General features: G+C 35.9%; 1 protein-coding gene and 2 pseudogenes across 4 annotated transcripts; all 3 read right to left on the bottom strand.

Moving 5' to 3' along the window:
* LOC101270496 (protein SET-like) overlaps positions 1-1,153 on the bottom strand; it is a 1,487-nt pseudogene extending 334 nt beyond the window's left edge.
* Positions 1,154-68,423: 67,270 nt separating this feature from the next.
* Positions 68,424-214,685, bottom strand: USP25 (ubiquitin specific peptidase 25). 4 transcript variants are annotated; one of them, XM_012539505.3, is made up of 26 exons: positions 214,238-214,685; positions 195,258-195,335; positions 191,742-191,886; positions 180,433-180,556; positions 170,433-170,595; positions 162,434-162,520; positions 156,124-156,261; positions 153,808-153,884; positions 136,916-136,989; positions 132,722-132,870; positions 119,574-119,701; positions 119,130-119,225; positions 117,786-117,947; positions 116,941-117,167; positions 113,856-113,926; positions 112,549-112,777; positions 110,916-111,116; positions 101,664-101,803; positions 96,536-96,649; positions 94,253-94,348; positions 83,594-83,772; positions 81,705-81,783; positions 77,068-77,147; positions 72,945-73,068; positions 69,337-69,532; positions 68,424-69,027 (listed from the first exon to the last, which is right to left on the bottom strand). In XM_012539505.3, the coding sequence occupies exons 1-26, from the start codon at positions 214,280-214,282 to the stop codon at positions 68,855-68,857; spliced, it is 3,375 nt and encodes a 1,124-aa protein (XP_012394959.2). In that variant the 5' UTR covers positions 214,283-214,685; the 3' UTR covers positions 68,424-68,854. The 4 variants fall into 4 exon arrangements, with proteins under 4 accessions (XP_012394959.2, XP_049565685.1, XP_004264507.2 ...); XM_049709728.1 differs by lacking the exon at positions 110,916-111,116 and having other exon boundaries at positions 214,238-214,659; XM_004264459.4 differs by lacking the exons at positions 94,253-94,348; positions 96,536-96,649.
* A 20,039-nt stretch (positions 214,686-234,724) lies between these two features.
* LOC101270252 (40S ribosomal protein SA-like) lies at positions 234,725-236,888 on the bottom strand (annotated as a pseudogene).
* Positions 236,889-288,358: the final 51,470 nt, after the last annotated feature.

Below are 288,358 nucleotides of genomic sequence, written 5' to 3'. Positions count from 1 at the left end.
TATTTCCCCCCAAAATAAGTTGTGAGCCATGGTATAAAAGAGAAAAGAGACCTCAAAAACAGGGTGACTGAGCACAAGAGGAGGAGAAAAAAAAAAAAAAAGACTGTAACTTGCTCCCGGGGACTGGAGAAAATTTAAAAAAGAAGGTCAGAATCCATCAGTGTTCCATGAGTCATCTTCTCCTTCACCTTCCTCTCCTCCCTCCCCCTCATCATCATCTTCATCTTCTTCACCTTCATCCACATCCCCTTCTTTATCAATATCTTCCAATCCTTCTTCCTCTTCATCGTCATCTTCTTCTTTCCCTTCCTCATCATCCACGTCCAGAACCAAGTAGTACTGTCATGGATTTGGCCACATAGCATCTTTGATGACCTCTTGTAACTCATCTGCACCTGCAACAGGATGATCAGTAAGCCAGGTGAAGAAGCCTTCTGGTTCCTCATGCTGTCTCTTCCTGCTGGCTTTATTCTGCGTTTTGTCAGATCCTTTCTGGATTTCCATTTGATTTCAGTGGACTTCGAAGATGGATCACCACTCTCATTCAGATGAAATTCTTTGGAGAGAACTTTATCTTCGAAGTGAGGGTTTTCATCAAAATAAAAATCTATTCTGTAACCTGATTTAATATCTCCAAACTCTGTCACTTCGACTCTTGTCAAATAATGCAGCGCCTCTTCATTCTCCTCCCCAAGCAGTGCAGACACTTGTGGATGGTTAACAAATGTTGTTACCCCAAAATCTGGGCTTTGGGCGATCAATTCTGACCTCTTCTGAAAAAATGGTTGGCGGAGTTTGTTATATTTCTGTTCTACTTTCAAAATCTCCTCACTGGTTTGTTCGTTAAGTCTGTTTCATTTTGTACTTCATCAATATGTTCAATGGCTTCTTGCTGTTCTTTTTCTTCCTTCGGCAACTTCAGAGAAGCAGACGTTTCCTCTGGCCTGGAGGCAGCAGTCAGTCTCGGTTTCTTCAGTTTCTTTGCTTGGGGTGGAAGTGAAGACTGGTTTTGGGGGCCAAAACCAGTCTGGGAGAAAAGCCAAGAATCCACCCAAGGGAAGAGGCTTGTACCAGGAGCTCTGAGAACTAAGGCTGCCCCAGGTGACAGAGGTTTAATTATCACAAACAGATTTGAGAAGTAAAGCATTTGCATCACCAGCCTTGCTTTGATATGTCTACTGTAGTCTTGAAATTTTCCTGAGAAGGCAATTCTATGATCGATCTTTCTGGTTATTTCTCATTTTAAATCCTGATAGAGAAAAGCTGATCCACCTCTGACTTCCTTGCCCTTGCACGGTTCCATCAGAACCAATGCTTTTAAAAATCGAGGTCATCTGCCAGGTTTTGAGCTGTCTCCGACTCCTTTCCCACCCTTCTAAACTCTGTGATGCTGGAGCGGAGACTCTCACCGCATCTCTGCTTTGCCACCTGGCGCCTGTACAGACTCTGCCAATAGGAGGTTCCAGAGGGGAAGGGGAATGCTGAAAACCAAGAGCACATATTTTCAATAGTTATTTGTAGGGTGCACTTTGGGAGAGCCCGGTTGATGTCCACGAAAAGTAGAGAACTGACAGGTCCACAGGTCACCTTGCTAAGATCAGGAAGTGATCAGGGACTAGGACTTCACAATAGTCAAGTGTCTGGTATGCCCAACATTCTTCTAGGACTGATCCGGAAGTAAGGGAAGCATTGTTAGATAGGTTTTGGTGAAATAAAGGTCCACCTTACATATATAGGATGCTACCAAGAATGAATATCTTTCAAATTCTTGAAAGAGAACAGGATAGTTTATGAGTCTCACTCACAGATTCCTTTTCCCGACTGTCCTTTTATGTTTCAATAAAGACATAAAAATTAATGCTTAATTAAATGCAATATTTATTACTTCTCTACTGCCACTCTTATTGGCTGTCAGTCTCTTTTTCGATAAACCTTTCAATCCATGATTGACATTTTTCCCCTTGTCTTTTTTTTAAAACTGTTTTAACCTCGGTATTCATATACCAGAAATGTAAGGATGAAAATTGTAAAGATTAGAGAAAACATTTTCTCTCTCATTACAAATACCGGTTGCTCCCTTTGAGGTTATTCTTTAACATTTTATAATTGCTGAGTCATTTTTTGAAGTTGTCCTATAAGACAAAAAGTTTGCAAACAGCTACAAGCACCTATGAAGCCACATATGTCTCCCAACACATAAACCAAAGCCACAAATTGATATTTATAAAACTTCAGAAGTTTAAGAAGGTTCTTCTGGGACATGTGACTTAAAAGTACTGACACCATGAGTGACAAGGAGCCAGTGTGCTCCCTGGTAAAGAAATTCTAGCTCATGCTGGCACTGAACACGGTGCTTGAACTCACCCACCATTTAGTAGGTTACAGCATGCCAACTTTACAGAGGAAAGGTTTACGAAGGAAAAGTTTCAGTCTCTCCTTCTTTAGCCTTCTGTATCTTGCCCAAAGCAGTTTTACCAAAGCCAAAGTCTTAAGGGCTGGGCTCAATTTCTCCATTTTAAATAGGGATCACAAATAAAACTGTCAACCAGTAAGAATAAATGTAGTGAGTAAGAATAAATGTAGTGAGCTTCTTGGCCAAAGTGGTAGACTTAGTTTGGCTAGCAATGCCAGAGCAAATACATCCATGGGGCTCATTCAAACTGGACAGATGCTGACTTGGTCCCAACAACAGCAAGTGGAAAAACTCAGTCCTCAATTCACCTCATTGTGGGTTTGCCTGTTTTAAGTTATGCCTCCTGCAACCTAAATAGCAGCTATTTCAAAAATGTTTTCGTCTCCCAAATCCTAAAATGGATCTAATCACATAGTTTCATACTTAAAAACACAACAAGCAAACATGACCAATTTTCCTTTAAAACTGGAGGCATAGCAGATAAACAAAGATAATTTGAAACCCAACATGTTTAGGTATGAGGGATGAAGAAAACAGCAATTTATTTTTTGAAAAACGATGAAAATCATTTTTTTAAAGAACTTCCAATATGCCTGAGAAATTTCAACTTTAAAGGCAATCTCCACAGTCTAAAAAATCTATATTAGATATTTCAAAGAACACTCACAGTAGAACGATTGCTATGGCTACAAAGCTTCTGACATTTGCATTTCCTAAGGTAATGGCTGGCAATACTCACTATTAGAATCACATGAGGAATTTTTTTAAAAAATTCAATGACCAGGTCCAGCTTTTGACCAATTAAACTAGAATATCTGGGAGCAAGGTCTAGGTGATTTTAAAATCCAGCCAGGGCTGTAAACTGAGGAGGTCTACAAACACAAGGAAAGTAATAAGAATTGTGAGAAAAATGTTTTACACACTTGCCTGATGATCCGTGTCTCCTGGAATGCTTCTTAACACCTGTTGCATGCCAATCTCTGGGGAAAAGCTTGGGAAACGTATTTTTAAACAGGAACACAATAATCTTTATCATCAGGAACCTGGTCTCCTGGAAGGAGAAATGCGAGTAACTATATACAGGTTTTAGCAGATATCCATGGAAGGCACTTAAGAACAAAATGTTATTTAAGCGGGCCTCCAAATCACCACTTGAGCCTTTCCCAGGTAAGGTTTAAGGTCTACATTAACTGAGGCACACTCTAGAGGAAGCTCAAGTTCCCCCTAATATTCTCATCGAACCCCCAAGGAAAAGGCCACGTGAAAACGGTCAAGAGCAAGACGACATCCTCAGACATCTGGGCTACAGTGTTGGAGGACAGGGGGAGATTTTATAGGAAGAACTGAATTGAGGCAAATCCTCCTGTGTCATCTTCTTGTCTTCACATACAGTCACTCTCTTCACATCACACAGTGTGGTCTGTTCACAATCTTTTGTTGTGTTGAGCCAGAGCCTCGAGCACCTTGGAGCAGCAGGTGCCTCCAACTCCACAAGGCCTGATGATACATGTGATTTGTATCATGTACCATTTAATAGTACACTAAAACATAGTCGTTTTAAGTATCTGTTTGCATTTTACTCTTTTACTATTTGTTTTATTATTTTTACTATTTTATTTTTAGTAGTTTGTTTCACTATTTCCCTCTTGCAACACTGGGGTATTGCAGTATTCATTTAATATCCTCTAACAGACCATAACATAAAGAGGGCAAAGGCAGGTTTTCATGCTGCACCATTGAATTTCCCATATAATTTGCCCCGTGAGACCCCATGACATCAGTGGCAATGCCCAGTGGAACAACAGAGAAGCCTGTTGGGCACAGTAATTTCTCCAACAGGTGGGTGGGATACGACGATAGTACAAGCAGGACATGGTGATACAAGGAACCATGCGGCAAGGAATGCAGAAGATCATCTTAGGAACAAAGGGAGTCACCAATAGAATATTCAGACATAACAATTTGACCTAGACTTAAGGTTCTATGAAGAAAGTGAAGGCCAAAGCCAGAAAGATTGGAGAGGTTACCATACCCACATCTCTACCCAAAGACCAAAGAGGTGCAGAGATACTTAAACTTAATCAAATTTTTTAAAAAGTAGGATGTAATAACATTTACACAGCAATTCCAGTTGTGTTAGAGAAGTTTGGGTGCATATTTTAAAACTTTAATGACATAGAAGACAAGGTTAACAGTGTTTATCTCTGGGTAGTAGGATTATGAGTGATTTCAGGGATTTTTTTTTGCTTATTTTTTTTTTCTAAATATTCTACAATGAATATTTTTGTGATAAGACAAAGTATTCAAGTTATAAAATATTATGATTGTTCAAAATTTATTGTATACTATATATTTGTGGTTTAAGGAAGTCAAGTTCTCAAGCCTCATCATTTATTTGTTTAACCCATTCTCATAGCAACAAGTTGCTAAAGAAATAAATATGTATATAATGGAACTCAAATTATACCTCAGTCCTACGTGGTAGAGGAATAACTGTGTTCGTGATTAAAATGCAAAAATACTGCAGTATAATTTTTGTGGTCAAATACAAATATTCTTCAATAATTATTCATTGTATTGACTAATATTATACTTTTTCACTCTAACTTTATTCTGCTACTCTAGACTGTGTCATGAGGCATCAGTACTGTCAACATCATCGACTGTGAATAAATGCAAGACTCAGGCTGTTTAGTTCTGGGACGCAAATCCCAGCACTAGTTCAACTGTCCAGCATTCTCACCAACATAAGGGAGGGGGTCTCGTGAGACTAATTGTTTTAACTAAAATCAGACTTTTTAAACAGAGTAGAAAATCCATGGTTCTATTTGGTATCCCTTTAATAAAAAACAGAATTTTATAATATACTTGAGTACAATCCATCTCCGTTTATATTAAATTTAATGTATGACTTTTGATCTTAGTTAAAAACAATGTATTCAACTATTAATAAGGGTTCAAAATATCCAACTAGGAGGAGCAGAGGGCGACTGCCCCACCCACTCGAGCATGGAGAGCCTGCTGAGCTCTCAGGCCTGTCCTCTGCCCTTCAAACCCCCCTCTGGGCCAAGTGGGTCCTTGGGGATATAGGAAGGAGGCTAGAGAGATCAGAAGAGGCAGGCAGGAGGGGCCCTCCCAGACCCCAGACCCGAGGAGTGGGAGAGGAGAGGAAGGTGTTTGCACTGCTCAGTCAAGCCCAGGAAGCCTGCTGGGCTCCCAGGTGAGGTCCCCTGCCCTCTGAGACCAGGGTGGGGAGCATGCCTGGGCCCCTTCTGTTCCTTAAGCCTAAGTCCCACCCCCACACCCCCCAGGGCCTATTCCAGCCCTGTAGGTCCTGAGCATTGGCCCCGCCCACCACCCAAACCTTGTCCTTGCTTAGGCCTCACCCTCCACAGCCACAGCCTTCCGCCCCCTTTTCTTTTTTCTATTTTTCTTTTCTTTCCTCCTCTTTTTCACTACTGTGGTACTGATGTACCTCCTGGTTGTTGATTCACCTATATATATTTTTTACATTCTTTCTAACATATCTGTTGGTTGCCTAGTCTAATTGTATTTTTTACTTTGTTATTGTTCTTTTCTTTTTTTTGCCACCCCATGCGGGTTGTGGGATTTTGGTTCATAAGCCCAGGGTCAGGCCGAAGCTCCTGCAATGGGAGCTCCGAGTCTGAACCACTGGACAAACAGAGAACCTCAGACCCCAGGGAATATTCATCAGAGTGGGGTCTCATGGAGGTCCTCATCTCAGCTCCAAGACCCAGCTCTACCCAATAGCCTACAAACTCCAGTGTTGGAAGCCTCAGGCCAAACAACCAGTAAGACAGAAACACAATTCCACTAAAAAAAAAATAAAAAGAGAGACAGCAAAAAAATATGTCACAGATGAGGGAGTAGGGTAAAAACCTACAAGACCAAATAAAGGAAGAGGACATAGGCAATCTACCTCAAAAAGAATTCACAGCAATAATAGTAAAGATGATCCAGAACCTCAGAAATAGAATGGAAGAATGGATTAAGAAAACACAAGAAATGTTTAACAAAGATCTAGAAGAAGTAAAGAACAAACGAACAGAGAGGAACAAAACAATAACTGAAATGAAAACTACACTAGAGGGAATCAATAACAGAATAACTGAGGCAGAAGAATGAATAAGACAATATGGTGGAAATAACAGCCAAGGAGCAGAATAAAGAAAAAAGAATGAAAAGACTTGAAGATAATATCAGAGACCTCTGGGAAAACACTAAATGCACCAACATTCGAATTATAGGGGTCTCAGAAGAAGAAGAGAAAAAGAAAGGGTCTGAGAAAATATTTGAAGAGATTATAGTTGAAAACTTCCTTAACATGGGAAACGAAGTAGTCACCAAAGTCCAGGAAGCACAGAGGGTCCCAGGATAAACCCTAGGAAAAACACACCAAGACACATATTACTCAAACTAACAAAAATTAAATTCAAAGAAAAAATATTAAAAGCAGCAAGGGAAAAGCAAAAAATAACATACAAAGGAATCCCCATAAGGTTACCAGCAGATTTTTCAGTGGAAACTCTGTAGGCTAGAAGGGAGTGGCAGGATATATTTAAAGTGATGAAAGAGAAAAACATACAACCAAGATTACTCTACTCAGCAAGGATATCATTCAGATTCTATGGAGAAGTCAAAAGCTTTTCAGACAAACAAAAGCTAAGAGAATTCAGCACCACCAAAGCAGCTTTACAACAAAGGCTGAAGAAACTTCTCTAAGTGGAAAACACAAGAAAAGAAAAAGACCCACAAAAACAAACCCAAAACAATTAAGAAAATGGTAATAGGAACATACATATCGATAATAACCTTGAATGTAAATGGATTAAATGCCCAACCAAAGGACACAGACTGGCTGAATGGATACAAAAACAAGACTCATATATATCATGCGTGCAAGAGACCCACTTCAGACCTAGGGACACATACAGACTGAAAGTGAAGGGATGGAAAAAGATATTCCATGCAAATGTAAATCAAAAGAAAGTCAGAGTAGCAATACTCATATCAGATAAAATAGACTTTAAAATAAAGACAGTTACAAGAGAGAAGGAGGGGCACTACATAATGATCAAAGGATCAATCCAAGAAGAAGATATAACAATTATAAATGTTTACGCACCCAACATAAGAGCACCTCAATGCATAAGGAAAATGCTAACAACCATGAAAGGAGAAATCGACAGTAACACAATAATAGTAGGAGACTTTAACACGACTCTTACACCAATGTCATTCTTCACAGAATTATAACAAAAAATCTTACAATTAGTATGGAAACACAAAAGACCCTGAATAGCCAAAGCAATCTTGAGAAATAAAAGTGGAGTTGGAGGAATCGGGCTCCCCGACTTCAAACTATACCACAAAGTTACAGTAATCAAGACAGTATGGGGCTGGCATGAAAACACAAATATAGATTAATGGTACAGGATAAAATGCCCAGAGATAAACCCATGCACATATGGGCACCTAGTTTATGACAAAGGAGGTAAGAACATACAATGCAGAAAAGACAGCCTCCTCAATAAGTGGTGCAGGGGAAACTGGACAGCTACAGGTAAAAGAATGAAATTAGAACACTACCTAACACCATACACAAAAATAAACTCAAAATGGATTAAAGACCTAAATGTAAGGCCAGACACTATAAAACTCTTTGAGGAAAACATAAGCAGAACACTCTATGACGTAAATCACAGCAAGATCCTTTTTGACCCACCACTTAGAGAAATGGAAATAAAAACAAAAATAAACAAATGGGACCTAATGAAACTTCAAAGCTTTTGCACAGCAAAGGAAACCATAAACAAGACCAAAAGACAACCCTCAGAATGGGAGAAAATATTTGCAAAGGAAGCAACTGACAAAGGATTAATCTCCAAAATTTACAAGCAGCTCATGCAACTCAATATCAAAAAAACAAACAACCCAATCCAACAATGGGCAGAAGACCTAAATAGACATTTCTCCAAAGAAGATATACAGATTGCCAAGAAACACATGAAAGAATGCTCAACATCATTAATCATTAGAGAAATGCAAATCAAAACTACAATGAGATATCATCTCACACCAGTCAGAATAGCCATCATCAAAAAATCTACAAACAATGAATGCTGGAGAGAGTGTGAAGAAAAGGAACCCTCTTGCACTGTTGGTGGGAATGTAAATTGATAGAGCCACTATGGAAAACAGTATGGAGGTTCCTTAAAAAACTAAAAATAGAACTACGATACGACCCAGCAATCCCACTACTGGGCATATACCCTGAGAAAACCATAATTCAAAAAGAGTCATGTACCACAATGTTCATTGCAGCTCTATTTACAATAGCCAGGACATGGAAGCAACCTAAGTGTCCATCAACAGATGAATGGATAAAGAAGATGTAGCACATATACACAATGGAATATTACTCAGCCATAAAAAGAAATGAAATTGAGTTATTTGTAGTGAGGTGGATGGACCTAGAGTCTGTCATACAGAGTGAAGTAAGTCAGAAAGAGAAAAACAAATGCCGTATGCTAACAGATATACATGGAATCTAAACAAACAAACAAAAAGTGGTCATGAAGAACCTAGGGGCAAGACGGGAATAAAGACGCAGACCTACTAGAGAGTGGACTTGAGGACACGGGGAGGGGGAAGGGTAAGCTGGGACAAAGTGAGAGAGTGGCATGGACATATATACACTACCAAATGTAAAATAGATAGCTAGTGGGAATCAGCCACATAGCACAGAGAGATCAGCTCTGTGCTTTGTGACCACCTAGAAGGGTGGGATAGGGAGGGCAGGAGGGAGGGAGATGCAAGAGGGAAGAGATAGAGATATGGGGATATAAGTATATGTATAACTGATTCACTTTGTTATAAAGCAGAAACTAACACCACTGTAAAGCAATTATACTCCAATAAAGATGTTAAAAAGAAAAAGTCCATGTAGTATCCCTATGTGTAGGTCTTTTCAACTTCTTAATGGTGTCATTTAAAGGTCGATTAATTTTTTCAAGTCCAAGTTACAAATTATGCTTTTGATATAATATTTAGGAAATATTTGCTTAACCTAATGTAATGAAGATTTTCTCTTGTGTTTTATTCTAGAAGTGTCATTGTTTTCCCTATTGCATTTAGGTCTATGGTCCAGCACTACTTATTGAGAAGACCTGACTTTCCTAGTTGGATTACCTTGGCACATTTGTCAAAAATCAATTGGTGGGCTTCCCTAGTGGTGCAGTGGTTGAGAATCCACCTGCTAATGTAGGGGACATAGGTTCGATTCCTGGTCCAGGAAGATCCCACATGCCACGGAGCAAGTAAGCCCATGCACCACAGCTACTGAGTCTGAGCTCTAGAGCCCGTGAGCCACAACTACTGAGCCCGCATGTCACAACTACTGAAGCCCGCACGCCTAGAGACTGCGCAACAAGACAAGCCACTGCAGTGAGAAGCCCGCACACCACAACAAAGAGTAGCCCCCACTCACCGCAACCAGAGAAAGCCCGCATGCAGTGACAAAGACCCAATGCAGCAAAACAATTAATTAATTAATTAAAAAAATTCAATTGGCAAAGACTTAATATTGTTAAGAAGACAATACTCCAAAAATTGATATACATATTCAACACAATCTTTATCAACGTCCCAGTTGTTTTATTCTTTTTTTTGAAATTTGACAAGCGGATCATAAAATTACATATAACTGAAAGGAATCCAGAATATCCAAAACAATTCTGAGAACGGAGAACAAAGTTGGAGGAATCACACTTCCCAATTCTAATACTTACTACAAAACTACTGCAACCAACAGTGTGGTACTGGCTTAAGGATAGACACTTAGATCAATGGAATAGAATTGACAGCCCAGAAATAAACCCTTACATTTATGGTCCATTGATTTTCAAAAATGGTGCCAAGACATTCAATGGAGAAAAAAGAGCCTTTACAGTAAATGGTTCTGAAAAATCTGGATAGCCACATGCAAAAAAAAAAGAGAAAAAAAGGGAATTTGGAACCCTTTCTTATGCCATAAATAAAAATTAACTCAAAATGATTATGGACCTAAATGTTAGAGCTAAACTATAAAGCTCTTTGAAAAAAAAATATAGAGTAAATTTTCATGACGTTGATAATGCAAAGACTTCAGAGATATGACACCAAAGCACAAGAGATAGAAGAAGTATTAGATAAATTGAGCTTCATCAAAAATAAAAACTATTTCTGCTGTGAACTATATCATTAAGAGCACAAAAAGATAATCCACAAATGGGAGAAAATAATTGTAAATAATATTTCTGATAAAGGAAATGGATACAAAATATGTAAAGAACTGTTACAACTCAATAATAAAAGGACAAATAACCCAAGTTTTAAAAATGGGCAAAGGGTTTCTTATATATGGCTTTTATTATGTTGAGGTAGAATCCCTCTATGCCCACTTTCTGGAGAGTTGTTATCATAAATCGGTGTTGAATTTTGTCAAAAACTTTTTCTGCATCCATTGAGATGATCATATGGTTTTCCTCCTTCAGTTTATTAATATGGTGTATCACGTTGATTGATTTGCGTATATTGAGAATCCTTGCATTCCTGGGATAAACCCCACTAGATCATGGTGTATGAACCTTTTAATGTGCTGTTGTATTCTGTTTGCTCGTATTTTGTTGAGGATTTTTGCATCTATGTTCATCAGTGATATTGGTCTGTAGTTTTCTTTTTTTGTGGCATCTTTGTCTGGTTTTGGTATCAGGGTGATGGTGGTCTTATAGAATGAGTTTGGAAGTATTCCTCCCTCTGCTATATTTTGGAAGAGTTTGAGAAGGATAGGTGTTAGCTCTTCTCTAAAAGTTTGATAGAATTCTCCTGTGAATCCATCTGGCCCTGGGCTTTTGCTTGTTGGAAGTTTTTGTTTTGTTTTGTTTTGTTTTTTTGCGATACACGGGCCTCTCACTGTTGTGGCCTCTCCTGTTGTGGAGCACAGGCTCCGGAAGCGCAGGCTCAGCAGCCATGGCTCATGGGCCTAGCAGCTCCGCAGCATGTGGGATCTTCCCGGACCAGGGCACAAACCCGTGTCCCCTGCATCGGCAGGCAGACTCTCAACCACTGCGCCACCAAGGAAGCCCTGTTGGAAGATTTTTAATCACTGTTCCAATTTCATTGCTTGTGATTGGTTTGTTCCTATTTTCTATTTCTTCCTGGATCAGTCTCGGAAGGTTGTACTTTTCTAACAATTTGTCCATTTCCTCCAGGTAGTCCATTTTATTGGCCTATAGTTGCTTGTAGTAGTCTCTCATGATCCTTTGTATTTCTGTGGCATCAGTTGTTACTTCTCCTTTTTCATTTCTAATTCTGTTGATTTGAGTCTTCTCCCCTTTTTTTTCTTGATGAGTCTGGCTACATCATTCTCAATGGTGAAAAACTGAAAGCATTTCCTCGAAGATCAGGAAGAAGACAAGAGTGCCCAACCATAGCACTATTATTCAACATACTTTTGGAAGTTTTAGCCATGGCAATCAGAGAAGAAAAAGAAATAAAAGGTATCCAAATTGGAATAGAAGTAAAACCGTCACTGTTTGGAGATGACATGATACTATACATAGAAAATCCTAAAGATATCACCAGAAAACTACTAGAGCTAATCAATGAATTTGGTAAAGTAGCAGGACACAAAATTAATGCACAGAAATCCCTTGCATTCCTACACACTAATGATGAAAAATCTGAAAGTGAAATTAAGGAAACACTCCCATTTACCACTGCAACAAAAAGAATAAAATACCTAGGAATAAACCTACCTAAGGAGGCAAAAGACCTGTATGCAGAAAACTATGACACTGATGAAAGAAATCAAAGACGATACAAACAGATGGAAAGATATACCATTTTCTTGGTTTGGAATAATCAACATTGTGAAAATGACTATACTACCCAAAGCAATCTACAGATTCAATGCAATCCCTATGAAATTACCAATGGCATTTTTCACAGAACTGAAACAAAAAATTTTACAATTTGTATGAAAACACAAAAGACCTCGAAAAACCAAAGCAAACTTGAGAAAGAAAAATGGAGCTGGAGGAATCAGGCTCCTGGACTTTAGATTATACTACAAAGCTACAGTAATCAAGATAGTATGGTGCTGGCACAAAAAGAGAAATATAGATCAATGGAACAGGATAGAAAGCCCAGAGATAAACCCACACACATATGGTCACCTTATATTTGATGAAGGAGGCAAGAATATACAGTGGAGAAAAGACAGCCTCTTCAATAAGTGGTGCTGGGAAAACTGGACAGCTACATGTAAAAGAAAGAAATCAGAGCACTTCCTAACACCATACACAATAATAAACTCCAAATGGATTAAAGACCTAAATGTAAGGCCAGACACTATAAAATTCTTAGAGGAAAACATAGGGAGAACACTCTATGACACAAATCACAGCAAGATCCTTTTTGACCCACCTCCTAGAGAAATGGAAATAAAACCAAAAATAAACAAAGGGGAGGGACCTAATGAAACTTAAAAGCTTTTGCACAGCAAAGGAAACCATGAACAAGACGAAAAGACAACCCTCAGAATGGGAGAAAATATTTGCAAACGAAGCAACTGACAGAGGGTTAATCTCCAAAATATACAAGCAGATCATGCAGCTCAATATGAAAAAAACAAACAACCTAATCGAAAATTGGGCAGAAGACCTAAATAGACATTTCTCCAAAGAAGACATACAGATTGCCGACAAACACATGAAAATATGCTCAACATCATTAATCATTAGAGAAAAGCATGTCAAAACCACAATGAGGTATCACCTCACACCGGTCAGAATGGCCATCATCAAAAAGCTACAAATAATAAATGCTGGAGAGGGTGTGGAGAAAAGGGAACTCTCCTGCAGTGTTGGTAGGAATGTAAATTGATACAGCCACTATGGAGAACAGTATGGAGGTTCCTTAAAAAAATAAAAATAGAACTACCATATGACCTAGCAATCCCACTACTGGGCATATACCATAAGATAACCATAATTCAAAAAGATAAATGTACCACAATATTCATAGCAGCACTAGTTACAATAGCCAGGACATCGAAGCAACCTAAATGTCCATTGACAGATGAATGGATAAAGAAGATGTGGCACATATATACAATGGAATATTACTCAGCCATAAAAAGGAATGAAATTGAGTTATTTGTAATGAGGTGGATGGACCTAGAGTCTGTCATACAGAGTGAAGTAAGTCAGAAAGTGAAAAACAAATACTGTATGCTAATACACCTATATGGAATCTAAAAAAACAATACTGATGAGCCTAGGGGCAGGCAGTAATAAAGACACAGATGTAAAGAATGGACTTGAGGACATGGGCAGGGGAAAGGGAAAGCTGGGACGAAGTGAGAGAGTAGCATTGACATATACACTGCCAAATGTAAAATGGATGGCTAGTGGTAAGCAGCCACATAGCACAGGGAGATCAGCTCAATGCTTTGTGATGACCTAGAGGAGTGGGATAAGGAGAGTGGGAGGGAGGCTCAAGAGGGAGAGAATATGGGGATATATGTATACATATAGTTGATTCACTTTGTTATACAGCAGAAACTAAGACACCATTGTAAAGCAAAATACTCCAATAAAAATATTAAAAAAATAATAATAAAATAAAAAATAAATTTTAAGAAATAAACCAGAACAATGAATAGAAGAAAAAGAATGGGCGAAGGATCTGAAGACATTTCTTCAAAGAAGATACACAAATGACCAGTAAGCACATGAAAAGATGCTCATTAGGAACGTGCAAATAAAAACCATAATGAGATATTACTTCACATCCATTAGGATAGCTGTTATGAAAAAAGACAGATAACAAGCATTGGTAAAGATGTGGAGAAATCGGCATCCTCATACATTGCTCATCAAAATGTAAAATGGTACAGCTACTTTGGAAAACTGTTTGGCAGTTCCTCAAAATATTAAACATAGAGTTACCATGAGACCCATTAATTCCACTCCTAAGAATATATCCAAGAGAAATGAAAAGATATGTCCACACAAACAGTTGCACACCAATGTTCATAGCAGAATCATTATTGGTAACCAAAATGCAGAAACAACTCAAGTTTCCATCAAATGATGAATAGATAAATACGATATATCCATACCATGGAATATTATTCTGCCAACTGATTTTTTGCAAAGATGCAAAAACAATTCAATGGAGGAGGACTTTTCAACAAATAGTTCTAGAACAATAAGACATCCAAGGTAAAATAATTCGAACCTCAAACCTGAACTTTATGTCTTGTACCAAAATTAAGTTAGAATGGCTCACAAACTTAAATGTAAAATTATAAAACTTTTAGGAAAAGAACACAGGAGAAAATCTTTAGAATCTAGGGGTAGACAAAGAATTCTAAGACATGATACCGAAAGCACGATGCATAAATATAGAAACTGATAAATTAGACCACATCAAAATTAAACACTTTTTGTGTGTTCAAACACCTTTATGAAAAGACATGCTACAGATTGAGCCCAAATATGTGCAAAACACATATCCAGAGAAGGATTAATAGCTAGGATCTATAAAGAACTCTCAAACAACAGTAATAAAACAATCCAATTAGAATATGGACAAAAGACCTGAACAGACATTTCACTGAAGAGCATATACGGACAGCAAATAAGACATAAAGATGTTCAGCATCATTAGCAATTAGGGAAATGCAAATTCAAAACAAAATGAGATATGACTACTTACCTATCAGAATGGCTAAAATTAAAAATATTGGCAACATCAAATGCTCATGAGGATCTGGGAAACAATCACCCAGACATTGCTGGTAGGCATATAAATAATACAGCCATTCATTAAAACAATTTGGCAGTGTTCTTATGAAACTAACCATGTAACTACCATACAACTTAGAAATTGCACCTTTGGGCATTTATCTGAATGAAGTGTAGAGCACAAAGTTCAATGTGAGGAATGATGCCGAGACAGAGGCTGCTTGTTGTCAGCCCTCCCCAACCTACATTTCTTGTTTAACTTCAGTTCAGCCTGAATATTTTTATTTGAATGAGTTGGACAAAAATATAGATATGGGGGAGTGGGCAGGAAGAAAAGTGAGTTTTACTTTGGATTGTGCAGTGAATTTAATAAATGTCTGTTTTCCACAGCACTTATATTCTAATACTTTGGTAAAATATTATATAAGAAATAAGTCCGACAGAGAAAGACAAATAGTGTATTTTTCACTTACACGGGGAATCTAAAAAATAAAACAAAGGAATAAATATAACAAAACAGAAACAGCCTCACAGATACAGAGAACAAACTAGTGGTTACCAAAGGGGAGAGGTGGGGAAGAGGCAAGACAAGGGTAGGAGATTAGGAGATACAAGCGACTAGACAAAATAAGTGAGGTATAAGGATGTAATGTACAAAACAGGGAATATGGGTAATATTTTAAAATAACTTTATATGGAGTATAATCTATAAAAATATCAAATCCCTGTGTTATATATCTAAAATTACTATAACATTGTAAGTCAACTATACTTCGATAATTAAATATTGCATATGGAAAAAATTAAATTGCAAAGTACCATGAATGTGTACAGAGATGTTGTTCTCTGTAAAAGCAATACTTTTTGCTTGAATTGTATTAAACATGCCTAAGTTCAAAGTTACAGGACTTCAATTGTAAAGGATACCGCACATGAGTGTTTAGTTATTGAGATTTTCTAGCGTGTTAGTAAAACATAATTTTATTAAATACTACAATGGTATGGTATATTATACTCTTATCAGCAGTGATTTTATTAGGCAAACATATTTGAATTGTATTTTTCTGGAAAAGAAATCACTTGGGACAAAATTGCTGCTTTCTACATTGCCACCCAAAAGTGAGAGACCCCCCCCCATTTCTAAAATCCAATAGACAAGTTTATGGGAAGTGACTCATTTTTGGTTGAGACAACATTTTTTTCCCTTTGATGATTCTTAGTTTATCTTTTGTCAAAGCTTCAGTTTCAGAATAACATACATTTCTTTTACAAGTCCTTGTAGTGTTCATTCTAAATAAGTCAATTCTGTCAACTCATTCTGATTTTTATTGGTTTTCTAAAACAATTCCCTAACAATACAGTTTTAGAGTTGAAAGGGATTGTGGAGGAATTTTAATACACTCTCACATTGTATTTATGGAGACACCATTTTTATCAATAGTTCAGACAGTGGAAAATGGGGTAACCACTAATCACCCGCTTATCCATTAGTTAACTCCCTCACCTATGTAGCTATTTATTAATTACGTGTGATCATTTCATGGACTGTCACCACATCCTGAGTGCCCGTAAGAGACACATTAATTCACATTCTTTTCTCTCACTACCCTTTGCAAACTGCTCATATGAAGCTGATGATCCTTTTATGTTTGATAAAAATCCACAAGATTTGCCCACCTTTGAACACTTGAAATAGAAGGAGTTACTTTCAAGAAGTGTGTTTTCAAAGGCAGCAGGAAGGGAAGGGCTGAGTAGCAGCCTGGTGAGCAAACGGTAAGAGTTCCGCTGTCATCTCGACCCCGGTGACCCCTTCACTTCACTTCCCTCAGCTGCAATAACACAGAGAGCCGCATTACCCTTGCTTACTTGAGGACATGAAAAGGAAACCATGCAACTAAAATGAGTGAAGGTCAGAACTGGCAGTGAAGTCTTGTGGAAAAAGGCGAGTTGAGAATCAGAAGACCTGGACAGTTTTCCACTAATCGAGACTATGTGACCACAAACAACTCAACGCTTTCATTTCTTTATCACAAAATGGCCATAATCACAACAACAAAAAAGGGAATGTGCAAACTTTTTAAAAATGGAATATTTCCAAAAATACATTAAAATCCAAATAAAGGGTGCATTCATTTGATGTATTATTATTATTGCCAAATAAATAACAGAATTAGGTCTGACCTCATAATTAATTTTCTTAGGTTTGAATAGGAACCAAATAGTTTTTTAGTCTATGGCAAATGTCCTTTAGTCAAGAGTTTCAATGTTTTATCCAATAGGAAAACAATTGCCAAAAAATAAATAAAAGAGCTTCTTAAGGGACATTAATTCTTGGACATCAACCTCTAAAAACAAGGTTGTGATAATACATTGAAGTGAATCAGAACTCAGTGGATTGCATTCCATCAAATGATTTTAGAAAAAGAGAAAGTGTTTATTCAGATGTGATTGGAATTTCAAGACAGACAAACATAGAACATATTTTATGCTGTGTTTCTGGTATTTAAAGTTTGTAGTAATACATTGAAAACTGTATTAAATAAACAAGAGAAGGCTTTTAAAAGATGCCACTAAAACATGTAGCAATTACGTTTAAACCAAAACTACCTGTTAACTAATATTAGATAATTTCCTTTGTCATTTTTCAAACTCTAGATATTAAATGACTCTAGCAAATCAGCAGCTTAAAACACTTATCTTTATATGTGCTGGCAATTCCAACACTTAAAATCAGTAGGAGTTAAGAACACTATCTAAAGAAGCTTAGAAATGCAACGCAAATACTTTCAACCCATCTGCCTCTTTTCTTTATCAAAGACTACAAAATGCCATCTACCTATTGGCTATTCTTTATGAATATTTTTTTGAATATTAATAATAAATGAGCAGAAACATTATCTTGTTTTATTCTCCTAACTACTTAAGGAGTTTTATTCTCCTAACTACATTAGGCTTCAACATTTTCAATATAGATGGTGCTCACGTTATATGGGTATGTTGAAAAAAATTATTTTCAGGAAGAATTTAAGTGATTTGAAGTCAAAGCACAGCTGAAAAGAAAGTGCCTGTTGGTTTTGCCCACACCATCTGAAGGCTGATATTGCAGCTCTCTTTTCCTTCCTGAGCCATTTGCTCTTTCATAGAAAATAAAATTATGTAAAATTGCATGAAAAAGTTTGTATTGTGACTTTAAAAGGCAGGAGGGGACTGAAAACTGCTTATGGGAAGTAGAAACGATAACAGAGAATCGAAACATAGAAATCCAGAAAAAACAATTGCCATACTTAACTCACACATCATAATATTTCCTTTACCACAGTAATTATATCAACTGAAATCATAAGCTAATTTTTGCCTAATTACACCTTATGATATAAGACACAATAATAATTGAATTTATGCTGTAGTTAAATGATTACTATTCTGTCTTACACTACAACATCCAAACTATCTGAAGCACTTATTCCCAATCAATGTTAACTATATGAAAGGAAGAAAAACCCACAGCAGGCTATTCATGCAATCTACCTCCACTGAGTGAGTTAAATGGTACTTTGGAAAGTGTTTGATACAGTACCAAAGGGTTGAATACCAAAAACAGAGCTTATATCTGTGAGATGTTTCTATCATGCCATTAAATTAATAAAGACTAAAATAATATTTTTAAATGAAACTTTAAAGTGCATCCATTTATGAATCTGTAGAGACAAAATCATGATTATTTCTAATCAAAATTAGCTAAAGCATCTTTTCTATTACTCATTGGTGTCAAGGAAGGAAGGAAACTAATATTTCTGGCATCTTCTACTTACAGAAATTTTCAAATGCTTTCTCCTTTAGTCCTTACAACAATCTTATGAGCCAAGTTTATTATTTTTATTTTACAAATAAGGAAACAGAGACACACAAGCAATTTTCTAAGTAAGTGATAGGGTAGTGATTCAAATTCATTTAGTTCATAGAAATTTTATGGCAAATACTGAGAAAGTGTGATAAAAAATTATAAAGTGGTATTATTTTTTCTGTATTTTTTTCAAATTTGTGAATGATTTTCATACTACATGTCAGACCATCTAATAAGGGTGAGCAGAAGATTTACAAAGCAATTAGCATATTGCAGAATCAGATCAGTGCAAGGAAGGACTAACCATTCCATATGGATAACTACCTTTTGAAATGATGTTCTATTGATACGAGTGTAATCTAAATCTGTTTTCAACAACAGAGGCCCTTTGAGTTCTCTAGAATATTTTTAAAATTCTTTTATTTGTTGTTTTATCATATTGATAGTAACCTAAAGAAACATTAATTAATTGCTTGAGCACAAATACTGCCTTCTGGTCTTGATGCTTGTATTTCTTTATATGTAAGCTCTAGTGATATCACCTTCCTTGTACAGAATAATGAGAAAACAGAAACCAATATAATACTTAATTTATGTGATGTTTAAACTACCCGATTTTAGGACTCACTAGAAAGCCACAGTAATTAAGACAGTGTTGGTGCTGAGAGTAAAAACAGATAAATAGATCAATGTAGTAGACTAGGAAGTGTACAAATAGACCTACATATATATGATGAATTGATTTTTCAAGAAAGATAACCAAGGTATTTCAATAAGAAAAAAATAGTCTTTTCAACAGACAATGCTGAAACAACTGAGTATCATTTTATGACAAACTATCATCAATGCTCACATCATACTGTCCAGAAAAATGGACTTAAAATGAATCATAGATATAAACATAAAAAGATCTCAACAAATTTAAAAGCATTTGCTCTGGGCTTCCCTGGTGGTGCAGTGGTTAAGAATCTGCCTGCCAATGCAGGGCACACAGGTTCAAGCCCTGGTCCAGAAAGATCCCACATGCCATGGAGTAACAAAGCCCGTGCACCGCAACTACTGAGCCTGCGCTCTAGAGCCCATGAGCCACAACTACTGAAGCCTGCATGCTTGGAGCCCGTGCTCTGCAACAAGAGAAGCCACTGCAGTGAGAAGCCTATGCACCACAACGAATAGTAGCCCCTGCTCATCGCAGCTAGAGAAAGCCTGTGCACAGCAACAAAGACCCAATGCAGCCAAAAAAAAAAAAAAAAAAAAGAGCATTTGCTCTTAGAAAAACACCACTGTTTTTTTTGTTTTTTGTGGTACACGGGTTTCTCACTGTTGTGGCCTCTGCCGTTGCGGAACACAGGCTCCGGACGCAGGCTCAGCAGCCATGGCTCACGGGCCCAGCCACTCCGCGGCATGTGGGATCTTTCCAGACCAGGGCACAAACCCGTGTCCCCTGCATCAGCAGGCAGACTCTCAACAACTGTGCCACTAGGGAGGCCCAAAAAACACCACTATGAAAAGGAAAATACAAGTCACAGCCTAGGAGGAAATATCTGCAATTTACATATATAGAAAAGCACATGTATTCTGAATATATAAAGAGCTCTTACAAATCAAAAGTAAAACAAAATATTTTAAAAGGTGAGATTTTTTCATAAATACTTCATAAATAAAGATATGAGTAGCTGAATAAACACATGAAAAGATGCTAAAAATGATTAATTATCAAAGAAGTACAAATGGAAACTCCAATATCCCTACACATCCTATAAAATACAGTAAGTCCCCTACATATGAACCTTCAAGTTGTGAACTTTCAAAGATGCAAATGTGCATCTGGTTCTAGCAAGGAACCAGAACCTGTGCCATCAATGTCAGGTGTGAGTGAAGTTGCAGCTTGTCCTCTGTCTCCTATTGCTGAGGATACTTCAGCTCTACCATTTCCCACCTCCTCTCCCTCCTCTGGTCAGTAACTCTTCTTGCCTGTTCACTCGATGCCAGTCCCTGTATGCCAGCTTTTGCACTGTAGTACTGTACTTTTCAAGGTACTGTACTGTAAGATTAAAAACTTTTACTTTATTTTTTGTGTTTATTTGTTTATATGTATTATTTGTGTGAAAAGTATTATAAACCTATTACAGTACAGTACTATATAGCCTATTGTGTTAGTTGGGTACCTAGGCTAACGTTGTTGGACTTACAAACAAATTGGACCTAAGAATGAGCTCTCAGAACAAAACTCGTTCATATGTAGGGGACTTACTGTAGGTGAAATTTAAAGGCAGACAATATCAAGTGTTGTCAAGGAGATAGAACAATGGAAGTCTCAAACATTGCTGGTAAAAGTATAAAGTTGTACAGTTTTGAACTGTTTGGCAACTTCTCATAAAGTTAAAATTCACTTACCATGTTAGTCAATAATAAACACAAAAAAAACAGATGTTCAAAAAAGACTTCTAAATGAAAGTTTATAACAGTTTTATTGAAAATAATAGCTTGGGGGGGACCTTCAAGATGGCAGAGGAGTAAGATGAGGAGATCACCTTCCTTCCCACAAATACATCAAAAATACATCTACATGTGGAACAACGCTTACAAAACACCTACTGAATGCTGGCAGAAGACCACAGACTTCCCAAAGGCAAGAAAACCCCCAAGTACCTGGGTAGGGCAAAAGAAGAAAACAAAAAACAGAGACAAAAGAATAGGGATGGGACCTGTCCCTCTGGGAGGGATCTGTGAAGGAGGAAAAGTTTCCACACACTAGGAAGCCCCTTCACTGCCGGAGATGGGGGGTGGGCATGGGGGGAGCTTCAGAGCCATGGAGGACAGCACAGCAACAGGGGTGCAGAGGGCAAAGCGGAGAGATTCCTGCACAGAGGATTGGTGCCAACCAGCACTCACCAGCCTGAGAGGCTTGTCTGCTTACCTGCCAGGGCAGGTCGGGTCTGGGAGCTGAGGCTTGGGCTTCAGAGATCAGACCCCAGGGAGAGGGCTGGGGTTGGCCACATGAAGACAGGCTGAAGGGGGCTAGTGCACCACAACTAGCCAGGAGGAAGTCAGGGGAAAAGTATGGACCTGCCTAAGAGGCAAGAGACCATTGCTTTGGGGTGCAGGAGAAGAGGGGATTCCTTCCCCATGTGCCCACAGAAGGCAGAGCACCGACTAAGAAAGCTCTATAGACAGGCATGAGCCGTGACTATCAGCTAGGACCCCAGAGATGGGCATGAAATGCTAATGCTGTTGCCGCTGCCACCAAAAATCCTGTGTGCAAGCTCAGGTCACTACCCACACCCCCCACAGGACCCTACGCAGCACACCAGTTGTCCAGGGACAACTTCCCCAGGAGAACACATGGCATGCCTCAGGCTGTTGCAATGTCACGCCAGCCAATGCAACCGCAGGCTCAACCCACATTCCAATTATGACTACTGTACCCCTCCTTCTCCCTGGCCTGAGAAAGAAAGACAGACCTAATCAGCCGCTGCTTTAACCCCCTCCTGTCTGGGCTGGGAACAGATTCCTGAGGGTGACCTACACACAGAGGCAGGGCCAAAACCAAATCTGAACCCCAGGAGCTGTGCGAACAAAGAAGAGAAAGGGAAATTTCTCTGTGCACCCTCAGGAGCAGCGGATTAAATCCCCACAATCAACTTGATGAACCCTGTGTCTGTGGAATACCTGAACAGAAAATGAATGTTCCCAAAATTAAAGCCGTGGACTTTGGGAGCAACTGTAGACTTGGGGTTTCTGTCTGTGACTGATTTGTTTTTGTTTCTGATTTTTATATTTATCTTAGTTTAGTTTTAAGTACTTATTATCTTTGGTGGATTTGTTTATTGATTTGGTTGCTCCTTTCTTTTTTTTTTTATTTTTTCTTCTTATTGTTTTTGTACTCTATTTTATGTTTTCTCTTCCTTTTCTTCTGAGCTGTGTGGCCGACAGGGTCTCGGTGGTCCGCCCTGGTATCAGGCCTGAGCCTCTGTGGTGGGAGAGCCAAGTCCAGAACACTGGACCACCAGAGACCTTCTGGCCCCATGTAATGTCAATTGGTGAGAGCTCCTCCAGAGATCTCCGTCTCAACACTAAGACCCAGCTACACCCAACGGCAAACAAGTTCCAGTGGTGGACACCCCATGTCAAACAACTAGCAAGACAGGAAAACAACCACACCCATTAGCAGAGAGCCTGCCTAAAATCATACTAAGTTCACAGACAGCCCAAGACACACCACTGGACACAGCCCTGCCTACCAGAATGACAAGATCCAGCCCCACCCACCAGAACATAGGCACCAGTCCCCTCCAGCAGGAAACCTACAAGAGCCACTGAAGCAACCTCACACACTGTGGGCAGACACCAAAAACAACAGGCACTAAGAACCTGCAGCTTGTGAAAAGGAGACCCCAAATACAGTAAGTTAAGCAAAATAAAGACAGAGAAATACACAGCAGATGAAGGAGCAAAGTGAAAACCAACCAGATGAAACAAATAAAGAGGAAATAGGCAGTCTACCTGAAAAAGAATTCAGAGTAATGATAGGAAATATGATCCAAAATCTTGGAAATAGAATGGAGAAAATACAAGAAACATTTAACAAGGACCTAGAAGAACTAAAGAGCAAACAAACAATGGTGAACAATACAATAAATTAAATTAAAAATTCTCTAGGAGGAATCAATAGCAGAATAACTGAGGCAGAAGAACAGATAAGTGACCTGCAAGTTAAAAGAGTGGAAATAACTGCCACAGAGCAGAATAAAGAGAAAAGAATGAAAAGAATTAAGGACAGTCTCAGAGACGTCTGAGACAACATTAACACACAAACATTTCAATTATGGGGGGGTGGGTCCCAGAAGAAGAAGAGAAAAAGAAAGGGTCTGAGACAATATTTGAAGAGATTATAGTTGAAAACTTCCCTAACATGGGAAAAGAAATTGTCAATCAACTCCAGAAAGCACAGAGACTCCTATACAGGATAAATCCAAGGAAAAACATGCCGAGATACATATTAATCAAATTATCAACAATTAAATATAATGAAAAAATATTAAAAGCAGCAAGGGAAAAGCAAGAAATAACATACAAGGGGATCTCCATAAGGTAAACAGTTGATCTTTCAGCAGAAACTCTGCAAGCCAGAAGGGAGTGGCAGGACATATTTAAAGTGATGAAAGTGAAAAACCTACCACAAAGATTACTCTACAAAGCAAGGATCTCATTAAGATTTGACTGAGAAATTAAAACGTTTAAGACAAGCAAAAGTAAAGAGAACTCAGCACCACCAAACCAGCTTTACAACAAATGCTAAAGGAACTTCTCTAGGCAGGAAACACAAAAGAAGGAAAAAACCTACAAAAACAAACCCAAAACAATTAAGAAAATGGTAATAGGAACATACATATTGATAATTTCCTTAAATGTAAATGGATTAAATGCTCCAACCAAAAGACATAGACTGGTTGAATGGAAACAGAAAGAAGACCTGTATACATGCTGTCTACAAGAGACCCACTTCAGACCTAGGGATACATACAGACTGAAAGTGAAGGGATGGAAAAAGATATTCCATGCAAATGGAAATCAAAAGAAAGCTAGAGTAGCAATTCTCATATCAGACAAAATAGACTTTAAAATAAAAACTATTATAAAACACAAGAAGGACACTACATAATGATCAAGAGATCAATCCAAGAAGAAGATATAACAAGTGTAAATATTTATACACACAACATAGGAGCACCTCAATACATAAGGCAAATGTTAACAGCCATAAAAAGGGATATCGACACTAACACGATCATAGTAGGGGACTTTAACACCCCACTTTCACCAATGGAAAGATCATCCAAAATGAAAATAAATAAGAAAACACAAGTTTTAAATGACACATTAAACAAAGATGGACTTAATTGATATTTATATGACATTCTATCCAAAAACAACAGAATACACTTTCTTCTCAAGTGGTCATGGAACATTCTCCAGGATAGATCATATCTTGGGTCACAAATCAAGCCTTGGTACATTTAAGAAAATTGAAATCATATCAAGTACCTTTTCTGACCACAATGCTATGAGACTAGATACCAATTATAAGAAAAAATCTGTAAAAAATACAAACACATGGAGGCTAAAGAATATGCTATTAAATAACCAAGAGATCACTGAAAAAATCAAAGAGGAAATCAAAAAATACCTAGAAACAAATGACAATGAGAACACAGTGACCAAAACCTATAGGATGCAGCAAAAGAAGTTCTAAGAGCCAAGTTTATAGCAACACAATCCCATCTTAAGAAACAAGAAAAATCTCAAATAAACAACTTAACCTTACACCAAAGCAATTACAGAAAGATGAACAAACACAACCCAAAATTAGCTGAAAGAAAGAAATCATAAAGATCAGATCAGAAATCAATGAAAAAGAAATGAAGGAAATAATAACAAAGATCAATAAAACTAAATGCTGGTTCTTTGAGAAGATAAACAAAATTGATAAACCATTAGCCAGACTCATCAAGAAAAAAAGGGAGAAGACTCAAATCAACAGAATTAGAAATGAAAAAGGAGAAGTAAAAACTGACACTGTAGAATAACAAAGGATTATGAGAGATTACTACAAGCAACTATATGCCAATAAAATGAAAAACCTGGAAGAAATGGACAAATTCTTAGAAATGCACAACATTCCAAGACTGAACCAGGAAGAAATAGAAAATATGAACAAACAAATCACAAGCACTGAAATTGAAACTGTGATTAAAAATCTTCCAACAAGCAAAAGCCCAGGGCCAGATGGTTTCACAGGCAAATTCTATCAAACATTTAGAGAAGAGCTAACACCTATCCTTCTCAAACTCTTCCAAAATATAGCAGAGGCAGGAACACTCCCAAACTCATTCTATGAGGCCGCCATCACCCTCTTACCAAAACCAGAGAAACATGTCACAAAAAAGGAAAACTACAGGCCAATATCACTGATGAACATAGATGTAAAAATCCTCAACAAAATACTACCAAACAGAATCCAACAGCACATTGAAAGGGTCATACACCATTGTCAAGTGGGGTTTATCCCAGGAAAACAAGGATTCTTCAATATATGCAAAGCATTCATGTGATACACCATATTAACAAACTGAGGAATAAAAACCATATGATCATATCAATAGATGCAGAAAAAGCTTTTGACAAATTCAGCACCGATTTATGATAAACACTCTCCAGAAAGTAGGCATTGAGGGAACCTACCTCAACATAATAAAGGCCATATATGACAAACCCACAGCCAACATCATTCTCAATGGTGAAAAATTGAAACCATTTCCTCTAAGATCAGGAACAAGACAAGGTTGCCCACTCTCACCACTATTATTCAACATAGTTTTGGAAGTTTTAGTCACGGCAGTCAGAGAAGAAAAAGAAATAAAAGGAATCCAAATTGGAAAAGAAGAAGTAAAATTGTCACTGTTTGCAGATGACATGATACTATACATAGAGAATCCTAAAGATGCTACCAGAAAACTACTAGAGCTAATCAATGAATTTGGTAAAGTAGCAGGACACAAAATTAATGCACAGAAATCCCTTGCATTACTATACACTAACGACAAAAAATCTGGAAGAGAAATTAAGGAAACATTCCCATTTACCACTGCAACAAAAATAATAAAATACCTGGGAATAAACCTACCTAAGGAGGTAAAAGAACTGTATGCAGAAAACTATAAGACACTGATGAAAGAAATCCAAGACAACACAAACAGAAGGAGAGATATACCATGTTCTTGGATTGGAAGAATCAACATTGTGAAAATGACTATACTACCCAAAGCAATCTACAGATTCAATGTAATCTCTATCAAACTACCAAAGGCATTTTTCACAGAACTAGAATAAAAAATTTCACAATTTTATGAAAACAGAAAAGACCCCGAATTACCAAAGCGATATTGAGAATGCAAAACGGAGCTGGAAGAATCAAGCTCACTGACTTCAGACTATACTACAAAGCTACAGTAATCAAGACAGTATGGTGCTGGCACAAAAACAGAAAGATAGATCAATGGAACAGGATACAAAGCACGGAGATAAAGCCATGCACGTATGGTCATCTTAGCTTTGACAAAGGAGGGAAGAATATACAATGGAGAAAAGACAGCGTCTTCAATAAGTGGTGCTGGGAAAACTAGACAGCTACATGTAAAAGCATGAAATTAGAGCACTTCCTAACACCATACACAATAATGAACTCAAAATAGATTAAAGCCCTAAATGAAGGCCAGACACTATGAAACTCTTAGAGGAAAACGTAGGTAGAACACTCTATGACACAAATCACAGCAAGATCCTTTTTGACCCACCTCCTAGAGAAATGGAAATAAAAACAAAAATAAACAAAGGGGACCTAATGAAACTTCAAAGCTTTTGCACAGCAAAGGAAACCATGAACAAGACGAAAAGACAACCCTCAGAATGGGAGAAAATATTTGCAAATGAAACAACTGGCCAAGGATTAATCTCCCAAATATACAAGCAGCTCATGCAGCTCAATATCAAAAAAACAAACAAACAACACAATCAAAAATGGGCAGAAGTCTTAAATAGACATTTCTCCAGAGAAGATATACTGATTGCCAACAAACACATGAAAGAATGCTCAACATCACTAATCATTAGAGAAATGTAAATCAAAACCACAATAAGTTGTCACCTCACACCTGTCAGAATGGCCATCATTAAAAAAACCTACAAACAATAAATGCTGGAGAGGGTGTGGAGAAAAGGGACCCCTCTTGCACTGTTGTTGGGAATGTAAATTGATACAGCCACTACGGAGAACAGTATGGAGGTTCCTTAAAAATCTAAAAATAGAACTACCGTATGACCCAGCAATCCCACTTCCAGGCAAATACCCTGAGAAAACCATAATTCAAAAAGAGTCATGTACCACAATGTTCATTGCAGCTCTATTTACAATAGCCAGGACATGGAAGCAACCTAAATGTCCATCGACAGATAAATGGATAAAGAAGATGTGGCACATATACACAATGGAATATTACTCAGCCATAAAAAGAAATGAAATTGAGGTATTCATAGTGAGGTGGATGGACCTAGAGTCTGTCATACAGAGTGAAGTAAATCAGAAAGAGAAAAACAAATACCGTACACTAACACATATATATGGAATCTAAAAATATTTTTTTCTGATGAACCTAGGCAGGACAGGAATAGAGACGCAGACATAGAGAAAGGACTTGAGGACACAGGGAGAGGGAAGGGTAAGCTGGGACAAAGTGAGAGAGTAAAATTGACACATATACACTACCAAATGTAAAATAGATAGCTAGTGGGAAGCAGCTGCATCGCACAGGGAGATCAGCTCAGTGCTTTGTGACCACCTAGACGGGTGGGATAGGGAGGGTGGGAGGGAGGTGCAAGAGGGAGGGGATATCGGGTTATATGTATACGTATAGCTGATTCATTTTGTTATAAAGCAGAAAGTAACACAACATTATAAAGCAATTATACTCCAATAAAGATGTTAAAAAATATTTAAAAACAGAAAATAATAGCTTGAAAAATTCAAATGGTCATCAATTGCTGAATGGATAAACAAATAATGGTATATGCATATAATAGAATACCACTCGGAAATGAAAAGAATCAGATTACTTATATGCACAACAAAATGGATGAATCTCAAAAATACTATGTTCTCAAAAGTATCCAGATACAAAAGTATATGTACTGTTTGATTTTATTCATATGAACAGGCAAAACTAATCTATAGTGGCAGAGAGCAGATCTGTGGTTGCCGGTGATTGGGGGTGGTCAGGAGGGAATTAACTGCAAAGGACAGAAGGGAAATTTTTTGAATAATGAAAATGTTTTATATCTTTATTGGATTGCTGTTTGCATTGGTATATGTTTCTCAAAAGTCACAAAACCATATGCTTTATATAAGTGCATTTTATTGTATGTAGATTATTCCTCAATAAAGTCTATTTAAAAAACCGAAACAGCTTTTAAAAGAAATTCAGCTACCTGAATAAATTTCCATAGTGCCTTTCAGTCCCCTCGTATAGAACGTTTCATTATAATTGTTTTATCACCAGTTTTCCAGAGCCTAAATATTTTTATACCCCACCTTCAAGGCAAATCAACAATAATGGTGAGGACCTGTTGAAATCTATATACGAGCATTTTCTTCTGCAGCTTTGGCTTAGGAAAAACAAAAAGAGGGTTTGAGGATAAAAAGCCTGAAACTCCAAAGGAAATCCGGATTATCCCACAGTCATAGGAATATATAACTACCAGAACTGGTTTTAAATCTGTCTAAAGTATCAATGACAGATATTTGGCAATGGTAACAGCAGAAGTGATTTTAAATCTGTCTACTTGTTCAGGGACAATTCACTTCAGTGTACGTACCTCTGCAACTAAGACAAAACATCACCCTACTTCTGTTTCTATTTGCAACACAAAACATGCTTCTAAGATTGACTTCAACATACTCCTTCCTCTATAACTAGCATGACCCCAAACGAAGTCTTCCTAAAGCCATAAAAACGAAATAGTGCCATTTGCAGAGATGTGGATAGACCTAGAGACTGTCATACAGAGTGAAGTAAGTCAGAAAGAGAAAAACCAATTTCATATAAAATTGCTTATATGTGGAATCTAGAAAAATGGTACAGATGAACTTATTTGCAAAGCAGAAATAAAGACACAGATGTAGAGAACAAACTTATGGATACCAAGGGTGGAAGCGGGGGGTGTGGGACGAATTGGGAGATTGGGATTGACATATATAAACTACTATGTATAAAATAGATAACTAATGAGAACCTACCGTATAGCACAGGGAACTCTACTCAATGATCTGTGGTGACCTAAATGGGAAGGAAATCTAAAAAAGAGGGGATATATGTATAACTGATTTACTTTTCTGTACAGTAGAAACTAACACAACATTGTAAAGAAACTATGAGCCAATAAATTTTTTTTAAAAAAAGACTGTCAATATGTTTTGCTCTACAAGATAAAGCTTAGTCATCAGAGCTCTCCCTTGCTTATGCTGTAATTTTGGCATTTACATTGCAGATACTGAGTAGTGGTCTTATTTTTTGGCAATTCCTAGATCTCATTTTACAGATGGAGAAAATGTGACATGAAAAAATTAAAGGTTTTGTTTTTAATATAACTAATGATCATATAACTAATATAATCCACTGGGAACTAAACACCAGTCTACTAATAACAGGTCTGGTACTCTTTTTCTTCCAGCATTCACATAGAAACACATACACACATGCATATACATCACTGACATAAAATTCTTCAAGATAATAAATGTCATATAAATTAGTTTCATAGTCACTCAATCTTTTTTGACTTATACTTTAGGGATTTAAAGATAACTATATTCCTCCTAATATCAAGGGGATCATGGTTTACTAAAGGAGACATTCAGGTAAGAAATAATAGTAATGCAATAAATAGAAATCAAATAAACTAGACTTGTATTTTAGATTCATTGCTTACTTGCGATATAATGCTGGATAAATTACTTACCCTCTCAGAGTTTCAGTTTTTTTATCCATAAAATGCAAACAATAAAATATACTCTGAAAGAATACTGGGGAGTTTGAAGACTCATGAAAACAGAGTAAAAATCACAATGACTGAAACAAAAATAGTTGTCATTTTCATTTCACCAACATCATTATTCCCAATAAAATAAGTAGTTCTATGAACAGACATGAGAGAATGGTTGTCATTTTGAGAAGAAAGTGATATTGGTATGGGTTTGCAAGAAGAGGAATAAGTTCAGGGGAAAGGAACCCTGAGGTGGGAGTGGAGGTGGGAGTGGAAGCATTCCAGGCAGTAGCTAGAGCACACATAAATCTCTAGAAGTACAAGTAAGTATAAGTAATATTTACAGGATGCATACTCTCTACTAGGCACTGTCATTAATATACTACCTCATTCCATTCTCACAGCAATCCTAAGATTTAGATACTTCAATATTGCCATTTTACAGATGAAAAGATAGGAGCAGATGTTGTAACTTGCCCAAAGTCACAAAGCTATATATTCCATAGTAGGCCTAGGAATTGAACCTGAGTAGAACATGGTAGCCTACACTCTAACCCATTACACAATAAAGAGTGTACTTTAATGTACATCACTACTTTATATAATTTTCAGGGCTATTTATGTCAGTTAAGTTTTTCAGAAGCCAATGAAGACATCTGGAAGACTAGTGTATTCAGAGAAGGTTTATCAGATCCTTAATTTCTTTTGCAATATGATTTAAATAATTAATTATGTAGAGTAGGCACAAAATGCAGTATAAAAATTAGGTGTTCACAGAATACAATTTTATTTTTCTATTACTCAGTTTATTTTCTGTCACAAGCTTCCAAATAGATCATAAAAATTTAATATCCTTTAAATATCCGTTTGTCTTATCACTGGATTCTAAATGCTGGGTGGGTGGGAGTTGATGGGCATCTGGCTCTTGTCTTACAATCTGTATATTCTGGCATCTCCTGAGATCAGCTGAGGAATTCATAATTCATTCCCGTCCATGAATTTCTGTCGAAACAGGTCACTGCTAAGCCATCCGAAAGGTTCCTGCGGGCATGTTCTGTCTAGGCTATGTCCCATGTTCTTTTAGAGTATGTAGGATTATTCTGCTGTTCTTAATCACACAAGTCCACAGAGATTTACAGGATGAGAGGCTGCCTATGATCTCTCATTACTTCCTTGCTCCTCTTAGTTTCAGGCGATATTTATACTTATCAGGTATCAACCTGGCATAGGAGAAAAATGTTACCATAAGTTGATCAGAGATGTTTGTCCACCTAAATCCATTTTGTCTTTTTCCTGAGCCAGTATTCCATCCTCCCTTGCTGGGAGGTGTGGCCATGTAACTGGGTTTTAACCAATAGGATATGAGCAGAAATAATATGAGTCACTTGCAGCCTGGCCCCCAAGCCTTTCACACATGCTCCTTTATGTTCATTCCTCCTCTGTTGTCATGACACAGACAAGTGAATCTCTAAAGGCTGAAAAGATACAAGCTGTACAAGCTGCAAAGGACCTTGCTTCCTGAATGATAGAGCAGAGAGTTGTAATCTGAAACACCCACCAGGACTGTTATTGATCAATAAATAAACTCCTGTTTTTGTCTGGCCATTACCAGATTGTGTTTCTTACCACAGGCTGGCTTATCCTAACTAATACACAGACTCATATGATTAGATATCTTAAACAGTGGTTTCTGTTCTGTAATATTGATGTGCCTCCATGGCTGTACTTTCAGAAGGGAAAAGAGGCACCACTTTCACTCCAATCTCCCCAATTTATCTGGAGTGTCTGAATGACCCCTAGCTCATCCAAGAGAAGGGTCATCTCCCTTTTATAAAGTATGTTCTCCATCTTACTCTCCATCTTACTCTCCTCTTTGCTTCTCCATCTTACTCTCCTCTTACCCCAGCTCTAAGAATCTATTATTTCAGTGGGAGGCAGCAAGTTTTGTGTTACTCATCAATTACCCCTTTTTTAACCATGTTGAAGAGATTAAAATATCATTAATCGAGTATTTTGCAAATAAGAAGGGAAATGAATAAGTAATGTTCTAGCTGATTAATTGAGAGACATCAAAGAGTACAAAGAAAAGCAAAGGTGGGGGAATCACTGTTAATATGCCTAAATATTATGCTACAATATTTGTAATCCTCTGTCAAATGGATCACATACCCAAGAACTGCATTCTCTCTCAGGGTCTCAGTCATTAGCTTGAGTCCTAACCAGAATCTGGGGAACTGTGACACTTGAAAATGATTAATATTTTTTGATAGTGAGGAATTTGGTCAAAGCAGAAGTGTTTATTGAATACTTACTACATATGCTGGTTACTGTTCTGCGTACTGAAATCTCTAGAAGTACAAATCCTTGTAATGAAGGACCAAGGATTTTCTCTCAAGATACAAGTACCCAACAGAGGGACCCCCCGCCTCCACCTTTGCCTGCTTCAAGCATGACCCATACTGAGATGGTAGAGCGAGACAGAGGCCACATCAAGGTTTTGTAATAATCCACAAATGTTTTCATGTAGTTGCTCATGTGACCCTGGAAACATCTAGGAGTGCTGATATATGAGTAAATGAGTGTAGTTCCCCTTGCATTGCTTCTAGAAAGCAGTTAGTGCCATGAGCCCCTTGAGTCCAGTTCTTGACTTGAGATACTTTTCCTTATCTCCCTACCCTCTGCAGAAAGTACTCACAGGATTTTGTGATGTAAAACTCAGAAATCTAAGAAAATTGCCAACTGCCTCAAATTCTTCTAGAGCCAGCCTCACTCCATAATCTAGAGTAAAGGAGCACATATTCAAACTTTATCCTTGACACACGCTTGGATAAACTGCAGTTTCCTGATTAAATATGCAGAGTAAATTCCAACATGGGTCCCAGGTGATATGCTGGGTGTTAAGTTTCCTAAAATAATTTTTTTTTACCAGTTCTCAATTGTGATTCTATCTTATTCTATCTCAGTCATGAGTCAATCCATATTGTACAAGGTCTCACCCCAGCTGGCTAAACTGAGAGCAAGAAATGAAAATCAGATATGATTCTCACGTAATAAATATGGGAATTGTGACTTCAATGATGGAACACTGGAGAACTGAAGGACAGGGGATTTTTAGGTTTCTGGAGAAATTTCTTCTTCTAAAAACGACATGCATGGGTTGGGATATTTTGAGGTTACAAACTGTGGGTTAAAATAAAGTGTCAGGGCTCACAAGTCTGGTAAAACCACAAAATTCTGTCTTGAATGGAATTTCTGGTGCCAAGCTTTGCATTGCTTTCACCTGAAACCACAATGAGAGGAGTCAAGTTTTCATATGGGTAGAGAAAAGAGAAAGTAAACAAAGGACACTCACATCACCAAGCAAACAGGCAGTCACACTGGTGCCCGATCTGCCCAGCACTTAAGCAAGAATCCTGGAGAAAGGTTCACAGAGCCACTACTATTGCTTCATCCAGTTTCTCCCCAAAGATTTGGGTATTTACGTCCCATCATCCTGGGGGAGGGCATAGGGGTAAATCTGCATATTTGTGGATAGTATGACCATGGTTGGGAAATACCTTTGTGGGAACATGCTGGTTACAAACAGCTGAAGTGTTTTTCGCCATATTCAGTTAAATTAATCCCTGTCTCCTCTCTCCCACTTCTTTTGGCTTTTTTAGTAACTTCCTTCCATCCCACTCCCATGTAGCTCATGCCCTTTTTTTTTTTTTTCAGTACCTTTACTATTGATCACTCAAAAAGTCATTCTTAGTTTGGAAAGACTGACGGGAGGCACATTTGCCCATTTCTGTCACTAAGTACAGCTGGATATCCTGAACACTATATATAAAACAAAAGAAGGCTCTGAATGGTGGAGACAAGAGGACAGGCTGGCTACACATACTGGCTAAACTGTGGACCCAAGGAATGACACCACGGTGAAATACCTGGGTTTTCTTTTTATCTCATATACCTCAGACTTAGAGCCGAAGAAACCAGCAAGCAGAAAATACTAATGGGCATAGACAATTAAGCCTCAATGAAAGTCTATTTTTCTCTACCCAGAGGACTAGGAAAGAGTCGGCCTAGACAATAACAACTCAGCTCCAAACGAATACCACAGAGAAAACTGCTGTCTCATGACCCTGCTCCTGCCTCCACTTCTGCTGGTATGGTGTCAGAGAAGGCTGAGTGAGGGCTTGGGAAGTCCATCTCCATCAAGCTGTAATGCATCCCACCCTACCCTGGTGTCAGCAGATACCACATGGGGAATCTGGATTTGTACCCCTGCACTGTGGTAATAAAGCTCCCCTCCCTCCTCTCCCCCCATGTTTCAGCAGTATCAGATGAAAACTGGCAGAGGGTCAGAACTTCTACCACTGCCACCCTATCCCTGCCCCACATATCGGTGGAGGACACCTGTGTGCAATAAGCAGCCATTCTAGCCAGGGAGGTATCCGTGAAGGTCTAGACTGAAGCCTGAATTCTCACCCCCAAGCCAGAAGTAACGAGGTACCCCTCAACAACCCCCTGCCCGCACTGTGGGGTTAACAGAGGTGGGGAAACCTAGACTTCCACCATGTCCTAGCAGTAATGAAGAGATGCTCCCAATCCTTTGCCAGCTTCAGAGGAGGCCTGCTAAAATATGATTTAGATGAAATCCAGTCTCAGGACATAATATTCAAAATGTCCAGGATACAATCACACATCACTCCTCATACCAAGAACCAGGAAAATCTCAACTCGAACCAGAAAAGACAATCAACAGAGCCACCACCAAGATGACACAGATGTTGACATTATCTGACAAGGAATTTAACAGAATTCTTCTTTAGCAGATTCACTGTAGTTTCTCAATGAAGTGGTCAGCCCGATTAAAATAGATGTAATGAATTATAATTCACATTTAATGAAATGTATTTGTGCAAATGGTCACTCAGCACCAACAACCATAAAGAAGTAATGACAGCTTGTTACTACTGATGTAATTAATGGTGGCTTGTTAAAAAATGAGATTGGAATATAGATTAAGAGATTAAGAATCAAGATAAAAAGTACCCACATTCTATTTAATCCATGCAGATTATAATTGAAACCATTAAAACTGAGTTACGGATTGGGGTTCATTTGTCTACAAACATTTATCTCCATGTCTCCTTCACCATCCTTCCCAATCTCTACATATACATGCCACAATCACTTAGGAGTGCCTGCATACCTGATTGCTTACAAATTAGAATTACTCAAATATAGTCAAACATAATTATAAATATTATTTGAAATAATGGAAGCTAGTGAAGATGTCTTAGTCAAGGTTCACCAGAGAAACAGAACCAATTTTATATATATATATATATATATATATATATATATACATCTACCTACCTATCTATAGATGTATATATCTATCTGTGTAGACATCTATATATACATCTATAGTTAGGTAGGTAGATAGTATGTCTATACTTGTATCTACATCTATATCTACCTATATCTATATATTGAGAGAGAGAGATTGATTTATTATGAAGAATTAGCTCACACCATTACAGAGGTTGAGAAGTCCCACCATCTGCCGTCTGCAAGCTGGAGACCCAGGAAAGCTGATGATGTAGTTTAGTGGGAGTCTAAAGGCCAGAGGACCAGGGGAGTCTGTGCTCTAAGTCTCAGTCTAGGGGCAGGAGAAATGGGTGTCCCAGTTCTACAGTCAGGCAGAAAGGGCAAATTCCCTTCTCAGCCCACTTTGTTCTACCCAGCAGATTGGATGATGCTTATCAACATGGGGGGCGGGGGGCAATCCGCTTTACTGAGTCCACTGATTCGAATGATGATGTCATCCAGAACCATTCTCACAGACACACCCAGAAATAACATTTAGCCAAATATCTGGTCACCCCATATTCCAGTCAAGTGGATATATATCACAAAAGGCAAGTGGCACATCAAACTTTAAGTTAAATAATTAATTTCCTATTTGCTCTGAACTACTTTCCTTCCTTAAAGAGTTCTCAGTGCCTAGTTCCTTGAAAAAACAAACCCAAAATTATTTTACTGAATCTGATAAGTCTTTAAGATATCATTTCATTGCAAATACTTTCTTCTCTCTCTTTATAGTCAAATTTTATTAAGTCTTTATTTATGAGATAATGTCATGATCCAGAATCAATACAAGGCTTTTTGTAGAACTTTTTTCCCTCTGAGATAAGACTCTAAAAGTTCTCATAAACCTCTTCACTCTTAAAAGCAAGAGTTGGCAGACTCCGCTAGGATTTCAAAACTATGAGACATCTTTAATTGCATGGTCATTTGTCTTTATATGATATCTTTCACCTGGTTTTAATGTCAAGAGAAAAAAATTGTGGAGGACTAACTTTTCCATTTAAACAAATACAAATGAAAATATAAAAAGATAAAAGATAAAAAAGATAAATTTATCATTTTCCACTTTTACTAGTTTTATCTGGAGGTTTGTGAATCTCAGGGATGGGTCCTGTTACGGGGAAAAAAAGAGATGGTATTCAATTTGAATATAAAATAAAAGAAGGATGGAAGGAAGGGAAGGAGGGAGAGAGTCCTTCTTTTATGCAACTTCTCTAACATGTGATCATATTTGTAGGGGATTTTTCCTTATTCTAAAAATCCATTTGACTGTGCTGTGAATGAGTCCTTGAAAATTCCCCAAGACACAGAAAATGGAACTTTTCACCGAGGACTCTGTAGTATTGCAGAGTTATCTGAAGTAGAGCACACTGGCTATAATTCTTTCCAAATTTGTAAACCACAAAAATGTAGGAAGCAGAAAATTACTTCCAAGCAAAATGAAACTAGTATTTATAATAATTAAGAGATGTGGAGTTTGGGGGGAATTAATTTAAGGAGGGGGAGAATCTACACTACTTAATTAGACAAAGATGCTGTTATAGAAACTTTACAAACACAGTATGTGGTAAGCAGCCCATGCCCCACTCTCTAGTATCCGAGACACCCACCTTTCAGCTCTACAGTTTAGATGGAAATATGAGATGCAAACACTTTAGCTTTACCCATGCTGTATTTTTTTTTTTTTTTTTTTTTTTTTGCGGTACGCGGGCCTCTCACTGTTGTGGCCTCTCCCGTTGCGGAGCACAGGCTCCGGATGCGCAGGCTCAACGGCCATGGCTCACGGGCCCAGCCGCTCCGCGGCATGCGGGATCTTCCCGGACCGGGGCACGAACCTGTGTCCCCTGCATCGGCAGGCGGACTCTCAACCACTGCGCCACCAGGGAAGCCCCCCATGCTGTATTTTACTTTTTGCTTAGATTACAATTGATTGTGCATGATTGGAGAACATGTTAATGATATTTGGAAACTCTTAAACCTTTTTTTGGGGGGGTGAAGTAGAAAGGAATAGCTTTATTGCTTTGCCAGGCAAAGGGGGGTCACAGCAGGCTAATGCCCTCAAAACTGTGTATCTCAGACTTCCCTCGTGGCGCAGTGGTTAAGAATCCACCTTCTAGTTCAGGGGACACAGGTTCGATCCCTGGTCCAGGAAGATCCCACATGCTGCGGCGCAACAAAGCCCGTGCGCCGCAACTACTGAGCCCACACGCTGCAACTATGGAAGCCCATGTGTTCTAGGGCCTGTGAGCCGCAACTACTGAAGCCCGCACACCTAGAGCCAGTGCTTCACAACAAGGGAAGCCACTGCAATGAGAAGCCCGCACATCACAATGAAGAGTATCCCCAGCCCGCCACAACTAGAGAAAGCCCGCGCCCAGCAACGAAGACCTAATGCAGCCAAATAAATAAATAAATACAATTATAAACAAACAACCAAACAAAAAATAACAACAACAACAACAAAAACTGTGTGTCCCAACTTGGAGGGGTTATTGAGGAGTTTTATAGTAATGGTTCAAAGAGGGCGTCATCAGCTCGTGGACATTCTTCTGATTGGTTGATGGTGAGTCAGCATCATCGACCTTCTGGTTCCAACCAGTCTGTGGTCCACGTGCTTGTGGGCAAATCAACTTTGAGATATGGTTAATCCTTATGTTAGTAGGTAAACTCTAGAAATCTGAGCACAAAAGTTTAGCTCAACTCTATAAAACGTTCTTCCTGATTTTCAGGATTTGGTCACATTTCTGTGTCCTATCCTGGGAAATAGCAAATTCTTGCTCCAATTTAGTTCTTCTCTGCTTGGTTCTGCAGCCATCCCAAAACAAACTCTAGACAATAAGGATTTAGAACATTACAAGGATAGTATGAAATGTCAGAATTTCTGGAGAAAAGCTTAGGGGGTGGGTAGCAGTTGTCTGAAGTTCTAATAATGTTCAGACCCACTTGGGAAGGAGTTAGTTTTTCTATAGATGATATCTAGAATCTGTTATTTTATAGTAAACTCCAATAGTCACAGAGCATTACAAAGAGTAAATTGTAAATTTGGCCCACCTGTTGAGCTCTGCCTTGTCACTTCAACAGTTTTTAAGAATTTTTTCTGGGGCTTCCCTGGTGGCGCAGTGGTTGAGAGTCCGCCTGCTGATGCAGGGGACTCGGGTTCGTGCCCCGGTCCGGGAAGATCCCACATGCCGCGGAGCAGCTGGGCCCGTGAGCCATGGCCGCTGAGCCTGTGCGTCCAGAGCCTGTCCTCCGCAACGGGAGAGGCCACAACAGTGAGAGGCCCGCGTACCGAAAAAAAAAAAAAAAAAAAGAATTTTTTCTGCAAGTATTTGGAAAAATTTTATGGGAGTTAAATGACATTAGAAAGAGCAGACTCAAAACAGAAATCCTTCTGGAACAGCTTTTACATACAACTTTATAGTTTACAGTGTGTTGTACATGCAACCTCAGCCGATGGCCTATTTATTCCCATCCAATTATGTTGGATGGAATACAGTTCCATGTCTTAGATGATTCATCAGTACATAAAAATCAGCTTGGCCCTAACCATGCAAACACAATCTGAGCTCAATTTTTAAGAAACCACAGATTTTCCCCTTAGGGAATAGACTGTTTGTGGGCAGTCTGTCTCTTTATAAGAAAATTATTTTCTAACGGAGCATTTTCACAGGCTAAAACTGAGAATTCCAGTATTTTCACTGCATAAGTTTACCTAGATATTTCAAAGAAATACTCCAAAAACAAAACATGAGCTATTTTCTTGTTTTTGCAGTTTAAATACCTATATGGAACCCTATGTAAAATTCTACTCAAGGACTGATTTTCCTTATCAGATTAAACCAATGGAACACCAAGTCTTGCAAAATCCCTTGCTTTCACTTAGGAAAAAAGATCAATTTCACTTACCTTGTGTCAGTTACCAAGTGATTACCTCTCATCTCCAAATCCACTCACCATTGCCCTGCTGATGATCCTGGAGCTGGACCCTGAAAACATTTCTCTTTCCTCAGAGGACAAAATGGTAAGTATTGTCAGCAGATGGCGCTAGAGAACACTACTGGAAAACGAGGCTTTGTTTCAGTGTGTTTTTCTCCACTTGCTACTGTGGTGCACAGCATCCAGCAGTGCATAGGACAACAGTGTGTTCTGCTGAATGGCACCTCCACAATGGCACGTTCCTCTGGCACTTCAGAGGGCAGCTCCCCAGCAAATTCCATGAAGCAACACTCTCCTATGGACAGTTTTCCAAGCACCCAGAAGGCAGCTTCCTGGCAATCTCAGCTGGCAATATACCTCAGAGGACACCATCCAATGGGCCATGGTCATGGCTACACCTCTCCATTGGTGGGGAAGAGTACCTCTTCCAGATTTGGTCTTTCTCTTGGTGCTCTGACTCAGCCCTAGAGATAGTGGCTTCTCCCTAGATGTGTTCTTCAATTCAATTATTTTTTAGAGTTTTTCTGTTGCTAAGTAATTGGTTATAGTTATTAATTCTTTGAATTAAACTTTCTTTGTTAAAATTGTAATGTGATTTCCATCTCCCGATTGGATCCTGAGTGACATGTACATTCAAACAGTTTTAAATAGTAACTGACGATACGAGTACAAATTTGTTTCCAAAAAATCATGGTATAATAACATAGGAAATCTAAAACACTATCTTAAAAACATATGATCCCACAATTTTTCTTTCAGTAGACATTATATTTAAAGTATCCACTTACTGTCAACATAAATAAACCACCTAATAGAATAAATATTATCAAACCAATCTGCTTATTATTGATGTTTGAAAGGAAATTTCCTTTAGTGGAAAAGCTGCTGAAATATTTACACAGGCATGCATCAGTAAAAATGCCAAATGAAATGAGATCAACTACGTACTTTTAAAGAGAAGTTGATTTGTATACAGATCTTGATTTCTGATGGGGTTATGTCCCAATAAACCTATCGTAAGATATTCAAAATATCTTGTCAAAAATGCATTTAATACACCTAACCTACCAAACATCCTAGCTTAGCCTAGCCTGCCTTAAATGTGCTCAGAACACTTACATTAGACTACAGGTGGGCAAACTTATTTAGCACAAAGCCGAAATTGTTGAATATCTCATGTAAGTTTTTGAAAACTGTACTAAGAGTGAAGAACAATGGTTGTATTGGGTACAGAATGGTTGTAAGCATATTAGTTGTTCACCCTCGTGATCACGTGGCTGAATGGTAGCTGCAGCTCACTGCCACTGCCCAGCATCATGAGAAAGTATCGTATCACATATCACTAGCCTTGGAAAAGATCAAAATTAAAAAATGTGAAGTTTACTTTCTATTGAATTCTTATCGCTGTGGCACCATCATAAAGTCGAAAAATAGTAAGTCAAAGCATCTAAGTTGGGGACCGTCTGTACATGTTAGATGACATAATTTATAGTACCTCTGAACTTACCTGAATGGAAGGCTACTCCCTATCACTAATGTTAGCATTTTACAGCACATGGATCAAAGAGAGAGCACGGTGATTTTCAGTCTCACCAAAATCGCACAAACTGGGAGAGTTAATTAACTCTGTGGAAGTCAGGATGATATTAGCTAAAGTAGGGTGAAAGAATACTGGAAAGTCCAAACACTTTTTTCACTACACAGACCATTGAGATCAAGTCTCTCGTTCCTTAAACACCACAGCTAACAGGTAAGTGACAGATGAAATACAATCAAACAGTGATTGTAATAGTTGAAAATCTGGTAAATTTAGTCTCCTGTGGGCTGTCTGCGTATTAAAAGAGGAGCAAGATCACTCCAAAGAACACTGAAGAGGCAGGTCTACTTTGCATGCTCCCCAAAACATTTCTCCTGGTGAACTGCTATCAAACTTTATCCCATCAAACCAAAAATATCAGAGATGATAATGTAGTATCCACAGCTAAAATGTTCTTCTTTCTCCAAGAAGGAAAATAAAGTTCTGGTGACTACTTAACCTCCTTCCCTGTCCTTAGGACCCACTCAAAAAATGTTGTTCACATGATTACGAGGAGTCCTCATCCGAGTATATCAGTTTCCTGTGGTTACTGTAAAAATTACCATGAACTTGGCAGCTTCAAACAACAGAAATTCTCTCACAGTTCTGGAGGCCAGTACAATATTAGTTTCCCTGGGCCAAAATCGAGGTGTCAGCAAGGCTGTGCTCCCTCTGGAGTCTCTAGGGGAGAATTCACTCCTTGCTTCTTCCAGCTGTGGGTGCTTGCTGGTATTCCCTTGCTGTGACCACATCACTCCAATCTCTGCATCCATCTTTACATAGCCTTCTCCTTTTCTGTTTTCTTCTCTTCTATCTATCTCAAATTTCCTTTTGCCTCCCTCTTATAAAGACACTTGCTAGTGCATCTAAAGCTCATTCACACAATCCAGGATAATCTCCAATAGCAAGATCCTTAATTTAATCACATATGCAAAGACCTTGTTTCTTTATAAGATAGCATTTGTAGCTTGAAGGGATGCTTCCAGGATTTGTGGCTTTCTCTGGGTGGCCATTATTCAGCCTAGTACGTTGAGCACCAAAGTGCTTCGACTTTTGTCTGGATGTAATAGCCAAATGACTTTGGGCTATCTTTCTTGGAGAGAAGGTAAATGTGTTCTATGCTTGGAAAGAAAAAGGTGGATTGTGAAGCAGCTGCCCTACTAGCTTCTAGACGTAGCCATGTGAATAGTGACTGTCCAATGAAAGGTGAGTGGAAGAAATTGATGTTTGTCATTCCAGGCCAATGACATTAAGAAGCTAGTGTCCCTCCACAATAGTCTCTTTTCCCTTCTTCTGGCTGGATAAGTCTATGAAAAGTAAATTATTGAGACACAGGAAGGAAAAATCGGAGTCCCTCAATGATTGTGTGGAAGAAAAGTATCTGCCAATATATCTGAAACAGGATAAATACAAAGAAACATCCACATAGAAACATCGTGGTGAAAATGCAAGCATCTGACAAATAAAGAAGATCTTAAAATAGCAGAGAGAAAAGGCAAACCACCTACAAAGGCATGATAGATTGATTGATGATAGAAAGACTTTTGATAGAATTTTCAACGGTAACAAGGGAAGCCAGAAGACAGTGGGAAGACCTTAAAGTGTTGAGAGGAAATACATATCAACCAAGAATAGTGTATCCAGCCAAACTTTATTACTAAAACAAGGGTGAAATAAAGGCATTTTAGAAACCTAAACTTTTGAATGTTTATCACCTTAACTAAAGGAACCTCAGATGGACCTCCATAAGAAGAAAACCGATTATAGGATGACAGCTGGAACATAAGAAATATTGAACAAACGAAATGATTAACGGGTCTGTAAATATAAAACAACTTGTCTGTATAAGTTATTAATGACAATATATAATTTTGAAAGTTAAAAAAAAAGAATAAAACTTAATTTCTGGGTAGCTAGAGCATGTGAGTCGCAAGGCTGTTGTATCTGAACCAACTGTTAAATTTGAGTGTATACTCTGACTTTAGATTCTACCTCATGTTAAAGCAAAGACCTGGCTGAGGATGTTGATTAAGAGAAATAACCAAGAAAACTACTTATTATTACAAAATACATTTATTTTCATTCAACAACCTAATTAAGCAATCAATCAATTAAGCAAACAAGCCATAACAGATGATAGAGCAGGAAGGGATGTACTAACTTATGCCTATTACTTAGCCAAAACTCTATTTCCTTTGGCTGTTATTTATTCCCAGCTGATCCTTTGTTCATAAGTATTCTCCATCCAAGCAGCACTAAGTGGTCATAGTAACCTCATGTAACTGCTGCAAGATCAGAGTACTCCAGAGAGAGGGAGAGAGTACAGTGTTGTTCTTTTCTGTTGAGTGGCAGGCTAGTCACTTTATGCTAACTAGGGACCTAGGCATATTTGATATGTCTTACATTCTATTGGTTCAAATTAACATCAACCTTATCTGTCCCTTTAGACTCAGAGTAAATAGAGTGTATACAACCGATGTTACTTGTTTACAAGTTAAGTGTTTATTAGGTATTTATTAGTATCAACTTTTCAGAACTATGGAGATTAACCAATCAGAAAGTTTCCATTAATAGTGGAATAATGTCCTATCAGAGGACTCACCTCCTAGGAAACAACTGTAAACCTTGCACTAAGGCACTGAAGAGGAAGCTAAAGCAGACTTAGATGTGGCATATACCCTCAAGGGAAGGTAGTGGAGCAGTAAGCACCTATTTCTACGACTTTTAGCCTAAAGTTAATTGGAATCTTTGAGGCCACCCAGTGTGTGTGTGGGGGGGGGGGGGCACCTATGAAAAATCACACTGTGTTTCTGGGTTGGGGAGCCAGAAAACTGATGCCAGAAAAATACCACTGAAGTGAAGAAAGACCCTGGAAGGGAAAGAGCCAGAGAAAAAACATAAAATCCACATCTTGAACCTCAGAACAGACTCAGAATGACCTTCTTTCAAGTATCCTGCTACATAAATTCCAGACATAGCCTCTGTGTACCCTAATCTCTGTCTTCTCAACTTAGCAAAACCACCATACTCTTCTTGGTCTACTTTCTGTGAGAGAGAAGTATTTCTTAGGTCCTTCCTGGCCTAGACACATCACAGCCCTTTCAGTGTGTGTGACCTTCTAGATTCAGGAATATATCAGAGCTTTAAAAAACCCTATATGGACATTTTATTCTCCAAATATTTCTTTTATGATTTTGGGCCAGCCTCTTGTTTGCCCCAACTGATATTGCTACCTCAGCTACCTGCATGTTAAAAAATTGCTGCTGATTGTATTTCACAAATGCTCTGGGTGTAGTATCTTTCCCACTGAGCAAGTTCTGAGTCAGTTTAAATACAGCAAGCCCTTTGAAGTGGACTTTTCCATGAAGCTGCCAGACAGGTGAGGTAGTAACCACTATCTGGGGATGGAGATTTTTGGAGAGTCCAAAATCCATTCTGTCCCCTTTAGTGGTTACTAAGTTGCTGGTTTGAAAGGCTATCATGGAGCTGGGGGAGGAGATGGGAAGAAGGAAAGTTAAAATGACACAGAGCTCATTCTTCTTACCAAGATTGTCGTTTTTGGAGGAGCTTCAAGATGGCGGAAGAGTAAGATGCGGAGATCACCTTCCTCCCCACAGATACATCAGAAATACATCTACATGTGGAACAACTCCTACAGAACACCTACTGAACGCTGGCAGAAGACCTCAGACCTCCCAAAAGGCAAGAAAGTCCCCACGTACCTGGGTAGGGAAAAAGAAAAAAGAATAAACAGAGACAAAAGAATAGGGACGGGACCTGCACCAATGGGAGGGAGCTGTGAAGGAGGAAAGGTTTCCACACACTAGGAATCCCCTTCGTGGGTGGAGACTCTGGGTGGCGGAGGCAGGGAGAAGCTTCGGGGCCGCGGAGGAGAGCACAGCCACAGCGGTGCGGAGGGGAAAGCGGAGAGATTCCCGCACAGAGGATGGGTGCCGACCGGCACTCACCAGCCCAAGAGGCTTGTCTGCTCACCTGCGGGGGCGGGCGGGGCTGGGAGCTGAGGCTCGGGCTTCGATCGGAGCGCCAGGAGAGGACTGGGGTTGGTGGCGTGAACACAGCCTGAAGGGGGCTAGTGCGCCACGGCTAGCTGGGAGGGAGTCGGGGGAAAAGTCTGGCCCTGCCGAAGAGGCAAGAGACTTTTTCTTGCCTCTGTTTCCTGGTGCACGAGGAGAGGGGATTGAGAGCGCCGCTTAAAGGAGCTCCAGAGATCGGCACGAGCTGCGGCTAAAAGCATGGACCCCAGAGACGGGCATGAGACGCTAAGGCTGCTGCTGCCGCCACCAAGAAGCCTGTGTGTGAGCACAGCTCACTATCCACACCTCCCCTCCCGGAGCCTGTGCAGCCCGCCACTGCCAGGGTCCCGTGACCCAGGGACAACTTCCCCGGGAGAACGCACGAAGCACCTCAGGCTGTTGCAACGTCACGCTGGTCTCTGCCACCGCAGGCTCATTCCGCATCCTCACCCCTCCCTCCCCCCGGCCTGAGTGAGCCAGAGCCACCCAATCAGCAGCTCCTTTAACCCCGTCCAGTCTGAGCGGAGAACAGACGCCCTCTGGCGAACTACACACAGAGGCGGGGCCAAATCCAAAGCTGAACCCTGGGAGCTGTGCCAACAAAGAAGAGAAAGGGAAATTTCTCCCAGCAGCCTCAGGAGCAGCGGATTAAATCTCCACAATCAACTTGATGTACCCTGCATCTGTGGAATACCTGAATAGACAACGAATCATCCTAAATTGAGGAGGTGGACATTGGGAGCAAAGATATATTTTTTCCCCCTTTTCCTCTTTTTGTGAGTGTGTATGTGTATGCTTCTGTGTGTGATTTTGTCTGTATAGCTTTGCTTTTACCATTTGTCCTAGGGTTCTGTCCGTCCGTCTTTTTTTTTACTTTTTAAAAATATTTTCTTAATAATTATTTTTTTATTTTAATAACTATTTTATTTTATTTTATTTCTTTCTATTTTTTTCTCCCTTTTTTTCTGAGCGCTGTGGATGAAAGGCTCTTGGAGCTCCAGTTAGGAGTGAGTGCTGTGCCTCTGAGGTGGGAGAGCCAACTTCAGGACACTGGTCCACAAGAGACCTCCCAGCTCCAAATAATATCAAACAGCGAAAATCTCCCAGAGATCTCCATCTCAACACCAGCACCCAGCTTCACTCAACGACCAGCAAGCTACAGCGCTGGACACCCTATGCCAGACAACTAGCAAGAGAGGAACACAACCCCATCCATTAGCAGAGAGGCTGCCAAAAATCATAATAAGGCCACAGACACCCCAAAACACACCACCAGACGTGAACCTGCCCACCAGAAAGACAAGATCCAGCCTCATCCACCAGAACACAGGCACTAGTCCCCTCCACCAGGAAGCCTACACAACTCACTGAACCAACCTTAGCCACTGGAGACACACACCAAAACAACGGAAACTAGGAACGTGCAGCCTGCGAAAAGGATACCCAAAACACAGTAAGCTAAGCAAAATGAGAAGACAGAAAAACACACAGCAGATAAAGGAGCAAGGTAAAAACCTACCAGATGTAACAAATGAAGACGAAATAGGCAGTCTACCTGAAAAAGAATTCAGAATAATGATAGTAAAGGTGATCCAAAATCTTGGAAATAGAATAGAGAAAATACAATAAAAGTTTCACAAGGACGTAGAAGAACTAAAGAGCAAACAAACAATGATGAACAACACAATAAATGAAATTAAAAATTCTCTAGAAGGGATCAATAGCAGAATAACTGAGGCAGAAGAACGGATAAGTGGCCTGGAAGATAAAATAGTGGAAATAACTACTGCAGAGCAGAATAAAGAAAAAAGAAATGAAAAGAACTGAGGACAGTCTCAGAACCTCTGGGACAACATTAAATGCACCAACATTCGAATTATAGGGATCCCAGAAGAAGAAGAGAAAAAGAAAGGGACTGAGAAAATATTTGAAGAGATTATAGTTGAAAACTTCCCTAATATGGGAAAGGAAATAGTTAATGAAGTCCAGGAAGCACAGAGAGTCCCATACAGGATAAATCCAAGGAGAAACACGCCAAGACATATTAATGAAACTATCAAAAATTAAATACAAAGAAAGCATATTAAAAGCAGCAAGGGAAAAACAACAAATAACACACAAGGGAATCCCCATAAGGTTAACAGCTGATCTTTCAGCAGAAACTCTGCAAGCCAGAAGGGAATGGCAGGACATATTTAAAGTGATGAAGGAGAAAAACCTACAACCAGATACTCTACCCAGCAAGGATCTCATTCAGATTTGACTGAGAAATTAAAACCTTTGCAGACAAGCAAAAGCTAAGAGAATTCAGCACCACCAAACCAGGTTTACAATAATGCTAAAGGAACTTCTCAGGCAGGAAACACAAAAGAAGGAAAAGACCTAAAATAACACACCCAAAACAATTAAGAAAATGGGAATAGGAACATACATATCGATAATTACCTTAAATGTAAATGGATTAAATGTTCCAACCAAAAGACATAGACTGGCTGAATGGATACAAAAAAAGGATCCGTATACATGCTGTCTACAAGAGACTCACTTCAGACCTAGGGACATATACAGACTGAAAGTGAGGGGATGGAAAAAGATACTCCATGCAAATGGAAATCAAAAGAAAGCTAGAGTAGCAATTCTCATATCAGACAAAATAGACTTTAAAATAAAGACTATTGCAAGAGACAAAGAAGGACACTACATAATGATCAAGGGATCGATCCAAGAAGAAGATATAACAATTGTAAATATTTATGCACCCAACATAGGAGCACCTCAATACATAAGGCAAATGCTAACAGCCATAAAAGGGGAAATCGACAGTAACACAATCATAGTAGGGGACTTTAACACCCCAGTTTCACCAATGGACAGATCATCCAAAATGAAAATAAATAAGGAAACACAAGCTTTAAATGATACATTAAACAAGATGGACTTAACTGATATTTATACGACATTCCATCCAAAAACAACAGAATACACATTCTTCTCAAGTGCTCATGGAACATCCTCCAAGATAGATCCTATCTTGGGTAACAAATCAAGCCTTGGTAAATTTAAGAAAACTGAAATCATATCAAGTATCTTTTCTGACCACAATGCTATGAGACTAGATATCAATTACAGGAAAAAAAATCTGTAAAATATACAAGCACATGGATGCTAAACAATACACTACTTAATAACTAAGAGATCACTGAAGAAATCAAAGAGGAAATCAAAAAATACCTAGGAACAAATGACAGTGAAAACACAGTGACCCAAAACCTATGGGATGCAGCAAAAGTAGTTCTAAGCGGGAAGTTTATAGCAATACAATCCTACCTTAAGAGACAAGAAACATCTCAAATAAACAACCTAACCTTACAACTAAAGCAATTAGAGAAAGAAGAACAAAAAAACCCCAAAGTTAGCAGAAGGAAAGAAATCATAAAGATCAGATCAGAAATAAATGAAAAAGAATTGAAGGAAACGATAGCAAAGATCAATAAAAGTAAAAGCTGGTTCTTTGAGAAGATAAAAAATATTGATAAACCATTAGCCTGACTCATCAAGAAAAAAAAGGGAGAAGACTCAAATCAATAGGATTAGAAATGAAAAAGGAGAAGTAACAGCTGACACTGCAGAAATACAAAGGATCATGAGAGATTACTACAAGCAACATTATGCCAATAAAATGGAAAACCTGGAAGAAATGGACAAATTCTTAGAAATGCACAACTTCCGAGAGTGAACCAGGAAGAAATAGAAAACATGAACAGACCAATCACAAGCACTGAAATTGAAACTGTGATTAAAAATCTTCCAACAAACAAAAGCCCAGGACCAGATGGCTTCACAGGCAAATTCTATCAAACATTTAGAGAAGAGCTAACACCTATCCTTCTCAAACTCTTCCAAAATATAGCAGAGGGAGGTACACTCCCAAACTCATTCTACGAAGCCACCATCACTTTGATACCAAAACCAGACAAAGATGTCACAAAGAAAACTACAGGCCAATATCACTGATGAACATAGATGCAAAAATCCTCAACAAAATACTAGCAAACAGAATCCAACAGCACATTAAAAGGGTCATACACCATGATAAGTGGGGTTTATCCCAGGAATGCAAGGATTCTTCAATATACACAAATCAATCAACATGATATACCATATTAACAAATTGAAGGAGAAAATCCATATGATCATCTCAATCAATGCAGAGAAAGATTCTGACAAAATTCAACACCGATTTATGATAAAAACCCTGCAGAAAGTAGGCATAGAGGGAACTTTCCTCAACATAATAAAAGCCATATATGACAAACCCACAGCCAACATTGCCCACAATGGTGAAAAATTGAAACCATTTCCACTAAGATCAGGAAAAAGACAAGGTTACCCACTCTCATCACTATTATTCAACATAGTTTTGGAAGTTTTAGCCACAGCAATCAGAGAAGAAAAATAAATAAAAGGAATCCAAATCGGAAAAGAAAAAGTAAAGCTGTCACTGTTTGCAGATGACATGATACTATATATAGAGAATCCTAAAGGTGCTACCAGAAAACTACTAGAACTAATCAATGAATTTGGTAAAGTAGCAAGATACAAAGTTAATGCACAGAAATCTCTTGCATACCTATACATTAATAATGAAAGATCTGAAAGTCAAATTAAGAAAACACTCCCATTTACCACTACAACAAAAAGAATGAAATATCTAGGAATAAACCTACCTAAGGAGACAAAAGACCTGTATGCAGGAAATAATAAGACACTGATGAAAGAAATTAAAGATGATACAAATAGATGGAGAGATATACCATGTTCTTGGATTGGAAGAATCAACATTGTGAAACATTGTGAAAATGACTCTACTACTCATAGCAATCTACAGATTCAATGAAATCCCTATCAAACTACCACTGGCATTTTTCACAGAACTAGTACAAAAAATTTCACAGTTTGTATTGAAACGCAAAAGACCCCAAGTAGCCACAGTAATCTTGAGAAAGAAAAACGCAGCCAGAGGAATCAGGCTCCCTGACTTCAGACTATACTACAAAGCTGCAGTAATCAAGACAGTATGGTACTGGCACAAAAACAGAAAGATAGATCAATGGAACAGGATAGAAAGCCCAGAGGTAAACCCACGCACATATGGTCACCTTATCTTTGATAAAGGAGGCAAGAATATACAGTGGAGAAAAGACAGCCTCTTCAATAAGTGGTGCTGGGAAAACTGGACAGCTACATGTAAAAGTATGAAATTAGAACACTTCTTAACACCATACACAAAAATAAACTCAAAATGGATTAAAGACCTAAATGTAAGGCCAGAAACTATCAATCTCTTAGAGGAAAACATCTGCAGAACACTATGACATAAATCACAGCAAGATCCTTTTTGACCCACCTCCTAGAGAAATGGAAATAAAAACAAAAATAAACAAATGGGACCTAATGAAACTTCAAAGCTTTTGTGCAGCAAAGGAAACCATAAACAAGACGAAAAGACAACCCTCAGAATGGGAGAAAATATTTGCAAAGGAAGCAACTGACAAAGGATTAATCTCCAAAATTTACAAGCAGCTCATGCAACTCAATATCAAAAAACAAACAACCCAATCCAAAAATGGGCAGAAGGCCTAAATAGACATTTCTCCAAAGAAAATATACAGATTGCCAACAAACACATGAAAGAATGCTCAACATCATTAATCATTAGAGAAATGCAAATCAAAACTACAATGAGATATCATCTCACACCAGTCAGAATGGCCATCATCAAAAAGTCTACAAACAATAAATGCTGGAGAGGGTGTGGAGAAAAGGGACCCCTCTTGCACTTTTGTTGGGAATGTAAATTGATACAGCCACTATGGAGAACAGTATGGAGGTTCCTTAAAAATCTAAAAAGAGAACTACCATATGACCCAGCAATCCCACTACTGGGCGTATCCCCTGAGAAAACCATAATTCAAAAAGAGTCATGTACCACAATGTTCATTGCAGCTCTATTTACAATAGCCAGGACATGGAAACAACCTAAATGTCCATCAACAGATGAATGGATAAAGAAGATGTGGCACATATATACAATGGAATATTACTCAGCCATAAAAAGAAACGAAATTGAGTTATTTGCACTTAGGTGATTGGACCTAGAGTCTGTCATATAGAGTGAAGTAAGTCAGAAAGAGAAAAACAAATACTGTATGCTAACACATATTTATAGAATCTAAGGAAGAAAGAAAATAAAAGGTCATGAAGAACCTAGGGGCAAGATGGGAATAAAGTCACAGGCCTACTAGAGAATGGACTTGAGGATATGAGGAGTGGGAAGGGTAAGCTGTGACAAGGTGAGAGAGTGGAATGGACATATATACACTACCAAACGTAAAATAGATAGCTAGTGGGAAGCAGCCACATAGCACAGGGAGATCAGCCCGGTGCTTTGTGACCACCTAGAGGGGTGGGATGGGAGGGTGGGAGGGAGGGAGATGCAAGAGGGAAGAGATATGAGAACATATGTATATGTATAACTGATTCAATTTGTTATAAAGCAGAAACTAACACACCATTGTAAAGCAATTATACTCCAATAAAGATGTTAAAAAAAAGTTTTTTGTTTTTCATGAATAACACTCTTCAGATTGTCACAATCCTTTGAAAATTTTCCAGAGTTATGAAATAAAGTGGCTTTGATAATTTTTCTAATGTTCTCATAGTTTTTATAGAGGAATATATTTTCAGAGGTCCTTACTCCACCATTATATATTTTCCTTCTTCCATATATATACTTTTTCTTTTGCTATTCATTCTTTCTTACCTCTCTTACAGCCATTTGAAATTTTCTATTTTAAATTCCTTGAGCTCCTTTAAATTCCTTGAATAAATTCTATTTATGACACTTACTTTAAAGTCCTTGTATGATCATTCTGTGATCTGAATCTTCCATATATTTTTTCCTAATGACTTTTTGCTTGTCATTTAAATTCAGATTCATGTCTTCTCTAGTTTTTGTTGTATATGTTTGCTTCATCTTATTTGATTTGCTTGAGTACAGATTATATATAAAGTTCAAAGGGATCATATCAGGTTCTGGATGATATATATATTTACCTACAGAGGATTTACTTTTATTTCTGTCAGGCAGCTCAGTTAAGGGTGCTAGCAGCTCCAATTGACATTAATTTTATCAGTCACTGAAATGAGTCAAATCTGGGCTTTAGTCCCTCTGAGTGCCTTTTTCTGTTTGCTTTTGTTCTTTAGTGTCTTTAGTGTGTAACCATTCTAGGCGCTGGGTTTTTCTTATATATGGGTCCTGAACTCCAATTCCTGCTGCCCCTTGAGTCAGCCTAAGTGCTTCTCAGCCTCCCCACCTCTGAGCTGCCTCGTTAGGAACCGGTAAATATATTGAAGAGAAAAGAAGCATCTGATGCTGGGCTTGTCTATATCTGCTCTCATTCTTTTCTGGATTCAAGTGTGCACAAATCCTCAATCTTCATTACTTAGTTAGTTCTCCAGTGCCTTCACATAGATATATGTACTTTATTTTGTGCAGCTTTTTTTTTTTTTTTTTAAACAGGGAAGATTTCTCTGAAGCCATTGATTGTACCATTCTCAGAAATAAAAGCTCCGCTCAAAAGTTTAGTTCTTGACCGTAGGTTTCTGAATCTATTTGTTTTTTTTTTTTTTTCCCAAGAAAGAGTCACTTACCAGGATGAATGGAATTCAAAGAGAATGTTGGCCTCCTCATGCTGCTAGAGACCACCTTAATTAGAATCAGACCTACTGACCTCTGTGTGTAGTGCTCAGATTTGCATTCTATGAAGTTTCTCTTTCATTTTTAAGCAAAGGAGAGATTTGAGAGGATTTGTACCAAAGGAAGAAACCAAAAGGATCATACCAACATTGGCTGGTATATTAGTTTGCTAAGGCTGCCATAACAAAATATCAGATTGAGTGGCTTAAAAAATAGAAATTTATTTTCTCACAATTCTGGAGGCTGTAAGTTCAAGATCAGGGTGCTGACAGGATTGGCTGCTTCTGAGGTCCTTCTCCTTGGCTTGTAGATGGCTATCTTCTCCCTGTGTCTTCACATGGTCTTCTACCTTTACATGTCCATGTACAGACTTCTTATGAAGTCACCCATCGTATTGAATGAGGGTCCACCTCATTTTAACTTAATTACTTTTCTAAAGACACTATCTACAAATACAGTAACATTTTAAGGTACTAGGTTTTAAGATTTCAACATACAAAATTTAAGGGAACACAATTCAGCCCATAACACCTGGGGTGATGGATCTTGCCTCTCAAGGAGAAATTTCATTATTTCTATACTTTAGAGGCCATTACAATTTAGATTCAGACCGAGAGAACTCTTACAGAGCCTTCAGGAAATGGCTCTTCATACCAAAGGCACAACTTGCCCCGGGAACGTCAATGGATTCTTATTAAGTCCCTGAAATGGTCATACTTTCTGCTCTTTCAACATTTCCTTGAATGTAACGAGATTCTCAGTATTTTTCAAAAACTATCTTTTTTAACTTAAAATTATCTTATTTTAATATCTTAATTTTCAGAAAACAATAGAAAGTTAAAAATGCTTTAACTTCTTTAGCAGACTTTAAAAAGTAAGTGAAATAATTATAACTTTTTCAAAAGAATTTACATTATTCCATCAAACACTAACCCCATGGAGAGCATACATCTTCAGATTCCTGACTACTGAAGCGTCACAAGTATGAAATTATCAAAGTAATAGAGCTCACAGTGTAGACACCATATATCTAGGATGTAGGAAAATTTCAAGGAGAATTGTTTATGTGTAGATAGTAGCACATTTATTTAATAAACACAAACATCTACTATACAGTTTTGCATAGTTCAAAAAGGGCATTGTGGTGGTTATGAAAATCAAAACCAAAAACAAAACCACCCATTAATCCATTGGCCTGATCCTCCAAGGGTATATAATCTGAGGAGACCCTAAAAACATGGATTGTTACATAGCTGTTGAGAGTCATCCTCACACAGAGGCCATACTACCCTCCAAGTTATAATTATCTCACTGCATATATTGCATGGACAAAGCAAATGTAAGGATTACTGAAATGTAAGGTAGGAAGATTAAGAGTACCTTGAATTCAACTAGAAATAGCTAGATTTCCACAAAGTCAATCATTTATGATATCGATAATTCAAAAGAGTATCTAAAAGTAGACAACATTTTGAGGGCAAAATAAAGCTTATAATGGTTATAATGACAGGTCCTGCATTCCTGTTTGACTTCCAGGACGAAAACAGTTTCTTTCTTCATATGTCTAAGACAAAAGAGTAAAAAAAGATCCTGGGAAACTTGGGGTAGGACATTTTAACCATCTCATTCTTTTGACTGATTATGTAATATTGTATAGCTATAGAGAATAAAAGAATAAAAAGCCATTACTTAGTACATACTTTCTTGTAAAAATGAGAATTAAAGAATCATCATAAAGAATTAAGGTGCTTATCATAGTGTCATCTTAGAGGCAAAAGTAAAGAAGCTTTTAAAATGAAAGTACATATGTTTAAGCAAGTATACTAGCATTTTCTTCTTTTTCTACTTTATTAAAAAGAAAAAAAAAACTATTCTCTAAATACAGTATTATGACACCACCTACTGGGAATTTAGAAGACAACAATCAAGTTATTTCAGTGTAACCATCCTGTCATCAAGCATTTTTTAAATTATCAATTCAGCCGTGTTGTTAAATTCTTGAAGCCAATCCAACATGCTTTCTGTCTCCACCACTCCACTGAAAAGACCCTTGTCAAAATCACCTACTCTTCTGTCCTCATTTTACCCAGAAACACTTATCATAGGTGACCATTTCCTACTTTTAGAAAAATTCTTCTGTCTTGGAGTAAGAGACACCAGGTCTTCCTACTTCATTGGAGAGTCTCTATTTCCTTAGCTGGTTTTCCCTCCAACATAACACCTTTTAATGCTCCTCAGAACTCAGTCCTGGGCCCTCCTCTCTTCTCTCTACATCATCTTATCACATAACATGAATTCCCTTGACTAGCTGCATCTCAGACGTGATGATTCTCAACTTTATGTCTCTAGAGGATAATCCTCTACCAAGCTCCAGACTTAGAACTCCAATGGCAAACTTGCATAGAAACAGAAAATTAAAACTTACTAAATGCTATGAAATTGGAAGCAAGTCCAGAGGCCTCCCACGTGTCTCTTTCCAATCACACATTTATCCTCCCTCCTGGAGTAACTATTATCTGGACTTACATGGTAATCCTTTCTTGTCTTTTAATTTTTTTTTCAGTTTTGCCATTCATTAATGCATTCCTATATATTTTTATTTTACCTAGGTTTTTTAATGTTAAATAAATGGAATTTTACTGTATATGCTTTTGTCTTCTTTTAGTCAGCCATATCTTTATAAGATTCGCCCATGTTGATATATGCAGCTGTCACCTTCTCCTTTTCATTGCTGTACAGTATTCCATTATATGAACATACTACAATTTGTCAGTTTATCGTTGATGGATATTTGGGTTGTTTCTAGTTTTTGCTAGTATAAACAATGCTTCCAAGAACATTTTTGTATGTGTAAACTGATATACATGTACCTAACTATCTTTAGGAAAAATACTTAGGAATTACTGAATAATGTACTCATAACTTCAGATGTTTTAAAATAATGCTAAACACTTTTCCAAAGAGGTTGCATTAATTTACACACCAACCAGTATAATTTAGGTGTTCCTATTGCTACATACACATCCCCACCAATATTTGTTTGTTTTTTGCCAATCTTGTGGGTGTTTGGTGGTATCTCATTGTGATTTTAATTCCCATTTTCCTGATTATTTATGAGGTTGAACACTTTTCTGGTTATCAGTCATTTGGATTTTTTTTTTTTTTGTAAAGCCTCTATTCAAGTTCAGGTTTTTATTGGATTCTCAGGCATTTTTGTATTATATATACATATAATTCTTTTTCTTTGTGGCTATGTTTTTCTTCTATGTCTTCATCATAGCCTGAACTATGGTAGCCTGAACTGTGTCAACAATGAAAGTTGTAAGTCCCTTTCTAGAATCTCCTTCCTGTATGGTTGCTAGTTAGTATTGGCCAAAAGAATTGCAAGACTGGGAAAGTAGAAGTGAATGAGCCTTGTTTTCTGAAGGTCATTAGTTAGATGTGGTGACTGACAAATGCAGAGGTGCCAGTAGGTCCTAGCTTGAACCTGCTCTCCTCCACTCCACACCCAGCTTTCTTTGGCTGCTAACTCTGTTGACCAACAGTTGCCCCAGGCCCATCATCATTGCAGAGTTGGTAGCTATACAGAGCATACCTTCTCATAGATCTAGGAGCCTTCTCTTCAGAGTCCCACTTCAGCAGCTGGGCATGCTTGGCTCCCCAGGTTTACTGGTCAGTGATACCTCCTCTGATTTGCCAACTTCTCTCCTAGAATGTCACTTCCCAGATGCTGCCATAATTGTGTAAGTTTTAATTATTATAAGTATCTTATCTCACAACTCATAGTAGCTCTGCTTCCCTCATTTAACCTCATAAATGTAGATATTGGTATCAGAAGTGGTTCCAGGGTAACTGAATCTTGAGTACATTAATCTATCATGTTTATCTCCAATCCAATTAGATTAAAATGAATTAACGTTGCCTATCATAAAGGCGATGCTGGTAGGCCGTGAATTGCAGTGGCAAAACCGTGACTTAAATTATCACATGAAATCACTTATAGAAGGAAAGACTTGGAGTGACTAAGTAGCTGCTGCAATTTTTTGTGAAAATTTGTTGTATTAACAGACTGATTGGTTACATCAAAGTGCACTGAAGAATTTGAAGAAAGAAAATGATGAGCTCAGGGGGTTAAATAATTCTCATCTCAAAGTCTGAGTAAAGGACAAGAAAACTGCAACTATCTTAAATGAAACCCTTGTCTCCTATAGCCACAAGGTCTTTTCTAAAACCATACCCAAAGTTGAATTCTGTGCAAGGCTGAATTAAAAAGCAAATTGAGTTCACAGCATTATAGAGGATCTCTTATGTTAAAGTCAGGTCATTGATTGGGAAAGAGTGGGACCCTGAAAATTGGAACAGGGACACAAGGGAAGTTTCCAGTGAAGCTGAGGACCTTAAACCCCAAAGTTCTGTTGAACCTTGTCAATAAGAGCAGCCTTCTTCCCCTGTATTGAGTTTGGATTTCCCTTGCCTGAAAAACTTGTAATGGCCTCACCTGAGGTGGCTGTCTAGCAGGGACCTGCTGATCCTCTTCAATATTCACACCACCTCTCATTGTTGTAGGCCTATATTCAGATTCAAATTCTAGCAGGCCCCAGGGTTAAACTTAAAGTGTGATCCAAGAGGAGACACTATGTACATTAAAAAAATGCAAAATTCTGCCAATTTATTTTGAGAGGAACCTGAGGACAATGTGTGAGAATGGATGTTTGATAAGAGTGAGGGAATTCGAATATAATGCTAAATTGATTGATATGAAAGCACTAAGCAGAGACCTTGGATTCAATTTTTGGCTTCAATGGCTAGCAGCAGCTCTAAGAGTTTTCTTGGTTGGGTGACTGAAATTGGACTCGAATATGGCCAAAACTGAACAAAGTTGAGATGCCAGAACTTCCTTGGTACACTGCATATGGAATTGCCCAAAAGTTTACAGAAACTGCAATGCTGAAGTAGATTATGTATCCCTGCTGTGTCCACTGGAGAGGCCAGAAGATACTCCCTTCATCAAATCCTTGGGAAATATACTGGTGACGTGATCACCAGCATCCTTTAAGAGAGCTCTTGTAGCTATTCTCTGTGCACTAGAAATGACAATGGGAAGTGCTGCCCTCAAACTTGCGAGAATTCAATGGGAATAATACGATCCCAGAGAGGTAGGGGTCATGTAGCATCACTGAACTAGTAGAGACAAGGTAGATATGGTTACTTTAATGGCAGCACAGCCAAAAATAACTGGGAGTCTTGATTTTTGGCAACGTCTAATTGTCATGGTGTCCTAGGACTAAAATAGATAGGTAGACTATTAAAGAAAAAAGCTTATAAATCTGTTGAAGAGAAATTTCACTTGAATCAGCAAATGAAGAGTCGTGGCCCCTCAACCAATTCCAAGACAAGCCAGTTTGCAGCCGCAGAGCCACTTGAATGAAGAGGAGACACAGTCTCCTCGACAAAGTCCCCAGTTATTAAGGTGACTGTGCACTGGGGAAAAGGATATAATCAAGCATTTCAGGTATGATGGACATAATTCCTGGGGCTGCAGGAATGTCATTATGGTACACCAGCAAGAGCAGGAGTTCATGCAGGTCAGATATGAAGAGTTTTGGGTTAGGTCTATCTCAACTAGGTTCTATTCCCAGCATTTTCTCCAGGATGATGTCTGCCCTTCTGAAGCAATTTTGATTTTGAGCATTTTTTATTTCCTTGAGGATTAGACTGCCTCAGGCCCCTCCGATATTTTTGTCCACATCCTTTTGTACTCAACCACAAACTGAAGCCAGTGGAGTCTTCTCCCTGTTTTGCTTATCGTTCTCAGAACTATTTGCAGAAGATTCCGATTGAGGTCTTCTCACTTTATGGTATTTATTGGCAATTTCTGTTTTCTGAGGGTCTTAGGACATACAGAATTTCCTGGGTTTTTTTTTTGTTGTTGTTGTTTGCTTGCTTTTTACTGATAACTCCTCACATCTGCTAAACCTGTCAAAGTGTTGCCAAAATATTGTAGTTGCGTGTAGTTTGGCTCCATCCTCTTGTATTTTGTAGCTTATAAGAATTCCTGTCACTTCATTTTGTTGAAAAATCCTATGTTTTTCTTTAACTATCCTTTTCTTAATGAAAAAAGGATCTGGGAACATTTTAGAAAGTATGTTATCATGATTATCTCACCCAAGCCGTAAGTCCATTCTTTATTTTTCTTACTGCACTGCCATCTTGCAAATTGCTAATATCCTCTCACTATATTGCCTTGTCTTTTCACTCTCTTCAGGGAGTCTTTTGATGGACAGAATTCTTAATTTCATGTGGTTAAATTTATCAAAAATTTCCTTCATGTTTAATTCTTTTTCTGTGTTAAGAAATCCTTTGCTATTCCAAGATCTTAAAGACACTCCCCATATACTATCTTCTAAAAGATTTATAGACTTCTGTGATTTAGCCATCATGGAACAGTTTAAAAAATATGAAGCAACTCTTTTCAGTGTTTGGAAAATGGACACGCAAGGTTGCAATACTCGAGGGCAGTGTAGAACACCAGGTAAGCTTTCTTCCTGGAGACATTTTCAAAATATGGGGTATGGGAAATGCAAACCAAGTAAAGAGCAGGTGTCTTATTCGGTGAAATTTCCAGGACTATGGAAGGCACACTGAAGTTTGAAACTGTTAGATGATTTTTATTTTTCTAAGAAATTACATGACTACTTTGAAAAATGATTCCTATCTATCTTTAAAATAATTGTCCTTGCTAGTCCAAATTTTAAGCTAATTCTATGTGTCATGTGGAAGTGTGAGAACAGCGTAATTTTCATAATTAATATAAGGGATGCAGCAGTTATAATCAGCACTTAATTTCCTTTCAAGCCTCAGGTTTGTGATTTAAGCACAACAAACTCCAAAAGAAAAAGAAGGCAGAAAATTTAACTATTTTTCACTTAAAATATATTATTTTGGTTAACATGTTATGCTTGTATTTTTATCATTTTAAATATTATATTGTTTTACTCAATTTCTAAAGTGGTAAAATATCAATAGATATAACCTGCTCAAACAAAAGCTCTTTTAGGTCCTCAAAAATTTTTGTGTGAAGAGGTTCTGAGACCAAAAAGTTGGAGACCTGCTGTTCTCTACCACTAATATTCAATTAGAATTCAATTCATAAACACCACAAAAACATTAAAACACATTAAGATACTTAAAGAAAAATTAAAAAAAAATTAAACTCTTCTGAAAGACATGAATCTAATGAAAGGATAGACAATATTGTTTTTGGATAGGAAGACTCATCATTGTAAAGGCTCAATGATTTCTCTATATGCCAATCTATGTAAGCCAATGTAAGTACAATCAAAATGCCAGTAGGATTTTTATTTGAAAGAAGATTGAATAATTCTAAGTTTATCTGTAAAAGAGTACAGAAAATTATGGAAAAAAATGAGTATTAAGCGCATCTCTGTTGGGTAGTAACACAACATATTAGCTACTAGGAAAATGTGTATTAGTTATAAAACAAATATTTTAAATCAATGTTAAAAAAAGTCATTAAATTAGTAATGGTAGCTGAATAGACAAAAACATTAAGTGGAACTGAAGAGAGTGTTCATACATTTCAAATATAAAAATTTATTACCTAGTGCAGATTACATTTTAGATCAGTAAGGAAAAATAATATTTTATAGACAACTAGATAATCTTGGCAAAATTTTGTGAATTTTTACCTCACCCTTTAATATAATTTCCAACTGCACTAAAGACTGACATAAAAAACAAAATCATAAAAATATCAGAAGAAAATATGGGTATTTTTATAATCTTGAACAGGGAAAACATGGTATCAAAGGTGAAAATTATAAAGCAGGTCAACAGATTTGATTACATAAAAATAAAGTCATAAGACACTAATATTATAAGCAAGCTTAAAGTAAATGACAGAAGGTAAAAATCTGCAGTGTGTGTAGTAGTAAAGAACTAATGATTCCTAATGTGAGCTATTGCAAATTTATAGACGTGAACACCCAACAGAAAAAGTGCAAAGGTCATAAGCAAGTACAAGCGGCCATTAACATATTGAAACATATTCACTCTCATTAAAAATTTTAAAAATACAATAAATTTTCGGCTGTCCCTGAAAAATATTAAAGACTGTTAATATTCTATGTTGTTGAACCTGTGAAGAAACACTCTCTCATGCACTAGTGGTGGCAGTATAAACAGGAAGTTTGGTAAAGTTTGACAATTTAGCTCAAAATTTTATATCTGTATACTCCGTAACTCAGACAGAAGTTATATATCTACAAATTTAGCAGAAAGACAAAAGAGATAAAAAGTAGTACACAGAGAGACATAAGTAGCAGCCTACATTGTATATCCATGAATAAATATTGTACATCTTCCTTATAATCAAGTGCTGTAGAGAGTGGGATATATATACACACTTCCTTGGAAATATGTCTACATCTATTATATTTCATTTAGATATAGTTGTATGTGTGCATTTATATGTGCACATGCACAGAAAGATGTCCAGGGGGATCAACGCAAAAATGTTAAGTGTCTAACTCTGGGTAGATAGATGAATTTGGGGGGATTATTACTTTTGTCTAATCATTGTTTGTTTTATAAACATACTACCTGGCAGATACTGTGGCATATGGCACACAAGCAAAACGTGTGAATGGGCATGAATCTATATTATATATACATCTTTCCACTGCTGACTTTAAAAATAAAGCATTAAATAGCATCATTAAAAAGTTTCATTTGATAAAAAAAGAGCAACAGGATTTCAATCAGAACTGGTGCATTTACTCTTGAGGTCCCAGAGATACTCCATAGATACATTTCTGAATATTTAGTGTTTTAATGATTAACATATTTGGATAAAAATGAAATCTTGGAGCGGAAACTATTGTGTAGGTTCTATACCTATTGTCTCTCAGCTCCAGTTCCATCCACCCTTTTATCCCCTGCTCTGTGATGCTGCGGCTGGGACTCTGCAAAGTGCATTTTCCTGACCTCTTCTCTGCACTCCATTTAGGTTCTGTCAATATTAAGTACTAGAGAAAAGTTGGAAAGTAGAAAGAGGAAAACAAGACTTACTTCTTTGTCTTTGCTTGCCAATCCTACCGGTGACCTAATAATTTCAATTGATTCCAGTCTTCAACTGGAACTTAGAGCTTCAACTTTAGAACTTCTAGAGCTATCTTCATTGTATCCCTCAGAAGTAGCAAGAGCACTTAGGTGGTGAACCTTCTCAGAGGTTTGAGCACCAACTCCATGGGGACCCTTTTTTTTGGAGCTCCAAGGTTCTGGTAACCCCAACTTTTCCTTTTGTTTCCCTACCCCTAGGAATAGTAGCTGCATCCTGCAGTTAGGCTCTCTGGGTTACTCTCTAATGCCTCTACCACATCTCCTCTGTTGAAATACCTTGTGTGGGCGCTCCTGACTGGATATATGATGGTAGAGATGCTCTCTGAAGAGCAGATGTAGTAAAGTGGTTAACGGCAGGATCAAGATAAGGAGATGTAAATGCTGATGGCCAATTTGCTCAGGTTAGCACTTTGGAGGGTGTTTGAATGTTCCAGGGGTGTTAATAGAGGAAGATGTCCGTATCAGCAAGGGTCTGAGGTAGCTCTGTCCAATGAAACTTTCTGCAATAATAGAAATCTTCTAAAATGTATTGTCCGATACGGCAGCCAACAGTCACATGTGGCTACTGAGAATCTGAAATATGGCTAGGATGACTAATATTTGGTTTAAGTTTAAATAGCCACAGGTGACTAGTGGCTATCATACTAGACCACGCAGGTCTAAGGTGATTGGAGGACCAGACAACCTGCAAGACTGCACCTTTATTAAATTGCCAGATATTTTAACAGGTACTAGGGTTACAAAACCAGGAGATACTATTTCCCTCTAAAGGAGTTCAGTCCAGCAATGGAAGACAGATATGCAAAACCTCTTCGAAAGATTATTCTGCCAACAGTATATAAGATGGATTAAAGGGGCAAGGGCAAAGATAGGCCACTCAAGGCCAAATCCAATTGTCCAAATTAAAAGATGAGAAACCTCATCAACAGTAGTAAAGGGATGCATGAGCAAGGTATTAAAACTCTGACCTGTCAACACCTAGTAATCAATGGGAAATAAATGCGAAATTGAGAATAATTCCTTATTTCTGAATCATTATATCATTCACCAAAAGAATGTAAGAGAATCAGGTTTGGGAAGAAGTAGTGAATTCAGTTTTGGATATACAGCTTAAAGTGCCTGTGAAGCATCCAAGTCTCTATGTTGAACAGATAATTGGACATACGTACAGATCTAAAATGCACAAGGGAGGTTTGGTTAGGAACACAAACTTGTGAATCATAAGTATGTAGGCAGCAGAGGAAGACAAACTAGCAGACACGACCATCCAGGAAGGGTGAAGAGTTAGAAGAGGGCCAAGTACAGACCTTGCCAACACTGATATTTAAGGAGTAGAAAGAAAAGAAAACAAAGAATGCAGATAGGAATGAGAGTAGTCCAAAGCAGCTCGTCTCAGGAAGGCAGAGATTCTGAAAATCATGAGCAGAAGCCAATAGTGACAAACTATAAAATAGCTGATGATTACTGAACACTTACATTGTTGCAGACATTTTCTAAGAGTTTTTTTAAATACAGAAACACATTTAATCTTTTAAAAAAATGATATAAGGCAGTTTTTACTGTAATCCTATTTTATAGATGAAGAAATGTAGGCACAGAAGAGTTAAAGAGTGCACTCAAGATCAACACGACAGTGAGGAGCTGAGCCAAGATCTGGACACAGGCAGTGTGGTTCTAGAGCCTGCACTCTTACCACTCAGAAGAGAGAAAGAAGTCCAGCAAGTTAAGGACTGAAGAACATTTGAGTGCAGCTTCAGCTGGAGCGCAGACTAAAACGCGCATGCAGTATGGCTGAGGGGGGCATCAGCAAATTTATACCCCCTGCCTTTTCACGTGACATACAATAATGCAAAAAGCACATTTCTCCACCCTACTAGTCAGGCTCAATTAGTCTCTGAGGGGAGGGCCAGAGGTAATCCTTAGAAAAATTAAAGTTGGACAAGCACCTACCAAATGTTCTCAAAATAGTTCTCACTTTAAAAGGCTTTTAAGAATCCACATGATAGATAGGACCTAGACACCTTTTATAAAGAAAGCTCACCCTTTTGATGCACACCTAAGGTTAAGGATACTAATCTAGTTCCAGATTATTGAAAAAGAACCATTTGCTAAAGGACAAACTGATAATGTACAGGCTTTGGGCTAATACAAAGCAAAACAGTGAGCTACTTTTGTAGTAGAGCAAATATGTCTCCCAAATAATGAAGGTACTTTTTAACTAAGTTTATAAATTCATTTTATACTGAATTTGATTTTATTTGTATCGTCCTCATAACATTGGATTATCAAAAATGTCTATCCCTTGTCACATCCTGGTTAATAATTAACTGTAAATTTACAAGTGTGGAGGTGAAAAGTTGAAGGGGTTCATATCCAATCTCCCCAACTTTCTTGGTAAAGGTGAGATCATCCTATTTTACTGGAGCTGCACTGAATAGGAGGTTGAGAATGGTAGTGAAGGTGTGAAAGAACTTTGCATGAAGTAAGGATATTTGAAATTCTGGTGTGTATGTCTGTGTGCATTCAATTGCGTATGTAGTTCTCTCAATCATGACTCATTTACTTTTATTAGTAGTATTATAGTACTTATTATTTGATTATTGTAAGTCACCTCTATCAAATGGCTAATTAGAAAAAGAAGGAATTGGAGGCTAGAAAGTACAGGAGGGGGTAGGGGAAAGCATATGTAAAATAGATTGTTTTTTCATTTTTTAAAAGCAATGACCCTCTCCCTTTCCACCCTCCAACCCCCCGCAAAAAAAACCCACCAATGCTTATATGTACGCACCGCATAACATTATCCAAACATGGAAAAATATGTGTCCACAATGGTTAACACCAGTGCCTCCAGTACTGGCTGGGGAATAGGGATATAAAGTAGGTAAGAATAAAAACACCAGCAAAACAGAAACAGACCTATGGTATAATGTTAAGTGAAACTAATAAAATAAACATGAACAAGGGCAAGTCAACATGAATTATTTCATTCACTCAGCAAAAATTTGTTCAATGAAAACATACTGAAATGATTAGGTGGATGCACTGTGAGCAATTTCTAACTTGGTTTGCTATAACTTTGATATGGTTTTTAGAATAAAGTGAGAGTAAAAGAAAAGCAGATGAAAGAGTAGAACTACAGATATTTGCACAGTGATCTTGTAACAACAATACTTTTGTGTCTGCAAAGGAGGTATATAAACTGGGCCATCACATACTGTGGACTGAATTGTGTCTCCCATCCCCAAATTCATTTGTTGAAGCCCTTACCCCCAAATGTGACTGTATTTGGAGACAGGACCTTTAAAGAGATAATTAAGATTAAATGAGGTCATAAGGGTGGGGCCCTAATCCAGTATGACTGGTGTCCTTATAAGAAGAGGAGAGGAAGAGACATCAGAGATGCACACATGCACAGAGAAAAGGTCATGTGAGGACAAAGTGAGAAGGCTACTTTCTGCAAGCCAAAGAGAGAGGCCTCAGGAGAAACTAAACCTGCCAACATCTTGATCTTGGACTTCCAGCCTCTAGAACTGTGAGAAAATAAACTTATGTTTTTAAAGCCGTCCAGTCTGTGGTATTTATTATGGCAGTCCTAGCAGCAAAATACACATGCTTTGGATGAGGTTATCATTGGCACAACAAATAATATTTAATCTGCTTAACAATGTAAAGTAAATTTAAAAAAAATGATTACACAACTGTATCCCTACTTACTCTTCCCAAGTATGCTGTGTGATTGTACTTCAGAGGGAGGACAATAGGACTCAGAAGCCAAAGTCAACAATTCTGAATCATAAAACAAAGACACTGAACTTCTGGAGAATTAGATATAGGAGGAGAGAATCCACCTTAGTCTCAATAAATCTAAAACTAAGAAAAATAATTTTTAGTCACTTCTTTGAAATTGCCAGTGAGGGAAATAATGAAAAGTTTCCAAGAAATGAGGGTTCAAAAGTAAACAGAATTTAAACATCAATTTAAGGTGCATAAAATGCTACTGACAGTTTTATTTAGTGCTGTAGTTCTCAACCTTCAGCAGATATCAGAATCTTCTGAAGGACTTGTTGAAACTTGTTAACTCTTCAAGTTTTAACATGTTAGTCAGTAGTTCTGATATGGGGCTCAAGAATTTTCAGTTCTAACATGTCCCCAGATGATGCTGAAAAGCTGCTTGTCTGGAGACCACACTTTGAGAACTACTTATTTAATGTATTTAGTGTATTGTATTTTAACGAATCTGCAAAGTATTATGGGATCTCACAGGTTCACTCATGGCTACAGTCTCCTTATACAAGATGTTTGTAACAAGTTCCTAAAAATCTTCTCTATCTATTTGAATTCTACCCTAAATTATTTCAAAATGTAATTGTGGGGGAGTGGGAAGGGAGTACTATAGTGATCAAAATGAGAGTCATTAAATCAAAGTGAAATCTGCCATGGACAACAGTTCTATGAGGTTTCAATTTTTAAATTACTAGCCATAAGTTATATTTAATCCAGTAAATAATGTTAAGAAAATTTCACTAACCTAAATCTTAAGAGTAGATTAAAAGCTGATATAAAAACAAGTTGTTTCCCTAGGTCTTGAAAAAGGTCCCTTTTTTAAATAAGAACTTCAGATTCATAACTAGGAATGAATAAACTGGCTTTTAAGTACAGAGTAAATATGATAATAATACTTACCTGGATGTGCCTTGTAAAAGGAGTAATTTCCATATGGTGTTTAGCAGTTTGTGTCTCAGTGGTCAATTATACACATAAACACAAACAACTTTACCATTATGGTAGAATATCATAAAATACTGAAGATACTTTATAAATGCTTTGATGATACATATGAAGTTTCTAAACTTGCAATAGGACTTGAAAACCGATGCAGAGCACTAGTTCTGCTCAGTAGAGAACTTGAAATCTAAACCAAAACACATTCTGATGGCTATAATATGCAAAATCTAACTTTACAACAGAAATAGTACCAATTCTTTGTCATTAATACCTTAGCAGTATATTGATACCTTTATAAGGAGTATTATATAACAGTTTAATATTTTCTTGTTCCTCTTCCACCCAGCATCTTTTATGAGAGGCACTTATGAAGAGCACTAGCTTTGGCGACGCTATAAGAAACATACACATAGTATAATGATATATTTTACTACACTAACAAAGTATCACTTATAAAGAATTTTTATAAATTCAAAAATAGGTTGTTGGTAACAATGATTACCTTTAAAGCATTGAATTTCATTCACAATATTACTTCATTAATCTTAAACAGCAGTTCCATCTACAAAATGTTCTACAGCTTTTTCCTTTTTGAAAAGGAGGTAAATAAATGCAGGTAAGATACTCATAACTTCTAGTTCAACAATATCAACTTCATTTCACAGCACTGATTAGTAGAGAACATTTTCAAATAAAGTAGTATACAATTTACAAAAATAGAATGATTATATAATGCAAACACTGTCCTCCATTATGAAGAATATGTGTGTGTATACATGTGTGTATGTATGTATATATACATATACATACTTTTTATAAGTTTCACTATTAAATAGCCCTTATTCAAGTACTTTTTTTCTGGTATCTCTTGAAATAATCACCTTGCTATATTATATGTAAATACATTAAAAAATAAAAGGTTAATCTAAGAAAAGGTTAAAAGTTTCAGTGTGGTTGACTTAAATATCAGCCGCTCACTTCAGTGAAAACCTGATTTGAATTCAAAACAGGTTTAGGTGCCATACTAAGTTTAACAACTTAGTCAAAAATACAGATATATTTAAGTGTCAAGTACTCAGTAAATTTCTAATGTGCTAACATTAGAGCAAAATTAAAAGTGTGTATTAATCTATTTATCACCCAATCTTAATCCCCAGACAAAATTCATTTATATAACTAAAAAAATACACTAATATATAATATACCTGCTTACAAACACATAGGTAGCCATAAATAAAACTTTATTCTTTAATTTCATTTACAAGCTACCAAATATTATGTATTGTACACAGTGCTGAACACTTAAATGGCTGTAGTCATGGAGGATCCAGACTGAATGGAAAGCTGTAGATAAAGAAAAGATAAAAGCAAAGTAATACTGTAAAGACAAGTGGCAAAAGCATGGTTTTGCCATAATAAAATCAACTGGATTTGTAATTATACATCAGTTCTGGTTAAAACAAAGTCTGAGCGCCATGCGATTCTCAGCTTTGTTTGCAGTCTGGCTAAAGTCTGTAGAGTCCTTTCGTCTTCTGCGGTGATTAAAATAAAAAGTTAAAAACTATAGCAGCAACAAGCAAACCCTGTAACAGGAAGGCAAGGGTTAAGAACTAAAATAAAGTTTATACAGTGTGTTTAGGGAAAGTATGTGCAGTTTATCTTCCATCAGCAGGAGTCCGACTGAGGGACAACATGATTCGGGCAAATCGCTCACAGAGCTCATGCGTGGAGTACGGAGGTAACTTCGGCGGCTCATGGAAACCTTTAATCTCCGTAGAACAATCAAGCAGTTTTGGCAGAAAATCTGTCAGCTTCTCTTGGAGGTTTGCTGCAAATATAAACAATTAGATGTAACTAAAGATCGACAGGGAGAGAAATTATCTTCAACAAGATTTATTAATTTGGAGTGGTCAGTTGATGTTTCATTTCAAAACATGTAAAATCATTACCATTTGGGGGTAAGAAGTAAAACATAAATGGCAACAGTAGTGTGCACAGCTTAGTTTGTAAATAAGAAAAAAAACTGATGCGAATATAAATATGTTACAGAATATAAAAAATGATAATAACTAACATCTAATTCTAACTGCTTTTAATCCCAACACCCCAGGTGTCCACCTGCATTGTTTAAACTTACATTCCATTTCTTGTCCAAGATAGGAACACCATCGATTTCTCATATCTTCCACAGCAAGTATATCTTTCTCTTCCATTTCATCCACCAATAACAAGGGCAAAAATGGGACAATAAACTCATTCATGATAATCAGACCATTGTTTACTTCTCGATCCTCTCCAGATTCAAACAGTTCTGCAGCCTGCTCATTTAATTTCTTAACGCAATGAAAAAAAGAACAAGTTTGTTTCCTTTTTTAATTAAATAAAAATGTAAGTGTTAATACTGAAGGCAACATAACAAGCATGTTCGCAGACAGTATTAGAACAAATGGAAGTCACAAAACGCAACCTCAACCTATTGAGCAAGAAAAGTCTCTTAGAAAAGGCTATGCATATAACAACAGAAACAAAAGCAAAAAAGAAGTGGGAGAAATAATGTTGCCATGTTTTTAAAGCTTAAGTTCAGTTTATTTTACTTTGATCATCACTATAGGGACCATTTTAAAATTTGTTCTCCAGAGGTGAATTTCCCCCAATTCTAAAATTTGACAAGCACTCAAAGTAATTTTAAAAAGGAAGAAATTTTTGAAAAACTCATCATCTTTTCCATAAATGTCAACTCAACAGGGACTGTTATATTTCTTGATACAAAAATATAAAGGTAATCCATTAGTTCATTTATTCCTTCAAAAAATTCTTACTCAGTACATGCCATGTGCCAGAAACTATTCTAGATGCAGGGGTACCCAAGTGATTAATACAGAAAACTCTCATGGAGCTTACAATCCCTTACAATACAGGGATCAGTAAACTTTTTCTGTAAAGGACAAGATAGGAAATATCTTAGGCTTCGAGGGCTATATCGTTTTTGTTGCAATGACTGATCTCTGCCGTTGCTGTACAAAGGCAGCCGTATGTAAATGAATGAGCACCCCTATGTTTCAATAAAACTTTATTTATAAAAACAAGTGGTAGGCTGGAGCACAGGCCAAGTGTGCTGACGTCTAATTGAGTAGAAGAGAGAAATCCATGCGATAAGAAACAGAGACATAGGAGACAGATAAAAAGGTACAGGTATAATAAGACGTTTATGTCTGAAGTCTTACGTTTACAGAATGATAAATATGATTTTTAAATAGTTTTAAGCTGAACTTCAAATACAAAAATTTTATTATTTCTTACGGTTATGTTATGTCATTCTTGTGCAATTTATCTTGATTTTGTAGAGAGGCTTATGCTGAAAGTCCAATTCAGCCACTAAGCAAATTATTTAACCTTCAGCAAACAAGTACCTTCCTAGCTTCAGCGTCTTTATATGAAAAATGAGATACTCTTACCTTCCTTACACAGTGGTTAAGAGGATTAAATGAGGTAAGCCTTTAAGTATCTAGTGTAATTTTTATAATTTGCTTTCAAAGACATGTAATTATTCTGAAATTCGATGTTAAGTTCACTAAATCAAAACATATCCTAGAAACAACTCAAACATAGTATGTCCAAAGCCAACCTTATTCATTCTCTTAAGAGTCCCGAAAGCCAAAGACAGAATTAGTAAGTCAGGCAGCCTTAATGCTTCTATTTCCTTCTTCCCACTCATCTAATAGTTACCAAGTCCTTGATTTCATTTCCTTTTACCATCTTATATACCCTCTCTTTCATATTCATCGTACTTCTGCACTTCTGTACTTGAGGCTCTCGCCCTCTCTTCCCTGTCTATCTCCTCTAGCGTTCTTCATTTCAATCTTTACTCCTTTCCAGTTCATCTTCTAGTATACGACTGCCAGAATGATTTTCCAAAACCTGATCAAGCCAAACTTACACCAACTTTACAATGGTACCAATGCATTAGAATGGTGCATAAGCTTCTTCAGTCTAACAACAAATCCTGTTGGCTTCATCACTTCCACCTAACCCTGTTCCTCATAACTTAGCCACAATGGATTTATCTTCATTTTCTGTTGTATACTTCCCATGCCTTTTCATATGATATTCCTTTGTCTGGAATGTTTTTCTCTCTTCTCTACAAGGCTTTAAACTCTTATTTATCCATCAAGATCCAGATCAGTGTTTATCTTATCTCTTAAGCTTCTCCCCAACAATTCCAGGTATATTATTTTGCATATTTCTCATAATAATACTTATTCTGAAATATAAAAATTATCTGTGTACATCACTCACCAGATTGAATTCTCTTAGGATAAATAATAGGTCTTATTTATCTTTGCATCCCTCAGAATCTGACACTCAGTAAATACTCAATGTAAAAAAAAAGAAAAACCTTAAAGGAACACTAAAATAATCCTCCTGAGGTTTTATTTAAATCCCTATGTGAAACAACAAAGTGTGGCTGGTTTACTAACCTAAAATGATAAAAGAAACACATTCTACCATTTTATAAATGTCTTAGAATAACCATCAAGTTTTTTTGGTTGTATTTATGTTTAAAACAGTTTTACCAAAATATTTCAATATCCCAACACTGTAACGTTTTTACATTAAAAATTGCTTTAACTCATTCAATGCAAAATTTTATATAATTATATAAAACTGTACTTTTTTAAACTGAAATATATATAATTCAGGTCTTCCTTCTCAGGGGTTGATTAAAAACCTTTTGAAACTGACCAAATTAAGAATACCATCCTTAATGGATACAAACCATCAACAATTCAAGTCTTAAAATACACTCAAATGCAGCAAAATCAGCTAAGAGAAAAATGACAAGATCACAAGCCTCTAATATTCACATTCAAAAATTCCGAAAACATACCGCAGACTACAATTAACATATACTATGTAGTTCTACTGAAAGAAAACATTTCACCAGTACACCTACTTAAAGTTTTTTAAAGTACACATAAACCAAGTAACCTATATAGATTCAAAAATCATACTCTTGAATACCTTTATATATTTTATAGAAAAAAACTGCAACTTAGAAGTTCACAATCTATAGTCATGTTAATAGCTAAATAAAATCTAATCAGAAAAAAGTATAAAGATGGAATTTATAATTTTACACATAATGGTTAGCTGACTCAAGAAACATTAACAAAGTACTCCAGATATCTAGAGAGTAAACTGGTGGGGGAAAAAAAAAACTTGCTAAAAAGATTTCTTAAAGTTTATAACAACAATAATATTTCAGCACATAGATAGTAAAAATATTTGAGGAAAAAAATTCCATTGACTAGGTGAAAAAAAACGATATTATACTACAATGAATCCTTTAACATTATGTACACCAAATATACTATTTATAAAAACTCAGAAAAATCTATTCTTTTTCTGGAATAATAATGATGATAATTCATCATTTAGGCCCTCTTCTGTCATCAAAAGAGGGAATGGCAGAATGAGAAGAAATCTAAATATAAAAATGTAATTATTCTGACCTCATTTTAAGAACATTTCTGGTTCATCATCTGTAAAACTTAAGATCCTTAAAGAAGAAGGGATAAAGAATTGAGTGTATTTTCCCACCTCAAGGGAATAGACCCAGATTATAGACATCATCATGACACCCCATCAGAATTAATAGTCAATCACTTATATATGAGTCTGGATAACTGCCCCAATGTAAGACAAAATGATAAAGTAAACACATACTATGTACATTCAACTTACTAGTAAACATTCTCTTCTATAATGTGATATCAATTCTTCATCATGTCCTCTGTATGGGCCTTTGGACAAGAGTTCTTTGTTATTCTGATAAGCACAGATAAGGAACAGCAAGGAATCTATATAACTTTAAAAAAAAAAAAGTATAGCATTACTATTTTATCTTTGTAAAAAAAGGTCAATTACAATTTTAAAGCATTTTAAGTATACATTTAAATTTTGATTATCCAGAACATTAAAATAAAAAGTATCATCTGATGATACACTGTATGCCTGAAGGCATCTTTTGAGTAACAGCCACATCTGAAACCAGCAGATAGTTGTCTTAAAAGTAAAACAAACAAAAAACAGAACTAGGAATTAAGAAAAAACTGAGAAAAAGGCCATAATTGATGAATTCAGAGTTCCTTCTGTCTTCCTTGGTATTTATTTCCATTTAGACTCAAAATTAACACTGATGTGAAAGTCAACGATCTGCTTTTTTTTTTTTTTCGCTACACGGGCCTCTCACTGTTGTTGTGGCCTCTCCCATTGCGGAGCACAGGCTCCAGACGCGCAGGCCCAGCGGCCATGGCTCACGGGCCCAGCCGCTCCGCGGCATGTGGGATCTTCCCGGACCGGGGCACGAACCCGCGTCCCCTGCATCAGCAGGCGGACTCTCAGCCACTGTGCCACCAGGGAAGCCCAACGATCTACTTTTTAAACAACATAATGTCATTTTTGTTTGAGGGAAGGATCAGATTACTTTGTTCCTTTATAACGAACAGCACTCGATTCATTCAGTGACTCTTTTTTAATCAGGTTTTTTCCTATGTGAGGGCACAGTTCTACTCATTGAGAAAAATGTAAGAGGGGAGAATATCCAAAGGAGATGGGTGAAGTAGAAGGGAAAAAATGCTTCTAAATCTGGGAAATCTAGTGGGATATAAACAGACAAAAGAAAACACTAACATAAAAGGCAGGCAGGGTTAGGCCTTTGTTTTATAGTTAATATTAATATGTTATCGATATAAGTCTAGACCTTAAGAAGTTCAAACTAGGGGCTTCCCTGGTGGCGCAGTGGTTGAGAGTCCGCCTGCTGATGCAGGGGACACGGGTTCGTGCCCCGGTCTGGGAAGATCCCACATGCCGCAGAGCCTGCGCGTCCGGAGCCTGTGCTCCGCAATGGGAGAGGCCACAACAGTGAGAGGCCCACGTACAGCAAAAAAAAAAAACAAAAAGAAGTTCAAACTAGGTTTTAAAAAGGGAATATGGGAAAAATGTTTGAGTACTATATTTGTCTCTAAAACGATTATTCTTCTCCTAACATGCTGTAGGAAAAAATATATACAGCTATATATTTGTATAACTGAAATATGAAAGATATTTTAAGATATTTCCTATGTGTCAGATTTTCCAATCATAACGTATCTTCTCACAAATTCAGAAAAATGCAACATCCTAAAAAGTGAAATACTGTACAGAAACAATGTTTACTGCCAATCAGTGTTACTGTTTATTAATTTCAGGTGCTCAGAAACAAGTCTATAGTCCAAATGTTAAATGTAGAATTATGTGGAAATTAATGTACACATTCATAACAAATCAAATTACACACCTGAAACTACTTCATAAAAAATAAGTTCTTTTAAGTTATGTTTTAAAAACAGCTTTTCCTAGGAATTTGTTTTTGAGAAAACTTAGGGTATGAAATCTTATTTTGAAATAATATGGGTATAGTCTCAGCTAAAGCTTTTTTTGTTTAAAGAGTGATAATAATATTAAATGTTGTTTTACGTCACTAAGTTGAATTAGTTTGCTGGCACATCTACCTTCCCTTTTATAGCTATTAAGTTTCCTGCTGAAAGGTCTCCCCTGAATGACATCCATATCTGGCTTTCTAGACCTGAGTCATCGCTCTGAGAATAGCTCTGAAACTATGAACATGTTCCAATTTTCTAGTGAAGTACACAAAACGTTCTACATTTTATCAACGTTTAAAGTGCTTACACTTCAAGTAATCAGAATAAAATTCAGCAGTCCAGTTACCAAATTCTTATTTAAGATAAAATAAGACTATGTAGCCTGATAGATTCTCTTTATCTTCCAGTTTTACTGCTGTAAAATTATGGTTCCTAAAAACATGATTTCATTTCATTACTCAGAGAAGTAATAATGACCCATCAATAAATAATTCAATTTATGGCTTTCAAGTGCTAAGTTTTCATTAAAAACAAGTTTGACAGAACCTTTTGGCAATGTTTTATACACTGCTAGTAACGGTAACCGCTATATTTAAAGTGGTAAAATTAACATTTCTTTTTACAATATTCCATAAATATTATTTGTCACCATTACTAATTTTCTAGCTGACCTTTCACATTTGCTATGCTAAGAATATTCACTTTACCAACAAGAACATATTTAAGAATAAGCAAATTATGAAATTTAAACATAATTCCAAGTTATACTTAAAGTTCTTTAACAAATGTTAACTCAGAAAAGCTAATGTAGAAGCTATGCAGAGAGCAAGAAAATGACAGGTTCATCTTGTTAATTCTTATTGAGATAATGAATACATTTTGTCCTTTTCTGATTTCATTAAATTATACAAGAATACAGAGGTCTCTATTTCAATTTTTCTCTCCCTAGTTAGTCGTGTGACCTTGACAAAGTTATTGCAGCACTGTGGAGCCCAGTTTCTTTACCTATAAAATGGAAATACCTTTTAGAAACTCTGTTCAATTGTAAGACCATATTAATATTTTTCTCAGAAAACTTAATCTCCAAAATCCTAAAGCTAATTAGACTATCCCTATTAAATAAAACTTTGACCAAAATATTAATAAAATAGAGCTACTGGTCAAAACAGTTTTCTATTTCAGTAACCAAAGTAAATTATCTTAAAAGTACACAATCACTAGGACTTTAATAATTTGTATCCAAGTATTAACATTACTTTTTACTTTTGTGTGATAACTTTTAAGATTTTGATAAGTGTAAGAATGATGGCATTGTGTACTGTCCAACGAACAGAGCAGCACTGTCCAACAGAACTTCCTGCAATAATGGAAGTGGTGTATCTGTGCTGGCCAAAACAGTAGCCACTAGTCACGCGTAACTACTGAACATTCAAAATGTGGCTAGTATGATTGAGAAACCGAATTCTTAGCTTTAAAAATTTTAATTAATTTATATTTAAATTTTTGCATGTGGCTGGTGGCCACCATGTTGGACAGCATAGCTCTAGAAGTAATGTTGCATGTTGGCATTTAAAAAAAACATTATTACCTCAAGTGGAGGTTTCTTATACTTTACACAATAAAAAAGAAAAGGAAAAAAAAGAAAGAAATCAATATCCCTTTTACTTGGCGGCAGTATTACAGTGTATTTTAAATATAGCACATAAAAAAATCCTTAGTCAAGTAAATTAATGTTAAAGGATACGAATTGAGAAATACGTGTATAATAAGTAAATACACATTAATGAATAATCTATAATGGTCAATAAATCAATATGTATCCTTTTCTTCTCGGTAACAATGATTGCAATTTAAAAAGCAGAAATTCCTTTAAAACCATCTGTAATTTGTATGAGAAGTAATCTAAAATATTTACAGTCGCAGTATTTAGAAGACAAGTGATTAGTTTTCTACAGCTATATTTTTTATAGTACCTCGAAGTTCAGAGAAAGAGACAGATTAGAAACACTATCTCTAATTTGAAGTCAAGATTAAACTCAGAAAGAACAGGAAAAAGGCTAGTGACTGGAAGGTAGATGTTGAAGAATACAAAGAATTCCATTTGCTGGGCTACCAGCTTCTTCGGTCCCCAGCAAACTTCTAGGCTTCAGTCTAATCCTATTCCATTCTAAGTTTCAATTGCAGTGTTTGAGAGCTGATAAAAACAATGACAATAATGCCAGCTTTACAGATTTAGCTTAAAATGGAAAATATATTGTATGTGGGGTATATGGGAACTCTTTGTATTAATTTTGCAATTTCTCTGTAAATCTAAGACTGTTCTAAAATAAAACATTTATTGAAAATATACACTGTGGAAAAAAACCTTTTCTATAGATGAGGTCACATCTGAATAGAATACAAAAATTAAGCTCTCCTTTTCATGTGTGTACATCTTGCCTTACCTTTCTCTTTGAAAATTTTCTAGCCCAATTATGAGATACATGGTTGTTTCCCTGAATTTTCTATAATCCTGATGCCATTCCTGTAGGTGAAAGAAAATAGTAAAAGTATATAGATATTAAAACTACAATGAAAACTGCTTATAAATACATTGTTTTGATAACTGTTTGAATTAACAGAAGCAAAGAGTTCATAATTAAAGATAAACTAGACCTAAATCAAGACTTTACTGTCTTACATACAAAACTATTTATCGGTATAATAATAAATGTAAAAATTATTAGACATTGATGAGAAATTAAACAACAATGACTCACTAGAAGAAAACAGAAATACAAAGGCAAGATAATCAGTCAGGTAGGTCATCTCTCTCTCTCAAAAATTCTTCATTGTAAAATTTTATTATTAAGATATCATTATAGAATATTTGGGGTGCATGTATCTTTTCAAATTAGTGTTTTCATTTTTTCCAGACATATACAGAGGAGTGAATTGCTGGATTATATTGATGGTTCTATTTTCATTTTTTTGAGGAACCTCCATACTGTTACCCATGGGGAGAGGGAAAGGAGAAGTGCGATAGGGGTACAGGATTACAAAATACAAACTACTATGTATAAAATAGATAAGCAGCAAGGATATATTGTATAGCACAGGGAATTATAGCTATTATCTTGTAATAACTTTTAATGGAGTATAATCTGTAAACATACTGAACCTATGCTGTACACCTGAAACTAATATAACGTAAAGCAAATACACTTAAATTTAAAAAGTATTATTATAGATCTACATCACATTGAAGGTAGAAGGTAAATGAAGCTAACTCCTCTAACAGGAAGCAAAGCTTGAAGACTGTTATTTGAAGCACAGTTTTAAGGAACTGAAAGAAAAAAAAAATGTTACATCATAATAAAATTATTTAACCTTTTAATTTTCCCAAATTTGTGTTAAATTTTAAATGTGGTTGCTGAATACTCTTTTCAGCTGAGCTATGGTGAAAAAGATAGATGCATTTCACATTTCAACAGCCTCTCCCTCCAAAACAACTCACAATTATTGGGCATGTAATGTGACTAAATGATTCAGAACTTACAACTTATAACTCTAGAAAATGACTTAAAAAAATAAAATCAAGATTTTTTTCTTACTTAATAAAAATTTATTCAAGGAAAATCATAACTAAAATTCAATATAGGACTAACCTAAAGGAGATAGTGATGATAGAAGTGTGAAAGCTTTTATATACATATTGTTATAAGTAAATGAAAATAAGAAACATACAGGCCAGTTATTGACCAGCTACATTCTACTTGAATATGAATCATTTTAATTTTTAATTTTAAAAGGCATAATTTCCACACTATAAGTAGACCTTAATAACAAATAAAGGTAAAATTGTCTTGCAAGCATAAAGTTAACTTTTCTGGGGGAAGTATTCAAATTGCCACTCTATTGTCATTAGAATCACCTTAGAAGTTGTTAAGTAGGTAAACTTTTTCTTTAAAGGGTTAGACAATAAATGTTTCAGGCTTTGCAGGCCATGCAGTCTCTGTTGCAGTTACTCATCTCTGCGGTTGTAGTGTGAAAGTGCTGATACGCAATACCTAAACAAATGGCTTGTGTTCCAATAAAACTTTACTTAAAAAAGCAGGTGGTGAGCTGGATTTGGTCTGTGGGCAAGGTCTGCTGATGTGTGACTTAGAGCAAGACAAAGATATGTGGGATATACAGAATCCAAAAACATGTCATGTAAATACCTATAAGACTTAGTGGCTCTGCAGTTAGAAAAAATATGAGAAGTTTTCATAATAAAAATATGCTGAAGCCAATCTGATGAAGCATGCTTGTAGAGAGACTGTAGAATCAAATCACAAATAAAAAATCAAGTCCCGGGGCTCTCCTGGTGGCACAGTGGTTGAGGGTCCGCCTGCCGATGCAGGGGACGCGGGTTCGTGCCCCGGTCCGGGAGGATAACTCATGCCGCGGAGTGGCTGGGCCCCTGGGCCGTGGCCGCCGGGCCTGCGCGTCCGGAGCCTGTGCTCCGCGGCGGGAGGGGCCGCAGCGGTGAGAGGTCCGCATACCGCAAAGAAAAAAAAAAAAAAAAAATCAAGTCCCATGTTACTTGAATCTTGGAGACAAGGGTAGAGTTAGCAACCAATTTGCCTGCCATCTCTGGCATGTATTGTGTGTCCATTTATTTGTGGCTGTGTTCCTAGATTTTCTATTCTGCTTTATTGCTCGAATTTACCTATTCTTATGCTAATATTATTATAAAGCATAAAGGTTAAGATAATTTGTATTGATTTCAAGTAAAAAAGCCTTCCTAACTCGTTCTTCTTCAAGAATGTCAGGACTAGAGTGAGATCTTTGCATTTCCATAAAAATTTTGAATCAGCTTATTAAAGCTCCATAAAACAACTTGCTAGAAGTCTGACAGAAACTGCACAGTATCAATAAACCATTTTGGGGAAAACTGACATCTTTATAATACAAAGCTTCCCAAACACGATACGATACATATATCCATTTGTTTAGGTCTTCTTTATAACGTCTCCTAAAGTCATGCACAATTTTTGCTAAATTTGCTTCTAGGTACTCCACAGTTTGGGTACTACTAAAAATACTGTTATTCTTTAGAATTTCTATCTGATTATTTGTTACTGGTATAAAGGAATAAAACTGATATTTGACATAAGACTTGTATGTTACAGAGCTCTCTTATTATCTTTATTTATCTCCAATAAATTTATCTGTAGATTTTGTATTTTCTAGGTATAAAATCTGCAAATAATGAAAACTTTGTTTCTTCTTTTGCAATCTCTTACTTTTTGCTTTATTTTTTGTTGCCTTACTGTCCTTGAATTACCAGTACAATGCTGAATAGAAGTGGTAATGGCATACATGCCTGTCTTTTTCTTGATCACAAAAGGAAAGCTTTCAATGTTCAGATTTCTTTATATTTGTTTTTCAAGACACTCTTTAGTAGATTAAAGTAGCTACCTTGTTTCTCCAAAGAAGATATACAGATTGCCAAGAAACACATGAAAGGATGTTTAACATCACTAATCCTTAGAGAAATGCAAATTAAAACTACAATGAGATATCACCTCACACCAGTCAGAACGGCCATCATCAAAAAATCTACAAACAATAAATGCTGGAGAGGGTGTGGAGAAAAGGGAACCCTCTTGCACTGCTGGTGGGAATGTAAATTGATACAGTCACTATGGAGAACAGTATGGAGGTTCCTTAAAAAACTAAAAATAGTACTATCATATGACCCAGCAATCCCACTACTGGGCATATACCCTGAGAAAACCGTAATTCAAAAAGAGTCATGTACCACAATGGTCATTGCAGCTCTATTTACAATAGCCAGGACATGGAAGCAACTTAAGTATCCATCGACAGATGAATGGATAAAGAAGATGTGGCACATATATACCATGGAATATTACTCAGCCATAAAAGAAACGAAACTGTTATTCGTAGTGAGGTGGATGGACCTAGAATCTGTCATACAGAGTGAAGTAAGTCAGAAAGAGAAAAACAAATACCGTATGCTAACACACATATATGGAATCTAAAAAAAAAAGGTTCTGAAGAACCTAGGGGCAGGACAGGAATAAAGATGCAGACGTAGAGAATGGACTTGAGGACATGGGGAGGGGGAAGGGTAAGCTGGGACGAAGTGAGAGAGTGGCATGGACATATATACACTACCAAATGTAAAACAGATAGCTAGTGGGAAGCAGCCGCATAGCACAGGGAGATCAGCTTGGTGCTTTGTGTCCACCTAGTGGGGTGGGATAGGGAGGGTGGGAGGGAGACACAAGAGGAAGGAGATATGGGGATATATGTATACATATAGCTGATTCACTTTGTGAATAGCAGAAACTAACACAACATTGTAAAGCAATTATACTCCAATAAAAATATTAAAAAAATACAACACAAAACAAAAAATAAGTGGAGAAAAATAAACGACGATTATATTATAAAAAAAATAACTGTTTTCTGTATCCTTCCTTGTATCTGTTAATGTAGTGAATTACACTAATTGTTTAAGGGAATATAAAGTAATTAAGTTTGTAAATGAGAGCAGTCATTAATCAAAGGCACTCATGAAAGCAAGTTAAAATTTACCAAATTTATAAGTTTTTGAAAAGACAATGTATAAAGTTAAATTTAAAAGCTTGAAAAACTACTAGGTGTTTGAATTGGTAACTTAAAAAAATATTAGTTTTAAAGCCAAACTTAACACAAAGAGAATATTTTGCACAAAAATTACCACAGGCATGATACGACTACTCATGTGTGTGCTCGAGATCTCTCACACAACACTGTCCAATAATGACAAATATATATGGCATACAATGATTAAAACGAATTTCTAACTTCCCCCCAAAATATCTGATGAAGCAAAGAAAAAATATAGCATGGCTTCACTGTAGTACAGTATTTAAGAACATAGGTTCTGTTAACAAAGTTGTGACGTGAAGCTATGAGAACTTTAGGCAAGTTACTTCAACACTCTATGTCAAATTTTCTCACGTGCTTAGCTGTACTGAAATGAAAGATTACTGAATTAAACAATTCCTCAATCTACAGTTCAACCTCTCAAAAGGCACATTACCTCATACTCCTCCAAGTTTACTTCTTCAGGTTTTATCATTTCAATTTTGGCTTGAGCAACTTTCATTATGTTGTGACACCTTCAAATAAAAGAAATGTATTTCTAAATCAAAAGCAAACTCCATAAAGACTGAAAAGCATGTGTTATACAAAACTAGACTACCCAACACATATGAAAATGAAATCCACTATCACTGAGTAATATTTTTTTGAGGAAACAACTTTGAAATACTTAAGTGAAAAATGTGTTTTTTGGACAATACCAGATAGTTACAAAATATATAAAGAAGACAGAAGCAATAATTCTAATTCAAATTTACCATGTTATATTTATTGATACATATGGCTTTTAAATTATATTCTATTAATAAAGATGGAATATGTAAAAAAAATTTAAAAATTTATAATGTATTATTAAGTAAGCTCCAGAGACATGAAATCTTATTTTCCTCCAAATGGTATTATTCATAAATAGTAAAAAGGAATCCAAAATGTGCCTATCATTTCAGGTAGGAATGAAAACATTTCAATAGATTTTATGATCAGAACCATTGCTAAAGAAATCTGCCCAAAATATATTTCGTTATCACACACATTTTACTCTGGATTTCAAGCACAAGAGAAATCAGATTTCTTAAAACAAACTATTTTTAGTTGCCAGGGCAAATAACTGCAAAAGACTGAAAAATCAACGTGAGTACTCCATAAGTATCTTCCCCAAATTCAATAGCATATACTCATTGGAACATAGTATACTGACAGTCCAGATAATGAGGGTTATAGCTTCTGAGCTTTTCACAGTTATATGTAACAAAATAAGTGATGCCAACCTTACTACTAATAAAAATATTAATAGCCAATACTCACTGAGCATTTACTGTCTACCAGATAATGCTCAAAACCATTCACCTGTATTATTTCACTTAATCCTAAATTTCACAGCAGACACATGGTGAGGCAGAAATTAAACCTGGATGCTTTGTTTTCCCTCATACTCTTCTCTACTCACATATTTTTAATTCACTATTTTTGAGACATTCATGAAAGGATAATCATTTACTTCAGAATTTAAATGTGTTTACAATGAACTCCAAGATAGTATAAATGTTTCTGTATTCTAAAATAACTTTTCAGTACTTTGGATCTTTACCTAAGGCCTAAATTGTTTTAAATAGTATTCATTCTAATTAGATTAAATTTAAATTTTTAACATTAGTAAATAGTTTTATAGGAGTTTCTAAGAGAAAACAGTTTTTGGTAAACCAAAATTAATTTAAACATTCTAAGCCTTCTCTTTATGTCAGGAGATGTTTAATTACTTTATTTGTACATATAATTACTTTTCTCCAGTGGTTCTCACACAAGGGTGATTTTGCTCCCTCAGGGGATATCTGGCAGTATTTGGAGACCGTATGGGTTGTCACCAGTTGGAGAGTACTACTGGCATTTAGTGGGTAGAGGCCAGGAACATTACTAAATATCCTACAAATTACAGGACAGCCCCCTCAAAAACAAAAAATTATTTGGCCCCAAATATCCATAGTGGAGAGGTTGAGAAATTCAAATCTTAAGTCCCCAAAGGGCAGTGATAATTATATTATACTCTTCTGTGTATCTTTACATTGCCTAGCTCAGTACCTTAGTTCACAATTAAAATGTACTAAAGCGATCTAAATTATTTTTAGTTCAAACTTTTAAAGGTCATGATTATAAATCTCAAATAAATTACAAAGCAATTGTTCACATTAAGTGAAGTCAAATTTTGTACTGCATTTATTGAAATATGTCTGTGTATGTGTAAAATAAACATTCAAAAATTGCACTGGGAACTATAAAAAAGACAAGGACAATTTGAGCATACGAATAAGATATTAAACATTTTCAAATTACCTTTCATCAAAACTCAAATTTCTATCTCCAAATTGTTCTAGCAATGTTTTCTCAATGATTTTCTTTGGAGCCTGATTCTGGATAAAGTAGACTACTACATGATGTAATCGATAGTCTGTTTCTGGTGGGGTATCTTCTTGGGCCAATTTAACCAACCTTGAATATTCCAACTTAATTGCCTAGAAAATACAAGACAATGTCAATCTTGGTTAATTATAATAATTAAAATCTTTCAATATTATAACTTAATTATCCTTACAGTGAAATATGCTTTTTTCCTTTTAAAATATTAGAAATAAGGAGGTAGTACATCTAAGAATATTGTCCCATGTTCCATAGTTTAAATACATCTAAGCTTACCATGTGAGTAACTTCGTAAAACTTACCAGAGCCTGGTCAAAGTCTATTCAGAGGCATAAGACAGAGATACTAGGTATATCACCTAACCTACGCTCAGTTTGATGTACCCCTCTAATGTTTCAAATTCTAGGGCTGAACTGCAGTTCCCTAGAATACCCATATCTGAAAGAAAATGGCTGGCTCTTAAATGCATAACATCACCACAATTAACTTCAATTGCAGAGCTGACAAATAAGGGATGAAAAGTTTTTTATTTACCATAAAATAAATTTTTCATTGTTTCAAAAATATTTGAATTTTATCAGTGTAATGATAATTAATGCATAATATCACTATTACTACCTTGATACGTGAGCTTACTTTTTCTTTACAAACACCTTAGAATTCATATTATAATGGGAAACAATAAATACTAATGCATGTTCCCACACATAAGCAAATGATTTGAAAAATATCTGCTCATAAAGAAATATGTGTACAGTTATATATAAAATACTACTATAAATAAGAAGCCCATATAGTTAAACATAACACTTTAAAAATATTCATTTATATTAGACACATCTAAATTCTAACTCTGCTAACCATAAAACATTTGGGGCTATATGCAAAATATATTTTACAAAAAGTCCATTCTACTGGAAAGGGTTTTTCTCTTTTCTTTTAAATGCATGCCTTTCTTAAGCAATTCTTGGCCATCCAGAAACTACCACCTATTGGGCTGTATTTTATAGAATTGAGAAAATATAACTGAAAAACAGTAAATGAAATATTCTAGTTATATATTCTTAGGGGAGCTAATAAGTCCTTTCTATTGATATATAGCTTAGCATTATAAATAGAGTAAGATAATTACTCTATGGCTAAAATAAATTATTCCAATTTTATTTTCAATATACATGTCATTCTAAAGTGTTACTGCTGTGGTTAAAAACAGCCATGAAAATTAACTATATTTAGTCATGTAAGACTATCATGGCTCACTTTACTGCATGTTTTGCTTATAAACTCTTTAATCTTCCCAATTTGAGATTAAAAATTTTTCCAATTTGAAACAAAGGCACATGATCATTTAATAACTGAACTATACGGAATTTGAGAATAAGTGTAAAAGAAAAACAATAAATAACTGTTCTTCCTTATTATGGCCCTTAGACAATGATTGCCATAGGCTATTAGAAGGTTTTTGGATATTTAAATATTTCAGATGTCATCCTTTTGGCCGAAATTAGTATGACCAGAATAAAATAAATTTGTCTCTTAAATAATATTATAGGTTTAGACATAAGGAATTACAACACTAAATGATTATCCATTCCCCCCCCGCCACCTTCAAAACACAGGTTGTGATTTTTTTTATAAATAGTAAATAGATTTCTATTAGAGCTAGAATATACATCGCCTTTAACTCTACGATTATGTTTATCTCTTGATTTTTCTCTATTTAAGATTCTCCCAATTTTAATGAGTAAATGCCAAAATTATAATCTATAGGTGTTTTATTAAACCAGTAGAGGTAGAAAGGTACTTCTAAATATCTAGGAGCAATTTTTCAACCACAAAATACCACATGTTATCAGCATAAATTAATTTATCAACTATTTTTTTTTTTAATGAACTTCCTTCACAAGAAGTTTTCTGACTTCTACAGTATACTGCAACCATACATATTCCTTCAGATTTTCAACAAGGTGTTCCACACTGGTATATTTAGGAGAGCTGTACACAATCTACCGTTAACATTTAACATGGTCCTACTAATCAGGCTCAGTGTTAACCTATTTAGCTTTATTTCCTGTTACTCTTCTACCCAGATCAGGTTCGACTCCCCACAAATGCACACGTCTTTGCTCCTTAAGTTCTCTACATGCATGATGTCCTTGATCATTCCCCATCTAGCCACACATGACTCATTCAATGAGACTAAAGTCTCTCTCTTTTGAAATCTTCTTCCAAACGATTTCTACTTAGACTTTTTTCTACTTTTCTAAATCATACAATAAAACATATTCTAAATTTATAACTTATTACAGACTATTTTGATGTAAGTATATGTATACACTAGAAAATGTCAAAAATACAAACATACAGTATACTCTGGAGGCAGTAAGATCTAAGGGAAAATCAGCTGGAGTAAAATTCAGAAAGCTAGGTATATCATTTTATTTTTAAAATTGTTTATTTTAAAAACTGATAGTGTACTATGAGATGAAGAAAAACTACTTCAAATTCCAGAGGGTCAGAATCATATAGGTTATATTCTTTGAGCACAATGTAATATAAATAGGAATTAAAAATAAAGATAATTCCCAAACTAAACACTTAGGAATTTTAAAATACTGTTCTAAATTATTCTTGGACCAAAGGAATCAAAATTATATTAATACTGGGAATATGAGATCTCAAAACCTAAAGGACACAGCCAGATTGGTAAAGGAAAATTCCAGCTTAAGCAATACAGAATAGCATTTACTTCAAGAAGCTAGAAAAAGAAAATAAACCAAAATAAAGTAGAAGAAATAAAATAATGTGGCAATTAGATAAAGACCACCAAAGGCTTTTTCCTTCCAAAAAGCTGAATGGAAGACCAAAAAATGGAGAAATCAACACCAGAAATAAGGAAGGTGATAATACCAAAAATACAGGAAAAAGTTTTAAAATCTATAAAATAATAATACATAACTTTATACCAATAAACTATAACATCTTCATTAAACAGATGATCATCTAGGAAACTCTAAGTTATCAGAATTACTTTCAGAGGCAGAAAAACTGAAGAGATGCAGAAAAAATATAGATAACTGAAAAGGCTGCCTAAGATCTATGCCCAATAAAGAAATTAGGCCCATTCTGTTTCAGAGCTGTGCTGTCATGTCAGATCTTCAAAGACAAGATGATTCCTGTATCTAAACTGCTCTGAACCTGAAAAAGGGGAAAGCCTCCTTAATGATTATATAAAACTAGTATAATCTGATATCAAAATTTGACAAATATTTTTTAAAAAAAGGAAGTATAGATCAATTTTGTCAGTAAACATAGATGCCAAGACCCACATCTTAGGGGAGCTTGTGTACCTAAAAACTACCTTGTGTACATAAAGAATATATAGGAACAGATAGTGTTTACAATGATTAAAAAAAAAGACAAACGCTAAGATCCTTACTTTGCAAGGATTAAGGAGAAATCTGTTCAGCATCTCAAATAGATGCATTAAAAAATTATCTAAATTCCAATACCAGCCAGTTTAAAAGACAAGTCTTAACTGTAAATTTAAGAAAGTGCTTTTAAATTTATGAGAGGATCTGTAAAAAACCAATACTACACATTCTATTTAATAATAAAACACTAGAAACATTCACATTACACTCAGGAACTAAACAAAGGAGTTTACTACCATTATTTTGTTATTTATATTCTGAAAAGGCTGGTCAACATAATAAAACCAGAAATAAGAAATAAGTATAATGGAAATTATCCCAATAATGAGATAGTTATTGGGAGGCAGTTTACTGAAATAATCAAAAGAATCAACCAAAAAATTATTAGAAAATACAAAGGGTTCAATAAAATAATTGGATACAATATAAATACATAAAAGTAATTAGTTTTTCCACTACCTACCCTACCAATAATTTGGTATTAAAAGTGAGGAAGTAAAGTATTATGAAGTAAAATTATGAAGTAAAATTATAAAACCTTACTTAAGGACATAAGAGAGGACCAAAAAACTGAAGATTCATATCATGTTCCTTTCTGAGAAGACTAAAAATACTGAAAAATATAATTATCCACCTCACTGTAACTTAATATAATGCAAGTACAATCAAATTCTGAAAGGATTTAAGGAGACAAGTTGCAGTTGGTTAAAAATTATCAAAAAAGAAAAAATGAAACTTGCCAAACTTTCCATTTATAAAAGAAAAAAAATTAAGAGGTGTTTCTACTACAAAATATATTACAAATAAATGGTCCATAATGTAAATAAGTGTAATGTTCAAAAACAGAAAAATGATCAATGGAACAGAGAGACCCAAAGAGATCCATTTATAAATGGGATTTAATATACAATACAGTATTTTAAGTCAGTGTGCAAAGAATGCATTAGTCAAAGTGTTATTAGTCATGATACGTTTGGACCTTTTGGATATTTCTCTATTTGGAGAAAACTGAAATCTCATATCTGGGAATCAAACAATAAAAATCATTAAAGTAACAATTAAAGATTTGCATAATTTTAGAAGTGATCATATAGTCTCAAATCCATTAAGGAAATATTGCTATATTTTATAAGATTAAAAACATTATGTACAGTTAAGACACCAAAAACAAATTTAAAGATAAATGACAAACCACAAAATACAATTTTCAAATTATAGATGAATCAAAATTCTTAGCAGAGCAGATGCTCATTTAAGTTAAAAAAAAGAAAAAAACAAAAAAAGTGTGCAAAAAATGGACAGGCAGTTAACATAAGAAATACCAACTGCCAAAAAATTTACAGAAAGATACTTAGCCTAACTAAAGATCAAAGATACATAAAATAATGGGATTACCCTTTTTATATCATTTTGTCAGCTAAGCATCAATGACAGTACATTGGAAATTCTACTACGCTATGTTCACATGAGTTTTCAAATGATATATGTACAAGAATGTTCACAAAAATACTGGAAATGACCTAAACCAGCAACAAAAATGGTAATGATGAATTTAATAAAAGTTACAATTTGTGAGTGTTCTTTATGTGACACTGACACTTTATGTGATAGACACTGTCCAATGATGTCTACATGGATTATCTCATTTAATTCTCAAGATAACTTCTCATTTATAAATAAAAAACAATGGCCATGATAATGTCAGTAAATTGCCTAAGATCACACAATTATAAGTGATAAAGCTAGAATTTAAACCCAGGCATCTGAACATAGAGCCTTTGCTAGTAACAGCTCGCCTGGGACAGAACTTTCTAACCTAGGCCATGAATAAGCTGTAAGAATTCTGAGATACTAATCCCATCAGCCTTTATGGTGGCCAGATCCATCACTAGATCCATCCATGTTTGTCATAACAAGGAAAAAACTGGAATGCCCTGCTCTAAAAAAATGTTTAAATAAATTTTCATAAGCTCAACAGGAAATAAAATGTACTTATGAAAAACAATAAATCTACAAATCATGACATGAATAAGCATCCACCACATTACATGAAAAAAAAAAACTAGAAAAAGAAAAGATAGAGCATACTTCTATTTTTATTTAAATTATAATGTATGGATGAGTACTGAATATCAGTCTCATTTATCTACCTAAGAGCATATACAAGAAATAACCAATAGAAGCTAACTGTGGAGTGAAAATTAAAAAGTGAGAGAGAAATGTTTTCATTCTATGTTTTGGTATATGTATATTTTATTAGTTTAAACATCGCTTTCTCTAAGAAGCCCTCTAGATAGCAGCTCTGTTTTTCCATTATAAGGTCTCTTTCCACAAACTGCTCCTTTAACATACTAATTATGACTCTAATTAGTGTTTGCTTCCCCCTAGAAAATAAGCTTCATTAAGGCAGGAACTCAGTCCATCATTTCCCCAGCTATATTCATTGGATTTAGTACAGTACCTCGATATAAGCAGGTAATACCTTTTGAATATGCCCATCAACAGAATGGAAAAAAAATAGTGTAGTCATACAACAGAATACCATAAGAGAATGAACAAATTCTAACTATATCCAATAATATATATGAAGCTCCAAACATGTTTCTCAGTAAAAGCAGCCAGACACAAAAGTACCTATAGTAAAAGATTCTAGGTATATAAAGTTCAACAAGAAAACTTACATTGTTAGAAGTTCAGATAACATCTACTTTTGGATAGGGGGAAAGTGTAGTTCATAGAAAGAAGAAACAAAGGTAATTTCTGGAATACTATAATGTTCTATTTCTTGGCCTGGTTGATAGTTACATGAATATGTGCACTCTGTGATAATTCACAGAGCTGTAAACTCAAGAACTGTGTTCTTTTCAGCATGTTTTACATCTTAATAAAAATATTTTTATAACTACTGAATAAACAGAGGGGTAATGATAATAAGCATTTTTAAAGTAAAAAACAAACTAATAAAGTTATGTCAACTGGGAACAATTGTTATGAAGCAATGAAATAACCAGTAAGGAAAAAAAGTTTCATAATATAGAAGTGTTACTGCTTCATTAAAATCCTAAGGGCACTTTAATAGGTACAGACAAAAAAAAAAAAAAAAGTACAAAAAAGAAATTTTAATGTCTTTGAAAGTAAATGAAAAAAGTTATACTAATCCCATGATTATAATTATGATGTGACCCTCCCACTCCCACCCCTGTACATATACATACAGGCAACTAGTACTTTGAGAATATTATTCCTTTTTTTCCTTCTGGCTTTTATTTTTTGCTCATCACAGTAGCCTTGTACTGACTTTCCCTGGAGTTTGTTTTTGCATGACAGAAACTTCTGCCTTTAAGCCACTATGATTTGGGGACTTTCTGTTAACAGTGAAAACTAATCTTAATAAATAGAGTCACAACTTGGGAAAAGGACTTAGGTAAATGTCTTTTCTCATTTGTTTTTCCAGATCTGCCTGCCTATTAACTCTTTAATATTCTGTGTACAGGGGCAGACTCCCATGTGGGAGGGCCTGTGGTTGAAATAGGAACTGTGACTGACTGGGTTGGTAACCCTTCCTAATTTAAAAGTTAATTCTTAGCAAATCCACTTACCCAGCTAGATGTAAGTTTCATTTCCCAACTTATCTTTTTATCAGTAACAAAGAGAACATTTTCATCACATGGTTTTACTACTAGCAAACATACATAACATTTTAAAAATTGTTCTGATAATAATGCATAAGGAAATCCATATACAGAAGTACTTAAACATGCAGAGTTGAAAAACTTCTCACAGCCAAAAAGCTAATATAAAATAAACCCAACAAAGTTTTTTTGGGTAATGTGACAGGATAGAAGAAAAAAAAAACAAAACTCTTTCCCTCAACTTTTAATAAACTAAGCATTAAAAAGGAAGAAAATTAAAACTATATTATATCCGATTTAGGGAACATAGGAAGATAAAAGGAATCATATGTTAGATTCTGTGCTATGTATATATTTTGTGATTTAAATACTGAACATCGATAATGATTAGAGTCAATTGCCAAGAACATATGGAACAATCAAAAGGTCAACTGCTGTAAAAGGAACCAAAAGTCTGTCAAAAGACCTATAACCAAAAAAGGGGCTAAGCTCATATGGTTTTACGAGTGAGTTCTAGTTTACTCTTATGGAACAGTTAACTCCTATGTAAACTACACTAGAGTTAAAGAAAAACAGGAGAGCTCAAATCCATTTACTAAATGAATTTAGTAAATGAACTTAATAAGCATGACATCAAACCTGAGGAAGACAACCCCCAAATAAAAACTTACAGCAATTTTTTTATTAATATAGAATGCAGAAAGCCCAAATAAAATGCTACTGAGTTAAATGTAAATAGGGTATTTTTAAATTCATGAAATAAAAATTTATTAAGAAAAGTGTTTTAAGAAAATATTCCAGAAAATTTATAATACCTTAGGTTGAAGAAGACTTTTTGTATAGCAGTGAAACTACAGAATCCAGAAAGGAGAAGAAAGACAGTATAGATATCACAGTATTTTTAAAACTTCTTTATGGAAAAAGGTACCATAAACTAAATTCAAACAGAAATGGAAGACTGGGAAAAAATATAGGACGTACATCCACAGAGAGAGTAATATGTACATCTATACCACAGAATACTAAATGCAGGTGGTGTAGATAATGTGGTAGATATATTGTCTTAACTTTAAGAATACCCACAATATATTTCTGAGTGATATAAGTTACAAAATAATATGAAGAGTAAAAGTTAAAAAATTTCTCTATATATGCATGTTTTTAAAAACAAAAGGAAAAAACCAGAAAGGTTATACAAATGTTAGAAGTGGTTACAACAGGGCAGAAGCAGACTGTTGTTATTAGTTTTACTTAAGACACCTCTATATTACTGAATGATTGCATTTGTATACGTTATTTTTGTTATTTATATGACAAATTTTCTCAAATTTTATATTATCAGCTAGAACTTTCCAAATGCTAATCATTTACCTATACAAAAAGTATACATTAATTATAAACTGATAATGTTCACCTACGTATTCCTCAATTACAGATAGATGAAAATATACACAAATATAAACTTCAGAGATTTTGTGCTGCTTCAAAATCAGAGGGTATATTTAAAAAGACAAATATATGAGATATAGAAAATACACAAAGGATAAGATGCAAAGGGCATCCCCAAAGTGATGATGAAAGGAGATCTCAAGACATCAGTTATATACCAGGAATAAAGGAAAATCAATGCAAACTGGAGCAGGTCATAAAGCTCCAGAATAGAATTCCACAAGAAAATAAAGCTGACAAAGAACGAGCAAAAAACTAAGCAAACAAAACAAAACAACCAATTCCAAGGAAAATGAAAGATGAGGGAAAAGAAGTAAAAGTAATAATATGTATGACTTACTTCAACCCTGAGTAGCACACAAGAAATAATAATACAAGCTGAGAATTCTGAATTAATCAAATGACAAGATTCTTATACACATATTGCGTGTGTGTGTGTATGTTGATGGAGGGATGAAAACTGTATGTGCTGGTGCGTGTATATGGGGCAGGAGAATAAAGAGGGCTCATCATTCACGTCCCATGGTAGGGAATTCAACAGGAAATGTGTAAACTAAGAATCACAAAATCACAAGCACTCTACATAAAGATATAGAATTAATGCCAAAAGGATTTGATGAAATAACTGAAAGCTGTTACCAGAGCTGGGGGTGGAAGGGATATGATGTGACTACTGTTGTTTGTAGTATGTATAATTAGTTGGCTCTTTAAAATATATGCAGGTATTAATTTAATAAAAGTTAAGTTTCCAGTTCAACTGGAAAATAGATAAAGATACCCAACTTGACAAAGATGACAATGGTACTATCAAGGACAGATAACTCTTCCATAAGAAACAGAAGAAAACTTTTGAACACACATATTTAGTGTTTTCTAAGAAAAGAAATGTAGACTGCCTGGGAATAAGGATTAATTTTTAAACATAAAAGTTGTTTTTCTTTTCTTTCTTTCTTTTTTTTTGATAAGAGTAGTTTTCAACCTCTCTCATGGGATCTTAACAGAGTGAACAATTCATCTTGGGACCAGCCTGCCAGAACTTCAACAGTTTAGCACCTAAGTCCTATATCCCAGGAAACCCTTCAGTCCCAGGCATACCAGGATGATTGGTCACTCTAATTCTAACCAGTTCAAAAGTGTTTATTGATATAAGGCTACTAGTCACAAGGCCTTTGTTTATACTACATACCAAAAGAAACACTGAAAATAAGCAGTTTCTTAAAGACTGCAGTGAATGGTGGTATAGAACATTAAGGGAAAATTTTAGATTTTAAATGTCAAGAAAGGGAACATGTAGCTTTGTTGAAGTGAACTATACCTCAATAAAGCTGTTTTTTTTTTTTTTAAATAAGAAACACTAAAAGGCGCCTGGGGGGGGGGTAAAGTAATGAATTGGCTTTGGTTAACCTAAAGAAAGTGACAAACCAAACACAGTGTTTTCATCTTTCAAATATATAAGAACAAATAATAATGTAATCAAAACATTAGATCTGGTATTAGAGGGAATAAAGATTTAGTCATGGAATAATGCATCAGCTTGATGGTCTCAAGTCTTGAAATGACAAGGATATTAAAATTAATTATGGAGAAAACAAGAAATATAAGATAATAAATGAATGAATCATTTTAGAAACAACTAAATGAAGAAATCAATTTAGTATGAAATGATAATAAAAGTAAAGAAAAATATTATAATTTTGACTAACAATATTACCAGAGGAGAAAATAAACTATTACCAGAAGTATTTACTCAGTTCCTATTTTTGCCCATCAATACCCTTTATTTGCTTCAAATACAATAAATTTCTGCTAACAAATCAGAGGTGTACTATTAGGATAACTCAGGTAAATTGCTTTGTTTTTGTTTAATTATCTGACTTTAAAAAGAATAATCAGTCTTAGATTCATGCATAAAAGAAACCCCTAGAACATTATGTGGCCATGATTAGCCATGGATAGGAAGAGAGAAGGTATACAGGAAAACAAATTTAATTCAAGGAAATAAAACGTTTTAAGAAGTTTATTTAAAAAATAAATAAATAAAATGAAAATGTTCATTGTACCTTAAAGAACCCTGCTTCAGGGCCACACCTGTCATATACATTCCGGGATTTACCTATCGCCATGATAATACCTTGCATGTTCGGTGTCATCATGATCTGCCACAAGGGATTTAAAGTAAGAACTTTTGAATGGTTATCATAAAAAAAAAAATCAAAAAACCAAAATAATTCCTTTACATGCAAGTTAAAAGTCCTTTGTTTTTACATGCATGTTAAAAGTCCTTTGTTTTTCACTATTTATAAATCAAACGTTGCACTTTTTTGTAGCAAATGTGATCTGATATGCATATAAGTATCTCGAAATCTTCCATACAGGGCCACAGTTAGCTGACATCGTGCCTCTGTGCGAAGTGCAAAAAGGCATACTGTCTGAACTGAAGAATTTTTTTAAAAGGCACCCCCTTCTTGACAGACAATTTAGAAAAATGTGCTGCTCTCTAAGAGAACCATTTAGAAAAAGCAACACTTTTTTTATTAAAAAAGATGCCTCTTCTTTAAGGCTCGGGGAACTCAGCATTAGCTCAATTCCAACTCCACTTCTGCCGGTTGGCCCGGCACCCCTGCCTGCACAACCATACAGTCTAAATATCTAAGCAGCAGCCCTGTACCCATATGACTTCTTTTTAAAAGTTACAAGGCACATGCACTGTTAAACTACCACTCCAACGAATTAAAAAAAAACATATACACAAAACACAAAAAAAACTCTGCCAAGAGCATAAGCACTTGCACAAAAGGTAGTGTTAAATGATTAATCACAATTCTACTTTTTTAAATGCCAGAAGGCTCACCCTAAAACAAGCACTAAGATGCTTGATCAACAAATTAACATTTTTACTAAAAACATGCCAGTTTCCATAATCTGCAAGCACCAACATGGTAACAGTTAAACAGAAAAACGTACTGCTATTAAGTACTAAATATTTCTTTGTCTTCATAATAGTTTATTATGTACTATGCCATTTTGTATAATGGACTTGGGCAACTGTGGACTTTCGTATCTGCTGGGGACAGGGAGGGTACTGCAACCAATCCACCGCGGATACCAAGGGATGACTGTATTCTTAAATGTTTGTATTTTAAAATATCTGCAAAGTGAAACAACTCAAGACGCTATGAAGCTATCATATTAGAGCAATAAAGAGACTGCATCCATTACCTCTGATTCACTGAACCTATTACCCATAGTATTTATTTTGGAGTACACACTGACAGTTGCAATATACCTAACATTAACTGCTTCAGAAAATCCTTCTGGCCAGTTCCTGACTCACAAACCTTCTTCTTATTCTCTTTACGGCCCATGCTTTCTTACAGTAGCACAGTAATAGTAATGTCTTTATGACACTTCTGATTTTGCTGATTAACTCATATAAGAGTTTAATCATAACCTTGAAGTAAGTCTGAAAAAAACATTACTTGGAAAAAACTATTCAATATACATTCAATTCTCATCCATGCCAGTAAAAACTAACAAATGATAGAATCCAGGGTCTGTCTTTTCTGTTGTTACTATTCAGAAACAGCTTTACTGGCCCCCTCTCAAATACAGAAAAGATCAAAACTGAACAGTGTAAAGAAAAACGTGGTAAAGGGGAAAACATATCTGATGGGATCAGGACAACAGCAATTTTCATCTGGATTCCCAAGAACCATATCATGGGAAACAAAAATGCCTCCATACTGTTAGAAAACTAAGTAGATGAGAATTAACAGTGGGGCAGTAAGAAGAGATAAGATGGAGGTGCCCAGTGTATACAACACTGGTAGGCATTCGACTATGTTGATGAATCATTCAATTCAGTCACACAGAGGGTGCAGAAGCAAAAAAAACAAAACAGTTATCTATACACTAATCTGTATCTAATCTATATCTAATCAGATTGTAGGATCTTCTGGTAGGAAATAGTGGCAAAGTATTATAATCCATAATTCAAGGAAAGTAGGAAAGGAAAATATTTTTAAGTGCTCAAAATTTCTGCTATTTAAACAAACCTTATCAAAACCTATCAACCCTAGAGTAAACAAATCCTATGTCTGCACAAAAGAATTAACTCTAGCAACATAAAATTATTCTTTTGACAAATCCATAAGCTTTCTACTTAAATCTTCATTTGAAATTCGAAGTACTGTCAGCAATTGGTAAGGTAATTTCAGACTGTGGGTGGCAAAGCTGTATGTTATGCAGCAACAGACAATGTAAGGGTGCAGGCATGCCCAAAGTGCTTGCATTAAATAGCAAAAAACAAGTGGAAACAGTGCAGAGGGCTATAATAAAGGTACCTCGTCATCATAACCCCCCTCCTTTGACTCAATCATAAATTTCCCTACATGAGGAATCGCCACCTCTACAACTTGCTGGTTAGAAGGTGGTTGGCTTGTGGTATTTTCAGGTTTCTGAAGAAGAAAATCATTAGTGTGAACATTAGAAAAGAGCACAATGGAAGCACTCAGTTTAAGTGCATAGACTCTTGATCCTTTTAAAAATACCTGCATTTTTTTAGCATGAAATGAAAACATCTAAAACTGAACACTAAAGCAAATGCATTAATCAGGTAATAATACAAGATTTCCAGCTTTCACTTTGCATCTCAAACACTAAATTAAATTTTAATTTTTTTTCCCACAAAGCATCTTCAAATTCTTAAAAATAGTTAATACTGAAGTTGTATTTCCTACTGCTGTCTCTACAGGTGAAAGTTTTATTTACTTTTTTATTTTTTAATATTATTTTTTTTCCTGTATGCGGGCCTCTCACTTTTGTGGCCTCTCCCGTTGTGGAGCACAGGCTCCGGACGCGCAGCTCAGTGGCCATGGCTCACGGGCCCAGCCGCTCCGCGGCATGTGGGATCTTCCCGGACCGGGACATGAACCCGTGTCCCCTGCATTGGCAGGTGGACTCTCAACCACTGCGCCACCAGGGAAGCCCTTATTTACTTTTTTAAATTCTAATAACTCCACAAAGACTTTCTAGAGATCTCCATCAAAATAAGATATGACCTCCTCTGAATCCAGGAGAGTCTGTAAGTTTTCTTTCTTATGATTTTACCTTTCTATCCTTTCTAATAATCGATTGTATAGCTACTTAATATCCACACTCTACTGTGTTTAAACCCACTCGGTCGCAGCCTATGAGACCTAGTACAATATATTTACATCATGAGTGTCCAGTGAATTCTTGTTTTGGGGAAAGCTGCTAGAAAGTGATATCCATTTTTAAAAACTCAGATTCTTCTTCTTTTCTTTGTTAACAAATTCTAAGAATTTCACTAACCCAAACTAATGGAGTGGAAGCCAGTGTGAAATCCAGAAAGTCCACTCAAAGACACTAATATGGGGCTTCCCTGGTGGCGCAGTGGTTGAGAGTCCGCCCGCCGATGCAGGGCACATGGGTTCATGCCCTGGTCTGGGAAGATCCCACATGCCACGGAGCGGCTGGGCCTGTGAGCCATGGCCTCTGAGCCTGCGTGTCTGGAGCCTGTGCTCCTCAACGAGAGGGGCCACAACAGTGAGAGGCCTGCGTACCGCAAAAAAAAAAGACACTAATATGGTTCATTCAAAACACTGTTCAGATTTCACAAGGATCTTACTTTACTGAATGGATTTATAACTAGCATATTCACTATTCATCTACAAACAAATTTCAGAAGTACTTAAGGTGCCTGAAAGCAGCTTGCTTAAGTAATTTCAAATTGCACCATAAAAATTTCCCTAAGCAAAGATGAACTTTACTTTTGACATCAAATAAACAGAAAATTTTAATAAAAACAGAGTGGTTTTACTGCAGTTTAAAATACAGGTAAATTTTAGTGATGTGAAGATTTTCTGAATATTCCGAAGTACATATGCAGAAAAAGTTTAACTGAACAATAAAACAAGAATAATGGCCAAGACCGGCATTGCTTCCTTTAAAAGAAATGTTATTTTTAACCATAACATTTTCAGAAAAGCTTTCCTCGTTCTGTTTGAGTCCTCAATTTTTCAAGAGGAAGCAACCAACCTGCATGGTTGTCATGATCTTGAGAGCTAATATTCAGCTAACCCAAAACCTGACACATTAATTGTTGTTCTATAAATGATAGGTATTACAAATATTATACTATTATGCTTCTTGAAATTGCTTATACCGGAATAATCCTAACGCAATATTACTACTTACAGAGATAAGCTTGGTCTATGACATTTAATTAAGGATTTTTAATCCTTCCAGCATTTGAGAGAGGAAGAATTGTCCTACGTCTCCATTCACAAGAGTGAAATATAAGCAGGTAAACTAAGAAATTTGTCTTAACTTTTGGTGAAAAATTTCTCATAAGCAAACCAACCCAAAACAATACTATATTAAGAAGAAAAAATACAAATTTAAGGCAAGTAGCAACCAGAAAATGTATTCCTTAGAATACTTATCCTTAAAAAATGACATGTTTCCTTTGAAAAATAACTGCACTTAGGAAAAATACATGTTCTATAATCCTTTCCAGTTGCCACAGAAGAGTTTCAACAGCAATAACACTAATTAATTATTTGGGTGAAAGTTGAAAAAGGGAAGAAATTTTGGGCGTATGTAGTTATTTTGTGTCCATCAAGTTTAGATATCCTAAAGTACCATAAAAAATTTTCATATAAAGAATTTTAGGGTTCACTGAAGTACATTTATCTTTTCCTTTTACTGTCAGGTCCCATATGAACACCTTAACAAAGGCTGAACTTGAAAGAGATTAAAGATAAGTTCCTCAGTTAATAAGTTGTAAAAATAATTAGAACACAAAGATTTTTATTAATTGCCTGAATCTATTAAATACATGATTTTTTTAAAAAGTGGTCCCATAAAAGGGTGATTAGAAAGCTATGTATCTTCAACCCCTTTGGCTCCCTTAATATGCTCATACCATTTTAACCTACTAACTTATGGGGAATCTAGTCTAAAGAAATAACCAGAAATATGGAAAAAGTTTCATTTTTAACAGCCTATTTATAATAATGTAAAAGTAGAAATCAATATATAAGGGGGAATGAGTAAGTAAGAATTTAATCACTTAATGGAATACTATTCAACCATTAAATGTTTTTTAGTTTGTAACATGGGGAAACGGTTATGTTCAGTGATTAAAAGAAGAAAAGTTAAGATATAAAATTTTATATACAGTAGTAACTCAGTTACAAAAATAAATCCCAAATCTGTATATAAGAATGAAAGAAAACATACCAACTTATTAAGTGATTAACTTTGGGTAGTGGAAATATGCATGATTCTTTCTTAGAGTCTACTTTTTTGAATTTTTAAATTTTCTAAAATATTTCACTTAAAATGAAAGACATTCTTCTAAAAAGCAAGCTGTCTAAACATCTGGAGAGTATCTCTCTATGGTTTCTGTGATTCTAAGCTTTCCAGGAAATTCTTCTTCTACTAAGGTTGGAACTTTATTGTGTATTTGTGAAATGTTTAGGATTTAAGTAACAGAAGGAAATAAAGAGAGACTTAGGGCCTACACTACATGCTAGGCACTTAAAAAAATGATCTTAATTCATCCGACAATCACCTCCATTCTATATAAAAGAAAACTAAGGTTTAGAAAAATTAAGCAACTTATTCAAGTTTGCATAGCTAGCAAGAAGTAAAATTAATATTCAAAAACCCAGGACTATTTAATCCCCAAATCTGAAGACTCTGAAATTTAGTTTCTAAGGTATACCTTTAAATGAGAAAACCCAGTAGGTGGTTACCATGATCCTAAGCAACTGACCATGAGACCAGGAACCACTGGTCAGACAGTCATGATTAATATATTCTCAGATATGCTGCAGAATTTATACAGACAATGTGGCCAACTATTGGTGCTACTCCAGAAGATATGCCATATAGAAAAATATTTATGCTAGCTATCATATTCCCTCAATGCCATCTTTTTTCAAGTAAAGGTGAAGCAGCAGATTGCTAGCGTATAAGATGATATCCATATGAATAAACTAATCAATCAACATTTAAGTGCTGATTTCTACAAATTTAAATTACACATGATTAGCCGAACTAAAAAAAAAAAAAAAAATCATGATTCTACATTAAGCTAATTAATGCTTCCAGCTTTCTGATACCAGTTAAAAGAATGATACTTATTAACCATAATGTAGGCTCTAACAAATAAAAATCTTAATTAGCAAAAGCCCTGGCAAATTATTTTTTTTATATCAGGCAAAAATGTTTCTCCCTTGTTACCTACTCCTGTGTTTTTTCTCCCTCCCTAGGGTTTCTTCTACCATCCCCCAAGAAGTAGAAATCCCAGATCTATTAAAAGAAGCATTTTTCAGGAAGTGCTTTAGAGTTAGCAGTTCCTCATCTCAAGTTTTTTAGTCTCCAGGGACATTTGCAAAATTCGAAATGATCAAAAAAAAATCTATATTAATACGTTTTTTAATGGTAAGATGATATATAATCAAACTTTTTCAAAAAGGAAATTAAAAAATAATTTCTGATTACTTTGTTCATCAAAACATAATTAACAGAATACCCTATTAATTGAACATTTTGGTTAATCAAGATCTTATCATATTAAAGACATCACTGTAATTAGCAGGCTATTGTTGAGATTAAGTTCACTCAGTGGAAAATTATGTGTTGAAAAATTACATGCCCTGTTCGCTTTAGCACTCTAGGAGTGGAATCTTCAAATCCTAAAATTAGCTATCACGAAACTTGTATTAGAGTTGCTTGTGCTCACTAATAAAATAAAAAATAAATGACTATAGCAACTGAATAGTTTTGTAGTATGAAACTCTTGAAACAACATCTCTCAGAATATCATATTCATTGAAACGTAATGCAATACCAATGTGCTCAACTTACTGTTATAAAAAGACACACTTGAATACTTGAAAATTAACAATAAAGGAGGCTTATAATGACAATTTTATACAGGACACGAAATATGCATAAAGTGTTTTATAATATCATATTTATTCTACTAATAATACTCTAACCTAGACTATCTAGTATTTTGTTAAACACAGTCCATGAAACAATGAAATTTATACCTTATATTACCAACTATTCCAATGTAGTAAGACTAAAGATGGGAGGAGGGGTTGAAAGAAAAGAAAAATAATGCTAAATTTTGTACTTCTCTTTTTTAAGTTCCAAATCAAATGACTAGTTTAGTCTATGATTATAATTTTTCATAATTCTCTAACAGGAAGATAGAAACTTTTTTTTTAAAAAGAAGCATTTTAAAAATTACAGCTGAGGAAATTACAGCCTGGCAGTTAGGTGACACCTACAATCATTCATCATGTTCAAGCGAAGCCGTCCTTTGGCCTGGTCTCTCCTGACTCCCAGACAGGTCATTCTCCTTATACTGCTAGGAAACCTCGTGAACATTGATGGGTATGTTCAGAGAGCTAAAAGAAAAATTCTTACCGACTGTAAAACTGTTTCAGGACTTTTATCTTCATGCTCATGTGATGCCTTGGTAATTATTCGAATAGTTTCTTCTTTCAAGTGCTTTGAGAAATCACTTCTTGATGGCTGCTCTAGATATTCTGGTTCTCCTGCTTGTGCTTCATGAGAAAAGAATCAATTGTATATCTAATATAAATCAGTGAGTCTATACTAAGATATATCTGTAATTTATTTCTCATTTGAAGTTATACAATAATTAATTTTACTTTACTTACTCAATTTAAAGTAATACATGCTTCAGTATACAGCACTTCCCCCAGAATTTACCAAAAGAAAGAATCAGATCTCAGAGTAGTCAAATAATTACTGAAGAAAGCACTCATTATAGTTTATGCTAAGAAATTCATAGTAAATTTCTTTGTCATGATAAGTATCAAAGTCTAACTTTGGAAAATCATGAGCATTCTACCAAAAAAAAAAGAAAAAAAAAAGAGGTAGCGGGGGTGGTTTATACAACAATCCTGGTCTGAGTTTCTGTAGAGAGCACAGTAGCTGTTTTTCTGGACACAGTATCCTTTTTCATACTTACCTAACAAAATCCTAACCCTGAACGAACCCAACCTTCTATCTTTTCTGAACCTGTTCCTGGTAGCTGAGTGTTGTCAGAGAAAAACAATTAAAACTTGCCAAACTGGTACCAATATAAATTCAAGACTTCAAATACTTCTGTGAAGAACTCCTAAAGTTATATCTACTGCCTATGTTCTGAGTTCGAAACCCACAGACGCAACAATGTACTCTGAATGTCCACTGGGTATTTAACAGACTACCCCAAAATCCTTATACAACCTACAAGGCATTATATAAATGGGTCTCTGCCTATCTCTCCAACATCGCCAGGTGTCCTTTGCCCTTTACTCAAAAAGGAACACATACCAGACTTTTTTCAGCTTATCTAATACATCAGAGAAGAGGTTTACCTTCCAACTTTTGTATCTTTCCTCATTTTCTTCCCTTTGCCTGTGTGTTCACCAATTCTCATCCCCCCCACCATCTAATAACTTCTATATATCCTTTTGTTTGAATATCACTTCCTTATGGAAGTATTCCTGATAACCCCATTTCTAAAGCAGGGTTGCTCCTCCTCAACACTACTGACATTTTGGTTCAGATGATTCTTTGGTGTGGAGGATTGTCCTGTGTACCCAGGCATCTACCCACTAGATGCCAGTTGTACTGTCTCCGCAGGTGTGACAACCAGAAATGTCTGCAGTATTGTCAAATGCCGTCTGAGGGACAAAATCACTCTCAGGTGAGAATAACTGCTCTAGAGTAAACGTATACTTTCTTTTTAATAGCACTTACCACACAATTATAACTTCATTATTTTTGTTAAGTATTTGTTTCAAGCCCATATCCCCTGCTAGACTGTAAGAATCCAAAGAGCAGTGATGCTATCTCCCTTTTGTATTGCTATTTCTTCAATACCTAGCATATAATAAGCACACAATAACTTAATGGAACAAATGAATTAATAAGCTAATGAATGGATAAAAAGAAATAAGAAAGTACACTAAAATATTCTACAGCGTTACTGGGATAGGATGAGTCCTTGCTCAATCAATTGGTGGGACACGACAGGATTACTGTCAACCTTTCCAATATTTTACTAATTTAAAACTTTTCTCAAAGTGAAATATTATTCAAAAAGAAATAATGTAATTTCAACATAGATGCACGAGCATTCATTTATCCAATGAATTCTAATTAAGTGTCTAACTATGTGCCTGGCACTAGGCTAGGCACTGGGACTCTGAACGTGAACAAAGCAGCCAGTCCCTACCCCCATGGAATTTATAGTCAACTATGGAGAAAGTTACTAACCAAAGAATCACGCATATGAATTGTGACAATATCATAATAATACATTATAGGAATAAAATGGGGCAAGGGTAATTTAGGTTATGGGATATGAGATAAACTGACTTTTTAGCTGAAGTTAAATGGATTAGGTTTGAAAATGGAAGAATGAACAGCCCATGAAATGAGCATAAGCTCAGTCCAAAAGGCATCTAGTGTGGCTGGACTATAGTATAACAAGAGGGGAGAGGTGGCAAGAGATGGTGCGGATAGGGACAAAACGGAGGTCTTTGAGTCACAGAAGTTTTGAAGGGCAAAACAAGTGAATAAACATTTTAAATACAATGGCAACATGTCAAGTTTAAAGAACATTATTCTGACCACACTGCAAAGAACAGATTAGAGAGGAAAGTAAAACTAGAAGTCAATGAAAGTACTAAAAGGTACTACAGCAATACGAGCAAGAAACGACTATTCTTTTGGATAACAGAGACAGCAAGAAAGAGAGAATTGGTTAGATTCAAGATGCATTTTAGACATAAAGGTTTGGAGACTGATGTGAAGATGACTTAAGTTTTGGGTGTGAGTGATTAGGATAATGGGGGTGAAATACACTATGACAAGGAAAACTAAAGGAAGAAATGCTTACAATGTGTGTGATAGGTAAAGAAGTTTAAAAAAGTTAAATGTCTTCATTTCTGTATTTCCTGACTTTGGACTGCAATGTTCTTGCAGTGTCCCTGTATGATAGACAAGGTTAAGAAAATCTTAACCACTACAACTCCAGCTTAGCAAGTCTTCTGCTTCTGGAAGCTTTCGTAAGTGAATTAAGTCAGCTGCTCTAGGGATTAACAGAGAGAGACTTCTTGTTGATAAAGCTTTCATTACTTGTGTTTTCCCTCTTTGTCTCTTCTCACTGTAATAGATAAAACATCGGTAGTTGATAGTAGGATGTGAGCGTAATGCAATGAGGGCCAAGAAATCCATCTGGTGTGACACTGGTCTAAGCCAGGGAAACCTGGACAATGTATGTAAATTAAGTCCTTAAGAGAAAAAGTAATTTTATCTGATCGACACAGTCAAATACACCTTAGGTCCCCAGCATCAAGGCTTCCTTCAACATAGGGATTTGAGTCCAAAAACCTTATGTGATGCTGAATGATTCTGCCTAAATGTCATATAAAACTATTTCCTCTAGAATTTTCCCTGTGTAAATATCTTCCAGGGAACTTATTTGAGTGGTACTGTAATCACAGTAGGTAAACCTATAAGGATTCGGTTCTGGGAGTTTGGAAACAAAAACCCAAACTTCATTCCCAACATGTTTGTTGAGCATATGCCATTTTTAGTACCGAGCTAGGTATTAACAATGGTTTAAAAAAAAAAAAAAGACAGAAAATTTACTCACTTTAAGGAACTCTCAACAAAATCAGATAAATGTATACTCCATTACAACATGAAGTACTGAATGCAATAACAGACTTATGCACAAGGTCCTACAGAAGCATTGTGGACCTAATACACACACTTGGAATGATGCTGCATGCTAAGAAAGGAGGAATGTCAACTGAGCTGAGTCTTGAAGGATTTGTAGAGAAAATTATCTTGATGAGAAACAAGATGATTCCAGGCAGAAGGAATAGCATATGCAAAGGCACTGTAAGGACAGATAAAAGATTAATAAAATCCTTGCTATTAATGAGCCTTTACACTGGTAATCAAGATGAAATATAACATAAATTTGGTAGTGAGAATAGATTGGGACTAGAATAGAGGAAAAAAGGTAATAATTGCTACAGGGGTAATTAGGGGGATTCATAAAGATTTGGGGATATGAGGAAAGTCTTAAAATGGATAAAATTTCAAGAATAGTGAGGATAAGAGGACATTTTCCAAATGAAGGATACTTCATGAGCAAAGCCTTAATGACAGGAAAATAACCTACAAGCAAGAATAATGGGGAATACCCTGGCTTAGATGAAACATAGAATAGTAGTCTTGAAAGAATTACAAGGGAGTCAGATTATAATAGAGGGTCTTCATAAAAAAGGAAAGAGGTTTTAGCTTCATTTTGTCAAACCAGAAGAGTAAAAAACATGTTCACTAGAACAAATAACCAAAGGAGGAAAATAAAAGGCTCTTTCCACTACCTAGACATAAGCACTATTAATATTTTTAGTATTATATATTCCAGATTTTACCTACCCAAACTTTTTTAAACAAAAAGTTATTCTGAATATACTGTTTTTAACTTAATATAACAAACATTCTTCCTGTCGATACAATTTTTTACTGGTTATACCGTGTTCTTCTGTATAAAGGGCTCATACAACTAATATTTTACCATACATTTAGGCAATTTCCATTTCTTTGTTAAAAACAACATTAGGACAAAACATCTGGCTCTTTTATGCTTTTTGCACGCACAATAGTTTTTGTTCATCCTGTAATCCTATAGAAGTCTCACGCAACAGTTTTTGTTCATCCTGTATCCCTATAGAAGTCTCATCCCTGCTAGCCTATATAAATGGTAAGAGCTCAATAAACAGAGACCACGCTGTTTCCTTTATGCACTAACTGGCATTTTATGTACTAACTGGTCCCACAGTTATTAAAGTGTTATTGTTCAGGCTTCAGCTTGAAATACAGCTGGTGATTACTTATGTGACATTTGTTACTCTTAATTCCTGGGAAGTTTTCTTTAGTTACCTACCTGCAGCTACAAACTCCAAAACACACTCATTTCACCGTGAATGACCAGTTCTCTGTAGAGGTATAAAATGTCCCTGTACCCGGAGTATCTTTCTAATCATTTATTTAGTTTATGGATGCTTCACTGAGATTTTTGGATGGCTATCCTCCACATAAGATATTTTCCAGCCATGTTCTATGTTGATAATAGAACTTATTCATTCACCTATTTGGCTGTTATATAAAATCCAACATTCTGAGAGTACTCAGAACTTGCTCCTTTAGTCCACCTTCATGTTGAAGTAAGGGGTTGGGAGGACCTTGGGGGTGTTCTATGCCTGTTTCCTGGTTGTGGCCTTTAGCATTTTAAGAGTCAACTTGACAAGCAATTGACTTTCTGTTAAAGCATAAGGATCTGCTCTCTAATCAACTATTTAAAAAAAGAACAACAACTCATATCTTTCAGAAGTATTTTATACCTTAACTTACTAATGAGTCATACTTATTACATGCACATTTAGAACAATATTTAAAGAGTACTGCATCAAAGAATAGCAGTCCATTTTTCTTACAGAAATGTATTTAAAATCAATGATTCCCCAAAAGCAGCCTATAAAGAGCCATGCTAAGCTGGCTGCATAGAATCATCACAGAAACAATTTTAAGACTTCAGATTCCTAGGTGGCACCACAAACAGAATTCTCAGCAATGTGGGGAGTAGAGGCTTAGGAACCAAAGTTAAACCTAAAAATTATCCAGGATAGAGCTATATCTGCACAACATACTTTTAGCCTTCTTCCCTAATGTATAGTTATTTTGGCTATCCTTTTTTTTTTTTACATATACATCTTTACTGGAGTATAACTGCATTACAATGTTGTGTTAGTTTCTGCTGTACGACAAAGTGAATCAGCTATACGCATACATATATCCCCATATCCCCTCCCTCTTAAGCCTCCCTCCCAATCCCACGCCTCTAGGTGGTCACAAAGCACCAAGCTGATCTCCCAGTGCTATGCAGCAGCTTCCCACTAGCTATCTATTTTACACTCCTTTTTAAGTGTAATTTTACATTCCTTTTTAAACGGTTGCATTCCCATACACTGAGGATCACCCCTAGGAGACTCATTATTGCAATTTCCATAGGGAATGAAATCAAATCAGAAAATATTCAAGGGGCATCAACCATTTGTCATTTATTATGCTAGATTCTGGAGATTTAAATAAGAACATCACCTGGTCCCTGTTTTAAAGGAACTTGAAAATATTGAGGATATTGTTCATTCTACCAGGTCTGACTCTCAGGAACCAGCTGTACTTTTCTGGAATATCAGCTTATTTTTGTCAAAAATGAGGTCATTTTTTGGTTTCAGCTCCTTTCTTTCTGTTTTTAAAATCTGAGTATGTTATATATATTGTAAGGACTTCAAATAGTTTTTGAGTAAGATATGGGTAACACAAGCAAAACAGGCAAAGCTCTCTCTCCTTCAGAATAATTTGTTTTATACATACAGCCTAGAGCCATGCTGCTTAACCACAGGTACACCTCAGAATTATCTGAACATCTTTTTAAAAATATATATTCTGGACCCTTCCTCCACTGATTCTGAGCCCAGTAAATCTTAGGTGGTATGTCCTGTTTATACTCAGAAAAAGTCCCCCAGGTAATTCTGATGTATCGATATATACCGTGGTAAAGAACCGTTGGCTAAATCTCTAAACATAAGTGTTAAGGTAAGTTTTCTTTTGCACTAGGCAGGTTAGGGAGGTAGTGTGAGATGGACTAAAGAATACTTTTCTATCATTTATTATTTAGTTTCAGTAAGACAATGAATTGTGTGGGAGAAGTGATGCCTATGGATTTCTTCGTCACCTGTTAAAGAAGAGGAACAAATACTCATTTAATTAATACTATATAAATTAATATTCTTATTTGGAATATCACCCTTAAGAAATTGGATTTTAATGGTTCTTAGGTTACAGCTTTACTGAAAAGATTTGCAGGGAGAGAAAAAAAATCACTGATGGATTTTATAAACAGGATTTCCTTGTATTACTTCCACTAGTCACTCATAATCCTAATGCACACCTGAGAGATTTAAACACAGGTTCTCTTTGATAGTCTGAAAGTATTATACCAAATTAAACAAATTACTTTGAAAACTGTGAGGAGAAACAGGAAAAAGATGGCATAGGCATTAAAGTAAAATTTCTCTACTTATGATAGGATGTTAAGTGATTCCAATGAACACTATAATAGATTCCCTTATTCAACTGTGGTATGTTAAATTCCCCTGTAACAGAAGATGGATTTCTTAATCTGATATGTAAGACAATACAGTAATAGAAACCAATCTTTTAAACAATAATCTCACCCCCAAATTTATAGATTTAGAACATTCTATTTCTACTAACTCAAAATGCATATTTCTAGCAATCCTATACAGGACACAATGTTTTCTACTGAGGCAGTATTGTCACTGCTTTCTAAAAACCCAGTCTGGAAGATAACTATCATAGTAATTACATATGAATTGACCTTTCCATCTCTTTATTTTTTAGTTATTCTGGCTCCTTTCAGAAATACATCTGTACTTCTCTTCAATTTTTTTTTTTAAAAATACTAAAGAGGGACATGAACATATATGCCCAATACCTACTGCTGAATTTTTTAAAACTTACGAAACACCATATAAAGTGTACAATAGGAAGTATTGACCAGGATAAAAAGGGTGTGGAGCATACACACATGTGGCCTTTTCATAGCGAGGGAATATAAGATGACAAATGTAAATAATGGGGAAAAGTTGGCTAGTCCTGTCAGACAGGAATATTAGTGGGGAATATGTATTAGTCTGATTTAGTAAAAATAAAATGTGTCAAGTCTGTAAATTTAGATAGTCTTGTAAGAAACAGAAAAGATGGAAAAGAGACTGTATAGAATTTAATATTTTGATGTTACAAAATATAACTGAGCCAAGAATAATAATAGGGTTGGAGCTTAACCAATGACTGGAGCACTCACCTTCATCTGAGTGCTTAGGTGCCACTATCACGCCAATTGTGCAGCCCTGTCCTCCCACTAATAAGATAAGAAGAGCCATGTGCAACTGGAGCACTTAAAAGTTAAGCAAAGAATAACAGAGTAGCTCCATCTTGGGGCAAGTTCTAGGGAGTAATTTGGAAAGGATATGTACAGAAGACAAGGGATGAAATCACAAAGAGATGGAACTGACTCAAAAATGAAAGGAACTGTAACATAGTTACTACACTGTGATTTGAACTCAGAAACCTCTTGATATCTACTAAGCTATTTTACTTCCTACTAATATGGACAAAGTTACTATAATGAAACTGCACTGTTGTGAAACTATAGAGTTTCACCTGTTCTACACAGTGGCCCTTGATGTACAGGAAGAAAGTACAGTCCTCGTCTGGTAGAGCTCACCAGAGACTACAATGGTGGTATTCAGATATACTGCACTGCATTTCTGTATCAATATGTTGGTATCTTTGTTGGTATAATACCATTATCTTGGTCTTTTAAAAATTCTGAATCGATGTCACCTAAAATCAAGATCAAGGACTCAACTATTCAATTCATATGAGAACAAGTTCCAAGTCTGGAAAGATCTGTGCATGCCTACATCAGTCACCATACCATATTGTGGTATTACAAATCTCTCACTGAAAGAATAATTCCTTCTAAAGTTCAGATGATAATGCTGAAAACTACCTAGGTAAAGCTGCATGGGAATCTGTCTATAAAAGATGAAATTAAACAAACACCTAAAATGCTTTCTTCAAAAATAAAAACAAAACACACAGATCTTACCAAAAAAGGGTGATTCAAAATGATCCACTCAGAGTTATTTAAAAAAAAAAAGAGAGAAAGAGACAAATGGGGTTAAGGAAAATATCTGTTTAATTTATCTCTTCTCATTTCCCCAACCACTAAACAGAAAGAGGACCTTTCCTACAGTACAAAATGTCATCCTAAAATATTTTGACAACTTAGTGATGAAATTAATCTTAAAAAAAATCATTAGACATTGTATTTTCAGCTTTGCTAGAAGATACTTTTGTACAGTGTTATTCTTAATATTTTATTGATTTTATCACCTAATAATTGTAGAATGTTTAATATTTATATTTTTATATACTTATCTTCTCATTTGTTTTACAGATCTATACAGATTTTTGCTTGGAATATATTAAATATTTAGTTCCTGCTAATTTTGTTTTTAACTTTAAGAATTCTGAAAAAAAATCAAATAAATACTCTATATGAATTAATACTATCTACCAGTAGTGTTATTTTGCTCAAATATGAAATTATTAGAGTTCATTCCTTTGATAGCTATAGTGAATTGGCTTGGGTTACCTGCGGTTTCACAGTTTTTCTAAGCATCTTGCCAAAAAAAGTCAATCAAAGTAGGCAGAATAGGTAGTGGGAGAGTTAGCAGAATCATCTCATTTAACTTGAAAATGATATATATGTACATACAGTGTTATCTGGCAAAGGAGTAAACTAAATTGTTGCCTTTTATTATCTCTGAGTGATGGAATTTCAGATGATTTTTACTGGAGTCTTCATATTTTAGGATAACTAAAGTTTTATGTTGTTTTTGCTTTTTCAATGAGCATATCTTATTTTTATAATAAAATATCAATAATAAACATGATATTGATAATAAAATGCAATAAAAGCGGACTAACCTGTTGTCACAGAAGACTCTGACTCTCTCAATTTCTGAGATGCTAAAAGTTTTTCCTGCAAAGCTTTCTGGGCAAGCTGTGCATCCCATTCTTCTAGTTCTTTCTCAAATCGCTGGTTGTCTTCCTCAACAAAATCTCTTAAGTCTGGTGGTAGTGTTTCTATTCCAACAAGGGCCTGCCCAGTTTCTTTATTAAACTCCTCTGCAAATCATATTTCAAAAACTATTATAAAATTAAGGATTAAAGGAAAAATGCAAAGCTCAAAATAGAAGGTGTTTCAAATGTATTTAAAGTACAAATTATTACCACTTGGCGAATCAATATTACCTATATATTAAAAGAAAACCCAAACAAATGCTCAGAAAAACAATGATGCAAATATTTGATAATCCATTATAGGTAATGTTCTCAGCTTTTACTTTTAGGCTGAAGAGTAAAAAAATGGAAGAAGACATAAGGCCAAAATTGCTTGCTACTTTTCAAACACTGACATAGTGCTACTTTTTCTATTATAAAATACCAGACGTTTGATTATTCACGAAGTAAAACCACAAAATGAGAAGAAATAACTCATAACCTCGAAAGCTCAAAATAGGACTAAAATTCTTTTTCATCTGAAGCAGTTAAGTATAGCAATATACTTATATGCAATTTGAAAACTAATCAATCAATATAGCAAGATTTCTTTCAACATCACATAAGTAGTACTTAAAAGCGTTACTCAACCTCTACCACACACACACAAAATAAATTTTAGCTTTCAGTCATAAATGAACTGCCTAACTAGTTTTGCTAAATGGTTAAATACAAAAGGAAAGTTTATTTTTATCAGTCTCAACAAACCTTTATTAAGTGCTTTTTATATGCAAAGCCTATATTAGAATATGAGAAATAAAAAGATTAAGACGCAGTATGAAATGCTCCCTGGCTTTGAGCAGACCAGAGTGAAGTGCGAAAGACAAGTCAACATACAATTCCAACACACAATAAGTGCCCAATAGAGGTATGCTATGAGAACACAAGGAGGGATACTTTGTGGCAGGTCAAGGAAAACCTGGCAGAGCAGATGACATCTGAATTGAATCCTGAGAGATGAGAAAGAATTAGGCAAAAGAAGAAAGAAATAAGATCATTACTGGCAAAAAATAAAAACAGAAAACATAAGAACATATAGATATAAATGTGTGAAATGATTTGGTGTGAGCCAAAGAAGTTCAAATATTAGTGAAGTACATAAAGTTTGAAATGGACAATGGTTATAAATGAAGCTGGAGAGACAATTAGAGGCCAGAAAATGGAGGCTTTTTATGTCAGGTTAAGGAGCTTGAATATGAGTCAATATGTGACATAGTCATTAAAGGGATTTTAACAAGGAGAAAAAAGTCCGATTTACATTTTATAATAGTTACTAAATAGTTAACTTTGAATACAAAATATATTCCAGTTTTCAGCCCTGGTCACATTACTTTTCAATTCCAGTTTTCTCACCTACAATAACCCAGCAGCATTTCCTAATCATATTCATCACACTCTTTAGTAAACTACACTTAACTAATCACACCAGAGACCAGAGTCACATAAAAGGGTTACTTATTTAAAAATATATACCACCCTATATATTTCATATTCTTACCTTGTATTAAGAATTGTGGCTTATCATTTATGTACATTAAACAGTATGCACTGGCATTTCTATAACCACCAAAAGAGTCCCTCACTAGCTCTTCCCATGATGATTTTGTTACAGCAATATCATTGTACTTCATCCACCTGTTTTCACGATGATCAAAAATGTATGCCCAGTAGTGCCCGGCATTAGCTTGGCCTTCATGAACTAAAACAGCATGTAAGCGATAAGGAACCTAAATATGAAAAAGAAGAGTTAAACTGTAGTTATGTAGTCTATTACACCACATCCCATGAAACCCACAAACCATCTGACTGGAGGATCCCATAGGAGCATATGTTTTTTAACAAGAGTAAATTGGCTGGAATTAAAGTTTTGAAAAAATTAAACTATGAAATAAAAGAAGGCAGGGGGCGGAGAGGATAAGCAAACTAAAGACATGTAAAACAGACAGGTATGTAAATAAGATGATTTTCAAAACTTTGGAAGTATATTTGTTGATCTATTTATTTCTTTCGAATAAAGAACTTATGATGAACATTTTTATATACAGCACATGATTTGTTTAAATCTTCACAGTTATAAATTGATGGATGAGTTCAGCAAAATGGCTTATATAATAAGCCATTATATGAGCCTCAGAAGTTAAAATGTAACTGAGCCCTTTACTTTCTCCCATAATCTTTTATTTAGTTAGTTGTTTGTTTATTTATTTATTTTTGGCTGCACGGGGTCTTTGTTGCTGCACACGGGCTTTCTCTAGTTGTGGTGAGTGGGGGACTACTCTTCATGGTGGTGCGTGGGCTTCTCATTGCGGTGGCTTCTCTTGTTGCAGAGCACGGGTTCTAGGTGCGCGGGCTTCAGTAGTTGTGGCTCACGGACTCTAGAGCGCAGGCTCAGCAGTTGTGGCGCACGGGCTTAGTTGCTCCACAGCATGTAGGATCTTCCCGGCCCAGGGCTTGAACCCGTGTCCCCTGCATTGGCAGGTGGATTCATAACCACTGCGCCACCAGGGAAGCCCCACTCCCATAATCTTAATATCGTTAAACAACCATGTAATTTTCCCATAGAATTTTTTTTTAAATGCTAAGCCCTTTTAGAAATTTTTGATAAATTTTATTATAAAAGAATAAAAAGGTAGGCTAATAAATACAGTATGAGAATACAACTGAATGAGGAAAATATTAATATAAAAATCTTAAAGTTCAACAATTTTATAACAAAAAGTATGAGAATTATGATAAATAACATAAAGATAAATTAAAATATGTAAATAATTTTGATAATGCTTACTAGCTCAAAATTCAACTTACTTGTATCATAGATTTGTCAGAGTACATTAGTTCAATTGTGCGATGGATTCTAGATATGCTTTCCTGCAAATCTAAGGATAGAAGATGCCATTTAATGATTAACATCAAGTATGTTTCTACTGAGACTTATAAGGTAGGGAATAAGGGTTTTCCTACCAATATGTTAGAGGAATAAGAAAAAGTTTCTAAAACTGTTCTAAAACTTACTATTCAGAATTTGTATAAAATGAAATTTAGTTCTTTATAAAAGATATAGCACAAAGGAAAAATGAAAACACATATGGTTTATTTTAAAAATGTGCAGAGCCAATAAAACTGAACTTTGTTCAAATTTATAAAGGAAGTTTCCAATGAAAATTAAAACTAACCCCCCCTACATATTTGTATAAAACAGGAAAAACTTTATTTTTTTCCTGTAGTTTATTCTTTTATTGCCCTAAATCAAGAATAAAGTTCTTTATCTTGATGAAGTTCCCCCTGTGTCAAAATATGTAACTTTGGAGCCAGAGGATATTAGGGCACATAAGTTGAAAAGGGGAGCTATAACCTATACGAAAACCTTTAGAGTGAAATAAAATAACTTCACCACACATCACACACACACACATACATATATGTATATGTACAGAAGTAACTGAATAAAAATCCACTTTAATCACCAACTGAAATAAAGTTATGAGACTCCCATTACTCATTATTTCTACTTCCAGTAGAAATCTATCCTACAAAATTATTTAGAGGTAGGGATGTTTCACAGTTATATTGCCTATAATTGTTTTTTAAAAAGTGGAGACAACCTAAATATTTGTCAATAGGGAAATGGTTAAATTATAGTATAACCACACTATACTATGAAGCTGTTAAACAGAATCAGGAAAAAAACACCAAAGACTACAAAAGAAAATTAGGAACTTTAGACTAGGGAAAGGCCTTTTACAGCTTGCGAGAAAATCCAGTAACCATAAATGAAAAGACTCCCTCCCCCAATTTAAGAAAATCTATTATTATAGAAAGAAAACAAAAGCCAACATAAAGAAAATCAAATGACAAACTGGAAAAATATTATCTGCAGCATACACTACAGGCAACAGGTTAACACCCATAACATTAAAGTTTCTATTAAGCAGTAAGAGAAAGACAAATAGTTCAATATAAAAAATGGGCAAAGGTCACCAATTTAGAGAAAAATAGAATTTCACTCATAATTAATGAAATGCAAATCAAGACACTGAAATACCATTTTCATTTCAACTATCAGACTACCACAAATTAAAAAGTGCCCAGACCTAGGGAGAGTACTGGGAAACAGGTTCTCTCACACAAAATTATTGGGAATGTAAACTGCCTCATTGTTTTGGGAGGGAAATTTTTAAATAGTCAAAATGTTAAGTATATACACTTTGGATCAGAAATGGCATTTTTAATATACTCAACTCACAAAGTATGCTAATATGTATGCGGAAGGCCAGCTTTATTGGTAGTTAGTAACAACATAGAAATTGAATAAATTATATCATATTCATATACTGGAATACTATGTAATAGTTTAAAAAATAATGCTAACAGCAAATATCATCAGGGATAAAAGAGAGAAAACAAATATTCCAAGGAAAATCTTTAATACCTGATGCATAGTATTATAGGTCCAAAACCTTATGTCTCTCAAGTTCCTCTAACTTAAAATGGCCAGAAGTGGACTCATCATATTCCTACTTCCTCCCCCAAGGTGAGGGCCTGCTCCCCACCAGTTTGCTCATTTCCAAAGTGCATTCCATCTATGTAGTTATACATATCACTATGAACAACTAAGGGAATCATCCCTGATCCTCCCCCCCCTTCCCTCTTGTCAATGACCCACATCAAAGAATATACCAAATTCATTTCTTTCCTCCCTCAATGCTACGACCTTGGTGTCAAAAGTTCTTAGCTTTCAGCCTTCTGAATGTAATCTTATGAAAACAAACACAATCTGCCAAGTCCACTAGAAAATTATCCAGCACCTAGCACAGTATTCAGGAAAAACTATGTGCTTAATGAATGTTTACTAATGATTTCAAATACAAAAAATTTCCTTATATATGAAAAATACTAAGGAAAATCTTTAGTTACTAATGCTAACTGTTAGTTACCACCACACCCTATTTACTCCCTATTAAATACAGACTGCTCTTTATTTCCATATTGTCTATAAAGCATCTAGTTGGGCATTTAAAATCTAACAAGTGATATTGTTTAGTACAAGTCCAACCTTTTGGTATAAAAAGAGTAACTCCTAGATGTTTTTTTCATAGATCAATAAAATTAGGATAAAATTAGGGAGCAATAATAGGTTATTATATTTTGACATGCAAGAAAAATTATGATAAAACTACCATAAAATATTAATATCACTTCATTTTAAGAAAAAGGAGATTTTAACAACAGTAAAGTAGGATAAAAGTAAAGGAGATAACTTCAGAATAAAGGAGAGTTCCTTCCAAGCATGGACAGATGGCAACTTAACACTAACACACACACACACACACACACACACACACACACACCACAGAGCACTGTCCTTTTTTTTTTGATTTTACTACATCCAGTTAAAACTCGTTATAGACTGGCACTGAGCTAATAGATCATATTTGGAAACCTACTAGAGAAGACTGAATATTAAAATTCACATTTCTAATTCTTCAACCTAAAGAAAATATTGTATCATTTGAACTCACTGCACAAACATCAAGGGAGGTACATAACTGATTAAGTACAAAATCTGATGCTGTATGATGTTTCACCAATGGAGTACCTGTGAATACCAGTTTGATATAAATTTAGAGCACTAAACCAGAAAATCAGACCATCTGTTAGGTCATTAATTAGCTAAGTAATACAGGGAAAATCTTTTGGTCTCTCTAAACCTGATATTAAGATCATAAAAAAGGAAGCCAAACTAGTTTATCTTATAGAAAACATTTTGTAGGGGAAAAAAACCTTTAATAATATTTACACATGAAACCCATAATCCATAGGTGACTTCCCTTCTCAATTCTAACATTAATCATGTCCATCTGAGGTAGAGTAGCTATGAGAAACTTCTTACCTCTGGTGTCATTTTCTATTTCTGTCCTCCAGCGATGTAAACAGCTTTCTAGCACAGAGAGTTCCTCTTCTGTTATGTGCCTTGGTGCTGGATGCATGGGCAAATCTGGAGGTATCCGAGACTGAGTGAATGGTTTGTGTATTACTGATCTCGACGAAATGGCAACTATTGATGCGGGTGATGTGCTTGGCAGTTCTGAAGAAGGAGCTCCCTGCTGGTCTGTTGTGCTGTATTTTTAAAGTACAGAATATTCATTATTAAACTTTTCAAGTTGAAGCTCTGGACAATGATTATGTGCCAAACAAACAGCATTAAATTGGCTTATAATTTCAAAAAGAAAAAGTTTTCTTAAAAAAAACCCCAGAAATATGTGGATTAATCTAATAACCTAATGAGATTCTTAATATATGGAACTACATCACTATAAAATTGGGGCTTTATAGTAGAAATGGCTTAATCATATTTATTTATACAAAGCTTACATATACCAGAATTATAAAACCTTCCCTTGCTAATACTTAGCAGCTCACATTACAGAAAATTTTCTAATTTAACAGTAGTATTTTCATGGATGAAAGGTTGATACATATAACATACAACCTGAAGTATAATTCTGAATGGAAAAAAGTATGATGAAAATTTCAATCCACAACCATAAAATCCATTGAAACAATGAAATAAGAAAGCCCCCAGAAGCATACAACCTTCTAAGTGAATGTCATCTTTTTAGAGTTCACTAAAATAAATCACAACATGCATTTTATAAAACCGTCTTTAAAGGCATCAATTATGTTATTACGTAATACAGTAACACAGCTGTCTCTTCTATCAAGAAAACTTTTTACCTTGGTAATGTCTGTGATGGTACAGAACCACTAGATGGGGAACTAGCATCAATATCATCAACAGGAGACGTGCAAACAGGTTTACTTGAGGCAAATTCCAACGCATACTGCAGAACATCCACCAAGGGGAATCGTTTGGGACCCGAACCATAGCTTAAATACCTGTTAACCATAAAATGTATGAATGCTTTCATTTGTGTATAAAGCACATTTGTTTTTTTTTCCAATAATTGTTATAAAACATAATAAAAACACTTCAATAAATATTCCTCAACAATGAAATTAATTTTGCTTTCAAATGAAGATGGTAAAACTAAATATACACTCAAGAAATAAATTAAATGTTCTCCAAAGGAACACAAAACCAAAGCTGATTAAGACTGAATGTGTGTATACACTGTTATAAATTTTAGATGCTGCTCTAAGTTGTAACCCAACAGTAAAATGAAAACTGACATTTCCATCTCCTGAGACTTTTATTTTTAGATCTGTTATCTGGTCTCAAGATGGTGACTAACATTATCCTCCCACCGTTTATGTCTGACTATTTTTCAATATGATTACTGATACCTTTTAAGAATTAAAACTATTGAAAAATAACATATTATTTTGTATAAAAAGTTTTAGGCTATTAACTTTCAAATTAATACTAAAACAAGGGAATACAGATTAGATCAGAGGTTGCAAACTGGGATCTTTCAGACCACATTTCAGCCTGTAGACTTTTGTCTCAACTACAGAATATTTCATACTCTAGATTCTGGCTTCTTCTGGAAACAATGCGAAGCTACAGACAATAGGAAGATGATGTTCACGCGTGGCACCGCCTACTAGTGCGGATAGCAGCCACCCTCTCTCCACAGGGATGTGCTCTCTGACTCCCTTTGCCCACCAGCTCACGCTTGACTTGCTTCCCTTCTTTATAAAGCCTCCATGAGCCTCTCGTAGGCATCTGAGTTTGTATCTTCTGTGTTAAGGAGAAACACTCAGTTACCGTTAGTTTTAAGGGAAATCTCAAGAGTAATATTTAGTCTCAGACAAGAAGAAAACTCAATCATAGATTAGTTTAACTTTACATCTATTTTTAGTACCATGCGTATTACATCTTTATGGTAGGAATATTTAATTTTAAACAATAAAATCATCTTCTAATGCCAACTATGAATTATTTTAGTCTCTAACGAAACTCAAGCCTAAACTATTCAAGAAAAATATCAATCCAGAATGATTATTTACTCCTAGAATTACAAATCATTCAAAGCAAATTTTAAATTAAAGCTCTAGACAGTCACTAAAAATATGACTTCCTATAGTTAGCTCATAATTTCACTGAAGTTTCAATACCTTTCAAGTCTCTGTTGTAATACTGTGAGGTAATCTTTTAGTCTCTTGATCTCTTCCCTCTTAATTCTTGTTATTTCTCTGTTTCTATGCATGTATCTTATCAGGAAAAAGAAATACAGCAATTATCAGTATTTGCAAATACAGAAGTAGACACAGTATTAAGTCTAGCCATCATCACAGAAGATCAACTCTTCCAAAATTTTATAATAAAACATCATACAGACAATACAAATTAGTAGTTTTCCTTATAACATTATTCCCAGTAACTATCCTTTTCTAAATAAAAAGGGAACTCCATTTTCCTTGACAAACAGTATTAGATACGTTACACAAAAAGTAAAAATTATTTTAAGGAAATTAAGCAAAATTTTCTCTAAGCACAATAAGCCTTCACTGGATACTGAACTGTTTCAAAACTATGTCATGCTGTATACCAAACCATACCTGTCCAGATATAAAACTTGAGGAAATTCCAATTTGTTGTGAATTTTTTCTGGTCTTCCCAATGCCTGATTAAATTCAAATCTTGACAATTCAAACGTTAACACAGGTGGTAGTTCAGTAAACCAATGCTGAAAGAAAACAGTAACAAAACCCCTTAATATCACCTTTCTGTTTTCTCCATTGCAATTTTAGGCACAGGATGTTAGTTAGCAGTGGCATTTTTATATGCATCATAATAATGCTAACATGACAAATAATTGATTGGGTATGCAATTTAGTTAAAACTCAACTTCCTCCTAAAAGTTTTTCACACCTTTTGAAAATTCCAATGGGGTAACACACAACCAGGAAAGAGAAAAATCTTCTAATGACTCTCCTTCTTCAATGATTAATTCTTTACATTAGAGTTTCTAACCCAAAGAGAAAGACACTGAATAAAAGCATGGCTTAGTATCTCAAGTTTTCTGGCTTCTTCAATATTATGTCACAATTACTACCAGGAATGGCACATATACTTAATACAATCAACCACACGGTCAAACACCTGTGACAAAGTAACATGTAAGAGGTAGTACACTAAAGAAAAAAAATATTTTATAGCATAAATGATCACAATTCTCATGCTAAAACTAGAAACTGATACTTTCCTGTTTTAAATTTAATGTTCCCACTGGAATTTTGACAAATTTGAGAAAAAGATTTATCACTAGGAAACAGAGTTTATACTGATGATAACTACATTTAATATTTTAAAAAATGACTAGTGCTTAAAGAATTGAATGCCTCACTGCTATGAGGCACTTCCTCCACACACTTTGGCAACTGTTCAGTTAAGCGTGAAATGCAACAAAACTTCAAAATTATTTCAATAAACAGATTCAAGCTTTACATAAACCTTATTTATTTAAAGAGAAAGAAAAAGGAAAAAACTTGTGAATTAACAAATACAGAAGTATAAATTAATGTAACAAGTATTTCTGAAGTGCTTATTTTAAGCCATGCAATGTACTTCTGTAAAAAGAAACTTGCATACTATATTGTGTATGGTATTTTCAAGTGCCACAAAAGGTCACCACATAAATGTCAATAAGTTAAGAGTATGCTAATTTAAATTCAAACATTCAAGAAAAAGAAAAGCAGAAACTGCACATGTGGCAAACTGAATATGATCTTGAAAGTTGCTACTTTTCTGTAAATAAAATCAATAAAAATAAATGGTTATTAAAAACTATTTCTCCCTCCCAAAATGCTAATGATTACCTGAATTGAGATTTCCTGAGTTGGATTTGGTTTACCTTTTACTAAAAGTTGAAGTTTAAGGAATTTGCTTTATGGATATTACCTGAAACTGACTAGGGAAAGTTATGGAAGATCTAATATTAGAAACATCTCTTAAGTTTTAAAATTTCTTGAGCAAAGTTTGCTTATTTGCTTTGTTCTCCCATGGCACTGGAAAGAATTTTTTTTAGTTAGCTTTAATCCACACCTAAAATTACTATTAAGAATTAAAATATACCCCACACATATCACAAGGAAAACGTCTGATGCCTTAGGATGATATTCTCTATTCCATTTTATAATACTCAAACAAGTAGATTTCAAGTACTATTACCTTCATTTTTTTGCAATGCTTTAAATGTTACTATTTAAAATTAAATCTAAGTATTAACTTTAAATAGTTAACATACTTTAATTCACGGGAACCTACAATGGCCAGCAGAAATGAAATGACCCAAATTGGTGGTATGCTTCTCTGTAAACCATAAATAGTCCAGGAAATAGGTTCCATATCTTATGAAAGAATGTTCATAATATATTATGTAATATGTCTCTGTATGGATCTGTTTCCTCCAACAGCAGTGACAGTTTTTTCCTACTACAGGAGTGGAAGGATTTCACTTTTTCATTATCATGCTGATCAGGATGAGAGATAGCCACACCATTCCCTAAATTCATTTACAAAAATACTATGGGTATGTCTAGCTCTGTGATTTTTAGATCATAAGTACAGCAGTACATAAGTAGAATTTCAAATAATATAAACCAATGAGACTTTTTTCTTTCAAAATATTTTTCCATTCAGTAAAACTCTATACTTTAACCCTAATCTAACCAGTATGCCATGCTGTGAGACACTGGTCATTAAAGGTAAAAATGATGCTTATATTCTCCATATCTCAAAACACATATCATTATGATTACTATTATTATTACTACATTATAAAATGAACTGACAGGGGTAATAGATTTCTGTAGTTAATGAAAAAAGAACTTAGATAATCAGCAATGGCAACAGCAGTACTCCTGAATTTACTGTAAATATAAATCTGACCTGTTAAAATATTTTCTAGAGAGAATGTGGCCATTTTTATGAGTAAATAGCTGATTTTTCTATTAATATGTTTTAACTACCTTGCTTTTGGAAGATTACATGAATATGGGGGGTGGGGGGGGGAGGAACAAGAAAAAACAGACCTATCATTGCAAATTCCCCACAGAACACCAAACAAAGCTAGGATATAAACTAAGCACGAGAAGAGAAAACTTGCAATTCCAATTCAAAAATTAGTTTCAGTCATTTAATTGCCTTCACTCCTTTGCCCTATGTATTTCCTATATAATATCTCCATATATCTAATATAGTACACATAGGTATTATTTCTATAACTTAGTTTTTTAATTAAAGCTCTGTAAAATTTCTCTCAGCACTTTGATTATAACTTGGTACAACTTTGTGAAGGGAAATTTGGCAGTACTTACATTTTTAAATGAGTATGCCCTGTGACCTAAAGATTCCACTTCTAACCATCCTTCATTCCTAAGTGCTCAAGGGTATTTACAGGAAGACATTCTTTGAAATAATTCTTTGTCCAACTACTGTCTCACAGAAGAATTACAACAATTTAATTTTATAAATACGGGCTACAGTGATACTATGCAGGTTCTAAATAGAATGATGTAAAGCTATATACTGACATGGAAGGATGCTCACAATATACTGCTAAGTAAAAAAATGCAAGTCTCAGGACAGTATGAACAGACAAATACAATATTTATATGTGCCTAGCAATCGTCTAAAAGGATGTACATCACACTATTAGTAGTGAATACCCACACCAGAAGTGAGGTGTTTACTCTTTGAAATTCTTTCTCTCCAACAGGCAATCAAAAAATAGCTCCAGGTTTCTTGGAGAGTATAACTCATTTACAATTGGCACACCATTTAATTAAAATTTATGATTTAGAAAAATATCTTACATATAATCATTTTTAATTTATTCAGTTGCCTCTTGGTAGTCATTACAGAAATGTAAACTCTTACAGCCCACTGGATGTTTTAACATAAGCAATTCTGGAGACTAGAGATCTTCCTATATTAGTTGGCCCCAGCTATTTCAGAAAAAAAAAAAAAAACAGATGTTTTCTGTATCAAAGTAAAATCAATAATTTTTATTAAATAATAGTGTAAGAGATAAAAGGTATTAACATCGGGGATTATGCCAATTTTGTTTAGAAACAAGCCTAAAATGCTACTCATTGGTCTTTATAGAGAAACAAAATAGCTTTTCTGAAGCACTTAATAAGACTATAATTTAAGGGTGCTACTAAACACTTTTAAGATATTCTGCTCTAGTCGGTGACAGTCACTTAAACCAGGCTGAATTATTATTGAAACTACTGTGTTCAGCAAATCTAGGCAACTGGTACTAGGAATCACAGGTAATCAAATTTGCTATTATTGATAGGAAGGCGGAAGATGGCGGAAGAGTAAGACGCGGAGATCACCTTCCTCCCCACAGATACACCAGAAATACATCTACACGTGGAACAGCTCCTACAGAACACCTACTGAAGGCTGGCAGAAGACCTCAGACCTCCCAAAAGGCAAGAAACTCCCCACACACCTGGGTAGGGCAAAAGAAAAAAAGAAAAAACGGAGACAAAAGAATAGGGACGGCACCTGCACCAGTGGGAGGGAGCTGTGAAGGAGGAAAAGTTTCCACACACTAGGAAGCCCCTTCGCGGGCGGAGACTGCGGGAGGCGGAGGGGGTAGCTTCGAAGCCGCGGAGGAGTGCACAGCAACGGGTGCGGAGGGCAAAGCAGGGAGGTTCCCGCACAGAGGATGGGTGCCGACCGGCACTCAACAGCCCGAGAGGCTTGTCTGCTTACCCGCCGGGGCGGGCGGGGCTGCGAGCTGAGGCTCTGAGGCTCGGGTTTCGGTTTCGGACGGAGCGCAGGGAGAGGACTGGGGTTGGCGGCTTGAACATAGCCTGAAGGTGTTAGTGCACCACAGCTAGCCGGGAGGGAGTCCGGGGAAAAGTTTGCACCTGCCGAAGAGGCAGGAGACTTTTCCTTCCCTCTGTTTCCTGGGGCGTGAGGAGAGGGGTTTAAGAACGGTGCTTAAAGGAACTCCAGAGACGGGCGCTACCGCGGCTAAAAGCGCGAACCCCAGAGACGGGCGCGAGCCGCGGCTGAAAGCGCGGACCCCAGAGACGGGCGCGAGCCGCGGCTGAAAGCGCGGAATCCAGAGACGGGCGCGAGCCGCGGCTGAAAGCGCGGAATCCAGAGACGGGCGCAAACCGCGGCTAAAAGCGCGGACCCCAGAGGCGGGCGGGAGACGTTAAGGCTGCTGCTGCCGCCACCAAGGGGCCTGTGTGCGAGCACAGGTCACTCTCCACACCCCTCTTCCGCGGAGCCTGTGCAGCCCGCCACTGCCAGGTTCCCGGGATCCAGGGACAACTTCCCCGGGAGAACGCACAGCGCGCCTCAGGCTGGTGCAAAGTCACGCCGGCCTTTGCCACCGCAGGCCCGCCCCTCACTCCGTGCCCCTCCCTCCCCGCCGGCCTGAGTGCGCCAGAGCCCGCGAATCTGCGGCTCTTTTAACCCCATCCTGTCTGAGCAAAAAACAGACGCCCTCCAGCGACCTACACGCAGTGGCAGGGCCAAATCCAAAGCTGAGCCCTGGGAGCTGTGAGAACAAAGAAGAGAAAGGGAAATCTCTCCCAGCAGCCTCAGAAGCAGCGGATTAAAGCTCCACAATCAACTTGATATACCCTGCATCTGTGGAATACCTGAATAGACAACCAATCATCCCAAATTAAGGAAGTGGACTTTAAGAGCAAGATCTATGATTTTTTCCCTTTTCGTCTTTTTGTGAATGTGTATGTGTATGCTTCTGTGTGAGATCTTGTCTGTATAGTCTTGCTTCCACCATTTGTCCTAGGGTTCTATCCGTCCATGTTTTTTTTTTTTAATTTTTTTCTTAATAATTAATTTTAATAACGTTATTATACTTTACCTTCGTTCTTTCTTTCTTTCTTTCTTTCTTTCTTTCTTTCCTTCCTTCCTTCCCTCCTTTAGACAAAGAATCATCCCAAATTGAGGAGGTGGTCTCTGACAGGAAGATTTATGATTTTTCCCCATTTACCTCTTTTAGTGAGGGTGTATGTGTATGCTTCTGTGTAAGATTTTGTCAGTACAGCTTTGCTTCCAACATTTGTCCTAAGGTTCTATCCGTCCCTTTTTTTTTTCTAAATAAGAATTTTTGAATTCAATAACTTTATTATACTTTATTTTATTTTTACTGTATCTTCTTTCTTTCTGTCTTTTTTCCTTCTTTCCCTCCTTCCTTCCTTCCTCCCTCCCTCCCTCCTTTCTTTCCTTCTTGCCTTCTTTCCTTCTTTGCTTCTTTCTTTCTTTCTTCCTTCCTTCCTACCCTCCTTTCCTTCTTTCTTTCCTCATACTTCTACTAATTCCCTCTACTTTTTCTCCCTTTTATCCTGAGCCGTGTGGATGAAAAGCTCTTGGTGCTCCAGCCAGGAGGCAGGGCTCTGCCTCTGAGGTAGGAGAGCCAACTTCAGGACACTGGTCAACAAGAGACCTCCCAGCTCCACATAATATCAAACGGCGAAAATCTCCCAGAGACCTCCAACTTAACACCAGCACCCAGCTTCACTCAACGACCAGCAAGCCACAGTGCTGGAAAACCTATGCCAAACAACTAGCAAAACAGGAACACAACCCCACCCATTAGCAGAGAGGCTGCCTAAAATCATAATAAGGCCACAGATACCCCAAAACACACCACCAGACGTGAACCTGCCCACTAGAGAGACAAGATCCAGCCTCAACCACCACAACACAGGCACTAGTCCCCTCCACCAGGAAGCCTACACAACCCACTGAACCAACCTTAGCCACTGGAGACAGACATCAAAAACAGGAGGAACTACGAACCTGCAGCCTGCAAAAAGGAGACCCCAAACACAGTAAGATAAGCAAAATGAGAAGACAGAAAAACACACAGCAGATAAAGGAGCAAGATAAAAATGCACCAGACCTAACAAATGAAGAGGAAATAGGCAGTCTACCTGAAAAAGAATTCGGAATAATGATAGTAAGGTTGATCCGAAATCTTGGAGATAGAATGGACAATAGAATGGACAAAATGCAAGAATCAGTTAACAAGGACCTAGAAGAACTAAAGATGAAACAAGCAACGATGAACAACACAATAAATGAAATTAAAAGTACTCTAGATGGGATCAATAGCAGAATAACTGAGGCAGAAGAACGGATAAGTGACCTGGAAGATAAAATAGTGGAAATAACTACTGCAGAGCAGAATAAAGAAAAAAGAATGAAAAGAACTGAGGACAGTCTCAGAGACCTCTGGGACAACATTAAGCGCACCAACATTCGAATTATAGGGGTTCCAGAAGAAGAAGAGAAAAAGAAAGGGACTGAGAAAATATTTGAAGAGATTATAGTTGAAAACTTCCCTAATATGGGAAAGGAAATAGTTAATGAAGTCCAGGAAGCACAGAGAGTCCCATACAGGATAAATACAAGGAGAAATACGCCAAGACACATATTAATCAAACTGTCAAAAATTAAATACAAAGAAAGCATATTAAAAGCAGCAAGGGAAAAACAACAAATAACACATAAGGGAATCCCCATAAGGTTAACAGCTGATCTCTCAGCAGAAACCCTACAAGCCAGAAGGGAGTGGCAGGACATACTGAAAGTGATGAAGGAGAAAAACCTGCAGCCAAGACTACTCTACCCAGCAAGGATCTCATTCAGATTTGATGGAGAAATTAAAACCTTTACAGACAAGCAAAAGCTGAGAGAGTTCAGCACCACCAAACCAGCTTTACAACAAATGCTAAAGGATCTTCTCTAGGCAAGAAACACAAGAGAAGGAAAAGACCTATAATAACGAATCCAAAACAATTTAGAAAATGGGAATAGGAACATACATATCGATAATTACCTTAAATGTAAATGGACTAAATGCTCCCACCAAAACACACAGATTAGCTGAATGGATACAAAAACAAGACCCTTATATATGCTGTCTACAAGAGACCCACTTCAGACCTAGAGACACATACAGACTGAAAGTAAGGGGATGAAAAAAGATATTCCATGCAAATGGAAACCAAAAGAAAGCTGGAGTAGCAATTCTCATATCAGACAAAATAGACTTTAAAATAAGGACTATTAAAAGAGACAAAGAAGGACACTACATAATGATCAAGGGATCGATCCAAGAAGAAGATATAACAATTGTAAATATATATGCACCCAACATAGGAGCACCTCAATACATAAGGCAAACACTAACAGCCATAAAAGGGGAAATCGACAGTAACACATTCATAGTAGGGGACTTAAACACCCCACTTTCACCCATGGACAGATCATCCAAAATGAAAATAAATAAGGAAACACAAGCTTTAAATGATACATTAAACAAGATGGACTTAATTGATATTTATAGGACACTCCATCCAAAAACAACAGAATACATATTTTTCTCAAGTGCTCATGGAACATTCTCCAGGATAGATCATATCTTAGGTCACAAATCAAGCCTTGGTAAATTTAAGAAAATTGAAATTGTATCAAGTATCTTTTCTGACCACAACGCCATGAGACTAGATATCAATTACAGGAAAAGATCTGTAAAAAATACAAACACATGGAGGCTAAACAATACACTACTTAATAATGAAGTGATCACTGAAGAAATCAAAGAGGAAATCAAAAAATACCTAGAAACAAATGACAATGGAGACACAACGACCCAAAACCTGTGGGATGCAGCAAAAGCAGTTCTAAGGGGGAAGTTTATAGCAATACAAGCCCACCTTAAGAAGCAGGAAACATCTCGAATAAACAACCTAACCTTGCACCTCAAGCAATTAGAGAAAGAAGAACAAAAAAACCCCAAAGCTAGCAGAAGGAAAGAAATCATAAAAATCAGATCAGAAATAAATGAAAAAGAAATGAAGGAAACAATAGCAAAGATCAATAAAACTAAAAGCTGGTTCTTTGAGAAGATAAACAAAATAGATAAACCACTAGCCAGACTCATCAAGAAAAAAAGGGAGAAGACTCAAATCAATAGAATTAGAAATGAAAAAGGAGAGGTAACAACTGACACTGCAGAAATAAAAGAGATCATGAGAGATTACTACAAGCAACTCTATGCCAATAAAATGGACAATCTGGAAGAAATGGACAAATTCTTAGAAATGCACAACCTGCCAAGACTGAATCAGGAAGAAATAGAAAATATGAACAGACCAATCACAAGCACTGAAATTGAAACTGTGATTAAAAATCTTCCAACAAAGAAAAGCCCAGGACCAGATGGCTTCACAGGCGAATTCTATCAAACATTTAGAGAAGAGCTAACACCTATCCTTCTCAAACTCTTCCAAAATATAGCAGAGGGAGGAACACTCCCAAACTCCTTCTACGAGGCCACCATCACCTTGATACCAAAACCAGACAAGGATGTCACAAAGAAAGAAAACTACAGGCCAATATCACTGATGAACATAGATGCAAAAATCCTCAACAAAATACTAGCAAACAGAATCCAACAGCACATTAAAAGGATCATACACCATGATCAAGTGGGGTTTATTCCAGGAATGCAAGGATTCTTCAATATACGCAAATCTATCAATGTGATAAACCATATTAACAAACTGAAGGAGAAAAACCATATGATCATCACAATAGATGCAGAGAAAGCTTTTGACAAAATTCAACACCCATTTATGATAAAAACCCTGCAGAAAGTAGGCATAGAGGGAACTTTCCTCAACATAATAAAGGCCATATATGACAAGCCCACAGCAAACATCATCCTCAATGGTGAAAAACTGAAAGCATTTCCACTAAGATCAGGAACAAGACAAGGTAGCCCACTCTCACCACTCTTATTCAACATAGTTTTGGAAGTTTTAGCCACAGCAATCAGAGAAGAAAAGGAAATAAAAGGAATCCAAATCGGAAAAGAAGAAGTAAAGCTGTCACTGTTTGCAGATGACATGATCCTATACATAGAGAACCCTAAAGATGCTACCAGAAAACTACTAGAGCTAATCAATGCAGGATACAAAATTAATGCACAGAAATCTCTGGCATTCCTATATACTAATGATGAAAAATCTGAAAGTGAAATCAAGAAAACACTCCCATTTACCATTGCAACAAAAAGAATAAAATATCTAGGAATAAACCTACCTAAGGAGACAAAAGACCTGTATGCAGAAAATTATAAGACACTGATGAAAGAAATTAAAGATGATACAAATAGATGGAGAGATATACCATGTTCTTGGATTGGAAGAATCAACATTGTGAAAATGACTCTACTACCCAAAGCAATCTATAGATTCAATGCAATCCCTATCAAACTATCACTGGCATTTTTCACAGAACTAGAACAAAAAATTTTGCAATTTGTATGGAAACACAAAAGACCCCGAATAGCCAAAGCAATCTTGAGAACGAAAGAAGGAACTGGAGGAATCAGGCTCCCTGACTTCAGACTATACTACAAAGCTACAGTTATCAAGACGGTATGGTACGGGCACAAAAACAGAAAGATAGATCAATGGAATAGGATAGAAAGCCCAGAGATAAACCCATGCACATATGGACACCTTATCTTTGATAAAGGTGGCAGTAATGTACAGTGGAGAAAGGACAGCCTCTTCAATAAGTGGTGCTGGGAAAACTGGACAGGTACATGTAAAAGTATGAGATTAGATCACTCCCTAACACCATACACAAAAATAAGCTCAAAATGGATTAAAGACCTAAATGTAAGGCCAGAAACTATAAAACTCTTAGAGGAAAACATAGGCAGAACACTCTATGACATAAATCACAGCAAGATCCTTTCTGACCCACCTCCTAGAGTAATGGAAATAAAAACAAAAATAAACAAATGGAACCTAATGAAACTTCAAAGCTTTTGCACAGCAAAGGAAACCATAAACAAGACCAAAAGACAACCCTCAGAATGGGAGAAAATATTTGCAAAGGAAGCAACTGACAAAGGATTAATCTCCAAAATTTACAAGCAGCTCATGCAGCTCAATAACAAGAAAACAAACAACCCAATCCAAAAATGGGCAGAAGACCTAAATAGACATTTCTCCAAAGAAGATATACAGACTGCCAACAAACACATGAAAGAATGCTCAACATCATTAATCATTAGAGAAATGCAAATCAAAACTACAATGAGATATCATCTCACACCAGTCAGAATGGCCATCATCAAAAAATCTAGAAACAATAAATGCTGGAGAGGGTGTGGAGAAAAGGGAACTCTTGCACTGCTGGTGGGAATGTGAATTGGTTCAGCCACTATGGAGAACAGTATGGAGGTTCCTTAAAAAACTACAAATAGAACTACCATATGACCCAGCAATCCCACTACTGGGCATATACCCTGAGAAAACCGAAATTCAAAAAGAGTCATGTACCAAAATGTTCATTGCAGCTCTATTTACAATAGCCCGGAGATGGAAACAACCTAAGTGCCCATCATCGGATGAATGGATAAAGAAGATGTGGCACATATATACAATGGAATATTACTCAGCCATAAAAAGAAACGAAATTGAGCTATTTGTAATGAGGTGGATAGACCTAGAGTCTGTCATACAGAGTGAAGTAAGTCAGAAAGAAAAAGACAAATACCGTATGCTAACACATATATATGGAATTTAAGAAAAAAAAAATGTCATGAAGAACCTAGGGGTAAGGCAGGAATAAAGACGCAGACCTCCTAGAGAACGGACTTGAGGTTATGGGGAGGGGGAAGGGTGAGCCGTGACAGGGCGAGAGAGAGTCATGGACATATACACACTAACAAACGTAGTAAGGTAGATAGCTAGTGGGAAGCAGCCGCATGGCACAGGGATATTGGCTCGGTGCTTTGTGACAGCCTGGAGGGGTGGGATAGGGAGGGTGGGAGGGAGGGAGATGCAAGAGGGAAGAGATATGGGAACATATGTATATGTATAACTGATTCACTTTGTTATAAAGCAGAAACTAACACACCATTGTAAAGCAATTGTACCCCAATAAAGATGTTAAAAAAAAAAAATTTGCTATTATTGAGACTGCTTAGAAACTGAATTCAGAGATGACAACAAACCACTGTGTATCTTAGGTTAGATGGGAAAACCTAGGCAGAAATTATATATTGTGGTATAGGGCATTCAGAGTATGAAGCCAAAGACAGAGGACAAACTAGATTTTTTAAAAAATAAATAATGACAATCAGAGTCAATGTAAGAAAAACATTTTTAAAAGCTAGGAATATGTGAGAAAGATTATTTACCAATTATTAAATTATTTACCAATAAACCATAGTGTGTTTCATTTATAAGCTACTTTGACAATGTGAGGAAAATGCCATCTCTTTTTTCCCTGCCCAAAGCCATCATTCTTTTGTTTAATAGGAAACAGATTGCACTTCATGGGGCTCTGCAAACCTGTTCCATTTTGGGATCCTTGGAAAGTCTCAATCTTTACAGATTTGTTTCCCAATCAATAAAATAAATATGCTTGATTGAAGTATTCTTAATTAAAGGTCTATATCAGAGTCATCTGTGGAGCTCTGGTGGCCATATACCATACCCCTACCCTAGATTCTGATTCGATAGCTTTGAAGTGAGGTGTAGATATCTGTTGAGAATCACTGAAATAGATGCTCTATGATGTAGAGAGAAAAACTATTTCAAATATTTTCTCTCTCTCAAAAAAACAGCCAAAACATAGTAAATATTATTTATTTCCTTTTTTGTTTGAGTGAGGGAAGAAAAGGAAATGAGGATGGCGATAGAATTATATCTTTTTAAAAAAGCATACAACTCAAATAAAAGCAATTTATTCTGAAAAATACAAGAACCTAGTCCCTTTTTAGATAAACAGAGATGCCATCACTTAATATTTATTAAGTACCTATTCAGAATAAAGACCTTGGCAACTTTTTTAATATGACTGAGACATTTCATTCAGTCAGTCAATATGTATTATGTAATTTTATCTGCAGTCACCACACTGCCCTACGGATACAGTAGTGAATGACACAGATGAAGACCCCCACCCTCATGCACGGAGTTTACATCTAGACAGCTATCAGCAATTGCTTAATGATGACTGATTTTGGCGCACATAATCTGTCCTTTATCGTTTACTCTATTATTCTAGAAGAATATATGGATGGAAGGATATACAGATGGAGCTAGAGAGATGAATTGAGAGATGGAGATAGGTTATTAGACAGAGACCAGTGGAGACAGATAAATAGGTTTGTAATATATTTTTTTAATTCTTTCTTTCTTGAGAAAGCAAGTTTTTTCATCTGCTCTTCAGGCAATCACACAGTAATTTTACAAGAAAAGGAGTGTGGTGTTGCCTACTTGGGTGTGGACATATTCCAACAATATTTGAGGTAAGTAACATATGTCTATATAAAATTCCACTCTAACATCAGTGTTTTTCTTCCTTACTTCCAGGACTAGCATGCTGTAATGGCCAGCACCATGACTGAAAAGTCTTAAAAGACTGAACAGTGTCCTAAAGGAGGATTTTAACATCAAATTTTGAGAAAAATTTTAAATGAAAATTTAACTTAGATTATAGAGTATATTGACTCTGCAGGTTTCCCAAATATGCATAAATTATCATAATTAAATCCAAATACATTTTCTGAGTATTCTCTCAATTATTAGTAGCTATATCCTTAGAGCTTTAAATTGCACTTCACAACATTTTAAGAAAGACCTGAAGGAAAGGGGAATAAAGATGCTAAACTCACCTCTTGGCCGGACTTTCCTGAATTTTCCGAATGTAAAGACTCAATTTCTCCTTCAATCATGGCAGCTTCTAGGCACTCATGTAGATCTTTGAATCCATTGACCTGAAGTGGGTACTGACCAAACATTTCAGTATTTTCAAATTTTTTACCTATAAGAGGGGGGAAATTAATATTCCTCAATATGGCCTTTTAGCTACTAAAAGTAAATAGATATATACAGTAATTATCTCCTGAACCTGAAAACTATAACTGTTTATGCTCCAGACAGTAGTAGTTGGTATAATTTTCCTATTGGTTTGTACCTGTACATATGTATATTCACATCCAGCTATGCTATAGATATTACACACCCCTATGTGTGTATGTAATTATATACATGCATATGTAAGTACATATTATGTATATAAACATACATATTTATATATATATGTATATATATATGTTTATTCTTTAAAAAAGTACCTTCTAAGGGTAAGAGAGTGTGCTAACATTGAGAATATATATAGCAGTGCACAAAAGAGATATGGTCTCTGAGCCGAGGAAACTCCTATCCTCTTCTGGAAAAAGACATTATACACATTAATTGTACATATAATTATGAACAAACAATTGTTTATAATTACAGATATTATAAAAGGGGTGGTGAGACAGAGTGCTGTGAGAAGGTATAAAAACGGGGAACAAACCTAGTCTTTAGGGCTGGAGGGTGAAGCAGGGAAAACTTCCATAGCAAAATGACATTTATGCTGAGACTGTAAAGGTGAATGGGAGTTGGCCAGGCCAGAACGTCGGGGAGCCAGAGTATTCTTGGCCAAGCAACAGCACACGCAAAGACTTTCAGGCTGCAAAGAACTTGGCATGTTTTAACGAATTAAGGGAAGGAAAGTATAGCTTAAGGGAGCAAGACGGAGATGACAATGAAGAGTCAGGTGAGGGATCAAAATCAAATTCTTAACGAAGTCTAGTAGCCCTTGTTGAGAATTTTTTTCCAGTATATTCTAAATATAATGGAAAGTTACTGAATAATTAAATCTAGGAATAAGAGGCTCAGATTTATATCTCTGAAACATCCTTATGGTTTCTGTGTTAAGTGAGTGATAGACTGTCAGGAGACTATTATAGAATCTATCTAAAAATAAAGGTAGCATTGAATAGGGTGTTAGTAAAAGTGTATAAAAACAGATGAAATGACATACACACATTTATAAATATATACAAAAGGGAGCACCGATAGGACTTGACTGAATGGCTCATAGGCAGGATGGGGAACAGAAGAGAAAGGAAGGTATCAAGAATGATACTCAGATTTTTAGCATGAACAACTGAATTGATTTTTATGTACTGAAAGGGGCACCAGTGAAGGAAGAGTAGAGGATTTTTTTTTTTTTTTTTACTTTTGTTTTAAGGCAGCAGGGAAAATCATTGGTTTCAAATGGCCCATAAGATTTCAAGTTGAAAAGAGGTGGACATAAATAAGTCTGTAACTAAGACTGGTGTGAAGCTATAAATTGGAGAATTGCTAGCTTATTGATAGCAGGAAATCAAGAAAGTGAATGACACTGCCCAAGGAATTATCTGACAGGAAGAGGAAGAGGACCTAAGCTGATTCCCAAGGATCTCCTACCTTTAGATACAGGAAGAACTATAAATATAACTCATAAGAAGTACCCACAGAGGCATGAGAAAGCCAAGATAATATGGTGTGATAGAAGCCAGAGAAGTGTTTTTAAGGAAAGAGTGGGGAAAAGGGGGAGAAGGAGAGAGTGGAGTCAACAGCATTAATAGTTGATAAGAATTCAATAAGAACTGAGAGGGATCCGATGGACTAACACACATGTAAGAAATCAATAACCTTAAAAAGCCCCTTTGAGAAGAGGTCTGGGGACAGAAAATGAAAGTGGGACAGGGAGAATAATTGGAGAGATAGCAGGTGAAAACAAACTCCTCACTTTAAAGGAGCTTATTTCTGAATAAGATTGACTGAAAAAGAGCATGTGAAGGGAGATTTTTTTTTAATTTTAAAGATGTGAAACACCAGAGCACATCTAAATATTGATGAGAAAGACACAGTGAAAGGAAGAAGCTAAAGATACAGAAAAAAAGCAAGATAATGGACAGAATAAGGCCTGAGTGAAAACATGAAAGGATGAGATTCTGAGCACATGTAATGAATAGCCATTGATATTAGACTAAATAATTCCTCTATTACCTGGAGGGACAAATAAAAGAATGTGGTAGAGGTTGGAATGGATCCAAGTTGGGAAGCCTGAAGCTCATATATATGAGGAACTCACTTTTAAGAACTATGATAAAAAAGTTGTAAGCAAAAAATTAGATTCAGAGCCTTAGCGAGGACCCATAGTTAGGCTTCATTAACTTCATGGTAAATCCATGAAATTTGAGTTAAGATCTTTCTCAGAAAATGAAGAGACAAAGAAATTAGATTAGAGGTAGAAAAACTGGAAATAGTTATTGCAGAAAATGGGAAAGAAGACAGTGATTAAACAAAACAAAGATGACTGCCAGGTAGGATTACAGGCTTGGGACCAGTAAAGCTTAGAGTCACTACAACTTTATGATCCATTACAGTTAGCTCATTTGAGTGACTTTCTCCTAGCAATGGTCAGCTTCTCAGTACATGAAGAGAGAAGAGGAATAATAGTTCCATGAGGGTCAGAGACTACCCAGAGAGGTGGTGCCAGAAGGGAATGAGGGGAAAGAGTTTTAGAAATGTATAAGGATGATCATAATGGACAAGGAAGGAAGTAAAGCAAAGACTGAGAAGAACAGAATGGAGGGGTCAATGGCCTAGAAATTCTAGAAGAGTTGAAGAAGTTTTGCAATAGAGTACTTTAGTAAACAAACTGAAAATCACCCCTAATTGAGAGTCACTAGTCTAAAAAAAGGCATTAAGAAGATATATGTAAAAATAATAAAGTGTTCTAAAATAAATTGTTAACAAAGCACACACATAGTTCACTTGGAAATGTATTAAAAGCACATTTATGCAGCACAGTAGCCTTTAAACAACTCACCAAAACCAAGTACAAAGACTTCACTGACTGAGAAATTTTAATAATCACTTTTAAGAATCCAGATAATATAGGTAGAAGTGCTCATGAGAAGTATTACAAATAGTGCCCAGTCACAACCTGATTAGAGCTCCTCTTCTGCTATATACAGTGTTCTACTTCAGATAAAAACTGGTATGATAGTGTGGACATCCCCAATTGGAATACAATGCACTATATAAAATATTCCACTATTTATATAATGAATATTTAGCATTTGAGGCAAACAAAATGTACTAACACCTCAATATAACCTTTAGGATGTCTGATTAAATCCTGAGTTAGTGTCTCCCTTTTTCCAAATCTCAAATATAAAACTACATTCAAACAAAACTTCATGGGACTCCATCACTTAAGATCCTGAAGAAAAATTAATTTCCCAAATTTTATACTTTGGGTGATTTGGGTGAACTTTCAAAAGTTGATGTATAGGGTCATTTGGGAATAACAATTTTTCAAAAATGTATGCTTTGGGACTTAGTAATATTATTACTTGAAGTATATATTATGAGTCAGTTCCCTGCCCTTGTTAGGAAAACCAAAGAGTAACTGGTGAGGCCTGGATTTTACATAACAGGAATAGTATCACTCAACTGATTTTTCAGAAGACAGAGTACAACTCTTTCTTGAAAACTATATTCTGAAGAATTTTATAATCACCCCCAAAATGGAAACCCTGCAATACCCTATGCTAAATTGCTAAGTACAGCTTTCAACATGCATAGACTTGAAACCCTCAAAAACAGTGACCATCATACATCATACCAAGCCCAGTATTAAACTCCAATATTATTTTTAAAAGATCCACCAATTGCCCCATTAATCCCTGTATCCTAACAATTCACAGTATCACAGAACCCGTCCCAGGCAAAGAACATCAGGACAACATTAACTAAGTACCAAGTAGCATATGACAATATACTCTGTACTTTCCTTTACAGGCACTCAATTCTTTGCTTTTTATATAAATGATTAGCAGTAGCAATGCAGCAGAAACTACTAGACAGAGAAAGTCAAATTAAAATTAAAAACCATTCCACAAATAAAGTCACTATCATGACAAAGGAGCTAAAAGCTAATAATATCTCAATTGTAATAAAAAAGTAAACATGTGTAACTATACCTTCAAGCACTCCCACGGCTAGGAATCTTCCATAGAACAACTCTACCATGGGGTTCTTTGGCTTCTCTTCATCCCTAAATATCACATTAAAAATATAAATGTGGTTATAATTCTTAATTTTTAGAACTGTAAATAATAGAGAAAACATTAAAAGAACAATAATATATGCCAAGACAATAACATTTATGTGGTTATCATGTGTTTGGCGCTGCGACTTAGTGTTGGGCCAAGGTACTTAAATTTATTTTCCGTTTCTTCACCTGTCAACTGAGGATAGTAATAGTAATGGAACTCACAAGGTTGTTGTAAGGGTTAAAATGAATTACTATGTGGGACCTCTTATAAGAAGACCTGAGTAGAGTCTGTATTCAGGAAGTGCCTGATCCTTCCATTACCATTTCGACCTTGAACTTTTAGTCTGTACAATACATGCTTATCTGGACTTGTTGGGAAGGAGGGAAAGCCACTTTTAATCAAAATAAATTTCTATAAAATTTCAATAAGTCATTTCCCACATTTACCTAGAAGAATGAACACTAGCCATCAGCAGTGAAGGAGAAAAACACCAGCTTCAACCCAGGTAGCTAAAGAGAAACTCCATAAAGTTTCATGTTGCTGGTAAAATTAGTCATCTGTGAATTTTCCAAATTCTTTAACATATAAATTTGTTGTTTTTCTTTTTTGCTTGAAGCAAATAGAAACTGTCAATTTTAAACTTTTTTTAAACGCTTTGTACCGTGTGGTCTAAAAACACAAAGTTTATTTTGGCCTTGCTATATAAAAGTATGTTGTGTCCACAACTGCAGAGAGACTTTTTCTTCATAAATTTTGTGTTTAAATTAGTAAAACTGATTTATTTTAAAAAAGAGAGAAGGACACTATCTGTCTCTTGATATATGTGTTACATTCACCCTCATTTAAACCATAAAATAATTGGTGGGAAGTACTTCACTTAATCTCTGGAACAATCCTATGAGGTAGTGTGGTGGTCATCAGTGCTATTCAAAGAGATTTCTGTCCCTCTACTTTTAGGTACATAGTAAGAAGCACTTTCCCATTTACTTTTTATTGAAATTTGAAAAAAATCTGAACTGTGATAAAATACACACAATATAAAATTTACCATCTTAACCATTTTTAAGTTTACAGTTCGGCAGTGTTAAGTATATTCACGCTGTTGTACAACCAACTTCCAGAACTATTTTTCATCTTGAGAAACTGATTAAACAACTCCACATTCCTCCCTCCCACCAGGCCCTGGCAACCACCATCCTAACTTTCTGTTTCTTTGAGTTTGACAACTATTGACACATCATATAAGTGACATACAGTGTTTGTCTTTTTGTGACTGGCTAATTTCACTTAGCATCATGTCTTCAAGGTTCATCCATGTGTAGTATGTATCAGTTTCCTTACTTGTTAAGGATATTCCATTGTATGTGTATAACACATTTGTATTTCCATTCATCCATGGACACATCAGTTGCTTTCACCCTGCTATCAATTCTTTTGGATATAAAGTCAGCAGTAGAATTGCTGGATCATGTGGTTAATTCTTGTTTTTTTCATCTTTATAGATACAATTGACCAACAAAACTGTAAGGTATTTAAAGTACAATGTGAAGATCTGACATATGTATACACTGTGAAAGGATTCCCTCCATCAAATAATTATATTAGTATTAATTTTTTGAGGAACCACCATGTTTTCCACAGCAGCTGCACCGTTTTACATTCCCATCAACAGTGCACAAAAGTTTCAATTTTTTCACATCTTCATCAACACATGTTATTTTCTGTTTTGTTTTGGTTTTGGTTTGGTGAGGGTTTTTTTGGTTTTTGTTTTTTGATAGCAGCCATCCTAATGAGTATGAGGTGTTCCCATTAACTTTGAAGTTAAGTAAACCACATGACTTGCTCTGCACAACAAAATGTGAGTGGAAGTAATGTGTGCCATTTCTGGGCTGTAACTTTGAGAGCCAATATACTTTCCACTGATGTGGTGATCCCAGAATCCTGTGATGAGATGAAGCCTCTGTCAGTGTAAGGCCCTGTCAATGGATGTGCAGAGCCCGTTGCTCACACTCATTGGGCATAGCTAAGGCTATGACATAAACCTCTGAAGTTTGGGGGATGTTGCCACAGGATTATCTAGCCCACCCTAAATGGCAGCAGGTGGCACTCTTACCTCTATTGCACTGGTAATAAAACTGTAGACTACGCTAAGTCACTTGCCCAAATTCACACAACTAGTAAGTGCTCAAACTGAAAAGCAAACTCAAGTCTGCCTCTAAAACCTATGAATCCTCCCACTATGCATACTTAATCTCTGGGCATTTTAACTCTATGAAAATAGTTTATTTCACACCTTATTTTTTACACTGTGACTTGAGACTGATATGGGGGAGAGGAAGAATCCAAAGATTGTCTCTCTTAATGTAAAAGTCTATGAATCTTTAGACATAAATATTAGTATATCCATTTCCACAGGTCATATTTCCATGTAGAAAAGCAACATTCCTGGTTTCTCTCCTTACTGTCACATACATACTGCATAGAAAGAGCAGTGACATACCAGGTTGGTGACTTTGGCCGAAGAAACTGGGTAAGAGCTGCTCGACTAATTCTGAATTCTCTTTCCAAATCTTCGTATCTGAATTTTGGTCTGCTCTCCACTGACTTGTGGTATGCACACTGACCTTCCCTAAGGAGTCAGACAGACCAATCTTCTAGAAATTGTTTACCCTGTCCTTCTTTGCAACCTCTCAGAGGTCTTACTCTTTACTGTGCATTTAAGCTTTGAACGTCAGGGACTAACACTGTGGTTATCAACAGAAATGTAAGGAACCCAAGTGAAGAGCAATTTAAAAGACGTGAGACTTCTATTGATATAACAAAAATGATATACCCACCACTTGCATGAAGAAAAGCTAGATTGACACAAATAGCAAAGGGCAAAAGAAATCACTAAAGAAAACCTGTATCAGGGACACTTTAGCCTTGGGAATTAGGTCAACACAGAAAGAGTTCAGAGATCTAGGGCAACTGATAGAGTAACCTACTCAGTGCTTCCCAATCTTTTTAATGTCACTGGCACACAGATAATATATGCAGAGAACTCTGGAATAAAACCACATGTTTTCTCATGATCACAGAAACAGGATCAATACCTCCACATACCTATAATCTGGCTTACCATGGCACAACAACTGGAAAGCTCTGTTCTAGATAGGCAGAGCATAGTGGTTCAAAAAGTTTTAGCTTGGGGCTTCCCTGGTGGCGCAGTGGTTGAGAGTCCGCCTGCCGATGCAGGGGACATGGGTTCGTGCCCCGGTCCGGGAGGATCCCACATGCCGCGGAGCGGCTGGGCCCGTGAGCCATGGCCGCTGAGCATGTGCGTCCGGGGCCTGTGCTCCGCGGCGGGAGAGGCCACAACGGTGAGAGGCCCACGTACCGCAAAAAAAAAAAAAAAAAAAAAAAAATTTTAGCTCCATAAACAGTAAAGAAAAAACAAAACTACTGAGAAATGAATGAGGAGAAGGACATATTTCAAATAAGACAATTTTAGATGAAATGGGAAAGTTCTAGCTTCTTTTAAAACAGTTTTAGGAAACGGGGAGAGAACTTTTTAGTTACTAGATCAGAAAAGTTGACACTGGGACCCAAAGAAATTTTTCAAAAGTAAATGAGTAATAAGGAAAGATCTCCAAAATCAGAAAAGAATGATCCTTTCAGAAATAACCAGGATTCAGGAAACAGTCAAGTGGCAGTCTTCTAAGGCTAGAGATAAAAAGTAATCAGGGAGTTGTGTTGCAGATAGGTTACTATATGAGCTGCTTATAGAAAATCTGGATAGATTTGAGGAGGAACTAGGGATTTCACGGTAAAACGTTCAAAGAATTACTGAGAGAACTTCAAAGAGACTCAGTAATCATTGATGAGGATATAGATATTGTTCACATTCTGAGGAAACAAGCTCAATAAATGTTGGGTGTTGGAACTCTAAGGAAAAGTACAAGGAACGTGAGTTTTACTAAAGAGGAGCCAGGGTGGACAATCATAGATCAAGTCCACACATGGGCTGTCTGCTGGTCTGACAGGACAGAACCCTGGTGGAATTCTGCAACACAAAAGAGGTGAAGGTGGACAATGCATGTTTGAACAATAAATTACTTGGGCATACTCCTAACTCATATTTCACTAGCTCTCATTATGAGGGCCCTATCAAGAAAATACAGAGGAACATGTTAGACAAAAACAAATTTATAGGTCAGAATACAAAGTCAAAAGAAGAAAAAGAGAAGATACTCGTCCACGAAACACAGCTGGTCCTGAATGAGGTAGAAGCTAAGAAGCAGGTTAAACTATTAAAAAATCAGCCAAGCCTTCCTTAAAGAAGAATGAAAAAAACGTCTATGTAACTGAACCTTAAAGGGCTATCCCGCCCAGAAAAAAAAAAGTAGCAGAAAGAAATAGAGTCAAGTCCTAGAACTTTCAAAAGCTTAGGAAAGAGCATATCATAGAGATGATGATCTTCACTGGATGCTGGAACTCAGGTTTCAGAAGCATCAACAGCAGAGTCAGTTCAGCAATCTGATAGGGAGATTTACAAATGAAGCTAACATGAAGAGAAGAAAGAAACTACCTAGAAAGCATGTTTTACAGGCCTAAACAATCCCATACCAATGCAATGGCAACAACCACTGGCACAGAAATATGTTATTAGAAAGAGCTTACATTCAATGCAGCACTGAGGGCCAGAAAACTGAAGCTCGTTAAGAAAAATGTAACTTAAGAGTTTTGGTGGACAGAAAAGAAGGGCACCTGACCAGAGCTGTTAGCATCATAAACTTCTAAATATGTCAAGAAGGAAGCGGCTTTGTTCAATGCCACATTCTCAAGACAGTTTCCAACAGTAGAATTTTTTCCCTCAGATACTGTAGATTTAGCACCATAATCTCGAGAGATTTCTTCCAACGTAAGTTTATAAGTAGTTGTCTAAGACCAATTGGCCCTTAATGACAGGCATCTTGGCAGAACTAAAACCATTATGATTGCCTCCATTTATGACATTATCCAGATTTTCTGCTACAGTCTTTAGCAACAATAACTTGAGTCTGGATTGTACTAAGATCTAGGAATATTATAGCTGGACTGAAAGTTAAAGGGCTGAAGTTGTGTTTTGTTTCAAAATTTCAAAAGTAAGAGATCAATGTTAATCATGTGTCCTAATAATCCTTCAAAATCTAAAATTAGAGTATATGAAATTCAACATTTGAAGGACTGAAAGAACTACACACATACAAGTGAAAGACAATACAGGCTTCACCTGAAGAACCTCAACTCAATTCAGGCACAGAATTCAACTCAATTCAGGCCTGTAGTATAAAGGCTGAACAAACTCAGAAAGTCAAAAATGATTTCTTTTTTGTTAGACTGCAACGAAAGGGCAAAAGAATCTGACTTTCAAGTATAATTTGTTTGGATTTTTCCTTAAAAGATCAAGTAGATATAATTTGGAAACTTATTTTTCCCCTGAGAATTTGAGAACAAATGAGGAGGGCTATATAAAATTTTAGAAGCATCTCCTAGTTGCTAACAATATATAATTAGAATATTTTTACTTTAATTCAATCTCATTGCAGACTACGTTATTATGCCTTTTTTGGACAATAAGCCTGCCCATAATTTTAAAATAGAAAAAGAAATGATACATCTAACTAAGAAACTAAAAGACCTGTACTCAGAAAACTAGGAAACTGATGAAAGAAACTGCAGACATAAACAAATGGAAATATATATGGTGCTCATGGATTGAAAGAATTAGTATTGTTAAAATGATCATACTACCCAAAACAATCTACAGATTCAATGTATCTCTATAAAAATACCAAAGGCAGTTTTCACAACACTAGAACAAATAATTCTAAAATTTGTATGGAAACACAAAAGACCCTGAATACACAAAACAATCTTGAGAAAAAAGAGCAAAACCAAAAGTATCAAGCTGCCCCTAGTAACCCAGCTGGAACCGGTCTGAGGTGGCGCAGGGCCTGTGAGTTTGGTTTTAAGTGCCTGGTGGGAAAGCACATGTAAGTGCAACTCCTTTCTCGGAATGAGAAAATTATTGCTCAGAAAGGCACAACTTGTCTAAGTTTACACAGCTAGTTGGCAGATTGGCTAGGACTTGGTTTTTGTCATCAAAGTCAGTGCTCTTTAAGCTATCTAGGAGCAGACAAGATGGCCGAGAAGAAGGACCTGAGCTAGCCGTCTCTCACACAAACACCAAAATCACAACTACCTGCTGAACAACCATTGACAAAAAATGACTGAAACCAACCAAAAAAGGATACTCTAGTTCCAAAGACAAGGAAGAAGCCACAATGAGAAGGTAGGAGGGGCGTATTCGTGATCAAATCCCATACATGCTGAGTGGGGAACCCACAAACTAGAAAATAATTATACTGCAGAGGTTCTCCCACAGGAAAGAGAGTTCTGAGCCCCACATCAGGCTACCCAGTCTGGGCATCTGGCATTAGGAGGAGGAGCCCCCAGAGCATTTGCTTTGAAGGCCAGCAGGGCTTGATCACAGGAACTCCACAGGACTAGGGGAAACAGAAGTGCCACTCTTGGAGGGTGAACACAAGGTCTTGTGCACACCGGGACCCAGGGGAAAAAGCAGTGACTTCACAGGAGCCTGGGACAGACCTACCTGCTGGTCTTGGAAGGTCTCTGGGAGAGGCAGGGGGCGGCTCTGGCTCACTGCAGGAACAAGGACACTGGTGGCAGAGGTACTGGTGAGTACTACTCATTGGCGTGAGCTGTCCTGGAGGCCACCATTTTGATGCAAAGACCTGGTCCCACCCAAGAGCCCTTAGGCTCCAGTGCTGGGATGCCGCAGGCCAAACAACCAACAGGGTAGGAACACAGTCCCACCCATCAGCAGACAGGCTGCTTTAAGTTTTCCTGAGCCCACAGCTGCTTCTGAACACACTGCTTGACAGAGCCCTGCTCACCATAGAGACAAGACCCAGCTCCACCCACCAGTGGGCAGGTATCAGTCCCTCCCACCTGGAAGCCTACACAAGCCTCTTAGACCAGCCTCACCTACCAGGGGTCAGACACCAGAAGCAAGAGGAACTACAATCCTGCAGCCTGTGACACTGCAAATACAAAGTTAGATAAAATGAGACAGCAGAGGAACATGTTCCAGATGAAGTAACAAGATAAAACCCCAGAAGAACAACTAAGTGAAGTGCAGACAGGCAATCTAACTGAAAAAGAATTCAGAGTAATAGTAAAGATGATCCAAGATCTTGGAAAAAGAACGGAGGCACAGACCAAGAAGATATAGGGAATGTTTAACAAGGAGCTAGAAGATTTAAAGAACAAACAGAGTTCAACAATACAGTATCTGCAATGAAAAACACACTAGAATAAATCAATAGCAGAATAAATGAGGCAGAAGGATGGATAAGTGAACTGGAAGACAGAATGGTGAAAATCACTGCTGTGGAACAGAATAATGAAAAAAGAATAAAAGAAATGGAGGACAGTTTAAGAGATCTCTGGGACAACATTAAATGCACGAACATTCGTATTATAGAGGTCCCATAAGGAGAGGAAAGGGCCTGAGAAAACATTTGAAAAGATAATAGCTGAAAACTTACCTAACATGGGAAAGGAAACAGTTACCCAAGTCCAGGAAGCACAGAGAATGCCATACAGGATAAACCCAAGGAGGAACACACCAAGACACATATTAATCAAATTGACAAAAGTTAAAGACAAAGAGAAAATATTAAAAGCATCAAGGGAAAAGCAACAAATAACATACAAGGGAATCCCTATAAGGTTATCAGTTGATTTTTTAGCAGAAACTCTGCAGGCCAGAATGGACCAACACATATATCTAAAGTGATGAAGGGAAAAAAACCTACAAGTATATTCTTATATTCTACCCAGCAAAGCTCTCGTTCAGATTCAAAAGAGAAATCAAAAGCTTTACAGACCAGCAAAAGCTAAGAGAATTCAGCAACACCAAACCTACTTTACAACAAATGCTAAAGGGATTTCTCTAGGCAGAAAAGAAAAGGCCACAACTAGAAACAAGAAAATTACAAATGGGAAAGCTCACCAGTAAAGGCAGGAAAATATACATACATAAATATGGTATCAAAACCAGCAACTGTGAGAAGAGGTGAGTACAAATATAGAATACTGGAAATGCATTTGAAATTAAGAGACCAGAAACTTAAAACAATCTTGTATATACATATGGACTGCTATATCAAAACTTCACGGTAACCACAAACCAAAAATCTATAATAGATACACACACAAAAAAGAAAAAGCAATATAAACACAACACTAAAGACAGTCATCAAATCACAAGAGAAGAGAAAAATATAGGAAGGGAAGAAAAAAGACCTGCAAAAACAAACCCAAAACAATTAACAAAATGGCAGTAAGTATGTATCAGTAATGATCTTAAACATAAATGGATTAAATGCTCCAACCAAAAGCAAAAACAAGAACCTTATGTATGCTGTCTACAAGAGACCCACTTCAGATCTAGGGACACATACAGACTGAAAGTGAGGGGATGGACAAAGGTATTTCATACAAATGGAAATCAAAAGAAAGCTGGAGTCGCAAAATTCATATCAGACAAAATAGACTTTAAAATAAAGACTGTTACAAGAGACAAAGAAGGACATTACATAATAATCAAGGGAAAAATACAAGAAGAGAAAACAATTGTAAGTACATATGCATCCAACATAGGAGCACCTCAACATAGAAGGCAAATGTTAACAGCCATAAAAGGAGAAATCAACAGTAAAACAATAAGAGTGGAGAACATTAACAGCCCACTTACATCAATAGACAGATCATCCAGACAGAAAGCCAATAAGGAAGCACAGGCCTTAAATGACACACTAAATCACATAGACTTAATTGATATTTATAGAGCATTCCATCTGAAAGTAGCAGAACACACAATCTTTTCAAGTGAACATGGAACATACTCCAGCACAGATCACATCATGAGCCATAAAGCAAGCCTCTATAAATTTGAGACTGAAATCGTATCAAGCATCTTTTCCGACCACGACACTATGAGATCGGACAACAGATACGAGAAAAAACTAAAAAAACACCAACACGTGGAGGCTAAACCATATGCTACTAAATAACCAATGGATCACTGAAGAAGTCAAAGAGGAAATCAAAAAATACCTAGAGGTGAATGAAAATGAAAACATGATGATCTGAAACCTACAGTACACAGCAAAAGCAGTTCTAAGAGCAAAGTTTATAGCAATACAATCTTACCTCAGGAAAAAAGAAACATCCCAATTAAACAACCTAACCTTACACCTAAAGCAACTAGAGAAAGAACAACAAACAAAACTTAAAGCTAGCAGAAGGAAAGAAATCATAAAGATTAGAACAGAAATAAATTAAATAGAGATGAAAAAAACAATAAAAAAAGATCAATGAAACTAAAACCTAGCTCTTTGAAAAGACAAACAAAATTGATAACCTTTAGCCAGACTCATGAAGAAAAAGAGGGTGATGGCTCTAATCAATAAAATTAGAAAAAAAAAAAAAGGAGAAGTTACAACTGACACCACAGAAATAAAAAGGAGCATAGAAGACTACTATAAGCAATTATATACCAATAAAATGGACAACTTAGAAGAAATGGACAAATTCTTAGAAAGGTACAATCTCACAAAACTGAACCAGGAAGAAATAGGAAATATGAACAGACCAATCACAAGCACTAATTGAAACTGTTACATAAAAGCTTCCAACAAACAAAAGCCCAGGACCAGATGGCTTCACAGGTGAATTCTATCAACCATTTTAGTGACTAGTTAACAAGTATCCTTCTGAAACTATTTCAAAAATTGCAGAGGAAGGAACACTCCAAACTCATTCTATTAGGCCACCATGACCCTGATAGTAATACCAAAGATACCACAAAAAAAGAAAATTAAAGGCCGATATCACTAATGAACATGATGTAAAAATGAATGATGTAAAAATCCTCAACAAACTACTAGCAAACTGAATCCAAAAACGCATTAAAAGGATTATACACCTTGATCAAGTGGGATTTATCCCAGAGATGCAAGAACTTTTCGATCTCTGTAAATCAATCAGTGTGATACACCACATTAACAAACTGAAGATTAAAAACCATACGATCATCTCAATAGATGCAGAAAAAACTTTTATCAAAATTCAACACCCATTTATGATAAACACTCTCCAGAAAGTGGGCATAGAGGGAACCTACCTCAACATAATAAAGGCCATGTATGACAAAACCCACAGCTAACATCATACTCAATGGTGAAAAACTGAAAGCATTTCCTTTAAGATCAGGAATAAGACTAGGATGTCCACTCTAGCCACTTTTATTCTGCATAGTTTTGGAAGGCCTAGCCATGGTAATCAGAGAAGAAAAAGAAATAAAAGGAATCCAAATTGGAATATAAGTAAAACTGTCACTGTTTGCAGATGACATGATACTATACACAGAAGATCCTAAAGATGGTACCAGAAAACTACTAGAGCTCATCAATGAATCTGGTAAAGTTGCAGGATTCAAAATTAATACACAAAAATCTGTTGCATTTCTATAAACTAATAACAAAAGATCTGAAAGAGAAATTAAGGAAACAATCCCATTTGCCATCGCATCAAAAAGAATAAATTACCTAGGAATAAACCTACCTAAGGAGGCAAAAGACCTGAACTCTGAAAACTATAAGCTGCTGATGAAAGAAATCGAAGATGAATGATACAAATAGATGGAAAGATATATCATGTTCTTGGATTGGAAGAATCAACAATGTCAAAATGACTATACTACCCAAGGTAATCTACAGATTCAATGTAATCCCTACCAAATTACAAATGGCATTTTTTGCCGATCTAGAACAAAAAAATCTTAAAACTCGTATGGAAACAAAAGACCCCAAATACCGAAAGCAATTTTGAGAAAGAAAAACTGAGCTGGAGGAATCAGCCTCCCTGACTTTAGCTACAGTAATGAAAACAGTATGGTAATGGCACAAAGAGTGACTTGCAGATCAACGGAACAGGATAGAAAGCCCAGAAATAAAACCATGCACCTACAGTCAATTAATCTATGACAAAGGAGGCAAGAATATACAATGGAGAAAAAACAGTCTCCTCAATAAGTCGTGCTGGGAAAACTGCACAGCTATATATAAAAGAATGAAATTAGAGCATTTGCTAACACCATACAGAAAAATAAACTCAAAATGGATTAAAGACCTAAATGTAAGACCAGATACTATAAAACTCTTAGAGGGAAACATAAGCAGAACACCCTTTGACATAAATCACAGCAATATTTTTTGGATCCATCTCCTAGAGTAATGAAAGTTAAAAACAAAAATAAACAAATGGAACCTAATTAAATTTAAAAGCCTTTGCATAGCAAAGGAAACCATAAACAAAACGACAAGACAACCAACAGAATGGAAAAAAAAATTTGTAAAAGATGCAACCAACCAGAGATTAATCTCCAAAATACAGAGACAGCTCATGCAGCTCACTATCAAAATTAATAATAATAACCCCATCAAAAAAATGGGCAGATCTAAATAGACATTTCTCCAAAGACAACATACAGATGATCAACACACACAAGAAAAGATGCTCAACATTGCTAATTACTAGAGAAATGTAAGTCAAAACTACAATGAGGTATCACCTCACACTGGTCAGAATGGCCATCATCAAACAGTCTACAAACAACAAATGCTGGAGAGGGCATGAAGAAAAGGGAATCCTCCTATGTTGTTGGTGGGAATATAAAGTGGTACAGACACTATGGAAAACAGTATGAAGGTTCCTTAAAAAACTAAAAATAGAGCTATCATATGATCCAGCAACCCTACTCCTGGGCATATATCCGGAGAAAACCATACTTCAAAAAGATACATGCGCCCCAGTGTTCAATGCAGCACTATTTACAATAGCCAACACATGGAAGCAACCTAAATATCCACTGACAGATGAATGGATAAAGAACATGTGGTACATATATACAATGGAGTACTACTCAGCCATAAAAAAATACTGAAATAATGCCATCTGCAACAACATGGATGGAGTAGAGATTATCATACTAAGTGAAGTAAGTCAGACAAAGACAAGTATCATACAATATCACTTATAAGTAGAATCTAAAAAAATGATACAAATGAACTTTAAAAAACAGAAACAGGCTCACAGAAATAGGTAACAAACTTATGGCTATCAAAGGGGAAAGGTGGAGGGGAAGGGATAAATTAGGAGGTTGTGATTAACATATACACACTACTATACATATAATAGGTAATCAACAAGGACCTACTGTTTAGCCCAGGGAACTCTAACCAATACTCTGTAATAACCTATGTGGGAAAAGAATCTGAAAAAGAATAGATATATGTAAAAAAATTGTTAGCTAAAACCAAGGGTATGATGCTTCCTCATTTCAAACTATACAACTACAAAGCTATGGAAATCAAGAGTATAGTACCAGCACAAAAACAGACAAGTAGATAAATGGAACAGAACAGAGAGCCCAGAAATAAGCCCACACTTATATGCTCAATTAATCTATAACAAAGGAGGCAAGAATATACAATAGGGAAAAGAAAGCCTCTTCAGTAAATGTTGTTGGGAAAACTGGACAGCTACATGCAAAAGAATTAAATCAAACCACTTTCTTACATCATATACAAAAATAAACTTAAAATGTATTAATGACTACCTGAAACCATGCAACTCTTAGAAGAAAACATAGGCAGTAGGCTTTTTGGCTTCAATCTTAGCAACAATTTTTTGGATATGTCTCCTCAGACAAAGGAAACAAACGCAAAAATAAACAAAAGGGACTACATCAAACTAAAAAGCTTCTGCAGAGTAAAGGAAACTATTATCAAAATGAAAAGGCAACCTATTAAATGGGAGAAGATATCTGCAAATGATATGTCTGATAAGGGGTTAATATACAAAATATACAAAGAACTCATATAATTCAATATATATAAATTTAAAAAATCCTAATTAAGAAAATGGGCATAGGAGCTGAATAGAGACTTTTCTCAGAAGACACACAGATGGCCAACAGGCACATGAAAAGATGCTCAACATCACTAATCATCAGGGAAATGCAAATCAAAACCACAATGATATATCACCTCACACCTGTCAGAATGGCTATTATCAAAAAGACAACAAAGCAACACCCAGCTCTACCCACCACCAGTCCCTCCCAGCAGGAAGCTTGCAACAGCCTCTTAGATAGCCTCAGCCACCAGAGGGCAGACAGCAGAAGCAAGAAGAATTACAATCTTCCAGCCTGTGGAACGAAAACCACATTCACAGAAAGACAGACAAAATGAAAAGGCAGAGGACTATGTACCAGATGAAGGAACAAGATAAAACCTCAGAAAAACAACTAAAAGAAGTGGAGATAGGCAACCTTCCAGAAAAAGAATAGAGAATAATGATAGTGAAGATGATCCAGGACCTCAGAAAAAGAATGGAGACAAAGATTGAGAAGATGCAAGAAATGTTTAACAAAGACCTAGAAGAATTAAAGAACAAACAAACAGAGATGAAGAACACAATGACTGAAATGAAAAATACACTAGAAGGAATCAATAGCAGAACAACTGAGGCAGAAGAACGGATAAGTGACGTGGAAAACAGAATGGTGGAATTCACTGCCGCGGAACAGAATAAAGAAGAAGGAATGAAAAGAAATGAAGACAGCCTAAGAGACCTCTGGGACAACATTAAATGCAACAACATTCGCATTATAGGGGTCCCAGAAGGAGAAGAGACCTAGAAAGGACCCAAGAAAATATCTGAAGAGATTATAGTTGAAAACTTCCCTAACATGGGAAAGGAAATAGCCACCCAAGTCCAGGAAGCACAGAGAGTCCCAGGCAGGATAAACGCAAGGAGAAACACGCTGAGACACATAGTAATCAAATTGACAAAAATTAAAGACAAAGTAAAGTTATTAAAAGCAACAAGGAAAAAATGACAAATAACATAAAAGGGAACTCCCATAAGGTTAACAGCTCATTTCTCAGCAGAAGCTCTACAAGCCAGAAGGGAGTGGCAGGACATATTTAAAGTGATGAAAGGGAAGAACCTACAACCAAGATTAGTCTACCCAGCAACGATCTCATTCAGATTCAATGGAGAAATCAAAAGCTTTACCGACAAGCAAAAGCTAAGAGAATTCAGCACCACCAAACCACCTCTACAACAAATGCTAAAGGAACTTCTCTAAGTGGGAAACACAAGAAAAGGACCTACAAAAACAAACCCAAAACAATTAAGAAAATGGTAATAGGAACATACGTATCGATAATTACCTTAAATGGAAATGGATTAAATGCTCCAACCAACAGACTCAGCCTTGCTGAATGGATACAAAAACAAGACCCATCTATATGCTGTCTACAAAAGACCCACTTTAGACCTAGGGACACATACAGACTGAAAGTGAGGGGATGGAAAAAGATATTCCATGCAAATGGAAATCAAAAGAAAGCTGGAGTAGCAATACTCGTATCAGATAAAATAGACTTTAAAATAAAGAATGTTACAAGAGACAAGGAAGGACATTACATAATGATCAAGGGATCGATCCAAGAAGAACGTATAACAATTAATAAATATATATGCACCCAACATAGGAGCACCTCAATACATAAGGCAAATGCTAAGAACTATAAAAGAGGAAATCGACAGTAACACAATAATAGTGGGGGACTTTAACACGTCACTTACACCAATGCACAGATCATCCAGACAGAAAATTAATAAGGAAACACAAGCTTAAATGACACAATAGACCAGATAGATTTAATTGATATTATAGGACATTCCATCTGAAAACAGCAGATTACATTTTCTTCTCAAGTGCACACGGAACATTCTCCAGGATAGATCACATGTTGGGTCACAAATCAAGCCTCAGTAAATTTAAGAAAATTGAAATCATATCAAGCATCTTTTCTGACCACAACACTATGAGATTAGAAATAAACTACAGGGAAAAAAATGTAAAAAACACAAACATATGGAGGCTAAACAAACAAGAAAGACAGCAAACAACAAGCGTTGGTGAAAATGTGGAGAAAAGGGGACCCTCATGCATTCTTGGTGGTAATGTAAATTGGTGCAGTCACTATGCCAAACAGTATGGAGGCTGTCAAAAAGTTAAAAACAGAACTACCATATATGATCCAGCAATTCCACTTCTGGATACTTATCCAAAGAAAACAAAAACACTAATTCAAAAAGATATATGCACCCTTAAGTTCACTGCAGCATTATTCACAATAGCTAAGATACAGATGCAACCTAAGTGCCCACTGATAGATAAATGGATAAAGATGTGTGTGCCTGTGTGTGTGTATGTGAGTGTGTATATACTCATTCCATGTAATATTATTCAGCCATAAAAAAAGAATGAAACCTTGCCATTTGTGACAACATGGATAGACCTAGAGGGTATTATGCTAAGTGAAATAAGTCAGACAGAGGAAGACAAATATTGTATCATTTCACTCACATATGGAATCTAAAAAACAAATGAACAAACATAAAACAGAACAGAGTCATAGATACAGAGAACAAACAGATGGTTGCCAGTAGGAAAGTGGATGGTGGCGGGGGATGAGTGAAGTAGGTGAGGGAAATTAAGAGGTAGAAACTTTTAGTTACAAAATAAGTGAGTCACAGGGATGTACAGCATGGGGAATATAGTCAATAATAATCAAATATCTTTGTATGATAAAGGTGGTCAAAAGGTACAAACTTCCAGTCATAAGATAAATAAGTACTGAAATGATTAATACAATTAACACTGCTGTATGTTATATGTGAAATTTGTAAGAATAAATTCTAAGAGTTCTCATCATAAGGAATAAATATTTTTTTCTTATATTTTGTATCTATATGAGATGATGGATGTTCACTAAACTTATTGTGGTAATCATTTTATGATGTATGTAAGTCAAATAATTATGCTGTATACTTCAAACTTACACAGTGCTGTTATGTCAATTATATCTCAATAAAACTGGAAGAAGAACAAATAAGAACAAAAATAGATAAAAAGAGAAGGAAAGAATTTTCAGCCTTGGATTTTTGCCTGTATTCTAGGTGTTAATTTACATAATGCATCTTGTAGAATCATATCAGAACCTGCGGTGGCAAATCCTAAATGGTCCACCAATGTTTCAGGAAGATGCACAAAGGAACCAATGTTTGGTGTTAGGAGAGTGGCCTCAGAAGAGTGGGAGTAGGACCACCCTGAAAGTGTGTGAACTTCTTCCCTTAAGGAGGTCTGCCCATATATTTTAAATGACCAGAGTCTTAGTGGTTCAACCAAATGGGCACAAAATAAAAAGCCCCAGGGAATGTTAAGAAGAAACTTTACATGGAAGGAATCATGAATGTCCTCACGATTCCATGTAAAAAGATTTCATCAGAATTATTACTCCTGGCATGTTTCCCTACCACTGACCCATCTTCTTCATGGAATATGACTTCATGGAATAAGAACTGATGTGGGGTTAGCTTTTTCAGAGATCACTTCTTAGATATCTCTCACTAGATTGACCTTATATTGGACATCTAAAGCTACCCAACATTTGCGGCCATAAATTCCAAAGAGTTTGTCAAAAATACAGATAACATTTGGGTTTCCACACACTTATCTCAGATTCTTATTTCTCTGTTGACACTGAATACATAAGAAAAAAAAAATGAGTGTTATTTATCGATCTCCTAATTTATCTCCATCACTAAATTTCACAATAACTTACGTCTCCTCTTCAGCTTTCATTTGGAAGGCATCTTCTAACCAATCTAATAATTTGTGTGTAAACTCACTCACGTCTTGCTGTGGGGGGAAAGAAAAAGTCTTGTTGATATTCGAGCCTACCAATGAAAACACTAAATACTGCAACATAAAACTTACAGCCAGTCTTTTCAAATGTATAATTAACTGACTCCTCACAACGGTATCATCTGAAATGTTTCACATCAAATGCAAGAAATATTTATAACTTAACCAGAGCATAAAATCATTATTTGAGAAAAACAAGCATTATATTCATAATCATGTAACTGGGTTTCACCTTAGGAGGGAAAAAAATGTGTGTGTGTGTGTGTGTGTGTGTGTGTGTGTGTATATAAATTCAAACTTATCAATGAGATTTTTAAAAAGAGTTATTACCTCCCCACAAAGAGCTCTCTAATGAATCTTTATAAAATGAAGGACACACATTACCAAAGAGTTCTTCATTATATAAAGATTTATTACTGGTTTCTGTCTTAGAAGGAATATGTGTTTTTAAACAATTCATTTTTTCAATTCAACTGTTAATGCACAACTTTTTAAGCCATATCCGATTTTACTAAGATATCTGTTAATTTGGATAGGTTGAGCCTAATTAATCACTGACTCCTCAACTATCAAGTCTACCACCTCATGAACTTCGAACTGATTCTCCAATCAGAACCAGCACAACCTTCACCTTTTGCCATCCCTTCGGTCCTAGATCACCTGACATAGATAAACAGGAATAAGCAGTGGCAGTTGTACTTGTCAACTACCATAAAATCCTTTCAACACTCCAACCTGGAGCATAGCAAACAGGTTTGTATAGAACCTGCATGGGGAGTGGAGTGGGCTGGGGTGGGCTGGGGGGATAAAGCAACCCTACTATGACTTCCCAAAGACAGATAAATAAGTGTAAGCAATTTGCCTTTATCAAAATAGTCCCAAATATAAAACAAACTTACTATTATACATTTTCACAGCTAGAAGTTTTTTGAAAAGCATCTGGGCCAACCTATTTACCTTTAAAATGTTGAAACTAAGGTCTAGGAAGCTTAAATAAATTGCTCCAAAGCCATATAAAGACAACTAAACTTATTAACATATAAAGACAACTTCCTTAACAGGAAGGATTCTCCTTGAGAGCCACCGGAGGGAGCACGGCCCTGCCAACACCTTTATTTTGAACTTCTGGCTTCTAGAACTATAAGAGAATCATTTTCTATTGTCTTGAAATCACTTGGATTGTGGTAATTTGTTACAGCTGTCCTAGCACACTAATATAAGACTTTAAAATGACTTTCCATACTTTTCTATAACATTACTTACCCTGCAAGGTTATATCTGACAAGAAACAAAAAGGTTTTCTACTTATCCAATACTCTTTAGAAGAAATTGTTGGGGGGAGAAAAACAACAAATATAAGCAAATTCTGATGTGACCACCCTTTTTGTTCATTTATCTTTGCCATAAAAAGTGAATTTTAAAAAAAAAGCACAGGGAAGGCAGTGGCAAAATCAGACATCTTTCAGCTCTCCACACAACCACGTAACAGATATATATCCAAGTACTACAACACCTACACTGCAAACATAGCATATTTTTAAAATCTCAAGTATCGTCTTTATTTTTTGCCCATTATGTCACTGTCATCTTTTCCAACACTGTTGCTATTATTCTCTGTTACTTTCTTTCCTTCTCTTCCACTTTCCTTCTTTAATTTCTCTGACTTCTCACATTATATGTGAAAATGTTGGTTTGTTTATAGACATTTTCTGTTTTTATAGGAAAATTCCCAATATTCTTTCTAAAAAATTGATAAAAAGCAACCAAACAGCACTACATAAAGATTGGGAAATAAAAGAGCAATAAAAGAAAAATAAAATAACAAAGTTAATGTCATTCAGAAACCTTTTCTGAGTAATTACGGAAAACTACTTTCTGCCAGCAAAAAGAGGCGTATCAAAAGCGTGTATACTATACTGACACTGGGTTGTCACACCTTGGTGAAGATTTTTAATTAAAAATTTGTGAACATTCTGAATTTTACCTACTGCTTTCACTTAGTAATTTTAATTATAATATAAATTACAGCTTCATTTATCATATACTTTCAAGATTATCACTATTTCTTAATTTAAAAGTAAATCTTCCAAATAAACAATGTTTTAAGTGGCTCCAGCTTATTTGTATAAAGATAAATGACAACATCTTTGTCATTTACCTTTGAAAAAAAATGCTTAAGAAAAGATCAGATTAAATAAAAAAGTTAATAAACTAGTAAGCACAACAAAGCTACCTGCTGGGAGTCATTTGATTTGAAAGCATCCTTAAGAATTTCAACTGCTCTTGATGGATCAACATATTTCCTTTTAGTACCAACAAGAAGTGCAAATAGATACCGAAGCTCACGCATAAAAGGCAAATTCCGATGCTCCTATTGAAAAAAAAGAAAAAATCCTTAAGTGAAGATTAAAATCTTTACTGGTAAAGAGATACTCATTTTAAAATTAACCAAAAATTTGACTAATATAGATTAGGGATGAATCTAGCACTCCTATTATCATAAAAAAAGAAGAGTGATCTTGTCATCTAGGAGACTGAAAGAAGGAGTCAAACATGGAAAGAGCAGAGGACCTAGACTAAGCTCACAATTTTAGAATAAATGCCACATATTCACAGTAAATCATGTCATTACCCAGCCAAGAATATCCTCATTTAAGTTTGTTTATTACAATCCTTTCCATTCAGCAAAGCCCAGCTGCTGCTGAGGACAGCAATAACAAGAGCCAATATTCAATGAGTGCTAACCACATGCCAGGCACTACTTAAGTACTTTATGCTCAATAAACCCATTTAAGCAAAAATCCCCCTCCTCCATGAAGCCTTCCCAGGCCCCTCCAAGTCAATGATCTCTTCAAACTCCACATCTACTGAAATTAATGTTTTTCATTCAGTAATGAATCACTACTGCCACTGTTATGTGAAAATCCTAATTATCAGACACATTAGTCTAATAAGTAATTAGACTAGATCCTAATATTAGACTAATGTATCATCATTCTAGTGTTCCTTTGAAAACTCACTATTGTTTTTCTTCTTCCATAAGGAACAAAAACAAACCAATATTATCAATCACAAACAATTTATTTTAAAATAAGAAGAAAACTTTTTATAAGAATGTAATTCACATGTCTTAGTGAAATACATTATGGTAACAAATCAGACAGGCAGTTCTTACTATGGTTAGCTCTTGAAATAACAATTTTAACAGATAAAGCTTACATATACTATTTAAATATTAGAAAAATTTTCCAAGTTTGCATAGTTTTGTAGCAGTGTGTCTGTGTGTGTACAGTTGTTACCCAGAATAATATAATCAATTAATAAAGAAACAGTTGCTCCCACAATACATTAAAGAGCAGTCCTAAGAAATAGGTGTAAAGGAATAAAATTGATTCCAAATATTTATTTGATCTAAAAACTACACACCCATTACAGCAATCAGAAAGTACATAAAGTCTAACATAAAAACGCTAAGTTATAGAAAACATGGATTTTATTTAAGCATAACAAATTCCATCATTGATGATAAAGATGAAATGCAAAAGTTTTAAATGAGATAAAAAATTAATCCATGATTTTTCTGTGGTACTTACTATTCCCCAACAAGTGCCCTATATAAATAGGTTTCAAGAGTGTAAATGTTAAAAATTTTAATCCATAAAATAATTTTCAGAAATCTCCTTGATTTCTTGTGATCAATTTCTTCATTTATCACTGTACCTAAGGCAAGGCAGTTTTTTGAGACATTCCTTGCCAAGTGACAAGAATGAAATAAATGACTTTTGAAATCAAGTGAAATTCTGCTGAGATGCACATGTGAAAAGTTAAATACTTTAATAAAACATTTTTTGCTCTCAGCCAATTCCTGTGGCTAGAACATCTTGAATTTCAAAAGGCAAAATGAGTGGTTGCTGTTAAGACTAGCCACTGCATAAATTATGAAAATACCACCACATCTAGAAATTATTCAAACACAATTCTTTATCTTTTTTAAAACAGATTTATCAAGATATAACTGATGTACAATATACTGTACATTAGAAAGTGTACAATTTTACAAGCTTCACATATGTATACATCCATGAATGTATCACCACAATCAATAACATACCTGTCCATCACCCCAAAACTTTCTTCATCCCTCACTCCCCTCCCTAATCATTCCCAGGTGACCATGGTTACTTTACACTTTCTAGAAATTTATATAAATCATATCATATTCTATGTACTCATTTTAGTCAATGGTTTCCTGCAATCGGCATAATTATTTTGAACTTCATCCATATGTTTATGTACATTAATAATTAATTCCACTTTATTGCTGAGTGGGATTCCATTGTGCGGACAGACCACAACTTATTTATCCATTAACCTGTTCCAGCTGCAGTGGATATTATTGGATGTGGCTCTGTGTGGACATATGGTTTCATTCCTCTTGAGTAAAGAACTGAAGGGAAATGGCAAGGCTGTATGGTAGATGTTTTCAAGAAACAAACAAACTGTTTTCCAAAGGCATTAAACTACTTTGTATTCTCACTGGCAGTGTAATGAGAGTTCTAGGTCCACATTCTAAAACACCTGGATATGGGCTATATTTTTTAACTTTAGTTCTTCTAGTGGCACCCCTCATTTTAATTTGCATTTGGCCTAATGACTAGTAACATTAAGCATCATTTCATGTAGTTATTTACAATCTGTGTATCTTCTTTGGTGTTGTAATCTGTTAAGATATTTTTCCCAATATAGTAATAGGTTACTTGTCTTACTATTGAGATGTAAAAGTTCTGTACATATTTTAGATACAATTCCTTTGTGTGATATATGTTTTGCTAATATTTTCTCCCAATCTGTGGCTTGCCTTTTCATTTTGTATGAATTTTTCAAAGACAAGCTTTTCATTTTGATGAAAATATCAATTTTTTTCTTGTATGATTTGTGCCTGTTTATTGTCCTTCTTAAGAAATCTTCTCTTAATCCAGAACCCTAAAATTTTCTATGTTTTCCTCAAGAATTTTTATAGTTTTAGTTCTTTGTTTTAGGTCTATAGTTCATTGTGATTTTTTTTTTTCCATAAATAGTGTCCTGTAAAGGTTGGAAAGTATTTTTCTGTCTAAGACATCATTGGTTTAAAAGATTTTCTTTTGACCATTGAATTGTTTTGGCAACTCTGATTAAAACCAATTACCCCTATATGTGTTGTTCTATTTCTGGACTCTCTATTCTGTTCTACTGATCTATATGACTATCTTTTCACCAATAACACAGTGTCTTGATCATTAGCCAAAAAATTAATTCCTCCAACACTGCCTTTCTCTTTAAAACTGCTATGGTTATTCCACATCCCTTGATTTTGCATATAGATTTTACAATCAATTTGTCAATTCCTATGAAAATGCCTGCTGGGATTATAACTGGATTGCACTGATTCTATAGATTAAAGTGGGAACAAATGATATCTTAAAAAAATTGAATCCCCTGATCCATGAACATAGTATATCTCTTTATTTCTTTAATTTCTCTCAGCAATGTTTTGTAGTTTTCCATATCTTTTGTCTACTTGATCTCTAATATTCCATATTTTATGCTGTCTTACATAAGTACTTTTTAATTTAAATTCCCAATTGTGTGTTGCTAGTATTAAGAAATACAGTTGATTTTTGTATGTTTGCCTTGTATCATGTAATGCTGCTGAATGAACTCACTTCTTGATTCTAGCATCTTTTTTTTTTTAGTTGAGTACTTAGGATTTTCTAAATAGACAGTCATATAAATGAAAAGACAGCTTTGTTTCTTCCTTTCCAATCTGCATGCTTATTTCTTTTTCTTACCTTACAGCACTGGTTAAGAACTCCAGTCTAATGTTTAATAGAAAAGTGGTGAGGGACATCTTGTTTGTTCCTGATCTTTGAGGAAAAGGGTTCAGTCTTACACCAGAAAGTATTATAATTAGTTGTAAGTTTCTCATAAATGAGTTTTATCAGGATAAAAAAGTTTTTTACTATTCCTAGTTTCTGTGAGATTTTGCCATAAATATATATTAGCTTTCTTCAAATCCTTTTTCTTCATCTACTGAGATAGTCATACGGCTCTTCTTGTCTAATATGTTAATATGATGAATTATACTGAGTTTTGAACACTAAACCAATCTTTCAGTCCTGGATAAACTCCACCTGCCAATGAAGTATTATTATCCTTTATATGTACTACAGCATTCAACTTGCCAAAAATCTGACAATTTTTTCTTCTATTATTCATGAGGAATATTGGTCTGTAGTTTTCTTTTCTTGAAATATATTTTTCTACTTTTGGTTTCAGCGTAATGCTGGTCTCATAGAGTAAATTTGGAAGTTTTATCTCTTTTTCAATTTTCTGGGAAAACATGTAGAGAATTGCTATTATTTCTTCATTCAATGTTTGGTATAACTCACCAATAAACCTTGCTGCTATTGATTTTTTTTTTTTTTTTGGTGGGTAGGTTCTTAACTAAAAATTCTAATATAATATAGAGATACTCAGGTTATCTATCTTTTCATCAGTTTCAATAGCTGTTAGCTTTTTAAATATTTGCCTGTTGTGTATAATATTCCACTATTCTCTTACTGTCTACAGAATATGCAGTGATGTGCCCCTCTTTCATTCTTTATTTTGGTAATTTGTTTCTTCTCTCTTTTTTCTTACTCAGTCTACTTAGAAGGTTATCAATTTTACCAACTTTCTTAAGAAGCAGCTTGTGGTTCCATTAATTTTTCTCTACTGTTTTCCTGATGTCTAATTCATTGATTTATGTACTTGTCTTAATTATTTCCTTTCTTCTGCTTTCAAATTAACAAGCTTTTCCCCCCTAATTTCTTGATGCAATCTGATGCCATTAATTTGAAACAACTCTTATTTTCTAATAAGGCATTTAGTTCATGTATTTTCCACTAACCACTGTTTTAGCTAAATCCCTCTAATTTTGATACATCATGTTTTACTTTTTATTCAGTTCAGAATACCCTGAAATTTCTTCTTTGACTTGTTCTTTGTTCCTGGGATTATTTAGAGGTGTAAATAATTTCCAAGTACTAGGGGGATTATCTAGATATCTTTCAAATTGCAAGTAATAATTCTAAATAATCATGTGAATTATAAATATACTTCAACCAAGACATCAGAACAACAAACTAACCAAATTGTGACAGAGGGAGGCAACAGTCCAAAAAGTTTCATGTAAAAACTGTAATGACTTAAAGGTGTCTGCTTAATTTCTCTGGAAGTATGAGTAGTTGGTCAGGTGATCTTGCTTCCCTTTTGAAAATGGCTTATCAGTCTGACACTCTATGGCCAAAGATTACAGCCTGAAAAGCTGGTTATAAATCAAATTATATTCCCACTAGCTAGCATTATAAATGTTTCACGTGTTTGCAGGAAAAGCAGTTTTCAAAATTAGATACTAAAAGGAAAACATAATTTAATAATGTATTATTACTATTAACAATAGGTCACACAAAGTTCAACACTTTACTGAAACCTATAACTTCTTTGTCTTTGCAACCAGTCCCCTTTAGGGCTACAGTTTCTTTATGACAAGATCACTGAAGTCTTACACTCAAGGATATCAACTCCATAATTAATTTTTTCATTAAGTATGAATTTCTGCGTGCAAATCAGTCCTATCTTTTGAAAAGCTAATATGAACAGTACAATAACTAGCAATAGCTGACACCTAGTACTTACTATGTACCAGGTACTTCTAAGTCCTTTATGTGTTTTATCTCATTTAATTCTCACAGCAACTCTATAAAATAACTGCTGTTATTATTTATGCTTTTCAGATAAGGAAAATGAGCAGTAACTAGACCAAGCAGGTCCACAGCCAGAACCCAGGAAATATGGTCCTAATGCCTGTGCTCTCTGTCACATTATATTGCCTAACAATATTAGAAGTTACAGATTCGCACTGCAAAGACAACAAGTGCAAAACTAACCTTTTAAAGAGCTCAGCTACAGAAATAACTGATAAATTTTTGATTTCCACACAATTTTTCAGGAGGCAACTGAGTAAAGGCCTTGAATTGTAAATGGTAACCTATAAAATTTACTGAAATTTGACATCCAAAAAAAACAAGAAGAAAGAAATTACTAAAGTGAAACAAAAAAATTGGCCTATTACTGACACACAGGTGAAGAAAAATTCATAATTACAATATACTAACCAAGAATAGGAAGTTACTGTTGTAGCTGAGATTAATAGGTTCACATTCAAATTTGACACTATTTCAGATTTGATTTGGCAAATTTCCCAAAAGCAAGCACAGATAAAAGAATATGAAGACCATATATACTCTGCTTAAAAATTTTTCATAGGGCTTCCCTGGTGGTGCAGTGGTTGAGAGTCTGCCTGCCAATGCAGGGGACACGGGTTCGTGCCCTGGTCTGGGAAGATCCCACGTGCCGCAGAGCGACTAGGCCCGTGAGCCATGTTCCACAACGGGAGAGGCCACAACAGTGAGAGGCCCGCGTACCGCAAAAAAAAAAAATTATGAAAATTTTCATAATTTTACCTTTTGGTTTCGGGGTAAATCTTGAACATTTGATGGAGGCTTGTAATTCAGAACTAGTCTTCTAAATTCCAACAGATTGAATAATGACTGAAAAAGAACAACAATTTAAGATAACCGAAGGGAAAATTCTATTAACAGAACTATAAAAATATGACTGGCCTGAAAGATTTATTTTATATACAGAATATTTCCCACTAGCACAAGAAGGCCTATTTTCTCCCTGAGAAAAAGTCACATTTCTTTTATTTTGACATATTATTCTTGATCATTAACAATATTTATGGTACTGCAAAGGAGAAAATTATACGTGGACAACTCAAAAAAACATAATATATATATTAAAAGTTTCCTTTCTTTATGTTACTATGTGCCTAAGCAGTTTCCTCAAAATAAAATCTACACAAATGCAAAGTTGAGAACTTTTTAGACATGTTATGTTCAGTATGAGTTTTCTAGAGGTATCAATTCTACAAAAATACAGTACAAATAAATTTATGGGCCAGATGCTAGGTGATAGAGACACAAAGAAATTACGTATTATCGCTAATGGTCAAGGAGACACACAACCTAGAAAGGAGACAGATATTTAATTATAACAATAGCAGTGTTACTCAAAAATACAGTAATATTGATCATGTAGAGCATAATGAAAGCATGTGAAAGATGCTCACGAAAAAGCTTCCTGCAGCTATGTTTTTAAGCTATAGCTTGTAACCCATTAATGTCATCATGATAAACATTAATTTTAAAAACTGAAATAAAATATAATGGAAAATATCAGAACATGTCATAAACAGTCAATTCACCAGAGTATCATTTCTAAAATTTTCATTGGTGATATTTTTACACACGTATGTATGTGTAAAGTGTTTTACAATGTAAAACGTATTCCTTTCTGTGAGTCACGGTTTATAAAGTTTGAAAATCATTGCACTGGAGGTTATAATGTATTAAATCTTAGTAAAAGATGGGTTAGCCAACTTGCTAGAAAATAAAAATAGCACCACAAATCCATAAGAAAACAAGATTTTGTTTAGTACTGGGTGTTGGGAAAACTGGTCCACTATATGTAAATAGTCATATATAGATATAGATGTGGATTAAAGACGTAAATATGAAAGGTAAAACCATAAAACTGATAATTGTGATCTGAAGTATTTTTTAATTAAACAATATGAACATATTCATTTATTTATTCATTCATTTAACAAATATTTATGGAGCACCTACTACATGCCAGACACAAGGAAGACAGGCAGCAGAGAATAAAATATATCAAGTCTCTGCCCTTGTACTACCTTGTTATTGCAAGTTAAAACAATGAGAGCACATGTTATAAGTCAGAAATAATAAGTACAATAACAGACCAAAATCAGAAACTTAAGGAAGCAGCATTTAAAAGCCAGAGGAAAAAGAGCTATAAGAAAGACAAAATAAAAATAGTAAAGGAAATGTGGAGTATGAGATCACAGAAGAAAAAGGAGTAGAAAAGCTTTCAAACATAGTTGTGTATCAGAATAACTGCAGAGCTTTAAAAATTCCTATGTCAGGAACCTCTCAACAAAGAAATAAAGTACCATAGAAGATTCTGGAGTACATCCAAGAATCACTGGCAAATTTCATGAAGGACAAAATTAGCAAAGGTTGAAGGTTGCCACATTCTAGTAAGGTAAGGGCAAGAAAATAATCTTTAGACTTGTCAATTGGGAAGTCACCTTTCCAGTAGAATGGTAGAATGGCAGAATAGCAGCAATGAGTCCTGAAGAAATGGGATAAAAGTAAGGGGGACAAAGTACAGACTGTTCTTAAAAGGAATTTAAATAGGAAAGAGAATATTGACAAATCTGGAGAATCTCAATCCCACTTCTATGCTCTGAGCTCCCACTCGAAAACTTTTTTCTTCTTCCTGAACACCCTTTAGAATTTCCTTTGGTGTGGGTCTCCTGGTAACAAAGTATTTCAGCTTCTGCTAAACTGAAAATTGTGGGGGCTTTTTTCATTTTTTAAAGATTTTTGCTAGTTATAGAATTCTAGACAGCCAGTTAATTTTTCCCAGAACTTTAAAGATAGCACTTCTGTTGAGAAGTCAACCATTAGTCTTATTTTTGCTCCTTCATAGAGGCGATACACCTTTTCTATCTGGCTACTTTTACTATTTTCTCTGTCTAGAGTGTTTCTCTCTTTTACTATGATGTGCCTTGGTGTAGTATTCTTTACGTTCATACTACCTGGTTCCTATTGCTTCCCTAATCTGTGGCTTCATCTCTTTCATCAAGCTTGGAATATTCTTTGTCATCTCTTCAAATATTGTTTTTATCCTATTTCCCTTTTAGTTTCCCTCTGGAACCAAAAATAAATTGTGTTAGTACAATTTACACCATGTCCAAAATATCTCTTATATGCTCTCATCTGTATCTCATGGCTTTAGTGTGAAAATGTTCCACAAACTGTCCAGTTGACTAATTCTCTCTTCAGTGTGTCTGTAGCCTGCTAAACTCTTCCACTGATATCTTAACTTCATTTATCATATTTTTCAGTTCTAAATTTTCTATTTTAGAAATATTTTGTTTTGAACAAAATATTCTATTTTGTTCTTTTTATAGTTTTTAGTTTTCTATCAAAATTCTCAATCATGCTTCTAATTCCTTGAGCATAGTAATAGTTACATAACAAATAATTCGATTTTTAGTTTTCCCTGTAGGTATATTTCTAATTATCCATTATTTTCTCTTAATTTTTGGACATGTCTTATTTTCTGATATAACTAATTATGACTGATTTGAGTGCTAGACACTGTATGTAAAAAACTGGAGAAAAGGGGCTTCCCTGGTGGCACAGTAGTTGAGAGTGCACCTGCCGATGCAGGGGATGCGAGTTCATGTCCCGGTCCGGGAAGACCCCACATGCAGTGGAGTGGCTGCGCCTGTGAGCCGTGGCCGCTGAGCCTGCGCGTCCGGAGCATGTGCTCCGCAGCGGGAGAGGCCACAACAGTGAGAGGCCTGCATACCGCAAAAAAAAAAAAAAAAAAAAAAAAAACTGGAGAAAATTCTAAGTTCGAGATGATAGTATCTTCTAACAGAAGTTACATTTCCTTCTGGCAGGCAGCAAAACTGGGACTACTTGCAAGCCTAGATCATCTTAACCCAATCAATTCTGAGAAAATCTCAAGCTGGGATTCACAAATTATAAAGCCTGGCCTATTTTTCAGTTCTCAGTTAATTCTAGGGTGTAGCCCTTTAGAATTTAACTGAAAATCTGAGGTGTTTCCTAGGGCTCCAAGCCTGTGTGAAACTTTGCTTAGCTCCCCAGCCAATCAGTAGTCACTCCTGAAATTGCCTCAAAGATAAAATCAGCCCAAAATGTGAAGCTTACTCTCTGAAATTCTTGTTCTCTCAAAGTGTAGCCTCAAAATTCCTCACTGCTTTAGGGTTTATGATGCCTTCAAAAAGCTGATTTCATTTTTCTTTTGTTTTGTTTTGGACTCCAGCAAAATATGAGCGGGTAGATGTCCGAAAACAACTTAATATGTTACTACCCGAAGTAGAATTTGTGACCGTGGATTATCACAACAAATCACAGAAATTTATTTTAAGTACCAATCTATACCATAAACCAGGCATAGTACTATTAGTCAACACATGCCTTCAAAAGGGGTGGGAAAGAGTAATTGTCACTACTGCCTAAATTGTGTTCGTGAGTCATACACATTTCCAAAGCTAATGTGTCAATTTTGAAATTTGTTAAAGTAGAGTTTGGTTAAACTCTTGCTAATTTCAGAGAGCTAATGGAAGATGAGAGTTTAAATACATAATTTGTGGAAAACAAAAAGAGTGATGACAAGAGAGCAAAGGGAGACATAAACTGTCTATAATGAAAAATACTAAGGAAAAGCAACATAAATTCTCCTTGGTGGATTTTTTAAAAAATGAAACGGTATCAGATAAGTTTCAATGTGAGATAGAAACAGACTGGCAGGATTAAAAACTGAAAGTCTGTATACAGAGCAATTAAAGCCCTATGTCCTTCCCAGACTGAGAAGCATCAGACAAGTACTCTCTCTCTCTTCCTGTGGAATACAGGAAAATTTAAACTTTGAATATAATTTAACTGACTCAGGTTCATAAAAATCAGTCATAGTGTATTTCAGGGTAGGATGAGATTCAGGGCTACAAATAGGGTTAAGTAAAAGCCTGCCAATTGACCCCCAACTGTCCCTTCCCCAATTCCCTTTCTCTAGACCTGCTTTTGGAAAGTTAGCAACCATGCTTAAACCACAAAAAAATCAGGATCCAGTCTGGATTTGAGGCACAGAAATCTCATGTTGTAAAGGATTCCCCTCACCAAAAAAAAAAAGAAAAGAGTTAACATGTTTGAGATGTTTGAGTATATGAAACACACTATGGATAATACCTCAAAAGAGAGGTTGAAGCAGCTGGAAATTTTTAAGGATAAATAAGTATACAGAAAACAGAAAGAAGAAAAGGTGGCAACTGACAACTCCAGGAAAACAAAGAATTACAGAGGGGTAGTCTTAGTAAACCACTATAATGTCTACAAAGTCAAAGAAAATGTAAACACTGACTACTGACTATTTTTAACTGGTGATATAACTATGTTGGGAGATGAAAGGAAAGGCAATTCTAGGTAGGTGAAATGAAAAGAGCTAAATCCTCATCTATCTCTGCAGAAAGGCATGTCATTTAGAAAAACAAAGATAGCTAGAGAAACAGAATTGGTTGTAGATGCCTTTAAGAAGCAGGACTATGCTTCTCAGGCAGGGTGGTTTGGAGCAGAGGGCTGTTATTTTTCACAAGGCTTTTATTGCTATAGGATTTTTGGTTTTCTCTTTGAACTATGTACTCATGTTCTTTGATGAAAATTAGAGACAAAAGCAAGTGCTATGAAAAACACGTTAAATGATATCCTGAAATGTTTTGAAAACTTGCAGCACCTTTTCAATACCATACTTTTAATACATTAGAGTGGTAGAAGCATCTTAAGTCTTCAATTCCACCATAAGTAATATATGCTCCTTTACCGTTCATTCATTTACTAACTCAGTAATTACTTAAAGGGTTCCTCCAACGTGTCAGACACTCTACTATACACTGGTACAGAACAGTAACCTAGATGATGTGCTCTCTGCCCTCAGGATGCGTGTATTTTAGTCAACTTAGAGTTTCATAATTTATGCATAAGGTGACCATATACTTTACCATCCAACCCATAACCCTTCTGAGTATGAAAAAGGGCTTCAAGACTAATTAATAGGTGCTGATAAATCTACAATGTGAGTAAACTGGGACTGTACCAGGCAAACTGAGAAGTATGAGCACCTTACTTCTGAGCATCTCAGAGGCATCCAAATGGGAATGGTGCTAAGGTTTATCGTGAGAATCCATGGATTACTTGAACTTAACACCCCAAACCAGAGAAAGAGGAGAACATATTCCTATAAGTAACTACCTAATTCACGGACACCCTAGTGGAAAAAGCAGCCCCAATTAGTACTTTCTACATAAAAGTTCCTTTTGAACAGGATGAAAATAGTCCTGACTAGATAACTGGTTGATACCCAATCTAAAGACAGTCAGGCTAATATTATTAGCATCCAAAAGATTATGTAAGCCATTCTCTGTACAACCTTCTCCTTGCTTACAGTCTCTTTCTGATATTCTGTTCCCCTTTTCTTCCAAAATACTTAGGTCTCAGTACCTAAAGGAACAAATATAACAAAGCTGTGCCTTCTGTAGCCTATACTCATTACCTACTCTGAAGTTAGAGATTTATAATCCCAGTAAACTACTATAATTGGTAGAAATACTTACAAAGAGAAGAATTCCCTGTTGTTTCATACTAGTCTTGCCAACTAAGTATAATAAATTCCATCCCTGAGAAAAGTTTGTAATTGAAACTTCACAGTACATTTATGTCACAGCCTGAACAAGTTCCACCTTGCTTTGGAAAATACAATTTAAAAACTTCCAACACTAATACAGATTTCCTACCCAAATTTTCTTTCATAAGTGAAAAGTTCCATTTATGATGATAAACTTATATTTCAGATGTCTGTGAAATTAAGCAAATGTCAAGAAATGAAAAAATAAAATATTTCAATTACTAGAAATGAAAAGTAAAAGGTACTTAAAATGAGTTAAGAGACTTTAAAATTACATTCAAAAACAAAACGAAGTTATCTCCAGATAAATTTTTCTTCCCACCCACAATTTTCTGAACTCTGAAGCTTAATGTTTTTCCACATCCCCAAGTCAGTATCTTATTACTTTATTATAATCCAAATTTTTCAAGGTTAGCGGTTACTTCTCCTAGGTGTTTATTCTAACTAAACTATTGATTCTTTAGAAGCACTTTCTTACTTCTTATAGTTTTCTAAGAGAAACAGCTAATCAATGAGCCTCATTTACTGGCTGTAATAGTGTAAAGGTAGCATCTACTTGTCCAAATACAGGCTGCAAAGCATACTCATAAACACTCAGATCAGAGCCTTAAAACTGTGCTTCATATTTTAAAATGATGACTAAATTATGAAATTTAGATTGAACAATGAAATGCAAAAAAGCCCTTACTAACAGTGCAAGTAAAGCAAGATAGCCTATTAAGAAGATCTAAGAGATTAAGATAGCAAATAAAGTTTGAGATATTGTTGGCATGTAAGTGAACAATTAATGCATACTCAAGGCCAAGAACAAAAGTATCATCACAAATTTATGCTAATCCAGGTATTCCTTAACATTTTAATAGGCTGGAAAACAAATAACGTACCATATTATTAACTAGCGTATACCACAGTTTATTAAAAAGTGAGGCATAAATCCAGAAAACCAAAGGAAATCAAATTATATAATATTATTTGCCAGAAAGGCAGAAAAGAGTTGGAAATTATAACACGGAAGTAGAAAAAAAGTTAAAACTACTGGTTAATCGCCTCAAGAACACAATTAACAACCTTGTAGAAATGAACTTAATAACCTGTGAGTTGCATTAATATCATATGAAAGTTTACGCAGTATACAGTTTTGGAAAAGTACAAAATGAAGAGATATTTTGAATGTAAAAGAATGTAAATTAGAATACATCTAATGATTTAAAAAGTACACATCAGAAATAATAAATAAGCTACAATTCAGCTGTATTAGGAAAATAAGCACAAATATTAATTTTCCTAAATAGCAATTAAAATTAAGAGCATGTTATTCATAGATTGTTTTATTTAAGGAGACTTTAATTTAACGTTTTACAATTTGACAGATAACATTATCAATGTCTGAGAATGGTAAAGATTTATGTCAAAAGTCATATCACATAAAAGTTTAAAAAAAAAAAGAAAATTAGTCCAAACTGAGAAGATGATGGATATCTATGCATACAAACATTTTTCATTTTAGAATAAGGAGCTCAAGAAACATTTCATTAAGGCCTTTCCAAGTTAGAAAGAAAATATGTTATTCTTTATTTATCAACATTTATTCTTTACGTCATTCTCACATATGTATTGAGAATTATTTGTCAATCTGTTCCCTCCTCAAATAAAATGCTCTCTTACATAAAAATAGTATTTAAATGACTATAATTCTTGAATGATATTTTCCATTATATATAAATAATTCTGATCTGACTCACAAAAAAAAAACCAGTTTTGGTTTCATACCTTGATTACATCCTTCCCTAAATTTTCAGGGATTTATATACAAAAATATTTTCTTTCCACTCTGACAATTCCCAACAAATGGGAAGGAGGAAAAGTTAATTCTGAATAAGGCATTAGGTAGTGTTCTATCATTAAAACTCCATACTGGGAGTGAGGAACAAAGTGGGGTGCGGAATACTGCAATCCCCAAACTAGGTTAGTAGACAGAAAGGCATACTAAAACCTGATCTGCAGTTATATATAAAGTATACAGCGTAAAAGAAACACAACCCCAACCCACTTTCCATTGCTGTCAGGCCCACCAAATAAGATCTGCATAAAGACTCTTACCTGAATAACAGCACTAAACCAGCAAGTATTGCCAACATTCTTTAGTCCAACAGGAGCTTTGTCCTGCCTTTTTCTATCATAAGGGTTTCGAGAATCTCTCCAAACTTCAGTAGGTGTCCTCTTCAAACATGCTTTATTTTCTGCTATGCTGGCTTCAAGAACTCTAAAACAATGGGAAGAAGATGATGGGGAAAAAAAGTACAGTATTAATTTAGTGCTGTACCCTAGAAAATAGCATACTATAAACTAAGGATTTTAATAGATTAAGCTCTAGACAATCCATCTGGGGAAGTAATATTTAAAACTAAATTTACTCAAGCGGAGGCTAGTTTTAAGAACATAGCCGTGGCAATGCCAACACATCAAGAGGCATGCAGCCTATTTTTCTCAGAAAAAGGAAATTTCAAACACAAAAAGACAGCATTATGTAATAGGAAATATATTAAATTATATTTCAACAAATTAGAGGCTTAGTATCAGGGATACAGTACCTAGATAAGTTTTCTGAAAAGTCACTGTATTGAAATACGTATTTACAATATAACATAATGACTGTTTTTATAAGAATTACTTTGAATCAAGAAAACTAAAAATTGAAAAAAACTGTACTTTTATTCCTCTGACCATTAATTTCCTTTTCTATTATAAAAAGGGTAAAGTAAATTCTAGGGTTCCTTTCAGTTCTAGAGATCCATGATTCTACAAGAGCTAAATAAAGGGAGAGAATATTTATGTGTTCACTTCTTTACCCAAAAGTTTGCCTAGGGAGAAATCTACTGAAATAAATATCTACATATCAGAATAATAAAAGATTAACCTCTTCAAAATAAATGCACTTACACAATACCTAAAAATATATCTCAAATATCTAAACATGGCTAAGAGTAATGCTACTTTGCTTAATGGTGTTCTTCTTGCTCTTAAACATGTAACAACATGCTGGAAAACCCTAATCCTCACATATAAACTAACCATGCATTTTTGCCTGCTCAAGACATGTGTTACTTACTATTCTAAATAAGCATAAATAATAGCTAAATATCTTAACGCATTCTGTATTCATTACAAAACCTCAGCAAGAATAAGTTTTTTCAACGTTTTTGGCTTCTTGAGAAGATCTCATTCATGCTACACTATTTTTCTCCTAAAGATTTTGCTCTATCAGATTAATGTCAAAATAATATAGCTATCTTCCTTAATTATGCAGAAAAAGTAAATTATTCTTTTGTCTCTAACCTTACAACATGACATTAGATACAATGTATTAGATTCCAAACTAGTATTACTTAAAATAACTTATATGAATGTAGGATAGAGTCTTCTTTGGGAATCAGTAAAACCACATACTGAAAAAATGAAAGCAGAAAACAATATGATAGGGACTTCCCTGGTGGCACAGTGGTTAAGAATCCGCCTGCCAATGCAGGGGACACGGGTTCAAGCCCTGGTCTGGGAAGATCCCACATGCCACGGAGCAACTAAGCCCGCGAGCCACAACTACTGAAGCCCACACCCCTAGAGCCCGTGCTCCACAACAAGAGAAACCAACCACAACGAGAAGCCCGCACACCGCAACGAAGGTCCCTGCTCGCCACAACTAGAGAAAGCCTGTGTGTAGCAACAAACACCCGACGCAGCCATAAATTAATTAATTAAAAAATAAAACAACATGATACATTACAATGTAAAGATCAAAGTAAACTCACATATTTAAAAATAAACAGTATACACTTTTAAGAGTGGTCCAACATTAGCAGCAGTACTCTGCCTAAATATCAACTCTCCACGCAACCTCAGCCCATACAAGCTTTTTCTCTTAAACTATTGACCACTAAAAAGTAGTAGAACTCCTTGGAAGGTATTTATTAGATGAACTGGGGCATAAGAAAGTCAGCATTTATCTAGAACATCCCACTCTTATCAGAAATAAGTTTTAAAGAACATAAGGGGGAGGTAAGTCAAAGAGCCAACCTGAGAGAATTCCTACTGTTCAAGTTGTACAATTCAACATAATGTAATACAAGAATGAGAATAATCAACTGGAAAAATTAAATTTGTACAAGGCGACTACTTCAAAAGAGAAAAGCTAACACATGGTATACAAAAGGTAAATACAACACCAAAGTCTATTTTATATAACAAGGTATATTTAATTATTTATTGACTTTTATAAATGGGAATGTTTTCATTTGAAAAGTTTGCTCCTTTTGTAACATATGTATATCCAGAAGTATAAATAAAGGAACTTTATTCCTCATTGGTAATTAGAAATGAATGAACTAAAAAACAAGCAATGGGTTCTGGGTGAAGTAGCAACAATAACACAAACAGGAAAGAAGAATTAGCACCAGCGGTCATATATAAGGGACAGAAGAGGCATAAAGCAGTTGATTAGCACCAGTGGGCGTGTACAATAAGCATTAAAAAAGAGGATTCTACAGTATATTCCAAAAGCATAAACTGATCAAAAGTGAAGGAGAACAAGGAGAACTACACTCATTCCTAAATCTTCTAGGTGGATGACCCTCTACCATCACATATTTTTAAACTTCTAATTATAATAAAATACTAATTAGAAATAACCCTTTTCAATGCCAACACACCAGATCATTTGTATCATAATGACCAGGAAACGGGTCACACAGACAACAGTCATGGAAAACTTGAGAAGACCTGATTTCTATAAAATGTACTGTCTATAAAAATTAAAGTCTAAAAATAAGTCACATGTACACCAATAAAGAGGTTAAAAAAATAAATACTAAAAATTGAAAAAATAAGTCACATGAAGTTAATAACAAAATGAAACTCAGCCTCAAGACCATATTGAGTAAAACTAGGTCTCCTGTTCCCCACAAGTGTCAACAACCCATCCCAAATCTACAATCTAGACTCCCCTGAGATAATGACATTCTTCTAATTCCAGATCTAGTTAAGATTACTAAAAACTAAAAACCAGAAAGTATTTTTTTAATGGTTCGATACAGTCAGTTCAGGCACCCTCCTCTTCAGCCCCCTCCCACCAAGAAAATACATCTGATTTTCACGTTGTATGAAAACATTAATGTGATAAGATAATATAAGCTTTTTAGTTCCCTTGCCTACTTTTGGGAGAATGTATGGCCTCAAATGTACTTTCTAGGACCAAGCAGCTTACCTGCACTTTTTGTTACAAGAGGAGGGAAAGAAAGTCAAGGATATAAACTGAAGATACCATCTCTCCAGCATTCCCATAAAACTTTTTACAGAGGTAAAATTACATACAAACTGTAATAACTGAGTAGAGCTTAAGACATACATGTTCACTGTTTCTCAAAGTGACCTAAAGATATAAAAATTTTTGAAGTATCCATTTCTAAACCACATTTATTTTTGGTGGGTGGGTATACATACTTAAATGTATATAATTAAATATTCATATAACTCAATTCAGTCATATGGTAGAGATCATCATTCATTATAATAAAAGCATGAGTTTTAAAGAAGTAGATTTATTATAATATTCCTTAAACATATGGTAATATGGTAGAATTATGGTACTAAAAATAGTAGATTAAAGAATGCCATGACTTTGTGATCTTCACTTAGAGCTTATAACACATTTAGTTTTTTAATCACCAAGGACTTACAACATGCTCCAGTTAGGTTTCCTCCTACCACTTCCTCCTGGATCCTAAAAGACTTTATAAATACATTTATTACACTGCACAAAATTATTAATCAACCAGTCTCTCCCACCAGCAACCAGAGGATAGAAACATGGATTTGTTTCATCCCTAGAGCGTACATGATTTTAAAAAAACAAAAACAAAAAACAGGGGCTAGGGCTTCCCTGGTGGCGCAGTGGTTGAGAGTCCGCCTGCTGATGCAGGGGACACAGGTTCGTGCCCAGGTCCGGGAAGATCCCACATGCCACAGAGCGGCTGGGCCCATGAGCCATGGCCGCTGAGCCTGCGCGTCCGGAGCTCCGCAATGGGAGAGGCCACAACAGTGAGAGGCCCGCGTACCACAAAAAAAAAACAAAAAAAAAACAAACAAAAAAAAAACAGGGGCTAAACAAGTGTTTGAAGTAGATGGAAGATTAAAATATTAGATGTTGCTATCTCTCTTTTTTTTTTTTTTTTTTGGCAAAAGCCCAACCTCTAGCCCAAATATGAGCCCTCCATTCCCAAGCCCTTGTCCTTTGCTATAGTCCAGTCCTGGCATATTAATATAAGCGTCATATAAAGGCAAGTCCTCATAAGGGTTCCTTCCCTGGCCTCACCAAACAAAGTAAAGCCAATGACTCTACCCAGGCTTTAAAGTGTAAAGTATGCCAATAGCTACATTTCAGATATTAAGGCTGCAAGTAGAGAGAGAGAATAAAAAAATAACACTGCAAATCTCAGAGCTCAGAAATAGCTTAGAACAAAATGTAGCATACTGAAAAAGGCAAGCCCAAAAGCCACAAATACCAACCCCAACTACAATCACCTTATCTTCTCAACACTAGTCATGACCATGGCATTCAACAATATAAAAAGATGACAAAATGTTTTGCTGTCTCTTTTCCTTCTACACACTATATTGAATGAATCTTTAAAGCACTTACTTACAGTAAGTGTTCATGTTCCTAGTAGAATTTTATCGTACTGATTTTGAGGGCTTTTTTTTTTTTGCTTGTTTTCTTTTGTATTGTTATTTAAACTGCATTATAGAAAATATTCCACTTCGGATCATCTAAGTCTATTCCAAGCAAGCAACATACTCACTGGAAAAAATGCATATCATTTAAGCTATACAGATCAACCAAAAAGAAAAGAAAAAAGAAGGTGGAAGGAAGGAAGGAAGAAGAGGAAGGAAGGGAGGGAGGGAGGGAGGGAGGGAGGAAGGGAGGGAGCGAGGAAGGGAGGGAGGGACGAAGGGAGGGACGAAAGGAGTATTCATCTTCTACAGTTCCTTTAAAAAAAATCTATTGGTATTTTGATTGTGATCACACTAAACCCATAAGTTAATTTAAGGAGAACTAACCAGTTTTACAATATTCAGTCTTCCAATTTGTGAAACAGAATACATTTCCAATTATTTCCATATTTATTAATATGTCTCAGTGTTATTTAATAATTTTCTTCTTAGAAGTTCTTGCACACTTATTAGATTTATTCCTGGTCTTTAATAGTTTTATGTGTTATAAATGGTAGCTTTTAAAATTTTCTCCTTATCATTCTTTCTTATACATAAAAGCATAACCTTTTTTATATTGATTATCAACCAACAGGGCTAAATACATCTTTTCTTGGTAAGAGTATTTTATTGAGGTGATTTACATATAATAAGAAACACAAACCTTAAATGTATAGTTCAGTGAAATTTTTACCAATGAATACCACCCTGCATGTAACCACCACCCAGACAAAGATATAGAAAATTTCTATTATTCCCCAAAATTCTGTCATGCCCTTTCCCAATCAATAGTGTCTCTCTCATTCTCAGATAATCACCAATCTGACTTCTACCACAATAAACTAGTTCTGCTTGTCCTTAAACATCACATAAATGGAATCACACAGCAGTTACTCTTTTGTGTCAAGTTGCTTTCACTCAACATGTTACTTTGTGGATTCCTCCACATTTTTTAAATTACCAGGAAAATGTTTTCCATTACATTGCTTAGTATTCCACTGTGTGAATATACAACCACTGTTAACTATTCTGCTCTTACAGATATTTGGTTGTTTACAGTTTTTAGTTATTATCAATAAAGGCACTATGTGCTTCTTTCTCAAGGGTCTATACCTAGAAGTGGAAACGTGGACTATGCTAAGTCCTAGCATAATATATGTTGAAATACACTAGAAATTCCCAGTTTTCCAAAGTGGCTGTACCATTATACATTCTTACGAACAATATATGACACTTCCAATTGCTCTACATGCTTGCCAACATTTGATATTGTCAGTCTTTTTCATTTTAGCCATTGTGTTGGATATATAGTGGTGGCTGTTCTCCAACGAGGTGACTCAACAAACTTGTACCACAAAGATTACCACCACTGCTATAATCTATCATCATACCCAACATGGCAACTTGTCCACTTTTAACTTGTCGAACTTATTATTTTCATGTGTCTAACTGCTATGTAAATTTGTGTCATTTGTCACTTTCACTGGTACTATTTTTAGGATAATTCTACCTTTTTCCTCTGAGTAATTTTAAGATTTTCCCAGTCTTATGTATTCTGGAGTGTCACTATAATGAATTTATGTGTGGGTTTCTTTTCATTTTTCTGATTGGGATTTGTTGGCTCATGAAATTACAAGTTACCTCTTTGCTTCTAAAAAATTTTGTGATTATCACTTTAAATTTTGCCTCTGACTCCCTCCCTCCTCTTCTTCTGTAACACCAATTAATGTATGTTAGACCTACTCATTTTATTCTCCGTGTCATTCAACCTTTCTTCATATTATTTAACTTTTTAGCTATCTGTTACACACTGGATAATTTCTTCTCATATAGCTTACAGTCTACTAATACATTCTTCAGCTATTTCTAATCTGCTATTAAACCTGTGTTGTTTTTTCTTTTCCTTTTTTTTAATTTAGTAATTCTTATTTTCATTTCTAGAAGATATTTTCACAGTACTTTTTCAAGTAGAGATTTATTGAATCATTAAAGTGACACAAATTTCAGCTGTACAACCATGGTATAACTTCTCAGGAGCAAATCTCATCCCCTCCAACAACACTCCTCATAGCTAAGGCAACTGTCTTTGTAGTATTATAGGGGTTTCAGAGGGGGGGATAGTTCTGATTTACCCTTATTTGTGAATATGTCATCCATTGACATAACTTTACAAGGGGAATGATTTCTTATTAAAACTTCCCACCTAATATAGACAATGGCCTTTAACTTCTTTTTCCCACATTCAACAAGGATATCAAAACTGAAATTCAAATTTATACACACAAGCAAATGTCATCATGTCAAAAAGTGACTTTCAGCATCCTGAACTTACTTCTTTGGGTTCCACCTTTCACTTTGATTTAGTCTCATTATAGCCCTTACTATCTTAACAATTCTATAATACTTTCAAGAGATCTTAAAATATTTTACATCCAACAGAAACAACACATTCTGGTTGTTTCCACTAGAATATCTGTTTTAGTCTACCATGTTTCCTGAAACTGTTGAAGGTGTGGTCTTTGTAACAATTTTAACTAGAACCTAGCCCTACCTTCTACCCAACTTATTCAAAGTCATCTCATGAGGCAAGCCATTTTCACAACAAATATGCTAGACACAAACTAGCCACAATGCAGTTTATTAACAAATTTCTACTATCCATACTCTACTTGTTCCCTGTCTGTGCAGTGATAACTAAGATAATTATAATAAATGCATCCAATCTTGACATTAAGAAGTAATTATATTAAGAAGTACACTTGTAAAATGTTCAACTTAAGAAATTTTACCATGAAATTTATGGGTGCCTGAACACAAGATTGTAAGATGTAAAAAGGTTTTATCTCATCTAGGTGTACACAATAGCGCAGTATTCCAAATGTGTGAATTCATATTGAAGTATGTATACTGAAATACAACCATAGTCAAATGATTCTAGGATTTTACTTGGCAAGATTTTGTCATCTGAACTTACTAGGTAATGAACAAATAAATTTACTTTTAAGCATAATATATAAATGTTTTCCTTAAAAAATTCACCATTTTCCCTTTTGAATTTAGAGTCTAAGCCTTAATAAAACTCACTGCAATGTTATATTTGTCAAATGCTTAACTAGAATTCTCATATTCCCTTATTTCTAATACAATATGATTTATAAATGTGCTTATTTACTGAATGTTGCAGTTAACTTTTTTGTTAACTATATAATATAAAATCTATGCATATCAAGGAAAAAATTACATTTTGCTACAGTAAATTATTTTTTTTTACTTCTGAGTATAATTTTACATAAAATTTTGTTATACTACACTATAGCAATTCTCTGCAATGCTATCTACAATAAAAATACTTGCAAAGTATTTACTATTTTAAGAGTATACTAAAATTAAAAGATCAAGGGAAAAAAAGTGCATTAACTTAAAGAGTTTTTTTTTTCCATTTGGACAAAAATCAGTATCTTAAAGAATATATAACATATATTGTACGTAATAGAGATTAGGAATAATCTAAATTTCTTAACTTTTATTTATTTATTTATTTTTACTGATTATCTAATTATGTTATTTTAATTAGAAAACACAGGATACAAAACTACTGACACTACTTGGTATATAACCCTCCAGACTTTTTTCTATTTATGTACTAATATAAATTAATATATATAACAATATATATACATTTAAAAATATTTGTATCATAGTATATATTCTATTTTATAATCTTTTTCACATACTAGATTATCATTCCCCTTAAATATGAATTGCAACTGATGTATTTCATGTTTAAAATATTTCTCATAAAGCTTAAGTATTTTCAAATTTTATAATTATTCAAGACAAATATTTCATTCCAATTCATTTTTATAAGACAAAATCTAACTTTATAATTTCTCCAAATCCTTCAAAAAATAAGCCTAAATAAAATGTCTAAAAATAGCACATGTACTTTTGGTTTTCATTTAAAATTACTGGTATTAAATGATATTAGCCACAACTAAAGAGGATAATGAATTTTAATTAAGGCTTGCCATCTTGATATCTTATTATACAAAGCAGTTTCCAAAGTAACAAAGACATTAAAAAGTATTACTACAAAAAATTATGTGCCTTTGCTAAACATAGCATTTTGAGGCATCTCCTACGGTAATCTCAGATTACTCAGAAAGAAATGTACTATTAATATTGTGCCAAGGGAAATTATCTAAGAAAGCTGGTACATTCTGCTACCAAACAACTCTGTTAACAGGGGAAAAGAACATTGGAGTCATAAGACCCATCTTAGCTGTGTATCTCTGGAAAATCATTTAACCTCTTAAAAGACAAATTTCTTCTTCAGTAAGATAAACTTACCATTGGCTCCAAAGAGTTGTTTAGAAGATTATGTTTAGTTATAATTTAAAGTTTTATTTTTTGAATCAAACTTATTTAATCCTTTGGTGGATCAAATTTTTTCAAACTAAAAAGTTTTGGTAATTAAATCAAAAGATGCATTCCAGGGCTTCCCTGGTGGCGCAGTGGTTGAGAGTCCACCTGCCGATGCAGGGGACGCAGATTCGTGCCCCGGTCTGCGAAGATCCCACATGCCGCGGAGCGGCTGGGCCCGTGAGCCATGGCCGCTGAGCCTGCGCGTCCGGAGCCTGTGCTCCGCAACGGGAGAGGCCACAACAGTGAGAGGCCCGCGTACCGCAAAAAAAAAAAAAAAGATGTATTCCATCACACATCTTGGAATCTTGCTTATTTCTTAAAAAAAAACCAAAAAACCTATAAATATACTATCATATTATAGATCAGAAGTTGGCAAAGTATGGCCCATGGGCCAAATCCAGCTGGCCCTCTGTTTTTGTAAATCGAGATTTACTGGAACACAGCCACCCTCATTAAATTATGCATTATCGATGGCTGCTTTTACACTACAACACTTGAGTTGAGCAACTGCAACAGAAACCAGATGGCTGACAAAGCCTAAAATATTTACCACTGGCACGTTACAGAAAAAAGTTTGTTGACCCTGGCCATAAATGTCTATAAATTGAATTGGACAATGTATCCAAAAGGAATTAGGGGAAGAAAGAAAAAAATCAAAGAAATATTAAAATATATACCTAAATTTAATGCCCCACAATGCCGCTCCAAAATCCTAAAAACAATCTAAGTTTCAAATGCAGTTGAATCTAGAATGAGAAAATCTGAGTTACATAAAATATAAAAACAATACTAAGTTTATTAATAGTTTATTTAGAATTGCAAAGTATACCTTTGTGCCTCTTCAAATTAAAGTCAATTATTATTTCTATTATAAATAGTATTTATATCTACTTTATACAAATTATATTTTTACCTGCTAATGGCTTGCTCCTCATCAGTTATTCCAGTCTCCCTGAATGCCCTGTTTGATTCCGCCAAACTCAAGGCAATTGCTCTCTGAAGATCATCTTTATCATCTCCAGTGAGATCAATCACATCTGAAAAGCAAAACTATCTTTCTCAAAATTAAAAGTCAAACAAAATGAAAGGTAATTCTTATAATGGAGACTTTATACCCAATATACCCTTTCCAGTCAAAGTCAGCACCAACTTAATTCTGTATAAGGGCCTCTCTGAAGAGAATGCAAACTTTTTAAATTGGTTATACTTTGAAATTTAATGTTCTTCTCTATAAAATATACCTAAAGCAATTAAGAGTATAAATATTTTTCATTACAGAGGAATCTCAATATTTACTATGAAGTCTCTGATTAAAAGCTAATAAGCAGAAAGACTGCTAAAAACGGGTTCTTTAACAACAAAAACTGAAGCCAACATAATTAAACATTTATATTTATGCTTTCTGAAGTCAACCCAAATACACACACATTCCAGTCGGCTATACTACCTAGACATTTATTAAAGTATAATAATTAAATGAGCTCTCAAAAACTATGTTTCAGAAACTAATTGACCATATATATCTATGTTTATATACACTTTTAAAGTCTGGATGAATGTATGAAGCTGTTAACAGTGGTTAATTTCGATGAGGAGGGTTATGGGGAGAAGGAAGTATAAGGATCTTTCACTTTCTATTTAATGTTCTATGCATTCCTTTTAATTAAAAAAAAGTTTTCATTTCACAAAAAAGAAAAATATGCAAGTAAATGACAGGTTTTCTTTTGTTAGAATAAAATAAAGTAGTCTAGATGCTGTAAGTGTTCTTCTTCCAAAGAATAAAGTCTACAACTATTACCACATTCAAAAAAACTGATTTTTAATCCAATTTCCCAATATACATCGATTTATTTCCTTACCTCAAAAGATGTCAATTATACTCCTATTATCATTTAAACAATGATAGACCATAACATGTTACTAAGTAGGATATTACAAAATAATGGGATGAGAAAGAAGTATAGCTGTTACTACCTTATCTTTGCATAGTTGGGATTATGCTGGTTGGTATCCTGGACAAGTTTTATAATCACTTTGTTTATTTGTATTCGAGACATGTTAAAATTAATTTTTTTCTTTGTAATCTTAGAATAAGAGAGAAACAAACAAAAGGGTTGGGGATGGGAGATAAAGTGTCTTCATTTTACCATCTGGCTACAGGGTTATATATATAACTACTAGAAAAAAAATATTTTGCACTTAATAAAAAATAAAGTATATTGATAGTTTCAAAAGTCTACTTCTATTGTTATATACACTTTTTTCTCCAAACAGCAGCTTATGAGAATATTAAAAATAACAGTTGGCCACGGAAGATTTTTTTAATGTTCTTAGAGAGTATAACAAAACCTCACAAAAATGTAGTAAGTAAGGTCCAAAAAACTCAGTCAAGTAAAATGTGGAACAGAGTTATAGAGCAAGTGAAATGATGGAGCATGCATACGTACGTCAGCAGGCCAAAGGTTTCCTAATTCTGGTTTACAAATTCCGAGTCCACCAAACCACAGCTGTAGATGGATATCACCGGGTGTAGTCATTCAGTCCAGCTGAAATATTGATAAAGAAGCTAGGACTGGAGAGGCATGAAGTGGCCTCATAAAAATGAGAACTATCATGATCATTAAATAATGACTAGAACTTGGGTGAGTAAAGAGAGAATAATGGAAGTAAAGAAAATAACCTGAGAATCACAAAGAAGCAGAAAAACAGGTTTTGGGGACACGATCAATTAGCCCTCAGACTCCAATCTCTCATCCTCCTTGTGTGCCTTCTACAACTACAGAAGCTGAAAAGATTAAAACAAACAAGCTTATTTTCCTGATTCACCTGCAGTTATGGTTCTGGATAAAATTTAGGTTCCACCAATCGGATGCATCAGCATAAGATTTGGAAGGCAGACTTGAGGGGGGAAGCCACTATCCTGCTGCTTTTGGCTGTTTTTCTCCAGCATGACTGAAGAAATGTGGGCTGTTCCACAGTAGCAATCCAGTATCCAATTTACAGCTTCAGGTATGTCAAGAGATAGAGTAGAAGTGGTAACCAGACTCTGCACTCCAATGCCCAGGCACAGCTCAGTGGCAGTTACCTAATCCTGGCTGCTTGTTCCCTGGGCAGCAGCTATAGAGCTATGTACGCTCTTGAACCCTGTAGTCCCAAAGGCAGTCTCCTGATTCACTATCTTCCTGACTGTGGCAGACGGAATGGCTTCCCTGGCTGGCCAGTCCTGCAAGAATCCAGGAGTCATTTCAGAAAGCTGAGCTAGAGATCCTTCCTCCATTGCTTCCACTGATTTTTTTAAGAACCTAGTTCCCTGTATTAAATTTCTTCTTTGGAACTATCTAGAGTGTTTACTGTTTCATGACTGACAAGTAAACCAAACTGGCTAGAGCAGAACTCACCTAGAAATGGCAACAAGTTATACTAGAGCTTTTCATAATTTAGCAATCGTAACTCAAGCAACACAAAAGCAAAAAACTAGGCAAGATGCTTTTAACCCTATTTCATAAATGAGATAATGAAGTTGCAAGAAATGAAGTCTAATAGTATAAGAATAAAGAATGGTACACAGGCTTCAACTTTAAGTCTTCAAATTATTAAGTCCAGTGGTCTTTCCTCTACACTAGCAGTATCCAAGTGTAATCCATGGATCCTTGGGATCCCCAATGACCCTACGAAGGAAGGCGTTCCTTAAATAAAAAATACTCTCATAATAATAATAAGATGTTATTTGCCTTTCCTACTGGGGTCACATTTGCAGTGATTATGCAAAACAACAATGCATAAAACCACAGCATCTTAGCACAAATCAAGGCAGTAGCATCAAGTTAATTATATTACAACTATGCACACCCATTATTCAAAAAAAAAAAAAAGCCAGTCTCTTAAATTCTTGATAAAATGAGGAAACTAATTTTATTAAATCTCAAACATTGTTTTACATGTTCTTTTAATTCTATGTGACAAAACAGAAAGTATGCATAGTACTTCTGCTGTATATCCAAAGTATGCTGTTGGTAAAGAAAAACACTAGAACACTGCTTGAGTTGCAAGCTGAACTGATTTTTTTTTCATGGAGCACTATTTTTACTTGAAAGAACAACTGACAAACTACAAACTATGATTATTCAGACATCAGTATTTGGCAGACATTTTCTGAAAAATAAAGTGAGCCTGTCACTTGAAGAACAAATGAAGAGTATTTGTTGCCAATGATTAGCATGGAATTTTCAAGCAAAAACGGAAACTTCAGAAAACTTGTTTCTACCACTATGAGCTTGACATCTTCCCAATACTTAAAAGGCTTTTCTGGTGAAATCGAGTGATATTAACAATTTCTATTTGTTTTATAATGTAGACTTTCTTCCAACATTTGGAAGGAAACCTTTTCCAAATTACCAATGCGCTGTGTTATTAAATCATGCATGGATAAACAATTCATTCAAAGAGCAAGATAAGACACTAGGAGAACCTTTTGTTCTAATATTTGGTCTCTGACACAGTTCCTGACATAAAGTTCCTATATCACTTGGCATTTCCTAACTTGACAGGAACATATTTTGCTCTAAGGACTCTGGGGGGTTCCTAAATAGCTTCAGGATGGGCCACTGGTCATCAGAAAGACTAAGCCATGATGAGAAGCTTGGAACTTTGAGCCCTACCTCCCATCCTCCAGGGAGACATAAGGACTGGAGGTTAAGTTAATAATCGATCAGGCCTACCTGATGAAACCTCCATAAAAATCCCTAAAATACAAGGTTTGGGGAGCTTCCAGGTTGGTGAACATATCCACATGTTAGAAGGGTGGTGCACCCCAACTCCACATAACAGAAACTCCTGGCTTGGGACCCTTCCAGACCTTGTTCTATATACCTCTCCATCTGGCTGTACATACTTTATCATAGCCTTTATTATATAATAAACCAGTAAAAGTAAGTGTTTCCCTGAGTTATGAGCCATTATAGCAAATGATCAAACTTGAGGGGGTCTTGAGAACCCCAATTTGTTGTAGCCAAGTCAGACAGAATGTGGGTAACCTGGGGCCCCACTACTTGTGACTGGTGTCTAAGGTAGGGGCAATCTTATGGGACTGAGCATTTAGCCTGTGGGGTCTGATGCTAACTCCAGGTAGAGGGTATCAGAATTGTAGAACACCCAGCTGGTGTTGGAGAATTGGTCGCGTGAGGGGGAAAAAAACTCACATATCTGGTGTCAGAAGTATTATAAGTATGAGCAGAGGAAGAAACAAGCAATTATAGTCTTTAGTGCTAGAAAGGTTAGCTGACCACAGACTATCAGTCCTTAACTGAAAAGCTGGGACTTGTTCCTTTAAGTGATGGAGAAGGTTTATTTATTATTTGTAGTTTCACTATGATTACAATAATTTTCTCCATGATGTTCCCATTACCTCATAAAGCTTCTTTCTGTAGGTCATTTTAGAACAATACAGAAATCTTGAATTACTATAATCTACTCACATACCAAATACATACGATTTTAAGAACAGATATTAAGAAAATAAAACTTTATTTTAATAGAATGGTTAATCCTAAATTTATTATTCTGGAGTTTACTAGAATGATTTCTGTAAAATATGTAATAAACTATCAATCTCACAATGAAAAATAGCCCTCTATGATTTTCTTATGTGTTTATTCAAAAAGGAACAGAGAATAAGCTTAGCAGTAAACAATTTCTAATTGGCAAAAGTCAACTATAAAAACTTAGCCTTTGTAAAAATTCCATCCAAATACCAAAGTACTATGACTATTTTTCTGTCAATGCCAAGGGAGGACCTTGGTAAAACACCAAACTTTGTTTGAACCAATCCTCCCTCCAGTATTAGTATTAGCATTAGTGTGAACAGAATTCAAGGGCACAAGTGTGTTAGTGTCAGCTGAATAACACTGTAGAAAATCACGTTACAAAAGCCTATGAACAGTAATCTACAACATTTCAAGATTGACCAAAATAAAACATTTTTTCCTGTAAAGTCAGAAATATATATACCAAAACATAACATCCACCCCAATAAATCTTCCACTCTCCAAAAACTTACACACCAACTACCAAACATTTCTCTGCTAACTCCAAAACAGAAAGTCATCAGCTTAACAATAAATTAGACTTCAAATGTATGAATTGTTTATCACTCATTTTTTCTCATGAAAATGGTATATAAAATGACATGAGGCTTCCAAGTTAGTTCACAAGAGCCAATTTAGCCCATAATCAATTGAATATATGCAAAGATTTTTATTTTAGAAAAAAATAGTTCTTTCATTATTTTCCTTACCTACATAAAGCTAAACCTAGGGGAAACACTTTTTTATTTTTAATAAGCCAAGCTTATATTTACCACCAGCAAAGATTTCTAGGCAGGGGAGTGATATGAGTAGAAATAACTGTTTTGGGAGTTAGAGGAGTTAAAAGTGCTGAACAAGAGTTTGAGAAGAGTTGTAATAAGAGTAGGTACCAGAGCAGAAAAAATCTTCTGGCCCACCAAAAGGACAGGGATACCCTTAAGAGAAAAAAGCAAATATGAAGAAAGCGATGGTCAGCTGACTGGAAATGAGAAAAATACCATTCTCACTCTCACTCTGCTTCAACCACGGTTGTTGTCCTCACCATTCACCTCCTGAGCCAAAAACATACTCCTACCTCAAGACCCCAGCCTGGGACACACCTCCCTAAGACATCCTTGAGGTTCACCCCTTCACTTCCTCAGGTCTCTGTATAAATGAGACATTTCCCAACCAACCTTCCATCTAAAATAGCATACCCCATGTCTGAACTACAACCTCATCCCTGCCGGCCTCTGTCCCTCTACCCTGCTCTATTGTTCTTCATGAACTTACTATTATCTGACAATATTTATTTATTGTTTACTGTCCGTCTTCCCCCTATGTAAACGGAGACACTTTTTGATTTTTTAAGGGCCTAAAAGCCTGACACATATTAGGCAATCAATAAATATTTATTAAGCAAATAAAGGTTAATATCTAGACTATGGAAATAGAAATAAAAATTAATGAGTCATCTCCACAGTGGCACTAGTTAGAATACTTGAGAATATATACCTTATCCAAAATTTTTTCTAGTAAAAGGACAAGTAGCATAATAAAGTATCATGTTAAAAGATATTGAAAATCAAGAAGACAAAAGCAATGTAAATTTTGTTGCTCATCCCACTCTCCCATTCTCCCCTGCCGTCAGTCAGTTCTCTTAAGATGTTCCTACTTTTCCAATCCTCTCATTGCTAAACTCACATTCTCCAAAACAGTGACGTCCAATAGAACTTCCTGTGATGATGGAAATGTACTATTATCTGTACTGTCCAATAAGGTAGCCACTAGTCACATGTGACTACTATTGACCATTTTAAATGTATCTACGGCAATGGAAAAAACTGAGTTTCAGTATTACTTAATTTTATGTTTAAAGTTAAGTCTCCACATGTAACTATTGGCAACTGTATTGAAAAGCTCAGCTCTAAATGGTCTTGCTCTGTTTTTAATAATAGCTGCTAAATTTATAATGGCAGCATTACTAAGTAAGGAAAGTAATAATAAAGGAGCCATTCTTGATTTTTGTCATCTGTTTTACTGTGTTTTCCAACTTGGAAAAAACTAAAAGTTAACATTCTATATTAGTCAACAAAAAGCGCAAAGGCCCATGGCTATCATTCTGTCCTAAAGTTAAAGAAAATTCATAAAGTTATACAAGTAACTCTACAGTGTATGTCTAATATAGAATGTAAGTCTAATTGCATCCAATCAGTTACAAGTAATTTTCATACCATTGTAGCATCTCATTTTTAAGCTTAACATTGACTTTTGGTGAATCATCAAAATAGTTTTATGCATTAGAAATCTCTACAGAAAGAGATTTAACTTCCATTTCACTAATTTTTTTTTTTTTCTATCTGCAGATGCTTGTTTAACAAATTTGGTGAATGGGAAAAATATCAGTATTCAATGAATAAAATCCTAAACTGCTTAACATAAGTGATTTGCCCTCAGCAGGGGTGAGAGCACTAGACTGGGATCTATTTATCATTTGTGCTTTAAATCACTTTTAGGCTAGCCAAGCAATATAACCAAGATTAGAGTTCTAGGACAGAACTTCAACATTTTTCTCACTTTCTATGCAATCCTTACCAAATAATTCAAGTTCTTTTGGAGGATAAAAAAAAAAAATACAGTGTGTCTTAAAAAAAATACAGTGATTCTAAATTTGTGAAGAGTCTACCACTTAACACTCACTCCAATGTGTTATACTAGTTTCTCTAAAACTTAAGCCAATATGCGGCATTATTTTCTGTGTTAAAATTACCTACCCAAATCCCTCTTATCTTTTGATCCATACTTTGATTGCTCAATTGTAGCACATCTCGTTCTGGCGGGTATATACCATTTTTTTCCCGTTTTAAAAAAGTCAAAAAGAATTTAATGATCATGAAAGAAAGAATATTACTATTTGATTTCAAATTGGGCAAAAGCCTTATATGGTCATGTCTATGACAGAGTTTGCCATGACACAAAGACTTCACACAATTTCTTCTCTGATTATTAAATACACCTATGATCTCTCTATATCTTGCATTGTTTCCTAGTTTCCTTTGCATTTTTAACTTCAAAACTCCTAACACAGTAATTTTATTTCTCATTTAAGCGAGAGGTAGGAGGCACTCATTTGACAATTCACAATATCCAATCTAGACAGGAGATGTAAGTAATTTAAAAGGGTGCCTCAAATTTTTGCTAACAGTACTACAAAATGGTTTGGGTCTTTTCCCAGAACTCAACAGAGTGTTATATTACAGTATCGAATGTTACCAAAGCAATACTTCTTAATTCCTTACTATGCAGAGTACAAGCTTTCCTTGAAATGTTTCCTTTTTCTCTCAAAAATGAAAGGTAAAAATACACTGAGAAGGCCAACAATTGAAAATGTAATTACTCCTTCAATATTAAAGTTCACAAATATGTGTTCTCCTAATCAAGTGACATAATTTGCTTTCTCTTCTGATATACTTGGGTATATGAAAATTTCCCAGCAACCCCAAAAGTAGCTTCTATGGGATATTAGTTTGAAAGCTAAATTTTTCTAGTCATCAAAAAAACATGTATTTTTAGATCTTCTAAAAGAGACCTTCAGTTATAAGCTACATTCTAGCTTATAACAATAAAGAACCATTATATATTTAGCATTAGAGACTTTTATCTCAAAATATAGATGTTTTGTCAGCACTACAACCAACAGATGACACACTTAAAGTTAGCAAAGCTTTGTTTATGCTTTAGCCTGGTTGTAACAGACTTTATACTTAAAAAAAAAAAAGAAGAAGAAATTGAAAAAATAAAAACCCTTACCATATTTACAAGAATTAAGTTTGACTATGGTCAACTTTCAAGTAACAGTGCATTTCACATAAAATTGAGAAAATGCTCAAAAAGGGTTTTTATATCTAGAACAATCCCTTGAAAACTTCCTCACACTGTGATCACTCTAATACTCCACACTCCTTCAGCACTTACAGAGTTTTCCCCAAGAGGCCTGCGTTTGAATATATATATTCATTTATAATTATTTCCTATCCTTCCCACGTTTTACCACCCTATCCAAGAATTAAAAATACACAGAGATTTCATTTCTACTCAGCAATTACAGCATAGTAATTTAAAGAATCTGCTGAATGCATGACATCTACTTACTTTCTCAGTTTTAAACCTTGTAACACTTGGTATTATACAAGTGTCATAACACTTGTAGTATTATTATGACACTACTAAATTTAAATGCTGAACAAAGACTATCTCCTAAAGGCAGCTGTACTTCTTAGAACTTTATGAAAGATGGTACAAATCTGTTAAATAGAAAATAACTATTGTCACCTCATCAGCTATATTTTTCTGTTTAATGCTAATACTATTATAATACAATCACCCCCACTATATTTCTACAAGTTTTTTCCTCAATAATCTCAAACCAACTTTATGAACGCACTATCCAAATTATTCAATTATTAAATATGAATTAACATCCTGGTTAGAAGGACAGCTCATTTTATCAATAAAGAAACCACAACAACGAGCAATTTGCTCAATAAGATAATCAGTAAGATGAAACCAGAAACTCCATCTCTCTACCATTTCTTTCAAGTGGAATATGAAAGTACTTAGTGCATATTTTCCGAGAGCTACACACATACACACAAAAAATTTTTTTCAATTATCAACAAATGGGACACATGCTTTCTGAAATCAGGCTGCTTCCTCCCTAAGAGCACCTATTCAAATCTCTCTTTTTGTCCATAACATTTTCACTATTCCTTGTCAAAAGTCTTGAACAGGTGTTAACATGTGACTTAAACAATATTTTCTAATTTTCACACATCATCTTTAATGACAGTCTTATAATCCTAATTCTCCCCTGCAAATCTATATTTGCTGTCCCACGTCTCGAAGTCTACCATCTATATTGAGTTCACAGCTATCATTCTAAAATCTTTCCATCCTTTCAACTAGAACACTGAACCATGTTTACTCAGTTTTGTCTCCTTCATTTTAACCAGCTGTTTTCAGTCAAAATCTTTCTTTTTTTCCTTTTTCTACCTAATTTCATTTTCCTCCCAAGTCTCAGAACCTTGAAAGATATGTTATTCTCACATACTAATTCCTCCTCTATTTATACCACTTCTCTTTTTTCCAACTTCTTATAACAAGCTTCTCAACCCTGTTCAAGAGAACTTTCATTGGTTTCAAAACAGCTTTTTTACACATATTATCAAAAACAACTCAACAAACACTTTTTGAGAAACAATAACATCCTATTATAATGGTGGGACTACCAATGGTCTCTTTTAAGTTTAGTTTAGTTTGGTAAGCAAGAAAGGCACAGCAAATAATTTCAAAATAGCACAGTACTCGTTAAGACAGAAGTATGCTCTGGGTGTCAGAAAAGCCCTTGGTTCACTCTAGGGGCTAGAGGAAACATTCTAGAGCCAGCAGCTCTTAAGCTAAGTCTTATAACATCAGAAGAAATTAGGCTAGGGATAAAGGCTGGAGGAGATTCCAGACAGAAGGAACAACAAGTGTAAAGACAGAAGAAATTAAATAGCACTGGGTGAATGAGAACTTCCGATCTATTCTGCATTATCACAGTGTAAAGTGAGAGGAGGAAAACAGTAGAAAATGAAGGTAGAGATGTAGATAGGGGCCAAACCACACTTTGTCTTGAACTTGGACACAGCAACTGAGTCTGTCTTTCATACATAAAACTTCTCCCATCACCTATTACATGTGTGAGATAGGAGTATCCTAGCTTTGGCTGACATAAGACCATTTTTGGAGCAAAAACACTAAGATTACCTTGAAATTTTGAAATTAAAATATTTTATCAATGAACATTAAACAGCATTTAATGTCAATCAATAGCTATAAACATCTATGTGAATGGGATCTTCCTGGTTGTTTCCTAACTTTGAGAAAGTCTATAAAACAAAATCAAAAATTCTCTTTAAGTACAAGTTAGTAATCAAACTTCTCAAATCCAGAATGCACAGAAATACCTACATTTTATATAATGCAGTTATTACATAATGAGATAGAGATAAATGAACATATTTTTCAAAACTCAACTATATAAGCATAAATTATTCACATTATAAAGAAAAATTAGAGTCCCGTGTAAAATTTTCCATATGTATGTATGTGTATATGTGTATTTATTTATTTTGTTATGTTGTAGTAAGCCTTTTTCCAAGATCTTTATTCTGGAGAGAGGTTGGAGTTAAGGGAAGGAAAATTCTGTTAAACAGTAAATCTATCAGTAATTAGAAACAATACTTTATCTTCAAAAATAATACTAAGATCTCTACCAACACTTAACATCAATAAAACAAATGACTGTGCCCCATTTAAAATTCCAGAAACTTTTGTTTCTTTAATGAGTAAGACCTTTAGATGTTCCATATTTCAAAACAATGAATACAATATGAAATGTTTTATAAAAGGATATACAACTTAAATATAATCTTTTACTCCTAAACTGAAAACAAAGATAGCAGCTAAAAAAAACATATGCGCCTTTCCACTACACCAAAAAGAACCAAAGCTGAAGTTGTTCCTTTTTTGTTCTTCACCTCTGTTTAAACAAAACACAGCTCCAAGAAAAATTTTTCATTACATTCTAATTAAAATATTAAGAAAGAAGTAAACTTACTCGTATCTGCTTGGCTTCCCACACTGATGTATCTATCATTGCCAGGTAGCGCTGTTTGGTAGTAAGTTGTCTCCTCCTGCTGAGGGGTCTTGGCATTCTTCGCAGTAAGGAAAGCCACTGCTAGTTCCAAGTTTCCGTTACTATCCTTCAAATAGCAAGAACGGAACATCAAATATTTTGGAATAACTCTATACATTCTCATATGATTATGTAATCTTCTCCATAACAACTAATACTAATAGTAAAAATCATTTTCAGATTTAAAATTATTCTATGTGATTCTTAATTTTACAGTATAAATTCACGGTAAACAAAGTAGACTATGTAAATAGTAATTCCTTTTTCTATTAATTAAAACTACTAATGTAATGTAAAAATCAATTCTATAACTAATTATCCAATCATAACTTACACTCCTAAACAAATGAACAAACTAAAAAATGTTTTCTGGAACTGACCACACAAAAGGGTGAAAAATAAATATTTAAAATAGTACTTCAGCAAACAAGGACAATAAAAGATATTCCCTTTAGTATGTATGCTGAATGCCTACCTAGAGGCAAACTAACAAGCAAATATCAAAGACTCGTAAGAAGAAAACAGCAAAATGGTCTGAAGCTTGATAGAGAGACACACAGAACTCCTAGAAATACTCAATACTATCAAGATGAAAATCCTACCCAAATTAAATATATAAATTGTATGTAGTTCTCATCAAAAGTATACCTGGACACTTTGTTATAAAGCAGAAACTAACACATCATTGTAAAGCAATTATACTCCAATAAAGATGTTAAAAAAAAAAAAGAATACCTGGACAAAATTATTCTAAAGTTAATTTAGAAGAAAACAGATGCTAAAAAACTAAGAATTTTTGAAATAGCAAAATGAGAAGAGACTTGCCCACTTATCTCTATATGCTCTCCACAGTTAACAATAAATATAACACTAGCTCTATGACAGCTAAGTGAAACCACATTATGAAATCCAGATATTAGTAATGAAGTTATCTTTGTAACAGAAGGCCATAACCCATAATACTACGTAGGCCTTTAGAAGTTTAGCATACACACGAAGCATAATAGGAAGCCAGTGGAAGGTTTTGGACAGAAATGACATGGTATGACTTACAATTTAAAAGGATTACTCTGGCTGTATGCTGGGAATAGACTATAGGAGAGAATGGGTACAAGCAGAGAGTCCAACATTATTTGCTATCATATTAAATGTGGGGAGGGATAAAAGGAGAAAGAACAGGATGATTCCAAGATTTGAGGCCTGAGCAACTGGAAGAATGAAGTCTCCAACCCATCCTAACTCCAATTCTAGCAGCCTTTGAGGAGAGAAAAAATTAGGAGTGCAGTCTGAAAAGCACCACTGTTTTAAACTTTGTTATCTGTCACAACCATTATAAGATTCTTAAATGAATCATACAAAATATGGGTTTAGCATAGTCTATAGTTAGATAAGTAAACTAGTCGTCAAATAACTGTAATAACAATGGCTAACATTTATTGAACACTGACTATGTGCCAAGAAATGTGCTAAGGGCTTTCCATATACTCTCTCATACAATAATAATAAACTGAATGCAGCAGGGATCTACACTCACTTTGGAGGTATAAATAAATTCTCAAAATAAAAAACAGTAAAAGTGCTAAAATCGATCAATGACATTGTGGCTCCCAAAAGTAGACTCCTTGTCAGTATATTGCTGAGAGAGTCAACTCATTATTAAACATCTTACAAATTTATATTGAGCAACAATTAAGGTTTAAGTACACTGTTTTCCTCCCCAGATACTGATAACTGAAACAAAAGTTTAAAAAAAAAAAAAAAAAAAAAACCATGGTCACACAACCTACCTCAAAGGAAATGTGGACAATAATTTAATTCTTTACATTTACTTAATTTAGCATATACTACGTGTTTCCCAAGTTAAAAAAAATAAATAAATAAGTGAATTCCCCAAATTTGCCCTGACAAAGTAATGGGTGTAGCCCCACACTCAGTGATAACAGAACGGGAAAGGCAATTTCTGAAAAAAGACATGGAATGATTTAATCATATTTAGCAGAATAAAGAAAGGACTGGCAATCATCTAAATGTCATAATCATAAAAATTGAGGCACAACACTTTTGCTTCCTCTCCAAATACTTACAGTGGCTTCATAACCATGCATTAAAATGCTCCTAACCATACTGTTTCATCGTTTTCCTGATTCGGGAAAACAGCTGAAGCAAAGCTTCCAGTAAGGGCTTCCCTGGTGGCACAGTGGTTGAGAGTCTGCCTGCCGATGCAGGGGACACAGGTTCGTGCCCCGGTCCGGGAAGATTCCACATGCCGCAGAGTGGCTGGGCCTGTGAGCCATGGCTGTTGAGCCTGCGTGTCCGCCGCAACAGGAAAGGCCACAACAGTGAGAGGCCCGCGTACCACAGAAGAAAAAGCTTCCAGTGAAAGGAGAAACTATGTGTGGCACTGGGATCAGGCTGCTTGGTTTCTATTCCAAGCTCCTCCACATACTATGTGATCTTCAGCAAGTCACTTTAACCTCTCTGTTTCCTTATCTTTTAAAAAGGGGATAAAAATAATGCCTACGTCATAGTTATTAGGAGGATGAGTTAGCCACATAAAGTACTTAGAATAGCACTGTAAGTGCTTAATAAGTGCTAGTTATTATCACTACAGTTATGATTACAATCATCCAAAAGATAAATTATTTCTAGAAACAAATGAAGAACTTTTGGCACAAAATCAAAAATGATATAATTAATGTTGTCTCTCAGAGCAACTTGCAAAGGACTGAAGCTATGTGTATGCCTATAGTAGCAGAAATGTACTGCTGTTAGCCTTTGGCAGCAATCTATAAATAAACTTAAAATGCAGTTCTAGTTCTTGAACATCTTTCATTCACTTGCTCTCTTTCAATGTGCATATCCATGTGATTTGACTCATCTGGGTGCCACTGTGTGGAAATGAGCATAACTTTGTAAAATATAACAAAAATCAGGCCCTTCATTTGGTGCATAATAGAACAGTTTGATGTTGAATGTTCTTAAGGTGCAATTAATTGAATGTTAGCCAATTTATATTTCTCCTTCTTGGAAGAAAAAAACGTTAACTTCTGATACTCTATTAATTTTCTCCCACCTCCTCTTCCTCCTCCGCCTCTACCCCACCCTACCCCACACCTCCAATTAAACTCTAAAATCATGTCTCTTGAGTAAAACCAGCCATTAGCACTTGGATTCACTTCCCACCTTTTTGCATGAAAAGTGTTTCACATGGAGAGGTCTTCTTTCACTCCAAGGTATCTTGGAACATTAGGCTGCTAAAAGCTAACATGCTTGAAGTTGCACTATGTTATGTTAAGTAAGGTTCTTAACTTTATAAAAGTTCTTTCCTATATCTCTACTACCACCCATGGTATAATTTAAAAACTCAAGTTTCAAATATGGTAGGCAGTGGAGATGAGGGTGTACTAGAAACTGTATGTCGCGAAACAGAGGCCATACCTTCAAGGCTTGCTGTAGTATCTGGGCATCATTAATCCCAGTAATTTCTCTCAGCTGGTTCAAAAACGTCTGCTGGTGCTAGAGGAAGGGAAAAACCAAAAGTGTTATCTATGAAATCTGAAAATATACAAGGACAAGAAAATAAATGACCTTTGGGAAAAAAACAGAAAACACAAAATAAACTAGAGTGAAAAACAAAAAAACAATAGAACTTGACAAAGACTGAATAAATTTCATTCTTTTAGGAAGAATGAACCATACTGTGGTAGCCCTCATTCCATTCTCATGTTTCTAAAAGCCCATTCTTCACTGCCTAATTTATGCCTCCCAGCAAGAAAAGAAGTGATCTGCCTGATGGCTAAACTTAACTAAGGAAAACAGGTATTCATTGGGCTACTTTAACTAGGGGATGAGACAACAGAATGAAATCCAGGCAGCCCTACTAATCGCTCCCTCTACCTTAAGTCAACCGGCATTGAGGCACCTAGGATGTTTGGAAAAAACATGCCTTTGGCAGGCCAAGCACTAGGTGGATATATTACACCACGGGGATTCTACCCTATTCAAGGAAAAAAAGGATCATCTCATTTTCCAATCTGTCATAAAAGATCCGAAGTAAAACTGATCACTTGCCCCCATTTGCTTTAAATCTGTTTATACTCTATTGATCTATATAATCGACTATACTCTACTGGAGAGAAAAAGAGGCAGGATAAGATTCTACTACCAAAACCCTTCCCTAAACTTCCCTAATTAAGAACCATGCTCCTCCCTACATCTCTGCATTTCTTTTTCTTTTTTTTTTTTTTTTTTGCAGTATGCGGGCCTCTCACTGTTGTGGACTCTCCCGTTGCGGAGCACGGGCTCCGGACGCGCAGGCTCAGCGGCCATGGCTCACGGGCCTAGCCGCTCGGCGGTATGTGGGGTCTCCGGACCGGGGCACGAACCCGTGTCCCCTGCATCGGCAGGCGGACTCTCAACCACTGCGCCAGCAGGGAAGCCCCATCTCTGCATTTCTTAAAACAAGTTCCCCAAAACTGTAAGATGGCGCCATGAAATAAGGAAAGCTCAATGGATATGACATGGAAAACAAGTCACCACTAGAATAAAATGATCTGCTGAAATCTTCTGTCTTCCCACTAAACATTCGTATGTGACACTCACTAAATGTCACTCAGTGTTTCCTCCTCTAGCATCCTGTCCAAGTTCTAGGTAGGATAAAGGGCAAAGGACAAAGGGTGTCTGCTAAATGACTCTGTGTTCTTTAATAGGCCTTATCTAGTGACTTCCACTTAAGGCCTCACTGAGCAGAACAAAGTCACGTCATGTGACCACTCATACTTGCAAAGGAGGTTGGGAAATGTATTTTTCAGCTAGGCAAAAAGCTTTTCTGCAAATCTGTTGCTAAGGAAAAAGAAAAGAATGTACTGAACAGGCATTGGCAGTATCTGCCATGCCATCAATGAATTTTAATTTCCATAAACATCTTATTAAAAGCTGAGATAACTGAGACTAAAAATAAATTACATAATAAAGTATATAAACAAAGGTCATATAAAATGCCAAAAAGAATCAAAATAGTTGAATAAAAGAACTGAACTGCCAAATTCACAGTGCTGAAACATGAGAAAAATAAAATTCTCTTTAGACCTGTCAACTTTTCTACTTTCATTTTAAAAATTACTATTAGCTAGCAACGGAACCACGACTAACTTACACAATACGCAACATTACAAATTAAAGATATATACAAATTTTATAGAAATTCTCCTTATCTAATTGCAATGTCTTATTTTAGTGAACATAAAATATTTTAAAGATTTTACAAGCTTGTTTGTAATCACCCCTACCAGCACTCCAAACTCCATTCTTTACACAGAATATAATTTTCCTCAACTGCAATTATTCAATCGTGTATCAGGAAAAGACTGTTGAATACCCCAAAGAAATCAGTCATGTGTACAAATGATGCTCGCTATTATTTATAATGCTGGAAAAATGGAAACAATGCAAATGTCCTTCCACTAAGGAAGAGGTTCTAAACTGTAATGTGCAAAAGAATGCCTTGATAAATTTGTCAATAAAGAAGATTCCCAGGCGCCACACCCAGAAATTGTGATTCCAGGGCCATCTGGATCTGCTAGGGGATCTGTTAGGGGATCTGCAATTTTAGGAAGCATCTCAAATGATTTTGATATAAATGAACCTAGAAGCACAGTTTGATTTAAGCAAACAACTGTATATTTTTAAATAGCAAATATATAATCTATATAGCAGTTAATCTTTACAAAATCATATTAAGCTAAAGTGGTAAAATACAAAATTTTGTGTGTATATGTTAATAAGTACAAGGTAAGATGTAAAAAAGAATGTAAAACCCAGAAAAGTTTACAGAGCCTGCATTGCATTAGACTCCCAATTCTTCTCCCATCTCTGTACCCACACCCTTTGCCACTTCTCACCTCCTCTCACTAGAAACACGATATATTTCCTTGTTGTACTGATGATAGGCTTGGCCATGTGACAAGCTTTCATCAATGGCATATTAGCAAACAGTATGCAAGCAGACATGAAATGTGCTTGCATGGTTGGGCTTCCCCTATTGAACTTCTGCAACTTCCTCAAGAAGAACATAAGCTGGGTAGCCCACTTGTTGCCCCAGAAGAATGGGGCATGTGAGAAGAGCCACCCCAACCAACCAATCTGAACACGATGACAATATTTTGGTATGCCACTAACTTTTGCTGTGGTCTGTTACACTGATAGTTGACTGCTAGAGAGTATTATAAGAATACTGAGTATTTTATGAAGAGAAGCAACGCCTAAAACTTTTTTTAATTAATTAATCTATCTATCTATCTATCTCTCTATCTATCTATCTATCTATCTTTGGCTGTGTTGGGTCCTCTTTGCTGTGTGCAGGCTTTCTCTAGTTGCAGCGAGCGGGGGCTACTCTTCATCGTGTTGTGTGGGCTCCTCATTGTGGTGGCTTCTCTTGTTGTGGAGCATGGGCTGTAGGCACATGGGCTTCAGTAGTCGTAGCACAAGGGCTCAGCAGTTGAGGCTCATGGGCTCTAGAGCTCAGGCTCAGTAGTTGTGGTGCACGGGCTTAGTTGCTCTGTGGCATGTGGGATCTTCCCGGACCAGGGCTCAAACCCGTGTCCCCTGCATTGGCAGGCAGATTCTTAACCACTGCGCCGCCAGGGAAGTCCTAAGACTTTGTTTTCACTTAGTATTTTGTTCATCTTTCACAATAATGTCAGCTAAATATCCTAATAAAATAATTCAGGTGCATGGTTCTTCATCTCATGAATTTTGACTGAAAAATAAAACAATAAAGAGAAAAGGATGAGGGTGGGGAAGAAGGCAGAGTGGGAAGGAGAAAAAGTAAATGTATTTTCTTAACTAAGTTAGCAAGAAACAGGACTGAGATCGAAAGAGGCGAGCTATGAGAAAAATTCTAAGTTTATGGTAGAGAAGCCACCTCATTTGTCAAGTTTTCCCCTTTGTTATTGGCATCTTCCAGCTGTGCTTTTCCTGTCTTTGAAAATGTGCACCTTCATTTCCTACAATTATATGTTTTTGTTGCTATTATTTCTGTTGTGATTAAGACCCTGGTCTTCTTTCAAAGTCTGCACCTTCTTATTCACCAAACTTCTGGTCTGATACACCCTGATCCTCAACTAAAAACGTCCTGCATATGGTTCTCTCCTCCTTGACTAGCGATTTTGGATCCAAGGTGGATCTAACCCACTATCATTTCTAGAATTCCTTTTCTGAGCTCTGAGGTCTTCCTTGTGTGGATTTCTTATCTACTAAAGTATAAGGAGGTGGGTGCAACATGTTCACACTGCTGGACCAAGAAGACCAAGACACAATGTTCAAAGAGATTCAATGGCTTGCAAACACTACAAAAATCAATAAGCAAACAAACCAAGACTATCTACAGGCCTTCAGATTCCTTCCTCGATGTAATCTTTACTGAGTGATGACATCCTTAAGTACCTACTACGTGCAAAATCCAGTACTATGCACTTCAGGGAGAAGAAGGCATCAGTAATTTCAATATAAAGTAAGGATCAGAGTGTTTCACAGAAATTCCGTCTCCCCACCCCACCCCCTGCCGTTCATCCTACGTAATGCTGGGTCTGTTTTAAATCTGTTTAAGTAAGACTACAGCATATTTAACATTGGTGTAACTTCTTGAGAATGCAAAAAATGATCACTGGCTTAAGCCAAAACAGAAGACAAGCATTTATTACGCTCCTGCTGTATGCCAGACTGTTTTAAGTGCTTCCGGTGTATAATCTCATTTAATACACGTGCACGTGCACACACATAAACCCTCTAGAAAGTTACTCTCATTTTATAACTAATAGAATATTTAAGAGACTAATGAGTACAGAGACAGAAATGACTGACTAATTTTTCAACTTCCACAGCCCATGTCTCTTCCACATTTTCTCTATGGTATCTGATTTTGCAGATTAAAGATTCAGTGAAAATTGAAAACTCAGCCCAAAAATCCACTACTATGCTGACATAAAATACTTAGATAATGGTACAAGAAAACTGGAGTAATGATGACCACAAGGCAGGAAAGCTTTCTGTGTTAAGGGGTGAGTGACTCTTAAGTCAGTCCTTGGTTCCTTTGACTGAATTTCTAAATATAAACAAAACTTGGTTTAGTGCAAAAGAAAGAAAGACAAAGGTTTTCATCTTCAGGGGAAAATACAGTAACTCTTAGAATAACCTCTAAAAAAACCTCAAAATCTCTAAGAAAAGAAGAAAAAAACCCAATTTGATAGAAAATCCCAAAGTATTCATAAGCTTCAGAATCACATGCCCTACACTTCAGAATCAGCATTGCTAGGCACCAAATGGTAAACATTTCAAAGTTGCCTATCAATGAAAGGATTAACTATACTACTGCCTTTAAGGTACATAACCATACATATATCTATTTTTACAAATACCTTCTGCATATACCTAATTAACACTGAACTGCCTTACTTCATGTTATCTCTTACCATAACAAAAAGTTCCCAAACTTCATTGACAGATAATTTCAAGTACATAATATATCCTTCAAGTACATCTTTGTAAGACCCAAACCTGCCTCTAACCAGATATATAAGAAAAAAAAAAAAACTTCATTTCATTAGTCTTTTTTATTTTTATTCGTAATTTTAAGGAGGACAACATGATGACCTTTCATTTCCCTTCATAGGTAATAATCTATGAGCTCTCTGAGGAATTTTCCTACAGTACGACCCTTCTCATGACTTAAAGGGCCCTTTGCATGCCCCAGCTATCTCTAGCTTCACCCTGCACTACTTTCCCCTTCTTCCTCTTCCCTCTTTCATTAGGGTGTACAAAATACTATTCAATTTCCTAATTCAAAGGTCTAACCTTTCTGTTAAGGTTAGAGGTTCCCCTGACACTTACCACAGATTGTAATAACATACTATGTTAATCACCAGACTCTAAATCGAAGAGAGCACAAGACTGTCTATTTCGCTCATCACTGTGTTCCCGATAACTAACTAGTACAGTGTCCGGCACACAGTAGGAACTCAATAAATATTGACTGAATAAATGAATATAGCAGAGTTTGCAGAGGTGAACTGGAGTAAGTCAGATCACAGGGCTTGAAATCATCCACAGGAAGGAGGTACAAACTAATTACTGGAGATGGGAACAAGAAGCATGCGTAAATCACGCCGCTTAGCAAATTTTCTACACTTTCCTACATTGCACCTAGAAGTTCACAGAACACTTTATAACCTAGTTCTGGTCCTGTCAATCCTGCCTGAAGGGGAGTGTACAGTACAATATTGTTCAAATTCCCAACTGCAAATAATTTACATATTAATCTCAAGAATAGTTGGGGTATCCTGTATTTTCTACTGCCAGAGAGCTAAGGTTTATCTCAATCTTGCTGGGTTAACAGCACTTTATTTTTTATTTATTCAAATAAATTAATCACATACCTCTATGGATTATAAATCTAAAAGTATGCTTTTTTATTCTTCACTATTTACATTTAGCCTTAGAAATGCTAGAAATTCTGAATTTAAAGTCTTTTCCCACCTTTTTATTGAATCCAGAGCTACAATCTTAAGCATTATGTAATCCTCCCAAAAAAATAAGAAGTGAAGAAATGAGATACTTTGTTCGCCCTCAATAAATGTTTGTTTCCATCCTTCCTCACCTAAGAGTTCATACCCTTACCTTCCACTCCAGCCCTTCAACCAATCTAACATCTGCATGATGTCCATGCCCCTAATAGAATCTCCCATCCCTATTAACTGGCAGATATAAGACATGCATCAGAAGTAGAAACTCTAAACACAATTTTCCCCAAATATACTGTTACACAGTGCTATAAGCTAAGTTCACACAAAGTTAAATACATATCTTGGCCAAATAAGAACCTAATATCATGAAACATGGTTTCTATGGCAATATGCATTTAGAGTTCCAAAAACCCAACTTGCAAAATCTTTTGGAACTGTGTTTTTAAATTAGAATGCCTACATTATGGAATATGTGGGTAAACAAAACTTCTGTGAATCAAATCATATCCTTGAACTGCAACGTTTTCAGTTTAAATAAAGTATATATTTAACTTGTTTTTGATGCTAATGATCTGGCTGATTCCTAATATACCTAAGATATATAAAATCTTTGTGTCCAATTAAATCTTTATGTGTCTCTTGGTTTCTGTAAATTTTCATAATTAACTTTCAGTCCAAAAATAAAATCCCTTATACTAATAAGTATGCTTTACGTAGAACTTTCAGACTAGAATACTACATAATTCCTAGCAGCTATACGTGTCACAAACAATTCCTTAAAGCAAATACAGTATTTGGTCACACTAATTACATTCATAATACATCCTACTGACTATTAGGAACTCCATTCTTCTAGATATAATGTTAGGTTTAATAAAGCTTTCTTGCCCGGACCCATAAAAGAGCCATTTGCAGAAGCCTTCAGCCTCCAGCACCTCAGCAAACTTGTCTTCCATCCAGTGGGCTTCAATCACAACCTCTCCAGTAAGAACTGAATCTCATACTTGGGGCTTAGTAAGACCTCTCCCAAATGTATTCCTTCCTTTATTCTTTAGAGTTCTCTCTGCACTTTAGTAGCCAATCATCTATTACTAGTTCAAATTACTGTGTAGTTTCTGTGTCCTAACTGGACTCTTACTCATACAACTTCCTTAAAAGCAATTTTTGTATTCTAATACTACGTTAATGATGCAATTCTGTACTTTTAAGAGAGTAAGTCTCAAAAACAATAGGAAGAGGAAAATTAACCATATATGGCAAGTGCTATCCAAGAACCACCGCTTACTGAGCACTTATTAAAAGTGTGTAAGGCACCAGAGATTTCATTATGTGGGCATGATCAATTAAATCACTGGCCATTGGTGACTGAGCTCAATCTCTAGTCCCTCTCCCCTCCTTGAACTGGAGAGTGGGCTGAAAGTTCTAACTCGCTAATCATAGTGGTTGGTTTTTCTGAGGCACAGCTCCCATTCTGAAACTATCTAGTCCCCCAACCAGGAGTTATCTCATTAGCATACAAAGACAGTAAATTTCTGTGGCAGAAACCGGGAGAAAAGACTAAACATTTACTTTTTATTTTACCACGCGTAGCCTCGTACAGCTACTTGCAGATAACAGAAGGCACCAAATTGTTTGGTTTCTTTGTCCTTGCTCATGGACTTGTCTTCGTTTAGAATGCTACCTTCAATCTCCCCATACATCTTCAACATTACCTCCTCTATGAGGCCTTTCCTGTTCTTAGAGCCTCTCCTTGGTCCTACCAATATATCCTGTATATACTTCACTTAACTTCTAATATAATGTATGCATTTCTGGCTCCCACCCACCAAACTATAAGTTTTTTTATAGTGTATTATTTATTTCTCTATCTGCTTAAGACAAAGAATAAATGAATGGATGGACATGATAATGAGAGTCGACTGGGTATCTAAGCAGAAATGTACAACAGGAATTGAAAACCTGAAACAAGAGTTTATGTGAGGGTGAAAATTTTATTTTGAAAATACAAACTTGGTAGTAATGAACATATATGACTGAGAAACTACATAATCTCTCAAAGCTTGCAAAGAAGAAAGCAGAAAATCAAAGGCTAAACCTTCAAAAACTCCTACAGTTAAGTAGACACATAGTATATGGTATTAACAGCCAAATTTTACCATGCTGTATTGCCCAAATGTAAATAGTTTAAATATATGTACTGAAAGTACACAGCAAAAGCTGACAAGCTTACAAAAATCTTGCCCATAGCTAGGCCTACTTGCTACTGTCTTCTTACCCATCAATTCTCAACTTCTCTGTGTTTGTAGTACTTGTTCAAATATTAAATATTTTTGGCAGCATACTTGAAAAGGTTTAAAACTTTCACCACAACAAAATTCAACAACTCCTAAAGGAAGTGGTAATAATTACAACACAATTATTATTCCAGTACAACAATACTGTTGCATGGTATCTGCAAAAGGAGTTATCACACTGCACAGTAGTATCTCACCCTCTTGATTATCCAGGCACTAAGACATGCTCACAGGCAAAATATTGACAAGTTCCAATACATAATATTTATATGGCACTAACTTAAAAGTAAGCTATAATTGTTACCTCTTATTCACAGCAAGTGTATTCCACTCTACACTAAATCACAAAACCTGTTCAGTTCAACATTCTGCTTAAGAGATACTAGAATAATTACAATACATTTACTAAGCTATAGCAAAAACAAAAGTTTTAAACTATGATCATTCTTGGTGGCACATCTCTGAAGATTTGACAACAAAAAGGCTGAGAACACTACTCTTAAGACAAAGCCTATCAAATAAGTACCAGGGTCACAGATGGAATGTGGATGACAGCAGCAATAAAATCTATTCCGAATGTTTAATAAAGATATTTTACAAGAATATCCTGATATACATACATTACTTTCCTTGGCTGAAGCTGCAACTGCCAAGTTAGCTTCTGTAAAACACTACCATCTGTCAAATTAAGCTAACCTTGTTATTCTGTTTTTTTAATTTTGGTTACAACTGAGTTAACAGTTGGTTTTTGGTTTCAGTGCATAAAAGCTACACAATAGAACATAATAAATGTATATCTATTTTATATTTATGCAAGCTTCAGTAAAAATATAATAAAAATACTTTAGTTCAAGAAAGAGTTCCAGAAACCTCCTTTCCTGTCTTCCTTTAAAACAGTCCTAACTCAAGGATAAAAAAATACTGCCATCAAGTGGAGTATTAATGGGAAGGAGAAACTTTTCAATAAAGCTGCTGGTTCTCCAGATGAGAAAAATCAACTCGGACACCTACTTAGACATGCAAAATTCAAATCCAATTGGAATAAGACTTAAATACCAAAAGCAAAACAAGAAAAAGATTACACGGCAATAAAAGACAGTATCTTTATGAAACAGGTATGAAAGATCAAAATAAAGGAAACTAATTACATATAAGACTAAATCAAAATGGACTCCTATTCATGAAAGAACAACATAAAGGGAGTAAAAAGACATACTGATAAACGGAAAAAGATATTTGCAGAATATGTAAGTTGGGGAAAAAAAAGTAGTATATAAACTATAAAGAACTCCTTCAAATCAAAAAAGGTAAAACAATCTCCCCCCCAAGAAAAAAAAACAGAAACAAATGTGAATTTCGCAGGGAAAAAAAACCTCAATGGTCCATAAACATATAAAAAGATAACCAATTAGGTTATCAACACCAGAATGGTTAAGTTTGTGTAACCATAAGTATAAATAACCACCACATATGCTCATATGCTTCCTTCTCTATCCCACCAAAGCTTCACATGCTCAGATACCCTGGGTGCCCTCCCTCTGATGCCACAAGCAAAAATGGAAATATCATCAGTTCTATTAGTTCTGCAGCTTATTACCAACTTGAAGTCCCGGCCCCACTGTGGAAGCCCGGAAGTCAGTTCTGAGAATATGTATGGTACAACTAGAACAGGCACAAAGAGTGTCCATGACCCCAGAAGGCCTGTGCAGAGAGCTCCTTCTTCCCTCCAAATGCTGGAAATTTTAGACCTGAGGCAGTGGACTGCTGCTAATTTCCTTTCAACCCACTTCCTTGGCCCTGTCCTGACCCAAAGCCTTTCTCTACGGTCTCATGGGAAGACATTAGGGGCCCTCTTTCTGACACACCAAGACCAGCTCAGAGGCCTCAGTGGAGGATACAGCAAGCCCCACACCTCCAGCCCAAGCTTGCATGTATTCTGGCTCAAATTATGATGCATAAACTTTTGTATATGCAGGTGTATGGTTGGTTCTCACATTAGTGCAAGCACAGCATCAGATCCCGGCCACTAATGGTTCTTCATTCCTGGTCCCTCTCTCTATACTCCTCCCCCACATCTTTCCTCTTCACTAAGGACCTAGCTCTCAGCTCTGCAGCCAAACCTGTCCTCAAAGTTAGTGCCACTCACCCCAACAGAGACACTTCCAGGCTGAACACCACCAACAAAAACCCAACAAATAATAAGTTTCTAGTTCAAAACAAGCTATTCTTCTGTCTCATTCTCACATGGACCAAAAACCGTAAGAAAAGTCTTTCTCTGCTCAATTGTTTACCTGTCCACAGTTCATCCCACCCCATCATTGGTCCCCCAAGTTCTTTCCAAACTTCCAAGCTAACTACAATGTGAAAGTACTTTTGTACCCTGTGGGGAAAAATACACATCATAAAGATTATTCTTGTGTGTGCTATTAATTATTAAAGTGATTAATGTTAGTCTGAGGCATGAAGAAGAAAAGGCTTTTCATTCCTCAGTAGTGAGCATTCTTTATGAGGTATTACTTTAAAAAATATAAAATGAAGGAAAAATTGTGCAATTTCATTTTGTTTTGTAAGCATAACTGTACATGCTCCTAAGTGTTTTACCTCTAGGAACATCTTTAACTTTTTTGCCATTTTCAGACTTGGAAAAATAAGTAGCTTTTGTTATTGCTGATCCTGTGAGAATGTAAAACTGAATAATAAATGAGAAACAATACTTAAAAGTCATCCAAAAATAGCCAATAAGCACATGAAAAGATGTCCAAAACCATTAGTCATTAGGGAAATACACATTGACACCACTACATACTCATTAAAATGGCTAAAATATAAAAATTGACAATACCAAGTGTTAACAAAGATATAGACCAACTGGAACTCTCATACATTGCTGATGGGAATGTACAATGGTATAACCATTTTGAATAAACATTTAGCCATATCTTACAACAATTCCACTCCTATGTATTTGTCCAAGAGAAATACTTTAGAAGTATATCAGGTATCAAAGTAACGAACTGTCCTTTAAAAACAGCAATAAAGAAGGATGTGAGGCAGTTAACAGAGATACCATAAAACATTACTAAAACTGGATGGAGAAATCATGGGGAAAATAAGGGAGGAGGATTAAAATGAAGTCATCGATAAGTTTTTCCACAGACAAAAGGCAGGCTGGGACTTCCTTGGTGGTGCAGTGGTTAAGAATCTGCCTGCCAATGCATGGGACACGGGTTCAAGCCCTGGTCCAGGAAGGTCCCACATGCCACACAGCAACTAAGCCCGTGCACCACAACTACTGAGCCTGTGCTCTAGAGCCCACGAGCCACAACTATTGAGCTCACATGCTGCAACTACTGAAGCCCACACACATAGAGCCTGTGCTCCGCAACAGGAGAAGCCACTCCAATGAGAAGCCTGCGCACCACAACGAAGAGTAGCCCCACTCACCACAACTAGAGAAAGCCCGCGCAGCAACAAAGAGCCAATGCAGCCAATAAATTAATTAATTAATTAATTTTTTTTACAAAGGCAGGCTAAGGACATGGCGGGGGGGTGGGGGGCAAGGACCATAGGGTCCTGCTCTGTTTCACTATGACAAGATCAGGGTGTAGCAAGAAAACTCTGGATAGCTGTTTATAAAGGTCTCCTAGGGTGACGTTAGCTTAGAAATTATTACATTTAAGGGTGTGATCTTATACTATCAGTGTCCCAGAGTAGACTGGCATGTTTTAGTTCACAAGAGTAAAAAACAAGAAAGAAAATAAACCAAACCATTTGTTCATTTGTTGGGGGGTGAAGCCGAAAAAATAAATAAATTTAAAAAAAAATAAATAAAAGCAGCAATAAAACAAAAACATCCACTATCATCACTTCTAAACAACATTTATCATATGTCTTACCTAGTATAAGAAAAAATGAAATTATAGGCATAGAAATTGCAAATAAATAAAACTGTCATGATTTATTTATGGTATCTTTTATGTAGACATTCCAAAATTATCTATGAAAGTATTAGAATAAAGTTTAGCAAGGTGGCTAAATATAAGATCACTATCCAAAAGCTAGCTGCATTCATACACACCAGTAACAAATAACAAACATTTTAAAGCACCACATATTATTGTTATCAGAAAGTATCAACTATATAGGACAAACAATGTGTAAGAATTCTACTGTTAAAATTATAAACTAAAAAAAAAAAAAAAAAATTAAAGAAGACCTAAATAAAAAGAAGTATACCCTGTTCATGGATAGAAAGACTCAGTATCATAAAGATGTTAATGATCCCAAATTGGTATATAGATTCAATAAAATTACTAAAAAACTCAAACAGGGTTTTTCAGAGAACTTGGTAAAATTATTCTAAACTTTCTAAGGAAGATATAGTACCATAATACTTCGGAAGAAGAGGGGCAAACTTATTTTTTCAGTACTAGAGATTACTATGAAGCCAAAGCAACGAAGACAGGACGGTATTCACAAAACAAATGACGGAACAAAACAGCAGAGGGTGAAAAAAAGCATTTTCCATAAAGCTTTTATATATGACAGAGATGGTCTGTCAGTTCAGTGGGGGAGAGCATTAACTTTTCAATAAGGTAAGATTAACAACAACAAAAAATCATATACAAAATAAAAATTAAATTGGATCCCTACCTCACACCAGGTACAAAATATTAAGTACAGACAGAATAAGATCTAGATGTTACAAACATAACTTTAAAATTCTTACTACTATATAGATGAATTTCATTTATATATCAAGGTGAAAAAAGTTTCCAAAGTTAAAACAACTAAAATTAAAAACATATACCTTCAGGAATTCAGAGCGGCAATAAAAAGGAACTCAAGGGGAAAATGAAAACAGGATTCAAGCTGATTACAATCTCAAATGAAAATGGAGGGATGCGATGAGGGGACTATACGGTTAGATATAGGTTCCTTTCAAAGTTCTCACTTGTGTTTTAAGTAGTGCATTCAATGTGTGCTTATCATTAAAGATTAATATGCTATTTTATAAGTAAATAAAAACATATTTGCATAGAGAGCTGATCATGATCCAACGTTTATGATTAATTCAATTCTGTGTACTTCAGAACCAACTAGTGTATACATTATTAAAACAAATCCACAAAAAAATATCTCACCACCTGTGGAGGGAGTAAATGCAGAATTGGCATTACAAAAATAATAATGTAGACAAAGTTAAAAGTTATCCTAGCACATAGAGCAAAAAGGGAAAGAAATTATAAAATGAAATTTGAAGCAAGGTAGAGAGATGAACGGTATCTAATATTCAAATAATGTAGTTTCAGAAGGAGAAAGAAAAAACGAATAGAGTAGAAGTAATAATTCTTAAATATATATCTTTTTCCTGAGAAGAACACTAAAGTTTTCAGATCAAAAATCCTCGCCAGGATGGTTAAAAATACACACACACACACACACACACACACACACGTGTGTGAAATTTCTGCACTCTAAAACCAAAGAAGAAATCTTATAAGCTTATACAGAGGGTTAACAACTTATCTACCAAAAAAAAATCAAACGGTATTAAACTACACAGAAAAACATAGTTAAAATTAAACACCTAAACACCTATTTTTAAAAACTTATTAGCTACTAACATGTAACACAATTAAGTAATATTTTTGATGAAGGGTATATTGTAAAAAATTTTAAATATCATCATAATTAGAATTCCATATTATCCCAACAAAATCAAGAATGCTATAAGTAAAAATATGCTAAACAGTCTTATCTTATTGAGGGCACAGGGAAGGAGAGAAAACTATTAATTATTTATAGAAAAAACATGCTTAAATATATTCGTTTAGAATTAAAAGAGCAGAAAAGGCTCTTTAAATAAATCAAAGTCAGAGGGCAATAAAAGGATTAAATTTGTTATCACTATATATGGAAATGATGAAATCTTACTAAAAGACCAGCAAAAACACAAGTTTGGATTAGATCCATTAGAAATACAAAGATAATTTGATGAAATTACATTAAAAGTAGAGACGTCAGTATCTCTCAGAATTTAAGACATAAAGAAAAAAAATGAAATATTCAAATGACACTATAAGTGTTCATTTAATATATAAATATAGAACTCTATAACTCTCAAAAAAATACATATCCTTTTCATATGATCATTAAAACCTCATGTACAGGGCTTCCCTGGTGGTGCAGTGGTTGAGAGTCCGCCTGCCGATGCAGGGAACACGGGTTTGTGCCCCGGTCCGGGAAGATCCCACATGCCGCGGAGCGGCTGGGCCCGTGAGCCATGGTCGCTGAGCCTGCGCGTCCGGAGCCTGTGCCCCACAACGGGAGAGGCCACAACAGTGAGAGGCCCGAGTACCGCAAAACAAAACAAAACAAAAGACATGTGATAAAGAGTCAACATCTAAATCTGATTTCAAAGCATTTTAAAAACGTGTAACTGTAAGGACATTTCATATTACAATGAAACAATACATAACAGAAACTAGTATTAACCCTAGTAGTATTCTGTAATCTTAGCTAAAACAATGAAACAGTTTATGAGTAAAGAGGTGTAAAGATTGGCAAAGAGGAGGTCAGATGATAATTATTTGCAAATGATATGGCCTGCATACAAAGAATATTGAAGAATATCAACAGAATAGTAGAACTAATGAAAATTCATTAAGGCAGCTGGATACAATGTTAGAATAACAAATCAAAATTAGGTGAGAAAAGAAAGGAGTAAAAAGGGAATAAGCAGCTGGATCCCTTTCTCTCTGCAAACCAAGTCTTATGCTAATACCAAGATAACCAACTATTTCATACTAAAGAATATGCATTTTATATAATGTTTAGAGTGATTTATATAATGTTAACTGTCCCTTGAAATGTTGTATTATATTTTTATAACTTTAGATAATACCTAAATTAGAAAATACCACATTATTTTAACTAAGAAATTTACCCTGAATTCAGCTTGTATTGTTTTGCAAGTTTTGTTTTAACTCTTAATTTGGTTAATCTGTGACATCCTTCCCACCTAACCCCCAGTATAACTAAGTGAAAGTTGACTGTTGATCCATAAGATTCCTTCTGCCTCCATCCTCTACTATTTCTTTTTTATCCTCCCTGTCTGGAATAAATGTATGCTTTGCTACACTAAACACTCAGATCTTAAAAAGTTGCTCATGTCTAATCATACTAACTTTAAGGCTTTAAAAGAAGATTCAGAGGCATTTAATGACTTGCCCAAGGTCATAGAAAGGTGATTTAGATCAACCCACATCCTAGTCTTTTCACTACACCGCCTTTATTCTAACAGTTGTCCACAGTTTCGAGCTTTCATCGTTTCTCAATAATGTTAAATCGTGAGATTCAGTTAGGGAACTAAAATAACCCCTGCGCTTGCATTCCTTTTAGAAAACACTCACTCATTCATCAAATATTTACTGAAACCTACTAAGTGCACAGAGCTGTTCTAAGCCCTAGGGTGAAATGAAATAGGCAAAATACCTTCCCTTATGAACCTTATGTTTTATTTAACTCAGGAGGAGTAGTATCCAGCTCACTTAACTCTACAAATTAATTTGGTCCCTGAGAGGAAGGCTACTATATTGCTGCCTAAAGAATCCTTATTTGGTAGTGTATATATGTCAATGCTACTCAGCAGCATAGCACAGGAAGATCAGCTTGGTGCTTTGCGACCACCTAGAGGGGTGGGATAGGGAGGGTGGGAGGGAGGCTCAAGAGAGGATATGGGGATATATGTATGCATACGGCTGATTCACTTTGTTCTACAACAGAAACTAACACAGCATTGTGAAGCAATTATACTCCAATAAAGATGTATTTTTTTTTTAAATCCTTATTTGGGACCTGAATCTATGAATCAAATTTCTGAGATGCAAGGATCCTACACTTCGGTAAATATCAAGCACAAAGGCTGAATACACATGTTCAAGAACAAAATTATGACAGATTTTAACTGTAGCTAATCTGCTGCCAACTCCACTTCACCTGTATCATCTTAAAACTCAAAAAAACAGCTCTCTGCAGTTACAATTAATCTCATAACTCCCTGCCATGGCTAAACTTGAGCAATCAAGCAAAGAACACATCAGAGGAAAAGACAGCCCTTGCCTTATGTTACCCTGTGACAAGCTACTCTGTAGGTGACAAAAGACATATGAGTGTTGTGCTTTTTTTTTTTTAATCATACATCCTTCTGGAAGAAAAAAAAAATCTTGAAAAATAGAAAACTGTTCCAACTACCAAAATATGGCTCTTTATATAAAGCTAATATTATACATGAGCATACAACACACAATTTTTTAAAGGACAGCAGAAAACAGGCTAAGATTTTGGTTATGCAATATGCACTAGGCAATTCTCGTTTTACTAATAATTCATAAAGTTTCTAATTTAAAAGCAAAGAGTTTCACTTTTGTTTCTTCTAAAGTAGTTCATTTCCTAGTTACTAGCTTGAAGTCTACTTCCTAGTTACTAGCACGGTGGATTTAAAATTGTCAATTCATTTTAAGTGGATGGTTTAAGGTATTTGAACCTATACGAATATTTTTAAATAGTTCTGAGTAACAAAGTAATAGTATATTGATATAGAAAGCAAACACATTACATGTTTCTTTTAAAAATAATACATAAACACCATGATGGAAGTATAAAAATAAATGCAATTGTATTGCTCTAAAAAAATGTCCACAGTATCAATGATCTGACAGACACACACTAAAAACAGCATCATAATGGTAATATTTTAGACTAACAACTACTCCCTTTGTTTAAGGAGGGGACTCAGTAAACTAGGAAACTGGACTTGGTGGCCAGGACCACTTTCAGTAATTTGATTCTTGATTCACAATTTTATGCATAAACCTCTGAATTGGGCAGATCTGCATTACCTAATTTTATGCTACAGAAGTACTTTAGTCCAAAATCAATTTTAAAAACTCACAAATTTCTTGCCAATGTTCAAATTTAAGAGATGTGAAAAATATGAGTTATATTTCCCACTTTGAAACACATGGCCTTTAATATTCAACTTTGGACAGAACTATAAACAGAAGCGACACCAAACCTATTAAATATTCCTTAGTATACATATGACCACAAGATCCTCCTCTAAGTGTTAAGACTTTGTCATACTCAACATCAAAAACTAAAGTTTAAGGTATTCCAAACAGAATGGAGGGGATTAGGAGATAAACTGTTCTAAACTCCCATTATTAAATCTAGAATTATTTCACTGTAAATAAACTGCAGTCTGCAATAGTCTTCTAAATTAACCAGTACAGCACACAAGAGTTCCAAAGACAAGTTTCCCAAAGCGCCTAAACTAACAATGCACTATCCTTGCTTTCCAAAATTCTTGAGCATCTTCAATTACCTCAAGTACTATAATAAAATTCTAAAAATAATCTCAAAGCAAAAACTTAGCAAGCTGCGTGTATACACATAGTCAGCAGGACAGCAGCCCTTATTCTAAAATCAAGCACAGGTAGGATATAACAATGCCAAAACTACAACAGGGTGGGGCATTCACTACTCTCCCAGAAAAATCAAATATACTTTTGGTAGCTGCTCTCTGTAAACGCTGGTTACCCCCATAATTCCAAGACGAGTAAAGCAATGTTTTCCTTTTGCCCAAAATGCTTTTCACACCAATGATCACCCCCCCCAAAAAAAATTAAGTCATAGCCAACTACTTTTCAGGATATGGTGCAAGCCGTGATAGTGCACTTGAGATTCTGAAAGCAAAATCTAGAAAAAAAGTAGCATCTCTCATTACTTAACGTAAAAGATCTGAAACTTCACGCAGATTTTTTTCTTAAGTGAGTGACCATTCGAATGTGTGACTAAGGCAAGAGTAAAGGGTGAACGATGGAACAAGGTCAAACTTAGGGGACAAAGGATTCCTGGAATAAACACGGCCAGAAAGGTTTCCTTAAGGGACAGTTTCTATATTCAAAAAAGAAAAAAAAGAAAAGAAAAAGAAACGGAAGGAAGGAAGGAAGGGAGGAAGGAAAGGAACGAAGGGAAGGAAGGGAGGGAAGGGAGGGAGGGAGGAAGAAAGGAAAAGGAACCAACCAAATCCTCTACTTTTACACCGAGTCTACCTGGTTAATGTACCTGTCCCGCCAGGCCGACTATGCAATTCTGGTGGAGACCCTTTTGCAAAATAGCAGGCCTGGAACGTTTCTACCTTGGAAATAAAAACTGGGTTCAGAAGGGATGACAACTGGCTATTCCTTTTTTAAAAAAGAGGAGGAAGATAAAGTTTAATTAAGAAGCCATATAGAGGAGTGTAGGAATGTGAGGTCGCGCTCAACCAAATACCCGGCACCGTCTGTTACAGGAAAACAATCGGCAAGAAGGAAGTGGACTGAAACACGCTAACTACACCCCGCTTTCCACACGCAGCCCGGAACTGGGCGCGACGCCCCCAAAGCGGGTAGGGGCGGGGGGCAGCAAGGGGGAAGCCCAGGGCAGCGGAGGCCCGGGCGGCAGCGGGGGAGGCCGGGGAGGTCCCGGCCGAGGCGGGTGAGGGCGGCATGTCAGAAGGAGGAGCGGGGCCGGGCCGCACCGGCTCGCGGCTTCGCCTCACCTTCTGCGCCGCGCTCTGCTGCAGCACGTTCTGCTCCACCGTCATGGCCCCCGCAACGCCGGCGGCGACACCGGCGGCGGCGTCCGGCTCCTCGAGCCTCCGCCGGCCCTGACTGCCACGCTCCGCCGAGCTCCAGGGAGCGGCGCGGACGGCCGGGGAGGACAGCGCCCCCGCCAGCCAGGCGCGAAGGCGATGGCGGCCGGCGTGCGCGGGCACCGCGGGCTGGCGGCGAGGCGCAGACAGCAAGGGCCACGGCGGCGGCCCCACGACTCCGCGCGGCCCGCCTCAGCACGGCTCGTCGGCCGCGGCCCGGGCCATGAGCGGGGCGGCGGACACTCGGCGCGGGAGGGCGCGAGCAAGTCCGGACGCGTCACTCACGCGCTCCTTCGCTGGCGGCTCGCGGGCCACTGCGGGGAAGGGAGAAGGGACAGAGGGAGCGGCCGGAATGGCGCTGTCCTCCTCCTCCCGCCGCGACTCCTCCTCCCCTCCCCTCCCCTCCCCTCCCCCAACAGTCGTCACCGCCCCCGCCCGGCGGCTCCTCCCGCGCCGAGCCCCGCCCTCCGGCCGCCCTAACCCTACATTATGACCCGCGGGGCGGCGGGGCGGGGCGGAGCCGCCCCGGAGCCCCACCCCCCGTACCCGCGCTCCCGGGGGTGGAGCGAGGGAGCGCCACGTGGGCCGAGCCTCGGAGCCGCCCCTGCGGCAGGTTGCGCGACGCCTGCCCTTGGCTCCGCGATGCTCCAAGCCGAGGCGGGAGGGCAGCGTTTCTCTCTGTGCCCAGAATTTGTTAGATCGCTGGCTTTCCGAACTCCTCCAAGACAAAACATTTCTCTCCAGGCCGCATAAAGTCCCAAAACCGCTTTGGGTCCCGAATCCCAGCTCCTTTCTATGTCTCTGGCCTTTCTAGGAATTTCACAAGCAGTATACTCGCCCGAAGGGAAAAGTCAAGTGTGGTTTAAGCAAAAGGCTGTCAGAAGCCCTTATGCTGGAATGTACTTTAATCCTTAACTAATCATTACGTAAATGAATATTGATATTCTCTGTCTACTTCTTTCATTCAAACATGTGCCAGTCACTGCTAGGCTCTGGAGAAATAAGGTATATTTTCCAAAGGTTTGATATAAATGAAATACGGTCTATACAACAGACAATATTACAAAAGTATCACTGCTTAGATGGTATACATCACCTAATATCCCAGTTGCCAAACAATTATCTGTTAACCACCCTGCTTGGAATACTTGACTATATGTGGCATTGTAAGGAAAACCTAATATTGAGAAAGCAATCTGTAGCCTCAAAAATATCTTAAGTTTCAGGAGCTAATCTGGGGATAGGAAGCAGATAGGGACGTGAGGGTGATGGTGTGGCGGGAGAGGGGGAATAATCAGTGCGTATTGTCACAAATACAATGCACACATATGCAAATCTGGATACAGTTTTTAATCTGATGGCAAGAAAAGCAAGTTTGGTACGTGATCATTGAAATATCAGGTTTTATTTAATAATCATGGATTACAGTAACTCCTAAGGTTTTGTAATCAATCTGTGCACTTTACAAGCTGTCTTTGCTCTGCACCCTTAGATGACTTCAATCGCTTTTGAGGTCTTTCTCTTGAGTCTTCATGTTTATTTGCTCATTTGATTTTGACAGATTACAAATTTTATTTTACATCTTTAACAGAAGAATTTGAAAGGTTGTGAAGTGGTTGGAAACCCAGAATTTTAAGGAATAATGCAACAGTTCTGATAGAATGCACACATTTTTTATAACACTGAGACCCAAAGAGGGTGACTTGTCAACAAAAGCTTACTACAGCCCATTTTTCCTCATTTATAGATGAAAATTCTTTCCACATATCAACTCCAAGTTTGTCTGTGTTACAGATTTTTTTTTAAATCTATCCAGTTCATGACATTTGAATTTAAGAAAGTTAAATTTAACATAAAAATCTGGTACTGTGGTTTTATAAGGATATTGCTAGATACTAGTTTAGTTTCTAGAATTTGGCAATAAATGTTCCTCTGAGTTAGATTTTATTTTTTAATTTTTAGTTTTTTAAACATCTTTATTGGAGTATAATTGCTTTACAATGGTGTGTTAGTTTCTGCTTTATAACAAAGTGAATCAGCTATACATATACATATAACCCCATATTTCTTCCCTCTCGCATCTCCCTCCCTCCCACCCTCCCTATCCCACCCCTGAGTTAGATTTTAGTTCTACAAAAAGTTATCTTACCAGTGCTTACTATACTATTACCAAATAAAACTCTTTATAGGGTAGTTTGTACCCTAATCACTTTTGATGTTTTCCTATTTAATTTTCTTTAAATCTTAATTGTGGTTTTGTAGAACTTTAAGAAGTAAATTTCATGTTTCCTTATAGGTATTTTTTTTTCCAGAAAGCATACAATCGGAATGAATAGAGGATAAAAATGTGAGAATTTGAGATAAATTTGCACATAAGACGCATTGCCAGATATCCTAAATCATTTTTAAAATGTGCCCCAGTATCAGTTTTGCTGTTCATGCATCAGCCTTAATATGGATGGTTGCTGGAATTATATATCCCCATTATATTATTTAATAATTCCTAAATTATTGCATTGCTCTGGATTGTTGACACTTAGGTAAGCAAGTAAGGTGATAAATTTCACATAAAATTTAATGTTTAGTTTTTTAAATTTATTTTTATTGAAGTATAGTTGATTTACAATGTTGTGTTACTTTCTGCTGTACAGCAAAGTGACTCAGTTATGCACATATATACATTCTTTTTTAAACTCTTTTCTGTTACGGCTTATCCCAGGATATTGAATATAGTTCCCTGTGCTATACAGTAGGACCTTGTTGCTTAGTCATTCTATATGTAATCGTTTGCATCTACTAACCCCAAACTCCCAATCCATCCCTCCCCCATCCCTGCTCCCCCTTGGTAACCACAAGTCTGTTCTCTATGTCTGTCTGTTTCTGTTTCATAGATAGGTTCATTTGTGCCATATTTTAGATTCCACATATAAGTGATATCATATGGTATTTGTCTTTCTCTTTCTGACTTACTTCACTTAGTATGATAATCTCTAGTTGCATCCATGTTGCTGCAAATGGCATTATTTCATTCTTTCTTATGGCTGAATAGTACTCCATTGTATATATGTACCACATTTTCTTTATCCATTCATCTGTCGATGGATATTTAGGTTGTTTAAATGTTTAGATTTTAACATAAATTCTGTTTTTCTATTGTGGATCAAAATGATGTTTCTAACAATATTTAATATTATATCTTATATATGAACCAAGGACATTGGTATTATTCTATCCTGACTCTTTATTTCTTTTCATTTAGAAAAGGTGGTATTATTCTATCCTGACTCTTTATTTCTTTTCATTTAGAAAGGGTTTGAAAATCTGTTTCTGGACACCCGAAGTCTAATATGTTGCCAAAGCACATCTGTAAGATATGAACAAGTGAGAAACATTCAGTTCACAGGGTAGATTTGAACAATTGCCACAACAGAAGAGTGTTTTTTAAATCTACTTTGAAGAGGATTGGAATTATTTTTCTTCTTAAGGTGTATTGACATTCTGGGACAATTTTGTTTCCACCAATAAGGGAACCATAAGCAATCATTCAAAGAGGAGGTTTCTATGATGTCACAATAGCACCACTCAGCAATAGAGTGTTCAGAGATTGGAACCTGTAAGAGTACTTCCTGACTAATACATGCACAATAAAATGCATATTGAATTAAATGGGCAGCCATGAAGGAGAGAAAAACAAGTTTATTTACACTTTTACAGTGTGTGTCTAACTCTAACTTCTCATTCCAATCTGACAGCTTTGTGGTCCTGGCAGCCATATTGTTTTATAAATATATCACTATTAGGATCTCTAGCCATCAGTAATGCCTCCCACACTGAGACTCTCCAGATGTTGCTTCTTTGGTCAGCATATTAGTTTGCTAGGGCAGCCATGACAAAATACCATGGACTGAGTGGCTTAAACAACAGAAATTTATTTTCTCACAGTTCTGGAGGCTGGAAGTCAAAGATCAAGGTACCAGCAGGGTTGGTTTCTCCTGCTGCCTCTTTCCTGGGCTTGCAGATGCTGCCTCTGCATATTTGGTTGACCCTCTGTATAGACACTCCCCCGGTGTCTCTTTCTCTTTTTATAAGGACCAATCATATTGGATTAGGGCCCCACTCTAACAGCCTCGTTTTAACTTAATCCCTCCTTAAAGATCTTATCTCCAAATATGGTTATATTCTGAGGTACTATGAACTTTAAGGGAACAAAATTCAGCTCATAGCAGTTATATTTAGCCTACTTTACTTATAATCCTATACTTCATGCCTATGTGACGTCAAATTTCCTGTTTTCCTGCCCCATCCCATAACCTCTTAGATTGTCAAGGGATGCATTAACACATTAAAAGATAGTATCTCCACATTTTCTGCCAATATTGACGCTTCCAATTAGAATAGTTTTGAAAAACTGAAAACAGATTCTAGTTGAATGTGAACTATATCTTTGCAAGGTCTACTTTGAAAGCAAGGTCTATGTGGAGAAAAAGCTATACTTCATCAACTGAGAGACAGTACAATAAAGTGGAGATTTCTTGCATGAATCACTTGTTCTTCTTACCTTGAACATGCTCAAAGGCATACTCTGACACTGAAAATGGTTTAGAATCCCAGACCCTTTCTCATTTCTTACCTCTCTTCCCCTGCTATAGTGGTAGGCAAACATTTCCCTGAAATTATCCTATGACATATATGGGCAGAAAAAAACACATCAGAAAGTGACTAATGTCACTTTTCGAAACCTCTATCTCCCTTATTCAGGGCACATGATTACTACGTATGTCCAAATCCCAAAGAGCCACTGAAAGACTGATAGCTCGTTTATCTTGGCCAACTTCCTAAAGCCTTCTGCATATTCCTTGCCTATTTGCTATCAGGAACATTCCTTGCACTTCTATTGCTCTGCTCTGAATCACGGAAAGAACTACCCATGCATATCCCATGCTCTCAGCTCAGCTGGCTTCAGAATGGATTGGCCAATGAAAGGGATAGGTGGGGTATTAGAATGTGAGAGAAAGGGAGAAGCCAGGCCATTCTGCTTTCTCCTTCTCCCTTTCCCCTTGGGGGCATCTCTTTGAGCTATGTCTCTTCGGTGGTTCCACTTTTCACCAGATTGACCTACCCTGGTTCAAGGTTCTCCTGGTGAAGCAAGTCCCTGAGCTCTGGAAACCTTGCCTCCTCCCATCATCTCTCCAAATTAAGAGTCATAATAATTTCTTGCTGTTGCTAAACTCTGATTTAACTCACTGTCCCTCTTTGGTGTACTCCTCCCTTACCTGTGTAACCAATCCTTTGAATTATCCCTTGATTTAAATATTCAGAGAGTACTGTGTTTTTCTGACATGACCTTTACTGTCATATGTTCTCTGGGTCTCAGTAATCTATAAAATGAGAATAATAATATAGGGTTATTTTGATGATTACATGATTAAGTACATGTAAAGTATTTAGAACACCATGAGGCACAAAGTAAATACATAATAAATGTGAGCAGCTTCTCGCTATGATTATTATTAGGGATTCCACATGATCTATAAATTGAGAAGTTAAAACCATTAGATGAACACCAAGAAGAATTATTCAGCTGGGTTTGAATATTCTGAGTCTAGGAAAACAATACAAGTAGCAGAGTTAAGTGAGATCAGTTTACAAAATCTGACAGTCTAAGAAGGGACTGTTCTACTGACATTTCTATAATAGTTTCATATATCATATAATGTACAAAAGAATTAGTTTAGTTATTCCTGGGCAACTACTTTACCACTAATTTCAGACCCTTGATCATTTGTGTTCTCTCTTGGATAGTAAAAAGGACACAAAGTTCAGATATAAATGTCTTTAATTTTTAAAAATACATACTAGAGATATGGCAAGTCAGAAATTTATTTTGGGACAAACAAAGCTATTAGCAAGTAGAAACAGAACAAAAGGAAAAAAACCTTAAAGATTAGGCAGAAGTGCTACTCATTTTTGGATTCTGCACAATGTTTATGCTAAATAGGTGCTCAATAAGTGTAATTAAAATGAATTTATAAACAAAAATAAAACCAAATTTAGGGCTTCCCTCATGGCGTAGTGGTTAAGAATCCACCTGCCAGTGCAGGGGACATGGGTTTGAGCCCTGGTCCGGGAAGATCCCACATGCTGTGGAGCAACTAAGCCCGTGCACCACAACTACTGAGCCTGCACTCTAGAGCCCATGAGCCACAACTACTGAGCCTGTGTGCAACAACTACCGAAGCCCATGCGCCTAGAGTGGTGCTCCGCAACAAGAGAAGCCACTGCAATGTGAAGCCCATGCACCGCAACGAAGAGTAGCTCCCGCTCACTGCAACTAGAGAAAACCCGTGTGCAATGACGAAGACCCAAAGCAGCCAAAAATAAAATAAATAAATTTTAAAAATAAGTAAATGGATAAAACCAAATTTTAAAAATCCCCTTTCCTACTTTCTAGGCTTTCAGAAACTGTTTTTAGTATATTTAGAATACCTACTACCATCTTATAAAATGAGATGTATATAGAATAATCTACTATTTTCTCAGTCTAGCAGTTTGGTCTGTTTTGCATTAACAACAATGCATGGAATTTTTTTATGTGAAGGTTAGTTAAATGGTTCTGTTCAAATCTACCATAGCTTTAGTTTGGGCTATCATAAACACCTGCAATTGTGTGGCAATATTAACTGAGAATTAATCTTGTATAAGTGAAAATAGGATAGCATATTTTAAAATTAGATCCTATTGGTTTCAATTTCAGAACCTTCTATCTAAGACTGTCCTTACTGTCAGATGAGTTAAGTTGACTATTCTAGGCCTTCTATTTTGCGCAGGGTACGAGAAACAGCCTATGATACATTAGAGCCAGCTACTGTTTTCCATACACTTACTGTGGGCCAGGACCTATGCTAAGCACTTCACAATCCGAGCAATTTAATCTTTACCACAACCTCATGAAGTTGGAATTATTACACTCTTTTCACAGAGGAAGAAGTTGTGTCTTATCATTTAAGTAAATTATCCAAGGACACACAACCAAAACATATTAAACTGGATTGAATTCAGGTAGAAGGTCTGTCTGACTTCAAAGCTTTGGCATTTAAACCCTCTACACTGTAGACCAGCCATTTTTCAGGTGTGATTAATGGATCCTGGAGGTCCTCAAAACCCTTTCAGGGGGTCTGCAAGATGCTCCTTTTTCCAACTATATATCTGTGTGAGACCAGATTTTCCTCTTATTCTTCAACACAAGCAATATGTGGTAACAGATAGAATGTAGAAGCAAATTAGAGATTTCTGTTGTCTTCTGTTAAACCAGATATCAGAGATTTCCAAAAATGTAAAACAATATCATCCTTCTCGCTCATCTTTTATGTTTTGGAAAAGGTGGTCACTTTTCATAAAAGTAATGTTTATATCAAAATGTAATGCATTTCTTGTTTTTAAATGAAATAATGAATAAGTATTTTTGAAATTTCTCAGCTGTAATTTCCAATATGAAGGGTATACAGCCTACAGACTTAAAATCTCATTGGGGTCCTCACTAATTTTTCAGTGTGTAAAGCAGTCCTAGAAAAAATGCAGTCCATTTAAAAAATGTTGAAACCCACTACTGTAGACTTCCATTGTCATCAGGCATTTTGCAAGAACTAGAAATAAAACTGATCTGACAATTCTTTATGTCTCTCAGGTATCATGTATCACTATGGTGATCCTTTGAGAAACTGAAGTAGAAATAAATTGAACCAAAATTTCTTGCTTACTTAAGTACCATTCAAAAGTCAGTTTAGCTCTAGATTTAGAAATTATCATGTAGAAAAGTAGATCCCTAGAAATATGTGAATGAAAAAATAAAGCAGAGTAGGTGACTTTACTTTCTCTGTTGTTGAAACGATCAAAGAAGACTTACTTCAAAGTACTCTGAAAATGGTAGAGGACAATTCAAAGGTATGATACTGTTATAAGTTATTATAATATTGTGGTAGTATGAAATTATGGAAATTAGGAATTGGTTTTGAGAGCTAGCTATAGTGCTATTTAATAAATATAGTTTTATTGCACTAGCTAATATAATTTGTAGCTATATTATACATGTTATAAATAACAGAACATAATAAGTATTATAACTTTATATTTAAGTGCTTTATCATATATTAATCACTTGAATATATGGTGTCTCATTTGACCCTCACTAACTATGCTATGAGACAAGGCAGGACATACTCTATATCCATTCTACAAATATGGAAGCCTAGTCTCAGGGCGGTTGAGTGACTTGCCAACAGTACACAGCAAGTGTATGGTCATGTCAAACCTTGTACCTAGCATAATACCTCAGCAAATATTTATTAAATAAAAAAATAAAGAAATCAGATCTGACTCTTAGTCCAGTGTATTAGCTCTGATGTATGCTGATTTAAGAAGATAATATATTTTGCAACACTGCCTCATTTGCCAACATTATTTAAAATGAATTCAAAAAGGTACATTGTGGTATTGACTTACCACTCACTTATGCAGATCTTTGTCAGGAGAGCAATAACAGATGAAGAAGATATGCTTTCTTATATTAAGGGCTTATACTCAATCCTCAATTTTATTTTTTTCTATCTTCAAAGAGTAAGTGATGTAATGCTAACTCTTTTTCACATGGCATGTTAGGATCAACTTCCAAAAAAACAGAAACACACACACACACACACACACACACACACACACACATGAGTTTCACTGGAATTCCAAAAATATGATAATTTTGCCAAATAAATTGAAGTTTATTATATCTTGTTTATGACCAGTCCACTTAAGACAAACCAATGATCCCACCCTATTGACTCTTGAATTTCAGTACCATGGACAAAGACGGAAGGAAAACAAATAACCTCAACCCCCAAAAGCCTACAGTCTGCTGGGGAGTCAGCTACAGAAACAATGTCATAGTGTACCAGGTAATGAGGAAACCAGGAATAAGGAGCACCTAACTCTTCCTAAAGAAGATGGTATTTACTCTGACACAGTTCACAATCTGGTAGGAGAATCAAGAATATAAACAACAAAATAAGAGATGTTAATAAGCAAATTTATTTACAAATTACTGGAAGTCAAAGGAAGGAAAAATGGACTTAGTCTAAGAAAATAAAGCAAGGTTTCACAGAGAGCATGGCATTTGATATAGGCCTTGGTGGAGAAAGAGTGAAGTAGAAGTAATTGACAGCACAGGTCTTGTGTCCCAGCCTACTGAATAAAGGTACTAAAAACTTGAACTTTACTTTTGGTTCACAGAAACTTGAAGTAAATGATCATGAACCTATTGTATTTGTTTTGAACCAATTACCTGGAGGAGATGGGCAGGAAACCCTGTAGCCAGAATCTCTATAACAGTTAGCTGGTGAGTAGGAGACGCTGAGTGAAAAAAAACACTCTTCAGTATGGCAATCACATTTTTTGAACGTTGCAGAATCCTCATTCACTTAAATGGAATTATCCACAGCTGTGCATATGAATGGCAATTTCTGGGAAGACAAGAATTCTCCAGAACCATTTGGGGTTATCTCCTTCTTTATGTAACTATTGCCAAAAGTGGTTGTACACTTGGCCATTAAATAATCTTACTCTAATATTCCAGATTTCTCTGTCCTTGTTTCAAGTCTTTCTGAAAACTCTTATCTGTTTTCTTTCAACAATTCCATCCAACTAAGCCTATTTTAAGGTAAACACCAACACTTTGTACTGGATGTATCAGGGGTTGTGTTTTTGGGTGGAGGCAGCCCACTATCTAAACCCCATGTCTGGACAAATGGCCATTGTGTCTTGGTGAGAGGTAGGGTTCCACCTACTGCCACAGAAACCAGAATGCCAGATACTTGCTCTCCCAGAGCCATAGAATGCTCTGCCAATCAGATGCTTCGCCAGTCCACTGAATCTTTAGCTAGTGAGGCAAAAAAAGAGACAATTGAGAATTATTTCTGGTGGTGGGAGTGGGGGTCAAGTGGGAGGATGGTGGTGATGAGGGCTTCGTGAGTGATGTCCAGCATCAAGTCAAGAGTGTAGCAACACTCTGCACTGACAGCATGAAGGTCATCACTTTAGCTTGGCTTCTAACTTTCCATCTTCTCCTGGTTCTGACCTATTTTTCCAATCCAAATTCTCTATCCTTCTTTTTATCCTGTCAACTGCCAGGTAGGTTTCCAACACTATTTTCTTAAAGGCAGAATTGATTTCTGTCACCATGAACCCTGACTGACACAGTTTTTCCTAAGTAACAGAATGTATAGAGTAATTGTATCTTGTAGTATTTCTAATTGGACAACTTTTATGGGAAATCCATTTTAAGAATGTCCTAATAATTGTTAAGTGACAGCTGATGATATGCCAATGGAAAAATGTCTTTATGATTGAATATGAAGAAAGATATCAATACATTAATTTGAATAGCTCACATGGACACCCAAACCCAAGGGGATAAACTTTCACTATACTTGGCAATGGTAATGCTTGCTAATTATAACCAGAAATGGCTGGTTATTGGATATAACCATTTCTCCAGTTGAGAACAGTCAGAGGAAGGAATAAAACGAGGAGATGGGAAGGGCAGTTTCTTAGCAGAAAGATTGAACTGAAAAAGAACCAGAGTACAACAAAAAGGAATTCATCCATTAATTTATTCATTCAAAGAACATTCAAGGAATGTTTAAGCACTAAGTGAAGAGAGACACAAAGAGAATCAAAGAGGAGTCCAGCTCTCACGAAGTGTAGGAGAATATAGACATGTAAAAACGTATTATAATGGTAAAAGGCTACCAGAGTTACCTGTAATATTCCATAGGCTTGCATATTAGTTTTCTATGCTGCATAATAAATTACCACAAACTCAGAGGCTTAAAATAACTCACTTTTATTATCTCATATTTTCCACGGACAAAGACAGAAGGAAAACAAATAACCTCAACCCCCAAAAGGATGGGGCAGGGGAAATGAGAAGGTATTAGTCAAATGGTACAAAGTTTTGGTTATGCAAGAAAAATACATCTTAGAAACTACTGTACAACAGAGTGCCTATAGTTAATAATATTGTACACATTAAAAATTGCTAAGAGGGTAAATCTCTTGTTAAATAATTATTATTGGATAATAATAATAGTAAATAGATAAGAGGAAAAAAAGAAAAGAATTTTGGTTTCCTCTTAAAACTTTCATTTTGTTCAAAAGCATATACTAAAAAGTTTAAGAAGAGTCATTTTAATCTTCCAACTAGCTTTATTGCTTATTCAACTTGGCCCAAAATTAATCTGGAAATTACTTTACATTGAATAGACTGAAAGTGATTACACATACATACATACACACTCACACACATACACAATCACACATCAAAAAGCCTCATATCTGAGAATTACCAACTTAAGGTAATTGGGAACAGTAAAGTAGTTTCCATTCTACTGTGGTTAGAATTTACCCAGCACAAGTACTTGCTGTTTAAATATTTATTAACATGTTTAAATATTAAATAGAAAACCTCTCAGATACTAGACGTGCACTAAAACAAATTGGAATTGGCTTCTGAGTTTCAACATTGATATTCTCTTTGGGAACAACTGACAAAAAGAAAACTTAATGACAAAAAATTGTACTCAGGGATGTCCTCAAAGCCAAAAATTATATTTATATTCTGTTTATTAATAACTAAAAATCTAGGGAAATTTATATATTCTTATTCCTCAATTCAGCTAAATGAAAACCTAAGATACTTGCTTATTCTTGGACTAAGCTGTTGAGGAATGCAAGTAATATGTACACAGTTGGGAATTATTGTCTTCTCTTTTTTGGAGATAAAAAGATTCTTCAGATTTTGGTGGGGTTTTTTTTTTTTGGTATTTGTTTTTTTCTGAACATAAAGTTGGCATTTGAAAAGAGTATATTCTGCCTATATAACAGGATTTATTGAATTTAGAAGGTTAAGTAGTTGCCTTTCATATTTTGGATAAAATATCATACTAATAGTTGCTCATTTTTCACACCTTAATGTGTTTTTTTTACTAATTCTATCCTTAAGGTGATAAACAGCTTTTTTCTTTCCTTTATATCTAGATGAATATCCAGGCAGTGTCCATATTTAATCATAAATGTGAGTCATAGAATAAATACGAATAAATTACAGGGCTAGAAATAGATTTTTTCTATTACAGTGCAATTAGAAAAGAACTCTTAACAATCTCAGTTTTAATTCAAGTCTATGCTAATTCCAAGGTATAAGTGGTCTGGTCTGCATTAATTTCTTGCCCTAACTCTGACTTCTCATTTTTAAAACATAGTGATAGTTTTTCACAATATTCTTGTGCTGTCAGGCAGCCCATCTTATTGACACACATTCAAACACAAATGTATGCCTTACTTTTTAGAATGAAAATTAATTTGTAAATCTTTCTTATTGCTTTTCAATTTTTCCAGGTATCTAATAACAATTCTAGAAGACAATCACTACCTGCTAAGTATCATGTCATATATGTATATATATATATATATATATACACACATATATACTTATATATATATACATATACACATATATATACACACACATATATGCAAATATATATATTGCAAACTTTCTGAAAATGTTTATTTTTATAAGTTTATTTTCTTAATAAGCAGACACAGCCGTTGGGGATACATGAAATTATGGAATTATTCTTAGGAAAAAATCTGTCAACAGAATTTGACAAAATTTTAGAAATTTTTTAAAAATTAAGATTCATTCACAGTTGGGTTTTTTGGGTTTTTTGTTGTTGTTGTTGAGACTTTAGAGAGCTCTTTCAGACTTTATGAAGTAGTTGAAAATTACACCTTTATCTTGTAATGCACTATTGATACTGGTTCTGACTAAACTATTAATGTTGTATATTTACCTGAAACACTTTGAAAACAAATACAAGAGTGGAAAAAAAGATCCATGGCATATTACCTCTTCTCAAGAAGAATTATGCCTTAATGCAGACTGTACACCTATGCAACTTTTCTTGCATCAAAGTCTGTTGTTGTTTATGATTGGAAATAACCATTCAAATGAATTCCCATTCAAAGATTCAAAGGATATTTACATTAGTCAGACACTGGCTGATGTTCAAGGACAAATAAGAAAAAGAGTCCTTGCTGTCAAAAAGCTTATTGTCTATAAAAGCAAAAACACATGTTAATACAAGTGATATAGGTACAGTGATATGAGTATGTTCAGGGTAACAAGAACAGATGTGATCACTTCTAATGGGGAAGATCAGTGCAATGGACTGAATGTTTGTGTCCCCCAGTGAAATCCATATGTGGAAATCCTAATCCCTTACGTAGTGATTTTAGGAGGTTGGCCTTTGGAAAGTAACTAGGTCTTGAGGGCAGAGCCCTCAAGAATTAACTAACCCTCACGAATGGATCAGTGTCCTTATAAAAGGGACCCCAGAGAGCTCTCTCGCCCTCTTTCCCCCATACGAGGACACAGTGAGAAGTCAGCAGCCTGTACCCTGGAGGAGTGCCCTCACCAGAACACAACCATGCTGCCACCCTGATCTTGGACTTCCAGCCTCCGGGACTGTGAGCAAAGAAACCACTAGGTGATTTATGCCACCCAGTCTATGGTGCTTTGTTACAGCAGCCAGGACATCTTCATTGCCACAGTAACACAAATTGTGTCTCAAAATGGATATAAGTGCTCCCCAGGTAAATGGATAGAGCCGCACAAGCGAAGGCACAGAAGCCTGAAGCATCGTGTGCTTTCTGGGAACCCCAAGAGTTTTGGTTGGCAGCATCAGGGCTTGGTGGGGTAAGAAGAGAACAGCAGGAGTTAAGGCTGGGAAGGCTGGCAGAGGCCAGATAATGTAGAGTCCTGCACCACGCAAATAAATTTGCACTTGTAAGACTTTATGTTGTCTGTCACTTGTTTTTGATATTTTAAAAACTGCTTCTTGAATTGGAGCTCCTTTTCCTAAGAAATATCATGTGGAAATCCAATGTATAAACATATATATAAGTCGGGCCTCTCTGATTAGGTGTGTGTGAGGTACCCAGGGTCACTGAAGTACACAAAGACCTGTTTAAAATGCTTTTCACATAAATACGTCCATCCAACAAGCAAGCACCTTGTCTTGTGTATGTTGAGAATGGCATGTCCACTCAGACCTTTGCCAATAGGGTAAAGGATTTTAGTCTTAGTTCTATATATATATATATATATATATAAAATAACCATGAAGAAGTACTACAACAGAGGAGAATATAGCAGTATGGAGAAACTATTGTTATCTTCTTAACAATAGATATCCCTACCCCCCAGCTAGGAAGAAACCTGCTTTTGTTTGGCAGGATCCTGAGAATAAGGACCCTGAATGGATGCTGTAGATAGTAAAACCAGCTAGAAAATGAATTACTCTTTTTTGAACTCTCCACTCTATGTTTTGCTTAAGTCATTTAACTTAGAATTAGAGTTCATGCTTGTAACGATCAGCAGTTAGCTAGATACTGTGTGAAAAAAGAAAGGAGGAAAGAAAGAAAAGGCGAAAAAAGCTAGATTGGGAAGAAAGCACTTAGGAAAGAAAGAGATGAAGAATCCTCATGTCTAATGAGGATTTTGCTTAAGTTTCTGCCACATGGTGTGTGATGTGGCACATTCTCCATCTCTCCGAACCATCTCTGTAAACCATCCATTTATCATTACTGTTTGGCTGGGTTTTGAGCACTCTGTGAGACACGCAGCAAAGTGCTGGTGACAATCTCCAGGTGACTTAGGAGCCAAGGCTGGGGCTGGCCTGAAAAGCCCCTATGAGTGAGTTTCATAAACATAAATGGTTTACAGTATATCCTGAAACCCACCTGCTCCTTCCGTATTAACTTAGAAGATACGTGTCACCTAAATTCGCTGTTAAGATTGTGATGTGTGATTATGATGTCAATTAGGGTTGGAATGGCATCTGATCTCCAACTTTCCCTGCTACTTGGTCTCTAAGCCACAGCAGCTTTCACCCCTTCCTCCTGCCTGCTTAGCCAGTGGTACTAACTTAATATCAAGTGTTTGGACAGCCAGGGTTCATTCTGAACATCAGTCCCTTACTTCCTCTTCAGGAGCTGTAAAATTCACCTACACCAAGAACTGGTTAGAATAATAACTATTAGCATAACTGGTTTATACTTCCCTTGACCAGAAAAGTTCTAGCTTCTTAATTTCCTGTCTTCACTATGCTGAGATTATCAGATGCCAGTTTCAAGACAAATGATGAAACAGCCATAAAAGGAGGAGTGTTCAGGAAGGCTCAGCTCACTACTGGGAGCTCACGTTCATATATTACAAATGAGGTTCCTCTTGCTATCATCCCTTCAGTGAAATGTAAAGAAGAAAGATTCTGGGTTTGTATTTTGCTTCTGACAGGCCCATAAAAAAGAAGAGCCAGCCCATGTGTCTAAAGAAGAAAGAGGAAGTGAATTACTGACATATGGGGGCAATATAATAGTTAAGAACCCAGTGCTTTTCAAAAATGAATGGACATACACATCACCTGGGAATCCTGTAGAAAGTCATATTCTGATTGAGTAAGTTTGGGATGGAGGCAGAAGGTCTGAATTTTTAATAATATGACCAGTGATACAATTCTGCTGGTCATGTATCCTACTTTGAGTAGCAAAATTCTAGAGTCAAATTACCTGGATTAAAGTCCTGGTTCTTGACTCCACCAAGCTGAGTGACGTTGGGTAATTTAACATCTATATGACTCATTTCCTTATCTGTAAGGTGGGAATAAAAATATTACCTACATCCATGAGTTGTTGTGAAAGTTAAAAGAGTTCATGTATAACAGCACTGAGAAGAATATCTGGCACATGGTAGGTGCTCAACAAATACTAGGGAAATGATTTACTTAACAGAAGGATAGAAGCTGAGGAAAGGACCTGTGGCTTTTGAACCCAACTCTTTTTTTTTTTGGCTATGCTGCACAGCTTGTGGGATTTTTAGTTCCCCAACCAGGGATGCAACTCAGGCCCTTGGCAGTGACAGCATGGAGTCCTAACCACTGGACCAGCGGGGAATTCCCCCAACTCTTCTTTTTTTTGGAAAAAATAATGATAGTGAAAATATCACATTTAAAAAAAGTTTTATTGAAGTATAATTGATTTACAATATTATATTAGTTTTAGGTATACAGCATAATGATTCAGTATTTTTACAGATTATACTCCATTAAAAGTTATTACAAGATAGTGGCTATAATTCCCTGTGCTGTATAATATGTCCTTGTTGCTTATCTATTTTATACATAGTTTGTACTTCTTAATCCCATACCCCAAATTTGCCCCTATCCCCTTTGATAACCTCCAGCTTTTTATCTATATCTGAGTCTGTTTCTGTTTTGCATATACATTCATTTCTATTATTTTTTATATTCCATATATAAGTAATATTTCACTGTGTGTGTATATATATGTATCACACCTCTTTATCCATTGATGGGTATTTGGGTTGCTTCCATATCTTGGCTATTGTAAATAGTGCTGCTATGAACATTGGGTTCATGTATCTTTTCACATTAGTGTTTTCATTTTTTCTGGAGGTATACCCAGGGGTGGAATTGCTGGATCATATAGCGGTTCTATTTTCAGTTTTTTGAGAAAGCTTCATATTGTTTTTTATAGTGGCTGCACCAATTTACATTCCCAGCAACAGTGTACGTGTCCCCTTTTCTCCACATTCTCTCCAGCATTTGTTATTTGTGTTCTTTTTGATGATACCCATTCTGACAGGTGTGAGGTGATATCTCGTTGTTGTTTTGATTTACATTTCTGTTTTAATTAGTGATGTTGAGCATCCTTTCATGTGCCTGTTAGCCACCTGTATGTCGTCGTCTTTGGAAAAATATCTATTCAGGTCTTCTCCCATTTTTTGATTGGGTTGTTTATTTTTTTGATATTGAGTTGTAAGAGCTGTTTATATATTTTGGATATTAACCCCTTATCTGTCATATCATTTGCAAATATATTCTTCCATTCCATAGGTTGTCTTTTCATTTTGTCAATGGATTCCTTTGCTGTGCAAAAGCTTTTAAGACTAATTGGGTCCCATTTGTTTATTTTTGCATTTATTTCTTTTGCCTTAGGACACAGATCTAAAACTCTTTTATGTCTTGCCCAAAAGAGTCATCTGCCTTTTCAGCCTCTAACTTTGTACCATTGGTTGCCTTTGGGTCAACTCTGTAGAATCCTAATTAGGGCTCAGAAGAGCAAAATGGGAAGCCTCTGCAGAAGGTAATGGGTTCTTTTTTTTTTTTACTACGTAAGGGCAGGAAATGATCATATTTATATTTAAGAAAATCGCTCTGAGAGCAGGGCTTCCCTGGTGGCGCAGTGGTTGAGAGTCCGCCTGCCGATGCAGGGCACACGGGTTCGTGTCCCGGTCTGGGAAGATCCCACATGCCGCGGAGCGGCTGGGCCCATGAGCCATGGCCGCTGAGCCTGCGTGTCCGGAGCCTGTGCTCCGCAACGGGAGAGGCCACAACAGTGAGAGGCCCACGTACAGAAAAAAAAAAAAAAAAAAGAAAGAAAATCACTCTGAGAGCAGATGGGAGACAGATAGCAGGAGTTGGACAAAACTGAGGCTGGGGAGATAAGGTTACAGACTGTCATAATTGACCAGGGAAGAGACAAAATGAACCTGAGATTCGGGTAGTGGAGAGAGTTGGGGAGGGGTCAATACAAGCACAATTAAGGAAGTTGACTTGACATAGCATGAATTAGCGGGCACAGCTGATGTTTAGGGAAAAGCGTGGGAAAGTTTTCTAGCTTGGGTAAGAAGATAGATCTTGGGAGTGATTTGCAAAGATAGAGAGTAAAGGGAGAGGGAATATGTCATTAAAAAGATGAATAAAACAGAAGGAGAATAAGATGGTAATAGGACTAATTTTGGACACACTGAAAGTGACTGTGGAGCTAGATAACCACAAGCAATTAGATATCCAGGTCTAGAACTGAGGAAACATACATGTTGACCAGACAGATTTGGAAGTCATCAGCATTTGTGTGTTAAGGCCCTGGAAGGAAATGAGTCTACCCAGGGACGTGTGAGCTGTAACACAAAATGGAAGCCATGAGGGAGACTGAGAAAGAACAATGGGAGAGGGAGAAACAAAGTCGAAAGAGAGTTATGGCAGAAAGCCATGAGGCGAGTGCTTCATCAAGGAGGGAATGGTCAATAGAGCCAAATTCCACAAAACAGCATCTACACTGCCAGGAACCAGTTCCCCCTCCATGATTCATTGAACCTGTCAACACCACATCATGATTCTAATCTCTCAGGTCAAAGCCCAGTACCTTTGTCTGACTCATTGTTTCCTCATTCTCTATATTTAAGGTGCTAAATTTCCTTCCCATTCCTTGATATCCATTCCTTTGTCTGTAAACTCAATGCCATATTTATTCCCTTCAATTCTTTACAATAAATTTTTAACTTGAAAAATTGGTTTTGTTTGGGAGAATAAGTCCCTATGTATCTAAGTATTAAGAAATGTATGAGAATAATAAACACCAAATTTAGGATGAGGATTACCTCTGCAGAGGGTGGGACAGTTATGATTAGGGAAGGGAGAGATATCAACTGCATTAATAAAGTTTAATACTTAAGCTGGGTAACAGGATCATGGATTTAAGTGTCCTGATAGTTAAATAATGCAAAAAATAAAAACTATTTAAGAAATGCTTTATAATGACATCACCCTGAAATTCAAGTTTTTAAGGTCTTCTCAGTGTGGGACCCTGTTCTCTGTCTTACCTTACTTCCCACAGTTCCTTGCAGTATTCTCTTCTGGGTCTGGCTCCTCTCTATATCATTCAAAAAGGTCATTGTCAAGTGCATTTATTTGTTTTCTTTCATTATTAGTGTCCCCCTGCCAGGAATGCAACTCCACTCAGTCAGGTATTCCTCTCCAAAATCTTTACAGCCCTTTAAGCTCAGAAACATTTGTTGCCCTCTCTCCGTTGAACATGAACTCCCCACCCTCTGAAATCTCACGAGTGCATGCATGTGTGTGTGTGTATGTGTGTGTAACATCCTTATCTATCACTTTCAATCTATTTGCATGATATTTTTTATCAATATAGTTCAGTAATTCTAATCCTGGTGGCACATTAAAATTATCTGAGACATTCTTAAGAAATATTATATGTCTGGACTTTGACTTAAACAAGGCTGAATGACAGAATTTTAAAAATCTTCCAAGTTGATTCTAATACTACAGTTCTAGCTTGATCATGCCTTGAAGGCAGGGGCCACCTCTTCTTAGCCACCTCTACACTAGCACAGAATTTCACATATGAGTACATGAAATATGTGAATACGCGCTTAAACACCAATTTCATTCAATGAAACCCGGAAAAGCTAATAATCTTAAGAAACTACTGCACTATTCTTCTGACATCACAATATATAAAAAAGTCCACTTAGCAGTAACTTGACTTTCAGTAGTTCACTGTCATGAATATTTGGAAGCAAGTTACCTAAATGTGCAAACATGAACAGCTGGACTGAAGTTGAACACTGACTGAGTGATGTTGAATACTGGAATCCAAGGAGGCAAGGCCATAGATAAAAGCTTTTAGTTTCAATGTTTGACAACTGATCCTTGATGCCAGATAGGATCAAAGTAGCAGTAGACAAGTATAAAAATAAAGCATGAAAAATGTAGGGCATTTAGTAAAGAATGACAGTACAAAGATGTTAAAAAGAATCGTTCATGATAATATGCAATAGTGGGATAAATCCTGTTCTAATTTTCCAGATTAAATCATAAATGTTTATAACTTGTGTGTTGCATTGTTCTTTATAGGCAAATGGTATTTAAATGCCTAAAGTTGTTACATCTGTGTTAGTTGTGTCAAAATGATATGCTTCTATTTGCAATAGTCTTGATGGCAAGAGTTAGATAATTATTTACATCATTGGCATACCATCAGAAAAGAGAATGTATTTTTAATCCAAATTTTCAGAAGGAAAATGAGAAGATATATTAGATAACTTTTAATGTCTCTTCCAACCTTTAGATTCCTTAACTAAACTATTTCTACTGATCTATCTTCAAGCTCACTGATTCTTTCCTCGGCCATGTCACATCTACTGATGAGCCCATAGAAAGCAGTCTTCATTTCTGTTACAGTGTTTTTTGACTTCTTACATTTCTTTTAGATTCTTTCTTAGATTTTTCATCTCTCTGCTTATACTAAGTCTCTGTTCTTGCATGTTGTCCTTTTTTTTTTTTCATAAGGGCCCTTACCATATTGATCATAGTTATTTTGTTTTATTAAAAAAATTTTCAGAAACTGTTTATTTTCCAACAACCTTATTTCCATTTTCTGTTTAAGGATCTGTAGATGAACAGCTTAAGAACACTCAGTGGTTGCTCCTATGTGTCCAATGGCCTGAGCAGTGGGAGTTGCAGACTATTCTTCAGCAGTAAACTGCTGAAAAGGCACAGAAGGAACCTTCATGCCTTCAGCCCAGCCTGAGACCTCGGGTTGAGTAACAGTAAACTCAGGAGCTGGAGCAGTGCATTCACTCTGAAATTTCTCCTTGGTCACAGCCTTTTCAGCAGCACCCTCCTCCTCCTTTTCAATCTCTTTAGGATTTCTGTAGAAGTAGAGATCAAGCATGACCTTCCACGAGTGTTCCTGGGAGACGGTGCCACGCACACGTAGAACTTCTGGGGCAGCATCCATCACATCAGACCTGCTGAGCGAGCTCCCTTGTATGGGTGGCAATGTCCACATAGCACAGAGGAGAGTCTGTGTCACACAGAGCAATAGTAGGCAGGAGATGCCCCTGTGAGAGGCTGGTTGTCAGCCCTGGGATCAGTAACCACCAAAAGTCTCGGCTCCAGTAAGGCTTCCTGGATCTAGTTCCAAGTTCTAGGAGTAAGGCAGCTAGCAATAGAGCAGAAAACTTCAGCTCAGCTCACTGGCCAATATTCCTGGATGATATGACACTGACATCAGCTGGGTTTTCAAAGGCAACAATGGCACCAGCTGCCGGCAGAAGCTTCTTTCAGATTTTCTTCAGATTTATGACGTAGATGCTATCACTTTACCTTTGGTGATGGACTATTCCATTTAGAAGTCAAGGTTGGTACCACCTAAGTGTGTTCCTGCTGCGAGGAATTTAAGGAACTCTTCCTCTTTATTTGCAGGACATTGAGGGCTCTGGACATTGTGAAAGTTTCCCTCTAACTTACAACAGAACCCAGAACAATGCTGTATGGACCCCTCTCTGGGTAGCACATAAAGGCTAATCACAGCCATTTTCAATTCTCTGTCTGATAATCCCCAAATCTGTGTCACAACTAAGTCTGGTTCTAATGCCTTGCTCTGTCACTTCAGTCTGTTTTTTCTTGGCTTTGGCAGGCCTTGTAATTTTTGGTTGAAAGGTGAATATGGGGCTTCCCTGGTGGCGCAGTGGTTGAGAGTCCGCCTGCCGATGCAGGGAACACGGGTCCGTGCCCCGGTCTGGGACGATTCCACATGCCGCGGAGCGGCTCGGCCCGTGAGCCACGGCCGCTGAGCCTGCGCATCCGGAGCCTGTGCTCCGCAACGGGAGAGGCCACAACAGTGAGAGGCCCGTGTATTGCAAAAAAAAAAAAAAAAAAAAAAAAGAAAGGTGAATATGATATGTACGAATAATTAGAATGAGGTAAATAGGGTTTTAGTATGAAGATTTATGTTAACTTTTGCTGTAGCAATAGGTTCTAGAAGATTCGAATTCCTCTAGTGTCCTTGCTTTGTTTTTCCTCTTGACATTGGGCTTTCCTGAGAATGCCTCCTCAGACAGAGTCTGCTTCTTGTAGGACTTAGAGGTGTAATCTACTGTTTTACTGGAGCCCTGTTGGTGTGGTAGTATGGTGTGGGCAAGGGGGAGCGTTCTATAATCTTTCAATTAAATTTCAGTGTTTTAATCAGCCTTGATCTTGGACTGTGACCTTCACAGGTGTTTCTCCATGGTACAGCTTCCCCTACCCACCGCCCTGCACTCCCTTCCCTGGCTGCAGCCTTCCCAATCTATTTCCTTGAACCTCCGATCCCTGTTGACTATGCTTTTGTTTTCTGTTTTTGTTTTCCCTCTTCAGGTGAAACAGGAAGCCTGGAGGGGGGTGGAACAGGAGGGGTTCCCTTCCACCAGCTGGGATAAGGCTCTGAAAAAGGCCTTTTGCCAGGAGAGTATCCTTCATTATGGTTCAACTGTTGGTTTATTTCACAATGATTACTCTTCCCTTCTCCCCGAACGCCACAGGGATCTTTCTTGGATCTTCATGGTGAGAACCTAGTGGAGGTACCAGACACAAAGCCCATGAAAATGTAGGGACCTTCTTAAGACTGCAGCCCGAGAAGTCTCTCGCTCTTATCTTAATCCACGTTCTGCTTCCAGCCAGGTATTCACCAAAATTACTGTTTGTGTTCCTACCAGTTTATGGCTCCAGCAGCTTCTGCTTCAGGTCAGCAAGTCTCACCTGTGTGTCTCTGCATGAACTTGTCTCTTCAGATTTCTGCCTGGTAATTTGCCCTGCAACCTCAGTTCTCTGACGTGTTCAAGGATAGTCATGGATTTTCAGTTGATCCAGCCTTTTCTTATTGTAAGGACAGCAGTAACAACTTCCAAATTTTTTGTCTGTCAGAGCTGAACCCAGAAGTCTAATCAAATTATTTCTAATTGTATGTTTCTAAACTTGTAGGCACAAATAATAGTTAAATGCAAGATTTAAAAATATTCTATCGGAACTAAATGTCTTGTCATTTAGTATATTGTAAAACTTAATTAAAAAAAACTGTCAGTGTTTAGTATTTGTTGACATTTAATATTTTAATTTTTGTCAGTTTTCACTGTTGACATAGTGAACATTGCTTTTAGTTATTTAATTTATGAAACTGTTGCTTCTCAATTAATAAACATAGTAATAGCAGTCACTGCCATTTCATGAAATCTTCCTCAGAGGTTACCTTATTTATACTCCCATTAATCAAGAGTAATGTTTGGTCTTATTTTATTCTGTCTATTTTGGGTATTAATATATTTATTTAAATAACTTACAGTATCTGGAAACTTTGATCAAGTTCAGCATTTCACTGTATTTACGAAACTACTTGCTCTGGTTTCTTAACCTAAAATACACATTTTGTGTCACAATCTCAGGAATTTTTTTTTGGAAATAGGTAAAGCACCTCCTACAGAGTTTTTTTTTCTTTTAATGAATTAATTTATTTTTGGCTGTGTTGGGTCTTTGCAACCAAGCCATTTGCTGGGCACGGGCTTTCTCTAGTTGCAGCGAGCCAGGGCTACTCTTCGTTGTGGTGTGTGGGCCTCTCATTGCGGTGGCTTCTCTTGTTGCGGAGCACGGGCTATAGGCATATTGGCTTCAGTAGTTGTGGCACTTGTGCTCAGTAGTTGTGGCACAAGGGCTTAGTTGCTGTAAGACATGTGCGATCTTCCTGGACCAGGGCTCAAACCCATGTCCCCTGCATTGGCAGGCAGATTCTTAACCACTGTGCCACAAGGGAAGTCCCAGGATTATTTTGATTATTGAAGCTCTTCTGGAATAAAGGGAAAGTATTATTACTGATGGGGTTTAGAACGTGCTAACTCCAAATATGGCACTGTTGTATATTGAATATTTTAAATTGAAGGAATTTGAGAAATGGAAGGTGCTGGAAGGACTCTCCACCCCCTTCTCCCCTGAAACAAGGCATAAGGCCCTCAAGTGAGAGGTGCCCTTTCTATAGCAGGAGGAAAGGAGCAGCCTTATCTCTGAACGTGAATGTACAGGTCCTGCTAAGTTTCCCCCATTTGACTACAGTTACCTCGTACCCTTTGTCCTGTCATATCTTTTCTCATCTTTCCACTCTTCATCAAACCCAGCATAAAAAACACTTAGGTTTAACTGCTTCTTTGGTCTTTACTTCCTTTTGAAGGCTCCTGTGTCACACAAAACTGACATTAAATAAATTTATATGCTTTTCTCTAATTAATCTGTCTTTTGTTACAGAGATCCAGCCAACAACCTGAAAGGTAAAAGAAAGTGATATTTTTTCTTCCAAACATTATAAATAGAGAAAGTTTTATTTTTGTCTCTTGTTTTTTGTTAGTATGAGGTGGTCACTGACAGATGTTGTAACAAACCATTAACATTACCGAAGTTTAAATGATCATTATTTTGGTATATCATAATGAAGGATTTCCTCATTCGAGGGGCTCTGTGATAATCTGATATCTTGTCTTACACGTCAGGCCAACTGTGGGTCAGGGATGTGACCCTTTGTCTAAGGCTGTGGTTTCAATCAGCCAATCCTCGGAAGTAGGGTACCTCTGTATAACTCAAACACCTTGGTGGTTTCTTGAATTGCTCTATAATTATAGGCTTAAATAGAAATAAATTTAAATGGGGCTGTATTCTTAGTTGAAGTAAACTGAAACCCTGAAATTCTGTGGGACAATGAAGAAGGTAAATTTTTTTTTTTTTTTTTTTTTTTTTTTTTTTTGCAGTACGCGGGCCTCTCACTGCTGTGGCCTCTCCTGTTGCGGAGCACAGGCTCCAGACGTGCAGGCTCAGCGGCCATGGCTCACGGACCCAGCCGCTCCGCAGCATGTGGGATCTTCCCAGACCGGGGCATGAACCTGTGTCCCCTGCATTGGCAGGCGGACTCTCAACCACTGCGCCACCAGGGAAGCCCAAGAAGGTAAATTTTGAAGCCTAGTACTTCTGTATGCAGTTCATGAAGAATGGAAACTAGTTGGGTTTTCTCAATTTTTCAATGAAATGAAATTTACAAAAAGGCCCCAAATTATTTTATCAGTCTGAATTCCCTGTATAGGTATCTGACTTGCCTAAGAGGAGAGTTTGTGAGATCTCCCCAAGTCAGTTCAATCTCCCACTCTCTCATAACTATTTCACACATTCTCCTCTCTACAAAAACCTCCAGCACCTCCTCCCATCATTTTAAACTGATGGCCTTGTTTTTTATTTCATAGAAAAAATACCAACCTTCCAACCTGCATCTGTGCTCATGTATCCTATATTCCCTTTTGTAGTTAAACATGATGGACCGTCCCTGGTCCTAAGGTCAACTCCTCCTCTTGTGTACTGCCTCTCATCTCCTCTCACCTGCTCAGACTTCACTCCAGCAATTTTCCCCTCTCTTTTCCATAAAAAAAGAAGGAAAAAAAAAAAAGGACAGCAAATTCACCTTGATTCCAACATTTTCCATTTCTCTGCTCCCACTTAGAGCCAAAGCTCTTAAAAACAATTGTCTCTACCCATTGTCTACAATTCCAGTTTTCCCACGCTCCCTTGAACCTATTCCAATCTGCCTCCTGTCTCCTTTTCTCCACAAGAACTGTTTATTCAAGGTCACCGGTTACCTCCATGCAGCCAAACCCAATAGTCACTTCTCAGTCCTGATATAGCCTTACCTATAAACAGCTTTTGGCCCACGAACAGCTTTTTTTTTTTAGCAAATGATCATCCTTTCCTCCCTGAAACACTTTTCTTCACTTCATGTCAAGACCTTTCTTGCTCTTGATTTTTCTTCTCTCTGACCACTCCCTCCCAGCCTCCTTTGAGGAACTTGGTTCTGCCTTACCGTGACAGTCTCTACATCGCTCTGCCCCAGAGAATTTTTTTCTACGTATATTCACTTTTCAGATAATGTTATTTAGTCCCATAGCTTTCTAAAATTAATATCTGCCTACTCAACAAACAATTCCACATGGATATTGACAAGTTCCTCACACATAGACTGTTCAAAATTGAACTCTTGATTAAATCTGTTCCTCCACAAGCCTCTTCACTGTATACATTTGGGTGTTATTATTTGCCGGGTACCAAATGCCAAAAACAGAAAGGTGGTTTTAAAATCATTTTTAATATTTAAAATTTGTTTTTTAAAAATAGTGTGATATAATCTCTCCCGTGTGAACTATGCCTCTTTAGCTTACTTTAAGGTAAAGAGAACTAACCAGTATAGGACTGTTTTCTCCCTTTTTCTTTTGAAACCAAGAAACCCTGATTCTATTTCGTCATTTAAAGATAATTTGGGCCACATGTGTCAGTGGGTCTGAGGAAAAGAGAGCTTTCCAGAGACCTGGACAGTGCACGGTGACATGGGGAGCTGGGGAAGGGGGCAGGAGTCTGGCCCTGGGAATGTGATCTAGGCTGCAGGCTCCAGGCTCAGTGAGGGCCTGGGTTCCAGAATTCAGCTTAGTGCAGCTGACTGGACCCTTTGGAGTTGGCTGCAGCCTTGCAGTAAAAGCACTGAAGGGGAGCAATGCATTGTGGGTAGTGGGACAAAAATTCATTTCTGCAGACAAAATCTTTAACAACGTTACTATCTACAAAGAATATAATCATAATGAGGAAAATTTCCTGATGGCTATGGTGACGAAACCCAAAGCAGTGAAACAGCAGGCCCCGATACATGCAGCCCAAAGATCAAATCCAGCCACCACTGCTGCAGTGGTTCGGCCACAGCAGCAGCTTTGGCTCAAGTGCCAACCTCTGTCCCTGCTTTGGCTCCCACCTCTGCACCTGTACCCATCACTCCAGCATCAAGGATTCCATCTTCTGAACATGCACCTACTACTGAAACTAAACAAGAGAAACCTGCACAAAAGCCAGTGGGGACACCTGTGACTACTAGCCCAATACCCACTGACAGCACATTGGAAGAGTCTTAGTAAAAGCCTTTTTGAAGATGCAGAGAGCACTTGTGACAGGTTGGTCTTATGAGAATATGGTAATGAGATCATGTCAATGATCTGGTTTCAACACCCCTGACAGAGGTATTTTTTAATTTACCAAATATTAAAAAAAGATGACTGATAAGCTTTATTTTTAAGAGCAGTTTTAGATTTACAGAAAAATTATGTTTGTTCATTTCTCTTGTTTGTTGGGGATTCCATGCTCAGGTGAAATCATACAGTATTTGTATTTAAAGAGAAGGGAAACACTCTCTTTAAATGAAAATAATTACCAATTAAAAAAAATTTCTTGACCATTGAATGTAAGACAATTCTTAGATTCTTTGAGAAGCTGTACAGTTACAGTGTATACTTACTATACAAAAACATAGTTTCGTGTTCACATATTTTGCTTGTTTTGGGTAAAAATTGGTAGTTGTCTGGGTTTCAAAATAATCACTGTGGATTTAATTTCGATGTGTCCTTTGGGGTAATGTAACTTTTGAAGCTAATGAAGACATGCAAAGGTCACTTTCACTCTCTTACCTTTCCCTAAGCAGAAATGTGTTTACCAGCAAGCTATGAGTTCAAACAGCTGCCTTTCTTTTTTAAACCCACAAAATGCTTATTCAATTAAAAAACTAATGGAAATGTTTCAAAACCGTGTTTCTGACATTTTTTTTAAATTGCATTTCTTTTTTAAAAATATTTATTTATTTATTTATTTTTGGCTGCATCGGGTCTTAGTTGCAGTACACGGGCTTCTCTCTAGTTGTAGTTCATGAGCTCCAGAGCGTGTGGGCCCAGTAGTTGTGGCACCAGGGCTTAGTTGCCCCGTGGCATGTGGGATCTTATTTCCCCCACCAGGGATTGAACCCATGCTCCCTGCACTGGAAGGTGGATTCTTAACCGCTGGACCACCAGGGAAGTCCCAGGTTTCTAACATTTATAAATTTTTTCCTTTGTTAGATAAAGATGTGTGACAAATAAAGTCATTGACATTATAATAACTTTGAAAAAGAGGAGGATAGAGCTATATCCAGCATATTTTTTAAATTAGCATTCTGGCATATTTATTTCCAAATATTTATTTCTATACAACATTTTTTTTACTTAGTTGTGATCATACTTTATATAAAATATATCTTGCTTTTCACTTAAATTATATCACATGTATTTCCCATATCGTTATAAGTTACTTAGAACGACAACTTTAAGTAACTGCACAGTAATCTGTGATATATCCAGCATCTTTTTATTGCATTAAGAAGATGGGAATAATCTTTGGAGGCCTGAGAGATGCACCTGGGAACATATTTTGAAAAATATAAAGTTAAGACTTTCATGGCATATTAAAGGTAAAATCTTAATAAGCAAAAAAAACTTTTGAATGCCCTTTTAGTTATGTAAATATGATATATAATTATATACATAACATATGTTGTACAGGCAGCTCAAATCGAGAACTCTCTGAAAAAAATTCTTAGTTTTCCTCCCAAACCTAATTATATCCAAGATTTCTTCACATCAATAAATGGTAGCGCTAGTAATACGTACTCTTACTGACTTATAAAAGCACTTTATTAACCCTTTGTCACATGTATTTTATAAATAATTCCCCAGAACGAAGCCTTCCCCTAAAATGTGATTCCACAATAAATCACAGAAAAAGGACAGTCTGAGCCAGACATAAAAATAATTCATACTTACAAAATGAGTTAGTATATAATTATTCGACTTCAAAAGAGCCAATATTTTCAGAAAATATTGAACTTATCCAGAACTTTAAAAAATGATGACTTTTTACAAAATAATTGTAAGGTACCAACACATTTTTGGGAATACTTAGATTAGGTAAAATACCATTTATCTTTAGTGTGACTGCTACATTTCTGTAGAATTTAAGTCAAAATGTAAACACTATTATACCATTTGACTATTGTGTCTCCATCTACAAAGATGTGTCTACATAATCAAGTTTCTATAGGATATGTGGAATAACTCTCTAACCATCACAGAGTATTGCTGCATTTCCCAAGCCTAGGTTCTCCATTCCTTCCCACTTTATTCCCTGTGCAAGGCACTCTGGGGTTCGAATAGCTCCGACCTTTTAATCTATTCAACCTGTAGATACTTGCTTTGGCCAGCTCTGTATAAACACTTTGTTTTTCTTAAGAAAATAAACTCTTATTTCAAAACCACTTTTTTGTGGGCAGAGGGCTGTGGTTGAGCCTTGTAAGTAGTAAAACATTTCTTAACACCAGAAAAATACTCTTGACTTTTTTAAAGGATGTTTTCAATTAAAAAAATTTAACCGCAGTCATTGAAGAGGGAATGAGATGGCAGTTTATTTGATGCTGATAATTTAATTTATTCTTCTGAAAAATTGCCCCAATTAAAAAAAATCATGAAATAGAAGTTGTATGTACATACTGTTAGCTTATTACTATTGATTATTCTTATGCCACTCATTAATTATTTCAAAGTGAAGTTCAAAACCACAATTACTTTCTACCCTCTTCTCTCAACTGCACTGTCCTGTTCCTACACCCTTGAACAGAATTTTTCAAGTCAAGTTGGCATATTTGCTTTCCTTCAATAGCAGTAACAGAAATGTCTGGGAGAAAATGTGTCTGCGGACAAGCACAAGTCATCATATTTCCCACACTCTATTCCTTATAACAAAGCTATTGTAATCTTTGCTGACTTCACTTATTTTTCTAATTACAATGTCAACTCTCTGAAGCAATACTTGTCTATTTGAAGCATACTTTTAAAGTTGAGTCCTACTAAACTGAATTCTAAGACACATTTTTTCAACAAGGAATCTATTTGATTGAATAAACTTTAAAATAAAAAAGTATATAAATGTACATTATAGAACACCAATTCTTAGTGGAGAAGTGGAAGAAAAGGAAGCTGACAAGGGGATGTGATCTTGGCCAGCGAAGTGGGGGATCAGAATCTTGTCATCCCTGAAGAGAAAGGAAGAGAGTGTTCCCAGAAGGAAGTCTGTCACAGTGTCAAATGTGTCAGAGTTCAGAAAATTAGTGACTAAAAAACACTGTTTGATTTCAACAAAAAAGTTGGTATCTTCGATGGAAGCAGTTTTAGGCAGGTTTGCAGGGAGCATTTGGAACTCAGCTAGCTAAGAGTTGGAGGTAAACAAGATGTTAGAAAGTAGAAAAATCTAGTGCAGAGTCCTTTCATGAAGTTTGACAGGGAAGGAAAGAGAGAGGAGGAAGCAGCAGAATAAAGATGTGGGGCTGGGATAGAGATTGCAAAATTATTAAACATGGGAGACATTAGAGAACTAGTTTAAGAACAGAAAAAAAGGGTCCAGAGAAAGAATGAAGACTCAAGTAGGAAAGAGGATAACCCATGTATCCCAGAGACCCTTAGATGGTAGGAGTGGATAGGATCAGATGGGATTCTTTTTTACAGGAAGAGAAACTCTACACCATTGCAATAGAAGTGAGAAAGAATTAATGGGTGACAAAGATAAGATTGGAGTCTATCCTTAGTATCTATATTTGGAGTGCACATTTGTACACATTGCTATTTGCTGTTTCTGAAAGGCCCAACATCCTCCCTCCATGTACACACATCTCCTAGCCATATTGCCATACATAGCTCAAACATCGTTTCTGGAAAGCCTCCCCTGGCAAGTGCAATCTGCTCTGGAAGTTTCTCTTCGTGCTCTCAGATGCTCCCCGCGCATTGCTCTATGCATACTTTGCCTTATAATAGACATTTACTTGTCAGTCTTCTCCTTTGGACTGCAAACACTTTGAAGGTAGAGGCATATTTTATGTGTCTTTGTATCTCAGAGCCTAACGCATTTGAGGAACTTCGTCTGAATTTGTTAAATCAATGATCCCTTTTACTTAGATGAAATGAATTTTCATGAACACACCTCCTCTGAACACTGTGAGTGGCAGGGCGTGGGAATGGAGGTGAGCTTCCTGTACTCTCTTGCTGTGAATTTCTGCTTTTGGCTTGACTCACTATTCCTTCTTATCATCTTCTCCCTGTAGCTCTTCTTCCCTCTGAGCTTAGCCTCACCCCAGGCTCCACTGACCATGGCTTCCCGACCCTCTTTCTCCATTCCAAAAGTCACCCTAAGCAACAGATTTTTCATTCCACATAAGGGTTTAATGGAGAAATGCAGAAATATGCGGCAAAACAATCAATGCAACATGAGGTATTAAAGACCATCATAAAAAACAGTTGAAAGTCTCATTGACAATCAATTCCTACTATAGGGAAACTCTGACTGGATATCTTTCTCATGAGAACATGACCTACCACTCTTTCCAGGAGATGCCCAATCCTTACCTCTCTCCGGAATTCCTTCTCTACTTTTCTCCCCAGGTTGTGCGACTCACTCCTCCCTACAAGGATCATGGTAGGCAGAATAATGGTCTCTCCAATGTGTCCATGTCTTAATCCTCAAAACCTGTGAATATGTTATGTGGCAAAGGGGAATTAAGGTTGCAACTCAGCTGACCTTAAAGCAGGGAGAGTAGCCTGGATTATCCGGGTGGATCCAAATGTAACCACAAGGCTCTTTAAAAGTGAAGAGGGATGGACATATACACACTAACAAACGTAAGGTAGATAGCTAGTGGGAAGCAGCCGCATGGCACAGGGATATTGGCTCGGTGCTTTGTGACGGCCTGGAGGGGTGGGATAGGGAGGATGGGAGGGAGGGAGACGCAAGAGGGAAGACATATGGGAACATATGTATATGTATAACTGATTCACTTTGTTATAAAGCAGAAACTAACACACCATTGTAAAGTAATTATACCCCAATAAAGATGTTAAAAAAAATAAAAATAAAAGTGAAGAGGGAGACAGCAATGTCAGTAAGACTCCAATGATCATTACTGGCTTTGAAGATGAAAGGGGCCACAACCAAGGAATGCTGGAGGCCCCTAGATGCTGGAAAGGGCAAGAAGATGTATTCTTCCATGGAGCCTCCAGAAAGGGACTGAGCCCTCATGCTGACCCGTGTTGGCTTTCTAAGTTACAGAACTATAAGATAATAGAGTTGTGTTATTGCCAACCATTAAGTTTGTAATAATTTTCACAGCAACAAATAGAGCACAAATACAAGCACCAAGATAACAAATCCAAATTCATTTTGATGTGAAATATCTTAATTCTTTTGACTCAACATCTGCTCTAGTCCAAGCTCTGGGACTTTGCTTTGCCAAATCAAAAGGAACATTAACAAACTTTGCTTTACAAAATAGTTATCTAAATCTAAAATGAATGGAAAAGAACCCTCTCATGCTCAAGCCCTCTTATCATATTTATGACATTTTTTATTTCTATCACAAATACATTGTTCAAAGTATGACTCCAGAAATAACATTATTCCTCTACCAGGAAGGCATTAAAATATGTTTGTGTATCTCACACTATTCATTTTAAATAGTGATATATAAATAACGTGCTTATCGAAGGGAAAGGAGGAGAAAAGCTTGAGGAATAGGAATTTTAAAAGTTTGATTTGCCAAACTCTTCCAGTTTGACTCTGACAACTCAGTGTTAAATAGCTCCTTATTGAAAGAGCAGAATATTAATGTTTAATGAACTTGAACAAAAAGTCGTACAACTTAGCCCTTTCAATTATTCAAATAGAGTTTCCTACACTGGACATGAATGAAGTTCTAAAGCAATACTTCTCAAACTTTAATGTGTAAACAAATCACATGGAGATTTTTTAAAAATGCAGACTCTAATTCAGTAGGTCTGGGTAGGGGCTGAGATTCCGAGGTTCTGACTTTCTAAACGCTCCTAGATGATGATGATGATGCAGTTGGTCCCTGGACCACATTTCAAGTAGTAAAGTCATGGAGGACATTGAGGGTCACAGTAAAATCAAATGCTTGAATTCTATGCTTCTATAAATTAAACATATCAAAACTATATACTCACTAAATCTGTTTATGTAACAAAGAGAAAATTCTATAAAATTATTATTTGGAGTTGAAAATCATTTTATGACAAGACCTTAACATTATGAATTTCATTTACAATTGTTTATAGCATCATTGAACAATTCTTTTTCAGTGATGGTGTAATCATGGCAAACTCTGTGTTTCACCTCCCCCCACTAACCCCAGACCCAATGGTTTATATTAAGCATAGGTTTCTGCTAGCTTACCGTAAGAGCCTGTTCATCTGTGTGCCAGGAAATGGTAGGATTAAGAGGTCAGATGCCATTAGCTAGTTCCCTTTGCCACCACTGCCATTGCCTGAGAGATGTTCCAAGTCTCCAGTAGAAGCCTTGCATTTGGTCCCACTTCCAACACGTTGCAGGAATAACAGTACCACAAATCTGATCCTGTTATCTAGATATAAAACTTACCAATGTCTGTTAACAATGCCTCCTAATCCCACCTCCCCCATGATCTATCTCCTGGCTTGCTCTCCAGTCCCATTTTACGCCAGTCTCTCTCCTTCCTTGTGTCATCTCCAGCCACACAGCTATTATCTCATTTCTTTCAATATTCCATTTTCCCTTCCACCTCAGGCCTGTGTTCATGATCTTCTCTCCCTATAAATACTACTCTCCCCAAACTCCTCACTTTTGATGCTTAACCATTTTTCCAATCTCAACTCAAAAGTCACTTTCTTGTCAAAGCCTTCTTTGACACCTCAGACTAAGTCATGTGTCCTTGCCACACACTCTCATAAGCATCTTTAAATGCACTTATCACAGCTCATAATTATATACTTGGGTGATTGTTGATCACACTTTTTCTTCCTAAATGATCATATGTCCCATGAGGGCAGGTCTGTCTGTCCCCCCGCTCCCTCCATTATACCTATATTGCCTAGCATAGTAGAAATCACTTAATAAATATTGATGAAGGGATAAGTGCAAAATTTCTTTTTTAATGAGCCAACTTAGCTAACATTAGAATGAGGGATATATTTGCAAATAGAAAAATGACTGACTTGGAAATGAAAATTTAGAACTAAATTCATGGATGACAGATAATATGTTAGGCTGATCAGTTCTTACCTATATGATCTGTTTATTTGTTCATTTCTTATCCATCACCAGGGCTATGCAAGGTATTGGGAATATAGATATGAATCTAGCTGGGCCCCTCTCCTTGGGCAGCTGAGTCTAGCACATACTCCCTGTTGATTGTGCAATGCTCAAATGACCTGAAAGAGGCTTGTGCACAGTTTTCAGTTTTGTCTAAACCTATGATTACAATGGAGACTGTGCAATCAGGGCATGGTTAGAATCTGACTCATGTCATTTTCCAGATGAAGACCTGTATGATCTGCCTGCTCTATGTTTTAAACAACACAGTGGCTAAATATTATTCCACTGCAATGAAGCAAGACATAGCCTTTTGCCATCTCCTCCTCTCCACTAAGTGTTGTTTGCAAATTCAACAATGATCAGAATCTCTGTTACGTAAATGCTTAAAGAAAAATAACATTACACACTTCATAACACTAGAGCAATCGCATTTCCATTGCAGCTATATTTGAACAGAAAGCAGACATTTTGATGTTTTCCCTAAACTCACAAAACAGAATTGTACCTCTATATTTTTTAATTTTAAAAGGAATAAAAATATAAACATTAAAAAAATCTGATGATTCCCATCTTAGTTTTAAAGAAGTTTTTGTTTATGTAGAGCCAAGAGGCAGTTTACGAAACTTCAGGGCTTCACCAAAAGGAATAGTTCCTAGCCAGAAGAAAAAAAAAATGATGCTGATTTTGAAGATTTATTCATAAAACAAATATTTATTGAGTTCTGCTTTGACTCCAAGTATCTTCTTAGAGACAAATGTCCTTATACTAAGGGAACTAATGTTTTCATTAGGGGAAACTAGCAAGATAATGATAGAGAGTGATAAATATTTTGAAGACAATGCAGGGTGAATCAAGATAGAGTTATGGGGATTGATTTGGAAAGGAAATGTTTGAGCTGAAACTTGAATCCTGAGCAGAAGAATGCCTTGCAAAGAGCTGGAGGAAGGACAGAGAGACAAGGATGCAGAAGACTTACAGCAGAAACCATGGTGACATCTCAGAGGAACAGAGTCAGATGGCCCAAAGCCAAAGAGGGAGACAGTGCCCAGATCATGCAGGTTTGATTTCTAATTACAATTGGAAATCACAGGAGACTTTCAAGCAGGAATGATGTAAAGTTTAAAAAGTTACTCTGGCGGTAATAGGAAATAAAGTATAGTTGAACAAGAGAAGAAGGAGGGAGAGATCAGTTTGGTTATTGCATTAGACCAAGGAAGAGCTGGTGATAGCTTGAATCAGAGCAGTAGCCATAAAACTGGACTCAAAACGTAACTCTATACACAAACACTGCAAATAAATTCTAGTTGAGCTGGTATCTTACATAGGAAATTTCTCCATAAGACAACTGCCATTCTCCACAGGCCATTTTAAGAAAGCATGTTATAGCTGTGGCTAAAGTAATGGGTTTATTTCATATACAGGTTCAGTTAACAAACAGTACTTTGAGTTCAGCCAGTATGTTGGATTCAGTCAGCCATCTTTCCAATATTTGCCTTTAGTTATAAATATGTCATGGTATTGAAAAGGGATGAATATTATCAACTTTTTGAAAACAGATACCCTACAATTAATGAAATATGACAATAATGCCTCATCAAGGCACTCATTTTAGTAAAAGAAGTGGTAACTTCATACATTGACAAGATTAATCTTCTAATCAGAGAATGGAAAGGCAACTAAAACTTACTTAGGACCTGGAGTATTTTTAAATTTGGAACGTACTCCGTAAATACAAGTACTACCAAATAAATAATACTTAAAAAACAGAATAGCTTTCTAGTTATTTCACCCCATTGTCCAAAATACTTGTAGACAACTGTACCTGCTTTTTTTTTTTTGCGGTATGCGGGCCTCTCACCGCTGTGGTCTCTCCCGTTGTGGAGCACAGGCTCCGGACGCGCAGACCCAGCAGCCTTGGCCCACGGGCCCAGCCGCTCCGTGGCATGCGGGATCCTCTCAGACCGGGGCATGAACCCGTGTCCCCTGCATCGGCAGGCGGACTCTCAACCACTGCGCCACCAGGGAAGCCCTGTACCTGCTTTTTTTACATTGGAAAATCCGATGCTTCAATGTACAACAATCACCTGTATAACATGGTTAATCCTTTCATGCTAGGCTTTGATTAGAGCCCATTTTACTTCCATGGCCAAAGACATTAAGGTTGTTAATCACCAGAGTATAACACATCAATACTTTGTTGATTTCTTAAATTAGAATTTATGAAATAAATAAAATTTTACATCACCATTGTGCTAGATGGGACTGAATTTATAAGACTATTAAAGAAAATCGGAAGTTCCTTTAGTAGCAGTAAATGATATTTAAAGAATAATAATTTCCAAATCATGTTTTCTACTAAAGTGTAGTTCTTCATGAAACAACTATTTTTTAAAGCATATTTTTATTTTCATTGTTTTCACTTTATAACTACTTTGTAAATATTTTGGAACTGAGTTTTTCATTTAATATATTGCTAACATTCATCCATATTGATGCATATCACTACAGTTTATTCATATTGACTAAAATATTCCATTCTGCAAATATTACTGTATATTCATACAATCTCTTGTTAATGGACATTTGGGTTATTTTCAGATTTTTGCTGTTTGGAGAATAAACTATGTGTCCTTGTACATGTGCGGAAGTTGTTCTTGGATAAATACCTAGGAGAGGAATTGTTGGATCCTAAGGAATGTAAATATTCAACTTTAAGAAAAAAATTACCAAACTGTTTTCTAAAGTAGTTGAATCAATTTACATTCCCACCAGTGAAAAATAACAGACCCTGTGGATTTACATCCTCTCCAACACTTGGTATTGTCAGATTTTTCTATTGTGTCAATAAAAGTGATATAAAGAGTTATCTAATTAATATCTGGGTATTTTCATTTCCCTGATGATGAAAGATATTGAAAATCTCTTCATACATTTAATGGACATAAGTGTTTTTTCATCTGTAAAATGACTGCTCCTGTCTTTTTCCCATTTTACTATCAAATTCTTTGCAGTTTGTTATTGATTTTAGGCTTAATTTCATATTCTTAATATTAAATCCTTATTTGTTGTGTTTATTGCAAATATCTTCATCCAGTCTGTAATTGCTTACTGTTCATTATCTCTAAGATTTATTTAATAAACCAAAGTTTTTAATTCTGTGTGTAAATTTATTAATATTTCCTTTTATAATCAGTTTTTCTGTACTGTTGAATAAATCTTGTCTTAGCTTAAGGTGTAAAAGATATTCAATTAATTTTTTTCTTCTAAGGCTTCAAATGTTTAAATTTAAGTTCTTAATTCATTTGGAATCATTTTTGTATTAAGTATCTTTTTGGCAAGAAGTAACTATTTTTTCAATTCCATTTATTGGATAGCCCTGTCTTTCTCCACTTATCTCATTTGCCATGTCTATCAAATTCCAAAGTTTCATACATTCTTAGGTGTATCCACGCATCTATTCTATTCTGTTGGTTGACTTGGGTACACCATTGCTACCAACAGTGTCTTAATTACTATAACTTTATACTAAGTCCTGATATCTGATAGGACATATCTCCTCTCCCTCCTTCTGCAGAAGTTGTCTGGCTACTTTTGACTTTTTATTCTTTCACATAAATTTTAGGAAGATTTTATTATTTTTCATGAAAATCCATTTTAGGACTTTATTGAACTTGCATTGACTTTATAGGATCAATGTGGAAAATATATCATCTTTACAATAATAGCTCTTCCTACTGATAAACATGATATATCTCTTCATTTATGTTTGTTTGCTTTAATATCTCTTAATGAGGATTTATAATTTCCTGTAGAAGTCTTGCTCATCTATTGTTAGATTCATTTCTAGATACATGATATTCTCTGACCGTATTACAAATGGCATCTTGTCTTTAATTAACTTTCCAGTTGTTTGCTGTGTGTTTATAGAAATGCAACTGACTTTATTATCTTGCTAAATTCTCCAATTATGTCTAATAATTTATAAATTGTTTTGTGTTTTCTGTTAGCAATCATATTACTGCAAATAATTAAATTTTACTTCTCTTTTTACAATTCTTAAGCATCTCATTTTGTTGTTGTTGCTTTATTTCACTGGCTAGGACCTCCAATAAAATGTTGAACAGATGTAGTGATAGTGGGCATCCTTGTCTCATTTCAAATATTGAACCTGCCTTACATCCTTGGAATAAACACTTGATCGTGATGTATAATTATTCTATTTATTGCTGAATTCTATTTGCTAATATCTTGTTGAGGATTTTTGTATGTATATTCATGAGAGATATTGGCCTGTAATTTTCTTTGTTTGAACTGGGTTTTTATTTTCTTGTTTGATATCAGAGTAATACTAGCATCTTAAAAGAAGTTGGGAAGTGTCCCCTCCTTTTTTAGTTTTTGGAAGAGATTGTGTAAATTTTGAGTTACTTCTTCCTTTAATGTTTGGTAGGATTCTGTAAAACCATCTGGTACTGGAGATTTCTTTTTGGGGAGTCTTTTAATTACAAATTCAATTTACTTAATATTTATAGGGAAACAACTATTTTTATATGTAAGAAATTGCATTCATATTCAGAACCATATAATTTCAAATAGTATGATCTATCCATTTTCAAAAATATGTCAAAATTTCTGCTCTTGTTTTTAAATAACAAACTCTACATTCCTGAAAATATACTCTCTTTATCCATTGTTATTTTTGGTCTCTGAAACTGTAACTCACAGAAAGTGTAACTCATGGACACAGAATGTTTTAATTAACAGTATTGAACAAATAATATTTCTGGTTTAAATTTTCTACATTTGAACCAGGAATGAAAAGTGAAACTAATATTTGAAAAAAATGTGTTATTTCTCCCCAATTATTTTCTGAGTTTTACTAGACATAAAAACAAAGGGTTTTCAATGAAGGCTAGTCAGTGTGTAGACTAGGAAGGGCTATTCTCTTTCTGTTTTACTTATAATTAAAAATATTCCTAAGTGAATCTATACCTCCTAGAGGAGTGTATAATTACCTCCTGGATTAGAGTCTCATTCTCTTTTCTGTATTAAAACTCAACATATGCAATGACAATTTTAATTAAAAATAGTTGAGTATATAAAATAGTTCATGAACATTAAGAGCCACAGTATTCATGAGTAAAGGAGGGCTAATTTCCAAATAAAACTCATGCCTCTAGACTATTAGCCTAGTCTCCTGATTCTGCACACTTTTCAATTGATTTTGTGTTGCTTTGTGATTTGCAGCAATTTGAAACCTATAACTCATAGGTTTCATAGTAATTATAGTACCAAATGAAAATTTAACTGTGGGAAAGAGCTCCCAAATTCCTTAGAGAATTAAAAGTGGAGTTTGTGTTGAACTCAGTAACTAAGAGAGAGAACTATAGCCAAATGCTCTGAGAAAAAATTTCCACTTTTAGAGAACATCGATTATCAATAGTATGGGAAACAAATCCTAAACATTGCTTTTCTGGGCAAATTATATTTTGATATAATTTCAAACAGTGTAAAGTTATAAGACTCTTATGAATAACTCCCGTATATTCTTGACCCAGATTGAACAACTGTTTATAACTAGCACCATTTACTTTATCATTCTCTCTCTCTATCTATCAACGTTTTCTGACCTTTTGAGAATAAGTGTAGACATCTTGCTGCTTGACCCCTAAATAATAGCATATATTTTCTAAGAACAAGGACATGCTCTTAAAAGACCACAGTATAATTATTAAAATCAGGAAAATCCATATGGATTTGACATTATTAGCTATACATCTTCCTTTTAAAATTTCATCAAGTTGTTCCACTAATGACTAATACCCTTTAAAGCCCTGTTTGCCCTCCTCCTGTAATCCGCCCTCTGTCTAGAATCCAACCCAGGATCGCATATTGCATTTCGTGGGCACATCTCTTTAGTCTCTTTAAATCTTGAACTGTTTCTCCGTCTTGTCTCATGACCTTAACTTTTTCTAAGAGTACAGGTCAATTATTTCGTAAAACATTCCTCAATCTGAGCGTCTCTGATGTTTTCCCGTAGTTACATAATATTAGACATTTTGGATAGGAATACGAGGATTCCTATCCAATGAGGATTTTTCCATTATTGATGATGTTAAGTTTGACCAAAAGAATAGGTTGGTGTTTATGAAGTTACTACCTTTCCCTTTAAAATCAATACGTTTGTGGTGAGTTATTTAGAGATTATATAAATATCTCTGTGATAGCTAATTTTATGTGTCAACTTGGCTAGGTTCTTGTGCCCAGTTGTTTGGATAAACACTAATCTAGATGTTGCTGTGAAGATATTTTGTAGATGCTTACATTTATGATTTGTTGACTTTGAATAAAGATTACTGTCAAATGGAGCTGGAGGAATCAGGCTCCTGGACTTCAGACTATATTACACAGCTACAGTAATCAAGACAGTATGGTACTGGCACAAAAACAGAAATATAGATCAATGGAACAGGATAGAAAGCCCAGAGATAAACCCACACACATATGGTCACTTTATTTTTGATAAAGGAGGCAAGAATATACAATGGAGAAAAGACAGCCTCTTCAATAAGTGGTGCTGGGAAAACTGGACAGCTACACGTAAAAGAATGAAATTAGAACACTACCTAATGCCATACACAAAAATAAACTCCAAATGGATTAAAGACCTAAACGTAAGGCCAGACACTAAAAAACTCTTAGAGGAAAACATAGGCAGAACACTCTATGACATAAATCACAGCAAGATCCTTTTTGACCCACCTCCCAGAGAAATGGAAATAAAAACAAAAATAAACAGATGGGACCTAATGAAACTTAAAAGCTTTTGCACAACAAAGGAAAACATAAACAAGAGGAAAAGACAACCCTCAGAATGGGAGAAAATATTTGCAAATGAAACAACTAACAAAGGATTCATCTCCAAAATTTACAAGCAGCTCATGCAGCTCAATATCAAAAAAAACAAACAACCCAATCCAACAATGGGCAGAAGACCTAAATAGACATTTCTCCAAAGAAGATATACAGATTGCCAACAAACACAGGAAAGGATGCTCAACATCACTAATCGTTAGAGAAATGCAAATCAAAACTACAGTGAGGTATCACCTCACACCAGTCAGAATGGCCATCATCAAAAAATCTACAAACAATAAATGCTGGAGAGGGTGTGGAGAATAGGGAACCCTCTTGCACTGTTGGTGGGAATGTAAATTGATACAGCCACTATGGAGAACAGTATGGAGGTTCCTTAAAAAACGAAACATAGAACTACCACATGATCTAGCAAACCCACTACTGGGCATATACCCTGAGAAAACCATAATTCAAAAAGAGTCATGTACCACAATGTTCATTGCAGCTCTATTTGCAATAGCCAGGACATGGAAGCAACCTAAGTGTCCATCGACAGATGAATGGATAAAGAGGATGTGGCACATACATATAATGAACTATTACTCAGCCATAAAAAGAAACAAAATTGAGTTATTTGTAGTGAGGTGGATGGACCTAGAATCTGTCACACAGAATTAAGTAAGTCAGAAAGAGAAAAACAAATACCGTATGCTAACACATATTTATGGAATCTAAAAAAAAAGAAGAAAAGAAAAAGTAGGTTCTGAAGAACCTAGGGGTAGTCCAGGAATAAAGATGCAGATGTAGAGAATGGACTTGAGGACAAGGGGAGGGGGAAGGGTAAGCTGGGACGAAGTGAGAGAGTGGCATGGACATATATACACTCCCAAATGTAAAATAGATAGCTAGTGGGAAGCAGCCACACAGCACAGGGAGATCAACTCGGTGCTTTGTGACCACCTAGAGGGGTGGGATAGGGAGGGTGGGAGGGAGACACAAGAGGGAGGGGATATGGAGATATATGTATATGGATAGCTGATTCACTTTGTTATAAAGCAGAAACTAACACATCATTGGAAAGCAATTATACTCCAATAAAGATGTTAAAAAAAAAAAAGATTACTGTCAATAACGTGGGTGAGCCTCATCCAATCAGTTGAAGACCGTAGGAGGACAACCTGAGTTTAAAAATTTTTATTACTTTTTATAGTAATAATTTTTATTATTAAATTTTTATTGAAGTATAATTGACTTACAATATCATATTAGTTTTACGTAGTGATTTGATATCTTTATACATTATGTAATGATCACCACAAGTCTAGTTACCATCTGAAAACCTGGGATGTTTTTAGAACTGTGTATATTTATATAAATATATATTATAAATAATAGATTATATATCTTTATAGGGCTTTATACAAAGAAGAGAGGGAGAGAGAGATGTGCTCTCTCTATATATATATTTCCTATTGGTTCTGTTTCTCTGGAGATCTCTGACTGATACAATCCATTCCTCAGAAGACTTTTGCTCACTAGGTTCAGCATTCACTGATGATTCCTGCCTGAATCAAGCATTGCTATGATGATTGCTGAATGGTAATTTTCTGTCATCCCCTCATTTAGTTGGCCTTCTAAGGAAAAACTTTCCTTTCTTCTTCATTTATTTTTCATATATTTATTTATATCAGCATAAACTCATGGGTTCTTATTTTATTCAATAGGTTTTAATCAGTTACTATTGTTATTCATGTTTATGGCTAAATTGTTCTAATGTGACCAGTTGGAGGCCCTTCAAGCCAGCTCCTGTGTCCTTCTGGCACGTCCCCATCATAGCTTGAGTACTTCCATACTTTCTGTTACAAGATGTTCCAGGCTTATCTTGTACTTTCCCTGCCCCAGCTGTGAACTGACTAATTCATTTTTCTAAGGAACCCCAATTATTTTTTCGTGGAGGATGGTATTTAGAAACCAAGGTCTGGGCTATGGGTACCCACTGTACAATTTAAGGGCAGTTGACATGAAACCTCAAGATAATTTAATCAATTCAATTCAATCACTGAGTCTTAACTATATAGAAAAACTGCAGGATATTCTAATAAGAAGGAAATAAGAGATTCAACAGGGTTTACATTTAAAGTCAATTGAAAAATATTACTTATTTCAGATTTGGAAGTGTTTTCTTCTTGTCATCTTCTCCAATTTGATCTGTAAGTTAATTAAACATTATTCAAAAACTAATAGTTGATTTAAACATCTAAACAATTTAAAAACAAAACTATAGAAATTAGAAGAAATACAAAGCATCACTTATCAGCGGGGTGGAAGAAGAGTGTGGAATGTGTTCAAAAGATGGGAAATATCTCGTATTGACATGGATGTGAGAGAAACAGTGTTCTAATACACTGCAGGGGCAGTGTAAATTGTTACTGTTATAAAGGACAGCTTGGGAAATCTATAAAAGAAAAAAACAGCCCATGCCCTTTGACACTCCACATGTACAAGTCTACATTAGGAATATGCTAGTTCATGAGCACAAAGAGATAAATACAAGTCTATTAATTATGACAGTTTTGGTCAGGGTAAAATACTAGAAACAACTCAAATATGCATCAGAACAGGGCAGGTTAAATAAAATTGTGTTATGGTTGTGCTGTAGAGTACTAGAGAAGGTAAAAGAATAAGTTAGATATCTATGTGCGGCTGTGAGAAAATCTTTAAGACAGGTTAAGTAAAAAAAAAAAAAAATGTGCAGAATAGTCCATATTATTTCTGTGGAAGGAAACATTCCAGATGAAAATGTTAATGCAGAGAAAAGGGTCTGGGAAAAATAATGTAATGATTAATTTAGGGGAGGGACATGGAATTTAGGGAGATGAGAGACTGAATTTTACTCTTTACACCCCTTTAGTATTTGATATTTTTTGATCAAGAAAGCATTATATATTACTTAAATGAAATGTTTCCAAGTTATTGGAAAAACTGACTTCTAAAACCATGATCTTAACACTATATTACAATAGAATCTTTGGCCGTTCCCCTTTCCTCCATTAGTTATCTATGGTTGCATAACAAATTCCTATACAATAAGTGCCTTAAAGGCTTAAAACAACGAACATTTATTATCTCACAGTTTCTGTGGATCAGGGCCCCTGGGCCTTGCTCAACTGGGTGCCTCTAGGTCAAAGTTTCTCATGAGGTTGTAGTCAAGCTGTTGGCTGGGGCTGCAGTCCCATGGGAAGCCTCAGCTAGGCGCTGAGAGTTTTGGAGAGGCACAGCTCTCTTCTTATTTTTGAAACTTCTAACATATTAGAAATAAGGCTATCTAAAAAAAGTTAATAAAATTGTAGTTTAACTTTCTTGTTTATATTAAACAAATTAATCCTTTTAGGATGAAATATAATTTTTCTATTTACAAGATAACTTCAGAATTTATAAAAACTGGTATGGTCTGGTATTAGGATACAAATTAAAGTTATGAAACACATTCTTTCAATCCTGTACGATTTTATGTTACTCCTTTCGGAGAATATTTTAAAAGTCAACGTTTGACACCCTTCATGAACATGCAGTTCTAGACAAGTGACCCTCCTGGTAGCCCGCTTTGTGACAAGCCCTAATTTATTCAGCATAGGATGGGTTTAATGTTGTGTGGTTCTAAAGTATTTACTATCACACAAAATATTGTAGACTTACATTCTATCTTAATATTCTACCTTAAACTTAGGCTAAAATTCTGTAAAACGGAACATTAAGTTCTGCAGAACATATACAATAAACTATATATGTATTTATAATAAAAATATTAAGAAAACATCTTTAAAATCAAGCTCCAGAATAAATGTTCTGAGCCTTACTGATGGTATTAACAGTAATGAAAATGTCTTGATAAGCATATTCAGTTATTGCAGTGCAGAAACTCCTTCCCTGTTTCTGATGAAACAGAAACTTTTCTGCGGAGGGAGTTCTAATAACATGACATGCTTGAGGCTTTCCCTTTCTATTTTTTTGGGGGGTGGAGTGGTGGGTCAGTGCACCTGTGTGCAGAAAAGATGTATTTTGCTCTGCTCCTATGTTATACATCCTTTAGGGGCAAGCAGTCATGTGAAGGAGCTGCGGCAGCCCAAGGCTGTCCGTGAACGAATAAGTAAGTAATGTAATTTCAGTGTCTTAGAATTAGGAAGCTCAGCTGCTCTCAGGTATGTCAGAAAATGAGCTTTATCATCAGTACAAGTGATATTGTACTCACCATTCACCTTCTCTTCAGATTTACTTCTCAATTAGTTCAGAACTCATGTAGGAAACAAATGTGTTATGTTGGTAGCTCCCTGTTATGGGTCGAATTGTCCCACCCCACCCCCAGAAGGATGTGTTGAGATCCTAACTCCCAGTACCTCAGAATGTAAACTTGCTTGGAAATAGGGTCATTGCAGGTTTACATAGTTAAGTAAAAATGAGGTCATGCTGGGGCAGGGCGGGCCCTTAATTCAATATTACTTGTGTCTTCATAAGAGAGAAGAGACCCACAGGGAAGTTGATGACGTGAAGGTGGGCGCAGAGACTGGAGTTGCCACACACCAAAGGGTACCCGGATTACCAGAATCTGGAAGAGGCAAGCAAGGGTCCTTCTCTAGATGCTTCAGAGGGAGCATGGCCCTGCCAGTACCTTGATTTCAGGCTTCTTGTCTCAAAAGTGTGAACAACAAATTTCTATTGATTTAAACTACCTACTTTCTGGTACTTTGTTATGACAGCCCTAGGAAACTAACACCCCCCCCCTTAAAATATCAATAAATATAAGACCTAAATGAACTAATCTGGAATTTTAGTTTCCCCTCTTCCTATCAAGATGGGAAAAAAAATTGTTGAAAATCTTCATTCACTATTGGTGTTAATGAAACCAGTTTACCCCTAAATTACTAAACTTCTTGTTACAGTATAGAGACATCAGTTCAAAAAACACCCAGGGGCTTCCCTGGTGGTGCAGTGGTTGAGAGTCCGCCTGCTGATTCAGGGAACACGGGTTCGTGCCCCGGTCCGGGAAGATCCCACATGCCGCGGAGCGGCTGGGTCCGTGAGCCATGGCGGCTGAGCCTGCGCGTCCAGAGCCTGTGCTCCGCAATGGGAGAGGCCACAACAGTGAGAGGCCCATGTACAGCAAAGCAAACAAACAAACAAAAAAAACACCCAGGAGTCAGGACTTCCCTGGCGGTCCAGTGGTTGAGACTTTGCCTTCCAATGCAGGGGGTTCAGGTTCGAGCCCTGGTCAGGAAGCTAAGATCCCAAAAGCAGTGAAAGGATTTCATTCAGTGTATTCAAGACAGCCTGATAGCAGTGGTTAAATCCAACTACAGATGAATACAAAAGGAAAACTGCTCCCGGTCGTTGATAAACACAGGATAACACACATGATATCCATGTGTGTTAGAAGATCCTTGGACTGAATTATCATCTTTGAATAGGAAACAAAAATGGATCATGAGTGAAACATGACCCAGCTTAAATTACGAAAAACAGAAATGGACTCAAATTTTATTTCTTTAGCTGATACCTCTAGGGGAATCTGTAACATGAAGGATACAGAATCACTCCTTTGTGAATATTTCAGTGCTTTTGAGATAAAAGAATGGGCTAGATGTCAGGGGCAGGCATCAACGGATACTCTAAAGGGGAAAAATATTTTTATTCAGACATAAGTGAAACTCATATTTTCCAAAATATTTTGTTGTGCCTTTGATTTAATTTAATCTAGAAAAAACAAAGTAGTGCTAGTGAGAGTTGATCAGCTAAAAATATCTACAATAAGTAAACAAAGTCTAACTTTAATTTAATGTGTCAGAATGATCAATGTTACTAAGCACTATAAATGTGGTAATAAATGTATCCCTTTTACAACTGTATATTGATATAAGCAGTTAGCATATGAGTTAGCTGTGTTTCAAAAGCAGACTTCTAAGTTGTTTGGAACAAAGAAAATGTTGCTTTATTGTAAACATTCTAGTTCCCAGGCTGGCCTACAAAGTCTATTTAATACAAGGCCCTTTCAAGATATATTTGTAGCAAAAATACTGATGAAAACACTTTTATAACTCTTCTATTATTATTATGATATAAAGCATAAATGGGAAAATATTTTTTCTTTTGTTTTTTTTGAAGTTCTAGTATTTGAAGAGTACATTTAAGTGAGCAGAAAATGAAGTCTTTTTCTACATTCTGAAGGAAACTTATTTTCAAGGCTTTAGAAATTAAAGGAGCCAGTTTTTTTTCTTCCTTCCTCCCTCCCTCCCTCCCTTTCTCTCTCCTTCTTTCCCTTTCTTCCTTTCTTCTCTCTCTCTCTCTCTCTCTTTTCTTTTGAAGCCTAATCTAACTGAGAAAAACTATTATTTGCAAACAAAGTATTCTAACTGATACTAGTACTCTTGGTAGGAACACCTCTCGTTTGTTGTATTTGTTATAGTTTTTGTTATAATCCTCCATATCGACTTGTCCTGTGGTAACTGGGTTTTGATATTTAACTGTTCTCTGCTTCTTTCAGAGTAGGATTTCCATCTTAGATGTGAAAGAGTTTTCTCCTGTTTTTTAGTCCGTTTGAAATCTGTTTTACTATTTTATTTAGATTTCATCTCAGTGTTCCCCCAAACAGTTCCTCATTATTTATACTTTTACTTTTTAAAATTTAAATTACATAAAAATACTAAGGAAGGCATAAAACTCTCATAAGCCATTTTATGCACTTTCTTAAGTTCAGAAGAGTTGAAGGTGTTCAGTATAGCAATATGTGGAATTCTAGCCTTAATGTCAAAGAGGTTCAGTAAGCATTAAAAAATAAACATAATTCTTATAAATATTTACCCACTTTTTTTTTTTTTAATAAACTGATCCATTGATTACATGGAGCTACCTGCCTCATTTTTCAGTCTCAATGGTGGGCACTTCTCGTTCCCTTCATCCTCCAGCACCTCACCCACTGCTGTGGGTTCAGTAGTGTCCCTCCAAATTTATATCCATTCTGAGTCCAGAATGAGGCCTTATTTTGGAAACAGGGTCTTTACAGATGTACTTAAAATGAGGTCATACTGGATTATGGAGAGCCCTAAATCCAACATCTGGTGTCCTTATAAGAAGAGGGAAATCTGGACACAGACACAGAGGGGAAGCCATGTGATGATGGAAGCAGAGCTGGGGGTGATGCAGCTCCATGCCCAGGGGTGTCAAGGATTTCTGGAAACTTGACATTAATAATTTGATAAATTAATAGGTATTTTTTTTTACCACGATCACTATGTTTAACAGTAAGTTGGCAGAAGTAATCACATAAAAATCATACCTTGGGCTTCCCTGGTGGCGCAGTGGTTGAGAGTCCGCCTGCCGATGCAGGGGGCGCGGGTTTGTGCCCTGATCCGGGAAAATCCCACATGCTGCGGAGCGGCTGGGCCCGTGAGCCATGGCCGCTGAGCCTGCGCGTCCGGAGCCTGTGCTCCACAACAGGAGAGGCCACAACAGTGAGAGGCCCGCGTACCGCAAGAAAAAAAAAAAAAAATCATACCTAACTGAACTTGAGAAAACATACCTAAACATTTTGTGTATGTAGAATCAGACATTTATAAAGTAATCTAAGAAATGGAAATGTAATACCAATATTCTTTAAACTTTCAAGCTTTATTTTGACCTTTTGTCCTTTATTGGTAAATTTTGCTGCAGATTCCTGATGTGAAATTTTGTTATTATTTATATTTATATTCTATTAGCTGTACACTGACTGAACATCTGATGAATTAATCCATTATTTCACAATTAGTACCCTTGATTAACATAGTAGCCAAACTCTTAGAATTTTTGTGAAAAGCAACAGAATTTGTTTTGACATTATTTTCATGTGAGTCAGATTTTTGGTAAGGAAACCATAATTAGTCAATGTTAAAACACTCAGTGGAGTAAAACATATATTTATATTGCACAGGATGCAAAGGTATGTGCCACTGTGAACTAGCAAGTTCTTTCTGGCAGAATCACATCAGTCAGCTAAAGACCATGAATGGTATGTCATCTACAGCTGAATTATATCAAGGTGGGGCTGAAATTCAGGTGGTACATTGTTTGCCTGGTACATGTCACTTAAGTAATGAAAAACTTGTAATGCCTTGGTCACCCTAGTCCTTCTTCTGAACCCCCAGATCTTCTAGGGTTCTTTGCCAATGCTCTGGCTTGTGTCCTTTTTTTTTGCGGTACGTGGGCCTCTCACTGTTGTGGCCTCTTCCGTTGCGGAGCACAGGCTCCGGACGCACAGGCTGAGCCGCCATGGCTCACGGGCCCAGCCGCTCTGCGGCATGTGGGATCTTCCCGGACCGGGGCACGAACCCGTATCCCCTGCATCGGCAGGCGGACTCTCAACCCCTGCGCCACCAGGGAAGCCCTGGCTTGTGTCCTTTTTAACTGGTCATTTCCCGTGCTGTACCAGTTGTTAAATATTTTTACACCATCCTTGGATCAAAGTGCTAACAGCATTTGTAGGTTGGTATATGCTATACTGAGATTTTTCAATGAAAAGTTCACACCGTTAATAAGCAAATACAACGGCAACTTCAGGCTTCTGTTTGACTTAGCTAATTTCTTTAAGTAACATGACAGTTCTTCCACATTACTGGGGTAAAAACTGCTTTGTCCCTCTTAGAAAGGTGTGGGGAGGTGAGTGTCAGGCACCTCTCCCCAAACCTCCCCCGACAATGCTGGCCTGTTCTCTGTAAACGGAATTAGTGGGAGGTATCCTCAAATATTTTGACACTTATCTCACAAACAGGTAATGTAATCTCTTAGGATTAAGGTTGGGCAATTCTGCCCTTTATATAAACAGTTACTGATTCCCTCTTTGGAAAGAGCTCTGTGTGGCTGCCTTTGGAATGAAATCACCAGCTACTCAGCTCACAGCAGAAGCTGCTGCTACTTCTCCAGTCTGACTTGGCCAGTGACAGTGGAAACTCCAGTCCTTCAACCCCTCCTTAAAATCCTCAAAATTCTGTCCTCCTCTACTCTCTCTCCTTCCTCTTCCCCCACCTCACCTTTCCCTACCCACATTCCAATAGCCACTTAGGGTGTTTAAGGTAGCAGGAGTTAAATGAATGGGGCAAAGAACAAGGGAAAAAGTGAGGAAGATGTGCTTAGTGAGATCTATGGACGCATATATCTCTGGCTTCACTTTTTACTGAAATTGAATTCTTTAGCACACATCTACCCACGCTCCCCATCTGATTCAAGTTCTTCTGTTCAGTCCTGTCAACACCAAACTCTCTTACTTATTACCACATAAAGGAGCAACATTTTCCCAATTTAAAAATTTCATGATTCTAAGAAAATATGTTTTCCCCCAAATAAAGAATAAATAAATCCCTGTATTCTCCGGGCCGGTCATAGCAGGACTTTATAGGTTAATATTATATCATTTTATTTGGGCTGATAGTCCAACGTGTTTGCATTTTCTAAACACACAAGGACTACTTGAAAACACAGGTAGTTCATAACACAGGCAGTGGAGTGGGTGAGTGGGGAGAGTGACGGGAAAAAATGAGCCTTAACAGTTAAGCAAAATGAATAAGCCATGTTGATATCGATGCAGTGTTGACTAGAGTGTGATCACCATTGGAGTGTCTTCTGACCCCATCTAGGTTTTCAAAGCTGTCAGTAGAGTAGCACTGGAGACAGCAAATCATCTCCTGAAAATGTCTTGGCTGATGTCCATTTTGGAATAGAGAAGTCAGAGAGGAGACTGCCAGGCTTGGGAGAGCATAAGAATTATTCCTGAAAGGGATCAAATACATATTTGGGGAAGAAAAAGTGAACAATTAGGAAACAGACATGATGTGTCACAGGAGATGACATAAGCTATTGGGGTGAGTGGCACTAATAACTATGAAATCTGTTGCGCTAGCATATCTGAGTTGAGAGGCCTGGCAGTCTAGCATTCCATAGGCCTGAGATTCCAAAACAGTAGCAGCTAATCCCCATTCAATCCTCTTGAAATTTCATCCCTGCATAATCCACAATCTAGTCTCAAATGCTTTCCATCAACGTTTGACGTAGGAAGCTATAAATTATCCATGAATATTCAGGTTTGTATGAATGTACAGTATTTGCTGATTTCTTCAAAGACACCTTAATTCCAATAGCTGGAATTAATTCAGTACAAGGGTATTAATAACGTGAAGCTAAGCATGGGTGTGCTACAGTCCAGAGGTGAAGTCTGAAAGGTCATTTCAGGAATAGCATTATTAATTCTCAGTAAACTCATGAGGGAAATAAATGATTGGCTAATTATATCTTATTGGGGTAATAATTCACAACTAAGTTGACATGCTTTTAAAAATCATATTATCTGAACCAGAGCTATTTATGTGTGTGTGTGTGTGCACACAGTGTTTCAAGGTCCCAGAAGGAAAAATGTGTTATCCTAGTACTAGTTTATTGGGATAAAAAGTAAAGTTACCAATTTCTAAGTATTTAAGATAAACTTCTGTTTCAAATGTATGATTTTACTTTAATTTAATAATGAACTTCAGCATTTAAGGTTTTATTTCAAAAACAATACTTGAAGTGAGATGGGGAAAACATATAACGTTTTAACTAGATTATACATAAATCATAATTACTGGCAATATAGAGGCATATTAATTCAATAATAATTATTTCTAGATTCCTTTTAGACTGTTATGTAATTATCTTTTATTTTGAAATTAAAACACAAGCAAAGAAGTCATTTTCAGTGATTCATCTTTGAACACATTATAACATCAAATGCAAATTAAATGGGAGATTCTCAGTTTAAAAAGAAAGTGAATCACCACCATTGTAAAAACTTCAAAATCATATTTACTTTACCAAATAATCTCGTCCAGAGAGTTAAACCCAAGACAAACAAAAACAACAAAAAAGAAAACTTGTTCAATAACTAATTTTGGTCAATCATTTTTCAGTTAAGCAATACTGATTACTTGCTCAGATTTATTTTGAAGGTTTCTTTTTATTTTAGAAACTAAATTTCAATGGGCTTGGGGTACAAAGGGAAGCTGAATTATAGTCCTCCCACTCCAGGCAGATTTTTTTTTTTTTTTTTTTTTTTTCGGTACGCGGGCCTCTCACTATTGTGGCCTCTCCCGTTGTGGAGCACAGGCTCCGGACGCGCAGGCTCAGTGGCCATGGCTCACTGGCCCAGCCGCTCTGCGGCATGCGGGATCCTCCCGGACCGGGGCACGAACCCTTGTCCCCCGCATCGGCAGGCGGACTCTCAACCACTGCGCCACCAGGGAAGCCCCAGGCAGATATTTTTAAAATTACTCAGCTATGAAGAGTATTTAGGAAAAAGCCTTTCTATTTGGTTTTTCATTCCATTAGTTGAAATGTAGAAGTATAGATTATGGTCCATTGTTAAAATGTTGGGTTAGGAATAATTTTTTTCTAGTTGTTATTTTTTTTTAAATAAAGAGCTCATTCATTCTATCATATATATATATACATATATGTTGCATTCTATAATTTGAAAGCTCATTTCTATATATATTATTATTTTAGCCTCACATTACCTCTTTGAGACTAAATAAGACATTGTAGACACTAGACTCCAGGTCTTCTATATACTGTCACTCTTTTCTTCTAATTAGATGACTTGATATGCTTAAAGATTATTTTCTATTGTCCGTTTTAGAGATCAAGGTAGGCAAAACCTTATTTTCAAAGTTGTTATGAGATTTTCACAGTACTCATTTTCTTCTTAAAGTTGCAATTTATAGAAAAAAATGAAATTATTTGGAACGATGCTATGTTGAATAAAGTAAAATAGTGAATAAGGTTTAAAACTTGTCTGAATGATTATATATCAAATGAGTTAAGGAAATAAGAACGTCACTTAAGATACTCAGAGATGATGCTGAGAACAAACACTGTCTCTTACTGATATATAGCTTTAGTTTTATTATAAGAACATTTGCATTTATAAAGAAAGGATTTTAAAAATAATGTATGTGAGTGATGCTTTATGGTTTATTTTTAAAAAGAAAATAAATCCATTTAGAACATAATCTAGCTGTGATCCCGAATCTGTAATGTTCTTATGATTTTGTTTTAAAAAATATGGGGAAGAAGTTGAGAACATTTTCTCTTTTCCTTCTTAACATGAACCACACCTTTTAAAACTTATTTTCAACTGTTTTTATTTTGATAATTTTGCCTGCCTAACATTCTTCTACCTACCCTTCCCCTATGTGTATTATTTCTTAATGCTTAAGTACTCTTAAAAGTTTTTGTTTTGTCTTAAGAGGAATATTTATTGCTCTGTTAGCTTAAAATTTGAATTTGGAAAAGGAGTAAAATCTCCAGGATATAAAGACACTCAAATTACCATTATCCAGAGATAGCCATTTGATTTTGATGTAGTCTTCATATATGTATTTTTCTGAATTGAGATAACATTGTACAGTATTTCATAACTTCTGTCATTTAAAACCATTAAAGGTGAGAGGGAGACACAAGAGGGGGGAGATACAGGGATATATGTATAGCTGATTCACTTTGTTATAAAGCAGAAACTAACACACCATTGTAAAGCAATTATACTCCAATAAAGATGTTAAAAAAAACTATTAAAAGTGAACATTTCCAAATAAATCAGGATTTTTGATATATCACTACTTCAAGTAATCAATCTGAGGCATATCATTTCTTTGATTCAATAAATGGATAACAGAATCAATTTCAGAACATAACTTCTTCATATTTGTTACAGAAGTATCTATTATTTCTTGATGAATGGTCTTTCTCTTTTAAGTTTTAACTGAGTAAATCTTTTATGGATGTCTGATAAACAAAATACGAATAATGCCTTCACTCAGCAACCCGCTATAGAGGCAGTATGGTATTAATGGGGAGGATTTCAAAAGCAAAACTGTTATCAAGTTACTCCTCCTAGCACCTTATTCATCTGTAATTTTAGACATGGAAAAACTTCACACTGTAAATTTCCTGTTAAATGGGCATAACACTACCTATCTCAGTAGGTTTTTATAAAGAGTACATATCACTCTGACAGTGAAAACACTGTAAATATATCAAATATGCTTTATTGGGGTAAAATATCCATCCCTGCTTCCTTCTAGTGGGCCTTTCTGTACTGCAGAGACTGGAAGACCAAAATCCATCACACCCAGTCTCTCTTGCACCTATGGGTCCTTCATAAAATGAGTTCCTCCAACAGAGATGCCAGATCCCAGGAAGTGGGAGTGAGCTGCGGACACTTCCTGCTTGCTTACACTCTGTTCTGCTGGTGGACATACTTGAGATGTGGCGTTAGAGATGTCAGGAGGAAACTGCACTGGAGAAGGCAGCTGGTCTCTGGGGGCCAGTGTTCCAGCGCCAGTTTCCCCGGAGCTGTGAGAGTTCCTCTGGCAGTGACTTTTTTTAATCCTTGGAGAAGAATGGCAATGATGAATTTTTATAACTCAGTGGTTTCATCAGTGATTCCTGATTCCCTGCCTTCCTGACTCTGGCAAGTCAGATATGGAGGCCCAGTTTTCAATCCACACCTTCAGTTCTTCCAAGGATTTTATATAATTCCTTGATTTGATTGCTTTCCTTCTTAAAGTACCTAGAGTGATTCCAACTGCGAAACTGAACTCTGACTAATACCATTAATTGTAAGCAATGCCAAAATGCTAGAGATCCAATGATTGACCGCATATTTCTATTTTCTCTTAAATCTATCAGCTTGTGTTCCCATAAACTAAATTGTAGAATTGAGATCCTGAAGTATTCCTTGATTTTTTTTCACATAATTCCTTTATTTTTAAACTTAGTTATTTATTGATTATTTATTGATTATATGAGCAATCTCTCTCTCTCCTCATAACCCACATTTTTGGAGGCTTAAGAAGTTTCACTGAATTTCCTTCTTCCTTGGGAGTCACTGACTGATTTTAATGATTTATGAAAGAACTCTCATTTCTAGGCTATAGTTGTAACCATCCCCCATTCATGTTATTAAATCCAAGGAAAATAAAACAGAGAGGATAGTTCCTGAAATATTTTTTGACATTCAACCAGGCTGAACTTTCCTCAGCCTGTACATTCTTAACAGGGTGAGAATTCTCAGATGACAACCCACAAGGACAATGAAGACAGGGAAGATTATTAACCTTGTCATTTGTGAGCTGGATTGAAATACACACTTGCCAGCATGTACAAATGAAGTGCAGCACAAAGTAAGATAGATTATTTAGAGTATCTGTCACTTTACAAATACAAAACACCTATAGATAATTTAAGCTGGATGTATTTCAAAGTACCTGGCCGTGCTTCTGGGCATTAGGTTATGGCTGGTAACTATATAAATATATATCATTTATTAAAGAAGAATTCATCAACATTGCCATTCTGTATGCTTAATAAACTAGCAGATGGCGTATGACAATTTCCTCAAGGTGACATCAAAAACATTCCAAGGAACACTTTCTTGTTTCCTTCAACACCAGTACATTAGAACTTTTCTTTTCTTTTTTTTTTTGGCTGCATCGGGTCTTAGTTGCGGCATGCGGTATCTTTGTTGAGGCACGGAGCATCTTTCATTGCGGCACGTGGACTCTTCGTTGTGGTGCGCGGGCTTTTCTCTATTTGTGGCATGTGGATTTTCCCTTCTCTAGTTGCGACGTCTGGGCTCCACAGTGCGTGAGCTCTGTAATTTGTGGCATGCGGGCTTAGTTGCCCTGTGCCATGTGGGATCTTAGTTCCCTGATCAGGGATCGAACCCTCATTGTACGGGAGATTCTTTACCACTGGACCACCAGGGAAGTCCCGAGAACATGTTTTCATTTACAAAATGACAAGAAAACCAGACATTTGATTGACTTTTTGTGCAGAGATAAGTAAATGTTCAGGACACGTTTAAATTTGCCTCAATGATTTTGCATGAAATGTACTGAAAATTATAGAACAGAATTCTAAAAGCAAGAAAAAATGGTTAGAGTAGAAAAAAAATTGCTGATCATCATACTTTAATCTAACATGTTTTTTGCTTATCCAGAAATTGAGTCAGTTGAGTTTGAAGATAAGCTGAAGATGGATTTTAGATACTCTCTCTTTTTTTAAATTGGGTTATAGTTGTTTTATAATGTTGTTAGTTTCTACTGTACAGCAAAGTAGAGTTCCCTGTGCTATATAGTGGGTTCTTATTACTTACCTATTTTATACGTATTAGTGTATATTTGTCAATAAGAAAACAAAAAAAGATACTCTCTTTTCTTCAGAGCAAGCTAGGACAGCATGCATACAGTAACTGTAGTACCTGTATCTTGATACGGTGTAATATGGTTAACTTGGGAAATGCTTAAATACTGCTATTAATACCAATATTTCATTAAGAACTGCTAGAACTAATAAAATAAAGCACCAGTACTAGAGATTTAATACAGTTTATGTACAAATTTATAAAATTTTTATAGATACTTTTATAAACATTTATAAAGCTTATATATAACATAGGTTTAATAACAAAAATCAATATACATCATTATTAATATTATATAATCAATATACATTATAAATGATTAGTATGTAAGACTAATAAAAGTTTCATTAAAAATAAAATCAACACTATATAAAATGAGGACAGTGTAATCATGATATATTAAAAATTGAATATTATTTATTTTTTAATCAACATGAATCAGTGTCATAGTTGAATAATAGCTTATTTTTATCAAAAAAATTTCCAGTTCTGAGTTTAAACTAGTTAGGGATGAGGTGGGTATACTGAGGTTTTTTTTTATTTTATTTATTTATTTATTTATTTATTTCTGAGTTTGTTTTTAACCGATCAAAATGTTTCCCTCTGTCACCTTCTTCAACAATCTGGTCTCTCATTTGATAAATTTATGAAGTGTTTTTTGAACAACTTATTGTTTTTGAAGAAGCTGTAAAATTTTATTGGTGTCAAGCTGAGTTTGTATTTTTCAAATAAAACGTTTTGGGTTTGCGATCTCCTTTAGTTTTATTATCCATTGACGGAGATTTTGGTGCACTGCCCTGTTCACATTTATATTTCACTTGTTCTGAAACTCTTTGGACTAGAAAAGGATTTTTCTTGCATCTGACTCTTGATAACACCAGAAGATGCTTGCTCATTGAGAGTTACACTTGTACCAGTTAGCCTAGACATGCAAATGTCCCCATGGTTTTTTTTTAAACAAATTAAGTCCTTGACTTAAAATGAGTCACCCAAACTTAAATGCCTCAGATGTCAACTTTTTTAAATCCAGAAATAGTAGTATTCCACTGACAAAACGGTTGGTGTACTAAACTTGAAAGCGGTTTAAAAAGAAGCGCCTGTGTATTTTGCAAAGGATAAACTCTGCCAATGATTAACACTCACCATTGCAATCACCACCATAATATAACATGACCCGGTGCCAGGTACTTTCACATTCATTATCTCAGTTAGGTTTCAGGCAGTGGAATAACAAGGGCAGAACAGGGATGAAGGAGTGCATTGCACGGAAATATTGCAAAAACAATAATAAAACTGACTAAAGTCGGTCTGCTTTTTATTATCACCAGGCATCAGCATCTCCAAACAATGTCAGTGCTAAAGTACTCCTGCCAGAAAAAGATCTCTTGGTCTAAATTCTAAACAATAGCTGTGGTAACTACTGTGTTTCGATAATTGTGTGCAAGCTACAAACTGGCACATTTTTAAATTAGTTACCCTTCAATGAACATTGTTTTATAAATGGAAGCAACTCTGGAAAATTCTTTGGATATAGTTGCCTCCCCCCACACAAGTGCACGCACACACACACACACACACACACACACACATACACACACAGACTCAGGTACACAGTTTCATTCTCGTAGTTTAAGTTTGTAGCAGTTTAGTCTCATTTGAGTTTTCTTTGGGAGCAGTTCCTCCTATAACTCCTATGATAGCACATCTTCCTATATTTAAACAGTGGGTCAAAATAAATGATGAGAGCATACTGATAATATGAAGAAATAGAACTCAATTTACTTTAATTCTAGCATTCTATGTTACCGCTTGTAGATTTCACTTATTTAAACTTTAAAACAGTGGAAAAGTATGAAATTCAAAGTGCAATTTTTTTTATTGAGGTATAATTGACATATTACATTAGCTTCAGGTGTATAACATAACGATTCCATATTTGTATATATTGTGAAATAATTACCATGATAAGTCTATTTCACATCCATCATCACCCTAATAGTCATAAAATTTATTTTCTTGTGATGAGAACTTTTAAGATATACTCTCTTAGAAAGTTTTAAATATGCAATACAGTATTATTAACTATAGTCACCATGCTGTAGCTATATGACTTTTATTTTATAACTGAAAATTTATACCTTTTGACTACCTTCAGCCATATTGCACACACCCCCCATACCTTGCCTCTGGTAATCACCAATCTGTTCTGTGTATCTATAAACTCTTTTTGTTTTTTTGTTTGTTTTTAGATTACACATATAACAGAGTTCATATGTTACTTGTCTTTCTCCATTTGACGTATTTCACTCAACATAATGTCCTCAAGGTCATCCACCTTGTTGCACATGGCAAGATTTCCTTCTTTTTTATGGCTAATAATATTCTACTGTATATAAATACCATGTCTTCTTTACACATTCCTCTATTGATGTACACTTAGATTGTTTCCATGTCTTATCTATTAGAAATAATGCTGCAATAAACATGAGGGTGCCTATAGTTTTTCAAATTAGTGTTTTCATTTTCTTTAGGTAAGAACCCAGAAATGGAATTGCTGGATCATATGGTAGTTCTATTCTTAATTTTTTGAGTAACATCCATACTGTTTTTCATAGCAGTTGCACCAGTTTACATTCCTACCAATTGTGCACAAAGGTTCCCTTTTCTCCACATCCTCACCAATGCTTGTTATTTCTTGTCTTTTTGATAATAGCCATTGTAACATGAGGTGATATCTCATTGTGCTTTTGATTTGCATTCCCCTGATGATTAGTGATGTTGAGCACATTTTTATATGCCTGTTGGCCATCTGTATGTATTCTTTGGAAAAATGTCTATTCATATCCTCTGTCCATTTTTAAATCAGATTATTCGCTATTGAGTTGCATATATTCTTTATATATTTTAGATATTAGCTCCTTATCAGATATATGATTTGCAAATACCTTCTCCTGTTCAGGGGGTTATCTTTTCATTTTGTTTATGGTTTCCTACACTGTACATAAGTTTTTCAGTTTGATGTAGTCCCATTTGTTTATTTTTGCTTTTGTTACCTTTGCTTTTGGTGTCTAATCCAAACAATCATCTCCAAAACTTATGTCAAGGAGCTTACCACCTACTTTTTCTTCTAGGAGTTTTATGGTTTCAGGTCTTACATTCAAGTCTTTAATCCAGTTTGAGTTAACTTTTGTGTATGGTGTAAGATAGTAGTCAGGTTGCATTCTTTTGCATATAAGTTTTCTCAACACCATTTACTGAAGAGACTATCCTTTCCCCCTTGCATGTTCTTGGCTCCTTTGTCATGGTCTATATGATTACTTGTAGTTTTTACTTGTATTTAAACATTGAAACAGTGGAAAAACATGAACTTCAAAGTGTGGTATATTTACTTGATAAATACCTATTTTAGTTTATATGAAATATTTTACTAAATCTAAATATTAATAAAATTAAAATTTGTTCTTTTTATTTAATTATTTTAAAACTAAAGAATAAATCAAAAAACAGAAACTAATATTATTATATAATGTAATATTATTATATTATTCATTATGGTTTCCTTTTTCCTCCCAAAATACATTAATGAAACTGAAAGTATTAAGTAAATAATTTGTCCTGTTTATACTGTAATTTTTATGCTATTTAAAAAATTGGCATGTTCATATGATGTCCCATAAAATAAAAAAAAAATTCTTTGTCTGCATTTCTTTTCTGGCTATTATTATGGGCTTGGGAAGCGAGTAAAAGAATTTCAAAAATTTGACTGAACACTTATTTTATGTAAGGTAATTTGTGGAAGAATAAGAATTGAGACTTCTGGTGCCTTGACAGCTGGGACCATATATTATAGTCATCTTCTTACTAAAACATAGTTAAGATATACAATATTACCCTTATTTTTTTGGAGCCTACAGTGTTATTGGAAATGGTAACTATGTACAAACAGCTATGATAAAATGAAATACCTGATTTTTTTTAACAGAACTGAAAAGAATTATTTTGCTTTATTGTAATCGACTGTTCTGGAAAATGAGGATTTCCTCTCGTTCACAGTTCCCTTCAGTGTATCTACCTTTTCTTTTTCTTCTTCTTCTTCTTTTTTTTTTTTTTTTTTTAAATCTCTTTAGTCTGTTTTCTCTCTGAAGATGGTCCTTTGAGAATTTGGAAGTACTTAGTGCAGATGACAATTCGTTTTGTATTGGCTATTCAATTCCAAGTAGCATTTCCAGGAACAAAATATTCTTCTTTTGGAGTGGACTATTAGTGCCTGTCAATGATGAATAAGTCTTTATTTTCTGTTTTAATTTAATTTTTATTTTATATGGGAGTATAAAAGTATCTGATTACTGCAGACAAATACTGCAGAATTTCAGAAGAGAGAGAAAGAGAGATCTTGTGATTAGGGTACTCACAACACATGTCATGGATGATTATTTAAGCTGCACCTTGAATAACTTATAAAAAAAAATGTATGATGAAGAAAAAGCTTTATCAGGGAAGGATAATGAGTTTGGGTGTGGATATGCTGAGTCACAGGAGACTCTTCAGTCCTGATCATGAATAGGGGTCTATGGGTATCTTTTGTCAGGTATCTTAAGTTCTAGCGAATTGGATATTTAGTTAGAACCCATAAGCATTTTTTCTGACACATCTAATATAATGGACAATTTATTCAGCATTCCTTCACTTAGAAAGTATAGACTATTATAGAACTTGAATACTGAATGCACAACAATATGGCATAGGGTTTTTTTGGGTTTTGTTTGTTTGTTTTCTACAATAGCTGATTTACAATATTGTGTTAGTTTCAGATGTATGACAAAGTGATTCAGAATATATATATATATTCTTTTTCATATTCTTTTTTATTATAGGTTATTACAAGATATTGAATATAGTTCCCTGTGATATACAATAAATCCTTGTTGTTTATGGTTTTGATTTTTTTAAGTGGGTTTAGCTTGTTGTATCATTCTCTGTATAAAAATATGCAGAACTTCATTCTTCTTTTGGGAAGGTACCATGGAAAGGGGATCAGAGATTTAGGGGACAGAAGCCACCCTCAGAGCTATGGTCATTGCAAATCCTTTTTATCACTGGAGAGCCTCCCAATGAGAAGAGATGGTAACAAACTGAGGAGTGTGACTGACTGTAGGCAGCATCATATTCTCTCATTTGTGGCTTACATCTCTTTTGAGATCTAGAACTGGGCTTCTGTTGTTAGATCTGAGTAGCAGTTTATTTAAATTTAAAATTTGTGTAGGGAAGGTTTTTAGCCTATTCTACCTAAATATGTACATAATTAAAAAACTAGTATTTTCTTTCCAAGCAAAGCTGAAAATAAATATATACTTACAGTATTCTTTATTCTGCCAGTTGTTATGATTAACAAGCAGTTTATTTTTTGGAATCCAATTTACAATCATCTTTCTGTTATTATTGTTAATATTATTTTATTTTATTTCTAGTTATCACAATTATTCAGGTTCAGTTTTGGTAAAATAGCTAAGACACTGACACCAAAGCCATAGGTCCAATCTGCACACTTTGTTTCTCTGGTCCCTATGATTGTGGTTATTTTTGACGTTGGACACCTTTATAAAAGCGTACCTCTTCCATAAACCTCTGGACCTACTACTTCCCATAGCCTTATTCTTACTTCTAGAATTGTAAGATTCTTGAAGGCATTTGAATATGTGACTTCTTAAAGTTACTCTGTTGGTTTTCAATAATAAGTTGCCTATTTTACTAACAATATTAATAAGACCATATTAAAGGAGTCTTGGTAAAGCTACTGACTATGCCTCGCATCTCTCTGGGCATGAAGATCTTGGCAGTGCAAAGAGTTAAGTAATTTACTCGCAAAGAACAATGATTTTCCTCCCTTTTATTTTGGACAGTTAAAAACAAAATAGTAGGGACTTAAAACAATCAATATTCAAAACCTGAGGTAGCCACTGCTAGTTCAGCTGACACTCAGAAATCAGACAGAAATATCTTCTTGTTAGTCAAAACTGAATCTGCTGTCTTATATTTGTAGGACTTGAGATCTAGCATGGCTACCTTTATCTATACATGTCTATGGATAAGTCACATCACCTACCGGAACTCCAGTTTTATCTGTAAAAGGGAGATGAAGAATTTCTATCTCACTTGGCTGTTGGAGGTCTTAAATGAGCTAACATGAGAAGGTGATTAATTCTTACTAGTCACTCAATTAGAAAACATTCAAAATATGTCATCATAATACAAGTTAAGTTATTTTAAAATGCAACTGAGTTATTTTGAAACCTCAAATTGATTTAAAACTTCCATTTGTATAATTTAATTTAAATAAGATAATGGCTCTTTAAACATTACTATAACTTTTCATAAAATTATCTACTTTTTTCATTTTTGGCACTAGGTTCAATTAAAATTACATTTGGCATTTGAAAAAATCGAGGTATGAAAGTTCTCTACATTGAATTTGTGAGATGAAAAATTTTGTATTAAAAAGTCTTCAATATTGCCAAATATTTATTTTGAAACAATCTTCCATTTTAATTTCCCTCTTTTAAAAAACAGTTTATTTTCTTAAATCATTTTGTGGTTAGTTTGCTTTGAACATACTTCAGATTTTTCACAATTTATGTATGGAAAAACAAGTTTTCCCATGTCTAGTTGATATTTGATTCACAGAGAATCTAATTATAAAGTGGTCCCCTTTTCAACATCTGTAAATTTAAACATACCAGTTGAAATGGGGTAACAGATATAATTATCCAGATAACTTCATCCTTCCCTATCCTTCAAAGTAACAAAGACATACTTTTACCTAGATTTTGAATATTTGAACAAAACGTTTTGTGGTCCAAATCCTTGGATAATTGCATCGATTTTTAGTGTAGGAGGGAACCTGAGGGAAAAGTAAAGTAAAGAACCTGTTGATACACTCCAAAAATAACTTAAAATTTGTAGAATATAATTGCTTTACTCTAACTTATAGCTCTTGGGAATATAAATTCTTACTACCGCTTGTGGAGAACATTTTGGCAATACTTATCAAAATGTAAAATGTACATGCTTTTTGATTTAAAAATTCTACTTCAAGGCATTTATTCTTTAGATAAACCCTCCCATATAAAATAATGTATGTACAAAGATACTCATTATAACACTGTTCATAAAAGCAAAAGTTTAGAATCAACTTAAATGTTCATCAATATGGTTTTGGTTAAGAAATCATTGGCTACGTATGTCTTATTAAGAGAATTAGTTTGGTACTAGTTAGGAGTACAAGCCCTGGAGCTGCACAGCTTGGGTTCTCATCTTGGCTCCATCATTTATTGCTGTGTGGACGAGTCATTTAGCTTCTGTTTGCTTCCATTTCTGCATCTTTAAAATAGGATAGCAATAGTACCTACTTCATTGGATTTTTGTGAGGGCCAAATGATTGCAGAGGGTAAAATATGTGCAGAATTTAGCACAGTGCCAGGACACAGGAAGCATTCAACACACAGCAGTAGATCCTCTGCTTGGCTGAAAAATCTGTTTCAGGTGGAAAGAAATAATGATACATGAGTAATAAGTGCTATCATAGCACAGAGAAGGGACAATTAATGTTGTCTGAGATGTAAACACATACATGCTAATGCAGATGATCCTACAAAGTAGATTATTTACATGTAGACTATGGGCGGGGGAGGGTTTAAAACAATCTAGATTATGGGCGGGGGAGGGTTTAAAACAATCTGTTTGGATTTCTGAAACATCAGGAAAAGGTAGGATTGCACCAACCCAGGTCGGTCCTTGACTGTGTATCCTAAGATTCTCATAGCATATTTTATTTCTTTAACATTTTTGAAGTCTAATAGTTGGGTTTTGGGAATTGATTTTGGCAATAATTATTTTTGCTTAGTGGAATATGGGAAAGGTTTACTGATGGTATAAGAAAAAAAAAAGGACGATTTGTAGTTTTACAACTCACAGAATCATTTTTTTCCCTTTCCTTATACCTGCATAATTAGACTTTCAAGTCTTTAAGGGTATAAAGATTTTCAAACATAGTACCCTGAATGCAGAAAAAACAAAATATTAAGCATAGTAGCTGTGAGTAAATGCAAACATCTCATCTCTGGTAGAGACTCTTGAATTTTTTTGTGTGAAGAAATTTCTGAAGGGGAAATAGGTACTTGGAGCTTTGAAAGAGCAGACATTGTTTCTTCCTTGTTTCTCCTTTCTTAAGTCCATCAATAATTTAATGAACATAAAGACATAGAAAGGGAAATGCCAACTTTAAGGAAATGATGAAACCATTTAGCCCCGTAACTTAGTATATATGTATGAAGTAGGGCAACCAGGGGCAGGAAAAATTTGATCAAGGTCAAGAGAACAGCAAGAAATAAAGATATTGTATTATGAAATTATTACTTGGTTTCAGAAAAGAGAAAGGGGAACAAAGGGAATGTCTGCTTTTTAAAAATTGAAAGCCTCCATTTATCTCGAGGAGCCCCTCTCCAGAAAAAGTTCAGTGGTCTCTGCTGTTAATATTGGCAGTTATTCCCATTATGTGTAATTGTTTTTATTTTTTTGTGGAGTCAGGTGAGTATAGTTCTCCAAAATCAATGACTTATTGTTCGTACCAAGTAATTTTCTGCAGCTTCTTTGAAGCTTGTTTAAAGAGATGCTATCTTTTTGGCATCTTTGTGGTAGCCTTAGTGTTTATAGTATAAATCTTTAACATATCTTTAAATCTTTAACATAATCTAGCTTAGAGCAGTATTATACCACTTCATATGCAATATAACTTCACAATAGTATATTTCCATTTCTCCTCTCCCAGGCTTTGCACTACTGTCATACATTTTGCTTTTCTACCTTAATGGAACGCCATACTACATAAAACATTTAATGGAATAACTTGCAACAGTTAAAAAAAAAAATGAGGAACCACTTTATGAATTATATGGGATATGTTCCAAAATGTACTGTCAAATGAAAAAAGTGAAGAACAATATGTTGCCTCCGTGTGCGCATGTGTGTGTGTACACAGATGTATTTACATATATGCTTACAGAGAAAAAGCTATCTTGGAAAAAGTTGTAACAGTTCAGTTACTGGTCATAGTTCCTGTGGGGAGAGGAATTGGAGAACTTGCATCTTTTGCATTTGCTACCTCACTTATGCATTATCTAGTAAAACAAATAAATATGTAAATAAATAAACGGAGGTAGTTGGAGAGGGTCGACACTGGACTGGGAAACATTACTAGAAATCTCTGCCATCAGACCCTTGACTGTATCAGTAACTGAGTCATGAGAATTTTAGATGGGCAACAGAGGAGGAGGGGCAGATATGAAGTACTGAAGAATGAGTTTGGTTTTATGAGTATTAATTTGAAAACATAACTTCAGAGAAGTGAATTTAGAGCATAAAAATGAGAAAGGAACGGGTTTGAGATAAATATTTTAAATTCACTTATATGTAGATATTAATTGAAGCATGACATGGACATGTTCACCTAGACTGAGTGTGTAGTGAGGAAGGAAGAAAGAAAAAGATGGAATTCTGCGGCCGGTAAAATAAGAGATGTTATATGAAAGAGAGATGGAAGGGAAATGAAATTCTGCAAAGAGTTAAGAGAGGCTGTGATGTAAAAGAAACACAGGGAATGTGAATAATGTGAAGACTAAAAATAGAAGCCAATTTAGGGATTAGGAGATAGTACATGGCAGAGATTTTTGACGTGCATCTACTATTTCTAGGTCCATAATTCTATAACATCTAAAATATGTAATGTATTTTTTATATATATATATATATATATATATATATATATATATATATAATCTCCTGCCTGTGAGGACCACTTCTTACCCTTCCAGTAAGCATCTGGTGGAAATGCCAGTGGCCACTGGTTTACCAGCCTCCCGTCTGCTGGATTTGCAGATTAATTTACTGCCCATCCTTTTTCTGCTCTCATTTGACATCTCATAAAATCCCATAAGTGGGATTTTAAAGTCTGTATTGATTGTTAAAAATATATATATATTTCAAACTTTCATAGATACAAGATATATATTTTATATATAGTATATATAATATATACATGTTAGTGTATGTGTGTATATATAGATTCCTTTTATACCTTCAACTTAGGACCAGGATACTGTAAAAAAAATCATCTCTGTTTATTTCTTATCCATGAACAGGTTGTGAGACTGTGGTCAGGGGCATGACCAGGAGTGTCATTCAGCTGGAAAATACTGAAAGCTGAAAACAACTGATAGGTTCTGAAGTCAGGTTCTACAACAGGAATAATTTGAACCTTTTAAAGATATCCATAATGATTGTTATCTGGGTCAACTAGAAAACATATATTTGCCAAAGATCTGCTAAAACCTAAGAATTCAGCATGATATCCCTCACTCATTTTCTCCACCACTTCACCTCAAAATAAATGGGCTTTGTCCTGTGGTGTAACCTTTCTTTTTCTGCAAAAAGGAGAAGACATGGCAGAGAACATGAGTTAGCTACTTGTGCAAATTGAAATCAATGATTTTCACTGGAATGAATCTGGCTTGTTCTCTACAGATTGCCTAAATAAAGAGTGGGAAGCCAAAAGGCCTCTGTCTTTTAGTATTTATTTGGTTAAGGCTTGAAGATAACGTTGACCTCAACATTAAAACCTAAGATTAAAATCTTTACAAACCACAATTTGATTAAGGCCAGAAAGTGACTAAAATAAATGATTGTACTGAGATTGTGTATATTCCCTAGAGACTAAATTTGTCAGAAATAAGAAAGCTGCCTAGCCTATTTTTAAAGAACCAAATCGCATTTCTGTACTTTTTAGTGTATCTTAGCAACCCACAGAGCCGAATATGTATGCCTGGGCAGAGAGAAGATTCATACTCCTATATGCTACATTTTATGAAATGTTAAAATTCATGATTTTCTATTACATTTCTGGATGAGATAGTCCCTCTCCAAAATATAAGAAAGCCATTTAATTGTATTATATTTCATGGAGAAAAGGTACTCTGAGGTTTTCTTTGGTTTACAAAATTTACATAGTATTTTAGAGGGATGAATCAAAGATTTTACTGCGGAGTTTGTACAAAGTTTTTACTACAGGACTTTATATAATTATGGAGTCTAAGCAGGCATCTGCAAAGATGAGAATGTCTTTATTGCTTATCTAACTCTATCCTCAGAGATAACAATTTTTAGGGAAATTAAGTATCTTGGAATAAACATTACATGTGTTTACTCACTGATAGAAATCAACTCATTATATATTTATTGAGCATCTACTGTGTGCCATGCACTGTGCAAAGAACTAAAGAAATCCAGATAAGGAATGGTAGTTTTTGTCTCAGTGCACTGACATTCTAAGGGAGAAAACAAACTAAAAAAGAAAAAAAATTGTACAATGTAATGAGAGGAATGGTAAAAGATGTGACCTGGGATATTGCATCCATTGAAGTACAAGCAAAATAGATATACAGGCCTACAAAAACAAAAAACAAAAAACAAACTTGTTCAGGGAATACACATTTAGAGCTAATTCCCCCTAAACACTTACAGCACATAAACATTTTACATGTAAGAGAGGATAAAAAATGCCACACTTATCTTGAATTCTACTTAATTGATATTTGAGTAATATTTCCCCCTTGTAGTTTGCTTGTAGAGTTATCATTGATATTACAGTGTATTCTTTGCTTTACCTTGGTCATAAAATGTGCCAAATTATGTTATAAAAATATTTTTGTCCCATTGGAGAGCAAAATATATACCTGAGATCTAGAAGCTCTTTTTTAATGATGAACTCAGAGTCATAAAATACATTTACCTGATGCCTTTTTCTATAGTTTAAATAGTTGTCTTGGTCTCCTTGATAAAAATAATGTGGCTGAACTCTTTTTTTTCCAGAATTTTTTTTGGTTTTAAAAACTCTGTCTAGGGCATGAGGTGTTGATCTAAGCAAACCACTTTCCTTCCTCCAGATCTTCTATGATCATTCATAAATTATTCTTAAAACATTTTCATAATAGTTTTTTAATATTTTCTCAGAAAACCCTTGTATTATAAATATTAAAAGAATAAATTATCCAGCCAAAAGCGTTTAATAAACCACTTCCATGTTTCCCAATATATTGTTTACTTTTCTTTGCCATGGAACAAAGAAGGATAAATGTGAATAGTTGAGAACCGTCAAAGTGACATGGTGCAAATCATGTATAATCCTAAAAATTAGTCCAATCCATGTATAATACTAATAATTACAGCAAGTCATGAATAAGATTAATCATTGATTTTATAAGGTTTTACTATGTCACAAGTAATGTTTTCTCTGTTGCTTCCTGCAGTAAATAGAAAGCTGGGTGCTCCATTAATACTTTTGCTCCAATGATCTGAGCTTTCGCATGTATTCCATTTTCTCCTTGTGTCATTGTAGACGGTAAGTTTAGGGTTTAAAGTTTTAAGTCTCCATCCACTGTTGTTTCATAGAGAGGGTGGCTCACTTTTACATCATTCCCTCTAGACAGCTTTTCATCTACTAAAAAACAAGGCTCCAGACAAATCTCTCTCAGATCTGTCCTTTCTTTTCTATTTCCACTTCTGCCACATCCACTGCCTTGGTTTAGACCATCTTCTCTATCTGGACTGGTCCATTTGTCTCCCACCTCTACACTTGCTCGATGTTTTTCTTCTGGCATCGGAAGCAAACAAGATTCTCAAACCAATACGAATCTTTCATTTAAAAAAGAGATCTGCATTTCTCTCAAGCTACTTTCGCAGGATCCCTGACAGCTTCCTTGAACAGGAAGAGATAAGAGGTGTTTCTGGCAATGATCGGCCAGCTTTGCTTTAGAAATTCTTCCGTTACCATTGCATTAATGGATTTGAACAAAGTGTGGCTGAAGGAAGTTGTAGGGAGGAAGGAAAAGGCAGCCCAGTCTCTGGAGATAAACCCTCAGGAAGGACAGCTTATTACAGTATCGAAGAGTCCAGGTTTGTAGACAGAGACATTTAGAGTTTCTGTTGTGGCAATGAGAAGAGGAAGAAGAGAGGACTGCAATTCTACCAAAGCAAGCATGGGGCCAGGCCTGTGACGCTGTGTGTCACAAGAGGCTGAGCTAGAGGGAACAGATAATGGAGTTTCACATCTGTACCTTGATCCCAGCTAATTTAAATGGCACTTAGATATGGGATAACAAAAAGAGGAAGTGAAATCTACCAAACTAACAAACTTAGTTCTAACCTTGGGAATCCCTTAGTACATTGGGGTAACCATACTTCCTGGCTATGGTTGTTAGCGGGAGTGGTAACCCACATTCTCCCTCTCTCTTCCTCTCATGTTTCTCTTCCTCTCTCCATCTCTCTTTTTCTTTCTCTTTCATTTATTTTTATTACGTAGACATTAAATACTCTTTACACTACTCATAATAGGTAAATTATAACAATACAGATGCTCATAAACTCACCATCCCATTAAATATAGAGTATATTGCATAATTTTTAGTTTCTTGTGTGCTTACCTCCATAGAGGTAACAGCTGTAAGAATCATGTTTACCATTCTCATGCTTTTCTTTATAGCTTTCCCACATGTTCGTAACCCTAAACACTAAGTTCTAAACTATGTTTATTTCAACATTTTTAAATTTTATGTAGTGAAATCATGCTGTATGCCTTCTTCTACAGTTTCCTCTTTTCTCTCCAACTTATATTCTTAAAATGCATTTTTGTTGTTGCTTGTTACTATTTTATCTTCATTGTTAGATGGAATTGTGTTGTGGTAGATATTTGGGTTGCTTCTAGTTTTGTTTTGTTTTGTTTGTTTGTTTGCTATTACAAATAGAGTTTCTGGGAGTACTTTGGTACATATTTCTTGGTTCATATATAGGAAAGTTTCTCTAGGGTAGGAGTGCAATTGTTTTGCCACACGTAGGATAAATACATCTTCAACTTTAGATACAGCCAAATTGTTTCCAAAGTGACAATATAGCCTTACACTCCCACCTGCAGTGCATAAACGTTTGGTGTTTCACATACTTGATAACACTTGACATTCTCAGTCTTTACAATTTCCAGTCAGGTAAATATGAAATGATATCCCACTGTGGACTTTTTCTGAATAGTAATGAGGTTGAATATCCTTTATATATTCATTGATCCTTGAGATTTTCTTTTCTCTGAAGTGTCTTTTAACTCTTTTCCTCATTTTTCCACAGAGTTTCTTGCCTTTTTCAATTTGCATTGCAAGAGATCTCTGCCATGGAAATGTATTTGCTGTAAATATCTTCTCCCAGGCTGTGATTTTTATTTTTACTCTCTTTGCAGCATTGTTTGGTGAACAGACATTCTAGAATTTAATGCAGTCAAATTTATCGACAATTTTATGTACTTTCTTGGTTAATAAATCCCTCTATATCGTAAATATGTAAAGATATTTTTCATATTATTTTCTAAGTCTTAGTCTTTCTTTAGTATACTTTTTATTTTGGAATAATTTTAGGTTTACAGAAAGGTTTCAGCAATAGTACAGAGTTCCCATATATTCTTCCCTCAGTTCCATCCTTTGTTAGCATCTTGCATTACAATAGTACACTTGTCAAAACCAAGAAACTAGGCTTCCCTGGTGGTGCAGTGGTTGAGAGTCCGTCTGGCGATTCAGTGGACACAGGTTCGTGCCCCGGTCTGGGAAGATCCCACATGACGTGGAGCGGCTGGGCCTGTGAGCCATGGCCAGTGAGCCTGCGCGTCCGGAGCCTGTGCTCCGCAACGTGAGGGGCCGCAGCGGTGAGAAGCCCCTGTACCGCAAAAAAAAAAAAAAAGTCTAAGAAACCAACATTAGTACATTGCTGTTAATTGAACTCTGATTTTATTTGGGTTTCACTAGTTTTTCACCTTTCTATTCCAAGATCCAGTCCTGGGTAAGATTGCATTTTTTTGTCACTTCTGCTAATTTGTGACAATTTCTCAGTTTTTTCTCATTTTTCTTGACCTTCACAATCTTAAGGAGTACTGGCCAGGTAACTGTAGAAAGTCCTTGAATCTAAATTTTCAGATGTTTTTTCTCATGATCAGAATGGGGTTAAGGGTGTTTTGAAAAAAAATACTACATAAGTGATATTCTCATCCCAGAATATCAAGGGGTGCATGATATCTACAAGACATCACTGGGAATGTTAACTTTAATCTTCTGTAAGAAAGATTTGTCTCCTCTTCCCAATATATTTATTTATGCAACCATTTATCTTTATTCATGTATATATTTATGTACATTTAGTATATATTCATGTATATTTATTTTGTACTTTGGTTTAGTCTTGCAGTTTTTCATTTACATTTAAGTCTTTTGTCTACTTGGAATTGGTATTTCAATATGGTGTGAGGTAAGGGACCAGTTTTATTCTTTTATATACAGATAACTAACTGTCTCAGCAGCTTAATAGAAAAATTCATCCCTCACCCTCCCACATACACACAGTTATCTGCAATGCCAGTCTATTCATAAAAAGGTTCTGTTTTAAAAATTATTGTCAATCTAACATTTAAAAAATTATTTGATTTAGTTTTGGTAGATTGAATTTTTTTAATTTGAATTTTTTTGTGATCTTTGTCTATTTGGTATGTTGTGTATTCCTTGTGATGTTAAAAACAGTTTATAGCATGCATCAATTACAAATCTTTTAAGAATAGTTGGAACTTCTTTAAAAGCCAAAGCAAAACATTCAAGGTAATAGTAACAACGGTTGATTAGATGCTTACTGTAGGCCCTATAATAAAGATTTACCTACAATCGCTTATGTTGTTCTCACATCATTTTTGCAATATAGGTGCTTTCCAGATTGCACAGATGAGAAAACTGAGGTTCACAGAGGACAAGTAATGTACTCCAAGTCACAGTGGTAAAGCCAGATTCAAACCTGGTTTTGACTTCAAAGTTTACAGTTGATTTCTTACAGTAAGGACTCTGCTTGCTTAACAACTTAATCCTTTTGACTCAAACCAATTTTCATTGAATCCTTAGTGTAAACACTCCAAGAAACATTTACTATTAAGGTAAGTTGTGCTATATCTGCCTCAGCTAATATTGGTTAGGAACAACAGTAGTTTCAAACTGAAATGGATGCATAATTTCAAAACCAAACGAACTCAATTGTTTATAGAAATATTAACTTGTGCTTGAGAGAGAAAATGTGACCACTTATAAATGAAACTATTAGAAAGAATCAAATTTACAAACTTACTTAAGCTATTAAGATTATTTTTAGGGAAAGCAATAAACCAAGAGAAACCAGCAAGTTCACCTTGCTATTAAAACCATGGAGAATTAAGGTAAGACTGGAAAAAGAAGATTGGAAACTAATTTATAAGAGCAATTTAACATCTTCAAGGTAATAAGAAATATGTAATCCTTTGAGAGATGTTTGATTTTAAAATTTGCTGTGCAGAGCACATTTTATTTTAAAAGGAGCCGTAAAATTTTTAGGTAAAGTGACATAATTCCTGGCCAAGGATCTGTGCTGCTGATAAATCCCATAAATAGCAAAAATCTGATTGGAAATCCAAATTCTCATAGAAAATAGGGACATGCAGAAAAAAATTGAAATGTGGTTACTGAAAATGGACCTAGAGAGTATTACTCAGTGAAATAAGTCAGATGGAGAAAGACAAATACAGTATGGTATCACTGATATCTAGAATCTAAAAAGTAATACAAATGAATGTATATGCAAAACAGGAACAGACTCACAGATACAGAAAAAAAGCCTATGGTTACCAAAGGGGAGAGGGAAAGGGAGAGGGACAAATTAGGGTATGGGATCAATCGATACAAACTACTACGTATAAAATAGATAAGCAAAAAAGATATACTGTATAGCACAGGGAATTATAGCCATTATCTTGTAATAACCTATAATGGAGTATAATCTGCAAAAATACTGAAACACTATGCTGTATACCTAAAACTAACATAATATTGTAAATCAATTATACTTCAATTAAAAAAAAAAAGAGTATTAGAAGGCATTGGCTTCCAAAAGAAACCAGAGTAGACAGGGTTAGAACATTCTGCCAATAGGTAGCTGCTCTTAGGAAGCACTTTCCTCAATTGTTCAGGAAACACTGCAATGACTTTCTTCTGGACAGCCATATTCTTTCCCCAAAGTTTTGTGTTATGCAGATTTATGCAGATTATGCATCTTTGTAAACTAACAAACCACTTTCACTGGTTTAGAATTTTGTGCATTGTATGTCTATTTCTATAATTCTATCTTTTCAGGCTATTAACTAAACCATACAGATGTTAAAAATTATATATTTTTAAAATTTCAACATAAAATTTAGAATTGTTACACAAACTTCAGCAAATTGTCAAACTAAGGATGCTAAAATCACAGATAGTAAGATGTTACTGTATTCACCCTTATCCCCAAAGTCATATGAAATTTTTTGAAAAAGCATGGTGTGAACATATTTTCAACATATGGAGTAATACAGTTTATTTATAAAAATGAATGCATTTGAAACCTAGCATCACCATGATGCATTCACAAGAAGGAAATAATAATTAAAGATCAGAAAAACATGTATTAGGTCTGAACTTTGTATTAATAACTACATTTTTCCAATTCATGTTTTTATTTTTGGCTGCTAAGTAGACAAGTTTCAGTGTTACAAATATTATATCAAAAAGCATTATCATTCTATTACATAAGTGGTTCTTGCATTTGTTTTTGAACACATGGCTACTGCATTTTATTAACTAATTAAAGAATGTATACTCTTTAATTAGACCTTTAAAAATAGTTTGTTACCCAAAATGCCTCCTATGTTAAAAAAGAATATTGGTCTTAATTTCTTATGATGCATGTACATTTATATTTCTTTGTTTAATACTATTTCTGTGACTTCCCTTTACGTCCCCTTTAACAAACACTTCCCTTGTCACATCCTAGCCAAGAACAAAAAAGGCCACACTCATTAACATTGCGGTCTATAATTTTGGTTAAAAATGATGAAGTTAAAAAAAGTTTCTAACTTCTCTGAGAGTTGAGTTATAAGGGAAAATATAATCTAGAAAAAAATAAAATAAAATTACAGGT

Source organism: Orcinus orca, chromosome 5, assembly GCF_937001465.1.
Source record: "Orcinus orca chromosome 5, mOrcOrc1.1, whole genome shotgun sequence".
NCBI classification, from domain to species: domain Eukaryota; kingdom Metazoa; phylum Chordata; class Mammalia; order Artiodactyla; family Delphinidae; genus Orcinus; species Orcinus orca.
The sequence above is the reverse complement of the archived record's forward strand: the minus strand, read 5'-3'. Positions and strand labels throughout refer to the sequence as shown.

What these genes read in the sequence shown, in the direction of transcription:
- USP25 (XM_012539505.3), bottom strand. Translation starts at nt 214,282, where the DNA reads ATGACGGTGGAGCAGAACGTGCTGCAGCAGAGCGCGGCGCAGAAG. An exon ending in AATAGAAAATGACACCAGAG is followed by an intron (nt 113,927 to 116,940) that starts GTAAGAAGTTTC and finishes TTCTATCCTTAG; the next exon opens with ATTTGCAGGAAAGCATATCT. An exon ending in AATTTGAGTTTTGATGAAAG is followed by an intron (nt 81,784 to 83,593) that starts GTAATTTGAAAA and finishes TTTTATTTGAAG; the next exon opens with GTGTCACAACATAATGAAAG.